The 288358-nt window shown below is 40.1% G+C and overlaps 1 long non-coding RNA gene across 2 annotated transcripts; it reads right to left on the bottom strand.

The window, feature by feature from the left end:
- Window positions 1–130667: 130667 nt before the first annotated feature.
- Window positions 130668–269755, bottom strand: LOC121819667 (uncharacterized). 2 transcript variants are annotated; one of them, XR_006060010.2, is made up of 4 exons: window positions 269674–269755; window positions 266917–266958; window positions 170815–170878; window positions 130668–130790 (listed from the first exon to the last, which is right to left on the bottom strand). It is a non-coding gene; the product is annotated as an uncharacterized LOC121819667 (long non-coding RNA). The 2 variants fall into 2 exon arrangements; XR_009600723.1 differs by lacking the exon at window positions 130668–130790 and adding an exon at window positions 166980–168097.
- Window positions 269756–288358: the final 18603 nt, after the last annotated feature.

Here is a 288358-nt window from a genome sequence, read left to right as displayed (position 1 = left end):
ACACAATCCTTAAGAAGAATGGCCTATGTATGGAAGTCCACTGTGACAGAACTGTCCCCAGAATACAATTTTATACGAACAAAAGCAAGATGTAGGATAATATATAGACAAGATATATTTTTGTATCAATCTCTCACCCTCAAGTGAGATGACTAACACAAATTATAGAATCTCAATCAATGGTTCTTCAATTAGTAGGAAAAAATTCTACACAAACATCAAGCTATTTAAGGAGTTAAACTTAGATGAGATGGGGAAAGGAAGACTTCTACTTTTCACTTTACATTCCTCTTTATTAGTTAAATGTTTATAAATGGAATAGATTATGTATATAAGTTTTAAAAGAGAGGAAAACTACTCCCTCCCCTCACACACACTTCTTTCCAACACAAATGTTAATCTGGCTCTTTTAAAAAAGAAAATGATGGACACTAAACTGGCTGGGTTTCTCTGCAGATCAAAAACACCCTGCATCTTTTCCATTTAGCATTCCATTAAAGAGTAGTAGAGCCAAGTCCTGTGTGTGGGAAAATGTGTCTTTGTGTGTGTGGATCCCGTTGTAGTTACAACGGCCCCTCCCTTTGGTAACAATTTAACACCCACATGCATCCTCAGGAAGGTCAAAAGGGAAAGGCAAGAATAAAAAAACATGTTTAAGAAATGTTAACTAGCTCCCACTTCCAAAATTCTTTTCCCTCACGTTAAAAAACGACATCATGCCTGTTTCCATGAGTGTCTGGTGGCTTTAATAAAATGAGTGGTGATATCGTCCATAGAAGAAGTGGGAACCTGGCAGCATGCTTTCCGTCGGAAATGAGGCACTGTGCTGGGAATAACATTGGATTTTACAACATAAATTTAAAAGTCATCATGCTTAATTCTGTATCCTTTCATAATTCCTACAGGAGCCTTGTGGCCATTTTGAAATGTTAGAGTCCTAGGAAAATAAAAATCATGGTATTTCCATATTTATGGAAAACCAGCGCCTTTCAGATGATTTTTTAAAAAAGTCAAAATTCCACTCACAAAAGAGAAAGTAGGTAGTTTCCTGTAATTTTATATTTGAAACTTAAACTTGTATCTTCAGTAGATTTAACTGGCAAATCACAAATTCTAATCACCAGAATGTTTTAAGGTGTTTCAAGTGAAAGAAACAAGCTTGGGGGACTCATAATGATATTTGGGAGGCACTTCTGAATGTGCTGGGGTATCATGCAATTGTTAAAAAAAAAAAAAAGTTTAACTTTGGAATCCTTAGACAATGCACATTTAATACTAGTTTTACCCTCAAGTCTCTATGTATGCTCAAATGTGTTACTAAAACTTTGTGTCATACTCTTATGACACATGGAAGTAGGCCAGTGTTACAAATCAGGGCTTCCTCTTTCTCTTTCCCCTCAGAGCTGGTTGATCAGCTCACAGGGTTGAGCCCACGTGGAGGACTAGTATTAGTCAGCACACAGGGTTGAGCCCACATAGAGGACTAGTATTATGAGAGCCCAGATAAAAAGCCTATGCTTGGAAGCACTAGGGGAAAATGTGACTGTATGACTTAAATCCCATGTGGGCAAAGACCATGTGTGTTTTCTTGGAGAATTTATGCCATGACAGTGGGCAGCACAGGAGCTGGCATAGAGTAAGTACTGAGTAGGTATCTGTTGAATGGATGCAGTATTGGTGGGTGGATAGGATTCTCTGCAGCAGCATCAGGTCAGACCAGACCAGTCTCCCACAGGAAGCCTTCCTGAGCTGTACGTTTCTCTACAGTCACCCAGGAAGTCGGTTGTCACTCTCTGTACAGCCCTGATTTGTAACACTGGCCGATTTCCATGGTGTAATACTCCCACTATAGATAATTTCAAGCTACCGGTGGTTTGATAGGAGGCTCGAGACATTCCTAAATACTTCATCACTGGTTTTTATCAGCTGTTAAGAGGCAGTTCTAGCACACTATTGGAGACCAGTGGGTTTCTGTGTCCTATTTAGCCCAAGAAATGGCAACATTTGTTAGATTCTTGATGAGCATCCACCAAATTCCTCTTAATTCCAGTCTAGATTCTTCTTCAAGAAACTACAAAGAACTTCCAGGATATTCTCCAAAATCCACAGGGCAATAGCCAGGGTGATTCCAACTGGTCCCTCATCTTGGAAACAAAAATGCCCAACTAGGCTAAAGAGTGTTCTTTAGAATGCTGAAATACCATCTTACAAAACAAAAACAAAGAAAAAATCTGCACATAACCCTTTCAAACTTATGGTGTGATTTCTAAGTGTAAAAACAAACAAACAAACAAACACAAGTAGCTAGGAAATAATTAATGTCTGGGTAGGAAAGGAAAAAACAAATGAGGTCAAAAGAGAGGGAACCTGTCCATAAGTTCTTCCCTTTGTAAACAAGTCTCACTACACCGAATACAGGCTAGTTCAAGGGAACAAACTTCCCATACAAGTGTTGGGTGGGGCCTAAAGGTCCTTACCCACATGGAAAGCTATTTGCTATTTCACAAAGTACTCCAGATAAAAGTACATGCTCCATTAAACTTTACTTAACACCAAGTGCAATTGATAAATATTTGTGGAGTAGCTACATAGGCAAGACAGTGCCCTTGAGAGGTATGAAATACATTCCCTATCCTCCAAAAATTTGTAGTTTGGTTGGATTGAGTTTATGTATACTTGCAGAAGGATGGCTTGAGGGTGCAAAATTAGGCGTTCCCCAGTTGAGTGGTTTTCATGGGAAAGGTCAATGAATTCTAAACCACTCCAGGCTGCTTTCCAGTCTGTTTACTATCCAGTCTACCTGCACCCTACCTAATCGCTTTCTTACCCTCTCCACTATAGTCACAATAAATTTGTCTCAGTTCCTCAAGCAAGGCATGCACTCCTGCCTCTCAAGGGGCCTTCACATATTCTGTTCCTTTTTCCTGAAAAAGGCCCAGCCATCACATTCCTTCCTTCCCAAATCCCCCTGAACATGTCTCTCTTGGAGGCAGACTTTAGATCTCAGCCTAGCACTGCTTTGCTGTTTTGTTTCTTCCAAAATGCCTTCTCTGACCAGACAATATGTTTCATGTTCCTCCTTTGGACTGCAAAGTTCTGTGTGAATTCTACCATCCCCAGCTATGTATCACACCTAATTCTAATTTCCCATTTACTTGCTTGTCATCTGTGAGAGCTCATTTGTAGCAGCATGCTCTGTGATAAATATTTTACATGCATTGTTTCATTTGAGGCAACTCTTTGTTATATACTATTTTGCAGAGGAAGAACCGGGCTCAGAGAAGTTAAATAATTTGGACCTAGAATCTGTCATACAGAGTGAAGCAAGTCAGAAACAGAAAAATAAATATCATATATTAACACATGTATGTGGAATCTATAAATAGAAAAACAGTGGATGAACCTAGTTCCAGGGCAGGAACAGAGATGCAGATAGTAGAGGACACACGTGTGGGGAGATGGGGAAGGGAGGGTGGGTTGGATTGGGAGATTAGGTTTCCCGTGTAAAATCGATAGCTAGTGGGAAGCTGCTCATCTCAGCTCAGCTCAGTGCTCTGTGATGACCTAGATGGGTGGAATGTGGGGGTGGGGTGGGAGGGAGGTCCAAGAGGGAGGGAATATATGTATACACAAAGAGGTGGACACAGAATAGCACATGGCTGATTCGCTTAGTTGTACCGCATAAACTAAGACAACATTGTAAAGCAATTAAACGCCAATTAAAAAAAAAAGGTGATGGTGAATGGAATTGTTTCCTTAATTTCTTTTTCTACTTTCTCATTATTCGTGTATAGGAATGCAAGGGATTTCTGTGTGTTGATTTTATATCCTGCAACTTTACTATATTCATTGATTAGCTCTAGTAATTTTCTGGTGGAGTCTTTAGGGTTTTCCATGTAGAGGATCATGTCATCTGCAAACAGTGAGAGTTTTACTTCTTCTTTTCCAATTTGGATTCCTTTTATTTCTTTTTCTGCTCTGATTGCTGTGGCCAAAACTTCCAGAACTATGTTGAATAGTAGCGGTGAAAGTGGACACCCTTGTCTTGTTCCTGACTTTAGGGGAAATGCTTTCAATTTTTCACCATTGAGGATAATGTTTGCTGTGGGTTTGTCATAGATAGCTTTTATTATGTTGAAATATGTTCCTTCTATTCCTGCTTTCTGGAGAGTTTTTATCATAAATGGATGTTGAATTTTGTCAAAGGCCTTCTCTGCATCTATTGAGATAATCATATGGTTTTTATTTTTCAATTTGTTAATGTGGTGAATTACATTGATTGATTTGCGGATATTGAAGAATCCTTGCATCCCTGGGATAAAGCCCACTTGGTCATGGTGTATGATCTTTTTAATGTGTTGTTGGATTCTGATTGCTAGAATTTTGTTGAGGATTTTTGCATCTATGCTCATCAGAGATATTGGCCTGTAGTTTTCTTTTTTTGTGACATCTTTGTCAGGTTTTGGTATTAGGGTGATGGTGGCCTCATAGAATGAGTTTGGAAGTTTACCTTCCTCTGCAATTTTCTGGAAGAGTTTGAGTAGGATAGGTGTTAGCTCTTAAAGACCTATATATAGAAAACTATAAAACACTGATGAAAGAAATCAAAGAGGACACTAATAGATGGAGAAATATACCATGTTCATGGATTGGAAGAATCAATATAGTGAAAATGAGTATACTACCCAAAGCAATTTACAAATTCAATGCAATCCCTATCAAGCTACCAGCCACATTTTTCACAGAACTAGAACAAATAATTTCAAGATTTGTATGGAAATACAAAAAACCTCGAATAGCCAAAGCAATCTTGAGAAAGAAGAATGGAACTGGAGGAATCAACTTGCCTGACTTCAGGCTCTACTACAAAGCCACAGTCATCAAGACAGTATGGTACTGGCACAAAGACAGACATATAGATCAATGGAACAAAATAGAAAGCCCAGAGATAAATCCACACACATATGGACACCTTATCTTTGACAAAGGAGGCAAGAATATACAATGGAGTAAAGACAATCTCTTTAACAAGTGGTGCTGGGAAAACTGGTCAACCACTTGTAAAAGAATGAAACTAGATCACTTTCTAACACCGCACACAAAAATAAACTCAAAATGGATTAAAGATCTAAATGTAAGATCAGAAACTATAAAACTCCTAGAGGAGAACATAGGCAAAACACTCTCAGACATAAATCACAGCAGGATCCTCTATGATCCACCTCCCAGAATGCTGGAAATAAAAGCAAAAATAAACAAATGGGATCTAATTAAAATTAAAAGCTTCTGCACAACAAAGGAAAATATAAGCAAGGTGAAAAGACAGCCTTCTGAATGGGAGAAAATAATAGCAAATGAAGCAACTGACAAACAACTAATCTCAAAAATATACAAGCAACTTCTGCAGCTCAACTCCAGAAAAATAAACGACCCAATCAAAAAATGGGCCAAAGAACTAAATAGACATTTCTCCAAAGAAGACATACGGATGGCTAACAAACACATGAAAAGATGCTCAACATCACTCATTATTAGAGAAATGCAAATCAAAACCACAATGAGGTACCACTTCACACCAGTCAGAATGGCTGCGATCCAAAAATCTGCAAGCAATAAATGCTGGAGAGGGTGTGGAGAAAAGGAACCCTCCTACACTGTTGGTGGGAATGCAAACTAGTACAGCCACTATGGAGAACAGTGTGGAGATTCCTTAAAAATTGCAAATAGAACTACCTTATGACCCAGCAATCCCACTTCTGGGCATACACACCGAGGAAACCAGAATTGAAAGAGACACATGTACCCCAATGTTCATCGCAGCACTGTTTATAATAGCCAGGACATGGAAACAACCTAGATGTCCATCAGCAGATGAACGGATAAGAAAGCTGTGGTACATATACACAATGGAGTATTACTCAGCCGTTAAAAAGAATTCATTTGAATCAGTTCTGATGAGATGGATGAAACTGGAGCCGATTATACAGAGTGAAGTAAGCCAGAAAGAAAAACACCAATACAGTATACTAACACATATATATGGAATTTAGGAAGATGGCAATGACGACCCTGTATGCAAGACAGGGAAAGAGACACAGATGTGTATAACGGACTTTTGGACTCACAGGGAGAGGGAGAGGGTGGGATGATTTGGGAGAATGACATTCTAACATGTATACTATCATGTGAATTGAATCGCCAGTCTATGTCTGACGCAGGATGCAGCATGCTTGGGGCTGGTGCATGGGGATGACCCAGAAAGATGTTATGGGGAGGGAGGTGGGAGGGGGTTCATGTTTGGGGATGCATGTAAGAATTAAAGATTTTAAAATTTAAAAAATAAAAAACTAAAAAAAAAAAAAAAAAAGGTGAGTAATTAGTTTGTGGCAACAGTCCTAGAGGGCTTCTCTGGTGATACTAGTGGTAAACAACCTGCCTACAAACGTAGGAGGCATAAGAGATGTGGATTCGATCCCTGGGTTGGAAAGATACCCCGAAGGAGGGCATGGCAACCCACTCCAGTATTCTTGCCTGGAGAATCCCATGGACAAAGGAGCCTGGGGGGCTGCAGTCCATAGGGTTGCAGAGTCGGACATGACTCTTAGCACATACTCATGAACAACAGTTCTCGTGTATCAGTGAAGATCTCTGGTTGCAGAACAAGCAGAAGAAATACTGCGTAGCTTACAGAAGCTCCGAGAAAGCCAAAGAACTGGGCTTGGGTGCTACTAGCCAAGTATATGGACTCATTCAGGAGAAAGGCTGACTTATACCTCTGACCTCATTGGCTGGCCATCAGTCAGCATGTCTGACTCTAGGGATTGGACACTGGAAATGGGACTGCAGTTGTATGGGCAGGACAGAGGCCTCCTTCAATTGAAGATCTGCTCTTGCTGGCCACAGCCACCACCTCCCATTGCCCAGAATGGAGTCTGGACAATGCTGTTGTTAGCTTCCCAGTCTCTGTAATTATAAAGAATGTTAAAGTAGGAACCTCCCTGGTAGTCCAGTGGTTAAGAATCTACTTGCCGATGCAGGGTACACGGGTTTGATCCCTGTTTCGGGAAGATCCCTTATGCTTTGGAGCAGCTAAAGCCCGTGTGCCTCTACTAAGCCTGTGGCTCTAGCACCCATGAGCCACAACTACTGAAGCCTGAGTGCCCTAGAGCCCATGCTCTGCAATAAGAGAAGCCACTGCAATGAAAACACTGCACACCACAACTAGAGAGAGGCCCCTGCTCACCGCTTCTAGAGAAAGCCTGTGCACAGCCAAGATCAATGCAGCCAAAAAAAGTCAAGCTAGCAGAGTAATAAAATGAGCCCCGGGTACACTGTCTTACAGTAATAGCCATTTGCTTCACCTGGGGCATTCAAAGAGCTGCAATTTAAACTCTAACTCCAGAGTCCACGAGGTGAATTGCTACCCTACTTTACACTGGTAGATGTCTGTGTGGAATGCCGTGTCTCCCAGTCTATTTAGGCCCACAAATGTTGGTTTGTATGGTTCTTCCAGGCTTCTTAGCAGAGGAACACCTAAGTTGTAGATCTCTGGACTTCTCATATCCCTCTTTTGTCTCTCCTGGGGATGAACACAAAACCTCTACTGAGTAATACAAGGTCAGGAGGAAGGAGCCAACACCTTGGGCTTAGGTAGCCAGAAATGGACAATAGGGCATGATCTAGAAAAATGATTAGAACGAAAATGAACAAAGGTCAGTGACAGTGGCTACCATTCATTGGTTAGGGATCTGAGAAATATTAACTCTGATTCTCTCAGCAACCCTGCAAGGGAAATAGTATCACCCCCACGATATAGGTAAAGGATACATCTCATCAAGATCACACAATCAGTGAGTGCCAGAGGCACAACTGGAAGGTCGCTTTCTCTGCTTCCAAGACTGTGTCTTCCTCGGTGCTGATAATAATAACAAGCAGCACAGATTCTAGAATCAAAATCCAGAATGCAAATCCCACCTCATAAACTGTTTGACCTTGGTTAATTCACTTAAGCTTGGAGCCTCGGTTGCCTCATCCATAAAATGGTGATATATTCAGCTGATGGAATTATTGAGACAATCTAAACAGATCATCTTATGTGAAGGGTCTGGGCTATAATCAGAACTAGATAAGACATTAGCTGCCAGTACTACTAGTGTTGCTATGCTATTATTATTATTACCCTGTGCTGTTGCCTCCTTGGGAAAAAAGAAATAAAACAAAACACAGTATCCTAGGAGGGCAAATAGTATGTTGAATAAAACTGCTAGAGATGTACATTTGCATGACACATTCTTGGGGCCATGAGATCCTCCCCTCTTTCTGGACTGGAAAGTTCCTGCAAGGGAGTAGTGGGTGATAAGGCTGCAGACGGATGCCGAGCTGCATTGCGCTGAAAGCTTTGAATTCCCTGGGAGATGGCTCAACTGGGCCCTGGCAGAGACCTGCCTTGGGGGGTGGCAGTCACAGAACTATTCCCAGCTGCTGTGCTTCACATCCTCGCCCCAACACAAAAGGGAAGGATGAGTGACACCTCAAACAACTTGGGAGAGTCTAACAACAATTTTCAACTTCAAACAGGCCACACATAAAAGTTGAAGACTTTTGCTACAAACCCAACCACTGGGAAATCACTGCCTGGCTGACATTAATTCCCCTGTCACTGTGAAGCTGTTACTGAAAATGCAACTTTTTTTTTTTTTATTATTCTAAATCCTTTAACGTTTCAATCTAGGGCATGGGTAATGTGGAACAAATCCAGGTCAGGTCCTGCTTTTATCCACAAACTCAGTATCACTGTTAACTCCACAAGGAATTAAGGCCCAGAGGTGAGGGCAGGGAGAGAGGAAGGGCAATAGAAAATTATTTAGCTTTGACTAGAATTTGCTCTGTGTTAGCATCAATATTCAGCGGGTCACTATTATTCTCATAGGTATTTGGGTTTTAAAAATTTTAATCCCACATTTCATAGTATTTTAGACCCTATAAAGCTGATCAACGTACATTATCTTTTTTATTCATTTGCTTTGGGAGGGTTAAACAAGTTCAGTTTCAGAGTGACAACTTTAGGAGTAGAAGGAACCTTCAAGATCATCCCAGGTTTGCTTTAGGATGAGCCATCTCAGGAGAAAGTGTTGACCATACCTCACTGCCAGGCAATGCCAGAATGTGGAATAGCTTCCAGATCATCAGCCTTCTAGATTAAAGAATTAAAACCATTCACTAAGTATCAGTTATTGCAATGATACATGGCACAGGGGATTGGGATGAAGGTGAAATCCTGATTTTAAAGGAGATTTCAATCTAGTGGGAAAATAATCAACTATTTGTATAATTACAGCATGAAAGAGCAGGCGAGGTACAGTTCAGCACAGACTGAGATAGAAATATTCATGCTCAGGGTTTCAAACTGGAACAAAAATTTTCAGGGAACATGTAGTTTTAGTATTTTAGATAAATATGGCATAGGTTCATTTTTTAAAAAAAATTCACATAAGGTAGAAAAGTATAAGAAAAGGGAATTTACTCAGCTGTCACTACTCAGATAAAACAATGCTAAAATCTTATTCAACATCCTTCCATGTATCTCTCTGTAGCCATCTGATTTTGCATAGCTGTGAAGTATGGGTACAACTGCAGATACATATATTCATATAGGTAATCACACTATACATGTTGATATATAAACTCATTCTTTAATTTGAAATGGTGACATGGACAAATGTTCATATTGTTAAAGAGTTAGCACATCATTTTTGGAGGTTGATTATTAGTTCATCCTATGAATGTACCATATTTAACCAGTGCCCTTTTGATGGTCATGTAGGTGCTTTGTAATTTACCCTTATAAACAATAATGTGATGTGGGTACTTATATGTGCACCTTGCATACTTAGGTGAATGCCTTCTTAGGATAAACTCCTAGAAATAGGACTGCTGTGGATGATCCACACTGCTGATACAATACCAATTATTGAATTGCCTGCAGGGTTAGTTTTCAAATTTTAAGTCCTAGACACCCAGTTGTGATGCCTTTTTGACTCACCGTTAGCACCCCTGATTCTTCAAAGAAGACTAGGGTAGGCAGAATGTGGAATGGAAATCACATCATTGTTTTGGGTAAGCCACACATCATTTTTGAAAAACTGGTATCAATCTGTCCACTTTCTACATGAAGATCTGGAAGCTGAGAGGCTGGGTAAATTTCTGAAAGATAGAGGTCCAGCATTGAAACTTGGGCATTCATGGGGCCACAAAATGTCCTGAGCACCTAGAGGATGAGTGATAAAAGTGGAGAGAAGAGGATAAACTTCATCTGCTATGAATGTTTACTCTTGACTCCACTGTCCCTTTGTTTATTCCTACTAACATCCATCAGAAATGAGTACTGAGGCTGAGGACTGTGCCAGCACCTGCTTGGGGCTCCTAAGCTTTACTTTTATCTTCCCCATGGGGCTGGCTTTTTCATGAACTTAGGTCTGAGAAACAAGTGAGTTTCCTACTTCACCAAGATTTTAAAATAAGAAAGATCAGCCAGAAGCTATGCGGGAAAGCTAGCCAAAGAGTATGTTTGCTGGAAATAAAACTAGTAGGCCCTCCACGGCCAAGGGGAATAGACTCGGGGGCATTTCTTCACCATCTGTTTCAGCCCCCAATGTGCCTTGATAGATGGTTTTTGCTTATTACCCATTACTCACCTCATCTCTCTCCCTGGACTCTGTTCCTTGAAATATGGTTCTTTCATTTGAATAGCAATGACTAAATGCATTGGAACTTACTTAAATACATTCTAAGAGCATTAAATTGGGAACACACAATTCAGCAATGTACCAATTGCCAAACTCTAGTAAAAGCTGAAGTGATTAAAACAATTTAATGCATGAAACACGCATTCAGGAAGGCAAAGAGTAAGTTTTTCCAGTGCGCCGTCAGCCTGGTGGTTGATATTTCAGAAGAAGTGGGTGGAGGCCATTGCCAAGAGAAAGTGAAATAATTGATGAAGACCCAAAGGAAAATGGCCTTGATCTTGAAGTTATTACTACATTTCATGAAATACCTTAAAAGTCAATGACAGACTATAAAGTCAGAAAGTCAATTGTTTTTTTCTTTTACCCCTTTGGATACAATTCCAATACGTGCATATAAACATGTCAGACAGGCCTCCGGGAGTAGTGAGGAGGGGAACAACAAAAAACTATAGCTTGGGGTCTGGGTCATGTTTTCAAATAGCCTTATTACTCCTGTTATGAAGTGGACACTCAGGTATTTGGCCCAGGACTTTTACCCACACCCAAGTGACTGTGTGATTTATAACTTGCTGTCTACATTCTCATAGCTGTTTGGTCAATTTTAAAGCCTCAAACTAGGCTTGATGTTTACTTCATCAGGAAAAGAAATGCATACACACCCACACACACACACACACACACGCATTCATCAAATTCATGTGATACATTAACTAGCATCTCCAAGTGCCTTTGCCCTGGAGCCAGATTCCACATATAGCTCTCTCCCTTCCTTCTTTTTTTCCACCTTTCCTTCTTCCCTCCCTTTTTCCTTACTCCCTTTCCTTCTTTCTTCTTTGCTTCCTTCCTTATTTTCCTGCTGTTCTTTCTTACTCTTTCCTTTCCCTGACCTTCTCTTTTACCTCTTCTCTCTTCCTTTGATATCCACAATCAGAGAAACAAATCACTGACTTCATCTTGTCTTATTCTAAATGATTTCACCCTCTTTTGTTTTGTAAATAATGTGAACATCTTGGAGAAAATGTTTCTTGTTCAGCAGTATTGATCCTGATGCTTCCTACTTCTTGTTAAGCTCCACCCACCCCACCGAAAAAAAAGCTTCTCAACAACTGAAACCAGGATGCATCAAGAAACACAGAAATGAAATTAAAATCTTGTGCACTTTTCCCCAAATGAAAAAAATCCATGTGTTCATTTATAAATATTTATTAAGTTCTTGTGATGGTAGGCCTTGTAACTCATGCTGGTGCTATATCAATGGACAAGAGAGACTCCTGACTTCACTGAGCTTAGAGTTCAGTTATCAATACTTACCTTGAATACCAATGGTGTGGGTAAGGTCTGTTACCACCCCAGGCATTTATTTCTCTCTATATGTCACCATGGAGCCTAGGGGAATTAACACCATCTTTAGCTCAAGGGGTAGATCTTGATTGGCCTAAATCAATTAATAAAATCACATCCCTATTGCTGCAGTTATCATTATCAGAGATGGGCACATTAACTGTGTCAGTCCAAACAGACTGAAGACTCTTAATGATTGAGGAAGGAAAACTAATTCCTCTGTCTCTTCACTGCCTCTGCCCTATTCCTGCTGGACATGAGTGAAGAAGAAACCAGCCATCGTATTGCCATTAAGTGGCACATTTATGGGGAATATGGAAAGCAAAATGGAGAACAGAAGAAATCAGGTCTCTGGTAACATGAGCAAGATACTGGATCAAACCCCACCTGAAGCTCCTTGACTTTCAACTATTCTTTTTATCTGTATACCAGTTATAGTTGGATTTTCTATCACTTAAGAGATAAAAGAATACCAATACATACAGTAATGTCTTATTTCTTCAATAACTTTGAGAAATAAAATACTCTACTCATGGACTTGTTCCACCTAATTGAAACTTGATATTATACATCAAACCATTTTGATTTAAGCTATTTTTCATGGGAATTATTTCAAATTATTTGCTTCAGTACCTTAAGAATTATACCAAATAGAGAATTGCTAGTGTAATTCTCTATAATATCAAATATCTCCTCCATGTTCCCAAAGTACTCTGACACCTTCACAAACTATTGACATGGATTCGATTGTGGTCCAAATGCTAAATATTTCTGAATACTGTCCTTTAAAAAAGCTGCTTCCTATAATTTTTCCATTAACAATCCTAGCTTCCAGCTTCTGTTCTGTGTGAAGATCACCAAGCCGGTCTCAAATAGCTTTTCCTTCCCTATAATTTATTGCTTATAAATCTGTTTTAAGCTAGGAAACCAAATAACTAAACCTGCTAGAATTGTGGCTAAAATAAGAGTGAATGGACACTAAATAAAAGGCCTGAGGGCTGTGGAGAACAGTTTCCTATGAATCACAGGCTCCTAATTCTGTTGTTGGAACTCTAAGGTTCCATAGGAAAATGTCAGAAGCCCCTTAGAGGGCATAAGAAGTCATACAGCTATGGAGTCTTGGGACTCCCAAATTCTGCTTCAATCAGTATATAAATCTCCATTTTTATGTATTATAAAATAGATAAACAGAGTTCTAGAAAAAACTTCATTTGAAAAAAAGGATTCAATTGTTTAGGAACAAAGATGAAAATTGCTCCTCTCTGCCAGTTACCCATGGCAGAGCACCATTCTATCATTCTACTTGTTCTTTTCAGGTAAAACATTTTCTATGGTAGAGAAATTCTTATATGTGGAAACTTACCTGTACAGTTCCAATGAGGGCAAATGATATACCCCATCTCTGCCTTGAAGACCCCTAGTGGCTTAATTTGGCTTTACAAATGTTTATTCAAATCTCACTTCAACAAAATTCACCTTTGCAAGGTTAACCTATCTATCTACCTATGGAATAAAAGTCTGTCATCTTCCATTACTTTAAGATGTCATCAGTTGTATGATGTGCCATTATTGTAGGTAACACCAAGAAAGAGAGAATTACAATTAAACCATAAACCAGAGATGCCTTTTGAGCAATACCTCACATGCAACAGTTCTGTGGAGACGTTGGCCCATTTCTATCTTGGTTTATGCCCCAGAATTTCTCTGACATAGCAGTGTGACATACCTGCAGTTTTGATCCTTTCATTGCAAGAGAAGATATGCAGAATTTATGCCCCATGGGGCAACTTGTTACCAACAGTAGACAGGGTCCTCAGGCAGATGATTCTGAGCAACACTTTACAAAGGTCTTCATAGAAAGTCTAGGATGATTTACAAGTCACCAATAACCCTGACCATTCAATAACACTACCTTGCCTTAACATCCTCTCCTTCCCTGTTCACTCACCCACTGCTGACCTGGGAGACTGATTCCCAAATAAACCATCTACCTCAGGTGCTACAAATAGTAATTCTCAGGCATGCACCGGAGAAGGCAATGGCACCCCACTCCAGTACTCTTGCTTGGAAAATCCCATGGATGAGTCACGACTGAGCGACTTCACTTTCACTTTTCACTTTCATACATTGGAGAAGGAAATGGCAACCCACTCCAGTGTTCTTGCCTGGAGGATCCCAGAGACTGGGGAGCCTGGTGGGCTGCCGTCTATGGGGTCGCACAAAGTCGGACACGACTGACGCGACTCAGCAGCAGCAGCAGGAATGCACTGTGACTAGTAAAACATTTCAATTTCTGAGATGCTAAGTTGTGAAAATATTTGTATCTTAGAATCATGAAATATGGTAATTTATTATAGAAGAAACTGATATCAAAGACAAGCACTTCACTCCTAAATGAGTAAATAAGCACTGTGATTTTCTTTGTAAATGGTTCTGTTTCAGTGTCACAACTTTGCATCTCTCTCTACAGCCCAGGACAATATTCCCTGCTTTGCCTCTGTAAATTACTCAGTCTTCAAAGAGAGACTGGATTATGTTCACTTCACTCTATAGAAAGTAAGGAAAGTCCATTAGAGACTTTTAAGATCTTTCTTTAAATCTGCCTCTAATTGGCTTAATAAACAGTACCTGCATCCACCCAGGTGTTCATAATAGAAACTGGAAATCACTATCATTTCTCTTTCCAAATCATGATACTCAGTTCATTAGTAAGCTATGCTGAGCCTACCTCCTTAAAATGTCTCACATCTGTACACTTCACTCTGTCTTTGCTGCACCTACCTCTTCCACCTATTCCATACCATCATTTTCCTTTTACTTAAAAATTCACTGCATCTAAACTGGCCCCTGCTTCTACTTTACTATTCCTCAACCCATTTCCTGTATTACTCCTCCCTCCCTCCTTCCATCCTCCATTCTTTTATCAAATAGTTATTGTCTATGTGCCACGCTCTGTGCTTTTCTTCGTTATTATTTTCATGATGCATCTTCTTTTCATCCTTTTATTTTCAACCTAACTGATTTTATATTTAACTTTTGTTTCTTATAAATGGCACACAGACAAGTCTTCAAAAATTCACTTTTTAAAAGAATTTACCTTGTTTGTAATTTTGACACTTTTAGTTTTCTACTTTTCATATATTTTTATCTTTATTCCTGCTTTCCTTCTTTCTTTTGAATTCCTCAAGTATGCTTATACTCATTTTTTCTCTATTAGCTTTTTAGTTCTATATCCTTGTAGTTTATTTTTAGTAATTATCCTAAAGATTTCAATGTGCAACCCTGAATTTAATAGCCCATGTTACATTAGTACTTTTTCCACTTCCTGAATAACAACAACAAAAAAACACATTAGCTTCATTACTTTTTTGCCCTTGCATTCTCTTTGCTACTGTTGACATGTCCTTTTACTTCTATGATGTTATGAACTCCTTAACAGTTTTATTATTGTTGTTTAAAACAGTATTTGTTAATATTTACTCATCTACTTACCATTTATGATGCTCTTCATTTCTTCCGGCTTCCACTAGGGAAAACTTCTCCACCCTGAAGAATTTTCTACAGTAGTTCTTGGAATGCCTACTTGTTTGCAATTAACAATCTCATACTTTGTCTAAAAAGTTCTCTCTTTATCACTCATTATAGAAGAGTATTTTTACTGGTTATAGAAATACTGATTGAAAGGTTTTTCCTCTCACCACTTTAATCAGTGCAATTCCATTATCTTTTGACTCCAATAACATTGAGTAGAAAGTTATCGCTTCTTCTTTGAAAGTAATGTGTCTTTTCCATCTGGCTAAGTTTTTTTTTTCTTCCCCCTTTATCTTTTACCTTTTGACAGATTAAATAAGATATGCCTATGTAGTTTGTTCTGCTTTTATCTTAAAGTGCATCAAGCTTTCTGAATCTGTAAGTTAATAGTTTTCATCAATTTTCAAAATTCTTGACTATTTTCTGCTTAAATATTTGTTTCTGCCTTGTTTTCTCTCCTGGAATACTAACTGTATGTAATCTTTTCATTTTTTTGCATACAGTTCTTGTTCTTTCCATTCTTTTTTTCTCTTTACATTTCAATTTGAATACCATCCATTAATCAGTTTTTGCATTTACTAGTTACATATTCTACTATGTCCAGACTCCAGTTTGAATATTGTGTTTGTACTTCTAGACAACTTAATTCTTTTCGTATAATTCTTGATTGAAATTCTAAAATTTTGCATTTTTTCATCTGTCAATTTTCCTTAGAACATTTATCATAGTCATTTTAAACTTCTTGTCTGTAATTTCCAATACCTTATCTGCAGGTCTGTTTCTATTAGATGTTTTTTTTTTTCTTGATTATTGCACAAATTTTCCTGCCTCTTTTGTGTCTTGTCAATTTTATTCTATGCTGAACACTAAGATAAAAGAACCATAGAATCATCATATTTTATTTTCTACCAATAGGGGTTCCCCTTTCCTCTATTAGACAGTAAGGAGCTGATCAGTATAAACCTATCATGGGTTGACTGGATTATGACTGAGTTGCACTTTTAGTAAGGTTTGGGGCTTCCCTGGTGCTTCAGTGGTAAAGAATCCACCTGCAGGAGAAACAGGACACAGATTCAATCCCTGAGTTGGGAAGAGCCCCTGGAGGAGGAAATGGCAATTCACTCCAGTATTCCTGCCTGGGAAATCTCATGGAAGAGGAGCCTGGCGGGCTGCAGTCCATGGTGTCACAAAAGAGTTGGACACAACTCAGCAACTAAACAACAGCAACAACTGCATCTTTGGTTCCTCTGGCATGGCCCTTCCAGGTTTTTGTTTGGGAAACTTGATGAACCTCCTCAACTATGAAAATGTAAAACTTTGGAGTTAATTCTTCAGCTCCGTATCTTACAGAAGTTACATATTTGGCAAATGTCTTGAGGAAAGAGAAAAGCTGTGTATTTTGTTTGTTTGTTTGTTTGCAGTAGGTCCCCCATTCCCTATAGCGGGATGTTTCCTCCTAAACATCTAGGGTGACCAGTTCAATCTGGTTTTCCTAGAACTCTCCCAGTTTTAAACCTAAAAGTCCACTTTCTGGGAATCCCCTGATACACAGATGGATTAAGACAATTGCTCACACTACAAGCACTGCAAGAGTGTGAGAGTTTTCACTTCTTTCTCCTCAGCCCCTCAAGTCTCATATATACTCTTAGAACTCAGCATGTTTCCCTGTGTTTGGGGCTTCAATATTCTGAAATGATTGAAATGAATGAAGTGGCTGAAAATGAAATTTTGAAAGATGTGTAGATACAACATGGTATTTAAATGGTATAAAGAAATGTGAAGTAGGAGATTTGTATCACATTTAAGCAAACATAAACATTTACCCAGCAATGGAATGAAATCACAGTTTACAAATAAGTTTATCATGTCTGATCTTGACTGCCAAAACCCTTCAATATTTATCTTTCCTTCATAAAATCCCTCCATATGATTTAAGTCCATATGATTTAAGTCCCTCCATATGATTGTCTTAGGCCAATATTACAATTTGCAAATGCCTTCAGTTAAGAAAATTGCCAAGGACCACTGGATTTCCTATCAAGGAATCTTTATTTTCTGGGGCTTATCTAGTTCTTGTTGTTCCCATAGCTGTCTTTTGCTTTGACAAGTTGATTTTTGTTATTTATTCTTTTTTCCTGGTTATTTCAATAGCATTTTTTACCTGCCATATTCCTATTAGAGTCAACTTTGAGGCAGGAGTCCATAGATTATATCTCTTAATATGTAAACTTGTTTGGTAAGTGCTGATATTATGTCTATAAAGGGATCAGGGAAGAGAAATGAATAGAATTTTGTAGCTTATAAGAATCTAGCTGGAATCGAAGACTGTCAAGCTCCAGAGTTTTTATTCCATAAACTATAATAATATTCTTCTAAAAACTAGGAAGCCAAGGTTTAGAAAAACTTAATTGATTTGCCCAAGGGAAAGATAGAAACAGCAAAGATTAAATCTTAGAGCTCCTGAGTCTTGATCCCGAGATCCTTTCAGACCCACATAAGAGGATATCCAGCATGATATACACATGAAGAAATTGGTATGGTAATTTTTACTATATAAAGGAAAAGTACATGCAACATTTTTCTTACATCATTAGTTACCACACTGTACATGGAGAATTTCACTCATTTATACTATGCTTTGGAGAAGGCGATGGCACCCAACTCCAGTCCTCTTGCCTGGAAAATCCCATGGACGGAGGAGCCTGGTGGGCTGTGGTCCATGGGGTCGCGGAGAGTCGGACATGACTGAAGTGACTTAGCAGCATACTATGCATACATTGTCATATTTTATCCAAGGGCTGATGCAACTTCAAAAAATTCTTGTTTTTTTTAAATCAATAAATAAAATATAGTTTCCAAATTCGCTAGCTGCAATGCCTTTTTTTTTTTTTAAGTTGGATTGCTTTTCCTAATAAAAAAATCATAAGGGAGGCGGAACACTTCTAAAGTGGTTACCAAGAACACTGATTAGAAATGGTGGTAGAAGGGATGTGAGGGAGGAGCTTAAAGGTTCTTTAAGACCCTTATTTTCTTCAGTTAGGCTGATCTGATTTCTTCCCTGAGAGTTTTCTTCTTCAAAAAGAGGAAATACCACAATGGAATTGGGGAAATGACTCCCCTTTTGTGGAGATAGAGCAAGATGATGCCAAAATGATAGAATTTGAGTAAAAACAAAAAACAAACACCTGCTTCTAAATATCCCTCCTGTGGGCCTGTTCTGTTCATAAGTGCCCGCTATTAAGACTTCTTCTATGGATGAAGTCCTGTGTTGGGAAAGGTGCTATTAAAATGGAAATATCTCCTGGGATCAAAGGCAGAAGCGGGTCCATGGCTAAGATTTCACTGTACAGCAGAGGTCAAGTTGCAGGTAGGGGTCCCAGTAAAATCCTGATGAACCAAGGAACAGGTAATTCTGGGCTCCCAGAGACCAGAGATGACTGATTCTCCCCAAATCCTTCCCCTCATCTGTTGCCCTAGAGTGATCCTGCAAAGGAAAGCTTAGCTTTGGGCTCCTCTTCTTTACGACTTATGGCACACCACAGCCCTTCTACCCAGAATTTGCAGGAATAGCTCACATTAATTGTTTAGACTGATCACAAATGTGTACTATGTAGGGGCTCAAGATGAATAAGGCCATCTGGTTAGGGATTTGAATTCACATTTTGCTATTTATTCATTTCTTCAACAAATATTTATGGAGTACCAACTACACGATAGGAGCTGGGGCTATAGTAATGAAGGTGACAGGCATGAGTAATTTCCAGAAACTTCTATACCTAGGAACGGCAGAGAATACATGTTGGCCACATAAACAAACAAACAAAATGTACACATTTACTATGAACTTAATCTGTCATTGATTTTTTTCCCTGAATTCAACGGTACCCTCAGAGTATAACCAAAGTCTCAGCAGAGAAGTCAGCAGAAAGTTGCATGCATATGGCTACTCGCATCCATCCTCACTAATGTGTTGTAATGTCCCTGTTTCTCCAAGCAAGCCCCAAACAGCTCAGGAGCTGTATTCAAGCAGCAGAAATCTGGCTGTGTATTGCCAGGTCAGTGTCATTCAATCTCGGACTTAATGTAGTTGGGAGAGTGAAAGACAGAGGCGCAATATGGAGGAAGAAGCAAGCTCCAGGGTTGCAGAGAAGAAAGGTGATGCGAACAATTGAGGCAGAAGACTGTGCAGCACTTGATGAATTGTTAGGAATTCAGAAGCCTCGGTGACCTTTGAGAAACTTCACCAAAATTCTAATCTTCAGAGATGGGCAATATACAAGACATCTGTGAAGGTCAAGATACTCTCCAAGCTCATAACAGAAGGGACCTTTCTCCCTGCTGGTTCCTAGCCTGACACTGCTCATGAAGAACTAGCCAGCGGCCATAAAAGATCACCTCCAACATGTCCTTTCTGCATGGCCAGGACTGCTGGGAGGTGGTGAACTTCATTTTCTTAGCTTTTTGTGGCTTCTGAGTGTGGATTTCCATTTGTGTCAAGCCAATGAATGGTAAATATCAAGTCCTTGACTTTCTCAGACCTGTGGGACTGGTGTAGAAAAAAATAAAAGGATTCTCAACAGTTTTATGCTCCTTTCTTAAGCTGACCTCTCCTCTCTGTTTAGAGTTCTATTGCCTGGTGTACAGAGAAGTAATAAAACACGGCCGAGCACAGTACAAGGTTAAGATGTCATACATCCACATTGGGGAGTATTATGAAACGGCTCCATGAGACTCAGAAGCAGCGTCAAACCTGAGTCCCTGGCTCTTCTTCTGTTTAAATCACTGCCCTAGCATTTTGTAAATTGATGCCATCTGCCTTAGGAATATAACTTATATTATAGTCTCCAGCCTCAAACCTTTTTAATTGAAGTTCCAGCTAAACAACTTAATGCATGGTCTTGGAAAAATCACTTCACCCTTAGGAAGCCTCGGTTTCTTCATCTGTAAAATGGAAACCAATAAAAATGCCTTTCTCGTAGGGTTGCTTTAAGGATTAAATAGGAATGAACTTTATTAGCACAGTTCCTAGCAAATAGTCAACATTAAGGCATGTTTGCTAATGTGTTTATATATGTGCACATGCATACACATAGCTATGTCCTGTGGGGGAGAGGCTCAAGAAGTTTGGTCAAGAGCTTGAGTAACATACACACACATTTGTATGAATATAGGTATATGTGTGTGCAAATAGCAGCCTGCCCTGGGGTGAAGTGAATCACTAGCATCTGGGCAAAGGGATGCCAGCGGAATAAGAAACAATAGGTCTATGAATTTTTCTTTGTGTCTGCCTAAGTCTCTGTGAATCTTTTGCTTACCAGATTATAACTTATTTTATCTATTTTATATAATTTGCCTCTACCTTGAAATATATTGGAAAAGACCCTGATGGTAGGAAAGATTGAAGGCAGGAGGAGAAGGGTACGACAGAGGATGAGCTGGTTGGACAGCATCACCGACTCTATGGACATGAGTTTGAGTAAGCTCCGAGAGTTGGTGATGGACAGGGAAGCCTGGCGTCTTGCAGTCCATTGGGTCGCAAAGAGTCGGACATGACTGAGAGACTGGACTGAACTGAACTGAAATATATTTCTATTTCCTTTAATGACACCACACACTCTTTCCTGCTGATTCCTTGCAAGCCCTCTCCATACCTGGCACAGGATCATATACACCGCTCCCAGTAGCAACCCTCCCACAAGTCCAGTGCGGTCTTGTGTCTGCCGAGTCCCGGCAAATTGAACCCCAGTGGGCTCCCAGCCTTGCCCCAGCTCTGTTCTCTTCCTTCATGCGCTCCGCTCCCCGCTTCCTCCCTTGGTGTTCTTCCCACAGCATCCCACGTACCACCCCATGTGCACATCTGTCATCAACTTCTTTGGTCTCACAATTGTTCCGTCTTTTCTCAGTAAACTTGTGATTCATTATAAAATTAGCATTCCCTAAACCCACAAGCATGCATTTCCATGTGAACACCCACATACCCATACACACACAGAATTTTGCTTTACACTGGAGAGAGAATGACTAGGTACAGTATACATATAACAAGGAAAGAATCACAAATTACAAACTTTTTTTTTCATTCTGAGCTGTGGGATCACCACACAGACGAAGCCAAATCAGAGATTAGTTGGCTTTATTGTTTCTTTTGTTCACAGACCCCTTTGAGAACATTATGAAAGTTATGAACGTTAGCCTTCAGGAAATGCACATGTGCATGGTATTTTGCATAAAATTTCAGGGGAGCAGGTAGAGTTTAGGTCCTTTATGTCTTTAAATCCCCAACTTAAGAGTCTCTGCTACAGAGATGCAGTAAGTACTATAGTAAGTAAATGAATATAAACAAATAAACACAGTCTACACCCTATTTGTGCCAAGAACCTCACAGGCAATGTCTCTGCTTTTCTCAATACCCTTGCAAGTTAGATAATACTATTCCCATTTTGTAAATAAATAAACAAGGGCTCAAAGAAATTAAACAATTTATCTCAAGCCATTCATCTGGTAAATAACAGAGCTGGGATTTGGTCTAATGCACAGCCCTCCCCTCTAGTCCACCCTGACCTCTGGTCTTTGTATCTCAATTGGTCTCCAAGCTGGTACCACCAACGGCCTGAGCCCACTATATACTGAGGTCCCTGAGCATTTAGAGAACTGATTCAAATTACAAGCCTTGCTTTAATGCCAGGAGGATGACTTGAATTAGCTGCAGATGGTTCTGTGGTAGCTGTAGTCATCAGCTCTGATCTGGAGATCAGATTACCCAGATCAGAGTTGTATGTCACCTCCAGAGCATTCTAGACAACACAGTTCCCACGCACCAAACCTTCCAAATAATTTATGCAAAAATAGCCTCACATCTTGGTTTGAGTTTTCCATAGACTTGTCTCAATAGAGTTAGAAGGCTTTGATGCAGTGCATGATTTTCAATTCCTATTGTCTTTTTTAAAAAGAGCACGCATTAGTGTAGCCTAACACACCTTTGAAGCTGTCGTCATGTCAACATTCTGACATGTAATGACCATAGCATTTGTCTTCCAATTCTAACTATTTCTCCTGGAGGAAGGAAATTTACACAGTGGGAAAATATGTTGCCCTTTGCTTTGTTTCCTTTCCTTCTGGGGGAGAGTTATTCATGGTGTCTTGAATACAATAAGAAATAGCACACACCACTATCAGGATGTTCTCAGAAACATTTCAAGCTTTTGTTCTCATAGCTGGATTCCACTGTAATTCTCACATAGCAGGAGTAAACTATTAATAGGATTCCAGCATTTTTTTTTTCTAGTAGACCCTGGAGAAGTCTCCTTTGCCATGTGAGTGAAGGGCAGATTGGATCTTGACATGACATATCGATTTAGTTTCCAAAACAGTAACTTCACTAAATAAATCATTTCAGTGCTTGATTATTATTTATTCATGCAAATCTGGTTTTCATTTGTTGGACCTGGACAGGAGGAAAGCTAATAATCTCATCAAAAGCTGAATATTTTCCATTTTGGAAATAGCACAAAGTTTATAATCACATGACTTAAACTCTGCCATGGGCGGGTAAACCAAACACCTCCTTAATATGTCCGACAGACACACAGCATTGACCTAGGAGGACTCTGGGGAGCTTGCAAGCAAGAGTCTCAACTTGGGCCAATGACTGCTGGCCTTCTTCCTAGCATCATGCTATCTGTTTCTAGCAGTGATATACTGAGCTGAAAAAAAAGGGGAAAGGTGAGAACAAAAACAGACAGTTTAAAATCTTGGGCCATTAGTCAGTAGTATGAGCTTCAAGAATAAATTAAGGAACTGAACTTATAAGCCAGGTTCCTAAGAAGTCTGATTATACCTGGAAGAGATTCCAACTTGGTGAGCAGGGATATATGGACTCTGAGACGATACATCTACCTCTAGTATTCCCCACACTAGTATGAAAAGTCCACCCATAATTCCTGATTTTAAGTACTGTCCTCTCTCTTTTAATTCTCTTCTAGTGTGTAATAAAACAGCAAGTTCCATACATCTTTGGTGGCAGAATGGATTCTCTGATCTCTTCCTTCCTTTAGGTCCTCTTTATCTCATTTTTGGTGGGAGGGATTTTTTTTTTCTAATATAATCAATTGTGCTACAAAGGAGTAAGAGAGAAGCTTGTGAGTTTATTGATGTATGGTTATTACTATGATATGCTGAGGATCTGGAGCAAACTAGTCTTATTGGCTAAAGAAGAAAGATACTGATGAAATGGGACTCTCTCTATGACAAGGGACACAGGGACATGGCTGGGAACCTGAGAGAGTATAAAAAGGATAGAAAGCATGAAGGAGGCCAAAAAGGAACATTCAGGGGCCCAGAAAGGGCAACTTGAGGAAGGATGAAAGATACCTTTGAACCCTTACCTGGATTCTGGGTATATCTATCAACAGCATCGTCTATCCTTCCATGAAGGAAGGACCCATCCATCATTCATGCCTTCCAGCTGCCAGGGTTATGCCAGCAGTATTACTTCTTGCATTGCATGGCTTCTCTTCCCAGACAGCTCTCACCTCAAGGCTGAAGCTCAGAAAAGAGAAAAGAGGGAAGCCGGGGTTCTAGAGTCGGGTGTAAAGGAAGCTAACATTCCTTGTCTATACCAGACTTTCACCCAGGGCTGGCCTCATTTGGAAATTTCAGTGAAGATCCTCCTTTTGTAGAAAAGGAGGCTTCTTTTTTTCCCCCATCTTCCTGTAGAAATCCTTGGTGGTCTATTCCAGGCTTTAGGGGCAAGCTTCCACATTTGGAAAATACATCAGATGTCAGACTATGTAACTGTAGCCTGCAGGTGTTCACAACACTTCTAGATTTGTGAGAAGATGGTTATGTGACCCTAGTATGGAGAGCATTTGGGTTTTACAGGCAACTGAAGAAGGCAGGGTAACTTTGGGTGTCAAGACCAGAGAAGAAGATGCTTGGGCGCCCTCTTTGGTGGTGACATTTGGGATTTCAGAGTAATGTCCTCTCATCTTTCTTGCATTTGTGTGGTCTTTTTCTGCTTGATTTTATACTGCTACTTTCAATTTAATTTGTTCCAGTTCTAAGAGGATTATGCTTTTAGTACCATCCTTGTGATGATTAATGTGTACTAATTGTTTTACCTTTGAATCGAGACTCTTTGGAACTGTCGAGGCAAAATCTCCCTTTTGTAGGAGGCAGGGCTGATGAGCAGGAATCCCAGGGGACCTCTACTCTGCTTCAGGTTGATGTAAGGAAAGAGATTAAAGAAAGTGCAGAAAGTAGCTTCCTTTTTGATTGTGCCCCAATGGAAATCATGTTGTCCCACACATTGTATTAACTATTCTGGTGGCTGAAAAAATAGAATCAGTCTGAGCAGTTAAAGAGGCCCTAATGAGAACATTTACTGCTACGCAGCTTGCTTTTGTCATATTACAGGAAGCTAGGCTGTGATTTCTCATCTCTGTAGCCTGGCTTAGCCAAGAGACCGGTGGCCTAAAAAGCGATGTAAATCAAATGTGCCTCTGTCCACCGCCTCTCAATGGATGTGGATCACGAAGGCATGAGAAGTGGACCACAGATGATGATAGGGGAAGAGTGACACAGCCTGCCTAGGAATAAACCCAGAGATCTCTTTCTTCTGAGCTTCTGTTTGAGCCTCATATTCCTTTAGATGGCAAACAGCCTTCTGAATTTTCAGAAGTTATATTTTAATTCACTTCAAAGATCTATAAGTTTCATTCCATGAACATTGCTTTAAATTGCCCTCAATGTTCACATAAATTGCTACCATTGAAGAAAAGGAGGAAGAAAGGGAGAAAAAGAGAGAAAAGGGAAGAAAGGCAAAGATGAGCAATTTTGCAATTTTGTAAGGTTCTTTTTTAATAGTACAACTACAATTTTAGTTGTCACTCAGGTTGAGTGACATATTCTAGCCAGTTGCTTCTAAGGCTGGTGGCAGTTATGTTAGGAATACCTGGGGAACTTTATGAAAAGCATCAATAAAAGTCCCTGGGCCCAAACCCACTCCGCATTCCTTATCCATACCTGAATCCCAATATAGGCATGGTACAGGATCCAGAAAGTTTAACTTTTTAAAGGGTCCTATATAATTTCTAATAGACAGGTAAGAGCAGCAGTGCATAACCAGTGAAGAGGTTGAAGTATCTTTAAATACAAATAGCTCCACGGGTGGGTTCTGAGACCTGCTGCCATGTACCTTTGTTGGGCTTGGGAGCAGACAGAAAAGCAGCAGAAGCAAAAGTTTACAAGGTCTTCCTGTCTGCCTTTCTTCACAATCAAGGAAAAATATTTCTAAAAATTTCCCGGGGAACTCTTCAACAGTGGAAGAAGCAAAGAATATTTAAAATATACATGTGGTTCTCTTAATTTAGATGTTTTAATTACAGGAAAAATATCATTCACAACAGAAAGCTAGACACATTGGTTATCGATTTGCTAGGAACACTTAGGGGCCTGTGAACTCAGTGCAGCAACCAATGCACAGAAGCACATTTTGAGAGCAGATAGAGGCCAGAAACTAGAGTGGCCAAATTATCCCAGTCTTCCTGGGACTTCTGTTTTAAAATTGAAAACTAGGTCTGTCCTGGTTCTAAAACTTGGAAGTCCTGCATCCCAGGAAAACCCTCAGTCCCCGATAAAACAGGACCCTGATCACCTTATAGGACACCATCTAGAGCAACATGATAAAAGATGGATCATTCCTGTTGACCCAACCAGTCCATTCATCACAATCAGTTGACCTTTTGCCTAGACTGGCTGGCTGTTGCTTTGTTGTTGCTGATTGATAAGTGTGGAACCAATGGCCAAACACCTTGGGACAAACTCAGTGAAGCGTGTTGCAAGCCAGTATTCTGATGTTGCTTCTTTTTGTTGTATGATCATCATCCCCGGGCTTAAATTCCATCCTCTGGCATACTATTGGTATCAACGTGGAGGCACTGACATTGAAACTGTATAATGCACATGGAAGCACACTATAATTTTTAAAGCTCCACACAAATGATTAAATGTATACAGATCATAAAGCCAGAACCACAGTAGGAGAATTCTTTCACTGGGATAAACTACAGGAATGAATGAAGCACCGTTTTGGGGTTGAGCAGATCAAGACTGCCAGCCCAAATCTTAAACATATAGCTAGGTTTCCTTAAGCACATTCCTAGAGCTGACATCCTCTTTGGTTCACAGAATCCTAATTTGATCAGGTGGCTCTGGATCCGGTCTGAGGGGACAAATCACTATTGGGCTAAGCCAACCATGGGATTCCTATTAACCTTTCCTAGAGACTGCTACAGGTATGAATTATGTGACCCACAGCCAAACAAATATCAGAGAAGACTTCTGCTTGGGGAAAGTTTATCCTGCCTAATTAAGAGATAGTAGCACATATGGAAAGCTCTGTTTGCCTCTCCTCCTTCCTTCCTGCTTTGGGACATTGCTATGTGAGAATGCAATGATGACTACAGCCACCATCTTGAATCAGAAAGAGAAAGAAATGCCAAGGATCACAAAATGAGAGGTGGAAAAAATCTGGGTCCTTGATAACATGGTTAAGCTGTCAAACCTGCCAACCTCTACATTAACTGTTAGGTGAAATAATAAACATCTTACAGAACTTCCCTGGTGGTCCAGCAGCTAAGACTCTATGCTTCCAGGCAGGGCAACAAGGTTCAATCCCTGGTCTGGCACCTAGATCTCACATGCCACAACTAAGATTCTCATGCCATAACTAAAGTTCCCATATGGTACAGCTAAGACCTGGCACAGCCAAATGAATAAATATCAAATAAATGAACATCTTACTTCTTCGTGTTTTGGCCACACCATATGTGAGATCCTAGTTCCCCAATCAGGGATTGAACCCACACTCTCTGCAGTGAAAGTGAGAAGTCTTAACCACTGTGTTGCCAGGGAAGTCCCTAAACATCTTACTTCTTAAAGGACAGCTACTCAAAGTGTCATTCACAGAATGGTGTCATGCCATGGATTATTCATCACTGACCCATGTTAGGTACAGAAATTGAGAGTAAAATTCTCCAAGCCAGGCTTCAGCAATACGTGAACTGTGAACTCTGTGATGTTCAAGCTGGCTTTAGAAAAGGCAGAGGAACCAGAGATCAAATTGCCAACATCCACTGGATCATGGAAAAAGCAAGAGAGTTCCAGAAAAACATCTATTTCTGCTTTGTTGACTATGCCAAAGCCTTTGACTGTGTGGATCACAATAAACTGTGGAAAATGCTGAAAGAGATGGGAAGACCAGACCACCTGACCTGCCTCTTGAGAAATCTGTATGCAGGTCAGGAAGCAACAGTTAGAACTGGACATGGAACAACAGACTGGTTCTAGAGAGGAAAAGGAGTATGTCACCCTGCTTATTTAACTTCTATGAAGAATACATCATGAGAAATGGTGGGCTGGAAGAAGCACAAGCTGGAATCAAGATTGCCAGGAGAAATATCAATCACCTCAGATATGCAGATGACACCACCCTTATGGCAGAAAGTGAAGAAGAACTAAAAAGCCTCTTGATGAAAGTGAAAGAGGAGAGTGAAAAAGTTGGCTTAAAGCTCAACATTCAGAAAACTAAGATCATGGCATCTGGTCCCATCACTTCATGGGAAATAGATGGGGAAACAGTGGAAACAGTGTCAGACTTCATTTTTCTGGGCTCCCAAATCACTGCAGATGGTGACTGCAGCCATGAAATTAAAAGACACTTAGTCCTTGGAAGGAAAGTTATGACCAACCTAGATAGCATATTCAAAAGCAGAGACATTACTTTGCTAACAAAGTTCTGTCTAGTCAAGGTTATGGTTTTTCCAGTAGTCATGTATGGATGTGAGAGTTGGACTGTGAAGAATTTATTCTTTTGAACTGTGTGGAGAAGACTCTTGAAAGTCTCTTGGACTGCAAGGAGATCCAATCAGTCCATTCTAAAGGAGATCAGTCCTGGGTGTTCTTTGGAAGGAATGATGCTAAAGCTGAAACTCCAGTACTTTGGTCACCTCATGCGAAGAGTTGACTCATTGGAAAAGACTCTGATGCTGGGAGGGATTGGGGACAGGAGAAGGGGACAACAGAGGATGAGATGGCTGGATGGCATCACCGACTCGATGGACTTGAGTTTGAGTGAACTACGGGCATTGATGATGGACAGGGAGGCCTGGCATGCTGCAATTCATGGGGTCACAAAGAATCGGACATGACTGAGCTACTGAACTGAACTGAACTGATGAACCTTTACCATAGTTTGATGGAATAATTTTATGTCCATTGAATCCAATAAAAAATTTTTTTAAAAATTTCCTTTTTAAATTTCATTCTCTGTTAATTCATTTTATTGTATTTTACAAAAGTATCATTTATGATATACCAGAAATTAATGGAAAAGTTGGCTGGTAACTTGTCACAGATAGTTTGAGAAGCATTGCTTTAAGCCAGGTGTCAATAAAATATGACCTGCAGACCAAATCTAGCCCAATGATTGTTTTCATACATAATTTTTATTGGAACACAGCCATAAATTTTGTTTACATTTTATCTGTGAATGTCTTCATGGTACAATGGTAGAGATAGGGGATCCTGGCAGAGACCTCATGGTCCATAGAGTTTAAAATATTTACTTTCTGGCTCTTTACAGAAAGAGTGTTTTATCCTTTAATTTTCAACTGCATATTCTAGTTTTAGCTGAATTCTAACTTACACATAATTACTTTTTCTAGGTTTCAGTGTGCTTACCTATAAAGTGGGACAAAAAAAATCACACTGGCCTGTTGAGAGTACTGCATGAGACAATACATATAAGGCTCTCAGCAAAGTGTGTGCCTTATAATACATACATATAGGAAGTCATATAATATATACATAACCTGTAAAAGCTCCCTCAGCTTCTACCCTTGCCTTGCCTTTTTAGGAAGTAGGACTGTATCGAAGACCCCAGGATGCAGTGGCTGTGACGCTGCATTATTGCTCTCCATTGTCAGGAAAGCTTCATCATCAGTTGGGAAGCTTGACCCAGTGGTTGAGAGCAATACATGGCCAGTAACCAGTGACTAGGTTTTTAGGGATAAACTACAAGCCTTTTTAGTAATGCCAGGTTCAAGGTTCTGAGGACCTGATACAATTAAAAAAAAAAAAAAAAAAAACCTTCTAAGCAGAGAGGAAAATGGGTTGAGAGCTCCATTTTTACTTTTTAATATTTGATGAGGCTAACTCCCTGTGTTCTCATGTGCTGCATTTCAAGGCTACGCATTCTTGAACTCTTACTGGTAACGGGAAACTAATGTGATTTTTCTTTTTTTTTTAAGGAAAGCTAACAATGATTTCAGAAGTGTGTGTTTGTTATCAGATTTAGGGCACTTGTCACATTTTGGCCTGAAGGCAAGCCAGGGGAGGGTTTAAAAAAATATCCAAGAAACGTCTTCATTGCTCTTTCTCTCTTCTAATTAAAATGCAGTTCGTCTTACAGATTCCAGAGCATTTTGGATTTGTGGTTGCAAGCATGAGGTCATTTTTCCTGCCTATATGACCACAGTGAATTTTTAAAGTCTTTAGTGTTTGGTAACAACAGACAAATAACTGTGGAAACCTGAGAGCAGGGCTCAAGTTCTTTCCAGAATGTTCCCATTATTCCTCAGCATGGGGTAAAAATGAGTCCACCTCGCTGGGCTAGTGCCAGGGTCCCTGGATGCCCTGCACTGTGAGGCCAAAATTTGAGCCACCGCCCCAAAGAGGTGAGCCAGCTAGGCAATGCAGAGGTGAAGAGCATGGCTCTGGGGCTTGAGTCTATATTCTTGTTCTTTCAACTTTGCCAGGGATATAGAGCAAGTGAGTGACTTAACCTCTCTGAATTTCTCTTTCCTTATCCATAAAAAGAGCAACCTTAGAGGGTGGCTGTGAAGATCAAATTAAAAAAAATACATATAGAATGCTTAACACAGTCCCTGGGATGTAGAAAACTGTAGTGAACATATTTGGCTCTCCTTTTCTTTATTTCTAACTATTTATCCTTCCATCAAAACTTAGCCTATGAAACTCAGGGGAAGCTCATATTACCCCCCAAGTTCAGAGATACTTCTATTATAGTTTGACTAACAGATCTTTGTAATGGGATGTCAGTGACTAGACCAAATATCCAGACTTCTGAAAAGCAACCAATCAGTGCATGGTCTTATTCTCAGGGAAAGCACATGACTCATATTGGTCCAATAAGAATGAGTAGTTGAAAGAGGTACTTTCCCTTCTTCTTCTGGATGCGAGCAAGAAAGCACATAATTTCAGCTGTTGCTGTCAGTCATCTTGTGACCACGAGGGAAGCCAGTGTGAGATACAGAATGGGTCAGAACCAAGAGAATGGGTCAGAACCAACGGGTCTTAGTTGCATCACTCCTGGAATCCCTCCTTTATTTGAGTGTTCTGTATTATGAATTAACAACATTTATCATTCACACTGGTTTGAATTAGGTTTTGGTTACACAGAGTAAAATCATCTAACTGATAAGATCTCAGTAAACATTGGTGATTATCTCAGACTGTACCCAGTAAACTAAACTGTTGTGGATCCCAAGAAACTTGGGAAAGAGGTTAGGGAAAACTACAGCTTCATTGCATGTATTTATTGGACAGTTAATTTAAACTTGGCATCTTAGATGCATGCATTATCTCTTTGAATCCTAATAACTCTGTGTAGGTCCGTCTGGATTCATAATCTGTGCTCCTGCCACAACACCTTCTGTGTTTCTCCCACCGTCTATGCTACCTCCCTCTGTCACATCTTTGCTGCAGAATCACCCTCTTCTACTCCAAACCTGCATTTGGATGGTGAAGGAGACACTGCAGGGTGTCCTTGCCAATATCAGGCAAGAACTGAACACCTCATCAGGCATGGGGTATTACAGAGGAGCCCTTGCTTTCAAACAAACAAACAAAAAAAACAACCCCCTAGGAGATGTTCATAAAGTTATCCACCACCTCAGATATATTAGGAAATGTATTCAAATTCTGCCCTCCCTAATCTCTACGTTAAAAAATATTAAATAAAGAACTAACAATGATTAATGAGAGAGTCCTTTAATTATCCGCTCCAAGTGTTATGCTTATTTGTGGGCACGAAGAGAAGCAGGGTAGAGAAAGTGACTGCCGGTGCGTGAGAAGTCACCACCAAGGGAAGAGAAATCAGAACAGAAGCTGGACTGTGTCCTGACTGGTGTCCTGGCACTTGCATGTCCCTGACAGGGAAGCAGCCCCAGTGTCCCTTAGCTGTGCACACTTCAGCTCACACCTTCCTCTGGACCAGTGGTTCTCAAAATCTTGCAGGTACCAGAATCATCTGGAAGGTTTATTAAAACATGTATTGTTGAGCCCCAACCCCAGAGTTTCTGTACAATAGGCAGGAGATGGGACCAGAGAATCAGCTTCTTTAACCAGTTCCCAGATAACACAGTAGCTGTTAGTCCAGGGGTTGCACTTTGAGAACTCTGTCACTTCAGTCACGTTTGACACTTTGCAACCCTATGGATTGTTGCCCGCCAGTCTCCTCTGTCAGTGGAATTCTCCAGGCAAGAATACTGGAATGAATTGCTGTGCCCTCCTCCAGGGGATCTTCCTGACTCAGGAACTGAAACTGTATCTCCTGTGGCTCCTGCATTGCAGATGGAATTCTAAAAGATGACTCTGTAAAAGTGTTGCATTCAATATACCAGCAAACTTGGAAAACTCAGCAGCGGCCACAGGACTAGAAATGGTCAGTTTTCATTCCAATCCTAAAGAAAGGTAACAGCAAAAAATGTTCAAACTACCACACAATTGCACTCATCTCACATGCTAGCAAAGTAATGCTCAAAATTTTCCAAGCCAGGCTTCAACAGTACGTGAACTGTGAACTTCCAGATATGCAAGCTGGATTTAGAAAGGGCAGAGGAACCAGAGATCAAATTGCCAACACCTGCTGGATCATCAAAAAAGAGAATTCCAGAAAAACATGATTATGCCAAAGTCTTTGACTGTGTGGATCACAACAAACTGTGGAAAATTCTTCAAGAGCTGGGAATACCAGACCATGTTGCCTGTCTCCTGAGAAATCTGTATGCAGGTGAAGAAGCAAGCATTAGAATTGTACATGGAACAATGCACTGGTTCCAAATTGGGAAAAGAGTATGTCAAGGCTGTATACTGTCACCCTGCTTATTTAACTTATATGCAGAGTACCTCATGCTAAATGCCAGTCTGGATGAAGCAGAAGCTAGAATCGAGATTTCCAGGAGAAATATCAACAACCTCAGACATGCAGATGATATTACCCTTATGGCAGACAGTGAAGAGGAACTAACAAGCCTCTTGATGAAAGTGAAAGAGGAGAGTGGAAAAGCTGGCTTAAACTCAACATTCGAAAAATGAAGATCATGGCATTCAGTCCCATCACTTCATGGGAAATAGATGAGGAAACGGTGGAAACAGTGACAGGCTTTATTTTTTTGGGCTCCAAAATCACTGCAGATGGTGATTGCAGCCATGAAATTAAAAGACACTTGCTCCTTGGAAGAAAAGCTATGACCAACCTAGACAGCATATTAAAAAGCAGAGACATTACTTTATCAACAAAGGTTTATCTAGTCAAAGCTATGATTTTTACAATAGTCATGTATGGATGTGAGAGTTGAACTGTAAAGAAAGCTGAACACCAAAGAATTGATGCTTTTGAACTGTGGTGTTGGAGAAGACTCTTGAGAGTCCCTTGGACTGCAAGGAGATCCAACCTCTCCATCCTAAAGGAGACCAGTCCGGAATATTCATTGGAAAGACTGATGCTGAAGCTGAAATTTCAATACTTTGGCCACCTGATATGAAGAACTAACTCACTGGAAAATATTCTGATGCTGGGAAAGATTGAAGGCAGGAGGAGAAGGGGACGACAGAGGATGAGACGGTTGGATGGCATCACTGACTCAATGGACATGAGTCGGAGCAAGCTCCAGGAGTTGGTGATGGACAGGGAGGCCTGGAGTGCTACAGTGCATGGGGTTGCAGAGTCGGACACGACTGAGTGACTAAACTGAACTGAGCCACTAGTTACACTGTGTTTATGGAAACTAATACCTGGTCAGACTCTCCTCTGCAATGACCTTTTGCTTCAAATAGTATAGAACCTCCACTTCATTCTCAGCAGCCAACTTCCTACAGATTCCAAGACTGGATCTTTCTCTTCATTCACCTAGTGCGTCAGGCTCTGGCTAAGCAACAGCCTAATAGGCCATTTCGTCTGGGATCTGGATCTTAGTTGGCTCTCACGGGTCCTCTCTGGACAGGCACCGTGTCCTTGATTCCCAGTCCGTGCTGCCAACAGCTTGACTCTGCTAATGCCAGTTACAAGCTGGTACCTATATTTAAAATGATAACACTAGCATCAACAACCATAACAGCTTCTGTCTATTGAATACTCGTTCAGTAATGATAGCAGTCTTTCTGTGGGTACTGTCAGGCTCTATTAGGCCTTTATGAGTAGTCACCTGCCATACCATCCAGGCCAGACTGTGTGACACCAACCCTGTTCTGTCCTGCCACATGACAAGGTCCACTCCTGGCTGGTCAGCTTAGTCTCAAGGTCCATCTGGGCCAAGTCCTGGTCCAGATAAAGCATTTCTGAGACTTTTTCTATAAGAATGTTTGTCTCTAAGAAAAATGACCTTATTATCCTCTTGCATCGTTGGTGGGAATATAAATTGATACAGCCCCTATGGAGAACAGTATGGAGATTCCTTAAAAAACTAGAAATAAAACCATCATATGACCCAACAATACCACTACTAGGCATATACACTAAGGAAAACAAAGTTGAAAAGGACACATGTACCCCAATGTTCATTGAAGCTCTATTTACAATTGCTAGGACATGGAAGCAACCTAGATGTCCATCAACAGATGAATGGATAAAGAAGCTGTGGTACAATGGGATATTACTCTGCTATAAAAAGGAATGCATTTGAGTCAGTCCTAATGGGGTGGATGAACCTAGTGCCTACTATACAGAATGAAGTAAGTCAGAAAGAGAAAAAGAAAATCATACACTAATGTATACATATGGAATCTAGAAAGAAGGTACTGATGAATCTATTTGCAGAGCAGTAATGGAGACACAGACATAGAGAACAGACTTATGTTGTTCTCTTGCCTGGCAGAGAGACGAAGGAAAAGGGGAGGTGTATGGAGAGAGTAATGTGGAAACATACATTACCATATGCAAAACAGATAGCCAATGGGAATTTGCTGTATGACTCAGGGGACTCGAACCAGGGCTCAGTAACAACCTAGAGAGATGGGATGGGGAGGGAGGTGGAAGGGATGTTCAAGCAGGAGGGTATATGGGTAAACCTACAACTGATGCATGTTGATGTTTCATAGAGACCAACACAACACTGTAGAGCAATTATCCATCAATGTAAATGAAAAGAAAAAAAGAAAAATGTATTTGAGCTGAAACATCGGTCTTTTCCAGCCTTTGTACTCAAACTAAAACATTGAGTCTTCCTGGGTTTTGAGCCTGCCAGGTTTCTGATGGAACTTACACCGTGGGATCTTCTGGTTATCAGGCCTTCAGGCAGGGACTGGAACCACACATTGGCCCTCCTGCATCTCCACCTTTCCGACTGCAGATCTTAGGACTTCTCAGTCCCCGTGGTCACATGAGCCAATTCCTCATTTTATATATACATATATTCTGATTCTTTGGCGAACTTTGATTAAGCCCTTCTGTCACAAATAACCCACACTCGGGAAACACTGGTAACAGAAATGCATTGAGCTTTTTACCAATCCATGAGTGGGAAAGACTTTGAATTGTGGTTTTTTTTTTTTTCTTTTTGGTTTTGCCCTTAGTGGGAACAAACTGGAAGGAGCAAGTGTTTATTAGATATATATTTTTTGTTTTATTTTGAGAGCCTAATGAACAAAATATACTTTTGAGAGGCAGTTGTTTCTCTATTAGATGGCATCTTTGAGAACAAGATCTAGCTTTGTTCTCAGCAGGGCCCCCCTCCCTCACTTATCTCCTGTCAGCTCCCTGTAGTTCCCCCCACTCCTGCCATACTGACCTTCTTTCTCCAGGCTCCTCAACATGTCTCACTTCTTCTGCCTATGGGCATTTGCACCCTGATCTCATGCCTTCTCCACTCCCACCTTTTGCCTTTTCTGTTGACCAGGTCAGCCACTGGTTTAAATGTTGCTTTGCTCCTTTACAAGGATAAGCCTTGCTGCCCTCCAGACCAGATAAGCATCCCCGCTTATGATACCCCATCATTCTCCTCTAATTCATTCTTCACAACTGAAATCAGATAACCATTTAAGCACTGATTTGCTTAATATCTGTCTCCTCTGCTGAATCTTAAATTTGTGAAGGCAGGGAACTTGCCTCATGGTTGGTTCTCACTGAGTACTTTCTTTTTGTCAGTGACTGAATCCTGACCCATCACAGAGTATTGTGTAGGCACCAGGGACTTACAAGACACATAGGTGACTAAACAAAAAGCACAGAACAACTTTTACTCTTAGGCACTGAAGTCAGGTACCTCTGGCTACCAGCCACAACAAGTGGCCAAAAGTATCTGTGCCTCCCGTGAATCAAATGACACAAACGTGCAAACCTGGTCCTCCAGATTTGCTGCTTATAAAGACAAGAGACTGGGAACATCGGTTGAAACCAGATGTCCTGTGGGCTGGAGCTCGCTGTCCTAACACCGCAGATTCTCATAACTAGAACTATGTGTGTTTGAGATGCTGGGACATAAGATCCAACCCAGAAAATATTTTGAAATAATGTTGTTCAATTACTTAATCGTTATATTGTTGAATAGAACACTCTATTATTATATACACTATTATAAAAACATTATGCCTGGGTCTTGAGTTCTGGAATATCCAATTACAATAACTTTTTTCCACATTTGTATTCTCTTTATTTTATTTAATTGCCTTAACATTTTCAGCAGATTTATTGTATATGACAGTCAGCAACCTGAGCCTGTGTAAGAGCGAGCCATGCTATTTCCTGCTCCCCACCCACTGTTTCCGTCATGTCACTCTGTCCTGCCTTTGAAAATCCTCATGAGCCTAGCTGCTGTTCCCTGTGTAGACTGTGGACTGTCAGGAAGGTCCTGGCTTAGAGGGAAAAAAAAAAAAAAAGCCTACTGCTGGACCCCGTCTCTCCATCTCCGAACTGACCTGAGATTTGGCTAATATCAATTTGTCATTTCAACCTAAATCAATCTATAACATGTGGAATATACAAAATGATCTCCATTTCCAAAGTGTTCCATCAAGGAATAATAAGTGGAAAGTCACCAACTAGAAGAGCCTGTGTTTGTGTGTGCATGTGTAACACACACTGCTTTAGCCTATATATGTTTGTGTGTTTAGTTGCTAGGTCATGTTCAACTCTTGCAGCCCATGGACTGTAGTCCACCAGGCTCTTCTGTCCATGGAATTCTCCAGGCAAGAATACTGGATTGGGTAGCCATTTCATTCTTCAGGGAATCATCCTGACCCACGGATTGAACTCAAATCTCCTGCATTCCTGATGGATTCTTTACCACTGAGTCATCAGTTTATTTGCTCCATTTTTTCATTTGACTGGTACACTGAAGCCCTGCAAGATAAAGAGCTTTGACAAATGAGAGCTTTATGAGTCACCCGAAGGTCCCCACATCCTATTGTGGACAGCCTGCCCAAGATAGGAACTGCAGAACTGAAGGCATGACCATATCAAACACGTAAGTGGTGGGAACAAAGTGGCAGAGAGATGTGGGTAAGATTTCTGGTGCCCTGTGAGTATGCCATAGGACTTCCAGAGCCTCAGACATTTCTCCCGCCTCATTCATTTTGACTGGCCCCACGATCAGGAGATCTAAAGATGCTAACTGTTAGTAACTCTTGCCATTTATTGAATATGGGATGTGAGAGTTGGACTATAAAGAAAGCTGAACACTGAATAATTGATGCTTTTGAACTGTGGTATTGTAGAAGACTCTTGAGAGTCCCTTGGACTGCAAGGAGATCCAACCAGTCCATCCTAAAGGAGATCAGTCCTGAGTGTTCATTGGAAGGACTGATGTTGAAGCTGAAACTCCAATACTTTGGCCACCTGATGCGAAGAGCTGACTCATTTGAAAAGACCCTGATGCTGGGAAAGATTGAGGGCAGGAGGACAAGGGGACGACAGAGGATGAGATGGCTGGATGGCATCACCAACTCAATGGACATGGGTTTGGGTAGGCTCTGGCAGTTGGTGATGGATGGGGAGTCCCGGCGTGCTGCAGTTCATGGGGTCGCAAAGAGTCGGACATGACTGAGCGACTGAACTAAACTGATGCAACAAATAATAAGCCCAGTGCTTTATCTGCATTATTTCACTGAATCCTCCTAATAACCATTTGAGGTAGGGATTATTACTGTTTTCTTTTTACAGACTTGGAACCTGCGACCCAAAGCGACAAATTAGCAATTTCAGAATTGAAAGCAAAGTCTTCTCGACTCCAGAATCAGGGCATTTACCCACTGTGTCAGCAAACATTTTGTTACCTCTAGTCTCACGTACGACACACAGTTTGCACAATGACTCTGAGGTTGGTCTGCCCCTCTACAACTGGGTGCAAAGTGATTTTCTTAGAAACCTGTAGATATCCCCAGATGTACTGATAAGAAATTATTGTGATAGAAGAACTTACCGTGTTTATTTTTGGGAAAAAACAATGGAGTCATCCAATGCTGAGTGGAAAAGTTTGTATGAAAAGGCAAGAACATCTCAAGTTGCATCTTTTCAAGGTGGGAAGAGACATTAAGAGGATTTCGGGCAGGAAGAGCTGCTAGAGGCTAACTGGCAGTCTTTCCGGAAGCATGCTGGAGTGTCATCTTATCTCCAGGGGTATTGATTTTAATACTAATGAAGATTTTAAGTGGACCTTGAGTTACAAAAGTTTCTCTCTCTGGTTGAGAAGCCAAGGACTTGGCCTTCAAGAAGAATCTGGGACATATCTGATGGTTGTATAGCAAGCCCCTGTTCTGCTAGCCTGTCACCACAGTGCTTCTCAACATCTTTTCTCTCTCCACTCTTGCACATGAAAGCCCTGTCTTTCTACAAAGAAATGCATTTACAGCTGAAATTACCACGGTGGCCCATTATGTTTATCAAGACAGAAAAAGAAAAGAAAGGCTTCAGTTTGTTCCACGTGTCTGAGAACAGCTCTCCTGCAAATGGACGGGTGCTGAGCCATATCTTTTTTCTCCCTCTTCTTAAAAATTAAGTTCGTTGTAGGAATAGCCTTTATGATGTGATTTCAGAAAAAAAAAAAAAAAAAAGTGGTGCTTGGCAGGACAAAAGGTCAGAACATTCCAGAACACTGAGATTTCCACATAGCTGCATTTCAAAGCTCCCGCCACATGTGTTCCTCTCTCACAGCAAAGGGTATGGAGGGGATCAATAATCCCGAGGGAAGGTTTTTCAGAGATGAATTCACACCAAACAGAAATGGGGTTGGGAAAAAAAGAAAAAGGAAGCTGCATTTCACTGACAATGGCTAACGGTTGTGACTCATTCAGTTTTGGGAAGGTAAGAGCTCCACAGAGTGTGTGAGCTGCACCATGCTTCTTGTTTTAATTAGTGGCACCACAGGGAGAAGATGGGCTTATAATTGAGTAGTTTGCTGATCGGTCAACTTCAGCCTATAATCACACATGCTGAGAAATGGACATTAACCAGGAGCTTTGACTAGTTGGAAGCCTGCCCCATTAGCATGGCTGGTATCAAATCAAGTAGCTGTCTTCTCTCTAGACTCTTTCTGAAAGGGGATGCCAAACAAAACTATCTTCCAGACTCCCCCTCCCTCTCCATCTACCTGCCTTTCTGTAGCAATTTTCCCCAGCAAGTCTAGGCACAGGCTTACTAATATAAGTCGATTGATAGGCACATTCACTGTTCAACTCCTACTGTTCAACTTTCCCTTCAAGCCCTACTGCTGGACATTTGCTGTTGGACTCTCCCTTCCCCAAGCCAAAGCCACGACTATCATCATATTTGATCTCCTTCCTTCCATACATGCACTTTAATTGTTCTTTTGAGAAATTCTCTCTCACTCCATGTACTCTTGATGAGACGCTAAGTTAAGGAGTCTCTACCATCTCCCACCTTTCCCTCTCACATTCATCTTCCGAATAGTAAACTGGGTTCATGATCCAAATTAGGCCATTTGGGCTTTTTCCCCCAACACTTTGAATCTTGAGAAAAATGACAGGAAAGAAAATAGTTGAATCTAAATATTCTAGTAATGAACTGGGATCAAACTGTTCATTTTTTGTTCTTGCTACAGAGATCCCTAAGCTGTCAGATTCTTGTCTGATTCCTACCCTGATTCTCAATACTTTCTCCAAATCCACAAGCCCTTCACTCTCCTATGTTGCATTCCTTTCTGCCTAAATTAAGCTAAGTCTGTCGTTAGCTGTCTGTAATTAATTAGCCTCAGATGAGAAGGTATCCAAGAGAAAGTACCCAAATTAACAGCTTGGTGTTCATTCTCTATCTTCCTTTTCCTGCTCCCAGTAGGAAAATGGGCAGAAAAAAAGCAAATCATACTTGTGGTAGATGAGAGGATAAATAAATAGATGAGAAAAAAAAACTGGAGCATTATTACTAATGAGTCTGGGTTTAAGTCTGGCGTGAGCATCTTCATCCCAGATGTTCTCATGGGATCCACTTGGAAGCTGCATTCCCATGGGATTCTCGCTGAAGTTTGGAACTTGAGAGTGATTTGTCTGGCTCCTCTTCCTGCTCAAGTTTTCTGTCAGGGGCCCCCACACTCACTCATGCCCTCAACCACTTGGGGTTGACGGCTGATACATGCATAAACGTCACATAGCATCTAGTGCAGGAGGGAGAGATGCTACCAACCCTCTGTTCCCGGCCGTGCTGGGGGCATGGTTTGTATTAGCTTGCCTTAAAGAAGGCAAGTCTTGGCAGCCTTAAGATGGGTGTGTTGCCCATGTGTGTGTACTCTGTTGCCAAGTTACCCCAGGAACAACACACCCTCGCTGTACTAGTCTCCTGCCCAGTGTGTTCTCAGTGCCTTTGCTGGGGGAGAAATATGCCTCTCCCCTCCAGCCCCCAATGGATCCTCTAATCTTTTTCATCTAAGTGTACAAATCAGGCTTTGGTCCTCAGTACTATTCCATCATTTAGAAATTCCTGCAGCCAAAGAAGCCACAACTCCCATCCTATAGATTCCAAACTGCATGCTCAGAATTCTGAGGAGCTGAAGCATTGCCCTAGCTGACTAGGATTTATACCTCTCACCAGTTATGGACATGAAAGTGTGGAAAACATACATAAGGAGGGAGTTCACCAAAGCTAGACAGGGGCTGGGGGAAGGAAATCCACAAAATCAGGTCAGCTTCACCTGGACCAGCTTGGCCAATGCACTCTCATAACCACATCAATTCAAGGGCTTTCACGGGTTTGATTTTCTTTCAGCCCAATCCACTAAGGAGTTGCTCGTGAGTTCTGCGGATTTTCTGCACAATTACAGATTATTGCCATGGCAACAATGGGATCACATGACAATTTTGCTACCTCAGAGACCAGGAACAGCCACTTACAGGCACCACACATCATCTCATAATGGGACTCTGCGCTGTTGGCCTCACGTTGTTTTAAGGCTAATCACTGCTTTTTCACAGATGGAGTTTTTCCCCCACCCACTCTATTTTCATGATCTTTTAAAACAGTTTGGATTTGCTCTAAAGCAGTTCCACATTTGCCTGTGTTTATTTGGTCATAAAAAAGGTATTATTTGGGGGGTTGGCGGAAGGAAAAAAGTGGGGTAAAACTTGATGAGTGGAGGCAGATGGGAGGCAAGAGGCAAAGAAGGACTGATTCTGTGAGCAGATGGTTTTCTCACCACTATGTCACTGGGCTGAGACCCGTGACAGTGCTGAGATTCTGGGCTGGCTGTGCAGAAGGCCACCCTGGGAAGGAATAAAACTTGCTTTCTTTCAAATGAACTCAAACCCTCCTGTCCACTTTGCAGCCACAATGAGAAACGGGGCCACTGACAATTAAGTTCGAGAGGTGATTGAGAAGGGGGACCAGGTAATATATTCTCTCTGGCAAAACAATCAATTTATTTTTCAGAAACTTGTGCACACAGCCAAACCCCAGGTTCTTTCTGCCAAAAATTCCCCCCTTAATTTTTTAACCTCTGGGCATTTCCAGGAAAATTGAATCCACATGTTTTCAGATTTATTTGCAAATGCAGTTTGCTCAGAGCTGTTTGATGACCAGTATGCCCTCTGAGTGTTTTTATGAGCTTAAACTCATTTTCCCCCAAGCTTCTTGCTTCTGAACCAGGATAGAGTTTGGGGTAGAATTCAGAAATAATCATTTTTCTAAAGTCTTCGCCAGGGTCTCGTCCATGTCTCTCTCTGGACCCTGGTAAAGCTAAGAAAAGTTTTTCACAGTGTGTATAAGAATAATCGAGTATAACTTACTGTTTTTACAACTGAAAAGCAGATCTGATATGAACATGATCCAATTCCCAGATGATACTGCTTCCCCATCTTTCTTTATTACTGATGACATCTGTATGAAAGCAGATGCTTTCTTTCCCAGGGATATGTCTCCACCTGCGACATAATTCCCTGATTGGAATTACGCTTGAGAAGCAAGCTGAAGTTTAGATTCAGTCATTCCCTCAGACCAAATTGCAGAAAATAACCTTTGTTTACTACAGTGAATCATATCTGCAAAGTAGATGAGGCCCTTTTTCCTGTGGACCCCTGGAATTTGGTTATTTTTTCCTAACTCAGCCATGTGACCCAAAGCAAAATTTCAACTTGCAAGAAGGTGAGAGTTTTACGTGTACAAATTCTAGATATGGTGAAAGAATACTTAATAACAAGGGTGAAGAGTAATTGGAAAAGATCGACAGAGCAGGAAAAAAATGTCTGTAAGCCTGAGGTTTTTCTGAGTTAGCTCTCAAGTTTCCTTCAAGCATGTTCTGATGGATTCCACCTACATTCCAGGACACTTTCATTAATGAGGAAGAAGTCTGAGGAGTCCTTTGAATAAACATTTGTGAGCAAATAGCATTCTTCCAGGAAGCTCATTTAATATAGTGTCTATTTTTTTCTTCCCTCTTTACTTCCCTTCAGCAGACTTATGATCCCAGAGAAAGTTGCATTAAATTCACATGCCCTATTTTTAACTTTCATCTGGACTTCCTTTCTTTTTTTTTTCCCCCTTTAAGCATGAGAATCAAGCAAATAACGACCCTTTGTATTGTGTCCAGTGGAAGGTCACAAGCTCAGGGAATTTACTTAAGTTCCCGGGAGAAGTCAGGCCATAAAAAATTTGTATGCATGGCCTTCATATTGTGCCATTTTGGCTGACAGTTATGCTAAGTATTTTCACTCCCATCCTATAGACAAAAGCAACGGATGTATGGATACAATCATTTCAGCTTTTGTAGAGAAATTGGCTGCAAATTCAGAGCTTCACTTCGTCCTTGGCCCACCCAAATCAAAAAGGTTAAGTGAAGGGCAGACTGCTGCCACTGCTGTGGTCAGCACAGCCTAAGAAGAGAGCACCATCAGACACGTTATCAGATTGCTCTTTAACAGTTTTTATACAACTGCATTTCTCCCATAGGATACATTCCTTAGAGTTTACCGAAGAGACATGGAGAAGAAAGTGAGGAAATGGTAAGTTACTGTCAGTTACGGCAGGGAACTCCAACACCGGTGTACACAGGGCAGGCAATCTGAGTGAGGGCATGTACTGACCTGAGGACACCGCCTGTCCTGTCTTATATGGACAGCTGCTGCTGAACCAAAGTTGACTTTTGCCATATGGGATGGCAGGCCAAGGGTAGACAGATGTTTTTTTCTTTTCCTTTTCAATGAGAAGCCATAAATTAATATTTTTAGATGAAATCTCCAGATTTTAAAATACTGGGGATGTTGTCATACTGATAAAACTGGAACGCTGAACTAAAGACACTAGATACCTGTGTGCAGGTGCCAAACAAGCTGACTGGAGCAGTCAACACTTGATTTCCTGGCATTTTTAAAACTCCTAGTGTTACTGCTCAATTGTGATATAAAGTTGTAATCAGAAGAAGCTGTGGTTTTGTTCAAGGTGTGGGGGAAGAATGGGAAAAGGTTAGAGGGAAGGGACAGGATGTAACTAGCATCCTTCTCCTGACCTCCATCCTAACTCAGAGAATTCACCTGTATATTCAGTCCTTAATATTTACTGAGCATCTCCATGTCTCAGCGCCATACTGGAAACCAGGTAGGTGGTGGGGGATAAGTCAGTCATTGCTTCCATTTTCACAAGGCAATGTCTGGGGGACACAGACACTAATCACACACCCACGCAAATAAAGGTAACTGTCCAAGGGCATGTGTCCTCCAAAGGAGAGGTGTGATAATATATATTTAGAGGATATGATCTGGTCAGGCTGGTGGATAAGGGGAATAAGGTTGGCTACAATGGCTGTAAGTAGGAGTTACCCAGACCCATGGAGAGAGAAGGAGCTGTAAGGCAAAAGAAGACCCCTTGCAAAGACCCTATGGAAGAAGGAAATAGGAAAAATGCAAGATACTGAAAGGCTAGTCTGGCTGGAATGCAGGAAGCATAAAGAAGGCAGCAGAAGTGGGCAGGGGCCAGACCTAGCAGAACTTTCTGGGTGGTATTAGGAGCTGTGACTGATCTTAGACCCAGGCAAGTGCAACTGAGTGATTTTAAACAGGGGAACACAGAATCTGGTACGTATTTTTAAAAGATGGTTCTGGCTACAGGGTGAAGAATGGTTTGGGAAAAGCTTAAGCAGGGAGACAATTTAGGAAGCAATTGCATCGGTTCAGGGAAGATGATGGCATTTAGATTAGAGTGGTATGTGGAGTCATAGAGAGAAGTGGATGGACTTGAGAGAGTAGATAGATACGAGAGGACTTAGTACATGTGATGCTTAATTTTATGTGTCCACTTTGCTAGGCTTTACAGCCCAGTGACATCACCAAGCATTAACCGAGGTGGTGCTATGAAGGTATTCAAAGATGAGGTTAACATTTATAGATAGATAACTTGAAGTAAAGATTAGCCTCCATAATTCAGATGGGTCTCATCCAATCATTATGAGGCTTTAAGAGAAAAAATTCAGATTTCCCAGAATAGAAAAATTGTGCCTTAAGACTGCCCTATCAACTCCTGCCTGAGTTTCTAGCTATTGGTTTAGGAGATGTTGTAGTTTATGGACAGTCACTTGAGCCTCTGATTGGTGGAGCCCAGCACTGGCTGCAGCAGAGCTGAGTTTTCCCAGGTGCTGGAGTGAGGGAGCCCTCAGGCTGGATGAGACTGAGGTCCTGGGTGAGAAAGGCTGAGGATGCTGATACTCACCACCAAGCAAACTGGCCCAGAAGAGAGTCCAGAGGAAGAGCAATAAATCGGTGACCTCCAGTTTCCATTACTGTGAGCCCTTTAACCCCTGGAGCTGAACAAAAAAGTAAATAAGGTCCCAGAATAGAACTGGCTTTAAAAATAAAAAAGGAAAAGCTTTCTTTTCTTCTTCTGCCTTCCCTTCTCCCCACCCCCTTCCTTTCTGTGGCTCAGGTTCTGATCCTGGCCTCCTCGGGAGAGAAGAGAGTCCGCTGTCTGCATGAGCTGGCAATGTTGGGAAAGATCCTGTTAATCGTGTGGAATCTCAGTCCTTCTGTGCTCCTGCTAAGCAGCCCTGTCAACGTGGTCACCTGGTGACTCTCTTGCTTGATCATTGTACCCTGATAATGCAGCAGGTTATGAGAGCAGGCAGCAGAGGGAAAATAAAGGCGGGTGAGTCCAGTGTTGAAGCCAGTTCCCTCAGGGGAGAGAGACCAGGAACGGGTACATACAGATTGGTCTGTGTTTGCTAGATTTCAACCCCCCCTTTTGGATCAATACATAGACCAGAGAGGCAGAAGACCTCATCCAGAATCTGAATCCCCCTAAGACCCATCACATAGACAGGAACTCATGTTCAGTCCCTGAATACAGTATGCAGGGTATCATGCAAGGCAACTAAATTCAGTGTCTCAGTTTCTCCCTCTGATCCCCCATCCCCTGGAAAAACAAAACAAAAAAACAGGAATGATAATTTCCATACATTGATACCACAGTAGGCAACAGAATTATAATGTATGAAGTGACTTCAGACATTCAGCTAAATTGTATGAACTCCCAGGTGATGGAGGAAACCTTTCTCCTCACCTCTGACTACTGTTCAGCCGGGTGCTCCTTTTAACATGCTTAATGGTGCAAGGTAGAGGGAAGGAACTTAACCCAGCTCTCATTCATTCTACTGTCACACAGCTTGGGGTTTTGCAAATTTATTTTCTCTACAGAGCCAAAAGCTGTCTTAGGTAAGCTCCACTGAGGAGGGAGGAGGCACTGTTGGTGGAACTCAGATCCAGCACAGTTTATTACAAGAGCTGCCGATTTACTGGACATCCTCTGTTATCAAAAGTCCTGCCTTCTAATACAACTTGCCAAGAAATAATCCATCAAGTATAACCAGACAAAGAGAGAGATGTGCATACATACATATGCTACAGACACATACATAAAATATCTCAGGAGCAAAGTGAGAGCATAAAATCAGCTAGCAGAAATGGCCCAACTTAAACAGGGCATTAAGGAGTATTAACAGACTAGTTCTAGAAATGATCAGAAATTCCCAGTTGAATCAAAGATTGATATCAAAGACTCAGAGATACCTCAAGGCCAGCCTCTCCAGAGAGGATTGGAGCTGATTGGAACTCAAGCTCTATCTTTTCCCTGTGCATTTCAGAGAACACTTTAAATCTCCAAAGATTGAACTATAAAGAGAAATTAGTTTATTAATAATTCACAGCCTTCAACGAAAAAAAATGTCAAAAGCATATGTTCAGGAACAAAGCTGATTTTATTTTTCTTGTTTAGAATAGAGTGACTTATAGAGAAGTTGTAGTGCCAGGCTCAAAAATTGAATTTGGTCTCTTTTTCCCCTTATCTTCATGTTTTTAAAGATATGTTTCCAATAAAATATACGTGAGCATTTAGTCTGATTTCCCTCTGCATACTTCAAGTTTTTCAAATCCTAGGAGGTTTGTGGGTAGTGTCAAAAGCAGAATACTTTATTCAGGACTTGAATAGTTTGAGATATTTTCATGGTGAAGTTATTAGCCTAGCAGACTTAATTGGACTTTGTGAATTCAGGACAACATCCTCAAGAATGGGTGTGAATAAAAATAAGGTTAACAAAAATCCAGATTTAAAATGACTCAACTAAATCACTAAATGATCAAGTCACTCTTTGAGAGAAAGCTCTTGTTAATATGAGGAGAGATATGCATTTTTCCAGGAACCTAGACTGAGATGTTCTGGAGGACAAGAGTTCTACCCCCATTTCCTTGCGATCTCAGGGCTAACTCATGAGCCAATGACTGAAGTGCTTCACTTTCCCCAATGGGGCTGAAAATAGGCTTGCATAAAGACACACATGGGGACAAGAAGAAGCACATCTGACCTCTTCCTGGATAGCTAAGCGTTCACGCATAGACTGGCCTTGACCTTCCTCAAAAGAAAAGCTCTGTGCCAGTGGAGGGGCATCTGTTTACTACATCCCACCCACTTATGACTCCTTCAGGACATTTTCCCTACAATTAGCTTCCTCTCACTTTTGCAAAGTTTCTCCATCCTGCGGATTGCTGCCATCAGCTCTGAAACCCTCATTCCTTAACAAAATCCTTGACCTCAATACTCCTATACCTTTAACCAATTCTATTTGGCATCTGTGTAAAAGCCAGTTTTAAAAATTATCTTACCTTGCTATTTTATTTCCTAACATCTCATTTCTTCTTGAATCTATTCTAATCAAGTTTCTGACTTTTTTACTCTACAGAAACAAATAATTTGTTATTATCTGAGATTATATATTTATGCTTTGATTTGTTAATTGGCTATCTTATTAATAAGCAGTCTCCATTAAAAGGACTTAGCTTTATTTTATCCTTAGCACAGGGCTGATACATAGTAGTTCTCAAAAAAATATAGTTTGTATGAAAGTGAAAGTGTTAGTCACTCAGTTGTGTCCGAATCTTTGAGACTCCATGGACTGTAACTCACCAGGCTCCTCTGTCCATGGGATTCTCCAGCCAATAAGACTGGAGTGGGTATCCATTCCCTTCTCCAGGGAATTTTCCTGACTCAGGGATTAAGCTCACATCTTCTCCATCTCTTGCACTGGCAGACAGAGTCTTTACCACTGTGCCACTCAGTCAATATTCATGCACAGTCCAAGCTATCGTCCCTTTGATGGTTAAACAGTAATATTGACATATAAAATTACTGCCAGAGAAATCTCTTTACTAACGGTCACTCTTTGAGAAATGACTGCTGGAGAAATATTCCTCTTCAAAAATAGAAATTCAGGCTCAAAAATCTCATCATGGAGAATACTATAGGTACCTAGTAGGCAGTAAAAAACAATTGATAACCTTACAGCATATGACAATTATTCAATCCCAAAGAAAGGCAATGCCAAAGAATGCTCAAACTACCGCACAATTGCACTCATCTCACATGCTAGCAAAGTAATGCTCAAAATTCTCCAAGCCAGGCTTCAGCAATATGTGAACTGTGAACTTCCAGATGTTCAAGCTGGTTTTAGAAAAGGTAGAGGAACCAGAGATCAAATTGCCAACATCTGCTGGATTACCGAAAAAGCAAGAGAGTTCTAGAAAAACATCTATTTCTGCTTTATTGACTATGCCAAAGCCTTTGACTGTGTGGGTCACAATAAACTGTGGAAAATTCTGAAAGAGATGGGAATACAGACCACCTGACCTGCCTCTTGAGAAATCTGTATGCAGGTCAGGAAGCAACAGTTAGAACTGAACATGGAACAACAGACTGGTTCCAGAGAGGAAAAGGAGTACGTCAAGGCTGTATATTGTCACCTTGCTTATTTAACTTCTATGCAGAGTACATCATGAGAAATGCTGGGCTGGAAGAAACACAAGCTGGAATCAAGATTGCCGGGAGAAATATCAATCACCTCAGATATGCAGATGACACCACCCTTATGGCAGAAAGTGAAGAAGAACTAAAAAGCCTCTTGATGAAAGTGAAAGAGGAGAGTGAAAAAGTTGGCTTAAAGCTCAACATTCAGAAAACGAAGATCATGGCATCCAGTCCCATCACTTCATGGCACATAGATGGGGAAACAGTTGGAAGTAGTGTCAGACTTTTTTTTGGGGGGCTCCAAAACCACTGCAGATGGTGATTGCAGCCATGAAATCAAAAGACGCTTACTCCTTGTAAGCAAAGTTATGACCAACCTAAATAGCATATTCAAAAGCAGAGACATTACTTTGCTAACAAAGGTCCGTCTAGTCAAGGCTATGGTTTTTCCAGTGGTCATGTATGGATGTGAGAGTTGGACTGTGAAGAAAGCTGAGTGCTGAAGAATTGATTCTTTTGAACTGTAGTGTTGGGGAAGACTCTTGAGAGTCCCTTAGACTGCAAGCAGATCCAACCAGTCCATCCTAAAGGAGATCAGTCTGGAATATTCATTGGAAGGACTTATACTGAAGTGAAACTCCAGTACTTTGGCCACTTCATGCGAAGAGTTGACTCATTGGAAAAGACCCTGATGCTGTGAGGGATTGGGGGCAGGAGGAAAGGGGATGACAGAGGATGAGCTGGCTGGATGGTATCACCGATTCAATGGACATGAGTTTGGGTAAACTCCAGGAGTTGGTAATGGACAGGGAGGCCTGGTATGCTGTGATTCATGAGGTCGCAAAGGGTTGGACATGACTGAGTGACTGAACTGAACTGATATGCAGCTACAGCATTTTTTGCTAAGTAGTATAATTTGGTGCAGAGAGAATGTATTCTTGACCTTCGCTGAGTTGCCTCAAATACATGACTAAACGAAGGAACGTGCATGTGCAGTCAGTAACTATTGACTCTTTGTGACCCCATGGACTGTAACCCACCGGGCTTCTCTGTCCATGGGATTCTCCAGGCAAGAAAACTGGAGTGGGTTGCCATCCCCTTCTCCAGGGGATCTTCCCAACCCAGTGATCAAACCTGGGTATCCTACATTCCAGGCAGATTCTTTACCATCTGAGCCACCAGGGAAGCCCAACAGGATAATTTAGGTAGACTGATTAGGGGAGCATGATCTTAGGAGATAATATGAAAGATGAAACCTGCAGGGAAAAAAAAAGAAGTCATATCAGAAAAACAAACAACCCAATTAAAAAGTGGGAAAAAGACCTAAACAGACATTTCTCCAAAGAAGACATACAGATGGCTAACAAACACATGAAAAGATGCTCAACACCGCTCATTATTAGAGAAAAGCTAATCAACATGACAATGAGTTATCACCTCACACTGGTCAGAATGGCCCTCATCAAAAAGTCTACAAACAATAAATGCTGGACAGGGTGTGAAGAAAATGGAACACTCTTGCACTGTTGGTGGGAGTGTAAATTGATACAGCCATAAGGAAGATAGTATGCTGCTGCTACTGCTGCTAAGTCGCTTTAGTCGTGTCCGACTCTGTGCCAACCCATAGACGGCAGCTCACCAGGCTTCCCCGTCCCTGGGATTCTCCAGGCAAGAACACTGGAGTGGGTTGCCATTTCCTTCTCCAATGCATGAAAGTGAAGTCGTTCAGTCGTGTCTGACTCTTCGCGACCCCATGGACTGCATCCCACCAGGCTCCTCTGTCCATGGGATTTTCCAGGCAAGAGTTCTGGAGTGGGGTGCCATTGCCTTCTCCAGGAAGACAGTATGGAGATTCCTTAGAAAACTAGGAATAAAACCACTATATGACCCAGTAATCCCATTTCTAGGCATATACCCTGAGGAAACCAAAATTGAAAGAGATTGTATCCCATTGTTCATTGAAGCACAATTTACAATAGCTAGAACATGGAAGCAACCTTGATGCCCGTCAACAGATGAATGGATGAAGTTATGGTATATATACTCAATGGAATAACACTTAGCCATAAAAAGGAATGCATTTGAGTCAGTTCTAATGAGATAGATGAGCCTAGAACCTATTATACAGAATGAAGTGAGTCAGAAAGAGAAAGAGAAATACTGTATTCTAACACATATACATGGACTCTAGAAAAACGGTACTGGAGAATTTATTTACAGGGCAACAGTTGAGAAACAGGCATAGAGAATAGACTTACGGACATGGGGAGAGGGGAGGAGAGGGTGAGATGTATGGGAAGAATAACATGGAAACTTACATTACCATATGTAAAATAGATAGCCAACAGAAATTTGCTGTATGGCTCAGGAAACTCAAACAGGGGTTCTGTATCAACCTAGAGGGGTGGGATGGGGAGGGAGATGGGAGGGAGGTTCAAAAGGGAGGGGATATATGTTTACCTATGGCTGATTAATGCTGAGGTTTGACAGAAAACAGCAAAATTCTGTAAAGCAATTATCCTTCAATAAAAAATAATAATAAAAAAAAAAAGTCCAACACAGGAAGCCGGGACACCTAGTACTGTCAGTCCAAATGTCCTGAGGCAGAAACTCCCTTGGCCTCTTCTCAAATCATCAGTGACTGGAGTACGATGAATGAGGAGAGAGTAGGAGAGATGGTATGAAAAGGCAGGCAAGAACAGATTAGGAGAATTTCTAGAAATGGTAAGGATAGAGTTTGCCTATCTGCCTGAAATTTTTATTTCCTACTGTCAGACTTTCCACTTACCTCCATCAGCTAGCTCCCAATGTATTAATATCTATCCAGAGGCACCTGGGATCAGATATGTCCCATGGCAGTAGCTCAGTACTGAGACATCTCATTGTATCCTGTCACATCCTTATGAGTCTGGTAAGGAGCCTGGGCTGTGTACACTCTGGTCCAACCCAGGCCCAACTAAATTCTGGCACAGATTCCATTGCTCAACATTGCCTTGGCCACCTCACTTTTATCAGGTTTCCAGATTTCAACAGATTAAAACCATCAGCTAGAAGGAAAAGGGGTGCTTAAGGAGGATTTGTTTCTGACAATCACCTGAAGCACTCTGTGACAAGGCAGCCTCAGTTATAAAGTGGTCCCAAAGCACAGGCCCCAGGGGCAGTGCTACAGCAAGGCGCTAATTACTCTTTCTGAGAAATTGCCCTGTTTCAAAGCCTTAGAGCCCAAGGGCATTGACTATCAAAACTCAGCTTAAAGAGGGTTCTTAATAGGGACAGCTTATTCAGCCACTCAAGGGGCCTGTGTGAAGATCCTTGCCCCCAAATTATCCACACCGCCTGTCATTTGGTCTGACACTCTACTGTTATAGAGTCAGTCTTTCACTTCTTAAAGATTTTTCAGTTTAGCAAATAGAAATATTATCACAAAGAGTCAACACTTTAAGCCTTTATTAATTTTGCCTCCGTTCTTCTCTTGCTCCATATTTGCTTGTGAAGCCACCTCCTTTAAGTCTTTCATTCTTGCTCTCACTTGAATTCCTGATAGCCTATTTCTCTAGCCCTTTTTAACGTATGGTTTTGTGAGTACACAGTGTTCTGTGTTTAAATACTATTCCCTAAGTGCTGGTGGGAAGATCTAAACTATGAATTCCATTCTTTAACTCTTTGATGATATCTAGCTGAATCAAAACTGGCAGAGGTTAATTTCAATATCAACGTCCCATAGCAAAACAGAAAAGCAAAACCAAGAGGCAAAGGAAGGAATTTTCAGCGAGTACCAAGGATTGTTAAACAAAGCTACTCTTTCTCTAATACCATGGATGGGTTAGAATCATAAATCGCAAGCTAGATACAGATACTTTATATCTCATATATAGTGACTCAAATGGTTTCTTTCAACACTGACTTCAGTGCAGAAGATTTAAAGATCTGAGCCCATTTAGTATCATATCAGACTAGATCTTTAGAAGAGGGTCTTTTGTGCTGGTATCCACTGAGGAAGTGATCTGGGAAGAGGGCATCCTGAGAATACGGGTTCTACAGGGCTCCAAAGAAGCTATAATACTAGAGAGAGAACAATGTAAGTATAATAATAGAGATGGGAAAAATGTTAAGTCCTATCCCTTGGGGTAGTTGACTCAATAGAGTAGCTCTTCAAACAGTGGGATGATACATAATGCCAACATGAAAACTGATTCTAGTTTTTTTAATTAAAAAAAAATAGAAAAAGCATGGTGATAAAAGGATATGAGGAAAACACGCAGAGTAGGAATCTGTGCAGATGATGACAAGGTTATGAAGGCCTCCTCAGTAGCTAAAAGGTCAGATATTTATGACTTTTTAAACATATTAAAAATTGATAGCAGCATGACCTCATTAAAGAGCTAATATTAGTAGAAAAGTATAGGTCAGCATCAAAAACAATGCCTGATTCCCAGCAGAAGGCACCTGGCTTAGTCAACTTTTGTCAACTTCAATGATGCATAAGCACAAGCAGGATAGCGGCTGTCATTCCAAATTAACACAACCTCTGGTTTGTCCATGCTTAGTGTCAAGAAATTACGACACATCCTTGAAGAAACAGCCATCAGACACCAATGTCCAGTTCACACCTGTCTCACATACAACCCAATCTGATCACTTATTGATGTCACCAATTCAGTTTTGGTCCCATTTTTCACATTATTTCTTTTTTCCATGTAATCCCAGAATGACCATCTTTGCAAGGAAACCAGAGAGATGACACACCACCTCATTTCCCTAACCAAATGGCATAATGTTAGCCAGAGGGAAAGAAAACACACCAAAGGCAGGTGTTCTCTGGTGATCAAAACACATGGTCCCAGCCAAAAACCAACCCCTAGAGTAGTCAAAGGGCAACTCCAGGATAAGAATGGATCTACGTTGATTCCCAAAGCGCTCTGCTCACTGAAAGCCCATGTTAGTAGGAAGGTGAGTATTCAGCAGAGCGACTTAGAGAGCACATGGCAGATGTCACTCCCCCATAAGATGACTATTTATTTCCCTTATAAATAAGCTAAGGCAGAAATGGTCCCAGGACTGCCAGTATGAAGAACATCAAGCACTGAAATGACACTTGTCTTCTGACAAGTGTCTTTCCATTTTTTTTTAAATCTCTTAAGCAAACAGAAAGTGAAAAGTGAAAGAAGTCACTCAGTCATGTCCGACTCTTTGCAGCCCCGTGGACTGTAGCCCAGCAGGCTCCTCCGTCCATGGGATTCTCCAGGCAAGAATACTGGAGTGGGTTGCCATTTCCTTCTCCAGGGGATCTTCCCGACCCAGGGATCGAACCCAGGTCTCCCGCATTGCAGACAGACGCTTTAACCTCTGAGCTACCAGGGAAGCCCTTAAGCAACCAGAGGCTGGATTTATTCCCAAAGTTCAGTGCAGTTTTCAAGGTTTATAGGCAGTCCATGGTTCCTGAGGAACAGAGCATAAAAATCTGGTGGAGTCAACCAAACTAATAAAATTGAGAATGCAAAATATGCCCCCACCCCTTTACACTGGTTCTAGCAATTGGAGGTTTTCCAGGTCCATTAACACAAGAGTGTTATCATTTTTTTAGCAGAGGTCAGTGTTAAAAGTCCCCTTGCTGCTCCAGACCTACAGTCAGAAATTTGAAAGATGGGAGATTTGGCTTGGCTCATCCTATTTAATTTGCACTATGCCTCGATCTGTCAGGTTCTAAAGAAAGATACAGCCCAGGAGATTTGGGAACTTCCTAATGTGACTCAAGTTGGCAGCTCACACACTTGGCTTCACTGATACAGCTTCAGTTTCTGACCCCCAGGAGGCCAAACCAGCAAGAAGGAAATGTGTATAGTAAATGTTGAGACCTAAGTCTTTAATGAAAGTACCCTCCTTTCACTAGGCTGGTTCTTGTCTCAAAGTCCACCGTTTAGAGTCAATGCCTCCCTATGGCATGGAATTGAAGAGAAATAACAAAAACTCATGTTAACTCGAATGCCCAATAGCAGAATTGCATAAAACAATGTGGACGCTGCATGGCTGAGTGTCGGCAGCCCCTAAAAATCAGATTTTTGGATATTATTTAATTAATTACATGGGAAAATGTTTAAAACACTAAATTATTAGGATTCAATACTGTAATGTATAGCATAGTCACAAAACAACTGTAAAGTGGTTATGTGTATATGGCAAGATTTAATTTTAAAATTACTTTTCTAATTTTTTTAACATGAAATAGGATGATAATTATTAACATGTGTGGCAGGGGGAACTCCATCCCTTGATCCCTCCTTGCTCTCTGGAAAAAAACTGCAGCTGTGTAGAGAGATTCTCTTTAAATGATGTCCTCAGAGCCATAGCAAATGAATTCCCCTCCTGTGGTAGGAGAAGCGAAGGGACTGGGAAGGCAGTGGGTGGGGCCACCATCACTTGGATGGATGAAAGTGTTCTGTTGCGGAGGGGGGCAGAGAGAGACAGAGAAGGAGGAAGAGGGAAAGAAAGAGAAAAGGAAGAGAGAGGAAAAGAAGGACAAGAGATGGAGAGAGAGAAAGGGGGAGAGGGGAAGGGAAAGAGAAATGGAGACAGACATTTTCTGGTTTTAGAGAAGAAATACAAATAAGAGGTTTAAGTAAAAGCTCGCATGTTGTAAAGTCTTCAGTGTCTTTCCATTTTTGACAGAAATGTGGGTAAAGATGGTTATTTCCTGCTGGACCACCCATGCTTCTTTATAGGAGGGGATATTACAACTTCATAAGAATTACATATGTCTTCAAAAATTTTCATAATACCTACGTTTTGCTCTTATACTCAGTAAAACAAATCAATTAGTCAATAAAATTGACTCTTCCTAGTAATTTATCTGGCTACTGAACAATGACTACTCTGCTTACTCTGGTTATGACAAGTCACAACGTGTATTTATCCTTAAGCCACAAGATAAAAGATGGTTATCTTTCGAATCAATTAATTAACTCAAATACTTAACTGAGCATCACCTCTGTGCTAGACACAGTGGAGTATACTTAAGATACAGTACTGAGCATACCACTTCAGCCCTTGCATGAAAGAAAGAGGCTAAAAGAGCATCCTGAGGATCATCTGGGCAGTGCTCCAAACCAGCCCTGGATAATGCAAATCCTCTCCCGAACGCACCTTGAAAAGTAAGAGCCAAAGCCACAGTATAAAGCCCATTCTTAATTAAGAGTCATTATGAATCAGTTTTAGTCTAGAACGAATGGCGATGAAAAAAAAAAAGATAAATTCAGGACAGTCCTCATAAGGAGGAGAAAATTCTTGTTATTCTGGTTATTATTATTATAATGCAGTGTCAGAAAGTGAAGGCTTTGCGAGGTGACTGGAGGTGAGGAAAGAACCCTCCCCTTCAAGGCTGTGTAATTTGGAGGCTGTTAAAATCCTCTCACCCTTTCTTTTAATGCATTTGTTACAGAGGAGCAGTTGCCCAGAGTTTGTCAGTAACGGCTCAGCATATGCAGAAAATCAATCCCAAACAAAGTTCAAAGAAATCCTTTCAAAGCTCTGTTCGAGGTGACAAATGGTTGCTAATGAGCAATGGAGGCCTTCTCCTCATTTGACTGACAGGTGAAAGGATAGCTGACTGGTGAAGGACCACCTGCTCGCTCCTAGCCCAATTAAGACCTCCAACTGTTTGCAGTAACATGAGATTCACATTAATTGATTCTCCTCCTTAATCTGCTCCAGAAAGAATTCAATGCATGAGGAAACTCTTGAGGAAAGATCATAAATAAACTGACTCGGATTGTTTTAACATTTTAATCGCTTTAAGCTGCCAAAGACTCCTCCTCCTTTGTCATCAACCACAGTCCTCTCTAGTAGTCTTTGAACTGTGCCCTCTACCACCTACCTACCTATCTTTTAGAGAGACATGCCAGAGTTTGATTCAATTCCTGCCAGAGTGTTCTATCCTAAATGGACGGGGATCAGCTAGCGCATTTGATCTGACTGGGGCTTGCAGCTCCTACCCGTTTCTTCCCTGACACAAAATCATGGCCATCCAAGGTCTGTGAATTTCTTAGACATTCTTCCACTGGATTTGAGCTGACCTCCCTAACTTGCATGAGAACATTTCCTTGTGTTTTGTGTTCATAGAACTCCACATCTGGGTCTGGATGGAATTTGCTATCATTTTCAAAATTGTATTTAAAAGTGAAATTGGCATTGTATCTCCGTATTTTTCTCCCTTACACTGAACTTCTTGACTATGGAAATGACTGCTTATAGCCACTGAAAGGTACAAGCAAGGATATTCACAACAGCTTCATTTATGATGGCCACAAAATGTAAACACCCCAAATATCTATCAACAATAGAGTGGGTAAATAAGCTGTGGCACAGTCACAGAATGGAATATTATAGAACAATGGAAGAAAGTGAACCTCTGGTTTCTTGCAAAACCATAGAAGATTCTCAAGGATATAGTGTTGAATGTAAGCATCCAGATAAGAGAGAAATTACCTGGGAGAATCTACTGGGAGGAAGAATGAGGAAACCATAGTAAGGAAGGAGCTGGGGGGTTCCTATATTTTGATCTGCATCTGGTTCCTAGAGGGTAAACATATATAAAACTTCGTTGAGCTGTAGCTAAGATTTGTATGTTTTACTACCTGGACTTTAAGAAATGCAACAATCAATCAAATTTTGCTGTTTATTTGGGACTGGAAGGAGACGGGGAATTTGCTAAAACAAAAACCCTGTTTGAGGGCAACTTGCTTTAACTGGCACATGCAGCAGGGATCTAGAGTACAGTGTTAGTAACGGTAACAGTGACAATAACCCATGTGTTTTCATGTTCATTGCAGCACTATTTACAACAGCCAGGACAGGGAAGCAACTCAGATATCCATCGACAGATGAATGGAGAGAGAAGCTGTGGTACATATATACAGTGGAATATTTCTCAGTCATAAAAAGGACTTTACTTGAATCAGCTCTAAGGAGGTGGATGACCTCAGAGCCTTTTATACAGAGTGAAGTAAGTCAGAAAGAGAAAAACCAACATCATATGTGATTACACATGCATGGAATCTAGAAGGATGGCACTGATGAACCGATTTCCACAGCAGCAGTGGAGATGTAGACATGGAGAACAGACTTATGGACACAAGCGGAGGGAAGGAAGGAGAGGGTGGGATGCATGGAGAGAGTAACACGGAAATGTCCATTACCATATGTAAAATCGATAGCTAGTGGGAATTTGCAGTATGACTCAGGGAACTCAAACCAGGACTCTGTTAACACCTAGAGGGGTGGGAGGCAGAGGGAGGGGACATATGTGTACCTATGACTGATTCATGTTGATGTTTGGCAGAAACCAATGCAATATTGTAAAGCAATTACCCTTCAATTAAAAATAAATAGATTTTTTAAAAAAATTAAAAAACATGTGTTTTAATAGTCTTTACAGTACAAGAGTAATGGTCAACACCAGGTAAATATTATTCATTTATATGCATATTATACACACACACACATATATAGCTTCAAGAAAACTAAAGGGCTTGTGACAGGCTCAGTAATGGTTCCCCCAAAGTTATCTACTCCCTAATCTCTGGAACCTGTGTTACTTTTTCTAGCAAATCACATTTAGATGTGATTAAGGGTCATGAGTGAGGGGATTATCCTGGATTACCTAGGTGGGCCCAAGGTAATCACAAGAGTCTCGAGAAGAATGAAGAGGGAGACCTGACTACAAGAGAGGAGAAAACAATGTGACCAGCAGAGCAGAGACTGGGATGGATGATGCAGCCAGGAGTCCAGGAATACAGTGCCCTCTCAAAGTAGAAGAGGCAAGGAACAGACTCAACGCTGGAGGCCCCAGACCACTGTATCAGTTGACATCTTGCTTTACCCTTATTAACTCTCTCTTTTTTCCACTTCCCTTTAGAACTATAAACAAATAAACTTGTGTTTAAGCCACCAAGTTTATGGTAATTTGTTATAGCTGCAATAGGAAACTAATATGAGCTTCAAGATCACAGTACTGTATCACTACTTGCCCTTCAACCCCCGAATGTCAAATTCTAACTCCTTCCACCACTTCTATCACACCAGGCACTTGACACAGAGCAAGCCAAAATTCAAAGGCCCAGAATTATAGCAACCGGGCATAGATGGGTCTGTCAGGGAGGCACAGTGGACTCCTCCCAAGATATCCTCAGGGTTCCTTTGGGTATAACCAGGACTTTCCAGGTAAGAGTTGGTAAAACATTCTTTCTACTAAATCCGAGCTTTCAAGCAGCGAAAGAAACCACCAAAAGAGCTGCCAGAATACTTTGAGAGTCATTCCTAGATGGGCCTGGAAGCCTCCTGGGCAGGAAAGCCACATATTTTTAGTGAGTTATGTCTATGGCATACAACTCCAACCCCAGAGTAAATTTTCCAACTGTGGCTTGAGCTATCTGGTTTGGCCACCTATGAAGATTCAATTTTCCGGTGGATTGTTGAGTCTCCCAGCCACTTAGTGGTAATTGGAATATTTTATTCATTCATTCACTCACTCATTCAGTACTTACTGAGCTGTTACTCCGTGCCAGGTAAATAGGAAGTAGAGGGGAACTGGAAAAACTGAGTTCCTGCTCTCAGAAACTGCCTGTAGTATGCTGAGAGTTTTCTAGAGATCTGTGGCTGAAGGGGTGAAAACAAAAGGATCATCGATTTGGGAGGCATTGCTCCTCCCAAGTACACAGTTCTCACTAATACTGGATAATAGTGCAAGGTCAGTGTATCGATGGTAATAGCTCAGTCTTGTGCTCTGTTTGGTGGTTTAGTCGCTAAGTTGTGTCTAACTCTCGCGACCCCATGGACTGTAGCCCATTAGGTTCCTCTGTCCATGGGATTTTCCAGGCAAGAATATTGGAGTGGGTTGCCATTTCCTTCTCCAGGGATCTTCCTGACCCAGGGTTTGAACCTGGGTCTCCGGCACTGCAGGCAGACTCTTTACTGACTGAGCTACCAGGGGAGCCCAACTAGTAACTATAAAAGATAAAATGCTCAATCATACGGAGAAGGTGATGGCACCCCACTCCAGTGTTCTTGCCTGGAGAATCCCAGGCACGCGGGAGCCTGGTGGGCTGCCGTCTATGGGGTCGCACAGAGTCGGACACGACTGATGTGACTTAGCAGCAGCGGCAGCACAATCGTATGTAATGAAGAGGGAGGGAGGGAGGGAAGGAGAGAGAGAGGGCAGGAAGAATAAAGGGAAGATGTGAGGGATAAACTTCTCATTAGGCCACCACTGCCAACACTGCTGTCACACTGATCTATTTTCACACTGTTCTCCTACCAATCTGTGCTCTCCTTGAGACTGGGGGTCACATTTTATTCAATTGTGTAACCACCACAGCCAGCACAAAATAACAATTAATAAGAATAATTTTGGACCAATGAACAATTCATAGAATACTTTGAGACAATTTCAAAGAGCAGCCACTGAGCAGCCACTCAATCTGCTTGGCCTTCTTAGGCCCTCTTGGTCCAGGTCAGCACCTCCACCTCCCACTTTACCAAGTACTGCATCACCCTGGGATTAGATAATTAGTGAATATTTGTTCTTCAGATCAGCAGATAAGCGTATCCTGTGGTCAAAGCAGGTAGGGTGTAAAATTTAAATAACGACGACTGAGGGTAAGCTCACCCCAGGTAAGTGCAGCATCACTTGGCCATTTTAAATCGCCAGCATAAATATTTATGGAGGAGAGGATCAGATTAAAAAACAACAACAACAACAAAAACAAAGCTAGAAGGTAGTGACAAAATCTGTTTCTTGCTAGTTTCAGAAGAGACCAGCAATCCCAGATCTCTGAGTCCCTGCATCATTTAAAAGAATTAATCATTTCACACCAGACGGAGACCAACAGCGAAGTTCGTTGAGGGAAGTTTGGAAACCTGAGGAAAACAAGGTTTTCCAGCTGCCACTGTGCTTCCGAGCTTCTCAGAGGAGCGCTTGGCTCCAATGATCTGTTTCTCATCTACTTGTGTGTGATTTTTCAGGCTCTTCACTGTGAACTGGGGACTGACTGGGAGGTGCAACTTTCCCGTGTTTCTCCTCTCAAGAGAAATTGGAAATATGTCCTTTCTCTAAGCTGCCTGAAACATTTTCTAGACAGAAGATTAACTGTATCGCTGCTGCACTGGATGTTCCATGGATGAGCAGCACACTCCTCTTGCCTGCCTGAGCTCTTCCGTTATCCATCAGGGAAGGATTCCAGTGGGGCCAGGGCTAAGGGATGGGACTGGCAGGCTGGCATCTGCCTTAGTTGGCTCCCAAAAGCTCTATTCCTGACCAGTACCCTCCCAGAGCCAAGGAGTCAGGGCCAGACCCTGAAGCAACCCAAGTAACGTAAATAGGTGTTTGGCCTTCAGGTAGTGTGGGAATCACTTCTGCAGATTTGCATTTTCCATCATTAAAAACTTCATAAGAATATCGGCCAACGTGTAAAACAAAGCCACAACTGTTTCTCTAGCCCAAAGACAAGAATGGTCACCTGCATATGCCTGAAAGAGGAGCCAGGATTGCCTGGAGCAAGCGTGGAGAAGCCTAATATTTCCTTTGCAGTCACCACACTGGCTCCAACAGCTTCCCTTCATCCCCATGGCTTTCAACCTCCATCAGAGTCAAAGCCAGTCGTGACAGTCAACTTCGGCTGATCCTTCTACTCTGAACACACTTCCTCTGGTACCCATAGATTCAATCCCTCACTCTTCAGGTCTCTGCTCAAATTCCCCTTTATCTGCAGCCTCTCTGGTTATCCTGACATAGCAGCCCTCTCATTTTCTGGTTCTCTTATCCAGCTTCCTTTTCTTTCACAGCACTTAGCACCACCTGACATATATTTATTTATTTACTGTCTGTTTTCTCCTCCTAGAATATAATCTCCTGGAACATAGGGACTTAGGTTTCTTGAGGTCACTCTTGCATGTATTCTAGCAGGTAGAACAGTCCTTGATGTATAGCTGATGTTCAATATATTTTGTTGAATGAATGAACATGTGGTCCTGCCAGACCAAGTTTCTTCCTCTGACAAGGAACTTGTGTTGAGTGTCAGGATGTCCTACACATGCTAATATCAAAAAGACGGAAATGCTGTTATACAGAGTGAAGTCAGAAAAATATTGTACATTAACACATATATATGGAATCTAGAAAAATGATACTGACGATCCTATCTGCAGGGCAGGAATAGAGACACAGACATAGAGGCTGAACTTGTGAACACAGTGAGGAAAGGAGAGGGTGGGGCAAATAGAAAGAGTAGTGTTGACGTATACACACTTCCATGTGTAAAACTGAGTTAGCAGGAAGCTGCTATATAACACAGGGAGCTCAGCCTGGTGCTCTGTGATGACCTAGAGGGGTAGGGAGGGAGGGAGACTCGGGAGGGAGGGGATATATGTATACTTATAGCTGATTCATGTTGTTATATGGCAGAAACCAACACAACATTATAAAGCAATTATCCTCCAAATAAAACTAAAAAATAAAAAAGATGGAAATGGGCCTGAAATGCACTTAGCTTCTTAATAAGCCATTTTAAACCTAGCACCCACAAACTTAACTCTTGTTAGTTTTTCACACAATCATTCCTTGACATTTAAGGGTTGGCTGGAATATGCCAGAGTGGGCTTGGTGCCAGTATGGGAACAGTGATAAACAGAACAGACACCCTCCCTGCCTTCAGGGGGCTGAGAGCCTGACAGGAAAGGCAGAAACGAAACAAGCAGTAGCAAGTAACCCTCCTGAGAGTTACACGGGGAAATACAGGGAGCTGCGGGAACACAGTGCCTGAGGCCTAACCTTCTCTGACGCCTACCCTCTTTTAAAAAATTATAAAGTAACCATCTTTTCTAAGAACTAACAAGCAATCAAGCAGTTTTCTGGGAATACAGCATATGTAGAGTAGTAGTCGCTCAGTCGTGTCCGACTCCTTGCAACCCTTTGGACTGCAGCCTGCCGGGCTCCTCTGTCCATGGGATTTTCCAGGCAAGAATACTGGAGTGGGTTGCTAATCCCTCCTCCAGGGGATCTTCCCAACCCAGGTCTCCTGCATTGTAGGCAGATTCTTTACAGTCTGAGCCTCCAGGGAAGCCAGTATACATAATGCCCGATTCAAATAAAACCTTAATGCTTTATGATAACCCTTGAGAAGTGTGTAGGGATTAACAGCAGGTCAGTTTGAGGAAAGAAAGACGAAAATGTTATTTCTTGCACTACGATCATGTACTAAACATGAACGTGAGCACATGCTTATCTCCCTTTCTCTCTTCTCTTCTTTCTCTTAACCTCATTCTCCATGTGTGTCCACACTTACGTGTACACTTATAGGCTCATTCGTGCAAAGCTACAGAGGCTACCCTGAGAGTCAAAGCCATCATTAACGGCTCTCCAGGGCAGGTCTTTCTAAAGTCCTCCAATTCCCTTCCCCAGTCAAGCTGGGACTGGGAGAAGGTCACAAGAGTGTTCATGTAGGAATAACCATTCTCTCTGGTCCTGCTGGGAAGTAGGGCTGAATATCAGGCTATCTCAAGATACTTTGTGGTGTTTCTTCTGGTGACTAGGGGAGGAGAATGAGAAATCACAATTGACTCTTGGAGACTCCATCACTGGCTTTCTGGGTGACCTGGGCAAATCATTTAATGTCACACACTTCCCTTTCTTCACTGGTAAGATGAGGCAAAAATAATACTCAGCAATCCCACACAGGGACAAAGATTCATATAAAAGTCAAGCTCCTAAAATAAAGCAACACAGGCACGAACACAGGATTTTTTATTACTACAGGCAGAAGTTCATGGAGGGAAATGAAAAAGGGGAGGGCCTTCAAATTTTCTGTGACAGGATTCAGCTCCCCTCTATCATCACTGCCAGGCAAAATCTTGTACTTTATCCACTTTCCCCCAAAAGTGAATAATCAGATGGCTCTACCTGCAAGGCCTCTTTCATTCCACCTTTGCATTTGCCATGTAAAGAGTTCACCATGGGAAAATGGAAACTAATATAGATAACAGTGACAATAATAATAAACCCTATATTTTATAAAGCACTATGCAGGTTACAAGTGCTGTCATAAACATTGCTGTTTTGAACCTCACAATACTACTCAGTAATGGATAATTGGCATCCCCATTTTACAGATAAAAACCGAGGTTCAGAGAACTAGCGGCAGAGATAAGACTCAAAACCAGTTATTCTGACTCTTCATTCAATGAACTTTTTATATAATGGACTAGTCAATGATGATAAGCCACCGTCACTTGTTAAACATATTAGCCCCCAAATAGTCCAAGTTGTGAAATGGTCACTTTGAGAACAAAATCTTTCCTTCACAGTGCTATTACTCAGTTCATTTTTCACTTCCAAAGATTACATGAATTCTTTTATTTTCATAAAACTTCAGAATGCAAATGCCAGCACATTCGCTTGAGCTTCCGTCCTTGTCAGTTGGGCCTGGAATTGAAAGTCATGTTCTCAGTACTATTTTCCAGAAATGAAGTTAACAGAATCTCACTGTCAGAGCCTTGGCTCTCTTTTCATTACTTTTGGATGAAAGAAAAACATTTGAATGGGGGTAATGGAAGGGGCTGGCATAAGCTTGGGAACTGAAATTTAGGAAACGACAGACTAGCCATTTATAGATACCTGCAGTCAGTGCATTCAAAAATCACACTGAGGATCTCTATGGATTATAGATCCAGAAATTAACCCCTGAACCCACTTTCTGCATGGGTACTCCACTGGAGTCCCTTCTAAACAGATCATCCCACATTATTAAAATAACATATGCGCGGTTGCAACAGTTTTGGTATTCACATGGCACATTTACTTTTATCTGTAAGGAAAGAGTTTTAGGAGGTTGTGGGAAGCAATCAGAAGTAACTCTACTCTGTTTAGCCTTAAAAAGTATCATCTTTGCAGGCATATTATTTCTTTTAGAACCCCAAGCACATCAGCTCTCCACAAACCATCACTCTGCTACTCAGAGCTCCCAAAACCAATACTTCAAATGTGCAATGACTAATGATAATCTATGATGACCTGAGACTCCCCCAAACTGTCTACTCTGGAATTATCAAAGAAGAAACCAACTACCGTCATTCCTGTAGAAAGGTTTATTGTGTCCCATCCTTTACACTGTCCGTCCACTGGTAATGAGCATGTTCACTTTCTATTTATCCCTTGGAGGCTAGCTTCCTGGGTGTGCAACTTGTGTAAGTAACACTGGGCCCCACACTAGAAGGCCCCTGCCTTTTGTTTAATACTCTGCTGTGTCTGTCTTGAAATCATTAACAAGTTTTGAACAAAGGGCTCTGTGTTTTCATTTGCACTGGGCCCTGAATATCATGAAGCTGGTCCTGATCCCAAGAATGTAAGCTCAAAAGAAAGCTAACATTCTTGTCTGTGTTGTTCATAGATAGCGTCTAGAATGGTGCTTGGCACAGTTCTGAATAAACATTTGTTGAATGAATGAATGAGTGAATGAATGAACACCAAGATATTCAATTAATGAGCATCTCCCAGGCCAAGCCAGGGAACAGAAATACTCTTTAATACTTTTGTACCCTGAGTTCTGAGTCCAAACATTCCAAAATTAGGTTATAGGCCTAAATAATTGTTTAAGGAAGGAGAGCTGGCAGGAAAGGGACAAAGAGGAGGCCCAAAGAGAGATACAGCCAAGCCTACTGAGAGATACTGCCCAAAGACACAGAGAAGAGGCCTGGTGTGCTCCTGGGCCAGGGAGCAGGGGAGCAGGCAAGCCCCACCTCCCAAGTCACTAGGGGGAATTTTCCTTAATGCAAACCAGACGGCAGGCAGAGTTGTTTGACTTGCAACCTCAGGCCTACTCCAAGTCTCTAGGGTCTTGTAGGAGGAGAGCAGCCCATCTGAGACCCAGACACACCCCAGGCCTGTCAATGGATTTCCTCAGCTGCTAATCCTAGTCTTTGAGCTCCAACAGTTTTGGGGTTGTGGATGCAGAAGCTACCCTCATGAATTGTGCAGGCCCTATTAGTGAAGATCAAGAGAAAGGAGAAATGCTAGGACCTGAGTAAGCCCATTTCACCCAGAGCTGCCAGAGAATGGGTAGGCAATTGTTAGTACTGTCCACACAGAAAACACAGGACTGCACTTGTTCAGTAGAGAGTTTAATGTGGGTGATGCCATTTTTCATAGACTTAATTGATTAAATTCAGTCTTTGTGGGTTCAACTGTCATGTCAATACAACTTCATTAATTTTCTGACAACATCAAAGTAACAGGTCTCTCTCTACAAAGCCTTTCATGATTAATCCTAGAGGAAGGGGAATGCTAAGAAACAATCCATTTAGACAATGGGTTGTTCTCTTGAGCCTCTATTTATTACTCTCATTATTTATTTAAAAAATAAGTTATAGGCAGAAAATCAAGTTATCTGATGTCTTTGGGGAAAGTGAAAAACTTGGGTCATAAGGAAAGACAAATAAGAAAAGTGTAGCCAGCAAATAGTAGTTCTCTGGATCACTTGGAGAAAAAGCACAAAATGAGAAAGAGGAGGAAAAAACTCTGCACAATGTCCAAATTTCAGGCCCTGCCAAAGTTTGCAAAATATCATTTCATTTAGAAATGCTATGATTTAATAGCAAAGGAGGACGTTTTGTTGGAACGCCTAGCGTAACAAACACTTTTCTCTCCACTTAACAGCACTCCCCTGGCTTCATCTTGTGGAGAAAATAATAATTTGGATGTTTTGAATTATAGCAGTAATACTAAAGGCACTCCAGGCCCACCCAAATTCCCAGTGTTGAACGTGGTGTCAGGGCTCAGTAAGAATTCAGTGAGATTACAGCAGGCGACTATTGGCTTTAGGATATGGCTCTGGGTTCACTGCAGTCGGGAACAAGTCATTTCTGTAGGACTGCACCCCTGCTGGGAGTCCTTTTGCCAGGGCAAGGCCAAGACAGGGCTCCCTCAGCTGAGAAGTCCCAGGGCTTTGGACCATGAGCAAGACCCAGAGGGAAGAACGTGAGTCTGAGCATCTGGAGGCCTTGGATCTCCTTCTAGCTTTGCCACTAATGAGCCCAGTGACCTTGGGTAACGCTCCCTTCCTCTCTGGGCCTCCTTCCTTCATCAGTACAATCTTTGACTTTGAGAATTACAAAGACCCTTAGAGATCATTCTGGTTTATAGTCCCCAAAATGTGTTCATTCACATTCTTCCTGCCCGATTTGTGCCTTTTCCATGTACCCCTTTTATTGCCCTACACTTTCATATATCTAATTTTAAATGAAACCAGTGTCAGTTACAACATACCAAAGGTAACTGTCAACTGTAACTTAGTGTGTGCCAGGCTTTGTTCTGAATGCTTTACGTAGAATATTTCATATTGTTGTTACAACTCTGTGATTTAGTACCTATTACCACTTTGTCTCCCTCATTTTGAAGATGAAACAACTGAGGCAGAGAGAGGGAAACGAGACTTGGACTCTCCTTGTTAAAGGCTATGTGAGAGTGCCAGCCCACACGAATCTGAGACTTTCTCCTTGGCATGCTCAGAAGGATTAAAGCAGAATTTCAAAAGGAATGAAATTTTCAGTATTCAGCCTTATCTGATGCTATGAGTTTGTGCCACACACTTAAAATCACCCTGTATGTCTTAAGCAATAGATATCCCATAGTTCTGGTAATCAGTCGTGTCTGACTCTTTGTGACCCCATGGACTGCAGCCCACCAGGCTCCTCTCTGTCTATGGAATTCTCTAGGCAAGAATATTGGAGCGGGTAGCCATTCCCCTCTTCAGGGAATCTTCCTGACCATGGGATTAAACCCAGGTCTCCTGTATTACAGGCGGATTCTTTACTGTCTGAGCCATCAGGGACATGGCTCAGCAACTGAACAACAACAATTGTGGTAGAGAAAGATCCAGTCACAGAATAATTTGAGAAGTGAAAGTCCATCCCATGGGCACACTTCAGTGGGACTCTGTGGCATTGGTCCCACTACTTCCTTCACTTGTACTGTCCTTTTCCTCTCATCTCCTGAATACTTCCTACTGGTACTTCAAGGAGCATCTCCCTGACCACCTCTTAAGGCCCCTGAGGTCAGGAGGTCAGCCCCTCCTTGGTGCCTCCACTGTATCCTACACACACCTCAGTTACAAGGGAGCGATTACCTTACTTTTGATAACCTCTACCTTTTGACCCAACTGGTTCTTTGACATAGAGAGCAAAGCCTGCTCTAAGCAAGCCCATAAATCTATAACAATTCCAACTTTAACATGAAATGAGTTGAAAAATGATTCTGCAAGAATGCATTACCTGAGAATAAAACGCTGAACACAAATCTACATTCTGAAAGTGCTTTAAGGAAAGCGTCTCATCAAGGGTTAGACTGGATGAGGCTTCTTGAAACAAAATCCAGTGAGCTTGGATAAGACCTGTTTTCTTTTCCTGGTTACTCTCCTTCAAATAAGCACAGGTACTCTTTGCTACCACAGTTAGGGTCATCAGTCTCAAAACTCCTAGGTTTCAATAGGTACTAATGCCTCCAAAAGCACTTGAAGGTTCAGGGACAAACAGCTTGGCCCACTGTTACTCTTCCTTGGCTACTGATTCTACTTCCATCTCCTCCCCTCCCTCCTCCTCCCCATGAGCTCTTGCTCTCTCACTTCATCCAGAGTTCCCTGAATTCCCTTAGACCTTGACCATCATTAACTACTGAAAGGTATGTCCTTTGCAACCACCGCTGCTGCTGCTGCTGCTGCTAAGTCGTGTCAGTCGTGTCCGACTCTGTGCGACCCCATAGGCGGCAGCCCACCAGGCTCCCCCGTCCCTGGGATCCTCCAGGCAAGAACACTGGAGTGGGCTGCCATTTCCTTCTCCAATGCATGAAAGTGAAAAGTGAAAGTGAAGTCGCTCAGTCGTGTCCAACTCTTAGCGACCCCATGGACTGTAGCCTACAAGGCTCCTCCGTCCATGGGATTTCCCAGGCAAGAGTGCTGGAGTGGGGTGTCATTGCAACCACTGGTTAACCCCAAACACAAGTTTTGGCTGTTTCCAAGAGGGTAGTATTCAGGGTGGGGTTTCCCAGGTGGCTCAGTGGTAAAGAATCCACCTGCCAGTGCAGGAGACACAGGTTTGATCTCTGGGTGGGGAAGATCCCCTCGGAGAAGGAAATGGCACTGTACTATGGCATTTTTGCCTGGGAAATCCCATGGACAGAGGAACCTGGCAGGCAACAGTCCATGGGCTTTTAAAGGAGTCAGACATGACTACTTAACAACTAAACATCAACAATATTTAGGGTGAAAGGGTCAGGAAAGCAGAGCTCACAAATTAAGTCACCATACGTCCAGGATCACCTATAATTTGTTTACATATCTTTCTTCCTGACTAGATTAGAAGATTTTTGAAAGCAAGGACTCTTGTCATATTATTTTGTGTATTCCAAAGTGCTTCAAACATTATAGGCTAACAGACTGACTGAGTTATTGAATTCATGAATTGCACACTTAGTTCATGCAGCTCAAAATTTTACCAGCAATGGAACCCATGACAAAGTTGCCTCTAACTGAATATTGTAGAACAGAGGGGGAGTGGGAAGGGAGGGAGGGGGAGAAAGAGAGAGGTTTAAAGAGGTTTCCTCAATTCATTTTGGATTAGTCTAGACCTTAGAACACCCCTCTAATGGTAGAAAGCAAAGAGGAACTAGAGAGTAAAAGAGGAGAGTGAATAAGCTGGCTTAAAACTTAACATTCAAAAAACGAAGACTATGGCATCCAGTCCCATCACTCTATGGCAAATAGATGAGGAAACAATGGAAACAGTGACATATTTTATTTTCTTGGGCTCCAAAATCACTGCAGCTGGTGACTGCAGCCCTGAAATTAAAAGACACTTGCTACTTGCAAGAAAAGCTATGACAAACCCAGACAGCGTATTAAAAAGCAGAGACATCACTTTGCCAACAAAGGTCTATACAGTCAAAGCAATGGTTTTTCCAGTAGCCACTTATGGATGTGAGAGTTGCACCATCAAGAAGGTTGAGCACAGAAAAATGGATGCTTTTGAACTGCAGTGTTGGAGAACACACTTGGGAGTCCCTTGGGCAGTAAGGAGATCAAATCAATGAACCCTAAAGGAAACCAACCCTGAATATTCATTAGAAGGACTGATGCTGAAGCTGAAACCCCAATACTTTGGCCACCTGATGCAAAGAGCCGACTCATTGGAAAAGACTCTGATGCTGGGAAAAATTGAGAGCAGGAGGAGAAGGGAGTGACAGAGGATGACATGGTTGGATGGCATCATCGACACAATGAATGTGAGTTTGAGCAGACTCCAGGAGATAGTGAAGGAAAGGGAAGCTTGGCGTGCTGCAGTCCATGGGCTCACAGAGAGTCAGACACGATTTAGCGACTAAACAACAACAGGCCCTTTAGAAAGTCTTTCTTTACGTTGAATTGGAATCTTTCTCCCTGTGATTTTCACTAGCAATTCCTGTGAATGTCACTCAGTTGTGTCTGACTCTGCGAATTCCATGGACTGTATAGAACATGTATAGGACATATATATTCTCCAGATCAGAATCCTGGAGTGGGTAGCCTTTCCATTCTCCAGGGAGATTCCCAATCCAAACACAGGTCTTCCACACTGCAGGCAGATTCTTTACCAGCTGAGCCACAAGGGAAGCCCAGCAATACTGGAGTAGCCATTCCTAGTCCCATCCATAAAGTACATAGCACAAGTTGAGATCTCTTCAACAGAAGAGCTTCTGTATGTTAGGAGACAGTGCTCATTTTTAGCCCATGTATCACTCATGCCTTCAAATCTTAGAATTCTCAGATTTCTTGCCATCCTCGCAGAAGTCAGGCTAATCTGGTTCTGGACATAGACTACCTGCTTTCCAATCCAGGCTCCACAGCTTACTTTCGGTTTGCTTTCTGAGTCTCAGTGTCCTCATCTGTAGAATGGAAATGACTATTGTAATGGTACCTGATGTGTTTATTGTGGGAACTAAACCAGATAACCAATACAACGTGCATAAAGTAGTGATAAGCATTTAACAAGCACCCAAAATGCTAACTGTTAATATTCCATGGCAGCAAACCATAAGAACCAGCCCAGGAGAGCCCACAGCTCCCTCAGAATAGAGTCATTTCTGTTAATAAAGCCTCACAGGGTTCAGTTCAGAGCTGCCACATCTCTTGATAGCTCATCTTGGACTTGTGGTCAATCAAAATCCCAAGATCATTTTCTTTTTTTACTTAAACTGCTGTCAAACCTGCTCTCCCACATCTTACACTTTAAAAACCTTTTTTTTTCTGAAGCTAAAAGCAGGACCATATATTTACCCTCATTCAATTTTCTGCAAATCAATTTGGCTTATCATTCTAACATGTCAAGATAAGTTTAAGTCTTGGTTCTGTCATCTGACCTATTAGTCACCCTTCCCAGCACTGTGTCATCTCCAGATGTCATAATTATCTATTTTTCTCTTCACCAAGTTCACGGTTAAAATTCTGAACAATCTCAAGGTGAAGGACAGAGCCCTGTGGTACTGTTGACATCCTTTGGGCAGCAGACCAACATTCTCATTTTATGGATGAGAAAAGTAGGATTCAGAAGCTCATCATCATATAATATAGCCTATTGACTGTTTTCCGAAGTGTGCACCTTTGAACAACAATGCCCTGAGAGGTTTTCCATAACAATGGGTTTCCATGGCCAAATAAGTGTAAAACCGTGCACCCTGTTTCCTCTTGGAGATTTGTAGTGTTCGATAGCACACTACAGATATTTTGAAATGCAACAGGCAGGAATCCCATTAAGCTTGTTTAGCCCAGAATTTTCCAAACAAATTTGACCACAAAAGCCTATTTTCATGTATTAATCCTGAACATCCCAAAGAACCAGTACCCCAAGGTCAGGTATGAGAAGATGTACACAGAACATGGGATCAGTGTCTCTCACCTGTCAGGAGTGTTAGGTCCTGAGATCCCTGAGTTCAGAGTTTTGTGAATTCCAAATGAAAAACAAGAGGGGAAAGAGCTTTGGAAAAGAAAAGATTACAGAACAGGAATGTAGGAAGACAAAGAGGGTAGGAATCAAGATCAGGGAAGCCCTCCAGGCTAGCAGGAATATTTATTTTATTCACTACTTATTTTCAGCACTTTGAATAGTGTGTAGCTAATAGCTGGTGCTCAAGCAATATCAAATTATCATTGAGTTCGAGCCTGGGGGCCTGAATGAATTACAGCCTCCCAAAGGGCATGAATGACCTCCATGCCTCCAAAGCTTCGGTAAAAAGAGGAGCCCAGAGCCAAATGTTCCTAGAAGATCCCTACTCCCCGCCTCCTGCTCTTACCTCTCACAGCCTTCCGTCACACTCTGCCTCGAGACCATCAATACTAGTTTCATTATGCTTTTATCATGTCAGTCATCCCAAGTAACCGGGGACTCCCAGGGGGGCTCAATCACCAGGTTTTCAAACAGGCTCCCCTGATTTAAAGTTGCAGTTTCTCCATCTGGTACCCGCTCCCTTCCCCTGCTTCATTTTTCTTCCATAGCATTTACCACCGTCTGACATAACACATATTTTGTGTTTGTTTGTTTATTGTCTGTATCCCTCTATTAGAGAATAAGCTCCATGCTGGCAGGAGGATTTATTTTATTCCTGCTTTATTTTCAGCACTTCGAATAGCGTGTAGCTGATAGCTGGTGCTCAAGCATTAAGAAAGTATCATTTGGTTCAAGCCAGGAGGCCTAAATGAATTATAGCCTCTCAAAGGGCATGGACCACATTTTGAGTTTGCTTTGACTTATATATGATGTGATACCATCTGCTGAGTGGGTCTTTATTACACTAGAAATGAATATTATTACTCAGATAGATATCAGTATACAAGGAGAGGCTATTAGACTCAGAAACCACATTCCCCCTCCTTTGGTGACCTCATCCTCCAGGCCCTGCATAGGCATGACTCATAAATCCACAATACCACCCTGACCCTCCTCCGTGCCACAGTCCACCTTTCCTGTGGCTTGCTGGACGTTTATACCATGCTAGGCAGCTCAAACTCAGTAGGCCCAGAGCCAGAAATAGTATCTCCTTCCTGCAAAAAATGAGTAAAGAAATAAAAACAAAAACCAGCCTTCGCCAACTCTATTACCTTGGCATCAACTTATGTCGGTGGCACAAAAATAATAATGAAAATTAATAAAATCCATGATTTTTTTCCTGACTTTTCCTTCTTCCTTATAGTCTCTATATCTGTTCTATCCCATCCCCATCCTAGTATTGGGTTCTTATTATTTTTGGCCTGGCGATTGAAATATTCCCTTCCCAAACTCTCTGACCTCTCATTTCCTATGTCTTTTATGCCTGTTAGTGGGTTATGAAACCATATAGTATATCATGACCAGCATTTTAAGAATAGAATAGGAAAAGTTCGACTGTACTGCACATAACATAAAAATTGCAAAAGTTTTGTTAAATGTGTATTTGTATGCCCTGAACCATTATGTAAATAAATTTCTTATAATAGCTTGAAAGTCATTGCTCTAATCTAATGTATTCCAAAGCGATTTAATTATGTCTCCTTCTATCTAAGCTTTTTAGTGACTGCATAGTACCCTCCAAATTCAGTCCAAATCTACCCACCATTCAGTGGTGTTGCAAACTCAGGCTCTCATCTCCCTTGGTAACTTATTTTCCAGAACTCCTACATTCAGACCCTGAATGCTCATCATGGTAGACCACTCATTATTTCTCAGACATACCCTGAGGTTTCTACTGCCTCTCAAACAACATTTTTATATGTTGTTCTTTCCTCTAGAGCAGTGATTCTCAACCAGGAGAAGGGAGGCAATTTTTCTCCCTGGGGATATCTGGCAGTGACTGAAGATATGTTTGGGTTTCACGACTGGAGAGGAATGGAAGTGTTATTGACATCTAGTGGGTAGAGCCCTGAGATGCTGCTCAATATTCTACCACACAGAGAAGAGGCCTCATATTAAAGAATGACCCTTCTCAAATGTCAGCAGCCCTGAGGTTGAGAAAGCCTGGTCTAGAAGAGCAGATTGCAAATGACCACTCAAAGGGCTTAGAGAACTCAAGTGTCTCAGTGAGGCTGAGCTACTGGTGGGGGACTGCAACATCACCGTCTAGGTGACCTCTGATTTCACCAGGGCTTACTGTCACCTAACTAAGGGTTTCAAGGCTTAGATCAAATGCCATCTCCTTCATAGAGACTTCCCTGAAATCAGCTCACTATGAGACTTCTCCAACAGTTGGAATTTCTCTGTCTCTCTCTTCCACTTACCATGATTCCCACTTGGGCTTTCTTTCCCTCATGCTTCACCCAACCCCACAGAGCAGGTGCTTCTCAGGCCGAGACTTAACACTCGCTTTCTCTCTCTGGCTTCTCCAGAGCACTTTGAGCAATCTCTCTGCCTGAACAAATTCCATCATCCAAAGACAACCATGGCATGCATCTCCCCAGCTGGCTCTGAGCAAGTCTCTTTCTGCCTGTTCCCCCTTCACAGTGGGGACTATCAAAGTGTTAAGGAAAGCATTGGAGCATGAAAGGATATATAGCCTTTTTCAGGCACCTGAGTGGGAAACTGAGTAACCAAGGGACAAAATGAGTGAAATGACAAAACAACAATAAAAGGGTGCGTGGGGGGGCACATATAAAGGAAGTGAGTGCACTGTGACCTAATTTTTTGTTCCTCCCTATTTTGCCCAGAATCAGCACTGTCTACCACCTTCACGCTGTGCAGTGAAAAAGGACACGAAGAACAAAAAAACATATAAGCCCCAGCTGTTCTCTTAGCATACCTTAGAGACTTATGTGCACCAGGCATGAAATAACTGCATTCTGAATGTGGCCCCATAACTTGTCAATTTCTTGTATTGTTACAGCTCTACTGTATGTTATTTTCATTAGGAGCCCCCACATCTGAATTTTTTAAAATGCAACTTGCTTTAATCATATCATTAAAACACATGATGTTTAAACATTCTCCTCTCTCCAAAAGAAGTATCCTTACCATAGTTATTTCAAATCCCTTCTTAGCCAGGAAAAGACTGGTCACACTCTAAATTAAGTGTCATGAGCAAGAATTTAATTTAAACCTAATAAGACAGTTATTATATGTTAAATACCATATGGTTATTAAAAACATATTTATTGAGGTTTAACAAGTATGTCAAGACAGTACTCCATAAACAGCAGGAATTGTTAACAGGATACAGTTACAGATTCTTACATCAGGCAATGTATCTTGTGAATAGATACACTTTATATTAGAACATTAAAAATAATAATAAAGAATCTCCAAGTGCCTCTATCTGGGAGGGCAAGTGGGACAGTGAATTTCTGTACTGCCTGCTCACCCCTGGAGACCTGGGATCAGTTCCTGTGTGAGATGGGCATGAAAAATGAGCTTGGGGGTCTTCCCCTCATCCTCATTTGTGCTCTGTGCAAAGCCAACTGTACCATTTGGCATGATTGATGAGGGCCATTTAGGGGAGCTTGCTGGGGTGGGGGAAGAGAAGAGCTTGGAGGAGTCACTTGGAATCAGTCAAAGGGAAAGGACTCCTGGAGGAATTGGTCCAGATTTCTGATGCTAACAAATTCTCATTATGCTTAAAAGTGTGTGTGGCGTCCATGTATACATTCACACAATCACACACCCAAACATCCTACCCTCGGTTCAGAGAGTAGATAATCATGGAAAAGAGTGTTTGAAAACATTGCTTGTCTAGTTCACGTACCAAGTACAGTGTGCTCTAAACTGGCCGTGTTGCTGAGAAGAAAACTGAGCTGAAAGGAACGAGCCTTCTCACCTTACGCCAGCTGCCCTCCTGCTGAAGCAGCAGAGATCCGCAAAGCCTGTGTTTACGCCCTGTGTGCCGACGCTATGGCAATGGTCCTGACACGATGGATGGCGTCTGTTCAGCAGGATGACTTCACGAGAGGGTCAGGCCAGGGGACTTCAGATGGGCCATGAGTAAGAACCAGCAAAAACGCATATCCTCAACAGTTAGCAAACATGTCAAAGGAAATTATTCATAAATATTTGAAGAGCTACGAGGTTTGGGTTTTGAGTGAGCAGCTGTTGGTCTCCAGGTTTTCCTCAGTGCATGATCCCTCTTTTTAGAGTCAGTGTTCTGCCCTGAATGAGATTTCCAATGCCAAGCCCCAGACTTCCCTCAACTGCTTTGCATACAAAAGATTCCTGGATTCGACAGTGCAGTTGTGTGGCTATGCTGCAATCAGCCAGGTCTCTAGGTGGTGACCTAGAAAAGATACTTTTGTGGAATATTCAACTGTCTTAGAACCATCCTTCTGCTCTTATCTAAGATTGTTTGTGTGTGTGTGTGTGTGTGTGTGTGTGTGTGTGTGTGCGCGCGCGCGCGCGCGTACGCACACACACACATGCCTGCGCATGTGTAGGGGTGGGAGGGAAGAGAATATATAATCATCACGTCAGCACAACGAACTGGCCCAACTGCATGGGGATAATTATGTTTTACAGTTTTGCTAAACACAAGAAAGTATTTTCTCAGGCCATTTAATTGAAACAACATCACGGGTTATACCTTCATTGTAATAAAACTCCACTGTGTGTCCAAGTGCCAGGGGATTTATTAACTTGCTCCGAGCTCTGAGAATCAGCAGGCAGGGTCAGACGCGGCTAGTGATGATGACATCATCGGCTTTGGCAGCTCTTTTCAACTGGTGTTGAGTGAGGTAATGTCCCCAAAATTAAAACTGACAGCAAGATTAATGATGATAGATTCACTGACTTTTTTCATGATTTAAATTGGTGTTCTGTTTCTTCCATTCTGGATGGCCAAGAGAGCTTCGTGCCATTAGCTTGGCATATCAGCAAAGCCAGATAACAGGAGCCCCTTCTTGCTGTTGCCTAGGGACAGACTGAGACTTCAGGGCTAGAGGTTATTTACAGATGGGGCCAAAGGGTGACACACCCTCACATCTTTCTCAGAGGTTAGGACACTGAGATATACTGCCTTTATCAGACCAGCAAACACATGCATCCGATTGGTTACTTTGGGGCTAGAAAGGGTATGTGCTCTGTCCGGGGTTGCTGTGTGCAGGGAATACCTCATCGAATCCTGCTCAACTGAGTCAGGCTTTGTAACCCCTCAAACTGGAGCTGGGTTGATCTTGCTCTTTGTACTTTCCATAACAAAAAGGTTTGCTGAGGATGTTAAGAGCATGAAGAAAATTCTGAGGCAGAAGACTGGAAAATGTTTGAGAAGCGTGGAAAAGATCCATTTCATCAACCATCTTAGAGACTTTAAGCCTACAAACAGCTATCATCTTAATTAATTATCCTAGCCTCACTCTACTGTAAACTTAAGGGCGGAGATTAACTGTTTTCATCTTTGTAATTTCAACAACAATCACAGCAATGCATAGCAGGCACTAAAAAATATTTATTGAATGTGTGTGACTTAAGAAGACCTTAATGACCTCTCCTAAGAAACTGAGTCTCCTAACTGGGTTTATGGAACATACTTTCAAATAATGAAAACATGCTTACTTTGAAAGCATGGTTAAGTTTATCATAGTCACTAATCTATATGGATATGGCTCACTGGTCTGAAATGATATGGTTTATTGTGTTAAAAAATAATTTTAAAAAAGTTTAAAGCCAAAATGCTATATGACGATATAAGACATAGACAGCAGAATGGCAAAATTGGAGAAAGTTCTCAGTGTAAATCTCATTGTGAGTGTGGTATTTGCCTCAAAAGTTAAAATCCATCTGTTGGTTCAGTGGTCATCTCACAATGAGACTTAAAGTTGACCCTGTTGGAAGTGGGAGTGGCATTGGGAAGGCAATATCCTTCTGTCTTCAAAGAGGGGACACAGGGTCCACTTGGCAGTGGGGGAGGATGTGGGAAGCCACTGGGGCTCTTTTTGGGAAGTCCTATATCTAAGTGGAACACCCATGGTCTCCAAAGTCAGGGGACATCGCCTGTCCCTGCCTACCCCTAACCAGCTGAGACATTCAGCAGGCCCCTTCCCCTGGACGGCAGGGGAGCCTCCCTTTCCCCACTGGTAAGGTGCATGATTGGAGTCGATAAGCACTGAGGCCCTTTACAGGATATGCCTTCTGTGATGCTAGGGATTTAACTGCTCTTAGGAGAGGCACACCCAGACAGATCAAGGGGACTAGACTAACTCCTTACTCCAGCTGTTCAAACAAAGTCAGGATTTTCCTTCCCTGCCCCCAAAGTTTATGGTACTGGTAGGGGGTAAGGGAAGAGGTTTCCCTGCCCTCTGTTCTTCTGGTAACTTGGTCTCAAACATTTTGTTTCTAGGCAGGTTCTAACACTTTCCTAAAGCCATTGAAGCTCTTCACCCCCATTTCCTTTGCCATATTCCTCCATCAGTTCCTCATCTCTTTTCCCAAATACTCTGTTCTCTTCACAAAGAATAACAAATAGTGTCTGGATGTTACGGAGGGTCTGTTATGTTCCATTAATGAGGAGTAGAGGAGATGAGACCCTACTAATGTCCCTTTTAGCTCAACCACTGACACTTCCTTTTGGGAAAAAATATAACTATATTGACATTTTTTGAAGTGTTTATCCAACTCACAATGGTTCCCTTGATTAGGTGCTGTCCCTACAGCCACAGGTCAGGCTTGGGCCCCAGCAGCTACATCCATACCAGCTGATGCGTACCGTTTTGGACATGGCTGACCAGAACACAGAGGACACCTGAACCATACAGGAAAGTTGGAAAATCTCTGTTGTGAGGGGGTTGGGCTCCTCCTCACTCTGTAATGTGATGCTTGATCCTTTACACCAGAGATGTTTAACCTGGCTGCCCCTTTAGAATTTCTAAACACAAAAGCCTGAACTACAACAGTCCTGATCCAATTAGTCTAGTGGGAACAAAGAGGCTCTGAGATATTTTTTGGAAGCTCTGTAAGTGATGCCAACATGCATTACTAGGGTGGGGAGCCACTTCCCTAAATTGAAGCTCTAGACTGTTAGTTTGAAATCTTCCATGGTGGTGATATAAGGCTGAATGCTAAAGGGCAGTGGTGGAACCAGAGCTGAGCTCCTGTCTCTCTTCTAGCAGGTCCCTAGAGTTCCAGAGAGTGCTGGTTATCACTGTGTGCCCTGTAGGAGACCAAAGGACCCAGGGAAAGTCACACCATGAGATGCTGCCTCTGCCCCCACTCTGTGCAGCCATCTTTTCTCCAGAGTCCTGCATCCCTGAGCAAATCAGAAAGTGCTCTCTGTTCACAGTTTATAACCCCACCAGCACTGCACTCATTAGTTAGAAATACTGATGAGGGATTGCTATTCTATGTCCAATGATATAGGACACAGGTTGGCCCTGAACAAAGGTATGAACAAGGAGAAGGTGGAGGTATATATCTATATGACTCCTGAAACCATGATTTTAGTTGACATACCATGAAGCTAACTCCCTATACTGGTCTGGGAATAAAGACTCAGCCTGCCCCCAGCAAATTGAGGGTGACCAACCATCCAGGTTTTTCTGAGACTCTCTTGCCATTAGCATAAAATCCCTTGTCGTAGAAAACCCCTCAGTTCTGGGAAAACCATCAGCTCTTATGCTCAGGATTGCTTAAGACTGAACAAAGATGACTCTTTCCAAAGTTAGAAATATGTCTCCAGTGGACGTGACTACCTGTCTTTGTCAGTGCTCAGCATGCCTGTCGTGACCCCTGTCCCTAAACCTCTGAAAAAGAAGGATTAACATTGGCGGTGGGGTAATAAGCCTATTCTGAAGCAGAATGTTTCACATACAAAGCTTCCTGTGGAGCTAAGACAATAGAATTTATTCCTGAAACAACCCAGTCTGACTCAAGCCATGCAGGTTTTCCCTCTGGGTGACTTGGAAGTAGCATCTAGAGAGAATTTGGTTCATGTCTTCCAACAACTAGGGTGTAACATGCATGCTTGGGAGCCCCTGAGAAGGTGACTATTGAAAACAGGCGCCCAGTCTGTAGTGAAAGAAGGATTAAAAGACACTCAGGTAGAAGCAAAGAGGAGAGAAAGAAAAAGGAGTCTGCTTGGGGTTCTGCATGGGTCTCTATTTTCTACTTCCAGGCTCTTTCTGATCCCCATCAGAGCTCTCATTCTTTGGTTTCATAAGATCTTGAGGGTATAGCAACCCACTCCAGTATTCTTGCCTGGAGAATCCCATGGACGGAGGAGCCTGGCAGGCTATGGTCCAAAAGATCACAAAGAGTTGGACAGGACTGAGTGAATTAGCACAGCACAAGGACAGAATTCAATCAAAGCTGACTAAAGCAGAAGAGAGTCTTGTTTCCTATTAGTGAGCAACCTGGGGTTTATGTAGCTTCAGGAACTGCTTGCTCCAGGCCTCAAGCAATGCAACTGTTTCTTTCTCCATTGCTCAGTTTGAGTTCCTTAGCAGAGCTTCCTCCCAGCCCTCTGGCAGACTCATAGGATGGCTCCCAGAATCTCCCGGCAGTGTACTCTGCTAGCTTTATTCTCAGTGACAAAGGTGATACTCCTTTTAAGGACTGCCAGTAAAAAGTCTTAATGCTTCTCAATGGTTCAAATTTGCCATCCTGAGCCAATACCCAGGGCCTGGAGAAATGTGAGGCACCAACTGGCAGGCCTGAATCACACAGCTAGGCTGCTGCAAGAGGAATAGCCAAGGCAACTCTGAAGCCCAGGGATTGAGGTAGGAAGAGGTGACTTCCCAGATAGCCTTAATAAATGGTTACCACATGCCAGGTGGATAGATAGTATGAATCAAAAATAGCAACAAGTAGCCCCTCCTCTCCTTGAAATACACCTCACCCCATTTTTGTCCTATGCTGAAGAAGACTACGTTTGTTACAACCAAAAATAATTCTAACAATTATAATAATACAACCCACCATCACAACACTGTTTCAGAAATCTCCTCTCTCACTAGTTTCACATGGTCCTATCACAGGAGCAGACATGAGGCCCACACCCATATTAATATTTTGTCCAGACAAAGGACAAAGCCCAAGCAGTTGCAAAATGTTTTGATATTTGAACTTCTAAATATGGCCAAATGACAATATTATGAAAAGACTTTTTTTCCAAAGTCACTGTTGCTTAAATAGAAAGGCCCCATGTTTGTCCAGAATACTGATAAGCCTTCTCTAGTACTAGCCAAAGCATAGAAGTCTGAGGCCTTCTGAGAAGAACTACTTAATTAGTAACACTGATTATAATTCAAAGCATTAGCAACATGGGAAAATGAATCTCTTTGATATCATAAACCTAAAATGTTGTGTTTGTTTCATTTGCATTCATAAATGAACCAAGTCTATCTGTTTTCACCAAGTTTTATCTGAGAAAAACCAATGAGTACTCACACATAAATCCATAAGAATAAGAAAGCATCAAAGAGGAGCAGAAATTAGGTCCTTGTTCCCTCCGTCAGTTGTGTGTCCCTGGATATTATGACTCGTCATTCTCTACAGAAATCTGGACTTTGAATCCTACACACCGACTGCAAAGACAGTTTCCAGAATGATCTTCCCACTGAGCCCTCTGTCCTCAGCATGAACTCTCCTCTCCAGCAGCACACATCTGTGTGTGCTGTGTTACCTATCCCGACATCTGTTCTGTGGTTCCCCACTACCCACCCCCCACTTATTTTTTCACACTATACCTTTTTTGGTATGTCATTCTCCACCTTTGTTAATAGCATCCATCTTCCATGGCTCAACTCAAACACCCCTCTGCCATCCATAGGCTCCAGTTTACGATCAGATCACCCTTCCACTTGGAAGTCTTTAATGGCTTCCCAGTGCAGTGAGGGCAGAGTTTTCAGATTCCTCGGTTAAACCTCTAGAGCACCCTAAATGATCTGTGGTGCTGTCTCTGCATCTCATTTCAAGCCATATGCTCCAGCCACCCTGGAGCCTCTTCACTTTCCAGGATTTCCCTAGCTGCTTTCTAGTCACAAATTCTTCTCCATCTGCTTGGAATGTTCTTCACTTGCTTGGTCTCAAAGTTGTCTCCTCAGTTGTTAGTTCTCAACGGAAATATTACTTCTTCAGAGAGACTTCGCTGCCTACCTTGGGCTATCTGCCCTCATATCCTTTGTTTCTGTCTACTATAGTAGTATGGTTCCTGTCTTCATAGGGCTTTTCTGATATTATTTCTGACATTTCTAATATTATACATACATACATACATACATACATACATATATATATATATATATATATATATGGCCTATGAAGACAAGAAACATACATATCTCACTATAGGATGGTCCTAAGAATGCACAATCAACCGTTGCTATTATTACTTTACTGAGAAACAGACAATCCACCTCAGACATCCAGGAGCTGGCCTTGCTGTCAGCCAGGCCGTGACGTTCTTCTGTGTAACATAAACCATTTCACAGAACATCAGCATCACACAGTATCATTCTGTGACCATGATGGATCAAGACAAAAATAAGACCACTCCATAATTATGTCTGAATATAGAAAAAAACATAAGCAGCATCCAAAGCAGAAAAATAACCAAACTTCCCTCTTTCCTGTCTGACATGCTTGACTTCTGCTTCTTAACCAATTACAGCCTCAGCATTGTCTGATCCCTACATTTAGCTACTCAACCTCTATCTAGTCTCTCCTTCTAAATAAGACTTCTTTAGATATTCCGTCACAGGATTATCCCTGCTTTCTTACAGCTTCCATCCAGAGCAAACCTCTGCTTTCTTAAACCTGCTCCCAAATCTCCTAACACAAATCCAGTTCCTACAAATGCTTTCTAATGCTGTCTTGCTGAGATGATCCACTGTTCCTCATGGTGTGTGTTCTCCCTCATTGCAATGAGTAATAAACCCAACGTGACCAACTACAAGTGTGTTCTTGGTGGTCTTTGGCTGAAGGGCATTGAGAATAGTAACAATTATAAGAGAAACCATTTATTGATCATTTACCAAACACCAGGGCCTCTTCCAACCAATTTACATGTGTTAACTTACTCAATTCATAAACCAAATTTGGGACACAGGCATGATTATTAGCGCTGGAGAGGTTTAAGAAAATTGCTGAAGTCAGATAGCTAATGAGTAATGGAGCTGTTATATAAGCCAAAGCAGTCTGACCTTGACCCACCACTTCTTACTAAGTCCTCCTTGGGAATCTATCACTGTGCCTTGAAAAGACACAGAACTTCAAGTTTATGAAGATTATGAAATCATTACCTTATGAAGAACTCAGCATGTGAGAGAGTTCCTTCAATAGGTTTCATCAACAATGTACTAAATGGTACTGTGAGGGTTTCCCAGGTAGTTCAATGATAAAGAATCTGCCTGCCAAGGTAGGAGATACAAGAGATGTGGGTTCAACCCCTGGGTCAGGAAGACCTCCTACAGAAGGGAATGGCAACCCAATCCAGTATTCTTGCCTTGGAAATCCTGTGGGGTCACAAAGAGTTGGACATGACTGCAAGCACACACACACAGAAACGGCACTCTCGGGGCTGCAGAGAAGAATAAGTCATAGTCCCTGACCTCAGGGAACTTGCAGGCTAATTGAGGAGACAAGACTTAAACACACAAAAATTTAAGTAACAATACAAGCTGCAGTATGACAGACACATTAAGACAGAAGAATGCATGATTCAGTGTTAAATGAGGTGTACAGATGGTACTGGAGAGAGCTCACCGTGGGCTGCAGGCTCAACCCACATACTCTAATTCAACTCAAAACCACAGACAGGAAATCAGCGAGGGAGCTGCTTTGTTAGTAAGAGAAAAAAAGAATAAAGCTTTCATGGAAAGCACTATTAAATTATACTTGCAGGATATACAGCTGAATGATTTTTAAATTTTAATTTTTGGCAATTCATTGTTTAGGAATTATAGAGCAGCCTATGAAAGGGAGCCTGCTGGTTATTTCCAATGGACTCCATATCAGGAGTGCTCCGGAAGAGTGCAATATAAAGTTCACTTCTATTTGGGAGAAGTAAGTGCAGACCTGACCCTATCTGGCCTCTCTGCTATGAATTACACTTGGGTTCGTATCCTTGCACTCTGGTATCATAGAGAAATGTTAATGACATTTCCAGATACAATATTCTGGAAAGATTCTCAGCCACCAAGAGTCACACTAAGACTGGAGTTGTTTCTGTAAGGGATAACCAAGCTCTTGTAGTGGAATCTTCTATTACTTTTAGACCTAGAAGAAAGAGATATCAAGTATTTCTCTTGAGTAACTGTGTCTGAGCAAGGACTTTGATATAAATGCGGGCAATGACATTGGGCATAGCTCAGTTGGTAAAGAATCCATCTGCAATGCAGGAGACCCTGGTTTGATCCCTGGGTCAGGAAGATCCGTTGGAGAAGGGATAGGTTACCCACTCCAGGATTCTTGGGCTTCCCTTGTGGCTCAGTTGGTAAAGAATCCGCCTGCAATGCGGGTGACCTGGGTTCAATCCATGAATTGGGAAGATCTCGTGGAGAAGGGAAAGGCTACCCACTCCACTATTCTGGCCTAAAGAATTCCATGGACTGTATAGACTATGGGGTCACAAAGAATCAGACATGACTGAGCAACTTTCACTCACTCAGTGACATTGGGCAAGTTATGTCACCTCTTATCTTCAAGAGGGATCTAATAGCTGGGCCCAATTTATGGGGTGACTATGGGCTTACACATTGTAATGCTATCAAAGGGATTAAGATGTCCAACATACACAATACATTCTTCAAACGTGTTAGTAACCAATATTGTTGTTGCTATTTTCTACACTAATATTTTCATAAGTATTGGAAAGGTACAAAAGAAGCATGAGATATAGTTTTCCTTGATACTCCTAAACACTGAATTGAGGATTTACCCTTGTTGATTTGGGCAAGTCAGTCAACTACAATGTATTATTTAGCCACCATCCTATCTTGCATGGGCTTCCCAGGTGGCGCAGTGGTAAAGAATCCATCTGCCAATGCAGGAGATGCAGATTCGATCCCTGGGTCAGGAAGATCCCCTGGAGTAGGAAGTGGCAAAACCCTCCAGTATTCTTGCCTGGAAAATTCCATGGAGGAGCCTGGTGGGCTACAGTCCGTGAGGTAGCAAAGTCAGACACGACTGAGCACACACACACACTCTATCTTGCGTAGGCTAAGGAGCTTCTTTACAGAAGCAGTGAAAAAAATAAGAGCTCCTACTGCTTAGGACTGCTGTGCAGAGCAAAAGAAGTAATGTATACAGAACCCTGAGAACAGTGTTTGGGACTCACTAGCTTACAATAAATACTATTGTTTATTATCATCATCATCACCATCTTCATCATTTGGGATATTCTAGACTTTCCCTTAATCTCAAAGGATTCAAGATCAATGATCTCCAACATATGCCAGGCAGCCAAGCCCTTGCTCGCTTAGTAAAATAGTTTTTGAGCCTATTCAAAGTGCCAGGGAATATTACCCATTGTGGGAATAGTACACATGGCCAGTTATTCCCAAATGGTAACAAATGGCCTACATTTGCAGGTTTGCTGGCTGAGGTCAAGAGACTAGTATTTAGGAAGAAGGAGAGGGATGGAGAAGAAGAAAAATAGTAGGAGAGGGGGAAGGAGGAAGGGAAGGAAAGAAGGAAGAGACAGAGGGAGAGAAAGATGAGGAGAATATGGTAAGCAACCAGTGCCTGTTAGGACTGAAATCAAAGTTCTGGCTGAGTGATTCAGGTAAATTACTGAACCTCACTTTTCACACCCTGAAGCAGTGCTAGTGCCTCTTTCTTAAGGATCATATAGGCATCAAGAGAGAGAATACATGTATTAACATAGTGCCTAGCACATATTATATGCTCTGAAAAATATACCTGTATTATCCTTATATACATAACATATATGAAGCACAAGTTGGAATCAAGATTGCTGGGAAAAATATCAATAACCTCAGATATGCAGATGACACCACCCTTATGGCAGAAAGCTAAGAGGAACTAAAGAAGCTCTTGATGAAAGTGAAAGAGGAGAGTGAAAAACTTACTTAAAACTCAACATTCAAAAAACTAAGATCATAGCATCCAGTCCCATCGCTTCATGGCAAATAGATGGGGAAACAATGGAAACAGTGACAGACTTCATTTTCTTGGGCTCCAAAATCACTGTAGAGGGTGACTGCAGCCATGAAATTAAAAGACACTTGCTCCTTGGAAGAAAAGCTATGACCAACCTAGACAGCATATTAAAAAACAGAGATGTTACTTTGCCAATAAAGGTCTGTCCAGTCAAAGCTATGGTTTTCTAGTACTCATATGGATGTGAGAGTTGGACCATAAAGAAAGCTGAGCACCAAATAATTGATGCTTTTGAACTGTGGTGTTGGAGAAGACTCTTGAGAGTCCCTTGGACTGCAAGGAGATCAAATCAGTAAATCCTAAAGGAAGTCAATCCTGAATATTCACTGGAAGGACTGATGCTGAAGCTGAAACTCCAATACTTTGGCCACCTGATGTGATCTGCTGACTCATTTGAAAAGACCCTGATACTGGGAAAGACTAAAGGCAGGAGGAGAAGGGGATGACAGAGGATGAGGTGGTTGGATGGCATCACCGACTCAATAGACATGAGTCTGAACCAGCTCCAGGAGGTGGTGATGGACAGGGAAGCCTGGTGTACTGCAGTCCATGGGGTCGCAAAGAGTTGGACATGACTTGAGCAACTGAACTGAACATAACATAACTGACTAGAGACCCCAGCAGGACAGCATGACACCAGCTAAGTGGTTTCACATTATTCTTTTACTTTCTTTTTCTAAAAATTTAACCTTGAGTTCAGACTGCAGGGGAGAGCACAGCTGTGTTCTGTTTTCAGGTTTGAGTGTGAAGACCACACAAGCGCAGTGGAAACGTCTTTGGATAGAGTCTGGAGACTCAGATTTTAGTGCTGGCACCAACTGTGTTCACCTCTAGAGCTGGGTCCTGGTCTCTGTAACTGTGAAATAGGTGTGAGAAATGAAGACTGGACTAGATCATATGTAAAGTTTCCTCCAGCTATAATTCTCTAGGACTCTAATCCCTTAAACCAGTACTTCACAAAGAGTAGCTCAGATGGATTAGAATTAATGAGTTTCTAGAGAAAAATGTGTATTTCTAAATTTCTACCTGAGTTTATGGGAATCAGAATCCTGGAAGTTGAAGCAGAGAATGAAAGCCAGGAACTATATAAGTGTGTATATATTGTTGATCCTTGAGAAACACAGGGTTTAGGAGAATCTACCCCCTCACAGTAGAAAAATCCATGTATAATTTTACAGTGAGCCCTCTGTATCCATGTTTCCAGATCTGCAGATCCAAGCAACCACAGACTATGCATTAATGTAGTATATATTCAATATTTACTGAAAAAAAAATCCATAGGTTATTTTTTTTCTTTTTAAATAAGTGGACCAAAGTGGTTCAAACTGACATTGTTCAAGGGTCAGTTCTGTGCTTGGCAGTGTGTGTGGTGGGAATAAGAAAAAGGAAATCGTAAATGGGAAGGAAGCCCACATCTGCTCAGGTAGATCACTGTAAATCGAACAACACGTAGAACATGTTGGGCACTTAACCCATTAAGATTACTGAAGATGCTAAGATGAAATATTTATAGGTAGTTTTTTAAACATAGTCTATAAAATAGGAGGTTGACTCAAACATAAATTACCTACCACATCATTCTTTAACCTCTAAATCTTTCTCTAATGTCTTGAAAGGCAGCTTATTAAAGCAAAGTGAGTGTTTAAGTACCACATATATACTGGTTAGTTTACAAACATCTAGAGATGCAGAAGTTACTAAAAGTGACAGATTGGCTAATAAAAGAGCAAACAACAATTTTTAAGGAATTTTTAGTCTGGAGAGAAAAGGCTTAACTCTCTTGAGAGGTGTGATTTTTCTCTCCTCATCTTAGTTCTGCCTTCTGGGCTGGTTCCATTCTCTGGATGAATCTTCCCATGAGGTAATAAGATGGCAGCCTGATGCCCCAAGGAAGCGTGATGATCTGTTAGTAACCCTAAAGGAAAGACCAAGCGCCTCTCTCTAGGCTCTTGCAGGAACTTGGTTCAAGCTCTCATTGGATTAGCTGGAGTCACACGAACGACCCAGAGCCAATAACTGTGGCCTGAGGATGGGCATTTGTAAATTGGAGCTTATGTCACATGCTCACCTCCGGATCTGGGGAGCATAATTTACTACCCTCAGAATGCATAGATTGAGAATGGAACAGCACTGATTTCCCCAAGCAAAATTAGGGTGACATTACTGGGAAAAGGGACTTATGGTGGTAAGGCAAAACAACAGATGTTCCTTGCAAAATCTTAAGAGTAGCAGGTATTTTTTAAGGCGCAAATTTACATTTTTAAACTGCATGACATATTTTGCCTTGCCTAGCATATTTTATTTCCTCTGTGTATGCATGGTTTCTTTTGGTTGTATATATGATCCTATACATAGTTATCACACACATAACATCTTAATGGTCACGGAGTTAGATGATAAATAGTGGTGGGAAAATGAGCAAAGTTTTGATCATTGCTTAATTTGCTAAAAGAACAGCTCCACCTAAGATTCTGCTTACTGCCAACAGTGACAGAGGAGTTGGAGACACTGCAAATGTGTTTCTGAGAACTCTGCAGCAGTTTCAAAAGTGAGACTAAAAACTCAAGGAATGTACTCAGGAAAGCACTTTCTATGGCTCTTTAGGATCCCTCCAAGGGAAATCTTTGGATTTTCTCACCTCTGAATTCTTATTACCTAATAGAATGGTTTATACACAGTAGGTACTCAATAAGTATTTATTGAATGAATATTTAGATGAATGAATCAATGAGTAGTTTCAATTTTAGAACTGGATTTTAGTCAGAAACACTTTCTAAGTTACTTAATATGTGGAACTAGCTTATGGAACAGGATGGTCATTAAAATATACATATATATGTGTGTATATATATATATAAAGTTGTATTAATTTTGCCCCCTTTCATCATTTATAAAGGAACAAGCCAAATTTTGGTATTTAGAAAAATCAATTGACCAGGAAATGGTAGAATATTTTTATTCACAAACTGAATTTTATATAATTTCCAGATGCTAAAAAGTCTGTCACTATCCAACACTGCCCACAATGTAAGATGGCAAAGATAATGAAGAGCAAAATGAGAGGGTAAGGGTACTTTGAGTTTAATGAGCTATTCATTGCATAAAAAACTAATTCAAAATCTGTCCAAGAGGTAAAATCTCTCAAGCCAGATACACAGAAACACAGTACTGAACTGAGAGAATTTCAGAAAAGTTTTTAATTTTTATGTATTTCAAGAGCTGTATCTTATTCTTCAGAATTCTAGAAGGAAGAAACTGAACTCGATAAAATATCAAACACCTTTTCTCACCAAGGTGTCTCAAATTACACCAAAGCTTGAAAGGAGGAATCATGAAATGTACAAACTCTTCTCAAAATTAGTAACATTCTCTTTTATTTTAAAAAGGACGCCCAGGCCAGGAGCCACTAAGCTATGAAATCAAACTAAGAATGACAGGCATTCCAGTTCTTCATTGATGCATAACAACTATCCCAAAACTGAGTGGCATAAAGCAACTACTATCTTCTTATGCTCACAAATATTGTGTGTCAGGAATTCAGACAAGGCACAATAAGGACGTTTCATCTCTGCCTCCTGATGTCTGGGGTCTCAGCTGGGATCATTCCAATAACGAGGGGTAACAAGAACAGCTGTGGTCTAGAATTGCTTGGAGTCTTCCTCTCATATGTCAAGGCCTAGGCTGGCATGATTTGAAGGCTGATCTCAGTCAAGATTGTTTACCAGAGGCTACACCTGGATTTCTATGTGCTTTGGGCTTCCTCATAGCATGGCAGCTTCAAGGTAGTCAGACTTCTTACTGAAAGGATGAGAGTTCTAAGGCTGAGTGTGCTGGTGAGCATAGTGGAGGCTAGGCTACATGACTTTTTATGACTCATCCTCAGAAATCACACTGCGTCACTTCTGTTGTACTGTGTTGATCAGGTCATAAGCTCACCCAGATCCAAAAGCTAACAGAGTCCTACCTCTTGATGGGAGGAACATCAAAGAATTTACAGTCATGCTTTGAAATCTCCACAGCACAGACTAAGAGTAGACATGTGTGGCATGCTAGGTTTCAGGTTTCTTTAGGATTTTCAAGAAGAAACTTTGAATATATATTTGGACAGAGACATAAAACCTAGAATTTAGGAGATATAGGTTTCAGTTTGAAAATGTCAGAGGCACATGTAGAGAGGTTGAGACTGACTATGAAACAGCTGAAGAGACAGGGTGTATGTTATTCACCTAATGGGCTTAGTGGGAAGGGATGGGAAAGAAAAGAGAACAGAGATGTTTGGCCAGGCATAAAGCACGGAGCAAGAGTACATAGGAGGACAAATAACAAAGGAGGTGGTCACACCTAGAGCTGGTCAAAGATTACAAGGGATACTAGGACATGTTGGGTCTAGCTAGCTGCAAGTTTTCCAAGGTAAGGAGGTACCACATCTTTTAATGGCCAGTGGCAGTTAGCAAGGGATGGAAGTTGGGGGAGAGGGGTTGGGAGAGTATAGGAAACACTATATCTATGGGCTATCCTCAACATGCATAAATGACTTAACAGTGGATGCAAAAGAACTTTTTGATCCTTGATTGGTTGTCTCTTACATATGCATTCCTCCCTTCCCTATTCCAACAGCTCCAGTATCCCAGAGGAACTAATATCACCTTCACCTCCAGTATTACAAGGTGTGATGAAAGTGAAAGTGAAGTCGCTCTGTTGTGTCTGACTCTTTGTGACACCATGGACTGTAGTCTATCAGGCTCCTCCGTCCATAGGATTTTCCAGGCGAGAGTGTTGCAGTGGATTGCCATCCCAACCCAGGAACTGAACCCGGGTCTCCCTCATTGCAGGCAGACGCTTTACCGTCTGAGCCACAAGGTTTGATGAAGGTTACACCAATCAGAGTATTTCTGCTGCCTGACTACAGTGATTAGCTCAGATGTAAACATATAACCTAAGCTGGTCTAAACATGGCAATTCTCTAGATTTTGCTGAGAATATTGGGAAAAAATACATGCATTACTACAGCATGTGACTAAGGAAAACAGGCATGCAAGAAGCTATTGCAAGCTGTCTTTTTAATATGAAGTTTTAGAATAAAACTTGTCACAGTGGAAGGCAGACCAGAAAGAGAAAAATAGGAACTTGACATGTTTGAGCTGTTGGATCAACTGTCATCTGAAGTAAGTCTTTATCTGGATTTTTTTTTTTAATACATAGACCTGAATATTATACAAGTTAAACTTAGTAAGTATTTTACTATTTTTGACAATAAATTATTTGAAATAAAATACAGAGAGATTCTGACTTCTGCTAGTACTGAACTGATTATACAGATGTGGAAGAGAGATTACGGGCTAGAGTTCTTGTGTATGAAGAATCCTGAGAGTGGTTGATTAGACCCTTTGCGTTGGTTTGCTTAGACTACTATCTCATAGTCCAAGCAGAATTTTTAGGATATTGTGTGACTATAATTGGGATTGCAAAGAGTTGGACACAACTTAGCGACTGAATAGCAATTAGGTATCGAATAGCTTTGTCAGTTAGGATGATACTTTCAAAAGGGTTCTTATGGGAGAGAGCAGTAAGTCCTTAAAATCAGTGATTTGGTGAATTCAGTCTTTATCACTTGTCACCATCCTGAGCTATGCTTTCTCCTTGAAGTCATATTCTACACAAAGCTGATTATCAAGCCACTGACATTTATGAACTCATTCCTTTGACATTTATAAACTTCTTGCTTTTTGACATTTCTAAACTAATTGTTTACAAATGTGTTAATTAGTTAACAGGAAACTACTGTTCAATGAAATAAAAAATTCAACATAAAGGCTGACATTATTACCCATATCCTATTTCCTCCATAAAGAAGAAGGTGTACTCAAGAATACCGATTAGTACTAACAAACTATTTAGGGGGCCAGCAAACACTCTTTTCAGGAAAGAGGGCAGAACACACACTAGTTCTAACTTTCACAAGCTAATCTACTGGACCAGGGGTCATCAGATTTGGTCTGTGACCTCTTTTTGTAAATAAAACTTTATTAAGACATAGCTGTGTTCTTGCATTTACATATGTTTATGGCTTCTTTCGTGGAACCAGAGCAGAGCTGAGTGGTTATGAAAGAGTAAATGGCCTGCAAAGCCTAAGACATTTACTATCTGTCTTTCCATAGAAAAAACCTTGTGGATCCCTAAGACTAAATTATGAGTCCCTTGAAGGTAGAATTCAATGACTTTCATCTTTATATAACAATCCCTACTATTCATTGGATGCTAATTATGTGTAAATCACTGTTACTGTGCTCATCATTTTAAATCCTGAACAAATCTATGAGGTTATATGTTCTATTTTGGTTCTATAGAACTCAGAGAGGTGGACAATTTTCTTGAGGACACACAGCCAGTAAGTCCCAGAGTCAAACCAAGTATGAGTCAAACCAAGATCTGTCTATTTGACCCAAAATTCATGCTCTTAACCATCACATATCCTATACTGCCTTTCCAGCTGTCTACCAGTTCCAGTTTCATAAAAGTTACTCAATACTTGAGGTTGAATTGAAATGGAATCACTTTTTTAAAGATACCTCTTACTTTATTTGAACCTTGATAGATCACCTAATAGCGCCTACCAGGGTTGCTTTACTAAATGAATTGGCCTGAATGGCCTGGAGAAAATTGACAGGAAGGAAGAGTTTAATTTTCCCTTTTTCACATAGATTTTTTCTTCAGTTATGGTTTTAAACAGGAAGAACTAACAAATCAATGAACTTGACAAGAAAGAAGAAACAAACTGAATTGTTGCTACTTGGATGATATACTTGATTTATGAAAGAGAGGGTAGAAAGGCTCAACATTGCTTCAAATGGCATAACTTCCAATTTTCTTGCTGCCCTTGTACTGGGCTTATCTGAACCACCATTGCTCAAGGTTCTATACAGGTGAAGACACGGTTATGTTTCTAATGATTGATCAACAACTGCAATGCTTTTCATCTATTCTTATCTAGCATATGGACTGTTGAAGCATATGGATTGCTATATCATGACTGCAATTATTTCTCTCTCTTCCCACTTTCTCATTCTGGGCCTTTCCAAATGTGATCTTTAGAGATAAAACTATTGCCTCCACCACAGACAACATATAGAGGGTTTTCCTCTATATTGCAAGGGTTGGAAAGATAGAGGGTTGCCCAATAATGATGGGGAAGATGTGCCTCATATAATCAATAGATGATTATTGCTATGTATTCTCTGTATGGATTTTATCTTGCTTATTATTATAGAATATTATTGTTCTTTCACTTCAGTTCAGTTCAGTCGCTCAGTCATGTCCGACTCTATGAGACCCCATGAATCGCAGCACGCCAGGCCTCCCTGTCCATCACCAACTCCCGGAGTTCACTCAAACTCACATCCATTGAGTCCGTGATGCCATCCAGCCATCTCATCCTCTGTCGTCCCCTTCTCCTCCTGCCCCCAACCCCTCCCAGCATCAGAGTCTTTTCCAATGAGTCAACCCTTCGCATGAAGTGGCCAAAGTACTGGAGTTTCAGGTTTACCATCATTTCTTCCAAAGAAATCCCAGGGCTGATCTCTTTCAGAATGGATTGGTTGGATCTCCTTGCAGTCCAAGGGACTCTCAAGAGTCTTCTCCAACACCACAGTTCAAAAGCATCAATTCTTCTGCGCTCAGCCTTCACAGTCCAACTCTCACATCCATACATGACCACAGGAAAAACCAGAGCCTTGACTAGACGGACCTTAGTGGCAAAAGTAATGTCTCTGCTTTTGAATATGCTATCTAGGTTGGTCATAACTTTTCTTCCAAGGAGTAAGTGTCTTTTAATTTCATGGCTGAAGTCACTATCTGCAGTGATTTTGGAGCCCCCCAAAATTAAGTCTGACACTGTTTCCACTGTTTCCCCATCTATTTCCCATGAAGTGATGGGACCAGATGCCATGATCTTCGTTTTCTGAATGTTGAGCTTTAAGCCAACTTTTTCACTCTCCTCTTTCACTTTCATCAAGAGGCTTTTTAGTTCCTCTTCACTTTCTGCCATGAGGGTGGTGTCATCTGCGTATCTGAGGTGATTGATATTTCTCCCGGCAATCTTGATTCCAGCTTGTGCTTCTTCCAGCCCACCGTTTCTCATGATGTACTCTGCATAGAAGTTAAATAAGCAGGGTGACAATATACAGCCTTGACGTACTCCTTTTCCTATTTGGAACCAGTCTGTTGTTCCATGTCCAGTTCTAACTGTTGCTTCCTGATCTGCATACAGATTTCTCAAGAGGCAGGTCAGGTGGTCTGGTATTCCCATCTCTTTCAGAATTTTCCACAGTTTATTGTGATCCACACAGTCAAAGGCTTTGGCATAGTCAATAAAGCAGAAATAGATGTTTTTCTGGAACTCTCTTGCTTTTTCCATGTTTTAGGAAAGTATAAAGCTCTGGGCTGAAGGCCTCAAAATTGCTAATGAAATTTTTAGCAGAAACCACTGTTCCATATGCACCACAGCCCCATTTTCAATATAATATTTTCTATTGAAGATGCAGTGGTATTGTCAGAGGTGCCCCAGAGAGTTGGGGTGCCGCTGGGAGAAAGTTCTGGGAAGCCATTGAGAAAAAAAGTTGCAGAGGTTTCATGTCTCTGGGTGTTTTGGTGTCACTGTAAATCTCTGCTTAGTCCACGCTAACATGTTTGTTCTTTATACTTATTTTGGTCCAAAGGCAGATGTTAGCACTAGTGGTTGCAAAGTTTTCAGTTCCCCAAGAAAAGCTTATTTCAGAGATTCATCTTAGAAACAATTTTCTTCAGCTGTCATTGTTCTCTCCTGGACAATTTCAAATAAACGTAGTTGAGCTTTTATTATCCATTTTTGGGAAATAACATTTTTCTACTAGGCAAAAGTTCCAGAAATTTCAGTTTAGTTATCACATAACTAAAATTTCCCATCTTCTATAGGTCTTCTCCAATAAGTTCAGCTAGCCTCAATCTCTTCTCTTGCAAGATGACCCAGGCCATTTAATTCTAACATCTTTACTTCTCAAACTATTGTTCTTGGAACACCAGCATCAGAAATACCTGGGGGAGTATGATGCAGTAATGATGGCTAGACCATATGTTAGCTGTCTTGCATCTGAATATCTGGGGTGGGGTTCAAGTATATCTAACAAGTGCCCTGCTGATTCTTCTACACACTAAAAATGGAGAATGATGGTTGTACTACATCTCTTTAGACAATGGGTGATTCCCAGATTAGTCCCTTACATATCAGATAGGCAGAAATGGCGTAGTGAAGCTGTGTCCAACATAGGAGCAACTGGCAAAAGGGAAGGAGGATGAAATCAAGATTTACACCATGGCATAATGTTGTGCCCACCAGAGAAAGAAGTATTTTGTTACTAATTTACACAAATGTCCCCTGTGCTCACTGGCTGCCCACAAGGCTACATATGCTGGGAAGGGGCATCTTTTTCTAATTCACACAAGGGCATTGTGTGGGCTGGCAGTGCCCTACTTGTAGGTCTTTATATAAGGCCCATGAGACAAGCATCATGGGGTAAGCTCTTTGTCCCCCATCCCACGGTACATCACATGCCATTAAAATTCAGTATTTATATCAACAGAATCAAAATGAAAATGCTAATGATATATTAATACTAAAGGAAAGAAAGACAGTTTTATCACTCAAATAACAATAGTCTCCTTCATTCCTTTCCTTCCCTGAATTCAGCAAAATCAGCAAAATTTTCCATTGCAGACCACAAATTGAACATACAGTCTGTGTGGGGGGCAAAATGAAACTCTTCTCTTCCTTCCTAGTGGAAATAAAACTCTTTGGCAGTAATTCTTGGATTGTTTTCTTTGGAAATTGCATTCATGTGATTTTTCAAGATGTTTCCCGGGCTTTGTTGAAATTTGATCCATTTAACAAGAAACACATAACTCAATTCATGTTAAAATTCTCAGGGTTACTTAAGAATAATTATGAGTTGTCCATGTGTGCTAGAAAAATAGTCCAGACTTCCTTAAGAATGGGAAGATTATTTGTCTCTCTGGGATAACGTTTCTCCTGGTTAAGCATGCCCAACACAAGACTTTGCTCAAGAGGTGGCCCCAAATTCTTCACTGAAAAGCAGCAGACAGGCTCCACTAGTTTCACCTCAAAGCCATCCTCAGAAGTGATTTATCACATATGAACCAAGACTCTCTATGAACTTCTACAGAAGTGACAACAAAATTCTCACACACCTAAAGAGAAAGAGACTTGGACCAAACTTAGATGTAATGGTTGGATTTGGTTTAAAACATGCATTTCCTGAGCTTCCTTTGTAGGGTAACCTTTCCTTCACTTGTACCCTTCTCTCTACTAAACCCTCTAAGCCACAGCTAAATCAAACAAAGCCCCACAAATCTCTGTACTCATGCAACTCTGTTAACACAGAAATGGATCTTTCTGAGATTTCACAGATTTCTGGGTGGCAAAGGAAATGGAGGAATGGGATCCCAGTCCAGAGATCTGCGAGCCTGTCCTTTTGCTCATGTTCAAAGTGAGGGCTGCTCCCTACTCATCCCTTTCTTAGTTGAGCCTCTTCTGGTTGGTTGAAGGCAAAAGAAACCCATTGACTATAAAGGTACAGGAGTGTCTCCCAGAAGCTGAAATCCTCATAAAGAACTGGAGCTGGTACTTAGAGTTTACTAGGACACTATCTCCCCCACCGTACACCCTGTCCCTTTATCTGGATCTCCCTGGTGAGTACAGCTTTCTTCAGTTTAAATTTCCTCTGTTTAAGAGATCAACCCTGATTTGCTTTTCTTCATCCCAATTCCAAATTCTGGAGGATGGGACACCAACTGGCTCATTTTGGAGCTAGTAACTTTCCTAGTCCCGTTGTTTATGGCAAGGAACAGAGTCTGGCTGAACCAACATGGGTTCAAAAAGGTCATCCCTCTGTGTCCTTCTGGATTGTGAGGAGGGATATCCCAGAGAAAGCAAACCAGAGAAAATCTAAAAGGGATCCTCTGGGATCTTTTCACCTGTGATCCTACAAACAGAGGAGAGCTTTATCCAACCACCTATTCACAGCAGAATTTGACTGGCAAGATTACTAACAATAATCCTTCATCCCTGCCTAAATTCTCCCAGGGATGAAAAATTTTCCCCTCCTGAGGCAGTCAGTACTATTAAAATTTTTTTCTTAGGTTATAGGAGAAATTCTACCAGCAATGCCCACACATAGATACTAGTTCTAACTATTTAAGCAGCATACTCACGGTGGAGACTCCAAGTAGAGGGACGGCACAGAGTGGGAGAAACAAGGGAGACAGGTGGTGGGGAGATTCCACTGTGGCTGGAAGACTCTAAGTACCAGCTCCAGTTCTTTCTGAGGATTTCAGCTTCTGGGAGACTCTCCTGTAAAGATGCATGTATCTTTAACTTTCCCATGAAATATATACATGTACATTGGTTTTCTTTTTAATTAAAGAGCTTGAATGAAGGTCAGTAAGGAGGAGGAAGTTGTAAGAGAAACAGCTTCGACTCTGATGTGGATACACTGCTAATTTTCAAGTAACCACAGACTAGCTGTGCCACCTTCAACAGTGATTCAAAGTCTATTTCCTCAACTGTAAAGTGGCCATAGTATCATGGAGATTAAATAAAGTGTGTACAGCATTCAGCTGAATGCCTGGCAGAGATTTGAAGTTTAATTTGTCTTTGTTGTTATTTTATTTTAGTGTAAATTACTTATACAAATACCATGAAATCATACATTTTCTGAGCCTTGTATCATTCTGCAACTGCTATTTTTCCGTTTAAGCAGATAGATGTTCCTCAAAAGGTCTTGTGCGTGACAATAAGTAAAGGTAAGAGTGACAGTCCCAGAGTATTCTTTTCTACAGTCTGGAACTTATTCCTGGTGACGAGGCTGGAGGAACATTTGAAGACGGGCTGACAAAGGGTGGTTGCTATTCTATTTGTTATTCAAGCATGAAGCTAAAGGCTTCTTGCTTAAGCTGTAGAAATGAGGAGTGATTGGAGAGATTTCTGCATGTGTGGTTTACAGAGTTGAGATACAGAAGTTGACATTTTTATGACTTTCATAATCTTTTAAGTAAGTGGTGTAGCCAGAGTCGAGGTGCTCTGAGCCCACTGCCACCTCCTGGGTTTAGTGTAAGGTGTGGAGAGAGAGGGGAAAGCAGCTGAAGTGATTGAAACTACCTGAGGATGCGTTTGCTATACCCTTACCCTGAGGAACTGAGGACAGCCACAGGGGTCAGGCTCCCTAACGCACAGGAATAGCAGTACTCTTCAGACCATGGGTACCTTCAAAGCAAGGGATACTGAGAAGTAGTAAGGTAACACCTAGCTAGAAGAACTATCACTTCATTTCCTCCTTCCTGCAAACAATCTGCCTTATATTTAGAGCAGCAGAGCAAAATAAAATTGAATGAGCATCTTGAGGCAGAACTACTTCCATATTCTTAATTCAGAGGGTTTGGGAACCAAGCCTGGGCCATGTGTACAACATTGATGGCCTCCATAAAACTTGCTGCTTAGCCAGCACTTGCCAGACATATCCTGAAATCCTGCTGATGCCTAGTGAGATGATATGGAAGGAAGAGAGGATTATGAAGGATGTCACATGTTCAGGATGACCATTTACTGAATACCTCTGTGAACATCTCTGTGAAGCACCATCTCTAATGTAACAAACATTTACCAAGCACCTACTATGTGCTCTGTATGTGGCACAAGTGCCCTTATGCAGGAGAGTAGAAGGTACCCAAGGATACCAAGAGTGTAAAATGTGCCCAGATTTTACCTGGGATCAGGAAGACTGGGCAAATATTTTCAGAAATGGTGACTTGTGAGATGTACCTTAAACTATGGTACATGTATCTAAGAATAAATAGTTGTATGACAGATATCCAGGGTGTAATGCTGAATGATTTAAATATAATTCACATATGTATATATGTACACACATACACACACACATATTTATATATTTTGGAGAAGGAAATGATGACCCACTCCAGTATTATTGCCTGGGAAATCCCATGGCCAGAGGAGCCTGGTGGGCTACAGTCCAGGGGGTCGCAAATGTTGGACACAACTGAGCAACTAAACCACCACCTATTTTTGTAGATGACTATAATAAAACGTATATAAATACAAATTTAATACACATACCGTTTAACCCTTTCCACTTTGTCTTCCATTTATGCCTAGTACATTTATCTGCATTTTGCTATGTAATTAGAAAAAAAAAAAAAACAAGAGGAAATATATTAACAAGTTGATCAGGGTAGTAAATTATGAGGATTTTTTTTACCTCTTTCTATCCTGTTATAATTTTCAAAATATCAGACTAAAAATAACAACATTTTATGTATTTTAAAAAATAGACTCTCACCTACATGGGCAATTACCTTTAGAGAAGAGTGCCAAGATAATTAAATGGGGAAAAGATAATCTTTTCAGCAAACGGTGCTGGGAAAACTGGATAGCCATATGCAAAAGAATGAAGTTGGACCCTGACTTCACACTGTTTACAAAAATTCCCTCCAAATGGATCAAAGAGCTAAACATAAGATGCAAGAGTATAAAACTCTTAAAAGAAAGTATAAAGGGAAATCTTTATGACATTGAATTTGTTAATGATTATTTGGATATGAAATAAAAAGCACAAAGAAAAGAAAAAAGATAAATCGGACTTCATCAAAATTAAAAATATACACCAGAAGACACAAAGGCAATCCTTAGAATAGGAGATAATATTTGCAAATCATGTATCTGATAATGTATTACTGTAATGTCCAGAATATAAAAAGAGTTCCTATAACTCAACAACAACAAAATCAACAACTGAATCTAAAATGAAGAGAATATGGCATGTACATACAACAGACCATTACTCATCCATTAAAATGAATGGAAGCCTGATCCATGCTACAGAATGGGTGAACTTTGAAAACACCGTGCTAAGTAAAACAAGCCAGATGCAGAGGACAACTATCACATGCTTCCACTTATATGAGGCACCAAATAAGCAAACTCATAAAGAGAAAAGAAATAATAGAAGCTACCAGGGACTGAGGAAAGGGCAAGTGGGAGTTATTGTTCCACAGACACAGAGTTTATATTTGGGATGGGCTTCCCTGGTGAAAAGATCCCCTGAAGAAGGGAATGCGTACCCACTCTAGTATTCTTGCCTCGGGAATTCCATGGACAGAGGAGCCTGGTGGGCTACAGTCCATGGTGTTACAAAGAGTCAGACACAACTGAGTGACTAACACTTTTTTTTAAACTTATATTTGGGATAATATGAAAGGATAATATTTGGGGAATATGGAAATAGACAGTGGTGATGGCTACAAAAAAAAAAAAAGATTCTTCCAGAGGAAGGGAAGGGCACTCCAAGCATAGGAAAAGGAGTATGCAAACGTATGGAGGTATGGATTCCTTCAGGTTTGGGGAGTCCAGTGAGGCTGCAATATGATTTGTATAGGGTAGAAAGGTTGAGGTCTAATCTTGATTGGGAAGGGCCTTGAGCAGCAGTCAAAGAGAAGAAGCAACTTGAAAACATAACAGGGATTCTAGGCTCATGTTTACATGCCATGAATAGGGTTCTCTAGGAAAACAAAAACAATAAGATGTTTATGGGTGTATGTACATATATATATATATATATATATATATAGAGAGAGAGAGAGAGAGAGAGAGATTTATTATAAAGGAACTGGCTCACGTAATTATGCGGAAGGCAAGTCCTAACATCTGGAGGATTGGTCAGTAAGCAGGAGAAAGGCCATGTGATCAGAAAGAGAGGGACCAGAATATTTGTGAATAGCCCTAAATACTGTCATTGAAAGTTCTGTACCCAGTTTCACTGTAGATGCGGGTTTTTCCCCAACCACCAAGAAATTCTCCAGTGCCAGCTGGGTATTCTGCAATTCAGTTCAGAACTGAACATATCTACCCAGAGCTAGCATCAGATCCCATAGGTTAAGGTCTCAGTCCCACAAGATTGAGTATAAGTTCAGGCTTGTACCTGCACTCCTGATCGACTGACTATAAATCAGAGACTCCACATTCCTCCTTCTCTGCCTAGTTTGATTAATTTTCTAGAATGACTCACAGAATTCAGGAAATCCATTTACTCAGTTTATTATGAAAGGATATAACTCAGTAACATCGCTATGGAAGAGATGCATGGGATAAGGTAAAGGGAAAGGGCAAAAAGTTTCTATGCCCTCTCCAGGCACGCTACTCTCTCAGCATATCCATATGTTCATCAACCTAGAAGCTCTCCAAACCCAGTCCTTTTGGGTTTTTATGATGGTTTTATTACATGGGCATGATTGATTAAATCACTGGCTTTGGCCAATTCATTCCTCCAGCCCCTCTCCCCTCCCTAGAACTCATGGAGGTGAGACTGAAAGTTTCAACCCTCTAATCACATTGTTGCTTCTCCTGGCAACCAGGCCCCACCCTTGGTTGCTTTCCAAAAGTCACCTGACTAACAAAAGACACCTTTGTGGCTAGAAATTCTAAGGGTTTTAGGAGCTCTGTGCCAGAAATGGGAATGAAGACCAAATATGTATTTCTTCCTATAAATCACGTCACAGACACCTATGTTAATAAATCTATTACACACCAAGGAAAGATCTCCACAAACAGAACAGCTGATTATAAGTGGGGGAAAATGTCAGAACCACATAGCTTAATAAAAACTTGACCAATAAGTACAGTAGGAGCCTGGAAATACAAACCTAATTAAGAAGAATGCTGTGAGATTTGCCTTAAGGCTGGGTTTGCTTAGCAAGTTGCTGTTTTTACTTAGAATACATGTTTATTTGAAGTGGCTTGGGGTAGAGGGACTGCCGATGAATATCAAAGGGAGATAAAAACTCCTCCAAGATCCCTTCTTCCATTCTTACCTGCCTGTGATCACTGAAGAGAATCAAATGAATGTTGATGCTCTGCCTCTTCAGACCAGAAGATATAAGCCAGTTAGCCTACTGGGGTGGCCAGCCACCCTGATTTGCCTGGGACTGTGTGATTTTCCAAGATGGCTCCTGATACTAAAAACATGGGTGGTCCTAGGCAAATGGAGATGGTTGGTAACCAACATACAGCCTTCAGACATACTTTATTTTGTCATTAGATGTTTCATTTCATTTAAAATTTAGGTCAGTTAGGATCACTTAAAAATGAAGTTTCCTGAAAACATTCAGGTATATGTTTGTTTTTTAAAATATTTCAGAAGATCTGGCCTCTCGGGGACCTGTATTCTCTCAGGGGAGAAATTAATCAGGGCCAAGTGCTGGCAGCTGCCCCTTTAAGACAAAGCATGTGCTCTGTCTTCACAGTCCCATCCAGATGCTTTTATTCATTTTTATTACCCGTCCAGACTTTGAGGCATGAGGCTGCACATTAGAAATACCTGAGTGGCCTATACCATTCCAATAGTAGCAGGCAATGCTAGCAATGGCCTGCATCCCAGGCCAACTACATAAGACTCTCTGAGGGTGGCATCTACCTATCTTTCTCTCTATATAAAATACAAAAAACAGAAAATTCACATTTTACCTAAACTGCACAATTAAGTGACATTAGGTACACTCACTATTTTATGGACTTCCCTGGTGGCTCAGACAGTAAATAATCTGCCTGCAATGCAGGAGACCTGGGTTCAACCAACCCCTGGGTCAGGAAGATCCCTTGGGGAAGGAAATGGCTACCCACTCCAGTATTCTTGCCTGGAGAATTCCACGCACAGAGGAGCTTGGCGGGCTATAATAGTTCATGGAGTTACAAAGAGTCAGACACAACTGAGTGGCTAACAAGCACTACTACTGTACAACTATCATCAACATCCATCTGCAGAACTATTTTTTTTTTATCATTCCAAAAGTAAACTCTGTACCCATTAAGCAATAACTCTCCATTCGTCTCTCCCCACAGCATTCTGGTAACCAGTTTTTTCTGTCTCCATGAAGTTGCCTATTCTTGGTAGCTCATATAAGTGGAATCACACATTTGTCCTTCTGTGTCTGGCTTATTTCACTTAGCACAATGTTCAAGGCTCACCCACGTTGTAGCATGTGTCTGAATCTCCTTCCTTTTTAAAGCTAAACAATATCCCATTTTATGTATAGATGACATTTTATTTACCCATCCATCCATTGATGGGCATTCATTTCCACATTTGGGCTATTTTGAATAATGCTCAAGTATTTGTTTGAGTCTCTGCTTTCAATTCGTTTGGGTGAGTGGATTGCTGGATCATACGGTAATTTCATGTTAAATAGTATCTGTATTTTTAAAGTCCCTCAGGTGATTCCAGCATACAAACAAGGTTGTGAATTTCTATGTTATAGCTTATAACTTTTGAAGAATCTTTAACTTTTAATTCCAAAGTTGGGGCCATAAGGGTTTGGGGAGGGGGTGGCAAAAGAGCAAGTGGACAGCTGACTTGATTAGGCACAAAAAAGGAGCTTAAAAAATTTTTAAGAGTACAGAATAAGTCTCTCTACCTTTTCCCTCAAGCCTCTGAAAACAATTCTCTGCAGCCCTTTATTGAACATTTCTATCAGCCTTCCAGGAGAGCAATTGTCAAAGAATATTTTAAATTTCATTATATATACAGCTCTAAAATATTAACTCAATCTGTAGAATTTTATAAAAATGTACTGGATTGGAAAACGACACAGAAATAATATCCACTGATTTTCTTTTATAATATCATCCAACTAAAGTGACGCAATTTGTAGTAGCAGAGTTATTAAAATGCAGCCTCGTGCTGGTATGAGTGTCACTTACATTTAAAAGCAAACTAATTTTACATGATTTGCTCTCTTATTTTTTGTACTGGTGATACTAGGAGATCTGTGGATTCATTGACTTCGTCATATGGTCTTCTTCCTTCTACCATACCACTTTAAATGAAGACTGGAAGCTTTTAGAATCTTTTTTCCCAGGGGAATTTATGAAATGTCAAAATGGTCACATCAGCCACTTGGATTAGCCTGGGAATGAAGACTTAATTTTGTCATGGGAATAAAAGAGGGATATTTCCTTGAAGTTCTTTCACCCTCCTGGTCTTTCTCCTCTGAAAACATTCCATTATGCTGTATCATTTTCCAAATAGGAACATGCACAACTGAACTCAATTTATCAAAGATATCATTTAGGGCTCTTCATGTTTCAAGTGGTAGGAAACCCAACTTAACGTTCTTAAACACTGAAGGGAGGTTATGAGTTTGTGTAACCTAACAGTTGTTGGGTGGGCTTCAGATGAAGCTTGATCCAGATGTTCAAACAGTGTCACCAAGCTTTCGATTCCCTTTGTCTCTCTGTTCTATAATCCACTTTATTTGGCTCCATTCTCAGATGGCTGTCTGACAAGTCTGGACTCTCCATATATGCTAGCAAAAGACCTGCTATAGTTCTCAGTCCTCCGACCTCAAGCCACACTGCCCTGTGGGAGTCATGAGGATCTCTTACACTGGCTAATAAGGCTAGCAGAGGCACCAAGCCCATACAAATAACATGGTTGACAATGGAAAGGAGATGTTTTCCACAGGACATTCAACATTCTATTTATAGGAAAAGGGAAGAACCCATTCTGAGCAGCAAACAGCACATGTCTACTACAGCAGCAGCGTTCTGACAAACACAGAGTATATCTCTTACTTCTCTTGCTCTAGAGTGGAGTTATCCAGCAGAACCTTCTGTGAAGACAGAAACGTTCTATTCGATGCTAATATGAGTCACCTAACCACATGTTAACTACTGAACACTTGGACAGTGGCTGATGTGACTGAGGCACTGGGTTTTTTATATTATTTAAACTTAAACAGCCATAAGTAGCTAAGGGCTGCCATATTGTTCACTGCAGTCCTAAAACCTTAATTTCCATTAAAACAACTGAAGATCACATTTGTTTTTTTGGCAGGCACATAATATTATTTATAGTACATAATGGAGCTTATTATCAACAAAATTCCAGAACTTTTTTTTCCTGTTTATGGGACTACTGAGTCATGTCTTTGTCATTCTGTAAATCTGTAATTAATTATTTAGGGCAAAGTGCAAGAGTTTATATTTACTCCAGATCAAATGATCAGGGTATCCTCATCCTTAAAGAAATTTTTTATCCTGACTTTTTTAATCCATGATATTACCTAGACTACCAAACTTAAGCTGACCTCTGTCATGAAGGCCAGGGGTGTGTGTGTGTGTCTGTGTGTGTCTGCGTGCATGTGTTTTAAACCTGGAGATTAGAAATGGATTTTAAGAATCTATGACACTTCCTCAATGACACGTAGATTTTTGTGTGCTTATGTTCTTTTTTCTATTTTTGGGGAAAGAGCCCAATACCTTCATTATATTTCCACATCTTAAAATTTGATAATCATTTGCTTCTTCACACGAATTATTAAACCAAGGAAGAAAGTTGTGGCCAACTGTTAAAAATGGCCCTCTAGTTTAACAACAGTGTTTGCCCCAAGCTCTGTCTCTGGCTAACTTTTAGAGTTTTACCTACCCTGCCCTGTGCTGTAGTCACTGCCAACCATAAGGAAAAGCCACAAAAATCACAAACTAAGTTCTCACTTCCTTCAACTCTTCCAACTTTCAATGACTCTCTAGAGCCCTTAAGTAGATGTTTTTGTATTTTTTCCACATTTTATAGTTTATGTGTAAGAGGGTTCTTCTTACAGATTATTATATGTATTGTTCATTATCTTACTTTATTCATTCTTACATACATAGCATTCATTTAACCAGACCTACATTAATGAACATTTAGAACTTTACCTTTCATTTTCTGCCAGTGCAATCATTATAACTTTAAACTTACTATTCTAATCTGTGCCTTTCTGAGCACAGGCCCTCTTCCAACAACACAAGAGACAACTCTACACATGGACGTCACCAGATGGTCAATACCGAAATCAGATTCATTATATTCTTTGCAGCCAAAGATGGAGAAGCTCTAAACTGTCAGCAAAAACAAGACCAGGAGCTGACTGTGGCTCAGATTATCAACTTCTTATTGCCAAATTCAGACTTAAGTGGAAGAAAGTAGGGAAAACCACTAGACCATTCAGGTATGACCTAAATCAAATCCTTTACGATTATACAGTGGAAGTGACAAATAGACTCAAGGGATTAGATCCAATAGACAGAGTGCCTGAAGAACTGTGGATAGAGGTTCACGGCATTGTACAGGAGGCACGGATCAAGACCGCCCCCAAGAAAAAGAAATGCAAAACAATTGTCTGAGGAGGTCTTACAAACAGCTGTGAAAAGAAGAGAAGTGAAAGGCAAAGGAGAAAAGGAAAGATATACCCATTTGAATGCAGATTTTCAAAGAACAGCAAAGAGAGATAAGAAAGCCTTCCTCAGTGATCAATGCAAAGAAATAGAGCAAAACAATAGAATGGGAAAGCTAGAGATCTCTTCAAGAGAATTAGAGATACCAAGGGAACATTTCGTGCAAAGAAGGGCTCGATAAAGGACAGAAATGGTATGAACCTAACAGAAGCAGAAGATATTAAGAAGAGGTGGCAAGAATACACAGAAGAACTGTACAAAAAAGATCTTCATGACCCAGATCATCATGATGGTGTGATCACTCACCTAGAGCCAGACATCCTGGAGTGTGAAGTCCAGTGGGCCTTAGGAAGCATCACTACAAACAAAGCTAGTGGAGGGGATGGAATTTCAGTAGAGCTGTTTCAAATCCAAAAAGATGTTTCTGTTAAAGTGCTGCACTCAATATGCCAACAAATTTGGAAAACTCAGTAGTGGCCACAGGACTGGAAAAGGTCAGTTTTCATTCCAATCCCAAAGAAAGACAATGCCAAAGAATGCTCAAACTAATGCACAATTGCACTCATTTCACATGCTAGCAAAGTAATGCTCAAAATTCTCTAAGCCAGGCTTCAATTACGTGAACCATGAATTTCTAGAGGTTCAAGCTGGTTTTAGAAAAGGCAGAGGAACCAGAGATCAAATTGCCAACATCCATTGTATCATCGATGAAGCAAGAGTTCCAAAAAAATCTCCTTCTGCTTTATTGACTATACCAAAGCCTTTGTGTGGATCACCACAAACTGTAAAATTCTAAAAGAGATGGGAATACCATACCACCTGACCTGCCTCTTGAGAAATCTGTATGCAGGTCAGGAAGCAACAGTTAGAACTGGACATGGAGCAACAGACTGGTTCCAAATTGGGAAAGGAGTACATCAATACTGTATATTGTCACCCTGCTTATTTAACTTCTATGCAGAGTACATCATGCAAAATGCCAGGCTGAATAAATCACAGGCTGGAATCAAGATTGCCAGGAGAAATATCAATAATCTCAGATATGCAGATGACACCACCCTTACGGCAGAAAGTGAAGAAGAACTAGAGAGCCTCTTGATGAAAGTGAAAGAGCAGCGTAAAAACGTTGGCTTAAAACTCAACATTCAAAAAAAGAAGATGATGGCATCTGGTCCTATCACTTCATGGCAAATAGATGGGAAAACAGTGAGAGACTTTACTTTCTTGGGCTCCAAAATCACTGCAGATGGTGAATGCAGCCATGAAATTAAAAGATGCTTACTCCTTGGAAGAAAAGCTATGACCAACCTAGACAGCATATTAAAAAGCAGAGTCATTACTTTGCCCACAAAGGTCTGTCTGGTCAAAGCTATTGTTTTTCTAGTAGTCGTGTATAGATGTGAGAGTTGGACTATAAAGAAAGCTGAGCACTGAAGAACTGATGCTTTTGAACTGTGGTGTTGGAGAAGACTCTTGAGAGTCCCTTGGACCACAAAGAGATACAACCAGTCCATCCTAAAGGAAATCAGTCCTGAATATTCATTGAAAGAACTGATGCTGAAGCTGAAACTCCAATACTTTGGCCACCTGATGTGAAGAGCTGACTCATTTGAAAAGACCCTGATGCTGGGAAAGATTGAAGGTGGAAGGAGAAGGGGACAACAGAGGATGAGATGGTTGGATGGCATCACCAACTCAATGGACATGAGTTTGAGTAAACTCCGGGAGTTGGTGATAGACAGGGAGGCCTGGCACGCTGCAGTCCATGGGATGGCAAAGAGTTAGACACGACTGAGTAACTGAACTGAACTGAGCACATCCAAGTAGATAATGAATAGTGGAGGTGTCGGTTATAGAATGTGTATCATTAAGATTATAATATATGGTAGCTGAAAGTCTGGAAACATAATACTATTTTATCTTAAATTATATCCTTATATCAATAAACTGTTTTGTATATATCAATATACACAATAAATGAATCAAACATACTAAAATGTTTTCAGACACGGAAGCCATCTCCAGACACTGCTCAAATGTTTATGAGTATTTAATACTTTACATATAAATAACCAAATCTTTAGAAGATTTGAAGAAAAGGCAATTCTAGCTATCTGTTGTAGGTTAAAGATGGCCACCAAAAACCACAGGGCCAAAGAAACTAGAGGCAGATGAAATATACCAAGTGCACTTGGCTATATTGATACTCTCACTCTCATCTTAAAACAGGGCTCAGAACAGCAGGAAGAAAGTTTGCATAAATGAACACTACAAGGACAGGGTGATGAAAAGGAGCCTGATCATAACCGTCCATCCCACAATGTATGCCAGCCGTACTCTAAACAAATAGCAGACTTTTCAAAGAGCAAACACTAAGGATTATCAAACCTTCATTTCTTAATCTCCATTTTGATTCAAAAATCATAGGAGGTTATGATCTTACTTTATGATTCCCTTTTTCCCATGAAGGTAAAATGAGCAATCTGACATTTATTAACTGGGAAAGGTAGGGTTTTTCTATATGGCATTAAATATTCTTTTTCATGATGGTGTTTTACTTTACAAATGGCAAACAGATCATTATGTGACCTGTGTAGAAATGTTTTCAAAGGAGGTTTGATAATTCTGAGAAATTCTCCTTATGGTGTAACAGGTTGAAATCCCACTACCTTGTCTGATACACTTTTTGGCATCACTCAGTGTATTTGTAAGACAAAGTTAAGTGAACAGGGAAAAAGACCTGGTGCCTCCATATCATCTCCACCAAAGCAGTTTTTTTCTAACGAATTCTAAGAACACAAAGATCCACTGCTATCAGGCTTTCCCAATTTTTGTTTCAATCAAGCGTTCATTTATGAAATACTAAACATCCATGCATTACGTGAACCGTGAACTTCCTGATGTTCAAGCTGGTTTTAGAAAAGGCAGAGGGACCAGAGATCAAATTGCCAACATCTCCTGGATCATCAAAAAAGCAAGAGAGTTCCAGAAAAACATATATTTCTGCTTTATTGACTACGCCAAAGCCTTTGACTGTGTGGATCACAATACACTGTGGAAAATTCTGAAAGAGATGGGAATACCAGACCACCTGACCTGCCTCTTGAGAAACCTGTATGCAGGTCAGGAAGCAGCAGTTAGAACTGGACATGGAACAACAGACTGGTTCCAAATAGGAAAAGGAGTACGTCAAGGCTGTATATTGTCACCCTGCTTACTTAACTTCTATGCAGAGTACATAATGAGAAACGCTGGACTGGAAGAAACACAAGCTGGAATCAAGATTGCAGGGAGAAATATCAATAACCTCAGATATGCAGATGACACCACCCTTATGGCAGAAAGTGAAGAGGAACTAAAAAGCCTCTTGATGAGAGTGAAAGAGGAGAGTGAAAAAGTTGGCTTAAAGCTCAACATTCAGAAAACGAAGATCATGGCGTCCGGTCCCATCATTTCATGGGAAATAGATGGGGAAACAGTGTCAGACTTTATTTTTTTTTGGCTCCAAAATCACTGCAGATGGTGACTGCAGCCATGAAATTAAAAGACACTTACTCCTTGGAAGAAACGTTATGACCAATCTAGATAGCATATTCAAAAGCAGAGACATTACTTTGCTGACTAAGGTCCGTCTAGACAAGGCTATGGTTTTTCCAGTAGTCATGTATGGATGTGAGAGTTGTACTGTGAAGGCTGAGCACCGAATAATTGATACTTTTGAACTGTGGTGTTGGAGAAGACTCTTGAGAGTCCCTTGGACTGCAAGGAGATCCAACCAGTCCATTCTGAAGGAGATCAGCCCTGGGATTTCTTTGGAAGGAATGATGCTAAAGCTGAAACTCCAGTACTTTGGCCACTTCATGCGAAGAGTTGACTCATTGGAAAAGACTCTGATGCTGGGAGGGATTGGGGGCAGGAGGAGAAGGGGACGACAGAGGATGAGATGGCTGGATGGCATCACTGACTCGATGGACGTGAGTCTGAGTGAACCCCGGGAGCTGGTGACGGACAGGGAGGCCTGGCGTGCTGCGATACATGGGGTCACATAGAGTCAGACACGACTGAGAGACTGAACTGAACTGAACTGAACTGAACTGAAACATCCACGCTATGCTAAGTGTCGATCTAAACCCTGTGGGGGGACCTCCCTGGTGGTCCCGTCACTCAGATTCCGTGTTTCCAATGCGAGGGCCCTGGTCAGGCAACTAGATCCCTCCTGCTTGATTCACCATACTGCAATAAAAATATCTCACCTGTTGCAACTAAGACCTGGCTCAGCTAAATAAATAGATAGATAAGTATGTGAAAAATAAAATGGTAAAAAATAAACCTTGTGGGAAACACAAACATGAAATATCCTACACCACCTACATCAGGGTCCCACTTAGTTTCTTGCCCAGGGTTCAGAAACAAGACTCTTTAGGTCAAATTAACAGTATTATCATTAAAAAATTAGTTTCTACCCTTATAGTCTAGTAGAGAACATAAATGTTAAGCAAAAAAGGACAAGTGTGTGAATTCATGGTAAACTGAAAGTTCTAACCTTGCTTTATAACTTACAATTAGCTGAATTGTTATTTCTCTCTGTCCACCAGATAGCTACCTCCAATATACATGAGCTCCTTGCTTTTCAATTCCTCCATTCATCGCATTCTTTCTATCTTATTTCATTCTCCCTTCCATGAATATTTATCTATCTATCTATATATATATTTATCCCATGTGTGCAGCACTGGGTTAGAGCAAGAAATGCCAATGTAAATAAGATACATCATGAGAGAGGAACTATGCTTATGGGCGCCCTTCTCATAGCATCTGATGGTCCAAAGACAGACTTTCCCCTCACAGCTCCAACATGGTGATCATGTACTTTCCTTCTCTCTTCACAGTCCTAAGAATGCCCAGGGCCATAAATCAGAAGGCTGCCCATGGTAAACAATTTACTGAGATATGGGAATGAAAGTGAAAGTCGCTCAGTCATGTCTGACTCTTTGCATATCCATGGACTGTAGCCTGCCGGGTTCCTCTGTCCATGACTTCTCCAGGCCAGAATACTGGAATGGGTAGCCATTCCCTTCTCCAGGGGATCTTCCCAACACAGGGACCGAACCCAGGTCTTCTGCACTGCAGACAGATTTCTTACCAGTTGAACCATCAGGAAATAGCTGGACAGTATTTCCTAGGGAAGGAAGGCAGGCTAAATGGCTAAAGATCACTGAAGCTCTTCATACATTGCTTAAGACTAGAATTCAGAGTCAGTCACCTGGGGTGGTTTCTACTCCATCCTTCATCCAAGAACCACAGAGATGAAGTAAATTAGCCACAGAAATAGGGATTTCTTCCAGGCTAGAGATACTACAATCCTTCTCTGAATATAAGAGCTGGCTTTAAAAGGGAGCATTCACTATTGAGAGGATAACCATGAAGAGGTCTTGTGGTTATAATAGTTTTATGATTACTTTGGATCTCTGTAAAGACTCCTGTGTTAGAGTAACTGATTCCCCACTGGAGAGATCACACAAACATTCTTCAACATTAGCCTGTGGCTTTGTTAGGCAGAATTAAAAGAACTCTGTGTCCATTCCAGTCCCCAGTCATATCCCAAATCTGTCATTCATATGACTGTGGATTCTTTCAGAATTAAACTCTGGGTCTTCTATATTTTTAAAAAATTACATATGCAAAAATAGTCTAGGGGAAGTCTACACTATATGCTGAAAATTAGGTATTTAAGTCAGATAGCTATCCTCTAAAAACCTATGATATTTGTTCATTAAAATGCACATATACATGCATACGTATATGAAAAAGCAAAGAAACAAGTTGGAAAATGTTTACCATTTTCTTCTATTAATATCAGGACCTATTGTCTAAGCACCTGTCTCTCAGGGGAAGTCTACCCTATGTGTTGAAAATAAAAGATGCTTAAGTCATATCATTTAAGTTATATCACTTAAGTCATATCAGTCTTGAATATTCATTGGAAGGATTGATGCTGATGCTGAAACTCCAATATTTTGGCCACCTGATGTGAAGAACTGACTCACTAGAAAAGACTCTGATGCTGGCAAAGATTGAAGGTGGAAGAAGGGGCTGATAGAGGATAAGATGGTTGGATGGCATCACTGACTTGATGGACATGCATTTGAGTAAGCTCCGGGAGCTGGTGATAGATAGGGAAGCCTGGCATGCTGCAGTCCATGGAGTCTCAAAGAGTCAGACACAACTGAGTGACTGAACTGAACTGAAATTCAGATCACAGTCTTCCAAAAGCCTTTAGACAAAGAAATATATTTAAGAACAGAAATTAAAAGACACTTGTTCCTTGGAAGAAAAACTATGACAAACCTAGACAGTGTATTCAAAAGTAGAGACATTACTTTGCTGACAAAGGTCCATCTAGTCAAAGCTATGGTTTTTCCAGCAGTCATATATGGATGTGAGAGTTGGACCGTAAAGAATGCTGAGTACTAAAGAATTACTGCTTTTGAACTGCGGTGTTGGAGAAGACTCTTGACAGTTCTTTGGACTCCAAGGAGATCAAACCAGTCAATCATAAAGGAAATCAACCCTGAGTATTCAATGGAAGGACTGATGCTGAAGCTCCAATATTTTGGCCACCTGATGCAAAGCATCAACACGTTTGAAAAGACCCTGATGCTGGGAAAGATAGAAGTCAGGAGGAGAAGGGGATGACAGAGGATGAGATGGTTGGATGGCATCACCAACTCGATGGACATGAGTTTGAGCAAGCTCCGGGAATTGGTGATGGACAGGGAAGCGTGGTGTGTTGCGGTCCATGGGGTCACGAAGAGTCAGACATAATTGAGCAATTGAACATCAACAACATAGCTGCTTTATTTTAGTACTAGAATGAAAAGATCAGATTTCCAACTGTAGGAGAATGGGAAAAGTGTGATATAATTATAAAAAGAGTGCTCCTTGGCAATTTAAAAGAATGAACCTCTGTTACACATAGCCACACGGATAAATCTCCAAAATATTTCTCCTGAGCAAAAGAATTCAGATACAAAATAATATATATTGCTTGATTCCATTTAAATGAAGTCCTAGAGCAGGCAAAGCTAATCTATGATTATAACTCAGTAAAGGATGCACTTCTGGGATGATGGGATGGTAGGAGGGTTTAACTTGGATAAAGCACAATGTGGCTTTCTGGAACGACTGAAATATTCTATGTCTTGACAGGGGTATGGTTTACAGTGATGAATTCACGTGTTCAGTTCAGTTCAGTTACTCAGTCTTGTCCTACTCTTTGCAACCCCATGAATCGCAGCATGCCTCCCTATCCATCACTAACTCCTGGAATTCACTCAAACTCATGTCCATTGAGTCAGTGATGCCATCCAGCCATCTCATCCTCTGTCGTCCCCTTTTCCTCCTGCCCCTAATCCCTCCCAGCATCAGAGTCTTTTCCAATGAGTCAACTCTTCACATGAGGTGGCCAAAGTACTGAAGCTTCAGCTTTAGCATCATTCCTTCCAAAGAACACCCAGGGCTGATCTCCTTTAGAATGGACTGGTTGGATTTCCTTGCTGTCCAAGGGACTCTCAAGAGTCTTCTCCAACACCACAGTTCAAAAGCATCAATTCACATGTTGAAACTAATCAAATTATACACCTCAGCGTATACTTCATGTCACTGTATGACTGCTATACCTCAATAAACATGTTTATATGAAAGGAAAAAAATACACAAAATAAGTAAAATATTTTAAAAATAAAAACATAGATGCCCAATGTCACTTATGCATAAAACCCACAAAACATACATATTTCTATTGATACAAATATGTCTATGCATATCATTTAAAGCAGTATTTCGACATTAAAAGAATCTGAATTAGTAGCTGTTCCTGACTCAACACTAATAACAACAGTAGCATTACATTATTTAAATGTTATGACAGCCTTTATAAAGAACATTATTGTACTTGCCCAGTTTAATGCATAAAGTCACTGCACATTTAAAAGTAGCATGACTTGCCCAGGAACATATCGCTGTTGAGAAGAAGTAAAGCTGGAACTTGAATCTATGTGCGTGCTATCTCAGAATTTGAACCTTTAACTACTGTATTACACTTCTCTTAACAGAAATGTTACAGGTACTCTCTAGGCAGCCTTGGGTCTGTCTAGGACCTCAGGCAATCTCTCCAGGCACTATCCATGTCCTCCAACCCCACTTTTTTCTAGGGTTTCCAGAAGCTATCCTATCACCTTGTATCTGGTTCTAACCTTCTTACCTTCCCAGGTGGCTCAATGGTAAAGAATTCGCCTGCCAGTGCAGGAGAGGAGGGTTCAGTCCCTGGATTGAGAATATCCCCTGGAGGAAGAAATGGCAAACCACAAACCACTCCAATATTCTTGCCTGGGAAATCCCGTGGACAGAGGAGCCTGGTAGCCTATAGTCCATAGGGTCACAAAAGAGTCAGACACAACTGAGTGACTGAGAGTGCACATGTGCACACGCACGTGTACACACACACACACACACACACACACACACACACACACACACACCACCCCTCGCCCCTCCTATCTAGCTGCCTCAGAGAGAATGACTGCTTGGCTTTTGCCTTCGGCTTTATGTTTAGCTATTATCTTCTAGCTCCAGCTTAGCTAAACACTCTGCAGCCCTCAGGCTCGTCCTTCTCCACCGAGGCAAAACACCCTGGCTCTCAGGACACTTACCTAAGTCTAGAACCCTGCACCTAGATTTTCCAGAAGTGGACTCTGGGTAATTCTTTCTCTGTAAATGAAGCATAATGCAGGGTGGAACAAGTCTCCTTGCTGAATTTGTCTTAGGAGACTAGACGTCTACTTCCTTTCTACCAAGAAGCTCTTAAGTTATTTTTCAAGCTCTTAAGTTATTTTTCAATGGGATGAAGATAACTTTACTATTCACCAGCACAAAATTCAGATGTGCTGGCTCTTAGAAAAAGCAGTCTTTATCAGTGTTTTAGATGTCTGACTCGCAGACTCTGAAAATTCAACCACTTTATGTTTTCTAAAATTCAAAACTGATTTCAAAAGCTAAGGCTAGATCTGGCAAGAAAGCAAGAGAAATAAGTAATAGGTTAGAATGTAAAACAAACAACCTTTCAGCAAGCTATGCCTTTTAACCTCGGGAAATACTCTGGTGCCTTAGAGAACACAGGTCAATGTATCGGTCTTTCACTTTATTAAATTATTAGTATTAAAAAATAACTCTGAGCAAGCAACAAAACACAGCACAGCGCTTTCTACAAATAAAATTTAATTTGCTATCTCAAGAGCTGCTGGCTTTTATCGCTGAAGATTGGAGCATGGTATTTTCAGGGAGAAAGTCTTTTTTTTTTTATCTGGTTTGGAGAAAACATGGCCAACATTAGTTCCAAATATTTTATTTCAAACATAAAGTACAGAACCAATACTAATAAACAACAGGCTCTTATGCCAACATCAGTGCATGTTTTTGTTATTGCATTATATTCCATGAGAGTTATTGTGCATAATTAAATAGAAAAAACCCTTGAACTTGGAATTATAAAACCGTCACCACAAACCAACAATTCCACTTGATGTGTATTAAGTCATTAAATTTATTATAAAAAAAGAGGAGGAGGGGAAAAATCTTTTCCTTGTAAATCATTAAAAATGCATGAGGGTTGAAAGCGTAGCAAACAGCCTATACACTTGCTTAGCAAACTACTGCAGAAGAAGGCACCGCAATTCAGAACAGAAAATGAGGTTTTCTTGAAATCAGAATGGCCTGTTATCAAAATGACAACCACAAGGGCTATCAGGAAGGAAAGACTTATAAATTCTAAGAACATAAATGTTGTTCCTAGTGTCCTGGATAAACAATGTTTGGAGTGAGGGAGGCTGCCCATGGTCTAAGGAGTCCTACTGTTGAATAGTTCATGAGAATGGGATCTGTGAAAGGCAAGGTCCAAAACACACACACAGAGTTAGCGCCTGGCTTCCAGACAAAGGTTAGCCTAGTGTGCACCACAGCCATACCAGTAGCTGAGACAATGGTTTTGAGGCCAGTTATTTCAGCAACAGAAATTATGTCAGTCTGTTTGGAGGATTACTACAACCCATGTCACAATCCACAAGGTTTCCTTCCCAGGTGGCGCAGTAGGTAAAGAATCTGCCTGCCAAAGCAGGAGATGCAAGAGACGTGGGTTCAGTCCCTGGTTTGGGACGATCCCCTGGAGAAGGAATTGGCAACCCACTCCAGTATTCTTGCCTGGATAATCCCATGGACAAAGGAGCCTGGCAGGCTACAGTCCATGGGGTCGCAAAGAGTGGGACACGACTGAAGCAGCTGAGCACATGTCACAATCCAGTCTGTGTCAGCACCGTGAGTTTTCTCTGAAAAGCTTTTTATTAATGTGTTATAACCGGGAAGCATTAATGAAATGGGCAGGAGCAGAGAGAAAGGGATTAAAGTTGCCAGGGACAGATACCCAGTGAAGCTGGCTGAGATAAAAATGCATCCTTAACAAAGAGAAAGTCAAAGGCATCCAAAGATCGGATACTGAGTTAAGTCAGACCACTTGGGAACCTGCATTGAAAGTGAGATATGGAAGCTCCTTTGTCTGCCTCATGGAGTCACACTGAATCTTTTGGGTGAAGGGGCTATATGGAAAGAGAGTACATTTCTGATTTTCCTGGTGCTAGCTGGATATTGGATCTGTTTTTCTTAATCCATGCCAGCTTTTTTTTACTGACAACTTTGCTGCCCCTTACTAATTTAGATTTGTTTGTGGTGTTCGATGCCATGACCCAATGCTGACCCCAACTTTGCAAGACCTCTTATCTAACTGACTGCATCTTTCTTTTCTGGTACATCTTTTATTTTTAAATTAAGGGAACTGATTGGCTTATTCAGGTCAGATTTATTCCTGGTCCAGTCAGTAGTGACCGGAAGAATCAATAAGTTTCCCAATCTCCAGAGTGAGAACAAAGTCTCTGAGAAGGAAACGTGGAGATGGCAAACAAAATAGCTAGACATCGACAATCATACAACTATATGCTTAGCCCTTGAGTAGTCAGGAATTGAACTCACAGAAAATATATGCTATCTCAGGATAATATGTGTATCTTCTCAATGATTTCTCTACTTCTCCAATTCTAAAATGAATATATTATTTACAGTTTAATACTTTTCAAACTGAGATGTAGACTGCAATCAACCTATATATTTAATACAGTGTTTTCCTCCCTGCATGTAATAGCTGCTATTAAACTGATGATGTATCATAAGTTCAAATGTCTCTAAAAATTGAGGAAATATGGAAAGCATGGCTCTACTGGCTCAGTTTCATCAAAAGCTAAAAATCAAATCGCTTTGTATAAAATTGCTGTGAAGCACCATCTTCTTAATTGCTGTGTTTTTGTCTCAGTTTCGTTTGAAAATGACAATTTCATCATTTCAACAGGTAATTCCCCAATCCCATCAAGTTACCTTGCCCTCTGATGTTGTGCCTAAATCATCTCTCCCTGGATTAACTCATTATTTCTATTAAAGCGTTTGATATATGTCAGAGACATGCCCTTATTTGTGACAGAGCTATAAAAGTGTGTTGCTTTAATTTCTTCAATAAATCAGTTTCTCTGTTCCATTCCCTTAATTATGTGCTGTTTTTCTCTGGAATGGCTCCAATGTCTAGGACTTTTTATTCACCTAGAAGTGTTTCCAAAATTTAAATAATGGACCCCAGTATAGCCTGACCACCCTGCCCTTCCTCTTTTGTGATGTTGCCTTACAAGCAGCTCTGAGTGATGACTTCCCCCTTACCAGATGATTCAACAAAGAACTCAACTACATTTATCTAGCATGCTTACTCATAGGGCATTTGCCCAGCTGTCAAGACTGGCCATTGGGGATTTTTTCACACACAGAACTAATCTTTCACTTTCGTTTCCAATGGAATTTCCTCTTATTATTTTGGAATTCTGAAGCTATTTATTGAGCCTAGTAGTTAGCAACAGATGCCACAAACTGGCATCATCAGCAAGTGGGATGATATGATAGAAAGACCTTCTCCTTCAATATAGTTTTAGCTCAGGTTGTGACATAGAGAGAACATGTGATTCCAGGAAAGGAGTTAACATCTCTGGCCCTGTAAATGGCTAAGAAGATGAGCAGAAGAATGTGGTTGCTAAGATTCCTTCAGTTCTAACATCCTACAGTATCATTTCTCAATAGTTTGGTTAATATTTTTCAGAGTTATCACAGGCTTAAAATCATACTAAGTCCTGGGCCCATACCTATAACACCTCACCAACCTTGCATTCATTAAAAATAGTCTCTACCTGTCAGGAAGACACCATCCAGGCTCTTTCAAAATCCACCTCCACACACACACCAGATGCACACGCACATATACATTTTAATTTGCGAGTGAACCTTTATGGAATCCTATTCTACAGGAGTTCAGCCAGCTCTTAATCTTTTTTTTTCCTGATGAATACACACACACAAAGAAATGATGTCTTCATCCTTCACTCTGGTAAGATTCCACACTGCCTTCCCCTCTGATAACCCGAAGAAGCAATGATTTATCTGGAATGGCTTCTGCTATTTTCCAATAATCTGATTATAAAGCTGGTTAATACAGCATAAACTTGTCTAATAGACCATGGCCTGCCCCTCGAACTCGTTTTTGTGTTTTTGTTAGGACATCCTTTCTTTAGGTCCCATCCCCTTAACATCTATTAGTACTAGTCATACCTAAGCTGAACTGTCACCATTATGCTAACTCTCTCTGATTTTGAAATTTAGAACCCTACTGTCTGGCTTTTGGGTTCATTTCAGATCACAATTCCACTTGCTAAATGAAGAAATCACTGCCCAAATTAAGTAGACATGATGCAACTCTAATCTTCTAGAAGGCAACCCCTCATAATCTGCTGATTCTGCGGTGTGTATTATACTCAAATTACTGCAGAAATCCCTAATTGGCCTTCTGTCAATAGTTATTTTTTCAATGTCTTTATTATTTTCTAATTGACCAAACTAATTTTCTTCATTTTTCTCATTAAATATAGGTTTAGAAGTAATCTCAATTGTGTAGCTTTTCTAAACAGCATTCTTCCTCCAGGCCTGCCCTCATTCTTAAATAGGCATTTTTTTTCTACCTTCAGTGTCTGTTTGTCTATGCAGATCAATCTGTCTAATCTATCAATCTATTTAGGGCTAATGGATTTTGAAAAGTCACCAGTAGCTCAATGTCTAGATTTACAAACTTAGGTGTGAATAACATTCCCCTCAATAGCATCTCTCTGTCCCAGAGAACACTATGCATTGAATGACTTGCCTGGGTTAGCAGGAACCCCAACCCCACCATTTGCTGACCATTCTACAATGAAGTCATGTAGAATGACTCTTGCTCAGTAGAACCAAAACTCTGATGTGTCTTCTTGAATCTAGAGAACTCCCCTACTGCTGTAGAGTGCTGGTTGTTCCAGAATGAACTATACTCCATGGGGCTCCAGGTACTCCATCCTTGCCAATGCAAATCCCTACTGAATATCCTACAGGTTTTCAATGCTATGCTTGGTTTGGTCCAAGGCAAAACTGCTCTGGGCTCTGGAATTTATACCTGTGTGTGTGTACATGTGTGTTTGTGTGTGTGTTTTAATTCACTGAAAAAGCTGCTTCACAAGGCTCAACACTGCACCCAGAAGATCTGAATCAGGGTGTGTTCCAGGGTCCTCTGTCTCTTGGGCCCAGAAGAGTCATCCCTTTCACGATTGTAACAAGGAGCTAACATCTTAGATCCACGTATTTTAATCCTCAGAGTTACTTATTTCAGAAGTTTTGAGCCCTCTCCTCCAAATGAGCTGGTCAAAGCCACTCAGACTATTCCAACAGATCCAGACAGCTTAGAGTTTTAGGAAAAAAGGAGACGCTCAGTTCTAACTCTCAGTTGGTTCCTGGGCTCCTATGCAAATTTACCCCCTCTGTGCAGCTGGAGTTTCCTTAGCCAGATACCTTGATGTACCCTCTGAATGATTGCTACAGACATTAAAGTATTTTGCTAGTGTCTTCTTTCAACATTTCTCTCCAAGGCTCTATCCACACCTGGTTGACCACTTTAACTGTCTGCTTGGCTGGCCAACTTGGCCCAACAACCACAGTGACGGTGTGGGTGTTTTTATTGAATAAACTGCTTTTACTGTTTTTACTGGCTTGACCAGTCAAGCAGATGAAAAGACGTTACATGTGCTTTTAAAAAATTAAACCATTTTTGGCACTTTGATCAGTAGTTTGATGAAATCTAACTGATTTTTGCTTGACTTTGACACAGGTTAAAGCTTAAAATTTCTTTTACTTATGGCTTCCTCTTCTTACTAGCCAAAATCCACGAGACTAGTCTAGCCAGTATTGATTCTCCTTTGTCAGTTTTCTCATATGCTACTCAGGCATGAAATCTGATGTTCCCTACTCCTGGCTTAATATCAAGACTTTGAATATATTAATAGTTGGACCCAGGGGTCCTTATCCTGGCTTTGCCCCTCACTAGCTACATAATCTTAGACAAATTACTTCACCTTCTTTGTGCCTTAACCCTCAACTGTGAAATGGGCATATTAAGAGGATCTGCTGTTGTGAGGAATCAAATAGATAATGCATGCGATATCACAGTAAACAATAAATTTTAATGGCAGCTAACTGTATGGAACATTTTCCATGCATCAAGTTTTGTGCTAAGAGCCTCTAAGATGATCACATTCATTGTCATCTATTATTTGTCCAAGATATTTAAATTTCACAAATATTGGGTTATTGGTCTGTAATGAGAGCTTTTGTGAATACAAAGTTTAGTGAGATACCAGCTGGTAATCAATTAGTTTATACCCTTAAACAAAAAAGGAGAAAGACACAAAAAAGCATGGAAAGTGGTGATTTCAAGAGAGAGCTACAAAGTATTAGGAGGGCATTTAACATAGATTACTTCTCTTGGAGCATAGGTGTTATCAAGAGGCTTTCTTGAAGGAGGAGGTATTTAATGATGGGTTTGTTTAAACAGGCAATAGTAAAACTAAGAAGAAATGAGCAATAATGATAGGACCAGCACTTATAGAGTGTGTCCTACATTCCAGACATTGTGATAAGCAGATGACTTGTCTTGTTTAGTCAACCCCATAAATTAGGTATTATCATATACCAATCCCATTTCATTCACAAGGTTGAGGGAAGTTAAATAACTTTCCCAAGAACACAAATCTTTTAACACAGAAATTTCCAGAGCAATTTTCCCAGACATCTTAGGTTGTGCTGAAAGAGGCTCTTGCATAATTCCAACCCCAGCCAAACTCCCTTAACATTGTTATTTCACACCATATGCATTGAGGTTGGCCTGAGTCAGCCATTTTTTTTCACTTGTGATTTTTTTCTCCACCCCCCTACCTCCTCCTTTTCCAGTCAATATTCATTTTAAATGCAAGAAGCCAGCCTCCTTTTTAGCTGACAAGGCTGGTTGATCACACATCTTCAGCTACATAAATGACAAATGCCCATTTAGGTGTGGGGTTGACTCTAAACATTCAAGAAAAATACATTCAAGAGAAAAAAGGCAGGGGAAGCCAACAATTTGCTGAGCAAAGGATGTGGTGACCATTAGAGGCCCAGTGATCCCCAAACACTATTCTGAAAAAGCCTCTTGATTAGGAAAAGTGAAAATGGCAGCCTTCAAGCATTCCATCTCCAGCCCCTGTGTTCTCTTCCCTGGTGGTTTCCTGGAGTGAAAAGAATCTGCTTACCCAGGGCAGTGAAAGCCCTTCCTCCAGATATATCTCATTCAGCTCTAGTCCTACTGCTCCTTCCCCCCCCTTGGGGATTCAGTAACTCCCTCTTTCTGGGAAACATGCGTACCTGGTGCTATTTCAACCCTGGCTGCCCATTTGAGTTATCCAGGAACTTTGAAAAATGCCAATACCTTAGCCCCACTCAAGACTAGTTAAATTAGTGTCCCTGGAGATGATGGGTCCTGGGCACTGCATATTTCAGGCAGTGTGGCAGTCAGCCACAGTGCAAAGCCACACTTTGCAGAATTGCCCTCAGATGCGTCTGATGTTTTTCTCATGGTTGGACTGCCCTTGGGTTTGAGGAGGAAGACCATATAGGCAAAGTGCCCTTTTTATCAAAGAACAGAGCCGTTCTTACCACAGCTTTGGGCTTTGCGCTTGAGAATAACTATGCTAAACAGCAGCTCAATAGTCAGATGTTCTGTCCTCACATAGACCCAGAACCTACACCCATATGATCCATGGCGAGTCTATTTCTCTAAGCCCTAGATGCTTCATTTGTAAACTGGAGTAACAATCAACCTGACTTCACACATTTATAACATTTAGGGTCATGTCAAGCACATGGTAAGGAATGATAATCATTATTTATCACTATTATTTATGATCTTGGGCAAATTTCTCCCATGTTTCCTTAAACATATAATAGTTGAACTAGATGATACAGAAGGTGCCTTTAAGTTATATATTCTTGGACTCTGGACAGACTTATTCAGATTGTTTGCAAATGAAAAAAAAAGTGGCTACATCATCGTATGCTAATTTACAAATTCTCATTCTAATTATCTAATTACTCTTTGTAACTGAAAGCTGTATTAGCAATTCAGCCAATATTAATTAAATTCTTCTACATCTCAGAATCAGCTACAATGTATAGGAAAACACTGAACATAGAATTAGGAGATATAAGTTAAATTAAGGATGGGAATTTATATTATTAATGAATAAGTTAGAACAGAGTTGTGTTTCAGTACTAAAGATGTGCTTACCTTGACCCATCCAGGCACCCTTGAATGGATGCTATCAGGACCACCGTGGTGAACGGAGGACTGGGTTAGGAGTATGGCCTGGGATGGTAGAGATGATCAGGGTATGGCAGAGTGCAATGGAAAAAAGAGTCACCTTGAGGAGCACTTGGAAATCACCATCCAGCAGGTGGAAATTGGCTAGCATGGCCCCAGGGTCCTCCCTACAGTATAGCTGGCAGTTCAACTGCAGGATTAACTTGGGATTCCTCACTTGTAAAATTAGGATAGAAATTCCTAGCTCTTGGATTACTAAACAATTTTAATGGGACTATGCATTTTTGGAAAAGTTTTGTAAACATGAAAAAATGTTATTCAGATGTATTATTATTTGTGAACATCTAGGGTGGAAAATAGTGAGCAGTGAATTGATGGGTTTATCATATTTGTACAGGAAAACATATTCTTCCTATCTACAAACCTCAGTGATGTTGGCTCAATGGGCAGATGTGGCAGAAACAAGCCTTGTAAGTTTCTCCTCTTGTAAATCTTGAGGCCACTAGGGTAAACTGTGGACTAACTCAGTCAAACAAAAGATACATAGGAGTTTAGATTCAGCAAAGTTGGGAACTAATGGCAAATTTGCTGCTCTCAGATAAGAGCCTCTGTTAATTAACATTTTAAATTTTAATGTGTCAATAATTTAGGAGCCCAGTGTGCTTGGGTTGTGGGGCTTTTTTCTTCCTCTTATGAAGAATAATTTTGCAAGAGTAAAATCAAGGAGTAGGACATTTCTGCAGAATTCATTAGGAAGGTGAGGAAAGGTTAGTCTGTCTCAAGATGTCTATTCTTTTGTTGAACCAGCAAAGATTAGTTCCTGATTTTTATTTTAAAGTCTTATGAGATTTAGAGTGATGAATCTTATCACAATATTTGAGACATTTGGCTTGAAATTGGGACTATCTCAGAAAACAGAGGTAGAATGCAAAAAAAAAAAAAAAAAGAGAGAGAGAGATTTTGCTGTTCAATTATTGCCCAGGTTAGAGCATTCAGATTGTGTCTAAAATGAATCAGTGCAATTATTTAGGAGGTGCAAATTTCAATAAACTCTTTGTTTCATGTAGAGCAGAGGTTGGCTAACTACAACCCACGAGCCAAATCCAGTCTGTCTTTGTAAATAAAGCTTTCATTGGAACAGAGCCATGTTTGTTTACTTGTTGTCTAGGACTGCTTTTTTGCACTACAACAACAAAGCTAAGTAACTATGACACAGATTCCATGACTCTCAACCCCTGAAATATTTACTCTCTTTTACCAAAAATGTTTGTCAAGACCTGATATAATCTTAGGTGTTTTTAGGTGTTTTAGTATCTATTAGAAAAAGATAAAACTGTCAAATCTATGTTTTTGAATTTTTTTTGTTGTTGTTGTTGAGGATAAAGTATATAAGACTTGGAGTTAATTTTGAAAAATGCTAAAATATGAAAAGAAAATGGTGGCATGTGAAATTCTGATATTTGAGAAATACAGTCTCACTGGGAACCAAAGTTTTGATTTTTACATTTCTTTGTTTCTGAGAAATCCTGGCCTAAGAGAGATTTTTTAACGAGTATTCTCTTATTCTCTATTTGAGTCTTAAAATAGTTTGGGCCAAAAATTAAACAGGTAACAATAATGATTTTTCACTTATATACATGAAGATTGACATAGATGAAAATATATTTGCAATCACAAAGTCAAAAGCAAACTGATTTTTTGGGGGGTGTAGGGAGTAGAAAGAGCTTTTGAGATAAAATTCTAGTCTTAGCTCATCAGAAAATTGGTCTTGGCTTACTAGAAATTTCCATAAGGCCTGATAATGGAGAGTCCTTCAGCTTGGTCACATGACAATGTGCACAGGAGCTCAAACTGATTTGGCCCTACCTCCTATGGTCAAGTACATAGAATTAAAAGAAAATTATGTACTGTAGAGTCCCCATAATGGACTGCCTCGAGCTTACTCTAGATGGGCAGCTCTCTAAGTGCATACCATGGAGGTTTGCAGACTTGAAATTTTTTTCCCTCAGTTTGGTGACCAAATAACCTTAGAGAAGAAAACTGATTTAAACAGATTTGGACCTTCTCAAATTTACTGCAAGATTTTTCAAGATCTTCAGGTCTTGATGAACAATGGAAGATGCAACTTTGCCTAAACTTACCTCACCATAGGACTCTTCTCACATGGAGTATTTTGGGAAATGCCACTTTTAAGGATCTAGAGGAAAGTGGACATAATCAGCTGGGCATCAATATGATTTTGAGTCTAGAATTTATTCTGGCATTTTTGGGGGAAATTCATTCCCTTTTGGAAGTATCATCAACTTAATGGGAAACAAATTTCATGATAGTAGGTAGTACAACTTATAAACATGAAAGTAGTATGCAGAGAATACTTGAGAACTCTGAAGTCAGTTTGTAATAAAACTTTTAGGAGACTAATTAAAAATAAATACTAAGATCCTTTAAAATGTGCATTATCTTTTAGTAACCTATTCTTCTTTTACAAATTGTCTTTTGGAAAAATCAGAGATGTTCATAAGGGAATACCTGTAGAGTGATTTATAATACAAAAAAAATGGAAACAATTTGAATGTTCAATAAAGAAGACTTTGGAAAGGTTTAAATATATTAGAATATTAAGTAGACAACAGAAATCATATTACTAAAGATTACTTATTGATACAGGAAATTGTGCATGGTACATAATTAAAAGGAAACACTAAAATGTATTCACAGTATTTTACTTTTATAAAACTATAAGTGAATAAACATGAACACTAAAAAGACTTACAGAAAATATAGAGTGGGATTATTTGGGCTGTTGGAATTATGCATAAAGTTTCTCTTCTATTGCTAATACGTTCGCCACCTTTCCTACATTGAGCTTATAATTAGGAAAAAAAGGTTAGACTCAATTACAGTAGAAAATCCTACAGAAAATAAATTTCTCCTTCAAATCCCTTTTTGCTAAAGAACCTATAACATGGCATATTTTGCAAATGCACTAAGCTATCTATTGCTAGGACCAGAAGGAAGTTTCTCCCAGATGCATGTATGGCAAAGAATGATACCAGAACCCGAGAGGCTTCATGACTAAAAATCACTCTTCTCGTTTTGTTCCCTTCAGAAATATGTCAACCTGAGGAATGGTGGTGCCAACATCCCAAGAAATGACCTCTGGTTTGTAATTCAGGTGGAGAATTTCCCTGAATACATTGAGGCCTGACTCAGCTTGTCCTATGATACATATCTACTCCACCTATTTATTGCCCAGACCTCCACTGCCTTGTCATTCCCTTCTCCTGTCCCTATTCCCCCCAGCCTGACGGTGCCAGAAGTGCTGGAGTCAGGGCTGCTGAAGAGGGATTTCCTTAGGCTGGAGACTCTTCCAGAGAGGATCAGGCTTGGCATCACAGCTGATTCTGTGAGTTAGCTCTTTACCTTTTTCAGTAGAATTATGAAAACATGCACAAGTCTCTGTCCACTACATTTTTAAAAATCCCTCCAATATTATACATTATTTAAATCTATGTCTCTGCTGCATGGTTCTGGCCTGAGGTACTCTGCCATGAATTCACCTTGGTTAAGAAGTGTCCCTCTTTCTGGACCTTAATTCCCTTGCCCATTTAATAAGATGTCTGGATTTACTCAACAAACATTTATTGAGTTCCTGCTCCGGGGTCAAAGATGCATAAGACAGATATAGCTCGTATCTTAATAGAGCTTACAATTTAGTGGAATGGGCAAATTTTATGTATATGTACTTTTTAAAGCAAAGATGGTATTTCAGAAGACAGTGTATGAAGATTTTACTGGATCCATCAATAGCCCATCTGCGCCAGACTCAGGAAGTCAGGAATGAGCTAGTGACATACAAGAAACAATCTGCAGAAGACACACTGAAATAGAAGAAAGAGTTAGTGAAAGAGCAGTAATGGAAGAAAGCAATAGCTTACTAAAACCCCAGAAACAAAGGATAAGTAATGAATTCAAGAGATTAAAAGAAATTCATATAACCAAAAGAGAATGTGTGATAAGGAAATGGAACAAAATGAGAACAAGCCACATTTCAGAGTTTAGACCAGCACTATCCAAGACACACAATGTGAGCTACGTATGTAATTTTCAATCTTCTAGTAGCCATATTTTAAAAAGCAAAAAAGAAATATCTGAAGTTAAATGTAATAACCTATTTTAGTTAATCCAGTATAATTAAAATATTATTTCAACATGTAATCCATAGAAAATTATTAATAAGATACTTTATATCCTTTTCTCCCCTAAATCTTTGTAATCTGATGTTCACAGTTATCACTTTCTCAGTTCAGACTCATCATATTTTAACTACTGAACAATCACATGTGGCTAGTGGCTACCACACTGGACAGCACAAATTTAGATTGCATCTTTAGGAAAATGCAAAGCCACCAAAGGTGCTTCATGGATAATTAATCTGATGGGAAAGGGTAGGAAGCGGGGAAACTAGAAAGATTTTGGTAGAATCTAAAGCAAAGAGTAAAGTGGGGGGCGGGGATAAACAGATCTCATTAGCATCAAAAGATACTCTTTACCATTTTGACATGCACATAAGCCCATGGAACACCCAGACCCAAGAGCTACTATATAAAGCATAATGATACACTTAATTTTTCCCTCTCTGACCTCTTTAAGGTGAAAGTCACAGACCTATATAGGAAATCACAAAGGCCATATGGTTTCCTAGGAGCCACACAGCAAATGGTTTGGGCGAATGGTTGATGGTGGTATTTTGACCCTCTCTCCTCCGTACAGAGTGAGAAAGAAGAATCATCCAGAAAGTCTGAGAGTGTTTGTTGCTTTTTTTCCCCCCTCTACCTCTGACACATTGAATCTATGGAGAAAAGAGGGGAGGAGGAGGCAGATGGAGAAAAGTGCTTCTCAGGGGTGATTACAGCCAGAGAGGGGCTTGAAGAGACATCCCTGGGCCCCATATTTCTTTTGCCACCAGTGACTTTCAAATCAAATGAGCCCAATCTGCAGATCAAAATGAGATTTTTCTTATTGACTTCCCTGAAAGCTTAGCCGGCTCTCCACAAATCGAGTCATGTGTATCCTGCATCATCATCAACCACAGCCGACTGCAGGGATGTCGGAACTGGGCCGATGCTGGCAAATATGTCACTGATGCATGAGGCCAGGGAAAATCCAGCTCTTATTGGCCTGGCACTGCTGACCTGGTTTGTCCATAAATGAAGAGCAAATGCAATTTGCAAAACACATAGAACTGATAAGGGGCTACAACAAGGCGGGGCTGGAGTCACTTTGCTAAGAGCAGGCATGCTTGAAGGGGAGACAAAGCAGATTTCAACCTTGAAATTGGACAGACAGCATTTCTTAAAGTCTGCTCTGTGTACCCCTTTTCCTCATCAACATCTGAAGAGTATGTTAAAAATCTGCATACCTGAGTCTAACCCCAGGCCTGCTGAAAGGGAGGAGTGCCTGGGATAAGGCCTAGGAAACAGTCATGCTTAAGAAAACCCATAAGATTCTTGTGCATATTAAGGTTTTACTAATTTGAGGAAGGAAGGTAGAACAAGAGGATTTCCATTCGTTTATCAGGAAAAACTGAGCCTGGAATCCGTCTACCTGGCTTGTCATTCAGACTTTGCTTCTGGCTAACTGGCTGACTCAGAGTGAGGAGGAAATGAGGGGTGGGGATGTGAAATCAGAAGAGGGTGTAGGCCTACTTGCTTCATATAAGAGCTGTGTGATGATGCTTTATAACCAAGTCTCACTGTCACCACAAGAAAATGCAGGGTGAAGTCAGGTGACCTTGAAAAATCAGATTCTGGCATTATAGCTCTGACATTTTATTTCATGAATGACATTCTATTTCTAACCCCAGTTCCTTCTGTAAAATGGGGAGGTTATCTTCCATTTGAGCTATGTTATTTTCAGAAGCCAGTGAAACACCTTTTTTTGTTTTCAGTTCAAAAGGTAGATACAAACAGAGAGTGGTGGTATTAATGCAATACAGACTTATCTCTACTTAGCACATTATTTGTTGTAAGACTATATCTACACTGATAAAATACCCTTAAACACATAACGTTTTTTTGTTTAACAAAGCACACTACAATATAAAAGGATATATATTTTTTCCTTTTACTATAGATTAAACGCAGGTGAAATGGCCTAGATTAACCTCTGCTGACCCTCTCTGTAACACAATGCTAATTTTGAAAGGGAAAAAGAGATTCACCTTAAGATATTCCAGGTTTTCCACATATTAAAAAAAAAAAAAAAGCCCTCAATAAAGGCCATGCCTTAACTTAGCTTTCAAATCTATCAATAATTCAGCCACTATCTCCTTCCATGTAGCCAACAGTAGCAAAATTTGATTATTTGATGTCTTGTGTTTTTCTATTCACAAATCTGTGCTTATTTCATACCAAATCCTTGGACTAGAACATTTCTCTGCTTATCAAATATCCTGTCAACATGGAAACATACATTATCATATGTAAAATAGATAGCCAATGGGAATTTGCTGTATTATTCAGGGAACTCAAACCAGAGCTTGGTAACAACCTAGAGGGGAGGGATGGAGAGGAAGGTGGGAGGGATGTTCAAGCAGGAGGGGACATGGGTAAACCTATAGCTGATTCATGTTGATCTTTGGTAGAAACCAATACAGTACTGTAAAGCAACCATCCGTCAATTAAAAATAAATTTAAAAGTATCTTTCCATCAAACTTCTATCTATAAAAATATCATAGTTGTATACAAATATTTCATTTCAAAGATGTTGACTTTGATGCTGTATATGAAAGCAAAACAATCACACAAACAAAAAGATAGTTCATGACCTCATAAGTATCCAACCTTAGGGGAGCAATTAAATAAATATAGTCATACAATAGAATCCAGGTATCCCCTGCTTTTCAAAAATTTGCTTTACATCACCTTTTTTAGAAAAACCAACATTACCTGTTTTTGCCCACTGAAAGAAATCCAAAGATTATATCCACTTTTATGAAAAAACGCACAACGTGAAAATAGCAGTCAGCACTGCTTTACGGTGAGCCGTTATAGAGGTAGAGCATACCCGAAGTAGCGAGAACAGTGCCCGCAAAACCCTTCCCTGGGAACCGCACTCAGCACCTCAGCCTCAAGCCGCCATAGCTCTAAACCGTGTGACCATCTGTGCTTTATCTCAATTTATTCTGTGCATCCATTAGCCAGATGTGTCCTAAAGTACTTTCTTTTTCACTTTACACTATTTTGTCTTATGGAATGGTCACAGGAACGCTCTACTTTTAGAGAGCGAGGGACACTTGTACTCTACTCTAGATTGTATGCTATTGGAAAATAATATTTACCAGCCTGTGAAGGTGGTCATGATACACCATTAATTGACAGAGAAAAGCAAGCATCATTTAAAAAAACATCTGCAGATACCATCTAGAACACAGATAAGAGAAGCACATGCTGGGTCACTTAGGTGTTAGTTTTGCATCATGACAGAAGGTCCCACAAAGAAGAAAGGAAAAGTCTCAGGACCAGAGCAACAAGGATGCACAGAGAACTGAACTCTCTGCTCAAAAATGTAATACCACTCTAGGTGAGGGAGTCAGATATTCCAGTGCATTACGTTACATTCACACTGGACAGAGCTCTCAGGCCTGGCCATTTCATGGCCAGTGGTCTGCTCAACCCATAGACAGAGGCCTCTGGCCCAGATTCAGTTACTCACGTGATCATATGACACCAACTTGGAAAGGTACAGGTCGGGAACTGCTAGGGTTGCTCCTCTCCAACCCCGTACTCAAAGATTCATGTTTCCTCTCCAGCACGTTCATCAAATAATAAGTGCTGTTATGCCTGTATGAAACAAATCAGGATTGGATTTGGCTCCCAGTGGGGGAAAAAAAAAAAGAATTCAAAATGATAATGATTTAAACACTTGAGGGTTTATCTCTCAAGTGGAAGACATCTGGAGGTGGTCAGGCCAGGCCTTGGTATGGCAATTCTTCACAAAGTCATTAGAATCAGGAGCATCCTAACTCCCTGTCCCTCAGCCTAACATGCAGTAGTGTACTCCTCACACATTGCTTCATATTATCTTTACAATATCCACATGCAATGGATGATATTTTAACCCGTATTCCTAAAATGCAAAAATGAAAGTGCTCAGGGATTTTAGGAGATAGTTACACTCAGTAAAACAGTTCAGTTGCTCAGTCATATCCAACTCTTTGCAGTCCCATGGACTGCAGCACTCCAGGCTTCCCTGTCTATCACCAATTCCTGGAGTATACTCAAACTCATATCCTTTGCGTCGGTGATGACATCCAACCGTCTCATCCTCTGTCGTCCCCTTCTCCTTCTGCCTTCAGTATTTCCCAGAATCAGGGTCTTTTCAAATGAGTCAGTTCTTTGCATCAGGTAGCCAAATCATTGGAGTTTCAGCTTCAGCATCCGTCCTTCCAATGAATCTTCAGGACTGACTTCCTTTAGGATTGACTATTTGTATCTCCTTGCAGTCCAAGGGACTCTCAAGAGTCTTCTCCAACACCACAGTTCAAAAGCATCATTCTTCGGCACTCAGCTTTCTTTATAGTCCAATTCTCACATCCATACATGACTATTGGAAAAACCACAGCTTTGACTAGACGGACCTTTGTGGGCAAAGTAATGCTTCTGCTTTTTAATATGCTGTTTAGGTTGGTCATAGCTTTTCTTCCAAGGAGCAAGCGTCTTTTAATTTCATGGCAGCAGTCTCCATCTGCAGTGATTCTGGGGCCCCAAAACATAAAGTCTCTCACTGTTTCCACTGTTTCCCCATCTATTTGCCCTGAAGTGATGGGACTGGATGCTATTATTTTAGTTTCCTGAATGATAAGTTTTAAGCCAGCTTTTTCATTCTCCTCCTTCACTTTCATCAAGAGGCTCTTTAGTTCTTCTTTGCTTTCTGCCATAAGGGTGGTGTCATCTGCGTATCTGAGGTTATTTATATTTCTCCTGGTAATCTTGATTTCATCTTGTGCTTCATCCAGCCCAGCGTTTCACATGATGTACTCTGCATAGAAGTTAAATAAGCAGGGTGACAATATACAGCCTTGACGTACTCCTTTCCCAATTTGGAACCAGTCTGTTGTTCCATGTCCGGTTCTAACTGTTACTTCTTGACCTGCACACAGATTTCTCAGGAAGCAAGACAGGTGGTCTAATACTCCCATCTCTTTCAGAATTTTCCACAGTTTGTTGTGATCCACACAAAGGCTTTGGCATAGTCAATAAAGAAAGAATACACAGCAGAACTATATAAAAAAGATCCTCATGACCCAGATAAACATGATGGTGTGATCACTCACCTAGAGCCAGACATCCTGGAGTGTGAAGTTAAGTGGGCCTTAGGAAGCATCACTATGAACAAAGCTAGTGGAGGTGATGGAATTCCAGTTGAGCTATTTCAAATCCTGAAAGGTGATGCTGGCATATTTGCTCAATATGCCAGCAAATCTGTAAAACTCAGCAGTGGCCACAGGACTGGAAAAGGTCAGTTTTCATTCCAATCCCAAAGAAAGGCAATGCCAAAGAATGTTCAAACTGCTGCACAATTGCACTCATCTCACACGCTAGCCAAGTAATGGTCAAAATTCTCCAAGCCAGGCTTCAACAGTACATGAACCAAGAATTTCCAGATGTTCAAGCTGTATTTAGTTATACTAATGGTGCCATTTAATAGTATGCCTCTATGCATATCCTGTGTCCAGTGATTTTGCGGGTCTTCTCAAAGGGTAGAGTCTACTTGGATCTAGGCTAGTCTTGTGACTTGTTTTGGTCCAAATAGCTGTGTAGAAGTGATGGCGTGCCAGTTCTGAACTTATGCTTAAAGAGAGCTTGCCTGCTTCAATTGTCTCTCTCTTAAAACCTTTCTCATGTGCAATAGCCTGGACAAGCTGACTGGAACATGGGAGGCACATGGAGCAAATTTGACTCATGCAAGCCAGCTAGCCAACACCCAGCAGATCCACCAGCTAAGCAGAGATTACCTAAGTGAGCCCAGCCCTGATCAGCCAATCTCTGAATTCCTGAGCAAAAATAAATGTTCACTATGCTTAATATTGCATGCCACTGAAGACCCATAGCTGTCTGTTTAGCAACATTATTGTGGCATTACATAACTGTGAGATAGGTCAATCAGTAACTTTCCAAAGTCACTCAAATAGTAACTCGTAGAGCCAAGATATGAACTTAGGATGTCTACTTTCAGGAGTCTGACATGCCCAGGGAAGGCTTTGGAAAGAACAAATTATTTGGGAAATATCTGAAGTTTCTCAGAATCTCTGGTCTCTAAGTCAGAGGTCCTGTGTTCAGTCCTAGGGTTTTATTAACTACTTCAGGCCTTTGGAACTTGGTTTCCTTATCTTTAAAATGAGCATAATAAATACTTCTGTTAGCAGGAATCCTGGTAGGATCCGATGGGATACCTATGAAAAGCATTTCACAAATGACCGTGCAGATACAGGTGCAGATATCACATCTCCACCCTGCCAACAGCTCAACAGACAGAGGCTACTCTGCCTGAAAGGGCTTTGCTAGGAGGTCCTCTGCACGTCTCCACTCAAGGAACAATTATGGATCGAGGGCACCTGTAGAGGCCAGGATAGTGAACTGTTTGTCTTTATAGCATCCACCTCCCATAACAGGAAAGCTTTAGCTGAGTTCTAAATGAGAGAAAAAGGTGGGAAAAAAACCCTAAAGTTGCTATCAAATTCACAGAGGCCCTTAATGGTGATTTAATGCTGGGAGATCTAGCTTGCCACAAGATTGTGACAGGACTGTATTTTTTTCTCCTGGGTTTAGGTGAGTGGTAGTGTGGCTGCATTTAAAGGCGGTGGGAGGACGATTAATCATGTGCTGGACTACAAGCAGAATTAAAGGGACAGGGAGACTAGAGATGGCTGGAGAGTGACCTTTGGGGCAGAGTGTTACTAAGGAAGCACAAAAAGGAGGGTCAGGCTACACCCTACCTGTTCTTTCTCCTCTCATTTTTATAACTAAATTCCTCCTCCCTGTAGTTCCCAAGCCCACTCTAGGAAAGCCTTCATAGAGATCATTTAGCTTCCCTGGTGGTTCCAGACATGGTCTCAGCGTACAAAAGATAAGGATTCAAAAGCATCACATAATGCCTCAAAGTCCATGGATCTTTTACACATTTAAACACTTTTTAAAATGCACTTACATTTAATGTTTAACCCCAGACACTACCCAGCTGTATATACGCACCAGTATGCATTCATACATTCGCTCATCAAATACTATTTGCTCCTCTCTGTTATGTACCAACCATCAAGCACTGCCCTAGGCTCAAAGGAAGCAGAGATGAATGAAATATGGTCCCTGCCCTCAAGGACAGCTTATAAATCATTCCTTATCATGACTTCTAGATGGGAAAACAAAATTTTTTCCACAGTAAGCTATCCTTGAATGTTCTTAACAGGTCTTCCACCAATGAATATTTTGCTTATTTCTAATTTTTGCTATTCAAGAGTGACTGTAAAATGTGTGGGCAGGACTACTGAATAACTTCATACAAGAAGACTGTCAAGCGCAGGTATGCTATAAACTTTTATTTCTATTGCCAAAAAGGTTGCACCAATTTACATTCCAAATAATAATATATGTGTACTTGTTTCCCCAGTACTATTAAGCTTCATATATTAGTAAATCTGTTAAGTAAAAAGTGAAATTTCATTTTTGAAAATTTCTGTTTCTTTAATTGTGAATAAGGTTGAGCATTTTGTTGAATGGTAAAGACATTTTTTTTTTTTTCCTTTGAACTTATTGTTAACATTCTCAGCTCATTTTTCTTTGGGTTGTTGGTTTTGTTTCTCTATTTACAGACATAGAAAAATTAAGGAAACTAGTTATAGTATAGCGGTTTTTTCACGTGCAATTTTACACTTTCAATGTAGTCAAATTTGCCGGTCAAATGGTGTGGTTTTTGGTATTCATTTCTGCTTTAGAAATATCTTTTGTATGTCAACATTATAAAAGCATGCTGCTGTCGTTTCTTTTAGTGATTTGTATAGTGTTTTTTTTTTACAATTAATTCATTAATGCATATAGAACTATGTTAGCTTTTTATTGTTGCATCACAAATTACCACAGCCTTATCAGCTTAAGACAGTATACACCATGTTGCAGTTTCTATGGATCAGGAGTTTGGCATTGATTAACTGGATCCTTGGCTTAGAGTTTCACAGCCTATGCTCAAGGTCTTGGCCAGAACTATGTTCTCATCAGAAGCTCAACTGGGGAAGGATCTGCTGCCAAACTCTTTCAGATTGCTGTTCATTTCCTGATACTATGTGATTCATGGCATCTTGCTTCATCAAAGTCAGAGAGAGAGACAGTCTAGCATGATGGCATTACATGATTATGTGATCACAGATGTGATCACATAAACCTATCACCTTTGTCACATCCAATATTCAGAAGAAAGTCACTGATCCTTCCCATACTCAAAGGGATTACACAAAGGTGTGAATACCAGGAGCTGGAGAACCTGAAAACACTCTAAAGTCTGTCTGCTACACATCTGTTTTGGTAAAAGGAGGTAGGGATATAACTGTCTTTAGAGGGTCAGCCAGAAGTCTCAATGTCACTTACAAAATTATCTAACTTTCCTCTAACTTACTAGAGATTCTATTTTTAAAAATTTTCCTCAGACACTCTAGTTTAAACAACTCAAACTAGTTCATTTCTCCTTCTTTCTTCATTGCATATACAGCATCCATGGTATTGGAAACGTAGTTTATCAATTCCACAATCCACTTATTGGGCATAAAAAGAATACTTTTCAAGCTTTTTCCCCAGAGCCAATCACCATTGTCAGTTTTTGTTTTATTCTTTCAGACATATGTATGTCTGTGTTTTTATTCTTATGTACCTATATCTACCCAGCTAAATATAAAGGTTGAAGAAAATAAAAAGAAGAAAGTCTAATCATTATCTCACTCTTTTCCACAGAAGAGGTGCATATTCACAGCAGAGACGAGACAACTTCAAGTCAATGCAAGTGTGTTCTAGAAAACACTACATTAGTCAGTTAAGCTGACAGCTGACACTAGTCTTGCTCCAAAATGAGCCAAACTCAGGACCAAGACAAGGAAGGGGGCAGCAACAGGTAAAGCAGGAACATTTCTGAAGATAGAGTGCATCCCAAAGAAGATAATATAGTTAAGAAAGGATTGCAAGTCCCCAAGTCCATGCACATGAACAGCCACAGTATCCGTCTGGGCCTTTCTGAGTATTGGTAATTTCTGACTACATTCTGTTTCATAATAGAGTCTGCAAATATCCACTGAAGCTGATATTATTTTCTCTCAGCTGCAAGTGGTATGAAGAATGAAGCACATACTAGCCATGACCCTTACATCAGTTCAGTTCAGTTGCTCAGTCACGTCTGACTCATCGCAACCCCATGAACCACAACGTGACAGGCCTCCCCGTTCAACCAAATCCCAGAGTTTACACAAACTCACGTCCATTGAGTCGGTGATGCCATCCAACCATCTCATCCTCTGTCATCCCCTCCTCCTCCTACACTCAATCTTTCCTGGCATCAGGGTCTTTTCAAATGAGTCAGCCTTCTCATCAGGTGGCCAAAGTATTGGAGTTTCAGCTTCAACATCACTCCTTCCAATGAACACCTAGGACTGATCTTCTTTAGGATGGACTGGTTGGACCTTCTTGCAGTCAAAGGAACTCTAAAGAGTTTTCTCCAATCCACAATTCAAAAGCATCAATTCTTAGGTTCTCAGCTTTCTTTATAGTCCAACTCTCACACCCACACATGACTACTGGAAAAACCATAGCCTTGACTAGACAGACCTTTGTTGGCAAAGTAAGTTCTCAGCTTTTTAATATGCTATCTAGGTTGGTCATAACTTTCCTTTCAAGGAGTAAGCGTCTTTTAATTTCATGGCTGCAATCACCATCTGCAGTGATTTTTAGAGCCCCCCAAAAATAAAGTCAGCCACTGTTTTCCCATCTATTTGCCATGAAGTGACAGGACCAGATGCCATGATCTTCATTTTCTGAATGTTGAGCTTTAAGCCAACTTTTTCACTCTCCTCTGAATGGCAAACCACTTCAGTATTCTTGCCTTAAGAACCCCATGAACAATGTGAAAAGGCAAAAAGACAGGACACTGAAAGATGAACTCCCCAGGTTGGTAGGGGCCCAATATGCTACTGGAGATCAGTGGAGAAATAACTCCAGAAAGAATGAAGGGATGGAGCCAAAGCAAAAACAACCAGTTGTGGATGTGACTAGTGACAGAAGCAAGGTCCAATGCTGTAAAGAGTAATATTGCATAGGAACCTGGTATGTTAGGTCCATGAATCAAGGCAAATTGGAAGTGGTCAGACAAGAGGTGGCAGGAGTGAACGTCGACATTCTAGGAATCAGAGAAATAAAATGGACTGCAATGGGTGAATTTAATTCAAATGACCATTGTATCTACTACTGTGGGCAGGAATCCCTTAGAAGGAATGGATTAGCCATCATAGTCAACAAAAGAGTCCGAAATGCACTACTTGGATGCAATCTCCGAAACGACAGAATGATCTCTATTTGTTTCCAAGGCAAACCATTCAATATCACAGTAATCCAAGTCTATGCCCTGACCAGTAATGCTGAAGAAGCTGAAGTTGAACGGTTCTATGAAGACCTATAAGACCTTTTAGAACTAACACCCAAAAAAGATGTCCATTTCATTATAGGGGACTGGATACAAAAGTAGGAAGTCAAGAAACACCTGGAGTAATAGGCAAATTTGGCCTTGGAGTACAAAATGAAGCAGGGAAAAGGCTAATAATTTTGCCAAGAGAATGCACTTGTCAGAGCAAACACCCTCCTCCAACACACAAGAGAAGACTCTACAGATGGATATCACCAAATGGCCAACACCAAAATCAGATTGATTATACTCTTTGTAGCCAAAGATGGAGAAACTCTATACAGTCAGCAAAAACAAGACTGTGAGCTGACTGTGGCTCAGATCATGAACTTCTTATTGCCAAATTGACTTAAATTGAAGAAAGTGGGGAAAACCACTAGACCATTTAGCTATGACCTAAATCAAACCCCTTATGACTATACAGTGGAAGTGAGAAATAGATTTAAGGGACTAGATCTGATAGACAGAGTACCTGATGAACTATGGACGGAGGTTCATAACGTTGTACATGAGGAAGGGATCAAGACTATCTCCAAGGAAAAGAAATGCAAAAAAGCAAAATGGCTGACTGAGGAGGCCTTACAAATAGCTGTGAAAAGAAGAGAAGCAAAAAGCAAAGGAGAAAAGGAAAGATATAAGCATCTGAATGCAGACTTCCAAAGAATAGCCAGGAGAGATGAGAAAGCCTTCCTCAGTGATCAATACAAATAAATAGAGGAAAACAATAGAATGGGAAAGACTAGAGATCTCTTCAAGAAAATTAGAGATACCAAGGGAACATTTCATGCAAAGATGGGCTCGATAAAGGACAGAAATGGTATGGACCTAACAGAAGCAGAAGATATTAAGAAGAGGTGGCAAGAATACATGGAAGAACTGTACAAAAAAGATCTTCTAGACCAAGATAATCACGATGGTGTGATCACTCATCTAGAGCCAGACATCGTGGAATGTGAAGTCAAGTGGGCCTTAGGAAACATCACTACAAACAAAGCTAGTGGAGGTGATGGAATTCCAGTTGAACTATTTCAAATCCTGAAAGATGATGCTGTGAAAGTGCTGTACTCAAATGTCAGCAAATTTGGAAAACTCAGCAGTGGCCACAGGACCGGAAAAGGTCAATTTTTATTCCAATTCCAAAGAAAGGCAATGCCAAAGAATGCTCAAACTACTGCACAATCACACTCATCTCACATGCTAGTAAAGTAATGCTCAAAACTCTCCAAGCCAGGCTTCAGCAATACATGAACTGTGAACTTCCAGATGTTAAAGCTGGTTTTAGAAAAGGCAGAGGAACCAGAGATCAAATTGCCAACATCTGCTGGATTGTTAAAACAGCAAGAGAGTTCCAGAAAAACTGCTGCTGCTGCTGCTGCTGCTGCTAAGTCGCGTCAGTCATGTCCAACTCTGTGGGACCCCATAGACAGCAGCCCACCAGGCTCCACCATCCCTGGGATTCTCCATGCAAGAACAGTGCAGAGAAAAACGTCTACTTCTGCTTTATTGAAGAAGAAAGCAAAAGCCTATGCCAAAGCCTTTGACTGTGTGGATCATAACACACTGTGGAAAATTCTGAAAGAGATGGGAATACCAGACCACCTGACCTGCCTCTTGAGAAATCTGTAGGCAGGTCAGGAAGCCACATTTAGAAGTGGACATGGAACAACAGACTGGTTCCAAATAGGAAAAGGAGTACGTCAAGGCTGTATATTGTCACCCTGCTTATTTACCTTATATGCAGAGTATATCATAAGAAACGCTGGGCTGGGGGACGCACAAGCTGGAATCAAGATTGCTGGGAGAAATATCAATAACCTCAGATATGCAGATGACACCACCCTTATGGCAGAAAGTGAAGAGGAACTAAAAAGCCTCTTGATGAAAGTGAAAGAGGAGAGTGAAAAAGTTGGCTTAAACCTCAACATTTAGAAAACGAATATCACGGCATCTGGTCCCATCACTTCATGGCAAATAGATGGGGAAACAGTGGAAAACAGGGCTGACCCTTACATACACATTCTTACTCAGATTCTTTGCCATTACAGGTTATTACAAGATAATAAGTATAGTTCCCTGTGCCATACAGTAGATCTTTGTTGTTTACCTATTTTTATACAGTGGTGTGTATCTTAATTGCAAATCTCTAATTTATATCCACTGCATTCTCCCCCCTGCTACCCGCTTTGTTAATCATAGTTTGTCTTCTACATCTATAAACTTCCTTTTGCTTTGTAAATAAGTTCATTTGTTAGCCATGACTTTTCTTGAAAAACATGAACATCATCTCTATCATTACAACAATCCATTCTTACTCTGCTACTACCTTTTTGGAAGACATTATGTCTTATTTTTTCAATTACATTTATATTGAATGAGGAATATATATATGTGGTAAAGAAAAATTCCAGTGTTACCAGATACACAAAAAAGGAAAAGCAAGTCTCCCTATGGAGAAGGCAATGGCATCCCATTCCTGTACTCTTGCCTGGCAAATCCCATGGACAGAGGAGCCTGGTGGGCTACAGTCCATGAGGTCGCTGTGTTGGACACGACTGAGCGACTTCACTTTCACTTTTCACTTTCATGCATCGGAGAAGGAAACGGCAACCCACTCCAGTGTTCTTGCCTGGAGAATCCCAGGGATGGGGCAGCCTGGTGGGCTGCCATCTATGGGGTCACACAGAGTTGGACATGACTGAAGTGACAGCAGCAGCAGCAAGTCTACCTATATCCCTATCTTGTCCCTCAGGCTCTCTTTCCTTCCCAGAGATAGACATATGTCAATATAGGTAGGTGTTACATAGAGAGGTGATAAATAGATCACACTTTGCAACAGTGGCATGCTATACACAATTTTCTGCACTTTGCTTTTTTCACTTAATGATATATCACAGCATGGGTTCTATATTAGTGCTATACAACTGCCTCATTTTTAATAGCTACCTAGTATTGTTTGGATGTAATATAATTCATGGAACCATCCCCTATCAATGGATATTCAGTTTATCTCCCATCTTCCGCTTTTTAGAATAATGCTCTAATTAGTGACTTCATATTTCACAATATTTTAATTTATAATATTTTAAAGATAAATACAAATTATTTCTAACATAATTCACCTTATTTCTATCACTGAACTTCATTTATCAAGAAGCAGTGCTATATTCAAACTGAGGTCCAAAGCAGAGGTCCAAACTGATAACCACCAGTTAAAACTAACACAGAGACAAGTATTTAATTCATGCCATTATGTTTCAAAATGGAACAAATTGTCAGCACTATAATTGTAAGGATTTTAATGTGGTTGCTTTAAATTACATCAAAATCAAGATGTGGGCTGTCTCTTGAGTAAGTAAGTACTTAGCAATGCTGGATTCACATTCTTGCCCAACAGTACTCAGCTGGCGCTGAGTAAAACTGTTCAATTCAGAAGTGGCACAGACTTTCTCAGTCTACTGCATGACCAAGACAGGAATCAAGACTGTCATTTATCATCACACATTCCCTAATATCACCTCATCTTATAGTAGAGTTGAGAAAAAAAAATAGTGAAATGATTTTGTATTCAAAGATCTCAGAAGAGTAGGAAAACAAAAAAATACACCCAAACCTACCACCACACCCTATTGCCTTACACTCAGACTCCTCCTGCTTCCTCATTCATTTACATAAGTAGCCTAGCCCCTGAAAGCATTTGACTCTTCAATCCCATGTTTGAAAGAACAGGATCCTCCCCCGGGTCAAAGATATTTTCAGAAACAGTTCAATAGAGGTCTGTTATGCCTTTCTTCTGTTTATTTAAGCCCTCTTTCCATTTGTCAACTTCTTTGACAGGTTTGTCCTGCAAAGGATTATTTATTCTTTAATACAATTTCTAAAAAAAAAAAAAAAGGAAACAAACAAGAAGAACCCCTAAGTGTGTCCAATGGACTTAAAGCTAAAGTGGCCCATCCGTTGATTCTAAAGAAAAGCAGCTGGCAAAACTAATCAATGTTGGATATTTGCATTTTTTTTTCCTTTTTTATAGTCTCCCCTGGTGCTGTGAGATTGGTTTTCTGTGTTGGAAGGAGAGCATGGAGAGCAGCTGCTGTCTCCCGGCCTGGTGCAGAGTATACAAGAGTGCGTGGCACAGAATTCATCTACCAAATATCCCAACAGGTTAACCAGTTCTGGAGGGAGGAAGTCACAGCTCTTACTTTTGAAGGTTCTTTGTATTGAGTATAAAAGAGTCTGTGTTTCTGGGAATAATATGTCTCTCTTCAAATTGACTCTATCTACTCTAGGCAGCAAGATGATGCTGCTTAAACTTGATAATCTCTTGCTGATGAGATAGTAACAAGAAAAAATTAAAGACAAGTATGAGCTTGGCAAAAATAAACATATGCAAGCTCTGGAAACTAGGCAGTAGTATAATTCTCACTGCAAGTTTCTGAGTGCTTCTTATGTGAGGTATTGTGCCCAGTGCTATACACACATTATCTCTATTAATTTTCTCAATACTGCAAGATACATGCTATTCTTAACCCTCCTTTATAGATGGAAAAACCGAAGGCTAGAGAAGAACAGTGGTTTTTACAAGGGATTTAGACTTATAAATGACAGAGCTGACATTCATCTAGGTTTCTCTGATTCTTCAAAACTTAGTTAAAGAAATTCCTGGAAAGTTTCCTTCACAGACCAAGCATTCTACAAAGAGGTTCATGTTGGATTTTCAATGAGAACCACTGGGTGTATTCCCTTTGGAATCCATACTGCTGCTGCTGATAATCAGTCAGGGAGGAACATTTTCATCCTATTCTTTATGTCATTTTTTTTTCTTCCATATCTTCTGCACAAGAAGCAATCTAGTGTTGGCTCCTTTCTCCTTAAACAATTCACAATTGAAATAGCTATTCATGACCTCAATTCTATTCTGAAAGATTATTTATTTCATTGGCCACTTTTCTTCCTGACATTCCTAAGCTCTCTTTGATGTCCTGAAAAGCTAAGTCACTATTCACTAGCTCTCACTGCTGGTAACATATAATTCACAGCAACTACTTGGTCATAGAGCCAGACCCAAACCAACTCATCTGTTCTATAATCCACGAAGCTTCAGGCCTCATACCTCATCTTCCTCTAAAAACATTATTTTTAAAATACTTTCCAATTTGCATACAGTAAAATACACCCTCTGTGGTGTACTGTTTTATGAGTTTAACAAATGCTTGCAGTCGTAAAAGCACCACTACAATCAAGATACAGAGCCTTTCCATCCCATTCAAATAAATCCCCTCATGCTATTCCTTTGTTGTCACCTGCTCCTAACTTGCCAACCGCTGACCATTCTCTGTCCCTGTTACTTTGGTTTTCTCCCTAATGTCATATAAAATACAATCATACAACATGTATCTCTCAGTCAGGCTTGTTTCATTCAGCATAATCCATTCACATTTTGGGAGGAGATGGGCAAAATGGGTGAAGGGGGCCAACTGTATGGCTATGGATGGTAACTAGACTTGTGGTGGTCACTTAGTAGTATATGAATGCCAAATTATAATGTTGTACACATGAAACTAATGTAATAAAAAATAAATTTACCCATGTTTTTTGAATATCAGTAGTCCATTCTTTTTTATTGATGAGTAACATTCCATTGTATGGATGTTCCATGGATTGTTAATCCATTTACCAGTTGAAGGATATTTGAATTGTCTACAGTTTTTGATAACTACACATAGCTGCTATAAACATTTGTATATACAGTTTTTGTGAACATAGATTTTTATTTCATATAAGTCCTGAGGAAAAGAGTAGCTTGTTCATATTCTAAGTTTACCTTTGATTTTATGTGAAGCTGCCTATTTTCCAAAGTGACTGTAACTTCTGCCAATAGCATGGGAGAGTGCCTATTATTCCATCCTTGTCAGCACTTAATATTATCAGGGTCTTTGCTTTAGCAATTAATATCTCATCATCAGTTCAGTTCAGTTCAGTCACTCAGTCATGTCTGACTCTTTGCAACCCCATGAATCTCAGCACACCAGGCCTCCCAGTCCATCACCAACTCCTGGAGTTCACTCAGACTCATGTGCATCAAGTCAGTGATGCCATCCAGCCATCTCATCCTCTGTCATCCCCTTCTCCTCCTGCCCCCAGTTCCTCCCAGCATCAGGGTCTTTTCCTATGAGTCAACTCTTCACATGAGGTGGCCAAAGTATTGGAGTTTCAGCTTTAGCATCAGTCCTTCCAATGAACATCCAGGACTGATCTCCTTTAGAATGGACTGGTTGGACCTCCTTGCAGTCCAAGGGACTCTCAAGAGTCTTCTCCAACACAGTTCAAAAGCATCAGTTCTACGGTGCTCAGCTTTCTTCACAGTCCAATTCTCACATCCATACATGACCACTGGAAAAACCATAGCCTTGACTAGACAGACCTTTGTTGGCAAAGTAATATCTCTGCTTTTTAATATGCTATCTAGGTTTATGGTTTTATGCAATTCTCTAATTACTAATGTTGAGATCTTCTCACATGCTTATTTATCACAGTATATCTTTGGTGAAGTGTTTCTCAAATCTTTTGTACATTTAAAAAATTGGATTGTACATTTATAATTTAGAGATTAATTTATTTAAGTCGATTATCCTTTAAAATGTAAATACCTGGTTTAAAAAGTAATTAAAAAAAAAACTTCTATTAAAACAGAGTTCAGAGGCCATAAGGGGATGCTCCCATGCCCTACAATGATAGCAGAGCCCAACAAGAACAAAGACTTCCTTTTATTGCCTGTCAAGAGCTCACCAAATTGAAAGACTGTCACAACTCAGCCAAAGAAAAAGTCATCATATTTCAAACTCTCAATTCTTCAATTAACTATTTGTTTTTGATGGCCTTCCCAAGTTCCCTTTCCCCTCATTGAAAGAATTTTCCTCCCTTTGCTGTGTGGCTTGCTGTGGTTGCAGACCCCAAAAATGCAGTTCTTTGTTACTTGTAAATAAACTCACTTTTGCTGAAAAGAGAACTGAAAGTCTATTTGTTTCAGGTCAACATTTTGGTGGCTCATACCGGGATCCAGAGAAGGACTCCTGCTGACTCTAAAGATGGTGAGCAAACAAGTGCAGTAGCCTTACTGAGTCCACTGCTCCTCACTGCTTCCCACTGACCAGAATTTGAGGGTAAGTCTTTCTCCTAGATTCTAGCTTCTCTCTTTGCATTTTAAACCTCTTGGGGTTTTCTTTAGGATCTGTTTTAAGGCTCTGTCCTTTCTGTTTAACGCTTTGTTACATATGTGAGTATTCATTTGACACATTTTAAAAACAATGCCATTCTTTCTAGAACTGGCTAGGCTTCACTCCATTCATTTTGGAAGAGGGGTTGGTCTATTGACACTAGAGTATTAAACTTTTAGCCTGACTCCTTCAGGATTGGGTCATTCTAGTGGAACTGTGCTTTAAACTTTTGGCTTGATTCCTTCAGAATTACTGTACCGAGCAGCCTTTGATCTGGCTCCTTTCCAACCAGACAGTTCTCTTAGAAATGACTGATATTAGATCTGCAGGTTATGTGAATCATGAACTTCCAGATGTTTAAGCTGGATTGAGAAAAGGCAGAGGAACCAGAGATCAAATTGCCAACATCTGCTGGATCATCAAAAAAGCAAGGGAGTTCTGAGAAACATCTATTTCTGCTTTACTGACTATGCCAAAGCCTTTGACTGTGTGGATCACAACAAACTGTGGAAAATTCTGAAAGAGATAGGAATACCAGACTACCTGACCTGCCTCCTGAGAAATCTGTATGCAGGTCAGGAAGCAACAGTTAGAACTGGACATGGAACAACAGACTGGTTTCAAATAGGAAAAGGAGTACATCAAGGCTATGCAGAGTACATCATGAGAAATGCTGGGCTGGAAGAAGCACAAGCTGGAATCAAGATTGCCAGGAGAAATATCAATAACCTCAGATATGCAGATGACACCGCCCTTATGGCAGAAAGCAAAGAAGAATCTCTTGATGAAAGTGAAAGAGGAGAGTGAAAAAGCTGGCTTAAAACTCAACATTCAAAAAATTAAGATCATGGCATCCAGTCCCATCACTTCACGGCCAGTAGATGGGGAAACAATGGAAACAGTGACAAATTTTATTTTCTTGGGCTCCAAAATCACTGGGGACAGTGACTGCAGCCATGAAATTAAACAACGCTTGCTCCTTGCAAGAAAAGCTATGACAAACCTAGACAGTGTATTAAAAAGCAGAGACATTATGTTGCCAACAAAGGTCCATATAGTCAAAGCTATGTATATCCCAGTAGTCATGTATGGATGTGAGTGTTGGACCACACAGAAGGCTGAGCAGCAAAGAATTGATGCTTTCAAATTGTGGTGCTGGAGAAGACTCTTGAGAGTCTCTTGGACTGCAAGGAGGTCAAACCAGTCAATCCTAAAGGAAATCAACCCTGAATATTCACTGAAAGGACTGATGCTGAAGATGAAGCTCCAATAATTTGGCCACCTGATGCAAAGAGCTGACTCATTGGAAAAGACCCTAATGCTGATTGAGGGCAGGAGGAGACGGGGACAACAGAGGATGAGATGCTTGGATGGCATCACCGACTCAACAGACATGAGTCTGAGCAAACTCTAGGAGACAGTGAAGAAGAGTGAAGCCTGGAATGCTGCAGTCCATGGGTTGCAAAAAGTCGGACATGACTGAGTGACTGAACAATGATGCCAAAATCTGAACTGGCAGCCATACTCAAAGATTTTCTGAAAGTAATCAAGGATCCTGACAGGTCTCCAAACTGTTTCTCTGGACTTATATCAGCTAGTTAAGGCCAGGCCCAGCATGGAGGAACACTACTAATTGGGAAAATCTTAAAAGGTCTCTAGGATTACAACCAGGAGACGAACCCACTAACTGAACACATAGCCGAGGGCATCACCAGGCAACTTCATTAGGCAATTCCTATGACTTTCCCAAAACCTATTGATTGGAACAAAATTCAGGCTTACACACAAAAATCTGATAAACTTGTTCATACCTATTACACCTTACTTCATATTATGAAAAAAAAAAATAAAGAAATTCTGGTCTTCTTTCATATGTTCATCCCACCCAAGTAGTTTTTAACTCTGTGTTTATAATGAGCTGAACTGGAACCTCTCCCTTCAAGTAAAAAGGACCAGAGTGGAATTGGAAACTATCTTTACCCCAGATATAGTTAATCTGGCAAACCAGCTCTCTTGCACTAGAGTCACTTAAAAGATTACTAAAATTCTTAATCTTTAACTCCAGCCGGTAAAGGCTTATAAATGAAACCAAAAGCTTCTTAGTTTCTGTTGTTAATGAAAAGAGCCATGACATCTGAAAAGAGTGTTACAAATTTAAGCATTTCAGACACCTACAGCCGTTCTAACCAGCCTTTCCCATGTCCTCCCAATTCTTAAGTGACAGGGCTCCAAGAAACTAAAGAAGCTCTTCCCAGTGCTTTCTCTTCACCAGCTTGAGAAACATTTCTCCAGTTTGAGGATGAATCTCTTCCAGGTCTGACACTGGAGCCACACTCTTGCTGCTCAATCCCACTACTATAAGGCAGCCCCTGCCTTGGAGTACCACATTCAGCTAGCGGGGCTCTCCAGTGAACCTTAAAAGATTCCTGTCTCTTACCTATTCACTTTTGTTTAGACCCTCTGGAAGATCTATACCCTTTTCTTTTTAGTTCCTTAGCCCTCATCCATTTATTAGGCTGAGACTTCTTAGAGAAGTACCATGCTGGAACATTTTTCTCCCCAAAGGGAGAATTATTCTAGAATTTGAGAATAGTCATCACAGCAGCAAAGCAGGTAAATTAGATGAGCTTTTGCAATCTTATTTGCTTCATTTCTGATGATACTAGAGATGATTCTGGAAGCATTGATCATTTATCCCTATTCAATCAGCTACAACCCTCCTTATGTACAAAATCTTCAACTGATATAGGCAAAATTCATAGCATACCTCCTATCAAGATTCAGATAGATCCCTCAAAACATCTCCCCAGAATTAATCAATGCTCTATGAATAAAGAAGACCTTCAGGACACTAAACTCACAACAAAATGTTACAAGGCAGAAGGCCTCACTATCCCTTGTACCAGCCCCTACAACACTTTCATTTTACCTGTGCAAAAACCTACAGGCCAAGAGTGGATATTTGCCTGACACTGACACAATAAACAACATTGTTATCCCCTGACACTCTGTTGTTGTTTCCAACTCTCATACTTTACAAATATTCATTCCCACTAGAAGCAAATTCTTTACTGCAATTGATTTATACAGTACATTCTTTAGTATTCCAGATGATGAAGCAAGACAATAACTTTTCGCCTTTACTTGGGGAAAAAAAAAAAAAAATTCAGCTGGACAATAATACCTTGGGATTTTACTGAGAGTCCTTCTTATTTCTCAGAAATCCTGAAGGCTGATCTGGATGATATAAGGTTCCCTAGAGGTTCTACTTTGTTGCAGTATATGGATGATTTGCTTCTTTGCTTTCTTTCTCAAGCCCTCAGGAAGACAGCTGCTGCTGCTGCTGCTAAGTCACTGCAGTCATGTCCGACTCTGTGTGACCCCATAGATGGCAGCCCACCAGGAACCCCATCCCTGGGATTCTCCAGGCAAGAACACTGGAGTGGGTTGCCATTTCCTTCTCCAATGCATGAAAGTGAAAAATGAAAGTGAAGTCGCTTAGTCGTGTCCGACTCAGTGACCCCATGGATTGCAGCCATCCAGGCTCCTCCATCTATGGGATTTTCCAGGCAAGAGTACTGGAATGGGGTGCCATTGCCTTCTCCACTTGCTAAAGCTTTTAGCCTTAAAGGGACATAAGGTCACCAAGAAAAACTGTGGTATGCCCAAATCCACGTTCAATATTTAGGACATCTGATATAAGAACAAGGACCATACCCAGATTCAGATAGGCTTCATGGCATCCTATGTTTCTCCAAACCCAAAATTAAGTGCCACTGTGGGGCTTTCTTTGGTTCATTGGTTATTTCCAAAATCGAACTCCAAAAATCTTATAGCCAGAATTCCATGTTTTCATAAAGAATAACAATATTGACCCAATTTTATTGTAAGGATCATAGCCATCACCACATAGCCTTGAAGGCCTTAAGAAAGATTTTGATGAACCTGACCTTGGGCATCCCAATTACCAGATTTTTTTTTTTTCTCCTCCCATTTTGTATATGAAAAGGAAGAAAATGCTCTTGGGATACTCACCCAAAAACATGGGTACCACCACTAACCAGTATTATAGCCAGTCACTGCATCCTGTGGCATAGGGATACCTCCCCTTGCTTTAGAGCCATTGGTGCCACTGCCCTTTTGGTTAAGACCATCACAGGAAATTTGCTGCGGGATCCCCTTCAACCATTTGTGTACTTCACGCTGTAGAAGCCCTCCGAAATTTTCATCATGCTCAACATTTCTCAGTCAGCCGCCTCACCTCCTAAGAAGTCCTTTCATTAACTGCTCCTCACATGACTCAAACCTTGTAACAACCTTATCCCTGCTATTCTTCTCCCCTCACTGACAAATTCCCTCTACATGTGCAACCATGCTCAGTCATGTCTGACTCTTTTCAACACTATAGACTGTAGAAGCCCATAATGCCGATGGACCACTTCATAACTCCTAACGATGATCTTCAGGAAATTCCTCTGGGTAATGCTGAATTCTCATGGTTCCCTGATGGTTCTTATTTAAAGGAGGACAATGACAAATATTGTTCTGGGTATGCTATTGTACCTCCTTTTGATAGTGTTGAGGAAGCACCTTTACCTATGGCTACTTTGACCCAAAAAGTTGAATTCTCTGCTCTTAGACAGGCTCGCACTTGAGCCAAAGGCAAAACTGCCAATATTTATATTGAAAGTAGATATGCTGAGTATCTCATGATTTTGGAATGTTGTGGAGGCAACATGGCTTATTCACTTTCAACAAAAATAAAACTTACAATGGGTCTTATGTTCAGGAATTATTGGATGAAATACTTTTACCTGCCACTCTGGCTATTATTAAGATTCTGGGGTGTTCTAAACTTGACTCACTGCACCATCAAACTCTAAGGAATAGACTCTTGGATTCACATGACACATCTAATGAGAGCACCAAAGCTTGATTGGCCCTGTACACATCTACTGATCTGAAAGCAAATGTATTCTGCAAAATTGAGGTAGACAATAACTAATGAGACAGCTCTTCCGAGATATCCAGACCTGGTGATGTCTATTGCTAAACTTTTGATGATGACATAATGCTTCAGATGATCGGCAATGTCTATCTTTTTTTTTTTTTTTGCCTTTTATTTAATTTTTTAAATTTAAATTTATTTATTTTAATTGGAGGCTAATTACTTTACAATATTGTATTGCTTTTGCCATACATCAACATGAATCCGCCATGGGTGTACATGTGTTCCCAATCCTGAACCCCCCTCCCACCTCCCTCCCCATTGTCTATCATCTTGATAGCATATGGACTTTAAATAAGAGGTGCCTGAGAATTCTCCCTCCTGCCTTGTTACTCAAATGTGACATCAACAGTTTTAGAGTCTGTGTACTTTGCCTCTGATATGAAATGCTACACTTATGAAAGGTCCTTCCTGGCACTGAGGGACAAAGGGCCACTGAAACAAGAAAATCTGACTCTTGATCAGTGATGCTATCAGAGAAAGAGCTTATCAAAAGGTGGAAATGTAAGAAACTTTGGTTAAAATAGAGTTGAGAGGCCAGAATGGGGAGGTATCATGCCCTACATGACAGTAAAGCCAAACGGAAAGAAGAAAAACTTCTTCTTGCCTGGCAAGAGTTCAGCCAATGAGAACCTGTCACAACTCAGCTAGTGAAAAGCCACTACACTTTGTCTACTATGGCCCTCTCAGCTTCCTTTTCTCCTCTTTGAAAAAGTTCTTTTCTTACAGTGCAGGCACTTGCATATGGCTCATCACTGTTGCAGATCCCAAATGGCCACTGTTTGTTGATCTAAAACACATCCACTTTTGCTGAAGAAATAATTGGCTGTGTATTTATCTGGGGGCTTCCTGGCTTCCCATCTTCCCAGATGGTAAAGAATCTGCCATCTTTACCATCTTGCAATGGAGGAGAACTGAGTTCTATCCCTGGGTCTGTTTACTTTAGGACAACACCAGAAAATCAACGCATTAAGCTTCCATAGATCACTGATATCCTATTATAAATTTGCTTTAGCCATTCACTCAAAAGATATAAACAGCTACTAAGCACCTATTTAAAGCTCTTTGTACTAAGGACTGTGAATACAAAAATAAGCAAACAGTTTATAAAGAGATTTGTTTAATAAGATTGCTATCCTTACAGCTAAATGAAAACAACACTGAGGAAAAAGAGAATGGAGCTGGTGCAGGGAACATACTACAAAAAACTCTATTCTAGAATTACTATGTTAATCTCTACTCTGCTGTTGTTCAATTGCCCAGTTGTGTCTGACTCTTTGTGACCCCATGGACTACCTGGTACTACATGTTAATTCTGAGCCCAGTCATCTGGTCAGTCTCAGAAATGTGAGCTCTCTCCTCACTGACCCTCTTTCCTTTCCAGCACTGATCAGCTTCAGCAAGGAAAAAAATTGTGTGTCCTTTGTTGCTCAGTTGCTCAGTCATGTCCGACTCTTTGCAACCCCATGGACTGCAGCATACCAGGCTTCCCTGTCCTTTACCATCTCTCAGAGCTTGCTCAAACTCATGTCCATTGAGTTCATGATGCCATCCAACCATGTCATCCTCTTTTATCCCCTTTTCCTCTTGCTTTCAATCTTCCCTAGCATCAGGGTCTTTTCTAATGAGTCAGCTCTTCACATCAGGTGGCCAAAGTATTGGAGTTTCAGCTTCAGCATCAGTCCTTCCAATGAACATTCAGGACTGATTTCCTTTAGGATTGATTGATTTGATCTCCTTATAGTCCAAGGGACTTTCAAGAGTCTTCTCCGACACCACAGTTCAAAAGCATCAATTCGTTGACATTCAGCCTTCTTTATGGTCCAACTTTCACACCATATTACTACCGGGAAAACCATAGCTTTGACTAGAAGGACCTTTGTTGGCAAAGTAATGTCTCTGCTTTTTAATAGGCTATCTAGGTTCGTCATAGCTTTTCTTCCAAGGAGCAAGCATCTTTTAATTTCATGACTGCAGTCACCATCTGCAGTGATTTTGGAACCCAAGAAAATAAAGTCTGTCACTGTTTCCATGTTTCCCCATCTATTTGTCATGGAAGTGATGGGACTGGATACCATTGTCTTCATTTTCTGAATCTTGAGTTTTAAGCTAGCTTTTTCACTCTCTTCTTTCACTTTCATCAAGAGGCACTTTAGTTCCTCTTCACTTTCTGCCATAAGGGTGTATAGCTGAGGTTATTGATATTTCTCCTGGCAATCTTAATTCTAGCTTGTGCTTCATTCCAGCCCAGAATTTTGCATGATGTACTCTGTATATAAATTAAATCAGCAGGGTGACAGTATACAGCCTTGACGTGATCCTTTCCCAGTTTGAACCAGTCTGTTGTTCCATGTCAGTTCTAACTGTTGCTTTTTGACCTGCTTTTTGCTTTTTGACACAGGTTCCTCAGGAGGCAGGTAAGGTGGTCTGATATTCCCATCTCTTGAATTTTCTTTAAGAATTTTTAAAGTTTTCCTTAGTGAACAAAAACATGGCAATACTGTTAAATGATTTTTAACAGGTTAGCAATCATGCTACCCTCTCTCTGGATTCCAAGAACTCTTCTGTCTATAGTTTTGTTGTTGATACTGTTTCTACACCGAAAGATTTCTGAGCCCTGGGAAGCTCTTCAAGGAGTTAAGAATTCTTAATTCGTACACAGTGCTGTAGAAAGGTTTAATGGTGATAAAATCTTTTTAGAAGAAAGGAGTCAGAGGCAACTTTTTGAAACATTTAACCTAATTCCAGTTTTACTTAATCTCTAATATAATTTTACTATTTTCTAGAATAAGAATCTATACAACCTGCTGCTGCTGCTGCTAAGTCGCTTCAGTCGTGTCCGACTCTGTGCGACCCCATAGACGGCAGCCCACCAGGCTCCCCTGTCCCTGGGATTCTCCAGGCAAGAACACTGGAGTGGGTTGCCATTTCCTTCTCCAATGCATGAAAGTGAAAAGTCAAAGTGAAGTCACTCAGTTGTGTCTGACACTCAGCGACCCCATGGACTGCAGCCTTCCAGGCTCCTCCATCTATGGGATTTTCCAGGCAAGAGTACTGGAGTGGGGTGCCATTACCTTCTCTGTATACAACCTGGGCTATATGCAAAAAGTTGCTGCTTACAACAGGAGATGGTGTCCCATAATAAACACATAAATAGTTACAGTAAAAGATGGAATTTGATAAGTGTTTTGTTAGATATATGAGCAAACAAATTCCAGGATGGGGGAAATGATATCTGCCTAGGCATTTAGCCTCATTGATGGATATTGTTTTGAAAAATAGAGATATGGAGATTTAAAAAGACATTCCAGATAAATGCAAACCATACAAAAAAAGCAAGGAACCCACAACCAAATCATATTTAATAGTGAAAGACAATGTTTTGCCTGTAAGGACAGAAACAAGATAAGGATGTCTGCTCTTTATACAACATTATACTGGGGGTTCAGACCATAGGAATTAGGCAAGAAAAAGAAATAAAAGTCACACATAATCAAAAGCAACAAGTGAAACTATCTCTGTTTACACAAAATATAGTCTTGAGTATAGAAAACCCTAAAGTGAAAGTGAAGTCACTCAGTCGTGTCCGACTCTTTGTGACCCCATGGACTGTAGCCTACCAGGCTACTCCCTCCATGGGATTCTCCAGGCAAGAATACTGGAATGGGTTGCCATTTCCTTCTCCAGGGGATCTTCCTGACCCAGGGATCAAACCCGGGTCTCCTGTATTCCAGGCAGACGCTTTAACCTCTGAGCCACCAGGGAAGCTAGAAAACCCTAAGGAGTCCACTAAAAATACTATTAGAACTAATAAATGACTTCATCAAGGTTGCAGGATACTACATCAGTATATAAAACCCAGTTGTATTTTTATATACTAGCAGTGAACAAGCCATAAACAAAATTAATAAGATAATTCCACTTACACAGTAACAAAAAGAATGAAGTATTTATAAATATATTCAGCCAATGAAGTTGTAAGACTCAGACACTGAAAAATGCAAACTATTGTTGAAAGAAATTAAAGAAGTCCTATATAAATGGAGAGATAATCATGCTTATAAATTGGAAGACAATATTCCTTAAATTGACCTATAGATTCAATACATGCAGTATCAATATCCCAGCTGACTTTTTGCAGAAATTGACAAAACTGATTGATCCTAAAATCCTTGTGGAAATGTAAGAGTTCCAGAATAGCCAAAAGTAATATCTTTTGGAGGACAATGTTGGAGGACTCATACTTTTAAATTTGAAAACTTACTGCAGAATTATAGTAATAAATACAGTTTGTTACTGGTAAAAGGATAGATATACAGATTAATATAATAGAATTGAGAGTCTAAAACATAAACCTTCACATTTATGGTCAACTGATTTTTGACAAGAGTGTCCAAACAATTTAATGAGGAAAGGAATAAAACTGTTGGGCAGACCCTCACAGTGTTAAATATAGAATTATTACATAAATCAGCATTTCAGTCCTAGCTATATTCCCAAAACAATTAAAAATAAATGTCAACCAAAAATGTATAATATATGAATATTCATAACAGCATTATATAAATAGTCAGAAAAGTAGAATCAGTGAAAGATGAACAAATAAACAAAAGGTGGTATATCCATACAACAAAATATTATTTTGCCTAGAAAAGAAATGAAGTACTGATACAAGCTACAACAATATGAATCTTCAAATCGTGCTAGTGATAGAGGCAGAAATAATAGTCATATTATATGACTCTGTTTATATAAATAAGGAATCTATCAAATAAGGAATAAGGAAATCTATCAAACAGAGAGCTGATTAGTGGTTGCCAGGAGCCAAAGTGAAGAGGAAATAGGGAGTTACTAGATTTCTTTTTGAGGTGATAAAATGTTCTAAAATTAGATAGTGATAATAATTGCAAAACTATAAATGTACTAAAAACCACTGCAGTACATATTTTAATACGGTGATATTTCAGTATGTGCGTATCTGAATAAAACCTATTTTAAAAGGATAATGGTTTGGCGTGTATGTATCTCAATAGGATATTTTAGTACATGTGTATCTCAATGAGACTTTATTTTTTAAAAAGGTCGGGGGGAGGGAAATTGGAAGGTTAAAAGTCTCTTCTGATGGAAGGGATAGTTTCCCAGCTTGGGTAAGACGTGGCATAGTTTGGGAAGCCATGGCAGTTCTTGACTGGCCGTGTAAAGACACATGAACAGCCAGATGAACAGATCTCCACCGAGAATTTGTTTTATAAGTTGGAAGCCTTGGTTTACAATATGGCAGTGTGTTAGAAGGTCACTAAAGGCATTATCTCATCTTAGTATTTTATATTAAGATCTATCATTCTTACTATATCTCTGGGAGAATCGTAGGAAGTCACCTCGCTTTCCCATCCTCAGACAAGACTTATATAAAACCCTACTACAGAGTGCAATACTTCAGCCAGACTATCTAAACTCACAAAACCACCACCCTTCTTGAGGTTGGTTTTTAAATTACATCCCCCTTTGGCTTCCCTGATGGCTCAAATGGTAAAGAACTTGCCTGCAATGCAGGAGTCCCAGGTTCAAGCCCTGGGTCAACAAGATGCCCTGGAGGAGGAAATGGCAACCCACTCCAGTACTCTTGCCAGGAGAATTCCATGGACAGAGGAGCCTGGCAGGCTACAGTCTATGGGATCACAAAGAGTCAGACGCGACTGAGCAACTTTTACTTTTTTTTTTTTTTTTCAGCTTTGATATTATTAGAAACAGACACACTTTAAAAAGAAGTTTGCCTTCTAAGTGATTCTGTGGGTGAAAGGACCAGACTTCACATTGCACCAAGAGGTACTGAGAGGGAAAACCTGATGAAGTGTGAATACAGCCGTGAAACATCAAAGTATTCAAGAAATGCATGAGACAGAGCGCAGGTAAAAAATTTAAGTAAATATTGAAGGTATATATATATTTTAAAAATTATGACTTAGACGTAAATACAACACCATGCAGAAGTCCAAAAAAGGACAATGGTTTAAAAAACTATGGTATATTATGTGGAGTCTATTAATAAGATTAAACATCACATTTACTTCATATTTAATAATACAGATAAGTGACAATGATTCAGTTATAACTAAGCTTAAAAAGTTCAATTATTACTATAATGTGTCCCAAGTGTATGTATAAGTACATTTTCATCTTGTATAATATTTATATACATATATGTATATAGATACATAGTTTTCTTGATGTGAATTACAGACATTCATATACAAATATGTTTTACTCTATTGTGCATAAAATTTTATACATTTGTATTTATATAGTATGATACATAAAATAACAATTCTGTATGTATCAATGAAATGTTAATAAGGATGAGATTATGGGTCATTTTCTTTCCTTTCATTTTCAGCCCTGGGGAGCTAGCATGACGGATAGGCCAACAACTTGGAAATTAGGCCAGTAAAACAGCCCTTTGATGTAGCCACTTTGGGAAATATTTTGGATGTTTCTCAAAAAGTTAAGCATAAATCTACCATATGACTGAGCAATTCCACTCATTGATATCTGCCCAAGAGAAATGAAAACATGACCACACAAAAAGTTGCACATGAATGTTCACAGAAGCATTATTCATAATAGCTAAAAAATGGAAACAATTCAAATGTTCATCAGATGAACAGATAAATAAAACATAACATACCCATACAATGAAACATTATTCACTAATAAAAAGGAATGCATAATGATACACACTACCATATGGATCGATTTCCAAAACATTATGCTAATTGAAAGAAGCCAGATACAAAGACCTCATACTGTAGGATTTCATTTCTATGAAATCCAGGATGGGAACAGAGATTAACTGTTAATGGGCATGATGGATCTTACTGGGGGGATGAAAGCGTTAGAGTGGCTGCACAACCTGGTAAACTTCATAAAAACCACTGAATTGTACATTTTAAAAGAGTGTAATTTTATCTTTAAAATTTTGTGATCTGTAAAATATACTTCCATAAAATTTTTAAAATGTGCCCTTTAAGACTTGAGCTTAAATTAACAGTTGGCAGACACAAGCAGAAATATGCAAACTTTAGAAGATAGAATGACTCCCAGACCAAAAAGACTTAACTGCAGCCTAACTGATGGTAGAAAGAAGTCTATAGAACCAATGTGTTATCAGAATGGAGAGTGGTCATAGGATAAAGGAGAGAGATGACTTGGCTTATTACACTGGTTTATTAGGGTTTCCATTACTCCTGTAATGAAGGAGGTAGGGGAAGAGGAAAACAGTGGTTTTGAAAAGATAACTCAGCTGAGAGTTAGCTAAATGACTCCCATGCACTGACTTGAGGCTCCCCAGTCCAAGGAAACAGTAGTTGGTTAGCTTCCCATGCAGTTCTACTGCAGAATGAGGATGTACTGATAGGTAAATGTAAGTCTCCCTAGACTTGTTCTTTGTAAATTAATGAGATTAATAGTCTCAGTACCACAGCTGTTTCTGTGAATTTAGTAATGTTGATTTCATCCCTGTAAAAGACAGGCTTCTGAGCCCGTGAAGTAGAGAGCCTTAGTGTGAAGGGTGATGAGTTCCTCGGACCGGATGTTCCCAAGGAGGACTAATCTGAGTGACTGAAGGTCTCCCCAGTTGGCATTGTCTTTCTTGGTGTGTAGTTGGCACAGCACAGAGCACGCTGGATAAGAAAGAGACTCTGGAGTTAGACCACCTGGGTTCCAAGTCTACACTACTGCTCACTGGCTATGTGACTTTAGGCAAGTTACATAACCTCTCTGTTTTAGTTTTCTCATCTGCAAAACTCAAGTGATAATAGTAACTTTCTCACATGGTTCTCAAAAGGATTAAATGAGATCATATATGTGAAGCACTTAGCATAGAGCTTATCACCACTAACACCTCAATGTTATTACTTCTCAGTTGGCATTCTTTCATAATTCTTTAGCTGATTTTCTTATAATGAGTATATATTGTTTCAATTCATAATCCAAAAACAATGTTATTCAAAAAAATTTGAAATAAATATGACTTCTGTTCAAGGAAAGAAAGAACAGTAAAGAAAAGGGATGGAGAAAGAAAGAGGAAAAGAAGGAAGGATCCAAAAATGCAAATAAAGGACACTTCAGAAGGACAGACTATTGAATTCAAGCCTTTTTTTCAGACCAAAAAATACCTGGTGACTATATCCCAATATGCTCTACCAACATTTTTCTCATGGCATTCTTTTGCTACCATTTATTTCACACCTCATGTTAAGCAGGCAAATGGGTGGACTTACCCTGCACAGAGCAGGCACAGCCGTGGGAGGAAGTGGGAAGGAACAAGCCAGTGGCAAAGGTGTGGAGGGAAGGAGGGTGAAAGGCAGCAGAAACCCCTTCTCCTCAGGCCTCCCCACTCTCTCAGCACTGGAATCTAAGTCTGTGGTTTTAGACAAAGCTCACAAGACTTAAACCAAAGAGGCAGGTCCTTTCACCAATCCCAATCAACCCTTAGACTTGTATAGAGAGCTTCCAAACCCCTTGTTTAGTTGCTAAGTCATGTCCAACTTGTTTGTGACCCCGTGAACTGTAGCCCTCCAGACTCCTCTGTTTATGGGATTTCCCAGGCAAGAACCCTGGAGTGGGCTGCCATTTCCTACTCCAGGAATCTTCCCGACCCCGGGATCAAACCCACATCTCCTGCATCAGCAAGCAGATTCTTTATCACTGAGCCTCCAGGGAAGTCCTCCAAACCACTACCTGTGGTCCAAACTCCTACCCATGGTTTAAATACTCTTCTGAAAAAAAAAGTGGCTGGTTGATATGACAGCCACAAACATCCAATTCCATTAATTAATACTGAGACATCAGTATCCACATTGTTTGTCACTTACACAATTAAGATGCAGTCACCCTTATTGCCAGCATCAGTTTGGTCCTAGAGCCCAGAAAGGGCGGTTGCAGTGGAAGAAGGACCAAAGGCGGGTGGGGGTAGCATCTGCACTTACACTGAGATAATGAGCTTAGAGGAATTCACACTCCAAAGAGCACTCCCCAGAGGAGGGCCTCAGAGACCTAGATGAAAGGGTTTAAATGAGGCTGGGTGAGCCGTTTTCATTCTGCTGATGGCCTGGAAGGAAACTATCACCTTGATGAACACGGAGCTTCCCTCGGGTTCCAAGACATACTCTTTGCACTGGCTTTCTGAGCCTCCTTCCTCACTTCCCTTCTCATTGTTCTCTCTCTCTCTTCCCCTAACTATAGTCATCTTCAATTTCATGTTAATTCAGAAGAGTCAAAGGGGAACAAAAAGTAATCTTTGCTTCTTCCACTCAAGTAAAAAGCCTAAAGGGATCACATTCCCATCGAGGCACAAGCTTGAGAGCCTAGAGACAAACTGAAATGTTCTCAGGAACACTCAGAGGTTAGGTCCTGGAGATAAAGCAATGTGATTAAATCTTCATAGATTTTTGTTTTAAGAGTAAGAGGGAAGGGGGAGGGGTAGCTCTTGTTTGTCTGGATACAGAGAGTGCCTTGGCAATCCCTGCTTAATCAGGATCTTGAGGAGCCTCTTTTCCCTCCCATAACAGATACACCAAGGAAGAACGTATCTGAGGCCGCCTCTGGCCCATTTCCCCCGTGTTTGCTCCATCCTGACCACTTCACTGGACCTTGCCCTCAGAAATAGCTGTTTCATTATTTCTGCAACCTTATGAAAATTATTTGTGTCTTCAATTTGAAGATTATAAAAATAAAACCCCAGCCCCACCCAGTCCCAGAAGGCAACAGGCAAAGTGGATCATTGTCAAATGCCTTCCATACCTTTATGGGGAACTATTATCCCCTTATTAAGAAATTAATCATCTTTTCCATTTTAAGGATGGAGAAACCGTGACCCAAAAAGTGAAGTAATTTGCCCAAGGTCATTCCCCAAATGGATTACAGTTCCTTCTAACAGATACACAGTGTTCAGAACCAGGAGGGAATGGAATGGGGTGGGACAAAATGAGAGCATGCTTGCTGGGTGCTGGGGCTGGGCCTAGAGACTCCAGGTTTGGAGGCTGGTTGTATTAAGTTAGGGAAGATTTTTGTGACTTTTTATTTCATTTTACAAAAGGTTGGCAAGGTGACTACTTAGAATCAGAAAGTAAAGAGGTACACACACAGAAATTAAATAATAGAGGTCATGATGGCATGATTTCAGATTCAGATGTACTCTGGTTGCAACAAATAAAGAAAAAAGAAAAGCTCCTAATCTGATTTTTTAAAAGATTTATAATTAATGCTGAGAAAGGGGTCAAAATACTCACTTATATTTCCTGGTCTGACATCACTAATTTGCAGAACAGTCTTGATCATGTCCCTTATCCTCTCTGGTCCACAATACTTCCATTTGTTTCAGAGTGCTCAGTTATCCCTGCTCTACTGTCAAGTTTGGTAAAAGAAAAGAACCACATGGCATGTTTAGCAGAAAACTCCATACAAACCTCTAGCGGTCCCAGATATGCTGCAGTGGTTGGATTTATGGTACTACGTAGAGAATAATGGACAATGTTAGTAAGTTTCTAATATGTCCTAGGCACTAGAGTATGTACTTTGCAAACTATCCCCATTCAAGCTTCAAATTCTATACGAAGTATGTACTAGCATTTTCTAGGTCAAAAAGATAAGGAAGCTAAAGCTCAGAAATGTTAAAATATTTGCCTGAGGGTCACATAACTAGTAGGTGACACAGTCAGGATTCAAAGCCAAATTTGTCTAATTCTGGAGTTCAAGAACTCACTCTAGGCAATGAATCCTACGTGGCATGAACACTCCAGTATAATTCAGACAAGCTGTAGTAGATCTCTATTGAACACAATATGAAAAACAGCACACTGGAACACCTTTATGAAAAATGGATACAAATTCTAGTCTTGAAAAGCCCCAAAAGTATGGTTTTAGTGCCTTCTCTCAGATTAGAGCCTGCAGGCAAAGAGGGCAGGTGGAGGGCCTTGTTGAACAAAGCAATGCTTAGGGCAGACACAGCCCTGAAACTGTCCTGCTGCTCCACAAATCAGCGATGGCTCCCTCTGCTCGAGTTCATTCCAAACAAATCCATTAAAAGCACCATCTCAATGAATATTTTATATAGTTATGACATAGTGAGTCGCATTTAGGAGGGGCTTTTTCTAAAGGATGAGACAATGAACTACTAAAATAGCCAACTAATCAGCAAGGCCAATAGAAATCTGGCCAGGGGACATGGTAATTTTACACAAAGAAAAAAAAAAGAAAGTTCTACACTCCCTTCCTCCTGATTTAAGAATAAAAAAAAAAAAAAAAAAACTCTACCTACATGTTCAAATTCCACCATCCACCAGCAAAAGCCACTTATTTGGTTAACTAGTTTTTCCTTGCCCTCTTCATAGTTTCTAAAGAACATCAATGTACATATTTGATTGTGTGTTTTTCTTAAATTAGGTCTATTTCTGAACCCTTAGCAAACACACATGCACATGCACACATACACACACAAATAAAGAAGTCTTAACCTACTTTCTCTAAAAATAGAAAGTGAAGAGAATCCTAAGAGACAAATTCGCTGGCAGCCCACATCCTATGCCACTCTTCCCAGTCTTGCATCTCTCCCAGGAAAACAGGGCGCAGCTCAAGGGCTTTGGAGGAGAAGAGGGCTGAGCCTGTATCACAGAGTGCAGACCAGGGGCCTGTGTGTAAAATGCAACTGCAGATGTGTTCTGTGTGCTCCATCAGGCTTGACTTGCCTATTGTTTAAGAAGTTTGAAATCACTTAACATTTTAAAATCTAGAGATTTTCACAGATATTTAGGAGATCTGGCATGAGGAAACCAGCATTCCCACACAGTGACAGACAGCTGGAGTCGACTTCTAGCTGATAGACAGGCCAGCCTTCCCAGTTCCCAGACTCTATCATATTCCCTTAACAGGATGGCAGAATCGGTTGCCATTTGTCATTAACCTTAAGGGGCTGCTTTCTTTACAGTTGTAAGGAAAGTGCAGGCACAAAGACTAGTGGAACACAATATAGAGTCCAGACATAAACCCGTACATATATGTCAACTGAATGAAAAGTGTGCCAAGAACATGCACTGGAGAAAGGACAATCTTTTCAGTAAATAGCATTGGGAAAACTGGGTATCCACATGCATCATGAAACTAGACTGCTGTCTTACTCTACTGACAAAAATTAACTCAAAATGGATCAAAGACTTCCATAAAAGTCTGAGAAAACATAGAGAAAAAGATCCTTAACACTGGTCTTGTCCATGATTTCTTGCCTAAGACACAATACCAAAGGCAACAAAAACGAACAGAAACAAGTAAGACCTCATTAAACTAATGGGATTCTGCACAGCAGAATGCTTTGGCTTGCAGATTCTTTTACCACTGTCCCACCTGGGAAGCACAAAGGAAACTGTTAATAAAGTGAAAAAGCAGCCTATGAAATGGGAGAAAATATCCATGTATGTGATAAAGGTATTAATACCCAAAACATATAAAGAACTCATACAACTCAAGGGGAAAAAAAAGAAAATAATCCAATTTTTAAATGGGCAAAAAACCTGAAAAGACATTTTACCAAAAAAGACATACAAATGGCCAATAGGTATATATTGATACAAAGGTGCCTGACATCACTAGCCATCAGGAAAATGCAAATCAAAACCAAAATGAGATTATCTTCTCACACCTGTCAGAATGCCTATCATCAAAAAGAGAAGACATAACAAACGATGACAAGAATATGGAGAAAAGGGAATCTTTCAGTGGGGTGGTAAAATGGTATAGCCATTGTAGAAAAGAGGATGGAAGTTGCTCAAAAGAAAAAAAAATTAACTACCATATGATCCAGCAATCCCATTTCTGGGTGTACATCTGAAGGAACTGAAATCAGTATCTCAAAGAGATATATACACATCTATGTTCAATCCAGCATTATTTATAATATAATAGACAAGCTTTGGAAACAACCTAAGTGTCAAGAGAAAAAAGAATAAAACAATGCAGTAGAGATATAGAATATTATAAAGCCACGAGGAAGAAGAAAGTCCTGCCATTGCCAACAATATGGATGGATCATGAGAGTATAATGCTAAGTGAGATGTCAGACAGAAAGACAAATATTGCATGATATCATTTATATTTGCAACTTAGAAAAAAAAGCCAAACTAGTTAAAATCGAGAGTTGTATAGTGGTTACTGGGACTTCCTTGGTGGCTCAGATAGTAAAGAATCTGCCTGCAATGCAAAGACCCGAGTTTGATCCCTGGGTTGGGAAGATCTCCTGGAAAAGGGAATGGACACCCATTCCAGTGCTCTTGCCTGAAGAATTCCGTGGACAGAGGAGCCTGGTAGGCTATAGTCCATGGAGCCACAGTCAGAAACAGCTGCGAGACTGCACTTTCATTTTTCATAGTGGTTACCAGGAGCTAGGTGGTAGGGGAATGGGAGGTGGTGTTTAAGGGTACAAACTTGAAACTAGCAGATAAATAATTTCAGGAGATCTAACGCACAGCATAGTGAGTATACTCAACAATACTGTTTTATAAACTTCAGAATTGCTAAGAGACTAAGTCTTCATTGTTGTTATAACAAAAAAAGGGACAGTTGTGTGATAAGACAGAGGTGTCAGCTAAAGCTAACATTATTATAATCGTGTTGCAATACACAAATGTATCAAACCAAAATGCTGTTCACCTTATACTTAAACATTGGTAAATGCTATATACCAATTGTATCTCAATTTTTATTAATGAATTAATGAAAGCAAACTATTTTGTACTTTCATGTCTATCCAAAATGGGAAAATGAGCAGACTGGGACAGCCATATATTGGAAGAAAAATGGGACAAAAACTAAAGCCTAATTCTCTGTAGCAGTGAAAACTACGCAGTTGTGTTTGATATGCAAACAAAAACCGGGCTGGTTTAACTCCAGGGTCTCACTTGGCCCCTGCAGGCATTTGAAATTGACATTCTCGCCTAAAGTTACTGAAGATCTTTGGAAATAAGTCTTTTCCACCATAGTTTTCATTTCCATAGTTGTGCGTTCTTTTCTTAGCACTTGGCACAGTGACAAACACATAAGCAGTGCTAAAAATTTAACTGTATTATGAACTAAAATTACATTTTGCCTTGTTTCTCCTATTTATTTTCTGTGTACCAACTACCTCACACTACCATCTTCCCTTTCTGCTGGTCAAGAGTCCTTTCGGAGCCTTTTTTAACTCAAAAGCTTTATTTCACAATCAATCAGACTGGAAAGGACCTGGCAAAGGAATCACATAAAGACTGATTTGATACAGTATTCACTTGGAGACAAGTCAAAATTAGATTTTAATTCCAGCTTTACCCCTTACTGTCTTAGCTTGACTTCCCCAACAGCAGAGCCTGCGATGAAGATGTGGCATGTATAGGTGGTTTACTGGGGGAATGTGACTCCCTAAATAAGGGGCAGGGATGTGAACAGGAAAGGAGGAAACACCAGTACGAGAAAGTGTTAACTGCTACAGGTGACTGCGTACTTCACACAAGGCCTTCTGAGGAGCCTTATGGCATGTGCGTCAGAACTGTCAGCCAGGGACAAAAGCCTGTATCCATCAGCTCCTGCCTCATAGGCAGAGGCCTGCCCCATGATGTATTAATATCTTTGTGCAGCCAAAGGAAGCCAGAGCACACAAGGTGGAGTGGTAGCCTTGGCTGGAAACAGTGGCAAGGCCAAGATGACGAGAGGCGCTGTACAAAAGGTGTCCTATACAATAACTGTGGTCAATCAAATACTTCATTCCTGGAAACCTCAGTTTCCTTTATTGTAAATAGGCCAACAGTGGTGCTTTCTTTTTGGACGGTAAGGCAAATATAATGAAATAATCCATGTGAAGCTCATAGACAAATGCCCAGCACACAGTACGTGCTAATAAATGGCTGTTTCAGATACAAGCTCTTGCCTCCAGGACTAGACATTATGGAGGACCTTTATCTGACAGTTTGACAGCAATAATCAATGAATTATTAAATCAATGAAAGTAAACAATGATAATTACAATCTCAGCATTCACTTATAATAGATTCCAAACTGGTTGCTGCTAGGCCAATTTTGTTCCTTAGACAAGTATTCTTCCCCTATACCCATAAATATCTATATACATATATTAATATATATGTATATAAATATATTCATATATTATATATAACTGAAATCAGTTACAAATATTTAAAATTATTTTTAAAAAATCATAAAATTGAGAACTCCAGCTTTCCCCTTGAAAAAAGGAAAGACTGAACCCCACTAAGCTGGCATTCCTACTGTCTGAACTGAGTAGTGGTGACCCTTTTATATGGCACATGTTTCTCCAATTTGCCACTATCCCTTTCAAGTCTGGAGAAGGCAATTGCACCCCATTCCAGTACTCGTGCCTGGAAAATCCCATGGATGGAGGAGCCTGGTAGCTGTAGTCCACGGGGTCGCTAAGAGTCTGACTCGACTGAGTGACTTCACTTTCACTTTTCAGTTTCATGCATGGGAGAAGGAAATGGCAACCCACTCCAGTGTTCTTGCCTGGAGAATCCCAGGGACAGCGGAGTCTGGTGGGCTGTCGTCTATGGGGTCGCACAGGGTCGGACACGACTGAAACAACTTAGCAGCAGCAGCTTTCAAGTCCATTTTACTCATTCACAACCTGCTGCTGGACATTTGCATTTGAAACCTCTGGACAGATACTTAACCTAGAAAGACAGGGTCCCTGGAAACCCTGCCAGGACCTAGAAAGGAAGAATGCTAGAAAGAACAATATCCTTATTTTTCAGTGACAGCTGAAGAGCCACCTCTGAGGCCCGTGGAACTCAATGTTCTTGTGATGGAGAGCTAAGTGAATCCTGCTGAGGTGAGAGTGTGTGGTTCCAGCTAGTCTGGCTATTACCAACCTGAGGCTGAGGTCACCCCAGCTGCTCTCAGTGCCTGCAACTCTGCTGATTTCATTCTGGTTCATACCAGAGATTTATTTTTATGAACAGTGAACATTTTTTGTAACATTCCCTCATTTAACCTTCATTATCAAAGTCTCTGCCCAAAGCCCATATAAGTACCATTATTGCCCATATAACATTTTCCAACATAAACCATTTAAGGCATTTTTTTCCATTTTATTTATTTCTCTTCTGTTACATTTCATTTGAAATGTGCATGGGGGAGAATGCGTCTTGTTTTTATGTTGTCTCATACAGACCATAAGCCCTAATAGTGGGGGCTGCCTGTTTTGAAGGTTAATAAGCAATGGGGACATTCATCACATGGAACAAACAACCAGGATATGCTGGCCTCTTAAAAAAAAAAAAAGGTACTAGAAAGGAATTCTCTGTGACTGGGGAAACTGAAAGGAAAATAACCCAGCTTCTTTGCCTCTTGAGAAAGCCAAGAGAAGAAGAAACACAGTGGCTCCAAAAAAAAAAAAAGGAAAGCATAAGGTGGAAAACCTAGTGTTATGTTTGTGAAAGTCACTCAGTCGTGTCCAACTCTTTGGGACCCCATGGACTACACAGTCCCTGGAATTTTCCAGACCAGAATACTGGAGCAGATAGTCTTCTCCAGGGGATCTTCTCAACCCAGGGATCAAACTCAGGTCTTCCGCACTGCAGGCAGACTCTTTACCAGATGAGCCACCAGGGAAGTGTTATAATATTACTCCTTAAATTATTCATTCATATGCAAATTCTCCATGGACAGTAAAAGTACCTGTATCTCTGAATCTCTAGCACCTGAACAGGGTCTGGTGCTAAGTGGGTACAATAATTTAACTAAAGTTTGTATTTAACTCTAAGAAACTCAAGAACCCTAAGAAATTCATTTTGACTTAAGCAAAAATGGTAATATGTTGACTTACATAGTTAAAAAGTTCAAGATCTTTTAAGCACATCTCTATGCAAGAACTAAGACAGTGTCTTTAGGATTCAATCTCTCTCTACTCTCTCTCCCCCTGCCCCATTCATTCTATTTTTTTTTTTTCTATTGATTTTACTTTGAGCAGGCTCTCTTCTTTGGGTAGAAAGTAGTCCACCAGCAAGCTCTAGGCTCACATCCCTATAAGTTCAGTAACTCTAGTAATAATGAAAGAATGAATAAAAGAAGGAAATAGAGAGAGAGAGAGAGAGAGAGAGAGAGAGAGAAAGGGAGGGAGGAAGGGAGAAAGGAAAGTAAGAAGAGAGAAAGAATAGGCTTCTCAGTTTTGCAGTTCCAAAAGTTTGGACCTCTGAACAAACCGCTGTGGTCAGAGGAAAGGACCACATGAACTGGAAGGCGCACCCTAGCTATGGGGACTGAAATTGTCCCCATAGGGTGGAATGCATGCTGGGTGGTCATAAGCAGTAGAGGTCCATCACAGAAGGTATGGATGATGCTGTTGCATGAAGAGAAACATAGGATTCAAGAGCCCCGGGCACTTCTTTCCAGCTTTGGCGTAACCAATGAAAAAGTCTGAGAAATTCAATTTAATTCATTGCCACAAAGATGCACCACATCTTATAACATGCTAGGACTGTACTAAAGCCTGAGCAAGCAACAATGCAAAGCTACTGACAATAATCAACAAATCTATCAGCTGGTAGGGGTCACAGCAATAATAGCAACCCATTAGGAATCCTTCTGCTAGGAAAATGTGGTAGATGTATGTGCAAGGTGCAGAGGCATCTTTGAATTCCCCCAGGAGTAGAACCTGAGGTTAGGATTTGTGCACAAATGGCAGATATTTGGAAGGTAATCTAGGGAACCCAGGTAATAGGGAAGTAAGTCAGGGAAGGAAAGGATGCCAGTATAGGGGAAACTATTACACTACAATATATTCTAAGTGATAACTATCCAGGTTACCAATGTTGGTAACTCTGGGAGCCAGTGCAGAACATGTGCCTCAGAGTTACTTAAACAGGCAAAGGTGAGAACTGATAGGGATGAAACCAGGATACTTATATATGATAAGTATATCATACATACTTTCTATCACTGACAAAAGGATGCTGGAATATAAGGCAGTAATTCCCCAGGCATCTCTGGCCTGCCATGTGTGGGCAGAGTCGCCTCCAAAAGGCCAGGGAAAAGTCCTTAGGCAAAGATATGCAGATGCAGGTCTAGCAGTCCAGAAAAGTGCACTGGAAGGCAGAGCCCGAGGGTTATGCGCAGGACAGTTGCAATATCTCATCTTCAAGTAGAAATCATTTTGCTGCTCTGCCTGAAAATACAGAAATTGGACCTGAAATTTCCCAAGTGCCTAAGCAGCTCTAAATTCCTAAAATGCAAGATATAGTCTAATAATCATATTTTATAAATCCATGTTGGCTTGTCTGAGGCTGATTTTAAAACAATCTAAAAATGCATGGGAAATGGGTGGGTGTGGGAGGTAGAGGCAGCTGGAAGAATGATAAGATTAATGATTGTGTGGTCAAAAAGTCCATGACTTTACACAAAAATGTATTCATCAAAACAGCCTGGCTTGCTTAGAAAGGATCTTGCTTACATTTAACCCTATGATTTCAGCCCTTGCACTTGAAAAGTAGGATCATAGGCTCATACCATCAAAAGAGGACATTCAAGGATGTCAACTGGCAACCTACTCCAGTATTCTTGCCTGGAAAATCCCATGGACTGAGGAGCCTGGCAGGCTACAGTCCGTTGGCGGTCACAGAGAGTCAAACACGACTGAGCAACTAACACTTTCAATTTCAAGGATGTAGATTCATAGAGATGATAGATGAGGTCGTGGTGTAATAAGTCCTCAGTTCTTCGGACTCCTAACCAGGTGCTCTCCTGTCTGCATAACCAGAGACAGAACCCAAGAGGTGAACATAGTAGGAAACCAAGATTTATAGAGGAAGTTGATGTTTCCCCTATATCCAGAGGCTTAGTCCTACACCACCTTCACTTTACAGAGCTTGCTCCCAACCCAGGGAAGTTGGCTATACTTGTTTCTATTATTTTTAGCATTTGTGACCTTTGGAAGTATTTTGGAGGCTGTTAAACAGACAAGGTTCCCAAATAGTTTTGCAACAGGCCCATGGCTCTATGGCTCCCCATTCCAACAAAACCCTGTTTCCCAGAAATCTGCCTGTAAAACCCTAATCCACTGCGAATTCCCCACACTAGGCCCTATACTGGAGTGTTGTGGGTTCTAAGGGACAGGTTTATCTTCTTCTCATTTCTTAAGATGTGTTCTGGTAAATTAGATCTCATCTCTATTTTTTTTCTTCCTTTTCTTTTTCCATTCCATAGAACACCACTATTGTTACTTCTAAATGAAGCTTAAGAATTGCATTTGATTGCAAAGGATGGAACATTTAAAGTGGTAAGGCTGGGGACGGAAAAAATGAAAATCATATAATCCAATAATGAACCACGACAATGGAGGGGAAACTTCCTGGAAGCACTGTTGACAATGAACATCTCCAAATTCCTATGTGCTCAACTCATTAGCAAGAACCACATTTCTTTCTTGGTCAAGCACAGAATCAAACTCTATGTAATTAAAGACCTAAGTGTGCACACAATACTGGATGACATACAGTTGTTTTTCTCCCTCTACTTGGTAATTTTCCTAGAAAAGGACTTAATTTAACAGATTTAGGGAGTGATTTGAGCACTGCTGAGCACTGTATGTTTTACTAAGATGGAGAAAGAATACCCTTTTCATGGACAAATTTGACCCTGGAGCAAACATCTGACATCTATGGGCTTCTCTCAAGTTCTAACACTTACCTCTGGGAGCAGAACTGCCTCTAGAAAAGAACAATTATTAATGTGCCTCAGTGGCTCAGGAAAATTTGAGTGGAAATGCTTTCTCTTGAATTAGGATTTAATATTGATAGATGATAATAAAAGATATTTTTTGTTGAGAAGCAGTTGTTTGTTAGACATGAGGCCCTGTGCTTTCAGTTCAGTTCAATTCAGTTCAGTCGCTCAGTCGTGTCCGACTCTGCGATCCCATGAATTGCTTCCTTGTCCATCGCCATCTCCCAGAGTTCATTCAAACTCACATCCATTGAGTCGGTGATGCCATTCAGCCATCTCATCCTCTGTCATCCCCTTCTCCTCCTGCCCCCAATCCCTCCCAGCATCAGTCTTTTCCAATGAGTCAACTCTTCGCATGAGGTGGCCAAAGTACTGGTGTTTTAGCTTTAGCATCAGTCCTTCTAAAGAAATCCCAGGGCTGATCTCCTTTAGGATGGACTGGTTGGATCTCCTTGCAGTCTAAGGGACTCTCAAGAGTCTTCTCCAACACCACAGTTCAAAAGCCTCAATTCTTCGGCGCTCAGCCTTCTTCACAGTCCAACTCTCACATCCATACATGACCACTGGAAAAACCATAGCCTTGACTAGACAGACCTTAGTCGGCAAAGTAATGTCTCTGCTTTTGAATATGCTATCTAGGTTGGTCATAACTTTTCTTCCAAGGAGTAAGCGTCTTTTAATTTCATGGCTGCAATCACCATCTGCAGTGATTTTGGAGCCCCCCAAAATAAAGTCTGACACTGTTTCCACTGTTTCCCCATCTATTTCCCATGAAGTGATGGGACCAGATGCCGTGATCTTAGTTTTCTGAATGTTGAGCTTTAAGCCAACTTTTTCATGTATTAATTCTTTAAAACTTAAAAACAAAAATTCATAGGGAAAAGCCATTAGTGTTCCTAGTTTCCAGATGAAGAAATTGACCATATTTTCCTCTTTTATTATATCCCACAGAAGAAATGTTAAAAACAACAACTCTAAATACTACTTCTACTACTATTGCTGCTACGATGAATGTTAATAATGCACCAATTCCTACTTAACTAACTACTAAGTATTATTGAACACCCCAAGCTTAAAATATTCCTAGATATTATTGGTAAAACTAAGAGAAACAAGAAATTACATTCAGATATATCCAGACAGTATAACGGCATAGCACAGTACCTTGGGAACAAGTGTATGCAGTGAACTTCCTTAAGCAAAATATGATTGCTGCTCGATGCTCTATCTAGAAGAAAAAACAGAATAAAAACTGTGGTATTCTTAACTAAATTCTTACCCAATTTTGACATATATTTAAGACTAAAATGAATAAATAAAGCTTATGGAATCTCAGAACAAAAGTGGTGTACTTGTATCAAGCATCTTTGTTAATGAAGTTTAAGAAAGATGCTTTTTTTTTAAAGAAGCAATAATAAAAACTGAACTTATGTTTTTTCCTTATTTCTTTTAATTAGAAATTAGTACTGATCTGGGAATACTGCAAATAAAGCACATATAATGAACACACACACACATAAATCATTTTCCAGAACTTAAAGATATATTGATAATTCCCTGGTTTATATTTTAGATACCATCACTACTTAAATTATATACAATGTAAAAAATTATTCATGTAAAAGTGATCATTTCCTTGGCATGTAAAGATAATTTCTACAAATCAATACAAATAATGTTAAAAAAATAACACAATAACAGTAAGGCAACCTAATTTAAGCAGGACATATACAATCCAATAGAAAATGGGCAGAAATCATGAACAGAAATTTCACAATTAAAAAAAAAAACTTTTGCTTATTAATATATCACAAAATGTTCAACTTCAGTTAAATCAAGCAATAAGACACCGTTTTGGCCCATCCAGTTAAAATTTGAAAGACAATATCACGGAACAGGTATTTTATTGGAATGTATGTTTATTGTGTGTGTTAGTCACTTAGTCGTGTCTGACTGTTAATCCATGGACTGTAGCCCACCAGGCTTCTCTGTCTATGGAATTCCCTGGGCAAGTTGCCATACTGGAGTGGGTTGCCATGCCCTTCTCCAGGGGATCTTCTTGACCTAGATACTGAACCTGGGTCTCCTCCATTGCACGCAGATTCTTTACTATCTGAGCCACCTGTGATTATTCTCACACTGGCCTCTTCTTATTTTCTCTCCAGCAACAATGTTGGCTATGTCTGCACAGAATCCCTAATCCAAGTAGTTGAATCAAGATATTTCAGAGACTGTGTATGTACCATCAGAGAAGAAATGTCTTATACATCTGAATGCCCGTGAATAGAAAGGTACGACCAGCAGAGTCATGATGGCACTTATCACTAAGCTCATAGTTTCAAATGCAATATTTCCATAGTAATCTACAGTCTTTGAAAAGAGTTGCTGAGATGAGGTTAGCAAAGCTATCCTCTGCTTCTAAACATCATTTAGGAGGGGAACAAAAAGTGTAGGGGGAGGCCATTTAATGAGTTTGATTTTCAATTTGTATAAATTTTGAATTTATCCAAAAAATAAGTGTGCTATCTTAACTCTGAAAATTTTACCAATAGTACCTCTTTTAACTTGAATGTAAATTTTTAAGTATAAATAATAATGCCCTTTAGTGACCCTTTACATAACTTATCACATTTAATCTCATAATGACTTAGTGTTATTATTATCCAAAATATGCAGAAGAAGAAGCTAATGTTTAAAGCTTGAACGGTCTGTCCAAAGTGGCATGGCAGGGCTTTGAATCAAACCCAGTCATTCTCTTTCTGAAATACAGATTCTTGAACACTTATTTCATTTATAAACTCTTGCTGTGCCCAGAAAATAATTCTATCGGCCCTCATACTGTGGATCAGGATTCATTTCTACAGAGATAAATTCCCTTTCTTAGACTCTACTGCTCCTTTGGGTGAGATTGGTATTCACTGACATTTAGAGAGGGCAAAGAGCATCTTTTGAGTTTTCCTCACCTCCAGTTTCTCCACATGCTTCTCCTGGTTGGACATTCTTCAAAATGCTTTCATCTCTGCTTCAAGAATGCTAACCAGCTCTAGTCATCAAGCAGAATTCCCTGTTATCCAGAATGACTACATCAAGTCTAGTGGTACCATCATAGGTTTGGCCAACACCACAAGGAAGAAGCCAAAGGTCTGCCATCTGTTGTGACCTCTTCCCAGACACCTCCTACATGGCCTAAGAATATACAATAAAACTGGTAAGGAAACATTTCAGAGAGATATTTCAGCTCCATCCAGACTGAGCTTACTAATAATTGGAGTTCCCTCAGGAAGAAGCAAGTCAGATCCTCTGCCACTAGACGTGTGCAAGTGCAAGATAAATAAATTTGACAGAAACATAAGATCTCAGAAGTCAGTTGAAGGGTTAGACCAGGTACAGAAGTTTTCAACTTTACTTTCTGTTACAGCTGTGGTCACCACAGGTAATTTGTTACTACAAATATAGAGCAATATCTGCAATTAATTTTTTAAAATATATAAATTATATCAGTTCAATGATTACAATAAAAACCTATTAGACAGGTATAGAATAGCTAGGGCTTCCCTGGTAGCTCAGATGGTAAAGAATCCACCTGCAAAGCAAGAGAGCCGGGTTCAATCCCTGGGTCAGGAAGATGGCCTGGAGAAGGAAATGATAACTCACGCCAGTATTCTTACCTAAAGAATAACCAAGAGAACTGAAAGAAGACAATTGCACATGCCCACAAAGCAAATTATCTTTGTAGTGAGTAAACTCAACTGATCTACGTCAATGGGAGATTCTTATCCGTGTCTACATTATTCTTCCTTGTGTTGCAAAAGAATGAAAGTTGATAACTATTGAATGCTTGGTCTTTATGATTTCCTCCAAACCTGAAACATGACGATTCTAAAGGATAGAGAAATAAGAGCACAAAGCAGAAGTGTTCCAGCCTCAGATCTCAACTGGGTTGTTTGAGGGCCCAATTAACTGGTTCCAATGCCAAGGCTCAATGTCTGTGCCTTAGGGCACTAGAATAGTACAATTACACCTTTGGATCCCTTTTCAAGTATTGCAAGGGATAAAACAATTGAGTTATTTCACATTTAGAAGTCAGGCCACCTGTATGAGACTCAAGGTGAGAAATCCAGAGAGAGTGAGACAGTATGTAAGCTTCAGCACTGACAGAGGGGGTAGGACTAAGGATCTATTACAAGAAAGTATCTTAACCAAGCATAAGGTATGTGTATACGTGTGGGGTGGGGAGGGATGGGAGATGTAGATGAATTTCGAAAATGAAATGAAAGGCAGTGGACCCAGGATCCTGGGCTCAGGGGCACATGGATTTACCATGGCATCTGGAGCCTGCAGCACAGATGCAGAAGACATTAGTGGTACCAGTGTTTGAGGTGTAAGCATATGCAGATCACCCATGGAACTGGGATCTGGGTTTCTGGTGCTCATCAAGGTGACTTAGAGAGTAGTGCAGGATACAGCAGTGGTACCTGCCCAGAGAACGGCAGGTCAAAGTTTGGACTCAGGCCCCAGGAGCAGAGTGTTGAGCAGCAACACTACAGCCCTGATGAAGGCATGTTCCAGATCTGAAACTCAAGAACTTCAGTGCAGATAGAGAGTTCCAACTGCATAGTCCTAGTGATAGAAGGTCAAAGCATGACTTGGGATCCAGGAAGTAGGGCACAGCCTAGTGGCAGCTCCTAGTGACTGTAGTGCCAGTCAAGGAGAGCAAGGAGAAGAAGCAACTCAGGCTTCTAAGGTTTCACTACGGCAACAGCGCTAGCCCCAGGAAGGAGATGCAGTGGCAGAGGCTCTAGGTAGCTCCATCAGTTGAGTTCAGCAGCAGTGAAGACTGCAGGAATCCTCAGTAGCAAAGGCCGTAAATGTTCACGGAGGTGACAAGGATTTCTGCAGGTCCTTCTGCTCTCATTTCCCCACAGGATGAAATCCCTCTGAGGGGATCTCTCTTGTCACTGAACTGCTCTAGACTGTGGGTTGGGGTAAAGCAGGTAAAATGCTTCCTATTCTTCTCGATGCTGCAATCCTGTTATCATACTCCCCAGGGTTTCTGCTCTTCTTCATTGTAGTTCTCAGATCTTCCAAAGCTTTTTTTTTTTTTAATCAATCTGCAGTTACCTGTTGTTTTAACTATTTCCATGGAAGAACAAGCGGTTCAACTTCTTAATCTGTCACCTTGCTGATGTTTCACCTTGTGAAATTTCAAATATATACAATTCTGATCAATTATACCACTGCTGGGAGCCAGCGTGAGGAACTCTGCCTTTGGCAAAGGTCATGAGGAAGGAGGCTCGGCATACGCAAGGGCAGGATCGAGCCTCAGGAAACCCCCTGTTCCAGAGCATCTACCCCCAAAACCAGAGTCTGTTTTATGCTCTCACCTATACCTCTGACTTTACGGGGGGCTCTCCCCATCACCATTTCTCTCGGAGAAGGAGTTAACTTGCAGCTCCAGTTAATAAAATTCCTGGGTGTGACAAGAGTGTTTCAACTTACAAACTCCTCTGAAGTTTCTCTAGCCTGCCTGAGTGGGTTCATCCGGCCACATGTGATTGTTTACAGCCTCCCAACCGTGAGAGGCATGAGATGCTTTAAACTTTCTATATGCAGACTCTTTTGAGAAGTTAGAAAATTATTAGTATAGTATAGTGGGTTGATTAGAAATTATATTGGTGTAGGGTTTTTCATTTATTGTGCCAATAATTACTGCTAATTCCCTGCCCTGGGTGTGACAAGGGTGTCTTGGGTCAAACCTCTCTGCTGACAGACTAGCTTGTGTGACAACCTCTCAACCATAAACAGCACAGAGAGTTTGGAGTATTTTGAAAGTCTTAATTAGCATAGGGCTTTTCTCATTGTTAGAGTCAATGATCGCCGCCAGGCCTCCATATCCTTAGGCACCTGGGAATATATTAATCAATGTATTTGGAATATAGAAAAAGAAATATAGTAGTTTTTGGTGTTAGCAATACTAGACTTTTTGAGTTAATGAATTTTCTCTTTTGCTATAGATGACTGTACTTTGTTATAAATCACTGTGTCCTTGCTATGCAAAAATGTAACTTTATCACTATCTTAAGACTAAATAGATCTTAAGGGGAACATTGGTGAAGGGTTTTCATTTGTTGAGCCAATATTTGCTGCTAAATCTCCATATTCCCTGCCCTTATAATGAATATAATTAGCATATAGGAAAAATAAGTATTAACCTTTAAGATTAATCATGTTAAACCTTAGGCTAAGTAAATTCCTTTCTTGATTGTAACCCACTATACCCTCACCCTATAGGAATGCAACTTTATTTGGAGGGTGGCACCTGGTTTAAGCAAAAAATCACCCCTGGAAAAAATAAGTTTTCTGGTTGACTGACCGTTATCAGAAAGGGCCATAAAATGTCAGCAGGCCTCATGGCCAGAAGATGATGTAAAACCCATAAGACCTTTGTATAATTTTATATGAAGTACCTGATTGTGACAAGGGTCAGGTCTGCTGACCCCCGCGTGACTCTGTATTCATCCCTATGTATAACAAAATGTATATAAGCAAACCTGAAAAATAAAGAAATCGGATCAGTTTCTGGAAACTGATTCTCCCGTGTCGTTTTCTTCCCTTCTGGCTGAATTCCCATCTGGTACGTGGGTACTCACCAAGCCTACTAATTTTGCCTGGGCTTCTAAGATCGGACTGGGGAGGCCTCAGTGCCTTCTCTCCTTCGGGAGAACGGAAAGACGCCTGTGGCCTACGTAGGTGGTGATTGGTATTCCACGTAAACCAAGTTATTCAGCCTCCTTTTCTCCACCAACTTTCCTTCTACACTATCTGTTTCTAATCTCTCTCTAAATCAGTAATTAGATAAGTTTTTTCCTAGGACGTCTACTCCATCTCCCCTTCGAATTACCTTGGATCCACTGGGGCTGGACCCCAGCATACCACAATAAAATAAGAATAATTGCATTGTTTAGACAGAAAAGGTGGCTCAGATGATAAAGAATCTGCCTGCAATGCAAGAGACCCAGGTTCGACCCCAGGGTCAGAAAGATCACCTGGAGAAGGGACTAGCTACCCATTCCAGTATTCTTGCCTGAAGAATTCCATAGACAGAGGGGCCTGGTGGGTTACAGTACACAGTCAGCAAGAGTCAGACACGACTGAGTGACTAACACTTTCACTTAGACAGAAAAAGTATGATATTAGACAAACTTGTATCTAAACAAAGAAATGATGACTGCTAGAAATGGAACAAAGGTAAAATTGAATTCATTTTTATCATTTTTATTAATAATTGCTCTAAAAGATAATTTTTCAAGTAAAAATAGTAGGACTGCATTGTGGATTTATAGTATATGTAAATCACAAATGATTGACGGAATATATTGTTTTAAGTTCCTTGTAGAATGCATGAAATGATGTTATTCATGTCATTCATGAAATTATTTGAAGCTAGACTCTAAGGAAAGATGTATATTTTAAACTATCAGGTAGCCACGATAACTATTTTTAAAAGGTAGTATAACAAATCAATCAACATAGGAGGTAAAATGAAATCATTAAAAGATGCTTAATTAACAACAGAAAAAGTGTTAAAAAGGGAGGGGGAAAAAAGAACTGAAGGAAAGAATAGAAAACAGCTGGCAATGATAGATTTTAACCCAGTCATATAAATGATAACATTAAATGTCCTTAGTCTAAACACAGCAATTAAAAGATAGAGATTGCCATATTGGATTTAAAAAAGTAAGACCCAAATCATTATTTCTATTAAAAAAACCTACTTTGAACATAAAGGCCTAAATGGATTAAAAATAAAAATGGAGAAATACAGTACCACACAAATACTACAGAAAAGAATCTGAAGTAGCTACATTAATAAATTAATCTAAGGAATAAAGTGGCATTATAAAAAAGAACAGAAGATTTGACTGACATTTATATAGAATATTCCATTCAAAAGAAACAAAATACAATCTTTTTTTCAGTTGCAACTGGAACACTCACTAACATAGACCATATTTGGAACCATAAAAGAAACCTTAACAAATTAAAGAATAGAAATAATACTATTTATGTTCTCAGATTAAAAAAATAAACTAAAAAAATCATTCAAAAAAAAAGAAAGAGTATCTGGAAAATACTCCAATTTTTGGAAATTAGAAAATATACTTTTAAATAACCCACAGATAAAAGTGGAAGTCTAAAACTTTTAAAATATTTTGAACTATAGCAAACTACAAAACATGGGCAGCTACAGCAGTGTTTAAAGGGCAATTAATCACTGCAGATGGTGACTGAAGCCATGAAATTAAAAGACACTTACTTCTTGGAAGAAAAGTTATGACCAACCTAGATAGCATATTCAAAAGCAGAGACATTACTTTGCCAACTAAGGTCCATCTACTCAAGGCTATGGTTTTTCCCGTGGTCATGTATGGATGTCAGAGTTGGACTGTGAAGAAGGCTGAGCGCTGAAGAATTGATGCTTTTGAACTGTGGTGTTGGAGAAGACTCTTGAGAGTCCCTTGGACTGCAAGGAGATCCAACCAGTCCATTCTGAAGGAGATCAGCCCTGGGATTTCCTTGGAAGGAATGATGCTAAAGCTAAAACTCCAGTACTTTGGCCACCTCATGCAAAGAGTTGACTCATTGGAAAAGACTCTGATGCTTGGAGGGATTGAGGGCAGGAGGAGAAGGGGATGAGCGAGGATGAGATGGCTGGATAGCATCACTGACTCGATGGACGTGAGTCTGAGTGAACTCCGGGAGATGGTGATGGACAGGGAGGCCTGGCGTGCTGTGATTCATGGGGTCGCAAAGAGTCAGACACGACTGAGCGACTGAACTGAACTGAATGTTTATATAAGAAAAGATCTCAAATTATTAATCTAACTCTCCACTTTAAGAAGTTAGAAAAAGAGTAAACTGTATTCAAAGTGAGCTGAAGAAGGAAACAAAAATGAGAGCAAAACTTATTGAAAACAGAAAAATGATAGAGAATATCAGTGAAATAGAAAGTTGATTCTTTGAAAAGATTTGAAAAAAATCATAAATATCTAGCCTTATTAACCAAAATAAAACCCAAAAATATCAACATCAGGAACAATAGAGGGATTATCACAGTGTAACTTACCAACATTATAAAAGTAACAAGAGAATACTACAAAAGAAACCAAAAAAAACTTCCACACCCATAAATTTAAAATGGGTCAATTCCTTAAAGTCATAAATTATCAAAATTAACTCAGAAAGAAACACATAACCTGAAAATCCTATACCTATTAAAGAAAATGAATTTATAGTCTGAAACCTTTCAAAAAACAACTCTTGGCTCAAATTATTGCACTGGCAACTTACCAAACACTTAAGTAAAAATAATATAAATTGTGAACTAATTAGAAAAAGATAATATTGTTAATTAATGTCAATTCTCTCCCATTTGATCTACAGATTCACTGCAATCCCTATCAAAATCCAAGCAGACTTTAAGGAATTATCTAAAAATGATATGTTGTTGTTCAACAGTTTTAGATAATTCCTAAATTATTTAATCCTAAATTTTTAGATAATTTTAGATAATTCCTAAATTATTTTAAATAATTCCTAAATTATCTCATCAGCTAAAAATGGTAGGTGATTCTACATTTCTAAAATTTAAGAAGTAAAAAAACTAGAACACAAAATATTTTTGAAAAAGGTGAATGATGTTGGAGGACTCATATTACCCATTTTGAAGACATAAAGCTACTATAAATCAAGACCATGCAGTATTAATGAAATGATAGATCAATAGGTAGATCAAAGAACAAACAAGAGAGTCCAGGAATGAACACATACATGTAGAATCAAGTGATTATTGACAAAGTCACAAAGGCGCTAAGACAGAGTAAGGATAGTAGTTTCCACAATAGTGCTTAACTAAGTGGATATCCATATGCCAAAAGTGCTTTGACCTATTCCTCACACCTTACACCAAAATTAAATAAAATGGGTCATGCCCACAAGAACTATAAAGCTATAAAACTTTTTTAGAAAGCATAGAAGAAAATACAGGTGACCTTTGGTTAGGCAAAAGTTTTCAGATATGGCAAGAAAAGCATGATCCATAAAAGAGAAAAATGAGTTGGACTGACTTAAAATTAAAAACGTTTGCTTTGTGACAGAAACTATCCAAAGAATGAAAAGAGAAGCCACAGACTAGGTTTTTCTGAAAATCGGGTTACAGATAAAGGACATGCACCCAGAATATGTAATGAACTCTTAGAACTCAGTAAAAAGCAAACAAGCTAACTTAAAATATGAGCAATAGATCTGAGCAGACACTTCAACAAAGGAGATATATAGATGATACACATTAAAAGATGGCCAACGTTACTAATCATAAAGGAAGTACAACTTAAAGCCCACAATGAGATATCACTATGTCTCTATTAGAATGGCTAAAACTGAAAAACAGTAACGACTACAGTAGAAACACCAAATTCAGGCAATGATGTTCAGCAACTGAAACTCTCACGCATTGCTGATGGGAATATAAAACAGGAGTTGTTCTGGAAACAGTTCGGAGGTTTCTTATAAAGTTAAACAAAACTACCATACTTTATGCACATGTAAAAATAATGAACAAACCAGAATGTGGTGGAAAAGAAGGAACACAACCTGTGGCAAACAAATTTAACTGAACTACAAATGAATCACATAGCCACAGTGAAGATGTTGGGAAGAACGTACCTAGCCTACATAATTTCTGAAAACAGCGTTTTCAGAGGATACCATTGGGCTAAGAACAGAAAGAACTATATACAAATATTACATTCTAGCTGATAAATTTGTTTTGTACAGGAATATGGAATAGTAATTCTCAACAACTATTAATATATTTGAGTAAATGTTGAACGAATAAGTATATTGTGTCCCTAATAAGGGTCAAGTTTTTTTACTATCAGAGAAAGTAGCTAAAAACAAGGAAGGAGGAAGACTATGGTGCTGAAGTGAGAGATATCAACATGAAATAGATATAGATCAATAGAGAGAGATGTGCATGCATGAATTAGTCAGTACACATACATATATTTCCTATATCTAGCCTCTGAGAGGGCCTAGAAACAGTGAGACTTTAGTAGCAATAACCACAATTAACAATCAGAACCTCATCTCTTAATTACTTTCTCCAGTAAAAGGAACTAGCTTCTGGACAAATGGTGGTTTTCCCGGCTGGGGCACTGAGCATATGTACCATGAGTCTGGAGTATCTTGTGGTGCCAGGAAGTAAGAAAATCTTGGGGAAAAAAAGGACAGAAAAAAGACAGCATACGGAAATGAGAGGCAGTCAATGTGGAAATGCTGCCAATGGCCCAAATTTGAGCAATCAAGCAACAAAATAAAGAGCCATAATATTGAATTATAATCCAAAGAGCAAAAAAGTCCACAATACTGAATAAGTGAAGTGACAATTCCTCCTTACAGAAGAATTCCAAGAATGCACATAAAAAGAATCAAAGAAACAGAGTATCACTATTAGACTATGATATTATAGTAAGAGTTGCTGCAGGTGAAGTCCACTAAAGGATGCTTAAGTTGGTGAGAGAAAGTTTAGGCAGAAACAGAGTACATACACAATCCCAAATTATCTTCTCAAAAATAATTAGTCATTTGAAACAGGAAAATAGTAACTTTTCTTGAAAAGTTTAGGAGGTCAGCCAGGTGCTGGAAGTTAGACAAGTGGTCAAAGTTAAGTAACATTTATCAACACCATGCACCCCTTAACATGTGCCTGGAGAAGGGCACAGCACCTCTGTTGCATTCTTCCCAATACATAACTGTAGCATAACCAAGAGAAAACAACAGACAAATTTAAATTACACAACATTCTACAAAATAATTAGCAAGTACTCTTCAAATGTGTCAAGGTCATGAAAGACTAGGAAAGACAGAGGAACTGTCACAGATTAGAAATGACTAAGGAAGCATAAAATGCAAACATAAAACTAAACATAATTCCGGGACAGAAATGGGACATTAGTGGACAAATTAGTGAAATCCAAGTAAGTTCTTTAGTTTAGTAATATTGTGCTAAAATTAATTTGTTAGTTACATAAGCTGTTAGCATAAGCCTATACTGTGTGAAAGCTATAGGTGCTTCTTTTTTTTGGCAGCTCTTCTGCAAGTCTAAAACCATTTCAAAATACAAGTAATTTTACAAAAGTAAACAACAGCTTAGATAGTTACCCCACTGATTTATTACATCTGAAAGCTAAGTCCTTGTTCTCCTCTTCTAGGTAACTAGTGTAGTATCCTCCTTCCTAAAAGCTTGTCATTTAAAGAAGAAAAATAAACAGTTGCCTCTTATAACAATTATGTCCTATTCATTCGTTCTCTCTCTTGCTTGTCAGGATTTTACCCTTGTTCATGAATCCACTGGCTTTTCATAAGGATAAAAAAATCAAGGGAGAAAGAAATCACTAAGATGGTGAGAAAAATGAAGAGTATTTTCTTGGCTGGAAAAATTCCAAGCTGGGCAGAGCCCTATTTTTAATATTTGTTGGTTTTTGTTCATTTGTGTGTATATGTATGAATGTATGGTAACCTGGGCCTGTGGGGACCCATGAATCTCTGATTAAATATTGCTTGTTTTCTGTGCTTTTGGACCCGCTCAGATATCTGTGATTGATGCACGGCTACACTTGGACCTTTTTCAAATTCCAATTCGTTTTAACAGCTTCCTTGTGCCAAGGGAGGAAGATATAAGGGGATAATGGAGATAACCTCACACAGTCTCCTCAATGGGTTTCAAGAACAGCCCCAGCCAGAGCTTCCAAATGGAGAAGGCAGGCCAAGGCATGTGGAGCTCCATGGAATCAAGTGATTTGGGAGCTGTAGGGGCCTGTATCAGGTCACCTTCCTTCCTAAAGGGCTTGCCTTACTCTATAAAGTGTTCTCCTTGAACAATATCTCAGCATCAACATCCCATCAATTAAATTTAGAGAAAGAGTGTATCAGGAGGTAAAGCGAAAGGTGCTTTTTATCGTCAGGCGGTCTTACAAAATGGAACTTGGCAGTGACCTGGAAGGACACGAGTCTGACACTGTTTCCTTGGCTACAGAAGGGGAGAGATGCCTGCCCTCCTCTACCTCTTAGACTTGTTGTGAGGATGAAATGGAACAACTGAAATGAAAATGGCAGAAAAAAATTGCATACCAGTGTTTTTGTGGACACATTAAGATTTTTCTATTTTCCAATCTCATTGCCCTCAGGATAAAATACTCTCTGAAGGTGTTTTAACAAAGCCCTTTCTAACCAATGCCAAGCCATCTCTTATCTCTGGACATCCTTCTCTTCACATCCCTTATCCAGGTACGCTGGATAGCATTCTATTCTCTTTCACAAATTCTTGCCTCTGCACAGGTTCTTCCCGTTTGGAATAGTTTTCCGTTCTTACCCACTCCTGATCCCCTTCAACTGAGTGATTCCTGCTTACGTTCCAAGTTTCGACTTAATTACTTCTTCCAGAAAGCCATTGCCAAACCCTAGTCTCCTCTCAAACACCCAAACCTTAGCCCAATTAATCTGTTTAATATGTATAGCCCCCTCAGTTCAGTTGCTCAGTCATGTCCGACTCTTTGCTACCCCATGAATTGCAGCACGCCAGGCCTCCCTGTCCATCACCCACTCCCAGAGTTCACTCAAACTCATGTCCATAGAGTCAATGATGCCATCCAGCCATCTCATCCTCTGTCGTCCCCTTCTCCTCCTGCCCCCAATCCCTCCCAGCATCAGGGTCTTTTCCAATGAGTTAACTCTTCGCATGAGGTGGCCAGAGTATTGGAGTTTCAGCATTAGCATCAGTCCTTCCAGTGAACACCCAGCACTGATCTCCTTTAGAATGGACTGGTACTAGGTCTTAAATTTCCAGAATGAAAGAGTCTGCCTTTGTAACCATCATGTATATCCCTGGCTCCCAACAGGGTCTGCCAAACAGTGGCTTCTCAATAAATGCTTGTTGAATGAATAAGTAACTGACAGATGAATAGATGCATGCTTTCAACACAAGTGTCTTGCTATGAGCCCCATTTGGGGGACTGAGAAGTGGGGAAAGTATTTCAAAGAATAGACTGATGGAACAATTAGTGAATATACAAGAGAAAACTGTTAAGGTCTTCCAGGTCCCTGCTGCTGCTGCTGCTGCTGCTGCTGCTGCTGCTGCTGCTGCTAAGTCGCTTCAGTTGTGTTCAACTCTGTGCGACCCCACAGACGGCAGCCCATCAGGCTCCCCTGTCCCTGGGATTCTCCAGGCAAGAACACTGGAGTGGGTTGCCATTTCCTTCTCCAAAGCATGAAAGTTAAAACTGAAAGTGAAGTCGCTCAGTCGTGTCCGACTCTTCGCGACCCCATGGACTGCAGCCTACCAGGCTCCTCCGTCCATGGGATTTTCCAGGCAAGAGTACTGGAGTGGGGTGCCGTCGCCTTCTCCGTTCCAGCTCCCTAGAGTGCAGAAAAACTTGTTTAAATTCGATCCTGGCTGAATTCTCAAGCTTTTCTCTATCGTCTAACTCACTAATAAGGCTACCCTATCAAATAAATATTTCTGATCACAGTTTCTCTCCACCCAAAGCCAGGGCAACTATTTCTCCCATGTATCCCTATCTGAACTCCTGAGTTTATGCTTTAATATAATTATATAGCTCCCACTCCCCCACAGATCCTCTTTTTTCTTCATTTGCTTCCAATAAAGAGACATTATTTGGTTGGGAACTTTCCAGGGTAACATGAATCCATCTTTTGAAACTAGTCCCTGCATTTGGAAAATTGAAAGACGCTTTGGTATTTGTTTAGCAAGAAAGTCAGTCTGTGAAACTGCATTGCTATTATTTTTAATTCTGTTAAGCCATATTAAACAGATTTAATTTCTAAAGATCTATTTTCTCACCACCACCACCCATTTTAAATGGACAAGTCAGTTTCTACTTTTAAAACAGCTGCCTGCAAATATGCCACTGAGTATTGACACAGACACTTAACCAAATTAGCCACATTGTCCAACTGTAACTTCCTGCCCTTCTCCAGCAAAACTCGTGTTGCCTTTAACATAAGAAGTCTTTGATTTATCAGACCCCTGCTTATCATAAAATTAAGTATACACACATCTCAGAACCCCAAATCCATCATATAAATAAAAAGGCACACTCCCTCAGTCCATAAACATCCGTTCCCTTAAGAAAGAGATATCTGACACCCCTAGTGCATGAATCAGAGAGATTTTTTATTATCCTAGCACTCCCAATATGTTTCTTTATTCTTTGCATCAACAAATACTGTAACTGGGGCGGGGGGGGGTGGGTGGGTGGTTTACAGTGTCAGCACATGATAGCTTCAGTAATAATCTCAGCTACAGACCAAGATACTTCTGTTTCTTCACACGCCAGGTAAGATTTTGAACCTTGGGGAAAGCTAAAAACAGCTGGTGTCTGGTTATTCACTTGTGTTCTTTATCTTTGAATAAAGAAAAGGAAGACACACTGCAAAGATATGACTTATTTAAATAAGAGAATTTACTTCTGTATTGAAAAAAAAATCACAAAGTAAGATGCCGCATCAAACACTGAGACACATGATGATTATTACAGGAGTAAATGATAATTGAGTGAGGGGGCAGAACAAAAAGATCCAGAAATTTACCCACCTCAACTGAATTTTTATCATTAAAAACTAAACATGCTTGCAGAATGTCCTTCAGTATAAACACAGAGTTAGTTAATTAAAAGTGTAATAAACAATAGTAACAGCTCAGGGACCTAAGAGTATACACTTCGCCCACTCAAATAAGTAGATTCTAGGTCATAAGAGGAGATATTAAGATACAGAAAAAAATAACCTGAAGTCTGAAGCTGAGAAACTCTCTAACGTTATTTCGAGTTCTCTAGCACTAGCTAGAGGACAGGATCTCTGTCTTTTTCATTAAATTATACAAGTGCCCACTGCAGATGGTGATTGCAGCCATGAAATTAAAAGACGCTTACTCCTTGGAAGAAAAGTTATGACCAACCTAGATAGCATATTCAAAAGCAGAGACATTACTTTGCCTACTAAGGTCCGTCTAGTCAAGGCTATGGTTTTTCCTGTGGTCATGTGAGAGTTGGACTGTGAAGAAAGCTGAGTGCCGAAGAACTGATGCTTTTGAACTGTGGTGTTGGAGAAGACTCTTGAGAGTCCCTTGGACTGCAAGGAGATCCAACCAGTCCATTTTGAAGGAGATCAGCCCTGAGGACTGATGCTAAAGCTGAAGCTCCAGTACTTTGGCCACCTCATGCTAAGAGTTGACTTATTGGAAAATACTCTGATGCTGGGAGAGGTTGGGGGCAGGAGGAGAAGGGGACGACAGAGGATGAGATGGCTGGATGGCATCACTGACTCGATGGATGTGAGTCTGAGTGAACTCCGGGAGTTGGTGATGGACAGGGAGGCCTAGCGTGCTGCGATTCATGGGGTTGCAAAGAGTCAGACACACTGAGCGCCTGAACGGAACCATAGGATCTTAATATGCAAGAGCTCTTTGCTCACATGTTCATGAGGATGATCTATATGGTTTAAGGAAAGAGCTTTGGTTTGACTTTTTCCTCCTATTATAATCCATCCTACCCAAGAATTCAAATATGCAAAGAATTATTGTGTACCTACTAAGGGCAAATGACAGTGTTAGATATACACAAAAAGACCCCAGGCACCTTAAAGTAATAAAACTGTCCTCCACTCCTTATGTTAACTGAAGACATATTATCAATAGCAAAAGCAACACAGTTATAAAATCCACCCTGTGTAAATATAGTCAGGAAAAACATCTTTTTCTTTTTTTTTTTAATTTTTATTTTTACTTTATTTTGCTTTACAATACTGTATTGGTTTTGCCATACATTGACATGAATCCACTACGGGTGTACATGCGATCCCAAACACGAACCCCCCTCCCTCCTCCCTTCCCACAACATCCCTCTGGGTCATCCCCATGCACCAGCCCCAAGCATGCTGTATCCTGCATCGGACACAGACTGGTGATTCGATTCTTACATGATAGGATACATGTTTCAATGCCATTCTCCCAAATCATCCCACCCTCTCCCTCTCCCTCTGAGTCCAAAAGTCCGCTATACACATCTGTGTCTTTTTTGCTGTCTTGCATACAGGGTCATCATTGTCATCTTTCTAAATTCCATATATATGTGTTAGTATACTGTATTGGTGTTTTTCTTTCTGGCTTACTTCACTCTTTATAATCGGCTCCAGTTTCATCCATCTCAGAACTGATTCAAATGCCTAATCATCTTTAATGCTACTGTTTAAGGGTTTGCTCCTATTCGTGGAAACTTACAAATTGAGAGAGATATAAAGCATAGTCCCAGACTTTGTGGACTGTCTAATACCCCCACTCTGAACTCTTCAAATATCTAGCCAAGGGAAATGCAAATGATGTAATGTTGAATAATGAAAATGGAAGGAGCAATGGAATAATAAAAAAGGGAAAAATGTAGAGAAGACCAGCAACATTCACCAAGAGATAAAGAACACTTTCTAGAAAACTGGTCAGGTATCGTATCATGAAGTTAAAAACAATAGTGAAGCAACAATGCCTACGAAGGAGTATTATAAAGCAGAGATACGGAGCCTCAAATAATGGATGGTGAGATGAAAAACATAGGCGATAAAAAATGGCAGAACTCACTAAGAAATACAAAAACAATTTAAATCCAAATCATCCAATATTGAATTAACATATGAGATAATAGACACTGTTGAAAGTTCAGTAAGTCAAATAGTAGACAGCAATTTAAAAAGGCAAAAAATATGGAATAAAGAGTTTAAAAGGATCAATGACTAGAAGATATATATATCGAAGAAGCAGCGATCAGGTAATTGGTCTGCGCTAAATTAAACAAAAAACAATGGATCACAACACATGATGGAAAATACAATTTGAGAAATAACTTATTTTTAAAAAGATGATTTTAATTTGCCCACTGAAAGATGATACAATGTTCTAAGAAAAAAAAAATTGATATAGGAAGGTAAATAGTAATCGTATTTGGGAAATTCTAGAATTTTAAAGACAAACAAAGAATCCTCTGGAGTCAATAAAAAATATTTAGTCACTCATAAGATGAAGGAAAATGATCCCAGATTTTTCCACTTCAATATTCAGCAGCAGGAGACATTGAGCAATACCAACAAAATATAACTGTATGTTTATATGTATAAAATGTAAACCTTACCTCAAAAGGAATTATAAAAAAATATTAAGCTCTAGTTAATAATATGCATGCTGAAGTATTTGAGGGACAAGCTATCTGATGTCTACTAATTTTTAATCGATCAAAAAATGAGATGGATTGAAGAATGGATTGAGTGATGGATGGATGGATAGGTATGTGATAAAGCAAATACAGCAAAATATTATTTGCTTTATTCTACTTGTCATAATGCAATCTACTAATAATTTTCTTGCCCAAATTGTCTTTAATTTTGGAGATATTAGAGCTTCTTCAAGTTGTTTTCAGTGTTCTTTTGAACACATCTCTGTCATTTAAAAAATATTTCCTTACTTCTGCCCCTAGAATATTTTCCAGGTTCATCTTATTAGTTTCTCTGCTACTTCCCTGGAATCCATGGCTTTTTTAAAGGAACCCTGATTCCTGCTATTGGAAAATGACCTATAGAAACCATAACCTAAGTGCCAGGGTGTTCATTGCTACTGAGTGTCTAGCCCCTCTCTGTGGACACAGCTAGGAAGCATACACATGTATACCAACTCCTGTATATACATACATCTATATTTATTTCTATATCTATTTGTATTCATTAAAAACTAAGAGTTCATTTTGCTATCTCTTATTCTAATCTAACACCACAGAGCCCATTCTAGTCCTCTCCTTTCCTTTATCTGTAACTTGTTTCTCTGAAAGTAGGAACCTTGCTTTTATTATCTATAATAGATGTACTGATTTAATTCTAGTATATACATGGTTTCAGCATTGTTAACCATAGCCCCATAAACTCAAATTCAGTAGCTAGGGCAATTTTTGTGTCTAACTGTTTTTGTCTTTACCCTTATGGTGTACAGTCAAAATACTGTTTCAAGGTTTGCTTAGGTTTGTTTTTTCTTCTCTATCCCCTTCAGTGTAGTTACTTTATTCACCTGTAGTTGGGTTCACTCATGATTTTTATATTCTATTTTGGATTGCACTCATATCCTGGTGGATATTAATTGTTTTCCAGTATGTGAACTTTGTCATGGTTCTAAGCATGAGCTCTATGCAAACACATAGATATGGAGTAGTGTGCCTCCCATTCATTCCTCCCACTCTGTTCTCATCACTTCATTATTTCCATTCCATTACCACCCTGCAACTAACCAGTCTCATTAGTTTCTATCTTATGCTTCCTGCCTTTCTTTTACTCAAATGAATATATATGTATGTACATTTTTCATACCCTTGTTTTCTTACTTGAAGAGTGTAAATACGTGTTTGACCTTTGAAAAGCTGGTTATTTTTTAAAGTAAAAGATAAATGACCTAATCTAATCAAGAAAAACCAAAAATAAGAATTTTTTACAAATAAAACTATGAAAGGCACAGGGTTTTCCAGGTGGCACTAGTGGTAAAGAGCTCACCAATGTTTGTATTTTACCAAATATTTTACCAAAACCACTGGTTGTATTTTACCAAACAGCCTCCAGAAGGAACAGAAAATATAATAAATAGTCTGATTTCCAAAGAAGACATAGCAAACGTAGTTTGATTATACCCATCTCCCCCTCTCCTCCACATCTACACATCCAAATGATTCCATAGGGGAAATTTTCCAACCTCATAAAACAAATTAATTCCGATAGTACCTAAAATGAAACAATAACCTGGCAAAGATTGAGTGTGTGCACTTACAGACATGCACTCACCCACACAAATAAGAAAACTACAGACCAGTCTTGCTTACGAATATTGAAGCAAGATTTTAAAATAAATGTCAAACATAATCCAACAGCACATTAAAAAATTATGCATCTGACAAAGTAGGGTTTATTCTAAGAATAAAAGAATTTACAGTATTAAGAAATCTGTTAATATGATCTATCACATTAATGCAGATCTAAGCACAAAAATGTGATACTAATCTCTATAGATGCTAAAAATGCATTAAAAATTTCATTATTGTTAAGCAAAACTCTTAATAAGATAGAAATAAACTATATTTTATATCAAACCAATGGTTACTGGAAAACACTACAACTCTATTTGCTCAACAAGCGTTCTATTGGCATAACAATTCTTCCTTATTAATTTGAAGTATAGGGTAATCTCAAAAATACAAGATTTTGTGGGGATAGTCTGAAATTAGATATTCTTATTTGATCTTCCTATATATAGAAGATAAATGGCAGCCAGGTGGACACAGGGAGGGATCTTCTAAGAGCACTGAGAGAAAGCTATACTTGTCAAATATTAAAATATAAACACTCAATATTTATGACAGTATACACCACTATGGAGAACAGTGTGGAGATTCCTTAAAAAACTGGAAATAGAACTTCCTTATGACCCAGCAATCCCACTGCTGGGCATACATACTGAGGAAACCAGAATTGAAAGAGACACATGTACCCCAATGTTCATCGCAGCACTGTTTATAATAGGCAGGACATGGAAGCAACCTAGATGTCCATCAGCAGACGAATGGATAAGAAAGCTGTGGTACATATACACAATGGAGTATTACTCAGCCGTTAAAAAGAATACATTTGAATCAGTTCTAATGAGACGGATGAAACTGGAGCCGATTATACAGAGTGAAGTAAGCCAGAAAGAAAAACACCAATACAGTATACTAACACATATATATGGAATTTAGAAAGATGGCAATGATAACCCTGTATGTGAGACAGCAAAAGAGACACAGATGTATAGAACGGACTTTTGGACTCAGAGGGAGAGGGAGAGGGTGGGATGATTTGGGAGAATGGCACTGAAACATGTATACTATCATGTAAGAAATGAATAGCCAGTCTATGTTCGATGCAGGATACAGGATGCTTGGGGCTGATGCACGGGAATGATCCAGAGAGATGATATGGGGTGGGAGGTGGGAGGGGGGTTCAGGATTGGGAACTCATGTACACCCGTAGCGGATTCATGTCAATGTATGGCAAAACCAATACAGTATTGTAAAGTAAAATAAAGTAAAAATAAAAATTAAAAAATATATATTTATGACAGTATAATGTTATTTAAGTATTGGAAGGAGAAAACCACCAACTTAGAATTCTATATCCAGCAAAATCATCTTTCAATAGTGAAGAAATAAAAACTTTATCAAAGCAAATTGAGAGAATTTGTCACCACTACACATGCTTTGTAAGAAATGCTAAAAGAAGTTCTTCACAAAGAAAAGAACAGTATGAAACACTGACCTACATAAGAAAGGAGGATTAGAGAAGAAATGAAGGTGAAGTAAAATCTTACTTTTCTTATTCATCTAACAGGTAATAGTTTGTTCAAAATAATAATGCTAGTAATATGTTAGATGATTGCAGTTTATGGATAAATAAGTGACAATATGTTATAAAATATAAAGAGGAGGAAGTGGAAGACTGTGTTACAAGATAAACCACATTACTCATGAAGTAATATAGTTAATTCTCACACATGTAATGTATATATATATAAACGGTATACATTTCCATGGTATAGTGTCCATATATGAATGAACTTGGGTAAATTATATATTTCAAACTCCAGAGAAACCACTAGAAGAACTTAAAAAGCAATTATAATGTATATACTGCTGCTGCTGCTGCTGCTGCTAAGTTGCTTCAGTCGTGTCCGACTCTGTGTGACCCCACAGACGGCAGCCTACTAGGCTCCCCTGTCCCTGGGATTCTCCAGGCAAGAACACTGGAGTGGGTTGCCATTTCCTTCTCCAATGCATGAAAGTGAAAAGTCAAAGTGAAGTCGCTCAGTCGTGCCTGACTCTTAGTGACCCCATGGACTGCAGCCTACCAGGCTCCTCCATCCATGGGATTTTCCAGGCAAGAGTACTGGAGTCAGGTGCCGTTGCCTTTCGAGAAGAAAATGGGAACATAGAAAATGCTCACTGAAAACTGCTGGAGGCAGAAAAGTGAAAGACAAAAGCGATACAAAGACCAAGGGCAATGAGTACAAACCAGTTACACATATAATAGATATTAAACCTACTACATCAATAATCATTTTAAGTGTGAATGGTCTAAATACACTAAATAAAAGACAGAGACTGCTGGAGTAGATTAAAGCAAACAAGACGTAATTATCTTATTTTTTGGATATCTAAAAGATATCTACTTAAAACATAAAGACATAGACTAATAAGAGTAAAGAGCTAGAGAAAGACAAACCATGATAACAAATCAAAGGAAAGCTGGAGTAGCTATACTAATTTCAGACTAAGTGGACTTCAGAGCAAGGAATATAATCAGAGACAAAAGGGGTATCAAATAATGATAAAGGGGTTAATACCGCAAAAGGATATAATAATCCTTAATGTGTATATGCCTAACAACAGAGTGTCAAACGTGTAAAGTGAAAACTGATAGAACTGCAAAGAGAAACAGACACATCCACTATTGTATTTAGAAACTTCAACACTCCTCTCAGTAATTGACAGATCCAGCAGGCAGAATATCTATGAGTATACAGTTGAACTGAACAGGACCATCAATCAAGTGGATCTAATTGACATTTATAGAATACTTCACCCAACAACAGCAGAATACACATTCTACTCAAGCTCACATGCAACATTCACTAAGACAGACCACATTATGGGTCATAAAACACACCTTAACAAATTTAAAAGAATATAAATCAAACAAAGTACACTCTCAGACCACAATGGAATTAAATTAGAAATCAATAACAGAAAGATACTGGAAAAGATATTTGAAGATTAAACAGCACACTTCTAAGTAACACATGGCTCAAAGAGAAACTATCAAAGAAATTTTAAAATATTTGGAATTAAATGAAAATGAAAATACAACTCATCAAAATTTGTGGATGTAGTGAAAGCAATGTTTAGAGGGAAATGTATTACATGAATGCATATGTTAGAAAGGAAAAGATCTACAATCAATAATCTAAGCTTCCATCTTAGGAAACTACAAAAAGAGAAGAAAGTTAAATTCAAAGAAAACAGAAAATTAGAGCAGAAATTGATAAAATAGAAAACAATAAAATAAGAACAATTTAAATCAATAAGATTCAAAAAATGCTAGCCAGGCAAACCAAGAAAAAAAAGGAAAACAAAAATTACTAATCTTGAAATGAAAGCTGAACCATCACTATTGATGGAAATTAAACCTACAATAATGGAGAATTTTGTAATTCTGTGCTGACAAATTTGATAACTTGATAATTTGATAATCTGAACCAATTACTTGAATGTCAAATTCTATAAAAACTCATAAAAGATGAAACTGGCAAGTAATCTGAAGTGTCTATTTATATAAATAAATTGAATCAACAATAATAACCTTCCAAAACAGAAAGCATTAGGCAATTCACAGTAAAAACGCTCTGCAAACCAGGAATAGACTGAAATTTCTTCAACTTGAGTAGAAGACATCTACAAAAAAATCTATAGCTAACATAATACATAATGTGAGTTTCTAGATACCTTTCTCTTAAATGGGAACAAGGCAATAACGTCCCTCTCATTACTGCTTTTCAACATGCTACTAGAAGTCCCAGCCGATGCAATATGACAAGAAAAGGAAACAAATGGTTCACAGATTGGGAAGGAAGAAATGAAATTGTCTTTGTTCACAGATGACAAGATTGTTTATGTAGAAAATTCCAAAGAATGAACAGAAAAACTCCAGGAACTAGTAAGTGATTACAACAAGGTTGCAGGACACGAAGTTAATAGACAAAAGTCAATTACTTTCTCAAATACCAGCAATGAACAATAGGAATTTAAAATTTAAAACATAGCACCATTTACATTAGCCCTCCATTAAAATTAAATATTTAGGTATAAATATAACAAAATATCTATATGAACTATCTAAGGAAAATCCTAAAACTCTAATGAAAGACATAAAATATCTAAATAAATGGTGAAATAGTGCATGTTAATGTATAGAAAGACTGAACACTGTTAAGATATCAATTCTTCTTATTTTTATCTAAGGATTTAATGAAATTGTAGTAAAATCCAAGCACATTACTTTCTGGATATCAACAAAGAGATTTCTCGAGTTTATGTAAAAAGGCAAAAAGACCCAGAATAGCCAACCCAACAGTAAAGAAAAGGAAACTGAGATGATTGGTACTACTCAAATTTAAGACTTAAATACAAAGCTACAGAGTAGGATTGGCAAAAGGATAGAATTATAGATCATGGAACAGAATAAAGAGCCAAAAAATAACCTCACACAAGTATAGTTAATTGATCTTTGACAAAGAAGCAAAGGAACTTTAATAATTAAATGATGTTTTTTTCTACAAATGATGTTGAAATAAACTAGACATCCAAATACAAAGAAATGAACCTAAACTCATACCTTACAGCTTTCACAAGAATTAACACAAAATGGATCATAAATCTAAATGTAAACTTCTAGATGAAAATATAGGAGAAAATCTAGGTGACATTGGGATTTGATGAGGATTTTTTAGATACAACATCAGCATGCTTGGGGCTGGTGCATGGGGATGACCCAGAAAGATGTTATGGGGAGGGAGGTGGGAGGGGGGTTCATGTTTGGGAATGCATGTAAGAATTAAAGATTTTAAAATTTAAAAAAATAAAATAAAATAAAAAAGAAAGAAAATAAATGATGCTATACTTTAAAACTTCTGCTCTGCAAAAGACAGTTATTAAAATGAAAAGGCAAGTCACAGACTGAGAAAAAGTACTTGCAAAGCATACCTGATAATGGAATTATATCGAAAATATACAGAACTCCTACACCTCAATAAGAAAACATCCAAATTTTAAAACAAGTGAAAGATCTGAAGAGACACCTAATCAAAGCCGTTATAGAGATGGCAAAGAAGCATATGAAAAGATGTTCAACATTATATATCATTAGGGAACTGCAAGTTAAAACAACAATGAGAGACCACTACACATCTATTAGAATGGCTAATATTCAAAACTAAACACCAAATGCTGACAAGGAATTCCCATTCACTGCTAATGGGGATGCAAAATGTTATAGACACTTTGTAAAACAGTTTCACAATTTCTTATAAATCTAAACCAGTCTCACCATATGATTCAGCAACGGTACTCCTTGGTATGAAATTCAGTCCACACAAACACTTGCACAAAAAGGATAATAGCGGTTTTATTCATAGTTGCCAAAACTTGGAAGCAACCAAGATGTCCTTCAACAAGTGAATAAATGGTGGTGCACCCATTGGAATTATTCAGCAATTAAAAAAAAAAAAGCTATCAACTCATGAAAAAGATTTGGAAGAATGCAATATGCATTACATGAAGAAGCCAGTCTGCAAAGGCTATACACTGTATGAGTCCAACTATATGACTTTCTGAAAAAGGCAAAACTGTAGAGACAGTAAAATGATCAGTAATTGCCAGGGAGGGAAAGACAACTAGGTGAACACAGGGAATTTTTAGGACACAAACTATTCTGCATGATACTGAAGGATGAATATATGACATTTTTCAAAACTCAGATATGTAAGACACAAAAAGTGAACCCTAATGTAACTATGGACTTTTGTTAATAATAATGTGTCAGTATTGGTTCATCAGTTGTAACAAATTTACAATACTGATGCAAGATTCGATAACGTGGAAAACTGGTGGGAAGGCGAAGACTGGTATATAGAAACTCTGTACCTCAGCAGTTTCTACTCAAATTTTCTGTAAACCTAAAATTGTTCTAAAAACATAAAGTAATTTTTTTTAAGTAATGAGAAAGCTTTCTGTGTATTTATATGGAAAAGCCTATCAGATGTATGGGTAAGAGAAAACAGCAAGAGCAAAAGAGTACATAAAATATATTGCTTTTATGTAAAAATGGGGGAAGAAATAAGAAAACATACTCACATTTGCTTGTTTATGCATTAAAAGATTTGGAAGAAAACCTAAGAAAGTAATAGCAGTGGTTACCTGTGGGGCTTGAAGTTGAACTGGCTGGATGACGGATTACAACAGGAGAGTAAATATGTGGATCTGTCATGTGACTGTAGACCTATTTTATTTTTTAAATTTATATTTTTAAAAAAGAAAACCTCTGAAGGTTTATTCAAGCTCAAGAGGAAATCTGAACTTGACCATCCTAGAAGTAATATTTTCATCTAATCCTCTGAATAATCACTCTGGAATTTACTCTACAAAAACTCTCTCATGTGTGCACACTGTTTTTAAAGAAATTATAGATATTCATCACAGAATTATTTGTAGTGGCCAAAATTTGGGAAGCATCTAAAAATGGATCAACAAGAGGAACTGCTTAAGAAAACTGTAATACAGACATACTAGGAATTGCAAAGCATCAGTTAGAAAGAGTAGACTTGTATGCATTGATGTGGAAAATATCCATGATGTATTGTTAAGGCAAAAAACAAAGTTGCAGAAAAATGTAGACAGAAATTTTTAAAGCATAATATAATTTTGTTTTAAATGCAATAAAGAAAGATCTGGAAGGATATGCAACAATCTGAAAACAGTGCTCACCTCAGGGGAAGTATGTGGGATTTTAAGGGCAGGAAGGGAGAACTTTACTTTTCACTCTTTCTACTTCCTATTGTTGGACATTTTTGTTCTGCAACTATGATGTATTGCTTTTTATACATGAATAAAAACATAAAGTTAAAAAAAAAAAAACAGTGGAGTGTTCATGTCCAGAAGTAGCAGCCATCTCAAGGGGCTGTTTGCCATTACCTCTATTCATCTTTTTTTCATCCCAGGAAGGACTAAAGGAACCTCAGTGTTCTCCATAGCATTGTTAACTGGGGCACTGAATCTAACATGCCATTCCCTGTAATTGGATCCTTCCAGTAAAGCTGCCTCAATAAAATGTCCCAAGTGCCGCAGCCAAGTGTTTAGGAGGCACATAGGACCCTGGTGGCAGCTTTGGGGGTGGGGATGGGGGCCTGAGCCTGGGGCCTGGGTCTAAAATGCTGGAGGAGGCATGCATTAATGTCCCAGCCAGCTTAACTAGCAACAGAGGAGCATGTCTGCATTTTCCATGCAGGCTTCCCGAGACTTGTTTGCAAGGCTTGGGATCTCTGGTGAGCTGTTTTCTGAGGCTTCAGTTACAGCACAATTGCAAAAGTATTAACGCAATGAGACTTTTGTATAACTACATTAGGAAAGGGGAAAATTAACTCAGTGGTTTCTCCAGCAGGCATTCACAACTGCTAATAACAAATATCTCAAGAAGGAAGTGATTGTTGATAATTATCCTCTAAATCCCCCCTCGTGCAATACCTAAAATTATCGGCAGAGAAAGGCCTACAACTTCCTGTTTGCTTGGTCTGGAAGCACGATGCATGCTCCATTCAGATGGTCTTTCCGTTTATTGTTCCATCTCTCAGGGGCTCTAACTTCCCTTATGATCTAGGAAACAAGCTCTCTACCTTGGTCATTTTTGTTTTAAGGTTTCAAAGCCCAAGAGCTGAATCCAGATGTAGCCTTTTAAGTCATGCCAGCTTGGAGTCAGATTGTTTATGCTTAATGCTTGTCTGTCTCACTTCCCCTGTTCACACAAAGGGAGGGAATGGAGGTCTTCAAAGCTGAAATTACACATAGGTGTCAGGCAGAGTTGAGACTGAGCTCAAGTCTCTGGAATTCTATTTCAGATTTTTGGAGTCATGTGCTTTTTTATTCATATCTTCATTCAACAAAGAGTTATAGAACATCCATTTTATACAAAAGAAAGCATTATAATTGAAAATGCTAAGTTTGTAACCACATTGAGTGGTTTTCATCTTAGCTTTACTAATTTTAGCTGTGTGACCTTCATAAAGTTGTACAGCCTCCCTGTAGCTCTGCTTCCCTGTATTTACATGGGAATAAAGGTAGAACCTACCTCATAAGGTTGTTAAAAGGGCAAAAGGATTTAATATACATGAGGAGCTAAAACAGTCCATAGTATAGAAATGGTAGCTACTATTGTTATTCTTATTTTCATTCTTATCATTATGTACCAAGCATTGTCTGTGGACATGGAACAGTCCACACAATCCCCAATGTTGAAAAAAACAATCAGGGGCCTAGTTTCACAAAATTTACAGATGAGGGGGGGTGGGGCTTAAACATTAATCAAATTTGAGGAACCACTATGATTGGTGCTTCAGATGAGATGTGTGTGATGCCTTGATGGGGGCAGGTTGGGGGTGGAGGGGATAGACATTGAGGAAGAAGAGGGAGCCAGAACTGGGATTAATTTAGGATGACCAGACAAGGCCTATCTGATGAAATGACAGAGTTCTGAAGTGCAAAGAAAAGATTAACTAGTAAAAGGAGAAAGGAAAGGTCTTTAGAGTGAAGAAAAGAATGTACAAATGCCCTGCGGTAGCTGGAGCACTGTACCTACATGGAACTACAAAAATGTGTGTGTGGTTGGGGTACAGATATCAAAGGCAAGGGAAAAGGAGGTTGAATCTTGGTAAACAACACATCCCTGGGGTCTTGCAAGCACTTTCTGGGCTCAGCATTATCCTAGCTGCATAAGAAGTCACTGAAGAGTTTAAAGTAAGGGAGTGCCACAATCAGATTTCCACTTTGAAAAAAATCACTCAATTAAATGAAGAATGGATTGAAGGAATGATCCTTCCTGAATATCCAATATTTCTCCTTGATGACAGTCACTTCGCTGCAAATAAACGAAGGCATGCATCCCAGAAAAGAAGACAATGATTTTCACAAGAGCTGAAACCAGAGAGAGGTATAGAGAGGCTGGGTATAGAGAATGGGGCAGGAGGATGCCAAATTAGTCTGCTTGCTAATTTAGAGAACTGCGCACTCAGTCTTCCTTCTCTAAGTGGTCACTGTATCAAACAGCATAAGGAGTGCTTTGTTGACAGCAATGGAAACTGGTTTTGCACACCCACAGCTAAAGGGGATCTTGTTAGAAGATAAAGAAGTATCTCAGGATCAAAGGGAAAGTTGAAAATCCTTAAAATTAACATGGTCCAGGCAACACAAAGCATCTTGGTAGAAGAGCCAATGGAGAAGAATTCCTCACCTCTCCCTCTCCAAAAAGAAATTGCAATCAATGCTTAATGTCAAAATTAAAAAAAAGAAATAAAAGACACTATAGTACTGGTTCATGGAAGCATCTTTCTGGAAGTATCTTCATCTTCCCACAGCTAATTATGCCGTCTTTCCTACAAACTTTCTGCCATTTATCCCCTTAAAGCTGTTTTCATCGCTTCTTTAGATTCCATGCTATCTGATCCATCTTCCTATTGGCACCGTGTAGGAATACCTCCATACTTCACCTCCAGCCATGGGCTCCCACTTTCTCTCCAAATCCCCATTATGTTGCCACTTATTGATGGTAAGCACCCTTCTCTATCTTGGGTTTTTAAAGACAGTAATCCACCTACTGGTTACATTCAGGGATATGTGGTGGGGTAAGAGGACAGGGTTTGCATATAGAGAACTAGATTCTGGCTTCGGCTCACTATGTAATCTTAAATAAATCACTTTCTTTCTGCAAGCCTCAGTGCTCTTATCCACAAAATGGGGAAAGCAACAGCAGCTAGCTCATAGGTTACGGGACAACCAAAAGTAGTAATGAATGTGAAAATACTTTTAAACCAGTGGTTCTTAACCCTGTTTAGACTTTAAAATCTCCTATTGTTTCTTTCTTAAAAGACAGATGTGTCTCCTAACCTGCTGAATCACTATATTCAAGGATGAATCCCAGGTAGCTATATTCCTAAGAAGTTTCAAATGTGATTCGAATGTGCAGGCAGAGTTGAAAATCACTCTGAGTATACTTCAGATATACACACTCCTGTTCAGCAACAGTGATACTTATGCAGTCTGGCTACGTCCTCTATCTCTTCTTCTTGTGTTTATTTCTCTGTGTGTGTGTATGTGAGCTCAGTTGCTTAATTTATGTCTGACTCTTTTGCGACCCCATGTACTATAACCCATCAGGCTCCTCTGTCCATGGGATTTTCCCAGCGAGAATACTGGAGTGGGTTGTCATGCCCTCCTCCAGGGGATGTTCCAAGGGATCAAACCCACTTCTTCTGTGTCTCCTGCACTGCAGGCCCGTTCTTTACTGCTGAGCCACTGGGGAAGCCACGTTTATTCCTAGGCCTCTCCAAACCACCCTCTACTGAGACAGCCCAAGGAGCCTTCAAATCAATGTCAATCAGACACATCAACACTTTTTTTTTTATTATTTTTTTCCTTTATTTTAATTTACAATACTGTATTGGTTTTGCCATACATTGACATGAATCCACCACGGGTGTACATGCGTTCCCAAACATGACACTTTTGCTCAAATGCTCTCAAGTGCTTCTCGTTGCTGTTGAGTATGAATGAAGGTCCTTCATGATCTTCTCCGCTGATCTGTTCAGTTACCATTGTGTCCTTTGCACCTGCTGTCCAGAATGTTTGCTCAAAAATCTTTGGCTGGGCTTTTTCTTAACATTTGGGCCTCAGGGAGACCTTCCAGGCCACTCAATCTCAATTACTCTCTCTCCACGGGTCACCTTCTATTGCAGCACTTGGTTTGTGCTCTTCAAGTCACTTATCACTCTCTGAAATTATTCATTTATTTGTTGTCTTAATTTATCCATCTCCCCTGGCTAGACTGTAAGTTCTATGAGAAGGATATTACAAGTCTAGCCAACTGCTTTATCCCCAGGGGTAAAAGACTGCCTGGTACCTGGTTAGGTGCATAGTAAATTAATTCAGTAAATGAATAAATAAATGTTCATTCATCATCTAAGACAAAGGGGACTCTCATTTTGCCATCTCCCCAATACTTCAGCCAACCTGTGAAATGAACAGAGTTTTTGCTCTGATTCGCCTCCCAAATGCTGAATTGCAATTCCCCAGATTCACAGCCAAGTAGTATCAGGTGACCACAGACTCAAAAAGGTACCATAAATTGCTTAATATGTTTTCTTCGGGGGTTTAGGCAATGAACTTGATATTTACTGTTTGGCAAAGCCTTTCTGTTTTTCTTTGTTGGTAGGTGTAAGTTGATTTTTGCAGCCAAAAACACCTCTTTTTGGCTGGCTTCCCCGTTTTTTCCCCCTTTTTACTAGCATACCCTGGAGTAGTATAACCAAGCAGAGGTGAGTTATGTGCAGGGAAATGGGCCTTAATGAATAGAAAATCCATGGAATTCATTTGATGTTAGCACATTAACACTCTCTTTGCCAAGTCTTCCAAATTTCAGCTTTCTCCCACAGAAAAATAAAAATAGTGGAGGAAGGGTATCTCTCTCAAAGACCATGACCCTGGAATAACATAAGCCATTCTATACATTTTTTTTTAAATGAAACATGCTCCAAAACAGTCAACCATCATCAACAAACCCCAGATCCAAATGTCAACAGGCCCCACTGGTATAGTATATTGGTCAGGAGCTTGGGTCATGACGTCAGTCATTCTTGGTGTTATAGCTTACTGGCTGTAAGTCTGGGAAAAGAACTTAGACTTTCTAAGTCTCATATTCCTTATCTATAAAATAAGGACAATAATAGCACCAACATCATATTGTTAACCATTATTAGGATGAAATGAGAAAGCTATACCTCAGACGCCTACCCAGCACAGATTGACAGTCTAGGCATGTTCCCCAAAACATAGTTAGTTGAATAAATGACATTCCACCCTCGCCACTTTGTAGCCTCTCTTCCCCACAAAGCCCTTCCATACTATGTTCACCTTCAAGAATGGTAAACAATGGGATTCATTTGAACAGAAAGATAGATGTGGTGGTGCTCCAGCTTTCCTGAGCCTATTCTCCTGAAAAACAGCAAACATTTTTGTACTGGAAAGGCCCTAATATACTATAGATAACTGTAGTTTCTCTCTCAAATAGAGATAACAATGTAACTTGTAGGCTGAATGTGGAGTCCAAATCTTGAGAGTCTGGTCCTTTGCCAGGTCCTAAACATAACACATTAAATAAGACATAAAGCTTGCTTCCACGGGTCTCACAGGCTCACTTCAAGGCTCAACTCTGCCACTCACTAGTGAAAACATTGGCAAGTTACTCACTTTGCCAAGACTCAGCCTTCTCCTTTACACAATGCAGCAAGTGACATCTGGCATTTCATCTCAGTGCTGAAATATGATAAAGCTTCTTTAATGGTCAGAAACCAACTCTAGCTGACTTAAATGGAAAGATACTTTTTAAATGTTGTCAGGTGACTCAGAGTATTAGCCCCAAACTCAAAAACCAGAAACACAAGCCATATCCAAGATATACACAGCTGCTCACAAAACAAAGACCCAGGAGAACAAAAGAAAGACTGAGCTCAGAAAGACCAGGGAGAACAACTCACTGCTAGATACCTTCACCACCGATAGTGGTGAAGCCATTGCCACAAGGTACCACCACCATGATTAATCCCCTCCAAGTTTACATCACAGCTCACAGCCCAAACAGCCAGGCAAGAGCATCTAGTTGGCTGAGCCAGGGGTTGGTGAGTGGAGAATCTAGATTCAATCAGCTTCCAATGTGGAAATGGAAGGCAGAGCACAACCTTCCTCTGTGAGTTATACATAAGGGATTCCCACAGAAAAGGAGTGTCTGGTGCTGAGCATTTCCTCAAATGGCAAATAGCCCCCTGAAATCTATGAAAGTACTGTGCACACAGTTGACGGTTTTATCTTGCTGAACCATGCTGATTGGACAAAGTTCAACTGCCTTTGAGTGGGTTTGATTAAGACTGCAGATCTAAGGAGCATATTCATTGTGTCTTAAAAGAAAGAAGGGTGAATTATCCGTTTGTGAAAGAGATTTACTGTAAGAGCCTATGGGCATTTCCAAGAAAAATTCCAATGGTTTCATACTATTAGGACAAGGCATTTGTGTAACTTCCACAGGGGGAAATAGCTTATTGATTTATTCATTAATATCAACCCATCATCTTGTTACCATTGATCGGTACTGGATGGCAAACAGCACATTATCGGGGAGCTGGTTGCTCCAAGATCAGCTTCAACCTGCATATCCCTCCCCAGCTCCAGGAACTTTCTGAAGGGCCTAGAAAATTCTCTAGCCAATTATTTCTTTCCTTAATTCCTCCTCTGTCTCAGGAAAAAAATAATTGAACTACGTGTATGAATTAAGGGAGAAAGGTATCTAAAACATTACTGGAAACTGTCTTAAAAGCTGTCTTCACTCAATGTATATATTTATCATGCAATGCTGGAAAATTTTGGAGGGGAGAACCGGAGAGGGGAGAAACAATATCGAACTTTGGAGCCTGGAGTCTTTCTTGGAGTCTCTCACCATCTTGGCAATCCGCCAACAGCATGCTTTCCTTCCAGGATCTCAATCCTCCCACCCACCCCCTTGTCCTTTATAATAAGCAGCCTAGAGTGCTGTCATTTAATACACATACACAGGGCTCCCCAGAGCTTGGAAAGTCATGCAACTGTCTCCTTGATAGGCATCTAAGAAACAAATGAGGAGAAAGGATGTCTAAAGGCTCCATTAACATTGTTAGGTTAGAAACGTTGACAATAAGTCGATTCTTTTTGACATGACTGTCCTGGTAATGAAGGGACATTTCTACATGCCTCTTCCTAATGTAAGATAAGATATGGATGGCCTCTGATTTCTTTGACACATGTCCAGTATATCAAAGGGGTGAGAACTGGTATAAGAAAATAGGCTGTTTCAGTGACACATTAATAGGAGCTCTGGTTGGGAGATTAATGATAATGCTACCTTGCACTTGAGTGTCCTGGCAGCTCACCTGTGAACGAAAGCTGGAATTCCTACAAGAGGGGTTAGAAAACCCAGGAGCTTCCACCTAACATCTAGATGGAGTTCCCTCATTTGCCCGTAATCCTAGAAAACTACAAGGAGGAGAGAATTGTTCATGCTCTGGAACATCACTTTTCACCTATCTCTGGCTGGGCTATGGGTCAGAGTAATTGGATGGGCCTGTTTCTGGCCTGTCAAAAAAGTGGATCTGCTAGGTTGGTAGCAGCTAGAAATCAGGCTGCTGGAGCAGGGAAAGCTGACTCATTGAAAGTGAAAGTGAAAGTGAAGTCCACTCAGTCGTGTGCGACTCTTTGCAACCCCACAGACTGTAGCCTACCAGGCTCCTCTGTCCATGGGATTTTCCAGGCAAGAGTACTGGAGTGGGTTGCCATTTCCTTCTCCAGAGGATCTTCCCGACCCAGGGATTGAACCTGGGTCTCCCACATTGTAGGCAGACACTTTACCATCTGAGCCACCAGGGAAGCCTATTGGAAGGCAACAAAACAGAAAATCAAGAGTGGTTGAAAGTTCAGTTCTTTTAGCATCTATTCTCTTCACCCAGACACTAGAGCCTGTTCCCACAAGAGTCACATCTGATTAAAAATAAAACAGAACCAAGCCTCTGGGCTTCCAGCACTCCTTGCCTTGTCCTGATTTTCTCTTTTTCTATAGCACTTACAACCATCTAACACACAATATAATTTATTATCATATTATGTCGGGTTTAGCTAGCTCTCATATCATGGATCTTTGTTTTGTGTTCTCAGGTGACTAGAATAGTGCTTGCGCATAGCAGGCCCTTAATAAATACTTGTTGAATACACAACTGATGGAAGAAAATTGTGAAAATTCAAGTATCGGATTGGCCATAAAGTTCATTTGCCCAAACAAACCGTTTGCCAGCCCAATACTTCCATCTTTAAAAAATTGTTTAGCTCAGATTCCTTAGTTTTAGAGCATGAGAGTGTTTAAGAAAAAAAAACAACCAACAACTATAAAATAAGTCAATTTAACTTTGACAGTTCCACCATGCTACATGAATGAGAGGACGTATTATTATCCTTAAATAAATAATCATCAAAAATTCAAAGAAAAACCCAAGTACTTTGGGAAAGGCAACTTTCTAAAGAGTGCTGCTGCTGCTGCTGCTGCTGCTGCTGCTGCTGCTACTGCTGCTAAGTCGCTTCAGTCGTGTCTGACTCTGTGCGAACCCATAGACGGCAGCCCACCAGGCTCTGCCGTCCCTGGCATTCTCCAGGCAAGAACACTGGAGTGGGTTGCCATTTCCTTCTCCAATGCGTGAAAGTGAAAAAAGAAAACGAAGTCGCTCAGTCGTGTCTGACTCTTAGCGACCCCATGGACCGCAGCCTACCAGGCTCCTCCGTCCATGGAATTTTCCAGACAAGAGTACTGGAGTGGGGTGCCATTGCCTTCTCCGCTAAAGAGTGCTGCTAAAAGTAAAAGATTGATAGGTTCGCCCTCACAAAAGTTGCCTATTCATTCTTTTGTGTTTATTCTGCTCTTGACAATATTATTATTGTAGTACTAGTGGAAAAAAAAATAACAACCACTGTTAATTAAGTCCTGACAGTTTCCCATGCCTGAGGCAAAACTATTTAGATGCATTATCTCATTCTGTTCCCTCAGTGGCAAATTTGAATACCTGCCATAAATACCATTCCTTTTTACCAATAAGGAAACTGAGCCATAGAGAGACTGAGTCACTCCCTCAAAAATCACACAGTTAATATATTCCAACACTGGGCATTAAATCCAAATTTTTTCTGATTCTGGGCTATAACTTTAGGTCCTTATGTCATAATGTCTTTTTCTTTTCTCTCTCTCTCTTTTTTTTTAATTTTACTGCTTATTTGCTCCTCTTTTTTCCCCATTAAGGAAGGTGAAGAAGTTCTTTTACTAGGAATGAGGAAAACAGAGGACCCAAATGTACATTTTGAGCCAATCTTGTCTTTATTCCGAGAACACCTAACATGAAAGGTACGGTTAGGGGATTTGTATGAACTCAAGTATAGTTATTTGACTCTTTCTTCCTTAAGTTTAATCTCAAAGGGTTAAGAGAATGCTTCTTATAGAATATCGCATCCCATCTGTGACCTGTGTACTTGAGTCATCTCCCTGCTCATAGTGGCTCTTGATTCAGACAGTTACAGCCCCACCTCAAGCCTCACAGGGCAGATGGTGCCAAATGGTTAACTTTTAACAAGTTCTGTCATTGAACCTCAGAGTTGCTGCCAAACTATCCTCCTTGGAGCCCTGAGAGTTACGCAAAGATGTTTCAGGTACCCCCAGGGATGAAGTAGACGTCATCCAGGCCAGTTCTGCCTGTATCTATTTCACACCATGAATTTCTGAACAAAATTTGTTTCTAATTAGCAGTACTCTTGCCTGGAAAATCCCATGGATGGAGGAGCCTGGTGGGCTGCAGTCCATGGGGTCACTAGGAGTCACACACGACTGAGCGACTTCACTTTCATCTTTCACTTTCATTCATTGGAGAAGGTAATGGCAACCCACTCCAGTGTTCTTGCCTGGAGAATCCCAGGGATGGAGGAGCCTGGTGGGCTGCCGTCTATGGGGTTGCACAGAGTCAGACACGACTGATGTGACTTAGCAGCAGTGGCAGCAGCAAAAACATAGAGGAAGTACAAAATCACAAGATGGAAAAAGGCACACTTTACTAGGAAGAGCCCTCAGCCGCCAGCTGAGGAAATTGCATCCTGGTTCTCCCCTTGACATTGCCAGGAGCAAATCATTTAGTTTTCTAGGACAATTTTCTTATCTGAAAAATGAGGTGATTTTGTATTAAAAGTGAAAGTTGCTCAGTCGTGTCCAACTCTTTGAGACCCCATGGACTACAGAGTCCATGGAATTCTCCAGGCCAGAATACTGGAGTGGGTAGCCTTTCCCTTCTCCAGGGGATCTTCCCAACCCAGGGATTGAACCCAGGTCTCCCGCATCTCGGGCAGATTCTTTACCAGCTGAGCCACAAGGGAAGCCCAGACTATACAGGAACTCTGTATAATTCTGGCAACTTCTCTATCAATCTAAAATTATTAAAAATTCTAAATTTTTTAAGTTGTAAAAATAGAATTTCCAAAGTCTATTTCAACTTTTTAAAAAACATGTGCTTGACATTATCCTTTTATAAAAGCTACCTTATTAATTATCATTTATTGACTGTCAACTATACCTGGAAGTTCAGAGAAAAATGATAATTTCTGAAACTGTTTCAGATATTGGGTTATCTATTAAGTTCCTCTGGATCCTCCAGGTATTACCTACACTGGGCATCTTTCATTGTGGAAACTCAGATTTCTTCACTCACCATTACTTCCATGATCCTCATTTTCCACCACTGGTCTTTGAGCTATCTTCCCAATTATAATTCCTCTGCTACTATGTACAGAATAAGTGCATTTTATATATACCTACTGTAGCGGTTCACAATATGAGCCACAATTATGTATAGATGGGTGATTTAGATATACACAGCCATGGATATCGACATAGATATCAGACAGAGAGAGAGATATGTGTACACGGATAAACATGTTTACTTTTGCTATCCTAATGTGTCCCCTTAAAGTCCTACTGGTACCAAAATGAAGAAGTGAGCTGAAGACTTGACCAGTTATCAAAAATAACAAACTTATCAAACCCATTAAACATATCAAACTTTTCCTTTGGGCTTTGCCACCATCTTCTTTGTTATTTTCAAATCTCTCAATGTAGGACAGTATCTTGCTGGTTCCTAATTCTCCATTTTAGAAGTTCATATAAAAAATAGTGTCATTAATAAACAACTTTAATATCTTTTGTGATTTTGAGAGCATAGGATGGAAGGGGAAGTGCATTGGCCCTAGTGCATCATTTCATTGAATGAAATGTGCAAATATTTGCTTCTCAGCAAAGCTTCCTACTCCCCTTCCAAAATTCCTTAATCATAGTTAATGACAATGCACAGACTTCTAAAATCCCTCCAACACAATCAATTCTGTGGGGCTTAGGCCAATCTATAAGCTGCGTGTTTAGAACCAAATTGCACAGCTATCACTGACTAGAGAGGCCCTAATGAAACTGTAGCTACTTGACCTGCTTACTTGAAAGGCCTCCTTTAGGAAAAAAAAAAAAATCTATTAATCAATTTGTTTCTCGAGAAAACTTAGCAACAGGGATTCCAGTGGTGGGTTGGGTGCTTTTGCTAAGAAGCAAGTGGGACTGAATAGTTAGTTGCATCAACTTAATTTAATTTTTAGGTGATTGATTTTCATTAAGAAGATTCAATGAAACCTCCCTACCTGTATCTGAAAAAGATCCAGATATCATATATCATATCATGGAGGCATACTATATTTCATAACTCTCTCAGGAGAATCTCTCCAGAAGCCCATTACAATATGGAAAATTCTGTGCAATTCTGTTTGGCATCCAGAACTCTCCATTGTTAGGAAAGCAAGACAGAATGATTTCCAAGCAGCATACTTCCAAGATCAACCCATAAGCAAGCACTATGCTAAGTGCTGGGGATACTTTGTTAAGTAAAAGAGCCTTGTGGAGCTTACACTGTACTGGAAAAGATCGATAACAGATAAATAAGCACAGAATTACCTTACATGATTGTCATACCTACTTGTGTCATACCAAAAGAGGGCAGAGAGTAGCACAGTAATAGGAGTGAGTCGACTTAGATATGAAGTGTGTGTGTGCTAAGTCGCTTCAGTTATGTCCAACTTTGTGATCCTATGGACTGTATCCCCCTAGCCTCCTCTGTCCATGGGATTCTCCAGGCAAGAAAACTGGAGTGGGTTGCCATGCCCTCCTCCAGGGGACCTTCCCGACCCAGGGATCAAACCCGTGTCTCTTATGTCTCCTGCATTGGCAGGTGGGTTCTTACCACTAGCACCACCTGGGAAGCCATTAGATAGTCATAGGGAACAAAAAGGCTAATATTTATTGAGTGTTACTGTAAATACTTCCCGTATATTTTCTAACTTAAACACCCTAACAATCTAATCAGACAGGTATCATAACAACCCACATTGTTTAAATGGGGAAACAGTAACAGAGTAAGGAATCTGCCTAAGATCACATTGTTGTTGTTCAGTTATTCAGTCGTGTCTGACTCTTCATGACCCCATGGACTGCAGCACGCCAGGCTTCTCTTGTCTTCCACCATCTCCTTCACTGTCAAATAGCTAGCAATTAGCTGGTTCAGATTTTGATCCTGGCAGGACTGCTGCAGAGTCCACTCAGCCACCACAACATCCTGCCTCTCTGGAGACATGCTATTTATGCTGATGCCTGAGAGCTTGCAACAAGGCACTCATACAAGGGACCTGGGAAGAGTACTCACTGAAACTGGAAGTGTGACTGAAGATCGGAGACAACAGCAGTTGACATTCAAGAAGGCAGGCAGAGCTGCGGGAATAACAGTATGGAGTGGGTTGCCATGCCCACTCCAGCATAGTGAGAGATGGATTTTATGCTCTGTATGTGTACTATAAAGACATTTTAAATATTTTACAACTATATACATCAGCCTCAAACAAGAGATTCCAAAACACCTCAGTTAAAATTTGTCATAAATGGACTCACTGAAACACAGGTAAGATAATACTGGAATCCAAATTTTATCAGTATATTGAGAGCTTCTCTCTCTGTTAAAGGGCAGAGGGAGCCTTTTAACCATTGTATTTGGTTTTGTAAGCCTGATTAATATCTATCCATGACATTGAACTAGAACTTCTTCAGGGCCAGTTACCATCAATTATCTCTGTGGCCTCCTAAGCATAGCGTAGGAGAAAAAGGAGATGCTCAATAAAGGAGAATAAATGACTAGCGAATGAATGAATGATAGAGACTTGTACATAGCATAGGGTCAGCGAATGTTTAAGATTAGGGAAGGGATTGTTTCCTGTCCAATAATGGGGCCGGGGGTGGGGAATAAGGGCAGAGTCATCAGCCAGAGTGGAGTCTCGTGTGAAATCATTCTAAAGTTCAATCTCCACACCTAACTTTGGGCTGGAAGCATCAGGGCAAAGTTTCCTGCTGTTCTCAGTTTCCCTCTGCCCAGAGAGAACTATGTTTATGAACCTATTCAGTTGCTGGGAGTTCCAATGGGAGATGACTTCAGAAGTGTGATATTTAAGAGCAGGAGGAAGGAACGGCCCCATAAGGATGCTAGGCCTCTATTTATTTCGCTCCGTATGCCAGGCTCCAAGCCTTCTCGGCTGATTCCCATTTGTCTTTCTCCTGTGGAATATTTCAGATTTACAGTGCCATCTGTTGAGGAGCACAGGCCCAGGATGTCACGGCTCAGCCTGCAGCCCTTCTGCCGCCCAAGGCGGGGAGGCAGCCCCGGAGCACAGTGGCTGGTGCCAGGCTCGTGACTTCCCTGCTCGTGCCAGGCTGAGTGATAGATTAGGGCCCCAACCTGGCCCCCTCCTCTTATTTCTGCATCTGGATTGGTGGTGTAGGAGAGATTTCTGGTCCTCTTAATTCTGTGCCTTACACACGTGCGTCCACGCTCTCTTTCTCCCTCATTGTTGAAAACCGTCTCCTGGCTTGGTTCTGGACTCCCTGGGCCTTTCCTCTTCCGCACTGTATATTAACTCCTCTCTATTCTGGCATTTTCAGAAACTGCTTTTGCCAGGGCTGTAGGGGGTGGCTGCTGAACTCTGCGACTCTGCCTAAGGAATAGACTGTCACAAAATTACTAGGTATCATTCAGACCTCAAAGGGCACAAAGCTTCAACCATTCGGATGCTGTTTTGGAGGATATGGGGGTCTAAGCATTTGTCCCATTTCACCCAGGAAAGCCTCTTTATTCCAAAGCAAAATTATCTGTCTGTCTGGAATTGACACATAAAAATGCACCCTGGTTCCTTTTGCACAGCAGGTGCCAGTGCAATCAGCAGGCCATGTGCGTGCCCTGGAATTTGCAATCGGGCCATCCTCCAGCATCCCATACTGGAGCAGTAACAGCAACAGCGGAAGTGCAGGATTGATGGGCAAAAGCCTGCTCTGTCATTCAACTTGCATCACCTCCTGCCTGAACAGCACATTCATCTTTCCAGAGAGCTTTCCTGTGCCCAAGTTTCTTCTAATCAGATCCCATAGTAATCCTGGGAAACACACAGAGTGGGTATCATCACTCCCATTCTCATTTGGCTGATGAGATTCAAGAAGGACATGTGATCTGCCCAAGGTCATGCATTTCTGTTTGTTTGTTTGTTTTTAATGGCACATTTTCTAACTCATAATCCAATGTTCTTTCTTCATTATCAGATTTTCACTGTATATTTCCATTTTTCTTAACTATAAAATTATCATGCATACACAGGTACTATCCCTTAACAGCCAAGGGCTTAATTTTCAGTTTGCGTTTGAAGATCTCAGAGGCTTATTTTAGTACTCTTAGCAATTAACATCTAGCCAGGTTAGAATCATGTGAGCATAGGCTAGCCCAGTTTGTCTTAACCTGTCTATGCAAAAGGTAGGTGCTCAGTAGCAACAGTAATAATAGCAGCAGTTAATATTTAGTAATTGTTAATTCACCATGTGCCAAGAACTCTTCTGCTTTTCGTGTACTTAAATCGCACAGTGACTCTACATGGTGGGTAGTACTGTCTTCACATTTTACAGAAAACAGAACTGAGGCAAGGAGAAGTCAGGTAGCCTGCATAAGATCAGTTTGTCTCTGAAGCAAGATTTGAACTGTTAACTGCAGAAACCATGCTCCTAATTGATTTTACTACAAAGGGAAATTGAGGAAGCAGATATTCAGATGACAAAAGACAAAAATATCAAGAATTCTTATATTATACTCTTCTGTCCATGAACTAAATATAAGATTCTTCTCTATTCTTTAAAACAGGCCCTGGGGAATTATATCTGATTTCACTTAAATCAGAGAGTAGTATTAAAGAAATTCCATGCTGAAACCGGTAAAAAATATTTGGTTTTGGATTTTTAGTTTTTTGCCTTATGAGACTAGTATTTCTGAATTACTGTCTCACTTACTCTCTACTCACACTGTCACACTGCTTGTCATCCACTATTATATACTGTATAGCAGCCATGTAATAATAGACCTCATCACACAGCCTGTATACAGAATACCTCAGCCCTCTCTTCATCTGCATGTTCAAGATTATGACTTTATTTCTCAGCACAAACAATATATCATGTGCTAAAAAACAAAAAAAAACAGTCATGAGATGTGATCAACAGCCAATGGATCAGAGATATAATTTGGATAACTTATAAATCATCTCAAGCAATATCTGTCCCAAAGGTATGAATTTTTACTTTGCATTTCCTTTGAAAACTTAATAGTATTTTTCCTTTTTTATTATTATAAATGTTATTACAATGATTTGTTAGATGGAATATCCTCCTCCTCATTATATTATTCTTGTGGAAACACAGGACCCCCTACAGGGCAACCTGCCCTATGTTGTAATATCCAGACAAACACTGTACTGAAAACATGGAACCCTTACCAAAAGTATTTGCAATGAAAGTAGGAATTCTTTTGCGGAAAAAGAAAAGGCAATGGACCAGAAAAGGCAAATATGGTAATATTCATTGCTCACTTCCTTAAAAATGAATAAAATCTTTAACAAAGTTAGAGATTTAGTGGAAGCAGAGAGTCTCTCTTCTCTTTCTTGGCCCAACAGACCCAACTGCATGAAAGCCCAGCTCTGAGACAGGCAGCTATAACTGAGAACACCAGAGCCACCGTGTAAGGAAAAGGCTAAGTGAGCAACCAAATTGCCTCAGCAAAACACTATTCAAAATTTCTAACAAGTCACAGAAAAATGCAAACAAACTAATCATTATTAACAGGTTCTCTCCAGATATATAGTTTACATGTTTTTGCTAAGATGTGAATTAATATCCTTTTTTGTCCTTTATTGAGTAATGAGAATAATCCAAGCAAACTGCTATGAGAATATTGGGGAAAACCACTGAAAAGGTTTGCAGTGTTATGTTCAGATCTTTGCAAAAATCTCAGTTTCTTTTTCAGATTTGCTTTTCTTCAATGTGAAAGAAGCTAAAGGCAGAGAAAAGTAAGGCAGCTTATGTGAGCTTGTTTGTTTTTTAACCTATTCAACTTTCTATATTAAATCTATTTAGGGAAAGCGATGATTCTTAGGTAGATGCCCCACTGGGGTATTTATAGTGATTCTAAGATAAGGAAGATAAAGCATCCTTCTAAAATGAATAAAGAAAGAAAACAGTACTAACCTGTTCTTAGGAGCCAGAATTCCAAACACAGCATAGATTTGTGGCCCAACCCATAAGACTCAACTTTCTAATTATCAAGGAAAAGAGAATTGGAAAGACATCATCAAGTAAGGTGACTCAAAACCAAATTTCGATAATGTAAAAATAAAAGCAGTATCAAGCTGTGGATTAAATGCCCTTTAACATATAACCTAGGCTTAGGAAAACTAGAAAAAGTATATGGGGGGGGGGCGGAGTGGGGAGTATGTATCTTAACATTTCTTTAATCCCAAATGTTTGAGTAAAATGTGTCTTAAAATATTTAAAAAGCAAAACACATAGCCAAAAATTTTCTAACAGATTTTCTTCCTGCAAATACCTGAAGCTAAGAAGAGAAGCCTGAGAAGAAAAAAGAGAAATGGAAAAGAGAGAAGGAAAGAAGAGAGGGAAAGTAGGGAGGGAGAGAGGAAGGAAAAGAGAAGGAAGAAAACTCAGAGCTCCACTGAGATCCTACCTGGGATTGTGAGAGCAAAGGAATCTTGACACAGCCTATTTTTTTTCTCTGTTATCACCACAGATCTGTATTTCAAGCTAGGAACCAGCATATTGTTTCCATTGAATAGGATTACCAAAATTTGTTTCCAGGAAAACTTTAAAACTAGCCCCAAGTTTAAGTCCCCATTGGATAGGTCATAAAGAGCAGCAATCAATTTCAAAGTTTGATGGCTGTTCACAGTGTCATTTGCCGCTTCACATCTGTTTAACTCGGAAGTGACATTCCCAACTGACTATATTTTCGGCAAGTTCCCCATGAAATTACTTCAGTTTTATGTACAGATCACTGTGTACATTTCATATAGAGATGAAATAGATACTTTCAAGCAGTTTCCAATCTGATATTTTCCCAAATGCAGCAAAAAAGAAAGAAACTGGGGAGAGGGGAAGAAGAGAGAAATGATTAAACATCATATTTTTTTAAGAAAATGTGTCAAAAAGTAGAAAGGATTATTTTTAAGCTGTAAAAGTTCTGGATAGAGTCTCTTTACAGATGATTATAGCATAAGGTATTATTGTTCTTTTTACAGAGACTGGCTCGTTTTTCTCTCTCCTATAGATGTTTTGGCTGTTATGCTCCAGAAGGTCTCAGTTCCACAGCTTTCTTGGCCAGCCAGGGCAGATGCTATAATTCTCTGTTGCTTTTCTGTAGACAAAGGTAGGACTCTCAGCCTTTCACCAACAGATGGGAGGCTCATATTCACTCTCGGGTACAATCATCCTGCCCAACAATGAACTGATTTTTACCCCACTCCAGAGTTGAGGCTGGTGGGGTGGAAATTCTAGGTCAGAGGTAAAAGCAAATGTTTCTGGAGACACTGAAGAGGGCGGGGGAGTTTAATCTCAGTCCTCCTGATTTAGAGTCCTGGGGTAAATGCCGCTATAACAAGGCTCCAAACCAACAACAGGATGACATAAGCTCTTCCATTTCTAACCCAGTTACCCACCAGAACCCAAAGCATCTTGAAGCTCATGATGTATAAATTTAATTTCTCTTTTATGGCTGGAGCAGTATTTTCCATGATTTATAAATCATTTGGTCGGTGATTTCTTTGAAATCTTTGCCTCATTTATGCTCTTGACCTCTTGACCTCCTGATACATTTATTTATGCCAGAGATCTCTCTGCAGTGGTGCAGTTTAATGTCATTTGCCCGAGACTGGGTGGCTGAGAGGCAAAGAAACAAAGACAAACGTTTAAGGAGGTTTGTGACGCAAAACTGTGTGTTTAAAAAGAAGGATAAACAAAGGAAAATGTGAACACTTAAAACATATTATTCCTGCACTATTGATTTATTGCAGGAACCTTCTATTTATTGAATACTTTATGGGTATCTGATTATATGGCAGTTGATGGGGCAATGAGAGAATACTGATCCTCACAGGAAAAAATATTTGCTGTAAATGTCATGACATGCCTTGTCTATAATATGATTCTTTCCAGATGGTTATTTTTCAAGTTTCAGAAATGGAAAAATATGCCTTAAGACAAGTATACATAAAAATGATGTCTTTCTCCTTTGTCTCTTTTTGATTTTCATTTATTAATACTCTGCTGTTTACCATGAAGCAGTGTGCTGAAGAAATCTGGTCAGAATGACATCTGATTAATTGGGCAGGGCACTTCCTACATAGCTCTTTGCTGATAACCCAGCTGTCCAAGAACCATTTCATTATAAGAGATGCAGAGGCAGGCGACAGTCACAAAACCACTGGGAAGCTGGGTCTGTTCTAACAGATTGGCACAATTTGTATCACTGATGCTCAGAACCTACAGGGCTTGCATAGCCTAAAGCCAAGGACAGGGTTTATCTCTTGGGACAGCCTCTATTTCTCTATGCCACTTACTCCCTATTGAAATGTTGTGAAGAAAACAGCTCCTCTTTAACACTCCCAATCATTTACCTGATGCAGAATTAGTTATTATGGTTTATATATACATATATGTGTATATCTATATATATACATATACACATATATGTAGTGAAACTCACATGCTAGCACACATACAAACACATAAATGCTGTCTTAAAGGTATATTCTAGAGGTGAAATATAATATTGTTAGCTGTTACACCTAAAGTTAACAACGCACTAACACTGAGCAACTGATTTTCTATGCTTTAGAAGGCTAAGCATTTTACTTAGCTCCTCTTGCCACTGTTTTACCAAGAAAGTATGTAATTTGCACATTCAAATTACATAAATTCAACTACTATGTACTAGCTCAGTGGAAAAAATAGTGAAAGGAAGAGAAAGAGCAGTGTAAACTGTGTGTGTGATTTTGCCTTCATTCACTCAAGACACACATATCACAGGGAGTATGAATCAAGCAACCTGAATTGGTGGTTTTGTTTCCCTCTTGCTTCTCACATTATGAGCCTCTTGAGGCACAGGGCCTGATTCAAGGATAAAGCTGACTACATTGTTGTTTTTTTTTTTTTCCACCATACATGCTGATGCTACATAGAACGGGGTTAATTGCAGCCCATGTCACAGCTAGGAATCCTATGTGAACAAGCAGAGTGAAAAGTACAAAGAAACATCAAATAACAAATCAAAGAGAAGAATGTCCAAAGGCAAAAAACAGAGGTACCAAATAAGAATCAAGCTCAGTTCAAGCAACCAAAAACGCAGAGGTCAAAGTCAGTAAAAGGTGACACCAGTAAATGCTAGCACCAGTTATTTCAGGGATGGCTATTTACTTCTTAATATATTTCTTCATTTTACAACTTGTCTGCAAGAAGCATAGGTCAGTTTTATGATGAGAAGGAAACAAACTATTAAGACACTAATGGAAATGAAAGTGCCTACAAAAGAGAAAGAGAGATAGCATAACGCAGCCTAAACCTGGAGAGTCCAAGGGCTGGGAGGTCACCAGAATAGGCACTGGGAAGCTCAAGTTCATTTTCTCCTGCTTCTCAGTGTGATCCTGGCTCAGAACACAGGGTCTAGAGTCAGAGATGCCTGAGGTCAAATTTTGACTCAGCCACCATTAGCTTGTGATCTTGAACAAGTCATTGGACATCTCTGAGAAATGGTGCGCTGGTAAACATTGCCCAGCCAGTTCTGGCTAGAAGGAATGTGATTTGAAGCATCTGCCAATTTCTACAAATGCAAACACTCCCAATGGTTTCAATTCAAGCTCAGTCTGTGGTCAACCAGATCACAAAATTCCTAACAATTTAACAAAGGGTTCTCCTACACTGGTATGATAAGACAGCTCAGCACACCATGGTCTCTGAGCCTCAGTTTCCTCCTCTACAGAATGGGGATGTTAACAATACTTGAGTCCCCCTGCCCCTACCTAAAAACCCAATTCCCTATTCCCTAATCCTAATATTCATACAATTCATACAATATTAAAGTATATTGTGACAGTTGAAGATCAATGCATGTAAAATGCTCAACAGAGTGTCAGGCTAAAGATGAGCATTTAAACATGCATTTAAAAACACCACAGACACACGTATTTGCTCATATATGCATAAATTATCTCTGGAAAATTTACTCAAGAAATTGGTAAATAATCATCTCTGAAGAGCAACAGGAAGGAACATTTCGATGTTTACTTTGATACTTTTTTTTTTAACTTTGGTACCTTTTAATTTTGGAGAAGGCAATGGCAACCCACTCCAGTACTCTTGCCTGGAAAATCTCATGGATGGAGGGGGCTTGTAGGCTGCAGTCTGTAGGGTCGCTAAAAGTCAGACACAACTGGGTGACTTCACTTTCACTTTCATGCATTGGAGAAGGAAATGGCAACCCACTCCAGTGTTCTTGCCTGGAGAATCCCAGGGATGGCGGAGCCTAGTGGGCTGCTGTCTTTAATTTAGATACATGAACAAGTCTTTCATACACTAAAAAATAAGTAGGACTTAAATCATTTTACAAAAATAAGAATTAGGTGATTTTTAGCTCTCAGGACTGGCTGCCTTCACCAACCAACATGCTCTCCTGCTAAAACCAACAAAACTGCACAAATGGGCTCAGTGTAAATTAAAACACCTGGGACATGAAAAAAAATCAATTAGTAGGTTTATGTGAAAGATTTCATTACAGATGACACACCTCCAATTTTTACATTGGACATTAATTGATGGAGTTAATGTCAGATATTAATCCCTTGTTGAACAGGGACTTAGTTTGTCAATGGTGGTCACAATAATCATATCACTAAATAGTCTTGATTTATTACCAAAAATCTTATAACTATAGAAATTAAAGAATGGAAATACTTCTCTAGAATTTCCTTTTTTTCTCTTTTTTTTCCTCCCATTTACCATTCTTTCTTTTCTATTGTTTACCAAATGTGTTTGCCTGCTCAGATCTCCAAGCCTTACCAACTTGACTGCTCGATCTTAGGGGATACTGCCCTTAAAAAATTCCATCCCATTTTTCATCTAGGATAATAGGGGATGGACAGAAGTTGGAAAGGGGAGGTGGCAATTACATTACTTTTGCTGCAGCCTGCCTCTGCTGCAGTTCTAAGGACCAAAATCTGGGGTCCATCACCCAGGCCTCAGAGGGAGAGCAAATTGAACCTCCTCTTGCCTGGAACCCCCAAAGTGAAAGAAGATTTTCTATTGATTCTCCACAGCAGTAGTGAAACAAGGCTCCAACTTCTAATAAGACTTTACTTACAATTCAAGAACAGAAGAGAACTTTTGAGTCAGCCAAAAAATTTCTTTGGGTTTTTCCATAAGATGTTATGGAATCTTAAGGCAATACCAATCTTAAGGCAATACCATTCCTTCCCAGAGCAAGCCCTACCCTCACTCACGAGAATGTGGCCCCACTCTTTGGTCCCAGTACAAACTTAATATAAGAAAATAATAATCCAGAATCAGGGCACTTCTCAAAATCTGGATGACCAGATCTAATAGATCACTGAAAGCCCAGTCCAACCCCAAACCCTAGGTCAGCCTGATACTCCCCCACATGAGATAAAAACTGTGTCTTATCCTTATCCTTCTGGAAATCACTTCCCTGGAAGACAAAAGCTCAAATAATAATCTACAGACCACCCCAGACACAGGTGGCCATAGTTAGGGCACAGTGCAGTCTCAGCCCACACAGATAAAAGAAACACAGGATGCTCTGCTCACACGCAGGCAACAAAAGAACACGACCACACAGGGCATTTGGTTTCTCAATCAAAGGTGTCTCGATGAGTTCACAAGCCTCCCAAATAATAGCCAGCTTCTTGCTTTACATTTCAGTAACATAAAGACAATTCAGTCATTTTTCTAGAACAAAGAACTAGTCTGACCCAGAGAAGTTCAGAAGGCTGATTTTCTTACGAGACAGAAAATCTTTGCAGCTCTTAAAAGACAGGATTTGTTTCAGCTTCTCCTCGTAAATGTTTCAAAATCTTCAGACACATTTTCAGTTAGGTCATCCTGTTACACTCATATAAGTTTGACATGGCTATGATCATATTGTGGATAAAATATTGTACTTGACCTTTCTTTACTTAACATAATGCATGGGAATTTTCACATCTCATCTATGTTGTTTAGAATTAGATTGTTGAGTGTTGTAATAATAGTGATATCCAACCTGGAGAAAACAGGCTCTCCAAGTGGAAAAGGTGGGAAGCCAGTGCAAACTTAGACAAACTCTGTAAGTGTATCATTTATTTCCAGAGCTAGTCTCCTCCCTTCTGAAACTCCCTGTTAACAGGAACCTTTATCTCTAGCACTTGGCACAATGCCCAGGGAAAGCAGGTACTCAGTAAGTCTGTTGGATAAATGAACAATTGAATTAATAAGTGAATAAATGCTGTTTTCCTCTGCAAGGACCTCTCTAACTTGTCTCCACTGCAGTATCTCATGCCCTGGACCCACCAAAGCATTCCTTTTTATCAATATAACCCCATTCTGTACCCCCTGCAATTTTAAGTTATTGCCCAATAAAAGCAAAACTTACAACCTCCTCATCTTAGGAAACACATTGGATCCCAAAGAAGACCCTTCATAAAATAGGCCAATGCCTGTTAAAGAACCAATGGCTTATGTGACCTGGGAAATCAGGGCTAGCCGTGTGTTACAAAGTTGTTCCAGATCTGTGCTTTCTGTTTTCTGTTCTTTATGCTCTTGTTCAATATTCCTCTGGTTTCTCAGGAGACATGATCTCCCAAAATAGAGAGGGGGATATAAAGCCTCACCAGAAGCCTCAAAAGCATGTCTTAAAAATGCAGGGTTCAATGCTATATTTAAAATGGATAACAGACAAGGACCTACTGTATAGCACAGGGAACTCTGCTCAATGTTATGTGGCAGCCTGGATGGGATAGGAGTTTGGGGGAGAATGGATATACATATATGTATTGCTGAATTCCTTTGCTGTCCACCTGAGACTATCACAACATTGTTAATTGGCTACACCCCAATATAAAATAAAAAGTTTCTCCAAAATTGCAGTGGTTAGAGGCATAAACTCTGATGCCCAAAAGACGTTGATTCAATTTCTAGAGAGTGAATCTCACGGTCCTCATCTGTGAAATAGGAGTAAATAAGATAATATGTGCAAAGTGCAAGCACTGCCTGACATGTAATAAGAACCCAATACATGTTAGCTTTTATTTTTTAATAATAATGGAAGCCAAAGCAGCAAATTAGAGACAATTTTTTCAGTATTAAAGTAGTGGAGAAGCTTTTTAGGGAACAGACATAGCATTTGTTACAGTTCAAACTGCAGAATTTATATCACCAATATTAACTATACACATCCAACCAACATTCTTCCCCTCCCCCATCCCTGCAATGTCTATGAGAGACATCACTAATCAAACCCAGATTTGACCTCAGTCATCTCAAAGCTGATTCTATCAATCAGTATTGTCACAGGAAAGAAAATCTATTTGCCACTTCATACTTAGTTGGCTCCCTCCTTTGCTTGTGCTAACATCAGTCCAAAGAAGAACACTCTTTAATTAAACAGTTGCATAAAATTTTCTTTAAAGTAAGGCATCAGGCTAAATTACTCAGTTGTAAGCCTCTATTTAATCTTAGGGTATAAAGTCACTGAGTACCAACGCAGAACTAACAAACTCATGTTTTTATCCCCAAGGAAGAGCTTTAATCCCCTATACTGAAGAGAATCCTCAATGAATAAATGTTGGATTTCACACTGTTTCAAACCCTGAAGCTGAAATGTATAAATTTATCCCTGTTAACACTATTTCCCTTTGTTTTCCTTTCTCTTCACTGTTTTTCTAGACATTCTCTTTGACTGTCATTAGCTAGCTTCCCAAATGAAGTCTAAGTTTCAGAAATTGTGTATGTCTTCTAATGTTGGACCATTTGAGAACCAGCTGACACTTTATTAGACTATTCACTGTCCCAATATGAGGAGTAAGTGAAATAATATGCCAATTGTTCTTTAACAATAACAATAGCAAACTAGCTCAAATTACAGAAGAATAAGTATTTGAAGGGACTCTTTTATTGATATAACTCTTCTGAGGTCATAACTCAAGGTCTTTTCCTCAAGTTATAAAGGAACCATTTAGATGAGCTTGTGTTTTCTTTCTCAATTTTATGCCAAATAAATATCTGGCCCTAAGGCAAGACAGCAGAGGACAAGATGATAAACACAGTTTTCCGAATTCTCTTTAAGAACTTCCATCTTACCTCTGGATCCCAGCATGCCAAGGCATGTGTTGGTACATCACAGCTGTGTTTATACAAGGAAAGTGAACTGGGAAGTTATACATCCAGCTAGTGAAACTGATCCAAACTGGCTAATTGGGGTCCCTAACTTATCTTTCTTCACTAATGTTTATTTTGGGGGAGTCTGAAAACTCCTGAAACTGCTGTAATTATATTATCCCTATAAACATAGCCGAGGTGACCTATTTCAGCCATGCTTTAAGACTAATCAGTTTATTTCGTACCATCAGCAAGGATTATGAGAGAATCCTGATTAATCAAATCTGGAGTGGGAATTTCTAATTTCATTTGAACAAATAAATCAAATTCAAACCAGTGGTTCAGATAAGGGGCTTCAGAGTGAGTGAGACCAGAATTCAAATCCTATGGGATTGTAGACAATTTATTCTGGCACTCTAATCCCCAGTTCTTCATATATATGATATGGATGTTAGAGCTCTACCTTGTAGGATGGTTGTGAAAATTAAATGAGATAATGCATCAATCATTTAGTGCCTGATATGATGCTGAATCAATAACAGTGAGAATTGGTGACTGTGTTTTTATTTTCTCTCTTATCACCTCAGTTTCTTTTATTATATAAGAAGATACTCATGCAAAGTTCAAACTAGCTATAACAGATATCTGGGCAGAGTTCAGTTCTTGGGACAGTATGATTTCTTATATGGAGCTTTGAGTATTTTCTTTTTTCAGCAAAAAAATTAAAATGCTCAAACACTTCCAGACCATGCTTTAGTGTACCTGCTGCATCCTGCCATCACTTGTGAACCATGGAACATGCATTCCGAATATAAAACCAGGAAGAACTATGCTGGCTTTGATGAATGCAGTCCTGTGCTTTTACCAACCCCATGTAACAGGCCAACAAATTATGCTCCTTCTCCCCTTCTGTGCTTTGTACAGCCCCAGGAGGATTGTACCATCGTCAGCTGAAAATCCCCAGAGTGGCTGGCTGGGAAGCAAGGAGAATGGCTCAGCAAGGAATAGCAAGAATATTGATTGGAGGGCCACCTCTCTAATTAAGGGAACACTAGGTTTGTGATTCTGAGGAGCTTACAGTACCAATTTCCCAAATCAACTTGACATACTTGCTTTTCTAGCTGATGTCCCCTGAGGTTCTACCAAAGGCTTTCTAGCCAGTGTAAGAGAAACAAGCCCTGCAATGGCACCAGGGCAGCTTTTCATTTGATTTCCAAGGGTGGACAGTACATACTGAGACCAAATGCTTCAAATTAATGTTCCTGCGACCCAGGCAGCACAAGCTAGAGTGAAGGGAGAACACCAAGTTCTACCTATGATGGGTCTCTACTTTGCCAACTGTCCTACTCGACCAAGACCACCACCTTCTGAACTGAAAGAAAACTGGGATGATTACAGTCTAAGTCACCGGGCAAGCAAGATGGCATAGGGGTTCATGGCATAGTCGCTGAAGTCCAAGAGTGGCGTGTTACACTGCTAACAAGTTCCTGAAACTCTCTACTGTCCACTGTCCTCATATGCTAAGTAAGGATATAATAATAGTGCCTGCTTAAAATTGGGTTATTGAGACTTGAATGATGTTAATTCATTAAAATGTTTATATGATTGCCTAGTAAATACTGAGTGTTTAAAATATGTTCGCTGATAAGTAACTCATCATTCAGCAAGAGGTTAAAAGTTCTCTGTTGAGATGAATCATGAGCTTAGCCTAGCTAAATGGAGAGAATTAAACTGCTGAAGAAGTAGCAGTGAGGTTTTTTGCCCTGCAATTATATAATATTAGGGCCAGGTGGTGGGCTTCCCTGGCAGCTCATTGGTAAAGAATTAGTGTGCCAGTGCAGGAGACATGGATTCAATCCTTGGGTCACAAGATCTCCTGGAGAAGCAACCGACTTCAGTCTTCTGCCTGGGAAATCCCATGGACAGAAGAGCCTGGCAGGCTACAGTCCCTGGGATCACAAAAGAGTCAGACACAACTTAGCAACTAGACAACAACAATGGCCAGGAGTATGAAAATACAGACTACAGCCATTTCTTTCAGGTAAGAGCTCAGGGGTTATATGCGAGCAAGTAATAATGTTAGGTGGAAATCAAAGTAACATTTTTAGCACAGGTGTTGGCTCTAAACCTCAGTGCAAAGAGTTTTAGTGGACTGGACAGAACCATATGGAATACTGTTTCTTCCTAGGTAGACAACCAATCGATCACACCTGCCAGCTCCAAAATGAATAAACCCAAACATCCACAGACTACAAACAAGCACGCTGCAGCACTTGGCATCAAACTGCCCCGGCTGTGGTCCATGCAGTAGCTGTAGACCTAACCGCCGCATGAGAAAAGAAAGAGCAAGGAGATAGCTCAGCTTGCTCCTGAGGTAAGGATCCTGGCCAGGCCACTACTTAGGCTGCATGGAAGGAAGAAACAGAAAAGAAGAAAGGTAAAAGGGAGAGACAGAGAGGAGCAAATACAGACACCAACCATTTGACGATGTAGTTCTGATCCCAGGAGGAGAGTTATCTGGAAATCGAGAGACAGAGAATTCCTCCACTAGTATGTGACCTTGCCTACATCAGCACATACATAATGACTCGACTCCACACTAACATTTTCGGTCCAATCATTGTGCTTGAGTGCTTGATCTTCACCAGGCCTTATCAGAGGGAAGATTAAAAAAAAATGGGACTGAATATATTCAGTGTCAGGGAGATTGAATAAAGAATTCACTGGAATAGAAGCAAAAGAAAAAAAATCTGTGATTCCACTTCACATTTGCTTCTTACTCTTTCAAGCCACATACACAAAATCAGAGTTTCTCAAAGTTGGCACTATTGACATTTTGTACTAGATATTTTGTGCTGGGTTCTTTGTTGTGTGGGGCTGTCCTGTCCATTGTAGGATGTTTAGCAACATCCCTGATCTCTGCTGACATGCCAGTGGAACCCCTACACCTTGCCCCAGTTGTGACAACCAACATGTCTCCAGACATTGTCAAATGTTTCCTCGGGGCAAAATCACCAACAGGTTGAGAATCACTGCACTAGATTATACTGTTATGCAAATCACCAAATCACAACCAGTGATCTTTATTTCTTGCTTCCACTACAAGCCCATCGTAGTTAGGCTGACGACTCAGCTCCAGTATCAGACCAATTGAGGAGCCACCATCTGAAGCATTGCTATTAAGCATGACACAAAAACACAGACTTTTGTAAACCAAAGCAAATCACACGACCATACATAACCATAAGGATCAGAGAAATACCATTCCATTTGCTTGTAAGTAGAAATATTTCATGAACAGATTAATGACAACCTCAGTTAGCATTTGAAAAAGTTCAAAGTTTCCTCCTCCATTAGTTTTTTAATCTGTACTAGTTTCTTGCTTTTTATTTTTATTGGTATTGTTTTTCCAACTTAGGGTGTTTGCTTACTAATTTAGCCTTTCTTTTCTATTATACAGCTTTGAATTTTCCTCTAGCACTTCCTTTCTTATATCCCACAAATTTTAATATGTCATGTTTTATTTATTCTTCAGATTCAAGAATTTCCTAATTTCCACTATAATTTGCTTTGGATGCATGAGTTATTTAGAATTATTATAATTTCTTTTAGTTTCTCTAAAAATAAGGTACTTTGTAGGGGATTCAGTTTGTAATCTCTTACTTTGGGAAGAGAATAGTGTGTATATGAATCAGTATTCATATGATGCTGATTTTTTTAATGCTGATTTTTAAAATTTGTTCAGAGTTGCTTTATAGCCAAGTAAAGAGCCAATTTTTGTTAACTGTTATATAATCCTTAAAACTGAGGGTCTTCTTACTGTTAGGCAATTGTTATTATATATGATACTTAGATCAATGTTGTTTTACTTAAATATTCCTTATTCTTACTAATATTTTAACTGTTTGAGCAGTCAGTTTTTGAGAAAGAGAGGTTATGTTAAAGTTTACAATGTTCATTTGTCAATTTCTCTTTGCAATTCTTGCAGTTTTTGTTTTATATAATTTGAAGGTGTACACAAATTTTAAAATATTACCTATCTCTGAGGAGTTGAAATATTTTCATCCAAATGGGAACACTCTTTATCTTCAGTCATGCTTTTGCCTTAAAAATCTACTTTTCTTGTTATTAATTAGCACAGCTACACAATTTTTCTTTTGGTTGCCTGGTATATCTTTTTCTATTCTTTTATTTTCAACCTATGTCCTACTTATTTTATTTTTCATTTTGCTTCCCTCAGAAGAGTTTTAAGTTTTTTACTTAAAGTATAATTGATTTACAATGTTGTGCTAGTTTCTGGCATACAGCAAAATAATTCAAATTATATATATATATATATTCTTAGAAATATATATATATTTCATATACATTTTTTCCTATTATTTTTCATTATGGTTTGCTACAGGATACTGAATATACTTCCTTGTGCTAAACAATAGGCTCTTGTTTTTTACTTATTCTACATATACTAGTTTGCATTTGCTAATCCCAAACTCCCAATCCATCCCTTCCCCCTCACTTCCTCACACCGCATTGACCACCACAGATCTGTGCTTTAGGTTTGTGTGTCTTCATAATTTTAGACCAGTCTCTTGAAAAACATAAAACAGGGTTTTGCTTTCTTTTTAGTGCTGTTTTTCTTTAATCAAATCCTAAAACATTTGTCTTTTAAATATATCATTTTTCCTATTTATAATTAAACTACAGTTACATTTATATTATTTCTACCATCTTACTGTGTACTATTTGTCCTATTTGCATTTGTGTGGGTTTCCTTTCTTGCTTTCTTTTGAAGTGAGCATTTACTTCATTCTATTTTTTTTTTTCTGAGATTATTTCCCTCCCTTCTAAAGTTTATCCTTTAGGCGTGATTTTGTTAACAATTGTTGGTAGCTTATGAACATTGTTTTTATTTGTCTGCAAGTTTCCTTTTTGCAACTATTTTTAAAAGATGCATTAATTGGACATATTATTCTAGGTTGACCAATTTCCTCCTTTGATTTTTGAAGCAATCCTCTGGATTCCATTGCTGCTACTGAAATTCAGTTCTCATTGTTTAATTATCTTCTACTTGCAATTAAATGTATAGGTAACCTGGGGGAAGGATATTTTTCTGTTTTGAAAATTTCTTCAGTTTGCTATTTATGAGGCTTTGTTCATAAATTTGTTTTGTCCTGTTTGATATGATTTTAATCTGAGAATTCATGTCTTTCATTAACTCTAGAAATTTATCAGTGATTATCTCCTCAAATATTGCCTACCCTTCTATTCTCTTCTTCCACAACTGTTTAGACAGTTTAGAGTCTTTTACTCTATCTTCCAGGCTTCCCTGATAGTGCATTTGGTAAAGAATCCACCTGCAATGCAGGAGACTCCAGTTTGACTCCTGGGTTGGGAAGATCTGCTGGAGAAGGGATAGGCTACCCATTCCAGTATTCTTGGGTTTCTCCTTTGGCTCAGCTGGTAAAGAATCCACCTGCAATGAGGGAGACCTGGGTTTGATCCCTGGATTGGGAAGATCCCCCGGAGAAGGGAAAGGCTACCCATTCCAGTATTCTGGCCAGGAGAATTCCATGGACTGTATTCCATGGTGTTGCAAATAGTGAGACACGACTGAGCAACTTTCACTTCACTTCACTCTATCCTCCATAGCTCCTAACATTTTCTATTTCTTTGTTTCTCTGTGTTGCAATCTGTAATTTCCTCTGATATATCTTCCAATCTAATAATTTCCTTTTTAATTGTATATAATCTGCAATGTCCACTGACTCAATGGACATGAGTTTGAGTAAGCTCTGGGAGTTGGTGATGGACAGGCAAGCCTGGTGTGCTGCAGTCCTTGGGGTCTCAAAGAGTTGGACATGACTGAGCAACTGAAATGAACTGAATCTGCAATATGATCCATCTATTTTATCTCAATAACACTATTTTTTAAATTTTATATGCTGTCTTTTTAAAATCTGCCCAAGAGTTTTATTGATTCTTATTTATTACTCTCAGCATAATTCTCTCATGGAAGGTCAGTATAAAGAGCACCCAAAAGGAAAAAATCTCATAACAATAGCAATCAAGACTTGATGATGCTACTAACATAAATAACTTCAATGCAAATTTCTCCCTTAGTTCAAATTTAGAGAATAAAAGAGGTTGTCTTTTATAATGCTATCTTTTATTGGATAACAAGAGTATGCAGACATTTTCCTTTTGCCCTAATAGCTCAAAAACTTCAAGCTATTTTTATGCCCAACTGCAACAGATTTCCTCAGCCTAACTTTTTTGATTCAATCATTCCTTTTTCCATCCTTCCTTAAAAAAAAAAACAAAAAGCTAATATCCATGTACTCATTTCTATTTTAATATGTATTCTCTATTACGAGCATATTCAGATTCTTGAGGTAGTATGTGAGGTATAATCATAACAACAAATGTCCTGAGGCTTCAGTCTCATCATTGGTCAAATGATATCTACAGTTTTAAAATTTTTAATAGTGTGGCATAAAGAAAAATGGAATTTCCAGCAAAACATAGCTGAAAACTCATGATAATTCCTCCAAACGAAGTCTTTCAATCCAGAGAACATCTTAAGATACCAATATAATTTAAGTTTATTTGGAGGAATCATTAAAATAATAAAATGATCATTAAAATAATACTATTAGATAGTGATCGCTAACTGATACAATTATAATCACTATTATTTCATTTCATTTGAGTCTCTTGCCAACCTTGAGATAAGCAGGATGGATAATATTCCTCATTTATCAGGGAAGAAAAGAGGCCACATCACCTCTCTATCACAATGGACTCTCAAACATGACATGTGAAATGATTAACATGGATGTGAAAACATGACACATGTTGTATTTATCTTTATTTTTGCCTAAAAAAGGAAATAAATGGAACCTTGCCAATATACAGCAAGAAAGTAATATATATAATTTATAACAACTGTGCACACAGAGATGCACACTCAAAAATATATTATTGATAGTGATGTGACATTAAAAAGTTTAATGACATTAAGTTTATAAGCAATTTCTCTAACCAATATAGCAGAAGGTACAAGATTAGAATACAGATCTATGAATATGTATCCCTACCTGGACTATAGGACATCCAAACCCAAAGAAAAGGAAGAATTGAGGAAAAGTTTTAAGTGAACAGGAGATTTACTACAACAAATAATAGAAGTTCCAAAGACTAACTGCCTTCCTTTGAGAAATTAAGCATGATAGTTAAAAGTTCAAATTCTATAGTTTTCTAAACTAGAAATAAAATATCTCAGTGTGGAAGGAATGCATTTTTTAAAAAGCAGAATAGATTAATTTAAATTATACCCTAGTGGACATTTCATAATTAGGTTTATATATGACTGCATCTGGAAAACATCATTCTTCTCAATAGGAAAATTATGCAATATGTATTATATTCTGGAAGTATCACATAAAATTACTTTAATTCTCTCATCAGCATGTAGGTCCCAATTTGCTGTAAGAATAATTGTGAAACAATCCTATCATATATGCTTTGTGGAATTTAAAAAAAAAAACTTGAGTCTCAAAATTCCACATAGAACCAATATGAATAAAAAAGTAGTTTTGGAATTCATCAAGAAGAACTTTAACTGGGTTTAATGTCGACAATGGAAATGTATTGGAATCCAGTTCTCTGATCAGCTGACCAGGCATTCTTACATGGCTGTGTTTATCAGGAATTATGATGATTACCTGGGTTAATACATATCAAACTTTCAGAAAAGTGTCCATCCCTTTTGTCTTTGCGCATGCACACCCCAGTAGCTCCAGGTAGGAGACACTGTCATTGTCAGCCCGGGTGCCTCAGAACTGACGATCATCTAAGTCAATCCTCCTAGAATCTCTAATTCTACAGATGAAGAAACAAACTTAGAGGAAATAATGAACACTTACAGGCCTTTGCTCTTTCCGTATATTAGGCTGCCCTCAACTGTCATTCCGGGACAATGTAATTTTCTCTCAGAGCTAATGTGGTTCTTAGAAGGAACTTCCCAGACACTTCGCGGTCCTCTCCCTTCTTCTAGATTCTAAGCTGAACTGCTCAGTTTATAACCAAAGAGGTCACAAGCCTGAAGCCCAAAGATGTAACTCCTGGTTGAGGTCCCCTTGCTCACACATACATAAACCCACATGGTTTTACAAAAGCCCTTTAAAGCTTTGCTTTGCAACATTTTCACCTTCAATAAGTGTAACACATACACATCATTTATACACATTGTGAAAGGCAGGCAAAATAAACCCTCTTTCAGAGTTCAGCTCAGCCTGGGCTTTCCTTTAGTACAACAGCTCTCAACTAGGGTGATTTTCCTCCAAGGAGACATTGGCAGTATCTTGAGACATTCTTGATTGTTACAAATGGCAAGGAGAGGGTGTGTTACTGGCTTTTAGTGGGTAGAGGCTAAGGGTGCCGCTATTATCTTATGAACAAAACAGCCTCCTACAACAAAGAATTATCTGACTCAAAATGCCAATATTGTCATAGTTAAGAAACCCTGCTCTAGTAGCTGAAAAACTAAGGTGCCTCCTGTAATAGCACAGATATTTCCTGGCTGACCCAAGGCAAGCTTCTTTGACTCTGGCAGCCTCTTTTGGATTTGTCAATAAAATGAGGGCAATAATAGAACATTAACTGGATACAACAAGACAATCTATGTTAAACCTTCAATATGGTGCCTGTTTTGCAATCAGCAATTGATTAATTCACTCAGTAAACATTTATTGAGCCCAAGATGCTATGGACATAGAATTTTGTGAAAACACTGTTTCTGTGCCCAGAGAGCTGCAATCTAGAGAGGAGATATTAATCAGAGTCACATGAACAATAAAAATCAGCTATTGTTATTATTAATAAGAGAATTCTCTGGATTTCCCCATCGTCTACTTCTAAGCCTTGCTGTGATTTTCCCATTACAACCCAAGAAGGGCTAATATCAAAGATAAGTGGGCTAAAACTCTTCCATGCCCACACAGGGATGGAAGAGCAGGAAAGCTCTTTGCTCATCTGTCAGTTCATCGACCTCTGAGAGAAGCTGCCCTCAAGTTCTAATTGCCTGCTGCAAACTCCACAGTGTCTGGGGAGGGGGGCACGTGATCCATGGACAGCCCTGCCATCACGCTGCGTTGCTATAGTAAGGATGCCCCTTATTGATCAGACTAGCCTGGAGTCATGTAACTCCCTAGGCTGCCACTGGGTTCCCCAAGGGGCAGTTGGCAGCAGCAGCATCTCTCTGGACCAAGAGTGACCCCCAGCTCTGCCATCTCTCCCACCCTGGACACATGAAGGCTGCCCACAAAACACCTAATGCTTCTTTGTAGTGTCTTGTTATTCACACACTAATTTGAAGTCACAGATCAAAACTGGATAGACACACCAGGGAAAAGAGATTTGAAGATTCCCTGCCTTCCCTAAAGCAACACTACAGCCCTGCATCAGCAGCCAGCAAACCCATTGTTTTCCCCAGAGAATCTCTCTCCTACCCTTTAATTTCACCACTTTCTAGAGTCCTTCCATCTTGCCAACATTTTTATTATAGGAAGTTTGACACTGAATCTTAGCAGAAGTGCAATATGTCTGCTACCGATTAGAAAGCCAGTGTCCTGAGAGGTTAACAAACATATTCAAAGGTCATAATGCTGGTTAATACAGCACAACAAAGAGAGAGATCCAGGTTTTTGCTTCTTTCTACCATCCGCAGAGAATGAGGCACCCAGAAGGTGTTCCCACATAGGCTTTCCTTTTCTTTAGCTTTCTAAAAGACAAGTTTAATTGTTTCTTCATATATCTGCTTAGAAATATAGGTGAGAAGCCATTATTTCTAAAAAATAAGATATTAAAATTTTCTTGCATCCTCCAGAACTCCAAATGTCACTGAATATTCACATTTATTTACTGAACATCCATCCCCATCGCCTCCCCCCCCCACCATTCACACATGTCAGTGATCTGTGAACTCACTATGGGTCCTTGTTGGTGAGAAAGCTCGAGTAAAGTAGTCACATGACTAAATGAAACTCATACATTAAGTCAGCAGCAAGGCCAGAATTTAGGGTTCTGCTGCTGCTTCTGCTAAGTCGCTTCAGTCGTGTCCAACTCTAGTTAATGGCAAAATCATTTAAACCAAAGAAGGAAAATACACAGAAATTATCTTTCAGCTATTTATTTTTGTGATGCCAGTGCCAGGCAACACTAATCAATCACAGCACTCTTTTTATTGGAAACTTGGATTCAGTCTCAGAATTTTTAAGATGATAGTCCAAACATCTATTACTCATCAAGTTCAACATGTACTGATTCAGAAAGGCCTCTTCTAGCAGGATACAGTTCAGAGGGGATTTAAGGGTGAGACAAAGACAGACATGTAAAGATTCAGGGGAAGAGCATTCTAGGCGGAAGGAACAACATATGAAAAGTGCCAGATATGAAATGATATTGACATATCCAAGGAACTGGAAGAGATAATTGTGGTTGCATTGCAGTGAGCCAAGAGGAGTAGAAGGAGATAAAGATGGGTTATTTGGGAGTTCAGGGGACAATGGCCTCCTAACACCTGAGTGTTAATTAGTGTGACTTCATTTGATAGGTAAGGTTAATACCAAGAAGACAAAGTTTCTGTACAGCAAAGAAAACCATAAACAAAATGAAAAGACACCCACATAATGGGAGAAAACATTTGCAAATGAAGCAACCAATAAGGGATTCATTCTCCAAAATACACAAACTAATGCAGTTCTATGTCAAAAAAAAAAAAAATCCAATCAAAAAATGGGCAGAAGATCTAAATAAACATTTCTCCAAAGAATACACACAGATGGTCAAAAAGCACATGAAAAGATGCTCAACATCACTAATTATCAGAGAAATGCCAGCCAGAATGGCTATCATCAAAATATCTACAAACAATAAGTCCTGCAGAGGGTATGGAGAAAAGGAAACCCTCCTACACTATGGTGGGAAGGTAAATTGGTATAGCCATCTATGGAGAATAGTACGGAAGTTCCTTTAAAAACGAAAACTAGACGTACCATATGATGCAGCCATTCCACACCTGGGCATAAATCCAGAGAAAAGCATAATCAGAAAGGATACATGCATCCCAGTGTTCATTGCAGCACTGTTTACAATAGCTAGGACACAGGAGTGACCTAAATGTCCACCAACAGAGGATGAAGAAAATGTGATAGATACAATGAAATATTACTCAGCCATAAAAAAGAATGGAAAGTCATCTGAAGTAACATGAATGGACCTAGAGATTATCACACTAAGTGAAGTAAGCCAGAGTAAGACAAATATTACTCTTATGTGAAACCTGATTTTTTAAAAAATGAAACAAATGAACTTATTTACAAGATTGAAGCAGACTTACAGATATGGAAAGCAAACTTATGGTTACCAAAGGGAAAACATGGGGGAATGGATAAATCAGGAGCTTGCAATGAACATATACATACTACTATATATAAGATCATATATAGATAACCAACAAGGACCTACAACATAGTACAAGAAATTCTATTCAATATTCTGCGATAACCTATATAAGAAAAGAAGTCCAAAAAAGAATGAATATATGTATAACTGAATCACTGTGCCATACACTCGAAACACAACATTGCAAATCAACTACACTCTAACAAACTTAAATAAAGAAACATTGGTATAAGAGGGAAAAAGACAAAAAAGACCCCCAAAGAATAGTTTTGTGTAGAGGACCTAAATACGAAAAAACAAACAGAAACACTGGGTATCTTGGTAGAAAGCAAGAAATCACTGTCAGCTCAGCTCTGTGAGGGTACTGCCAAACTACACAAGTCTGGATTCAATCAGAAGCAGGACCACTAGGAGGCAGATGTATGTGTATCTGTGCATATTATAGGATTTGTTACAGAAATCTGACTTTGCACAACTGTGGGCAGTAGTAAAGCAGTATCTTTAAGGCTGTTGTCTTTGTATCCTATGCTGGTTCTTAGAGCCTGCAGGGCATGCAGCAAAAAAAAGAAAAGATGGATGAAAAGTGAGGAACAGCAAAGACAAGCTGGAAGCCACTGTCTGAGCTGGAGTTCCCATCAACTGGAGCCTCTGTCAGTTCTCATTACCTCTGACCCGATGGTGTGGATTTCCTATGGAAGTCAAAGCCTTTTACCATGGAGATGAGCATGCACATTGCCCAAGAGTCAGAGAGAGCTGAAGGAGGGTCCTGAGGAAGAAAGAATAGTTGCAGATCTGCCTGGCTGCAGCCACATGCCAAGGAGATGAGCCTTCAGATAAGGCACACTGTGTGTGAACTACAAAAATGACTCCTACTTCCCTTCCAGCCTCCAAATTTCACATACAAGACTCTCTCTGCAGCCCACCCTCACTGGAAATACACCAGGAAGGGGGCTTCAGCCTAGATGTTATATTACATCACCATCTATCAACCAGAGGGTAGACTTGCAAGGCCAGTTTTTGCCTACTTACCAGCACCCCTTCCACTCTGCTCCCCTCTTCAACCCCACGAGGCCATGGTCATCTCTAGGTACACATGATAGGACTAAAAACTGGCCTCTTTCTCCCTCTCCTCCGCTCTCATTTGAACCAGGACACACACACACACACACACAGACTGTTAGATATCTGAGAGGTAGAGTAGGGTGTAGAGGACCTGCAGAGGTAGAGGAAGGTGGAGGCTGAGGACAGGTGAATGGGTCTGCAAGCAGGGAGAGCTGGAGAAGAGCAACAAGCAAGGATGAGAGATTCTGTGACTCCTGAGAAACAGAAAGGGCCCTCAGTTCCTGCCTTTCTCTGAGGGGCCTAATTGTGCTTTCCTTCCTGTGTAAACATGTGACAGCCAACTGCAATTATTAAAACTCCACTCACACCTTTACTTTTGCAAACTGGGCTTTGTTTCTGATTTCTGGAGCCAATCCATCCCTAAGTCAGACAGTGGGGGTTGAAGATGATCTGTACCTGCTTCCAGTTCTCCCCATTTACTATATTGCACAACCCAAATGGCACAATTTAGATGTGCTTTGATTCATAACCACAAAGACAGGCCACAAAGTCATAGTAACTTGGAGGAAATGGCAAAAATAGGGAGAACCGAAAGAATCATGGAAATCTCTCCCACCCGTACTGAGTGCTGGGCATGTCACGTCATGTCAGCAGAGGCCTCATAAGGTAGTGGAGAGGTGCAGTTTCAACTTCTGCATCTCCTAAAATGTGCACTTGAGAGATGGCGCTCTTCCCAGAGCTGTCAATCTTCCAGCATTCATGATCCTGAAAACTGATTTAATAGAACATTTTAAGGTAACTTTTTCAAAACTCTATGCCAAAAAGAAAAAGGAAAGTGCTAATTGCACTTTAGAGCTTCAGGGGCTTTTTAGTCCAGGATCTCAAAGTACTTGATGAATGCTCATTTCACACAACCTCACCTCACCCCTTAGTGGGAATAGATCAGTATTGTTGAGCTCATCTTACCATATGGAGAAACCGAGGCCTTTCTCAAGAAAGAGAAGAATGTCACTGCTTCCAATTTTCCACCTTAAGAATTAAGGAGTAGTGTGGCTCATTCAGACCAAGGCTTGGTAAATGACACAGCCTGAGACATCATATCAGGCATATTTCTGTTGCAAATATTCGATTTAAGGTGTAAGTTTCACTGGCTAGTAAGCTTCACCACAAGGTAAGAGAGACACAAACAACTGATAGCTCCCATCCTTGAAATTCTACAAACAAAAATGGAATGAAAGTACATTCATCAAAGCTTCATTTTTCTAACAGTCTTAAGGAAGAGTTTTGACTGAGTGCTTTGGATCTGCATACCCACACCTGGACCAACTGCTGAGGACCACAGAGATGGATACTGCAAATCACGTGGGTCACCTTGTGGCCAATGGGAACAGGGAATACTACACAAAAAGGAGAATTAACCAAGACATAACCAGCAGAAGAATTGCAACCACTTTAAATTGTTTGTTCAAGAAATCTACCTCAGCAAAATGCACACCTCTTATCCTCTCCCTGCCTCAAGCACTCCATCCAGGTCTCTTATGTCTCCTGCATTGGCAGGTGGCTGCTTTACTGTCTGAGCCAGTAGGGATGCCCAAATATGAAGATGACCTGCAACTAAGCTTTTGTGTATGTACACATTTGATTCCTTAGGGTAAATTCTTACAAGTGGCACACCTGAGTCAAATGGTACTCATATTTTTTGAAGATATTAATCCTTTGTGTGGAGCTGCTTTTAAGAAAAGGGGTACAAATTTATATGCCCATATAATATGTAAATGCATTATCACTATTCTCTTATCAGCTTTTTAAGGAAATGGTGAGCATGCAGTAAAATGACCCAAAGAAACTGGTGAAACAGAAAAGAAAAGGACCCAAATATATTACTGCTTAAACAATTGGAATCTGAACTAATAGCTGTTTATACTGACAAGGTATGAATGAAACCAGGCAAAATGAAAAAGAATGCTGGATCTTGTCTCTGAGCAAGGGCTGTGACCTTCCAGAATCAGGCAGCAATGTAAACAAGAAGTTTTCTTCATGCCAAGCAACTGAGCACTTAGAAGGAGCTGGCTGGGCATAGCTTACTTTCCCAGCCTTCACCCATAGGAAAGCCAGATGAATGCCTGGCAGTATGCCATGGGATTACATTTCTCGAGGATCATGGCTCTTAAAGCATGGAGGCATACCTGTCAAAGGCAGACACTCTGGCCCATAATTGTCCCCAACACACTGTGAGCTAATTGCCATTGCTGAAAATCTCTGAAGATTATAGCCAGTATCATAAATAACTGGGAGTTCTACACCTACGCACTATGACAAGGTCTAAGTCCCTCTTATCTTTTACTAGAGTGGAGCTCGTGCATTTGTGTTACTAATGAATCTTTTTCATTTGTGCAAGTGATGTTTCCATTTGACAATGACATGAACATAAAGTGGAGGTTAATTTACTCCATTGCGAGAGGTTCATTATTTAACTTGATGTTGAAGACAAAACAATGTAGCTTAATAGATGACAAATAGAAATTAGTTGTGATTAATTTTGCCATTTAAGTCTAGCAGGCTCATTGAATGTTTGCCATAAACATGGCAAGAAAGCCATCAATGGCAACCCACTCCAGTACTCTTGCCTGGAAAATTCCATGGATGGAGGAGCCTCGTGGTCTGCAGTCCATGGGGTTGCTAAGAGTCGGACACGACTGAGCGACTTCACTTTCAATTTTCACTTTCCACTTTCATGTATTGGAGAAGGAAATGGCATCCCATTCCAGTGTTCTTGCCTGGAGAATCCCAGGGATGGGGGAGCCTGGTGGGCTGCCGTCTATGGGGTCGCACAGAGTCGGACATGACTGAAGCGACTTAGCAGCAGCAGCAGCAGCCCTCTCTGTGGGTGGGATTTGCTCATTCTGCTATTTCCAAGGTATCACCCAAGAATTGGGAAACTCTCATTGGGAAGTTATACTGGGAAATGAGCAATTCCCAGTTATTCAAAAGACTTGACACTAATGGTGATACACTGACACTGGGTCAGATCTTTCTTTTTATTGGATCACTTTTCTTTATCACTGGATAAACAATTAGCTTACATAGCTAAACATTAGAAGTTGTATTGAATTTTGATAGCTGTTACCATTAGCATCTAAAACCTACACTTGCGCCTTTTTATTCTTCCATATGGAGACAGCTGAGTAATGAAAGAGCTATAATTCTAGAATTAAATAGAGCTTATGTTGGAACCCCAGACCAGTCAGTTACTAAGTAGGTGTTTTAAGTTAGTTATTCAACTTCTCCTATCCTCAATTTCCACATTCATAGAATGGGAATATTATTACTATTTACCTCATACTATAGATGGGATTCTGAAAAGGGAGTGATACATATAACTTAGAATTTTTTAAATTAATTAATTTATATTTTAATTTACAATACTGTATTGGTTTTGCCATACATTGACATGAATCCGCCACGGGTGTACATGAGTTCCCAATCTTGAACCCTTATAAAGTCAATGTCCTTGAAAAATGGTTAGCAATTCAGTCATTAATTCCGATGCTTCTCCACTCCATCAAGACATGCAATCTGTAAGAAAAGCAGGATATGTCATTTACACCTTCATCCCATCAGTAGACGCCTTCTCCCAAAGGTACTTGCATTCATAGTTCAGTTCAGTCGCTCAGTCATGTCCGATTCTTTGCAACACCATGGACTGCAGCATGCCACGCTTCCCTTTCCATCACCAACATCCGGAGCTTACTCAAACCCATGTCCATCAAGTTGCCATCCAACCATCTCATCCTCTGTCATCCCCTTCTCCTCCTGCCTTCAATCCTTCCCAGCATCAGGGTCTTTTCAAATGAGTCAGTTCTTCGCATCAGGTGGCCAGAGTATTGGAGTTTCAGCTTTAGCATCAGTTCTTTCAATGAGTATTCAGGACTGATTTCTTTTAGGATGGCCTGGTTGGATCTCCTTGCAGTTCAAGGGACTCTCAAGAGTTTTCTCCAGCAACACAATTCAAAAGCATCAATTCTTCAGTGCTCGGCTTTCTTTATAGTCCAACTCTCACATCCACACATGACTACTGGAAAAACCATAGCTTTGCTTAGATGGACCTTTGTTGGCAAAGTAATGTCTCTGCTTTTTAATATGCTGTCTAGGTTGGTCCTAGCTTTTCTTCCAAGGAGTAAGTGTCTAAATTTCATGGCTTCTGTCACCGTCTGCAGTGATTTTGGAGCCTCCCAAAATAAAATCTCTCATTGTTTCCATTGTTTTCCCATCTATTTGCCATGAAATGATGGGACCGGATGCCATGATCTTAGTTTTCTGAATGTTGAGCTTTAAGCCAACTTTTTCACTCTCCTTTTTCACTTTCATCAACAGGCTTTTCAGTTCCTCTTCACTTTCTGCCATAAGGGTGGTGTCAGCTGCATACCTGAGGTTATTGATATTTCTCCTGGCAGTCTTGATTCCAGCTTGTGCTTCTTCCAGCCCAGCGTTTCTCATGATGTACTCCACACATAAGTTAAATAAGCAGGGTGACAATATACAGCCTTGACGTAATGTTTTCATGATTTAGAACCAGTCTGTTTTTCCATGTCCAGTTCTAACTGTTGCTTCCTGACCTGCATACAGATTTCTCAGGAAGCAGGTCAGGTGGTCTGGTATTCCCATTTCTTTCAGAATTTTCCACAGTTTGTTGTGATCCACATAGTCAAAGGCATTGGCATAGTCAATAAAGCAGAAATAGATGTTTTTATGGAACTTTCTTGCCTTTTTGATGATCCAATGGATGTTGGCAATTTGATCTCTGGTTCCTCTGCCTTTTCTAAATCCAGCTTGAACATCTGGAAGTTCATGGTTCACATACTGTTGAAGCCTGCCTTGGAGAATTTTGAGCATTATTTTGCTAGCGTGTGAGATGGGTGCAATTGTGTAGTAGTTTGAACATTCTTTGGCATTGCCTTTCTTTGGGATTGGAACGAAAACTGACCTTTTCCAGTCCTGTAGCCACTACTGAGTTTTCCAAATTTGCTGGCATATTGAGTGCAGCACTTTCACAGCATCATCTTTGCATTAGTGCATGCCTTTTCACTGAGGAAAGACTTTGTCCCCAATTTAGGTCCAACTGAGAATGTAATGAGAGAAAAGAAAGGCCATTTTAGGAAAAGTGTGCAAAGCCTTGCAAAGGCCCTGTGTTAGTGAGGAGTGTGGAAAGTACAGGAGCCTGAAAGAAATCCACCTTGTCTAGAGCATAGAAATTCTGAAGATTATGGTAAGATAATAGGCAGAGTCAAGATTTTGCAGACCTCAGAAGGCCACGGTGAAGAGTTTTGTTTTGTCTTTATCTGAAAAGCAATGAGGGAAGGCCAAGTGTCCCAACCAGGACCGTAGTACATTTAGATTTTATTTCAAGGAGATAACTCTGAAAGTAGTATGGAAATGACATTTGGAAGTGGGCAAGAGTAGCTACAGCCTGAGCAGGCTGGAAGCTACTGTAGTGTCCCAGATCAAGATGGCAGTAGTTTAGATGAGGCAGAGGAAGATAAAAAAGTATGGAAAGGTTTGGTAAATATCTAGGAGGTGAAATTCATTAGACTTGGTAATAGATTCGATATGGATATGGGGATAAAGAAAAAGGAGGTATCAATGAGTTGCATGAAGCATCAGGCCCAGTATCCTTGTTTAGAAATTAGGCTCAGAAAAGTAAATTAATTTTCTAGAAATCAACCCACATCTATTAATGACTGAGCCCATAACATGTATATGTATATATAGTATGCAGGCATGCATGCACATGATGTGTGTGTGAGAGAGAAAGGATGTTTTCCTATACGCTGTGTGTTCACATACAATAGTTTTATATTTCTAAATAAAAGTTAGAACGCTTGTGCTCATCTCACACCTCTATTAAGTGCATCCCTATGCTTATTTTTCTAAACTGGAGTGTATATGCAACCCTCTATATACTTTATCTCTCCACTGTGTGGTCACCTCATTTTTATTGTTATTCTGGCTTCTATTCAACGTATTAGTTTATGGCTTATGTGAGCATATTTTAATAATTTTGAAGGAATCTTTTCATCATTGAAGTTTGCCTAAAGAAGGCCTGAAATAATCAGTATTTCAGATTTTTACTGCTCTCCACGCCCCTCCTCCCCAACCATGCACACACTCTCATATATGTTTTGCTATTTTAAAGAAAGAGATTTAACAGCCATAAGGCACTTTTAAAAATAACATTCACATCTGGGCTGACCACCTGTATGCCAAAATTTAGCTTGATGTTAATTAAAACAGGCATGTTATAAACCTCAGGAAATGGCAGCTGACCCCTAACTATGAATGTAATGCTATAATAATACGTAGTAAAAATAAGACATTTTGAGGCTGTTGCCCAAGCCACTCATGCATTAAAATTCTCACCACTGTATACCCTTGTGCGAGGACGGGTAAATCAACTGCAGAAGTGGTCCAACCAAAAAATAATAATGATAACAATTCAAGGGGTAAGAGCCATTCATTCGTTCAACAGATGGCTTTAAATGCCTGTCCTGGACAGCCATTCCACCTTCTGAGAAAGATTCTGCATGGAGTTTTGAAGAACAATGAGATTTACTGTTCCAGATATTATGATAGTATCAATGTGGCTGACATTTATTGAATATTTTACTATGAGTCTGGCACTGTACTAAGTACTTAACATAGACGATTTCATTTAATCCTAACAACCTTACAAGTCAAGTACTATAATTATCCCCATTTTACAGATGAGGAAACAAAGGCTTAAGTGATTTAGTTAACCTCTCTAGGTGGTACAGTGGCGGTACTGGGATTGGAATGCAGCCACCTGACCCCATGGCCCAGCTGTCTCATAATGGCTCCACATAGCCGCAGAAACTTGTCTTCACTCCTACTTGGACCGTATTCCATCTGCAAACTTATCCCATTCTTTTTAGATCCAGCCACAAGTGACCTCCTGCATTTTCCACCACCTCTTTTCCTGACCCTTTCTTTGTCACTTTCTCCCATGTGACCCCAGAGCCCTCCTGTTTCCTTTTCACTTCCCCATCAGCTCTACTCATTTGAAACTACTTCTTTTAATTGGCTCTGACACCCGGGCATTTGGCAACTCAGCTTTTGCTCTGCTTTTCATTTGCTCCAGCTATTTATCACTGCATCTGGATTCTGAAATGGTCCTCTACTGCTCACACCTTCAAGTGCTGCTTCTTCAAGCAGGGTATTAGAAACTTGCATTTTAGGACTAGATGGTGTGTATTTATACTGCAACTGAATTAGAATACACAGACATGGGCATTGCTTTCAAAAACAGAAATTCTCTACTGTAAAAACTACACTTTCCTGAGTACCCACTGGCACAACTGTGAAAAGCACCTGAAGCTGTGAGTCCAAATTCATATCTGAAATGTCCGTATTCACTTCCAAAGGTGTACTTGTAAAAAGATTTTTTAAAACCTCTAAAATTCAACTGTGCTGCAGTTCCTGAAGCTATAATGATAGCCCTACAAGATGTGCGGTAGTCATTAAATCCATTGGTATGCAGAATGCAACAAGATTCGACCCAACTCTGATCCACAGGACCTGAAAGGCTTTGGGCATCCTGGTCAGGACATCAGCTTTGAATCAGAGCGATCAAGGTTTTATTTCCACTTCTCTGCTTATTAGCTAAGTGACTTTGGACAAGTCTTTAACTTTGCTGAGCCTTGGTAAATTACCTTTAAAACATAAATGGATCTTATAGGACCTTCCACATAGAATTCTGATGAGAATCAAATGAGATAATACATTTCAAGTGCCCAATCTCATGTGTACTCAGTAAATGATACCTGTTGTTGATACCAATTCTTTCATAGTTGTTTTAATACTAGCAGTAGTGGTTGTAGTGGTTACTGCAAGAACATATCCAAGTTCTGTGCTACAAAAATTCTGACTGTTCCTTCCCTCTTCAACAGTATCTTCAGCCATATCAAATTTCTTATGTTTACCCCAAAACACCTTTCTATATATTCTCTTTCCCCAGAAAAGGCCCTATAAATTGGCCTGATAAAATACAGCTCTCAGATAAAATACTAGCACTTCTGCGAAGTTCAGTCTTACTCTCCAAAATAGCCTTAAACATTCCTTATCCCATTTTTAATAGAAGTATCTCCCTATTAGACTGAGCTGGTAGAGAAAAAGGACTATGTTTTATTTTGGTGTTATATTCCCAACAACTTGTATCAGTTCAGTTCAGTTCACTCAGTCATGTCCAGCTCTTTGCGACCCTATGAATCACAGCACGCCAGGCCTCCCTGTCCATCACCAACTCCCGGAGTTCACTCAGACTCACGTCCATCGAGTCCATGATACCATCCAGCCATCTCATCCTCTGTCGTCCCCTTCTCCTCCTGCCCCCAATCCCTCCCAGCATCAGAGTCTTTTTCCAATGAGTCAACTCTTCGCATGAGGTGGCCAAAGTACTGGAGCTTCAGCTTTAGCATCATTCCTTCCAAAGAAATCCCAGGGTTGATCTCCTTCAGAATGGACTGGTTGGATCTCCTTGCAGTCAAGGGACTCTCAAGAATCTTCTCCAACACCACAGTTCAAAAGCATCAATTCTTTGGCGCTCAGCCTTCTTCACAATCCAACTCTCACATCCATACATGACCACAGGAAAAACCATAGCCTTGACTAGACGGACCTTAGTCTACAAAGTAATGTCTCTGCTTTTAGAGGGTTGTAAATTTTAGAGGCCTATGTAGGAAGCTTTGGCTCCAAGGACCAGAAAACCTCATCTCAAACTGACTGAGCATTAAGCAAGTGTGTTATCCAATACAACATGAAGTACAAAGACAGGGTGATATTGAGGGCTCATTCAATGATTCAATATCCACACCCCTCATCCACTCATGCTGTTGCCCTAATCTCAGACTTCCAGCCTCCAGAAGCACTTGAGAAGTAAATTTTTGTTGTTTATAAGCTTAAAAAAAAAAAAAAAAACCCTTTCTCTTCCCATCTCCCTGCTGCCATCTCAGTGAGGCAAGTGTTACCTTCAAGTGGGAGTAGTCATGGGCATAAGATAGATGCCATCACTCCTCATCCAGGTGCAACAATGACAAAAGAAGAAAGGAATTATACTGTCCTGTGCCTTTTTTAGAAGAGCTAGAAACCTTTCCCAGAAGCCCTTGGCATACTTCTGATATTCCATTTCCCAGGATTAGGTTTTATGTTCAGTCCCAAACCATTCATCCACAGGGGAAATGAGATTACCATGATTACTGCTGGACAGGAAATCAGCAAACTTTTTCTGTAAAAAGCCAGATTGTAAATATCTTAGATTTGGCAAATCATATGTGTCCGTTGCAACTCCTCAAGGTGCTTCTATAACACAAAGGCACCCATAAACAATGCGTACATGAATGAGAACAGTTATTTTCCAATAAAACTATTTACGAACACTAAAATTTAAATTCCATATAATATTTGCATTTCATGAAATATTCTTCTTCTGAATGTTTTCCAATCCTTTAAAAAATGTAGAAACAATTCTTTGTTCCAAGGCCACAGGAAAACAGGTAGCACAGGTTTGGCCCGAGGGCTATAGTTTATGAACCCTTGGCTTACGTTACTTGGAGTCAATTGTACATTTAAGTCTTATTTACCACAATTTCCAAAGTGCATCATCAGTATTTTAAAAATTAATAAATAATCACAGAGAACACAATTCTTGCCTGAGTGAAGCTCAGAGAATATACATGTATATGGTTTCCTGAAAGATGTGTTTAAAATTACTGCTTTTCCTACTAATGGTGGAGATACTAGGACTAAACAAACAAAAGAATTGTTTTGTGACAGCTTAGATATCAAATTGTGAAAAATGGAAGGTAAATAGTATTTGGTGTTACGATATGTGGGAAATACAGATTCTAAAAACTCATGAATATAAAGTCATAAAAGGTTTGCTTTGATGGTAAGTAGGTGAAAGAGATTACTTAATGCATGTTTTCTATGTTAACATTTGACTTCACAATTTTCCAAACATAATGTTGCATGTATCCTGATGCAGGCAAAGAGATAATTATAGAATAACTGCTTGCACTCAGTGTAAATTAATCAAATGTAAATTAAATAAACTGTAAATAGAAGATACTCCTTAGTTGATACAGCAAGTGAATCACCTCCATTATAGACTCATTTTTGCAAAATTACATCTAATCATAGTATTTTAAGATAGTGTTTGGTGAAACATCTCTAAATCTGTCAACAAAAGCAGCAATTACTTCTTTGCAGCTGAATACCTTTGCCAACAAACACCCATCTGTCTGGAAAGATTTATGTATGTTTCTGCCTAAAGACAGGGCTAAAATCTCAATGACCTCTGGAGGTTTCTTTCACCTTTGTGCTCTGAGAGTCAATAAAAATTCATTTTAGAGTAATTTTACTGTGAACCCTAAAAAAAACTACAAATCTAAAGATGTAATTAAGTCTATTCTAAGAATCCCCCAAATAAATATTTTTCTGTGTCATTGTAGAGCTTATTTTGCTCAATCAACATTTTAATCTTCCCTGTCAGTCGCTGCTTTAATAGAGTCCCAACTTCTTCATACAGCTCATAAGACCCAGTGTGGTCTCAGCTGCAGTCAGCACCACTGCTCTTTATGCTCCACTGGACTGGTTCTCTACGTCCATCAAGCACTTGCTTTCAGACCCTGCCCCATGCATTTCCTTCTTCCCGGGCCACTCTTTCCCTCTCCCTATCTCACTTACCTCTTGACACGGTTGGCTTATCTACTTCCTTCATGCCCTATCTTAGTTTCTGCTCCATCATGAAAACTGCTGGCCATGACTTTAATTTAGGGCATTTTTCTGCCCCTTTTGCTAGCTGCCTTGGGCTCTCCAAGTTTCCCAGTTCAAACTCCTAAGGGTGAGATTCAGATTTGTTCAGCTCACTTCTCACCCTAAGCTGTGTTAAGTTCAGTTCAGTAGCTTAGTCATGTCTGACTCTTTGCGACTCCATGGACTGCAACACACCAGGCTTCCCTGTCCATCACTAACTCCCGGAGCTTGCTCAAACTCATGTCCATCGAGTTGGTGATGCCATCCAACCATCTCATCCTCTGTCGACCCCTTATCCTCCTGCCCTCAACCTTTCCCAGCATCAGGGTTTTTTCTAATGAGTCAGTTCTTCGCATCAGGTGGCCAAAGTATTGGAGCTTCAGCTTCAGCATTAGTCCCTCCAATGAATATTCAGGACTGATTTTCTTTAGAATGGACTGGTTGGATCTCCTTGCAGTCCAAGGGACTCTCAAGAGTCTTCTCCAACACCACAGTTCAAAAGCAGCAATTCTTCAGCGCTCTGTGTTCTTTATGGTCCAACTCTTACATCCATACATGACCACTGAAAAAACCATAGCTTTGACTATATGGACCTTTGTCAGCAAAGTAATGTCTCTGCTTTTTAGTATGCTATCTAGGTTTTTCATAGCTTTTTTTTCCAAGGAACAAGTGTCTTTTAATTTTATGGCTATGTAAACTGAAAGTTTATTTATTGGTCACCCTTGAGTCAGAGAGTTATCCCTAATCTAACTATTTGTGACCAGCTGCATGGAGGTACAAAGAGTAAGGGAGTTTCCCTTAGCAAGTACTGTGGGTAGGAAAGTACCTGCTGAATTTTTTAGTACGAGGAGTTCCCCACACCTTTGGACTTAGGAATAAAATAAGTAAATAGAATGCCTACCCTCTATTTTGGGCTTCCCCAGTGGTGCTAGTGGTAAAGAATTCACTGGCCAATGCAGGAGACATAAGAGACAGTTCAATCCCTGAGTCATAAGATCCCCTGAAGGATGGCACAGCAACCCACACCAGTACTTTTGATTGTAGAATCCCATGGACAGAGGAGCATGGTGGGCTACAGGCCACAGGGTCAGACATGACTGAAGTGGCTTAGCACACACGCACACCCTCTATTTGGAAAGCACCCAGGCAGAAAGTTCTTCTGGAAGGAAGAAGGGTTGGAGATACTATGACTAAACCCTAGGTTACTGACCTAGATGTAAAAGAAGATTTAGCATATTACATAGTGGAATGTCTCTCATATAGCTCTCAATCCAACTTCCTTTATAGGAACTTGTTCCAAGACCCTGGAGATAAGAGCTAAACAAATAAGTTGAATATCAGAAGAGAACTTAGAAAAACTAAGCCATGCTGTTTGGAATCCTCAGCCAAAGAATGAGATGTTGGCAGAGAAAGAGGAGAAACAGATGGCCTGGCCATGTACAATGGCTGGTGAAAGATCAAGACAGCCAGGATGGCCATGATCGTCCTTCCTACACTAACAAAGAGTAGAAGCAAACATCCAGGATAATAAGCCAAGAGTTCCGGTTATATCATGGCATTTCTTAAAAGGCATCAACTGATGCCCTTTGATTTCTATATGATTTTATTTCCACCCAGGCACACAAAGAATAGAATAGTGCCTAATGGTATTAGCTATCATTGTTCTTTCCATGGAAAGAGAACACGTATCTTTAGTAAATCTTGGCACACATTTGCTTCTCTCTTCTGAGAAGTTGTCCAATGAGCACTGAGAGTGTGTCTTCCAAACATGGACTGTGCCCAACTACCAGCCAAGGATGTCTCCAAGCACTCAACTGATTTATCTTCTTGTGCATCTACTCTGTACTTAGAATTCGGTCAGATCTGAGAATGATATTGATGGAGGCACAGAACACTCCAGAGCAATTAAAGAACAGAGAACAGTGTGTGGTCAGGTGTCACATAGGACACTACAAATGACAGACCAAGTAAGGCAAGGTTAAATGAACTAGAATCATGATAATGAGGTCAGTGATGAAGAGAGGATTAAATCTGAGCTAGCCTTTAGAAGCCAGCCATAATGGCCATTAAAAATACTCCAAAGGATTTCCCTGTCTCCCAGCCTCAAAAATAAGCTAAATAATAATAGTATATAAATAATTCAATTTTTTAAATAAACATATGACACACCTGTTACTTTTAAAAGGCAGGGGGGAGAGGTGTTAGCAAATCAAACCATTAGGTGTCACAAATCCAAGAAGGTTGGAAATCACCACATTCAAGTCCGCCTTGGATTTGGAGAGATTTATGCTTCTTAAGGGCGTCCAGACATTAGCGGTTCAAACCCCTACACTGTATCCTGGCTTCATTTAAAGGACCCAAAGGTCAGACCAAAACACAACAGGGCTTTATATGCCAATTTTTCTTGACTCTCTGTGGGTCAAGGGAAGTTAAGCTCATGTAATTAGGGGATAAAGACGGAGGCTGTGAGGGGGGGTGGAAGCATGATGAAAGTTCCAGAGTTTAAAGTCTCAGTAGGAAGCCAGAGGAAAAGTCTGATAAAGTCATGTCTTTATGAAACATGTGTTTTCCATGGTAGAGTAAACGTATTTTCCATTTCACTCAGGCAATCTCTCTGCAACTTGGCACTCACACCTACCTCCGGGACAAGGACAATTCAAATTCATCATGATGGGGGCCTTCCCAGGTGGCACAGGGGTAAAGAAACTGCCTGCAATGCAGGAGACATGGACTTGATCCCTGGGTGGGGAAGATCCTCTGCAGTAGGAAACGGCAAATCCATCATGATGATTGTGATGCCGTTGTTATCCTGAGTTGCCTTCTTACTCAAATACAACCAGTTACCTTCATTCTAATATCAGCACTAAATGCATTTCATTGCACTAACTTTATTTCACAATTGATAATCCAAGTGACTTTTTATGATAATTCTCTTAAAAATTATTACACATATGATTATATAATATGCTTGAATTATCCATAAATGATGCCAAAGAACATGGAGGTTCCTATAGATGACATAGCCAGAGTCAGAAGTGTAGTGTCAGCATGTAATCATGAAAAGAGATCAGGAAGAAAAGTCCAGCAATAGTGAAAACAAAGCAGTGAAAATTAACAGCCATACTGAGAAAAATAAGTGGAGAAAAGCCCTGAAATCCTCAGAACAAATACACAGAAAAGAATCTCAGATTGTCCCAGTGACAAACATTAATACTCACATTAATGTTGGATCCCAGAATCAGTCCCCAAGATTCCAGCTGTGCTACTAGCAAGCTAATGAAGCCCATGATTCCTTCAGACTGAAAATTTCAGTTGAAGCCTGGAGCTGAGGGGGCGGAAAAGTAACGGGAGAGTGTGGTTGCTTTAGAGAAGGTGGTGGGGAAGACCCTTGGTCTGAGACAGAAGTGACATTTGAATGTTGAGAAACATTAGCTATAACTCAGGGTTTCTCAGCTTCAGCACTGGTGACATTTTGGACTAGATAATTCTTCGTTGTGAGGGATTATCTTGTGCATTGTAAGATGTTCATCAGTATCCCTGGTGTCTGTCCGCTAGATACCAGTAGCAACCCTACATCCAAGTCAGAACTATAAAATGCCTCTCCAGACACTGCCAAATTTCCCCTAGGAAACAAAATAGCCCCTACCTCTGTTCAGGAACCACTGAACTTTGTGAAGATCTGGATCAAAATTATTCCATAGAGAAGGACTGGCACAGACAAACCCTGTGATGAAAATGAGCTTGATGTGCCGAAGTAAGAAGAAAGCCACTGTAGAGTGCAGTGAGCAAAGCAAGACGAGGTTGGGAGGGCACTAGTTAGAGCAAGGACCTCAAACACCACTGTAGGGTCTATACTAAGTCATGAAAACACATTCTTGATGTGGAAGCTGTTAGTCCAATGGAATGAAGAATAAACATATGAACTGAATATAGAACTGTCTACGCTCTGGTATCCTTGAGCTGGTGTTCTACAGTTTGAGGATTCATGCTGCATCTAAATGGCCATACCGACAGCAACACTAGAGAAGAATCACCTAGGTACCTATTTTACTACCGTTCTAGTAATTATCTCCTCAGTAGGTATTGTATTTCATTCATCCCTCTTCATAAAAATGTTCCATTTCATCTTCAAAAGAGCTTGCATTGAACATCACCAATACTACATGACGAAGCACTAAATTCATCATCCTCTGTGGCTTTGGATGGGACCAGAAGTGTCAATAATGTAATAAGTCTCAGGTCACACTTGATTTGCATTCAGTTTACATGTTATTCTATCAGAGGTTAACAAAAAAATTAGGCTTCGAATTGCCAGCATAGGAATATCTTCTGATACAGGAATAAATATATTCTCTTTTTTCCAAAAATGAAAATGATGTCATTCAGTTGTTTCCAACTCTTTGCGACCCATGGACTATACAGTCCATGGAATTCTCCAGGCAAGAATATGGGAGTGAGTAGCCTTTCCCTTCTTCAGGGGATCTTCCCAACCCAGGGATCGAACCCAGGTCTCCTGCAATGCAAGTGGATTCTTTACCAACTGAGCCACAAGGGAAGACCAAAATAGAGTAAAATTAATTATTCCCCCAAATAGAATAAAATTAATTATTCCCCAAATAGAATGAAATTATAAATAAATGAGTTATAAATATAAATAAATTATAAATAATATAGATTCCATAAAATAGAATAAAATTACTCCCCGAAACAGAATAAAATTAATAATGCTAGCCCCTCTTGAAAAATGAAATAGACACAACTTAACACAGTAAATCAAACAGACATTCTCAGCTGGGTCATATCTGGAGAAAGTAGTGCTGAAAGCTGTAAGTTATTCTTCAACACCTTCCAAATTTAAACGAACACAAAAGTTCTCTTCAAAATTACATGAGCATGATTAATTGAGCTGCAAGCTAAGAAAGTGACTATATGTCAGGCATAACAATAAAAATAGAGTTTGGAGCAATTTGTAAGTGGTGTGGTAGATACAGACCTTGGGTCAAGTAACAGAAAAAAAGGCAAGATTTTGCAAATAAGTAACATTGACAAAGGGAACAGGAGTGCAAAACACCTGTATCCTCCTTTCAGCTCAATACTCACAGAAGCTACATGCTCTAGCTTCTGGCCAGTTTGGGGTGAGGAAATGCAGTTTCTAACTTGCCACCACCAAATAAGTGCCTGACGTTGGCATAGCTCCATGTCCTGCCTCTACTTTTCTTACTTGTCAAATGGGTGTAACAGTAGCAGGTGTGTTAACTCACAGAATGGGTCAAGTAATTTAACACTACAAACGTGCAAGAAATTACATATAAAGTATCAGACTTTAAAAACATGTAGAGTGTGGTCAGCAAATCACTGCAAGGCCTGGGGTTTTATCCTATGAGTGGTCTTTTTTGACTGAAAAGAAGAAATTTCAGTAGAAAATTTCTTTTCAAATCATCACATAATCCCTAGATCCAGATGATTCTCTCTATAGAGAGAATTATCTATTCATTTCCCTCACATAGACACTGAGATACCAGAATGAGACATAACAGTGAATTTTCTAGGCCTGTCCTCAGTAGTCAATTTCACTGATCCCCAGGCACTCGCTTCCCATGGAGGGCTAGATTCATTCATCAAGTCATTACGGAACACCCACTCTGTGCAGGAACAGTGCTAGGCCCTGGGATATGGAGAATCAAACTAGGTGTTTGTCCTTGAAGAGTTCACTCTACGGTTGACAAAAGGAAGAGGGAGACCCTACCATCTGTTGAACACAGCACTAGCCAGGTACTTTCTCTACGGTCTTACACATTTCATGACCATTTTGCAGGTGACAAAATGAGAAATGGCATTTAAAAAAATTCCTCCTAAAATCACAAAGCTGCTAATTAGAGCACAGCATGCTAGCCCATTCTTTCACTCAGGCACTTTAATTCCTCATGGATCACCTACTATGTGCCTGGCACAATGCCAGACACTGGGGACACAGCAGAGAATGAAATACACAAAATTTTCTCTTCTCACAGTATTTACTTGTGAGGGAAGACACGAACAGCAATAGATACAGGCCCGCCTGAACCATAATCTAAGATCCTTCTACATGCTGCCTTCCTCAAAGTTGTCACTTTGTGGTGGCTGGGGGAGAGAGGGAAACCCGCACACACAAATAATAAAACCAAACTGGATATCCCTAGTAAACCAGAAATCTAGAAAGAATAAAGCCGGATGAGAGAGGCTGCCAGACTTAGAATGTCCTCTTCCAAAATTGAACTTGATTGTGTTTGGATTTTGGTTGACAGCCTGTCAGCTCAAAGGCAGGCTGCTCACAGACCACCAACAGCAGCAGCACAAGGACAATCCCCGTCAGGCCACAGACATGAAAACCAGCTCTCCACCAGAAGGACCTGAAGTTTATAGGAATTAAAAGGCCTGGGTGCCTGGCTCCAGGAGATGGTGAGACATGATGAAAGCATACGTCTGCCCGCCTGGCAGCGGCTCTCCCTGGCCTAGAGAGAAGGTGTCTACGCCAGCCAAGGGAAGCTGGCAGCAGCCGTGGCCTCGGATGGAGAGAAGCTGCCGCCTGCCAGCACCAGCACGGGACTTCCCTACAGGCGGCTCTTGCTGAAACAAAGAGGGGCGAAGGGAAGAGCACGGATGTCCAGCCTCCAGGCTCAAATCTAAATTCGAGAGCAGTGCTTTGCTAATGGGATGCCGGATCTGCTCCAAAACCTTCACACCATCAGGGATGCAATCTGAGTAATTTCCTGATGACTCTTCTCTGCATAATGGATTTGAGTTATAAAGGAATTTATGCCCTCAGGACCAAATTACCCAGATAATTGAAGATACAATAAGATGGAGGGGGAGAAGTGAAAGGAGAGAGAAAGGCCTCTATTATAGGGATTTCTCCTCCACTCTGAGGAACTCTGAGTTTGAACTTTTGAATTCACTACAGCGTTTAATTTTTAAAGTCGTTTTACATCCACAAACTGCCCTGGTTTGCTCAAGACTTCCATTGCTTTCTTGAGTACAGTGAAGCTGCATCAAGGTCTAATTTAACACAGGCTTGCAAGTTTGGGAGACTAAACCCACCCACTTTCCCCTGCCCCCATCCTCTGAGATGTGACTCCTCTTCCTAGTTTAAGCTTAGCAATCACAAATCAATCTGTAACACTGCATTACGGTTAGGAAGGCTCAATATTAAAACAGAGTCGACTAAAGCCTGTAGGCTGTCAGGGTTATTCTGGGAATGCCAACTCATCCCTCAGTCATACTAAGGTTTGGATGGTGATTTTAAAGATAGGTTGGTTTGAATTTCTCAGAGCTGCACACCTACTCTGTTCCTCTTCACAGTGGTTCTCATACTTGAAGGTACACAAAAATTACTTGTAGGACTTTAGGCACAAAACTAGTAACACTGTCCTGTATGGGTGCATTAAGGGACTTTCAGAGTTAATTTTGTGGGTCACACAGAGTTGGACATGACTGAAGCAACTTAGCAGCAGCAGCAGTGCTGACTTGACACCCCAAGCCCAGGGAAACTGTGTCCCCAAGGACACTGCTTGTAGGCCTACTTTTGGGAGTAATAAGGCAAGTGCAAAATCTTGCTCCATTCCTCACTCAAAAGAAATTCATGAGATGTCAGTGTCTAAAAAATTCCATAAGATATCCCTTCATCCATGTGCTGTCTCTCATCCGGGTTCTCTACCCTGCCCTAGGAGGTGGGAAAGGGACACCAATAAACTACTTTAGGAAACTTTCCCAGGATTTATTTGAGGTTTACTGAGAGATTTAGGCATCTTTACTATAGATTTGTTATTCATCTGAGCACATTTTACTGTATTTAAGAGCCTCATTTTGTCAATATTTACAGAACTGGATGGACAAATCCAAGTCAAAGGCTCTAAAATATGGCTGGAGTCTTGAAGTCCCAAAGTCAGGGCTAGAACACATGATGGCAAACATTGGTAAACTTGCTAAATTATGCATAGAATTTGCAAGGCACACAACACTGGCCAGCTCCAATAAAGTCCTCCATGAAATACCAAAGGGCTTGGTGGATGAGGGTCAGAGGGTGGTGAGTAGTCTGAACAGGTGTTAAACCACTTATTCAAGCACTCCTACAAATAGCCTAAAAGATTTTCCCAGCATCCTCCTGCTCTCGATGAGTCACTGTGGGAATGGCAGTGAGGTTTGGAGTTGAGTTATAACCATTCAGTGAAGCATTTCCCTTCAGACTGTAAAGGAAAGGAGCTATGTTAGTAAATTTATTGACTATTTCATTAGATCAATATGGAATATGATTTAAAGGGCTCTGCCCTGGCTCTTTAAATCTATTTAATCAAACCAATTAATGAAAAAAAGTAAGAAGTTGAAGCATATCCTGTAAGGTGCATCATAAATATATTCCCTTACTTGGGCTTTTGATCTCCCCCAGGTAATTAACAGCTTTAGTTAAGTTCAGTCATTCCTTCATGCCTGGCTATGGTCATAAAAATCCCCAGGCAATGTGTAGCTCTTGGATTTATTATGTTTTTCTTACTGCAAAAACGTCTCTCACATTCCTCTTTTTCCCCGCCCTCCCCCCCGCCCCACCTTGAGAAAGTTTATGTAGCCATTGCTTTTGCAGCTGTCATGAAGCCTACACTGGCTGGTGAGCTTTGTCCTGCTCAAGAGGCTGGATACTCTCAGCTGTCGGTCCCCAGTTTGGGAGCCTCTTTATGCTCATCTAATTGGTGGTGGGAGACACTAACATCCTAAAAGCCTGACTTCTAAGGTTCTCTGCTTCTACTGTATTTTTTTTTTTTTTCATGAATGAAATAGCCTCTCTTTTACACAGAATATGGCTTTTCTTGTGGAAATGGTCTGGTATCCCTCCTTATAACCACTGAAAATCAACCATTCTAATCAGCAAAAAACAACTCCACTCCATTAATCGTACTTCCCTCTCATTAATTCTTCTTTAAGTCCTTCTTCTATCAGTTCCTCAGATCCCTAGCTACAAAGCTTTGAGATGCCTGGACAAACCAACACATTACCCAGAGATGGACAATGAAGATAGGCGTTCCAGAGTTAGTGCCAGCCTGGCCTCTGAAGCTGAGCTTATAGCTTCATTATGCTTTACAGGCAGAGGAACCTGTGTTTAGAAGGGTAGCAAATGTTTCCCTCAAAGCTCTTCTCTATCTGCATTTGAGGAGAAGCTTGGTATGATTACCCAGGTAACTGCTCCAGGGTCCTTCCACAGCTGAACGCAAGGACTGAGAAAATGGTCCAGTTAGCTATAAAATTCAAACTGTGTGTCAAAGATGACCTTATTAAATATTCTTTGTGGAAAAAGAGAGATGAACCTCTTGATGACAAGTTTTCCATGGACAATCAACTTGTGTTGCCATGCACCAAAATCTATAGTATATATAGAAAGTCACTCAGTCATGTCTGACTCTTTACAACCCCATAGACTATGCAGACTATGGAATTCTCCAGGCCAAATATTGGAGTGGGCAGCCATTCCCTGCTCCAAGGGATCTTCCCAACCCAGGGATCAAACCCAGGTCTCCTGCATGGCAGGCAGATCCTTTAGCAGCTGAGCTACAAAGTCGGGAAGGCTCAAAAAATTTTATTGAGGGGCTAAAATCAGGGAAATTGTTTTCCTCATTTAAGAACAATAGTAGCCCATTTTACATTTCCCTTCCTCTATTTACTTTTCCCTCCCTCTATTTACTTTGATCCAATTAAGTAAGTATATACCAAATACCTACCATCCTATGTGTTGTCAGAAAAACACAAAAGAAATACGTGACACACAGTGAACCGAAGGATCTTTTCATCTTTGCAAGAGATAAAAGTAGGCTGAGGTTAAATGCTCTGTTTCACCATCTTCCCCTTGACCAGCCTAACAAATACCTGTTCACACAAACTCTGGGCCATAATTTATTCAACATTTATTGAGCATTTACTCTATACTATACACCAAGCAATAAATAGTATGTGTGTGACAAAAAGATAAGTGAGCAATTACTTATTTCTATGGGTTTACTGTAGAATAAAGGAGATATAAGATACTTACAGATAATTCCATGGCTCTTCATACTATGGCATTTACATGAATAAAACCCAGAAGAGTTTAATTCAAATCTTCACGATCATTTTAACACAGTCTAAGCTGCCAATTCTACTGTACACTGAAACCCCAATTTGTTTAAAATATGTAAAGGTCCATTTTATTCAAGCACACATCTGCTTTAGACAATACTTAATAAACTGGTATTTTAAAACTTGCAGTAATTCAAATTACTGTTAGCAGAATGTTTAGCAGAAAGTACACTTGGATAACTAAATAGAATAATGTAATTTCAAGGTTTCTAAGACACCTGAGGGGACTTGAAAACTGTTCTGAGTTTATTAACCATTGCAATCATGTTACATCACTGCCTTAAACAGCAAATTTTTTCAAGAAACTTCCTTCCTAGATTAAATTTACAAAGAAATAACCCCTTCAATACTTTAATAAACTTTAGCTTGGCCTCTAGTTAAATAATCCCTAATACTGACTTGCAGAAATAATATTCACTATTATATCTAAAACTTTTGAGCCCTTGCAGAGAGTCTCAGATATTGGGCTATAAGTGCTATATTGGATATAAGTGCTATAAGGACATCGTATCACTGACTGTCACAACAACCCTGTTAGATAAGTTGTCTTATTAGTTCTATTTACAGATGAAAACACTGAAGCCAAAGGTCCCACAGCTTGTGAAGACTGAATTCAGAGTTCATACTTTTGAAAGTGAAAGTCATTCAGTTGTGTCTGACGCTTTGCGCCCCGATGTTCTATACAGTCCATGGAATTCTCCAGGCCAGAATACTGGAGTGGGTAGCCCTTCTCTTCTCCAGGGGGTCTTCCCATCCCAGGGATTGAACCCAGGTCTCCCACATTGCAGGCAGATTCTTTACTAGCTGAGCCACCAAGGAAGCCCAAGAATACTGGAGTGGGTAGCCTATCCCTTCTCCAGCAGATCTTCCCAACCCAGGAATCGAACTGGGGTCTCCTGAATTGTGGGCAGATTCTTTACCAACTGATCTAGTAGGGAATTTTAAATGAATCCAAAAATCAATGAAGTTATGTCACACCTATGCTGCTCAGGGTTAAAATAAGTAGGTTGGCACAAGTCCCAAAAATATCCACCAGCACAGAGGGAAAAAGTGTGATTTTTTCCCTACCAATTTCCTTTCAACCTTCTGATTTCTAGTGGGACCGTTTTTGCTCTCAGACTCCTATTCTTTTGCCTGCCCTCCAATCAAAGATGCTCAAGTGGCCAGATCCACTTAAAATATAGAAAATGTTCCTTCCTCTTGCTTCAGGTGCTTGTCTGTATGAGGCATCTCTGGGATGCTTCACAAAGAGGGAGCTCAGAGAATGGTGTATAATTCCCATCACTAAAATTAAATTATTAATTTTTTTATCAATTAATTGGATGAGGATTGGTGGGAAAGACAGGCCCCAGCTCAGCAGAGCTCTACTGGGTGCTAGATGAAACAAGAAATCTGCCCGGGTGAGATGGGTAGAGGGGAAGAGAAGCCACAATAGTAATAAAAGTGAGAATCCCCTGGCTTCAGAAGAGGGAGAGCAAACCAGCTCCCAGGAGGAGAGATGCAGAACCACTCAGATTTCTCCAGGGGGGACTTGATGAAATCAGCCCTCCAGGTCTTATAAAAAGAGACTCTGCCACTTGCCCAGGAGTCGCTTTTCTTAATTCTCTTGCATACTGAGGAAGATCAAATCCCAGAGAAGAGAGGCTTCAAGCCTCCTTTTAATGGATGGAATGTATTCTTATTCAGAGTACTGTTCTTTAAAAAAAAGAAAATAGCTCGTATTTTCTAGGTATATAAATAAATCACATTCATTATAAAAAATGAACTATTTAGAACATATTTTTCAAAAAATTTTTTTCTATTTACATGAAATTCCGCTACGAAGATAGCAACGTTTAACAATTTAGGGAGCATCATTCCATACATTTCTTTTTGCTGATAGGGAGGTAGGGAAGAGCTACAAATAACCAGGTATTAGTTTATTAAACAGATATTTACCAAATGCCCACTCTGTGCCCTGGATCATAACTACATGTGCTTTTTAAAAATCTTTTATATTATTCGATAATATGATGAGGACTTATTTTTTATGTCAATAGAGATCTGTGTAATTGTTTTGAATCATTTCATCATGTTTCACCAAAATTCCAGAGATGGGTCTTTAAGGTTTTCCAACTTTTTGCTATCAAAAACAATAATGCAACAAGAATTCTTTCAATGTTTCTTTGATTATGTCTTTCAGATAAAATTCACTGAAAATTCAAAACAGCTTACATTCATATAATTCTTCACTACTCAAGTTGTTGTCATATTTACAACATGGCAATAAAGAGACTGGTTTCTGTAAAACTCACATCAGAATTGGTCTATTTCACGGTTACATCACATACTTCTGGCTTTCCCTAATAAATCTGAGAGACCAAGGTTTTGACAGATGAGGAAACTGAATCACAAAATATATGTCTGTGTGAACAGGAGGGTGAGAGACACCTAAAGATACTTTTCTGAAACTAGAAACCAAGTATCTCAACACCAGAGTGAAGCACAGCACATGTGTGTCCAATATACCAAAGAAGGCTCTAGTAGCCTCACAGACCCTTCCATATAAAGGATCCCTAAGGGTGGACATTATCCTGTCTTACTCACCAGTGTACTTCCAGTACCTAGCTTACAGCTTGAGATACAGCAGGTACTTAATAAACAGTTCTGGATTTAATGAACAAACCACCAAACAGGTTTTCCAAGACCACTGCAAACCGTACTCAACTTCCTACCCTCGTGCCCACTTGGTCATAGAAACTGTGAAATAAAGCAAAGGAATCCATAGCTGGTAATTACATATAGCTTTTATCTTACAATGAATTTCTTGTTCTGAAGGAGCTGTGAATAATAAGTCTCCTCCAAAGCAGTGTCAGATCCTTGAACTGAAGGACTTAAGCCAAGGGAGACTGATCAAACAGTAAACAGAAAAGAGAATTCTCTCAATGAGTGTTTTATTTTGCCCTTCCTGAAATTTTCCTACCAGCTTCTATCACCAAATTCCATTCATCTCCTCCATTTCTGCCCCTCCTTCTCAACCCATAATATTACCTCACCGTCTGCTGCTTTGTTAGAAATCTGTCTTGCGTACTAATTTATATACACACACACTGTATATGTAAAGGAGCATTACCAAGTGGGTGGTTCTTGAAAATCAGCCATTCATCATGCATATTGATCACCAAGGTAGTACGGTATGAATCAGAGAGCAGCAATCATTAAATCAAAGATTTATACTAGTAAGAGAGCACCAAAGCAATTCGTCAATTCCATACCACCCTCAGTGATTAATTAGGTTGCAACCTGACAGCCTGGAAGCTGGTTCACAATTAACACTATTACAGTTAGAGGTTGGTTGGTTATTTTTTTTTTTCCCCCTTCCCTTAAGGAATAAAAAAGGGAAGGCATTAGTCTTTTGGCATTCTGTACTTTTCCTTCATAGCTTTTACCACAGTTGGTAAATAGTTATTAATAGGATTACATGTTCAAATTCTCTTTTAGTCTCTTAGATCCCCAAAACTTAAGAGCCTATAGCACATAGTAGGTGCTAGATCAATATATGTTGAACTAATGAAGTTTTAAGTAGATGCTTCTGATTCTTTGAGTTCAGATGTAGCGTCACTTATAATGGAGTTTCTTATGTTCCCCCTGGGTCCTATCCTTTAAAAAGTTAAACTGAATGTGTTTAGATTGGAGAACACTCTGGAAAATTGTTTGACAGCATTAACTAAAGACAAAACATGCGTTCCTATGACCCAGCAATTCTAATCCTGGGTATGTACCCAACAGAAATGTGAACAAATGTTCAAAAGACATGTACAGGAATTTTTTTAAGTACAGAAGCACTGTACTTAATAGCCTAAACTAGAAACAGTCGACTGTTCATCAACAGAAAACGAATAAATAAGTTACAGTCTGGTCATACAGTGAAAAACTACACAACAGTGAGGATGAACAACTACAGCCTCATTCAACAACAGGGATAGATTTCACACCTCTATGTTGATGGAATGAAACCAGACACAAGGAACTACACGCTGCATGATTCTATTTATACTAAGCTCACAAATAGGCAAAACTGATTTGCGGCATCAGAAGTCAGGACAATGATTGCCTTTGAAGGCTTAGTACATGGGAAAGGGCATGAAGGAGGCCTCTGAGTGCTGGTTATACAGTAAGTTCACTTTGTGAATATTCATAACCTTTTCTGTTGCCTCATTTGGGGATAATAGAGCTATATGATTTACTGTCCTTTCCTATAACAGATGATAGTTCAACCAAAATTAATTTTTAAAAAACAAGTTAATTTTTTCTCTGTGTGATAGAAGAGTGATAAACATGTTCATGAATACCCCAGGCCCAGATCCAAATTTCAAAAGGTATCTCTTGGTGGGATTCCAAAGAAGGAGGTATTGTTTCAAAAACAGGATTAAAACTACAAGTCCTTCAGGGTCCCTTCCAATCCTAAAATTCTACGATAAGTAACCTTTTGAAAACTGATGGAGAATTCAATGCCCATGGATATCTTGTGCTAAACTTGGACATTCTCAGAAGAGGGAAATGAGACAGTTAGAGGAGACTCTTTCTGACTTACATTCAGGAGTCTGCATCACCTTTTATAATTTCTTCCTGCAACACTTGCAAAGCAAGTAGGGGCCTCCTGTAAGTCAAGGGGGTTTAGAAGAAATGGATACGGTAAAGAAATGCTGTGGGTTTTGGAAATTCAGAGATTTCTGACAATTCCTAGAATAAGACCAGAAAGCTAAACCCTAAATTTGTTTAAAGCCCTCCATTTTTTGAAGGACTCCTGTATACCAGGCACTGGGTTTATGTACTTTTTACATATTGTTTCATTTTATACTCAAAAAACCTCTTTGAGACCAGCACAGATTCCCTTCTACTATAGACAGGGTGAGTCATTTTCACTGTCTGAAACTCAGATTCTAATCTATACAATTGGGAATAAAATACATTGCCCATATAGGAGTGGTTATGAGAATAAGTTCTGGAAAAAGTTTAGCAGGGTAGAAAACAAAACTGAGCAACTTGCTAGGTGTGTAACCTTAATAAAATATTTAACTGTTCTCTGCTTCAGGTTTCTCATCTAGAAAATGAGATTGCTGATAATATCTACCTCACATGATCATTATGAGAAGTACATGAACCATGCATAGCACAGAGGAAGTCATCAATGGCAGGTATTTATTAATATTTATTTTATTATATACATGTATATACTTTACAGGAGTGCTGTACAACCAAATATTACATATTCAATTAGCCTAATTTTTAGTAAAACAAATTAACAGTAATACTTCTTTACTAGTTTAGGATCTGTTGGGGATATTTTAGTCTAGATCCCTGAAATATAGAAGAAATAATTATCAGACTCCAAATTTTTGAAAGTAAGATCACATTGGTCTTGCTCACTTTTGTATCCCTGAGGCCAACCACAATGCCTGGCATATAGTAAGCACCCCCAAAATATTTGATAAATGGTTTATTAAATACTTCCATAGTATACCTACTTCATCTCCCCACTTTGTACTCATCCAGATGAGAGCCAGTTGTTTTCAGTAATTTTCTGTTAACAGTAATAACCACAGATATGCTCTAATTTAAAAAGGAACTATTTTATAAGATAAATATGTCTTTTCAAAAGAACTTACTATGTATTTTCAGTATATCAAAATCTGACTTACCCCTGCCTGCTTTTTAAAAATTGCTCATCCTCATGTTAGATACAATGAGACTTTCATCCTTGGTACATAAACCTCAAACCCATTCATCTGCTCATTCATTTATTCACCAACTGTACATTAAGCACCTTGTATCTGTCTTTAGTAATCTCAGTAGCAAATTACAGAAAACTCAAATGGTTTTGATAAGGGAACTTATGGTACATAATAGAAGTCCACAGGAAGCTGTGCAGGTTTCTTATTTGGTTTGATTCAGTGTCTCATTATGTCATTAAGGACCCAGATACTTGCATCTGTCCACCTTGTCATCCTTTATGCTGGCTTCACTCAAACTGGTAGTCTAACAACTACAATTGTTGTAGGGTGTGGCCAACCCTATTGGCTATCCATCCAACAGTCATACTCTCTCCCACTTCTTTCTCTCCAAGAGAAACTCAGTTTTATTCAAGTATCAAATAGTATATTCCATCTTCCTAAGTGTAGATGTTAATTATCTAAGCCAATTATGGTCATTTCTTTCATCTACCCACAATTGTTTGAAGAATGTACATGCAACGACTCTTGGCAACATAAGAGGAAGTCAGCTTTGGCCCTTCTAGGAATGTTTTCCACACAAGTCAGGAACTTGCCACCTTTCCTGCCTCTGGACACTTGCCTCTCCTGTGTGAGGATTCCTGGAGCTGCTACTATCATCTTGTCAGCACAAAGGAATCTCACACCCCTGGGATTAACCAACCCTGTAACCATCCTACCTCTGAAACTCTTATGTGAATGGTTATAAAATAAACATGTAGTCTTTAAGCTGATTGTAGTTGGGTCTTTGAGAAAGTTATAAAACACTGAGATATGCACAGTTATCACAACACAAACATAGCTACTTCCAAAGGAAAGGAAAAGATAACCTCTTTCTGAGAATTTCCCTTAAAATAGAAGAAAACTGATGCAGATACCTAACTTCTCTTCCTCCCCCGACATCCTCTCAATTCTAATTGGCCAGTATCAGATCATATGCCCACTGTTGAACCAATCCCAGGATAGAAAAATTGGATTGCTAAACCTAATCAGGCCCACCCTTGGGATCTGAAATTGGGATCAGCTGTGTTTAATTGGCCACATGGGGCAGGATGACTGCAGGGATAGAACTGAGTTGTTGGGAAGAGGTTGGCTATTAGATATTGATCTGTAGTATCCTGCTTACTACCACATGCATGACGTGTACTAGACTTGGGACTCCCCAGTAACTGGAAACGTTTAGCACAGCTGTACTTCAATAATCAAAGTCTGCATCCTTCTTGAGACCCCTATGTTTGGAATCTCAAAATCTTTCAAATCTCAGCCAAGTTATCAGATCTCTAACAACTCTGCTAGGGCTCAGGTCGTAATGTGGAATTTGCTAACAGATTTCATCTAAAGAAAGGTTGGAGTAGGTTTCTCCCTACCTGTCACTAGTTGTGTGGAGCTGTAGAAACCATTCTTAAGCACACTGGTATATATATATTCAGGAATATTAACTTACTCCCAGGCACATTTCTAATATTCTCATATCTGATCAAATTTTTCTGAATCTAAGTTCTCAGACTTCCAGGAGCCTAGAAAACCATTCCCCAGATTGGAAAGAGGTTCTCTCTTTGGGGCAGTATTTGTAGTGGTTAAGAATGGATTCAGATCCTTGATCCACCACCAACTAGGTGGTCCTTGAGCAACTTAACTTCTCAATGCCTTGATTTCCTCAACCATAAAATGTGAATGATAACCATAGTTCCTAAATCATAGGGTTGCAGAAAGCATTAGTCAGTGCATGGAAATGCTAAGCACAGTACCTGTAAAATAAAATGCCATCTTAATAAGTATTCTTGTGTTTCTCCATCTCCAAGTCTTCCCTCTTGGTGCATCATCATAGAGGTGCAACATCACAATTAAAGCTAACTGATGAACCTTTCTGGTTGGGTGTTGTCAGCCAATCAAATAGCTTGAATTTTTTCTCCATTTGATTAGACAAATTCACTATTTGGTATAATAGTTAACTTGATCAAGTAAATGAAAAAAAATAAAGCAATATTTATACAATAATTATCTTTACTCTTGAGCTTCCTCAGACATCCTAAGACTGAACCTTTCTGGACCAGGCCTTTGGAGCCAAAGGTGGCTTCATCCCCTTCAGGCTGCATTCCTGGATTTTAGTCAGTTCCTCTCCACAGCCTCAGAAAGCCTGAGTTCTGAGAGTGCCTTGGGGACTCAACTTCATTGACTCACAAAATCAAAATATACAAATTCCCCTTTTAAATCTTGATCTATAACTGGGAGAATATTGCCTCTCCACTGCATTAAGGCCAGCCCTATTACCTTATGGAATTACCCACAGTGGCAGAAATCCATTCACCTGATCCACTGACACCCTGGGGGCAGCTCAGATAGCATAAAGCCAATTGATAGATGTATATTTGATATATATTTTATGCCTGGAATTTATGTCTTCTGCATGTTTCATTTGCTATTCTGACTCACTTTATGCCACAGGAGAGCTGCGAAAATTTTGAGAGGGACCAAGAAAGAAATGGCATAGAAAAACAGGGTGGAAATCAAAACAGCCATTTTTCTTTCTAATCTAAGCCCTTAAACCTGAGCATCCTGATAGCTCTGAAAGCAAAGAGGAAGTACTCCCTCCCTTCCTCCTCCCAGGAAGGGATGATGAGAAGGAAAGGAGCTAAAACTGGTCGAAGAGAAGAATCCTGCCCAAGTAGCAGCTGAGCCAGGGCCCCACTACAGTGTGTGTGGTGGGGAGAGCAGTGGTGGTGATAAAAACATAAGCAGTAATAGAACTCAAGTTACACATTTTAATCTACAGTTATCAAAATTCTACCACAAAGTTCAGCTCACTTCACTCTCAAGGTAGTCAATACTGGTATTTTCAGCTCCATGTTACTGATATTCCAGAGAGGAGAATGGCTTATGGCAAAACTGGGATTCAAATTCAGCCTTCTATCTCTCTGGTGTATGTACAACTTTTAGAAGTCTTCTTCATAAGCTTCTGTATATAAAGAGAGAATTCATCATTATGCACATTATTCAAAGCCCTACCATGTGTCCTGTCTTTTCCAAATGTTTAAGTTTTAAAAAAGAATTTATACCAATTTATAATAATAGCTCACATACACATACATGCTGCTGCTAAGTCTCTTCAGTCGTGTCCGACTCTGTGTGACCCCATAGACGGCAGCCCACGAGGCTCCGCAGTCCCTGGGATTCTCCAGGCAAGAACACTGGAGTGGGTTGCCATTTCCTTCTCCAAGTCATGAAAGTGAGAAGTGAAAGTGAAGTTGCTCAATTGTGTCCAACTCTTAGTGACCCCATGCACTGCAGCCCACCAGGCTCCTCCATCCATGGGATTTTCCAGGCACAAGTACTGGAGTGGGGTGCCATTGCCTTCTCCGATACACATACATACAAACACACAAATTCAGTTCTCACAGTAACCCTGTGAAAGCAATACAAGGGAGTCTGACTCTAGGAACTGTGCTCTTTCATACTCTGGCATACGGTTTTTCCCTATGATCTCATGAGTGGAGAAATGGAAGTCTACCTCTAAAAGATAAAGTTGGCAATAAGACCAGGTCTCCTATTGGCTCAATACTTGACATATTAAGGATGGGGCCAAAGTAGAGACAAAAATCAACTGAACCCAGTCCCCTTAATTAATTTCCTCTTCTCTATTGGCTAAAGTGCTCCATCGGCATTGTTTATCGTGGGTGACATTTCACTTCAGCAAGTAATTACTGACCGCAAAGCTCTATGCCAGCCCCTACTTCAATGTGAACAAAACAGACATGGTCCTTATCCTCACAGAGCTTTCAGCCTGAAGAGTAAAGCAGATACTAAACCAGTAACAATGAAGAGTGAAAGCAATGAGGCAGCCAGTCTTTTTCACAGATTCTCCATAGGAGAAGACTGAAGAAGTCATGTAGTCTGACCCATTCAATGCAGAAGTCTCCTCTATAGATGGTCATGCAGACTCTCCTAGAATACTCAAGGCCAGAAAGCTCCCACTTCCAACAGCAGCACATTCTAATTTAATCATGAAGTTTTTGTACTGAGTCTATCTTAGGCCCCATAATATAGGCTGTTGTTCCAAATACTGTCTTCTGCAGCCCACAGAACAGGATCTAACCCTTTTCAACACAGCAGTCCTTCAACAGATTTGAGGACAGTTATCAAGTGGCCTAAACTTTTCCTCTTTTTTAGACTAAACTGTTTCTCTTCCCCTCAAACATGATTCTTAGGCCATGGCTTTCCAAACTCTTCCTTACTAGGTAGCACGCTGGGTGCTATCAAGTTTGCCAATGATTCAGGTTTAAAAAAAAAAACTGAAACGAGTACTTTAAATGTAACCTGACCAATAGGGTGAAGCAGAACTGTGGTCTACCTTGAACAGGATGTTGTCCTCCTATTAATTCCTGCATTCACTGTTTTAATACTGATCACACAAATTGTCACATGTTGTACTCAGGTAACTGCCCACATTTTTAAAGAGAAAGCTATCAAAGTCAGGTCTCCTCCAAACCTCTACTACTTCAGGCAACAGATATATTTTTTAATCTACGTGCAGGACTTTACCGCTGTCCTTTTTAAACTTAATTTACCTTCTTGGTGAAACTCAGATGACATTGACATCTTTGCTGAATAACTGTCTTAGCTTCACAAAAACGATTTTCCTAAGAATCTATCAAGACTTAGCCCTTGAGTGGAATAGGATTCTACTGTAACTGAAAATCCCTTCTCTGAGGCTCCGTACTCCCTTCCCCACTAGCTGTAGGGTCTGTGTCTCATCGACTCCAACCTTTCTGTTCACCTGCCCCTTCTCCACCATCCCAAATTCCTCTCTCCTCTCTTATGAAAACAATTTAGTTCCCCTCAGTTCCAATCAAGGAATTTATCTCAATGTACACAGAAAATAAAGTTTAAAATTTCTTTTTATGTAACAGGCCTACCCTTCTTAGAAGAAAATATATGTACATAGATGATAATCATTATTCAGAAAGCACTTATTGAACTCATACTATAGGTCAGGCACCGAGCTCCTGGAAGGATGCAGTGATGTGTAATATCAGACATGATCCATGACTTCATGCCACTTACTAAATAGTAGAGGAAAAGATGACATTAACTACACAGAGTCAATGTAAATTACAGACCTAACAAAGCACTGGGAAGATAAGACAGCTCCATGTAATTAGAGGATTTAGTGTAGTCAGAGGGTCAGGAAGGGGCTCTCTTAAGAAGTGGTAAATAAGCTAAGAAACAAGGAAAAGGGGTGGACAAGTATATTCATTGTTCCTTACAATGTTGAAAGATGGAAATGACAAATCAATGGCTCTATAAAGGAACAATACATGGCATTAATTTATGGTATAGCCACGTGATAGACTACTTGGAAACCAGTAAGAACTAAATTTTTGATAAAAGATAAAACATGCAAACCAGCCTAACTTTAAAAATAGTAGCATGAAAACCCCTAAAAATCTTAACAATGAGAATCCAGCAGTACATTATGCAAATTGATTCATTCCAGGAATTCAAAAGTATTTCAATCTTAGAAAATCCATTAATGAAATTCATCATATAAATAGGTCAAAGGAGAAAAATATGATTACCACGAAAATTGTCAAAAGTTTTTAATAATATTCAAATATATCACTTGCTTTAAAAAAAACTTACCTTTTGAAAAAGGACATATGTATCCTCCCTCAAAATTAAGAATTATGCTAACTATTGAAACACTAGAAGCATCCTCACGAAAGTCAACATTATGACTTGAGGTTGTTCTTTTACATTTGTTATTTAACACTGTTCTGAATGTACCAATTAGTGCATATAAAAATCAACAATAAGTGATACAACTATTGGAAAATGAACTTGCAGTTATTATTTGCATATGATATGATTATACACTTGGGAAACACAGAAGAACAAAAAAGTAGAAACAAAAAAGCATTCATGAAATGGGCAGTTACAAACACACAAAAATCAAGGAAAAAATTCCATTCACACAAGTAAAAAATAATTAAGCTTAAAACTTTAATTTAACAAAAATTTAATATAACATATATAAAAAATAAAATTACTGAGGTACAAATAAATAAGAGACATAACTTGTTCCTGGATAAGAAGATTCAGTATTATAGAAATACCCATTCTCCTCCAAAAATCTAAAAGTAATCAATGTAAGTCCAGTGAAACTTGACCAATAATTATAAAAGTCACTTCTGGGAGACTATTCACAAACAAATGAAAACATCCCAGAAAAATCTGGGGAAAAATATCAATGAGGAATGATTTGTCTTATGTATCATAAAGCTATTATAACTTGAACTTGTTCTTCCTAAAATAAAAAATATACTCAAAGAAGGAAGTAAATAGTAAAATCTAATGCTTTAGAAAAGAGGAAAAAGTAAAACCAATCAACAAATAAAAAATCTGGTCTTTGAAGAAATCAACAGACAAAGCACCAGCTTACTTACTTTAAAAAAAAAAAGGAGGAGAAAGCACAAACATCCAAAATAAGAAAAGGTAAACAGAAAACTGAAATACACCATTAGAAAATACTTTGTATAATTCTGTGTAATAAATTTGAAAACCTAAATAAATGAATAATTTTAATACCACTCACCAAACTGATTTCAGTAGACCAAAGTTTGAACACACCAATTTCCTACGAGAGAAAAAGTAAGTTATCAAAGACCTACCACAAAACAACAAAGCATCAGGCCTAAAGGATTTCATGCAGAAACCAGACCTTCAAAGAAGATACAATCCCAGGGCTACCCAACCTGTTCCAGAGAATAGAAAAAGGAGGAAACCTTCCCAGTTCCCTTTGTAAGGTAAGTGTAACACTGATACCTGAATCTGGTAAGTGAGTAAGTGTTAGTCGCTCAGTCATGCCCAACTCTTTGCAACCCCATGGACTGCAGCCCACCGGGCTCCTCTGTCCATGAGATTTTCCAGGCAAGGATACTGGAGTGGGTTGCCATTTCCTTCTCCAGGGGATCTTCCCAACCCAGGGATTGAACCCAGGTCTCCTGCACTGCAGGCAGATTCTTTACCGACTAAGCTACAAGGGAAGTAAAAAAAAAAAAAAAACTACAAACCAATTTCACTTATAAACACAGAAGCAAAAATAAATATAATATTAGCAAACCATCAATTAGCCAATTAGAATAATGTTCCAGCCATGCAAGGAGTGCTCAGTCTAAGGAGATTTATTAATATAATTCACTGTGCTAATAACTCAAAGGAGATCATACAAACCATGTACACTGGGAAAGCATTTGACAAAATTCAAATTTTTATGAAATTTATAAGAATGTTAATTTTTAAAAAATCAGTCCAGGAGCCAGAGGAAACACTGGCATTTCTGATTGCTTGAGGACAAAGCACACTGACTCAGGCAGACAAAAGTAGCTGCGACAGTCAATGCACTGCATGGGGGCCACTCCCAGGTGGGTCCAGGGTGTCTGGGCAGGATAGGGCACTCTGCCTCCTGCCCCTGCCATGCTAGAGAACAAACCGTGATGGTCAAGTGTCACTTTCATAGACTACTACATTACAAAATGCAACAGAAAACAACAGGCCTTTAGAATGGAGAAACCTAGCTAGGTATTTTTTATGTGAGTCATTTAATTTAATCCTCCTCACCACCACCCAAGAAAAAGGTAGAATCATCTCTATTTCGTAGACAAAAATTTGAGGAGCAGAGATGCTTAGTAGTGTACTCAGATAGAGACTGGGTTTCTAAAACTATTTTAGACTTAGTCATCCCTTTAATTGTCTCATCGGGGATCTTGACTGGCCAAATCCTAAAGTAAGCCAGAGGGCAAGGAAAGGAGTGGTAGATGTGATTCGTATCTGTCAGCCTTCTAGGCACAGAACAGAGTGAAAGAGTAAGGTACACACCTGGAGGGGCCAATGCAAGATAACAGATATATCCCACTTGTTAACATTAAGACAAGAATAAAAGAGTCCCTGCTACATAAGTTGTTCAAAGATTAAGATGCTGCATGCAAATATTTCAGCAACTTTTTGGCACTGATAGAACTCTCAACAAATATTAACTATGTCATTAGTGTGTATTGCTTCAGTTCAGTCCAGTTGCTCAGTCGTGTTCGACTCTTTGCGACCCCATGGACTGCAGCACACCAGGCCTCCCTGTCCATTGCCAACTCCTAGAGTTTACTGAAACTCCATTGAGTCAGTGATGCCATCCAACTGTCTCATCCTCTGTGGTCCCCTTCTCCTCCCGCCTTCAATCTTTCCCAGCATCAGGGTCTTTTCAAATGAGTCAGTTCTTCGCATCAGGTAGCCAAAGTATTGGAGTTTCAGCTTCAGCATCCATCCTTCCAGTGAATATTCAGGACTGATTTCCTTCAGGATGGACTGGTTGGATGGACTGGTATCGGTAAAATAACCTGAATTATATAAACTTCATTTTCAAAGTATAGCTTTTATACTTAAACTTTAAGAACAAAGAGCAGCCGAGAAAAAGACACTGCTGGTTCCATCCACCAATATCCCCTGGAAAACTGGTTAAATATCACAAACTAACGTCTGGGCAAAGAAGGATGCCTAAAAGATGAGCAACACTGATTTCGCCTCAAAACAACATTTTAAATCAGTTTTTATAAGTACTGCCAATGAAGAACAGTCTTACTAAGAGAACATTCTTTTTGAGCTCTGGTCTCATTCTGAGAATATGCTCTTTGCACCATCTCCGAGATGCAACAATTCACATTTAGTAATTTTGGTCATAAATGGCCACCTAAGTATGTCAGGAATAATTTTGAATCTGTGACCCTTAAAGCTTAAAATATAGACGAATGTAATTAACCTACTTGCAAAAGTATAAAAAAAAAAATCTGCTCTATACTCTCCTGACTTGGGAACATATGGTGTCGGATTACATGGTTGGCACCTGGCTGACTGCTGGGTCCATGTGTCACATTCTTACACAAACAGGCAGAGGCGGCACAAAGCCTGCCTGGAGGAGTCTCGGCCAAATCCAAAATAGGCAGCAAGAGCCACAGGCTCGGCCAGAAACTACTATAACAGCCTGGAGGAGGAAATGGAGCTCTCAGCACCACCTCTGAGCCCCATTTCTCCTTCTGCCCCAGTACCTTCTCATAAGTCTCTTGAGAAGGACCCATGAAGGTTGGTTTCTCTGTTGACATGTATCTGTCTACACTCCTGGCTCTATTTATTAGGGAGAAATTAAAATGGTTTCAACTCATCTTCAGGGTTGGCTCTCTTAAGGCATTTTGAAGTAAATTAATCCACACAAATGCTTTCCAACCCAATTAAAGTTGTGTTTATCATTCTCCCCACCCCCAGCTCCCAAATCCTGGATTGTCTGTACCTAGTAAAGGACATTCACCTCCAATGTAGGACAAAAAAAGCCAAGTGGAGAGTCAGCAGCAGCTCTGCATCCCTTTTCTGTTCATTCTTGAAAGTGCACTGGTTTGAACCAGTTTTGCCTCCTTAAATAGGTTGTCAATTAAGTCAAACAGCACCAGCTGAAAAGGGTTTTGCTGCATGAAACAGGTTGTTGGTTAATCAGATCTTAAGTTACTTTACAGAGACACAGCACTAGACATGTGCAAAACAGGAACCCATATCCCCAAGATGACCCTGGAATCAAGAATCTTCAGTCTACAAAACTCAAAAGAGTAAAAATGTTGTCACTGGAGCTCTTTACCAAGCAAGAAAATTTTCAATTACGAAAACCTGGCTTCCAGCAAGACTAGTAGCCTATATGGACTAATTCTAAGACTACCCAATCAGCTTCCACATTTGAAATTCCTCTAGCCCTTTAAATTTCACCTTAACCCTGGATCAGGGAGACACATTTGAGAGCTTTGCCTCAAGCCTTCTTTGCCTGTCAACCTCACAGTAAAGCTCTTTCTTTTCTTGAAAGCCATTGCCATAGTACTGGCTTCTCTGCTCGGAGGGTAGTGAGTCCTTTTGCTTGGTAATACTCAGCCCTTATTGTAGAGCCCATCTCTATTTCTGAAAATCAACTCAAAATGCACTGAGGGCTGCCCCTCCACAGCCCAGTTCCCCAAATTTCCCATTGCAATACTGAATGTCCCCAAACTATATTATTTCTTCTTTCTCTTGATTGGTATCCCTCTTTTTTGCTTTTTTTTAAAAAAAAATATATATATACCTACCCAGTTCAAGTTGAATCATGAGTCAAGAGTATTTAGCCGACGTCTGTTGAAGGGAGGTAAGAAGCCCTAAGGAACTGGGTGGAGCTGGTACAGTTAGAATGAGGAGCAGCCTAGGGAAAGAGCCTGAGTGGAGGGAGGTAAGAGGCCCTAAGGAACTGGGTGGAGCTGGTACAGTTAGAATGAGGAGCAGCCTAGGGAAAGAGCCTGAGTGGAGGGAGGTAAGAGGCCCTAAGGAACTGGGTGGAGCTGGTACAGTTAGAATGAGGAGCAGCCTAGGGAAAGAGCCTGAGTGGCAGATGCATAGCTGTTTTGGCTCGCCTGGGGCATCCCTTCACAACCAGGTGCGATATGCAAGGTATTAGTGACAAGGAGGACAGGTCACTGAAGGGATTTAAAAATAGGTCTTTTTCAACCAACTAGAAGGATCCCTAAGATCAAAAGAGAAAAGACCAGCTGCATCCGCTAGTAAGGAATATACTCCTCCTACCTGCTTCCGATGCATACTGTCTGGTCAGAATGAGACGGTGAATGGGAGGACTGTTCTTTGCTTTCCATGCCCATCTTGGTGGCTGTGGTAGACATCTGCTGTTTCTGCTCACCCACAGTCTCTTCTGTCCTGTCTCTTCTGTTAATAACACTCCTGTTTTCTTAATGGAAGACTTCTTTCTTACTCTAACCAATTGTGATGAAGGTGCCAAGCTTAATACCTCGCCCCCATCCCCATCACCATTGGCCACAGGGATAAGCAGTCAATCCAAGTAAGTGAGGCAGCTTTTTCATTTTGTTGGCATAAGTGAATTAATCCCAAGAAGTGGGCATGTAACCCAAACCAGGTCAATGAAAATCTTCTCTGATTTTTACATAAAACTGGAGTCTAAAGCATTCTTTTTCCTCTGGTGTCATCAAGCCCGGGACCATGTAAAGCCGGAGCTGCCAATGCCACATCCCCCACTATGTGGAGGAAGCCGTGACACAGTCTGTACGAAGAGGCCACAAATGGGATGAATATGGAGGAGAGAGAGAGATGGCACAGAGGGAAATGAGTTGACAAGAGATAAAGAAAGATGGGAGAGAGGTTGGGGAGGATGATGAGGGAAGAGAGACGGAAGAACAGAGAAAGATGAAGATGAGGGGAGAGAAAGAAGAAAGACAAAAATTGGAGACAGAACATGGTGCAAACATGGGTAGAATGGGATGAGAGAAAGATGAAAAGAGAGAAAATGGAGAGAGATGGGAGAGGGAAAATGGGGGAGAGAGAGATGAGATAATAGAGTGGTGGGGGAAAGAGAAAGTTGGGAAGAGAGGTGGAGGAGGGAGAGAAATGAAGGAGAGAGGGAAGTAAAAATTGGGATGAGAGAGAAAGATATAGGGAAGGGCAGATTGGAAGAGAGACAGGAAGAGGTGAAAGAGAAATAAGAGACGAAGGAGAGAAGACAGAGGCCCGGTGGCTTTGCTTGGAGTCCTGCTTCCAGGCTACCCCTGAGGCCCCTGGCACCCTTGTGTACACGAGTTTACAACCAGGTTTGAACTGATCCTAACACTTGCAACCAAGAGTGGTAACCACTCTGATGCCCTTTATTAAATCCAAACCTATATACAAGCCTCGCTCTCACAGCTTTGTTCTAGAACTCCAAGATGAACTGGAGGTTTCACCAGTCACCACAAAGCATAATCACTCTTAGAATCTATCCACACTTCAAATAAGTGGAGAAAATATAATTTCCTTTCCTCTGCCTGAAGACAGCATGTAAAAATCTTTATTTCTCTGATATCTGGCTTTCAGAAACCAATCTTCTGCCAAAAATACAAAAGAAACTACTTGGACGTTAAAAGCAGCATTTAGGAGAAATAATGTTGTACATCATACCAAAATTTAATGTGGCTTTATGCAAAATAGTAATGTGTCTAGTAATGCAAAGATTCTTCTAAAGTAGGTTAATAACAATCCAATATTATTCTCCTTTAAAAAAAATGAAAATGTATGTTAAAAAAAAAGGGGCCTAAAGTAGTTGAATCTTGTACCCATTGATGGAGCTGATTTACATAGATAGCATTTAACATTCCATCATCATTATGCTATCAGTCTCCTGTCTAACATGCAAGTCTAAAGACATTTGGTGTGCTTAGAGGTTAAAAAAAAAAAAAAAAAAAACAAAGTCTATACCCGCCAGCCAAAATGGTAGTAAATGACAAAAAGAAAAAAGAAAGAAAAAAAAAAAAAAGCAGGAAAAAAAATTTTAGGCAGTCAGATGAATATCGACTGGGATGAGAAAAAGACTGTTTCCCCCCACCCCACTTCTGTATCAATATAGTAACCTAAAAGATTGAATAAAAGAAAACTAAATATTTAAGAATAAAATGTGATTATGAAATGGGGATCAGGGAGAAAAGGGAAGCATTATGATAATAGTCGAGTCTGCTAGAGGAAGCAGCTTTGAGAGTGCCCGCACTGACTTAAATGGAAAGCAAATGTAAATGAACTCCAGTTCTTTGAGTCCTTCAGACTCAACTGTGTGAATATTCTCAGATTTTTTTTTTCTTTTAAAATGTTAAGTGAATTTAATTCTGATGAGAAGAATCAGAGAGCGTGCTCTGGGGAGACACGTCTGTCTGTGCAGTATGGAGACGGGAAGCAGGGGGTCACATGTATGGGCATCCTCCTCAGGTTGAGAGCTCCTCCTTGGCCATGCATTGGGCTGTGACCTTGCAGATCTTACAGCCTCTTTAGTGCCTCTGCCAGCATATCAAGAAGGCCAGAAGGATCAGAGGTACAATGGAGTCTGGGGGTTTGTAAAGCCATTGACCTCCATCACCCTAACCTCTAGGGAGTTCTGAACTGTATCCAGACAAGCTGAAAAGATCCTTGGTTATGTCACACGTGTGCAGCCAGGGTGCGTGTGCAGAGGCACCCTTTAAATCACCTGAAAAAGAGGTATATGGAGGCAGAGGAAAAAGGAAAGAAGAAACAGTAGAGTATGAGGAGAAGCAGCAGGCAAGTAGGAGAGGGGAGCAAGAAGGCAATGATGAAAGAGAAGATGAGGAAGAGGAGGAGAGAAGATTAGTCCAGGAAATATATATTTTCTTCACTTCTGCTCATCTGGTTTCTTACCCTGAACATGAGCCTTCTAGCAGTTGCTCCAAACATAGCTGCCCATTCCAAGCCCCTAGGCAGCCATCACCCCCACAACATGTCCAAGTACACATCAAAATCTTTTCAACACAGCTTGCCGATAGCCACCGCTGTTTAAAAGGACAATGCCCTTAACATACAAGTGCCATCTCTAGGCCTTTTCCTTAGCATTATATCCCAGACTGCGTCCTCTAGCAACTGTCAATAGCCTGGGATTGCTCCTAACATTGTAGAAATTTATTTACAAGGCAAAGGGACAGAAGTCAATTAAACAGAGTGTGATACCAAGAGAAATATGCAGAAACTTCCTTTTTTAAACTAACAACCTTGGGCCATATCTCTTTTTGTCCTGCTCCACAGTGTGACAAGACTAAACCAGACAAACCAGGTTCTCCCAGTCAGCAGTCTAGTCTACGAAAGAACAAAGATAAAATAAAGTGACAGCTTTTGAATATTAATAGGGCATATCAGCAAGGGTGAGCAGCAAACAGTAGAAGTCATCCACAAGTTCTAAAAGCAGTTCCTAAAAGCCCGAATTCATCTCATCACTCCCCACTTAAGAATTCCACTAAGAAAATGAATCTTTATTTCAAAAATAAACTTCTGAGATGACTAGAGATGAAAGCAGAGAAAGAAATACTGAAGCACCACAGGACCAGCCTTCACTCATCCTCTCCCCCCAGGGCCCAAGCATATTATAGATGCCCAATAAATGTTTGTGGCATGAATGATATGAAAAGAAAAGGAATGTTTTAAAATCAACTTCAGAATGGGAAGGGGCTTTGAAAACAGGCTGGCCCCAATCAGGATCACAGAAATAGAAAATGGAGTTTGAGGTCACTGAGATCTACTCCAGACATTACCTATAGTACCTTTGGAGAGTTTTCCTTTCTAAAGAAAAGTGGAAACAAAGTGTCTGGGGCACCCATTTCTATCTTTCCTATTTACTTCCCTTCAAACTCATGTATTCAATATTCCTTCAATAAATGTTACTGAGTGCCTATTATGTGTCAGGCACTGTGCAAGGCTCTCAGACACTAGTGATAAAGACAAGTAAGGGACCAGTTCTCAGGAAACTTATATTTGCTTTGTTCCTCCTCTTTGCCCTAAACCTAAGCCTAGGCCAAACCATGACATGCGTTAGCTATTTCAACAGCCTGAATTGCTTCCCTAACACAAATGTCCTCCACCCCTAATTCATCTTTCCCATTTAATTTTTCTAAAAGATTATCATGTTGTTCGCCTACTCCAAAATCTCCAGTGGTTCCCTATTATCTATGATTCACTTTGCATGCTCAGTTGCTCAGTTGTGTCCAACCCTCTGCAGCCCCATGGACTGCAGCATGCCAGGCTCCTCTAGTTCATGAAATTTTCTAGGCAAGAATACTGGAGTGGGTTGCCGTTTCCTATTCCAGGGGATCTTCCCCAACCAGAGATTGAACTTGTATCTGTTTCATTTCCTGCATTGGCAGGCAGATTTGTTACCACTGAGCCACCTGGAGAGTCCATAATTCACTGTAAGACCCAGTTATCAGTCTTCCCTTGTGATTCCTTTGGGCTTTCCTTGTAGCTCAGCCGGTAAAGAATCTACCTGCAATGCAAGAGACCTGGGTTCGATCCCTGAGTTGGGAAGATCCCCTGGAGAAGGGAAAGGCTACCCATTCCAGTATTCTGGTCTGGAGAATTCCATGGACTGTATAGTCCATGGGGTTGCAAAGAGTCAGACGTGACTGAGCGACTTCAAAGTTATCAGTCAGATACTCTGTATTAGGCATAAGGCTAAGATAAAGTCTGTACTCCCCAACACACACTGAGGGCTATCTTGATTATTTATTGCTATATAGCAAGGTACTCTGAAACTTGGATGCTTAAAACAACAAATGAGTATTATCTTCCAGTTTCTGTGGGTCAGGTAGCCAGGAGAAGATTAGCAATTAAACTGAGATTGCAGTCAAGTTGTCAGCCAGGGCTACAGTCCTGTTTTCAAATTCTGTTGCTGGAGAAGACTCATGAGAGTTCTTTGGATAGCAAGAATATCAAACCAGTCAATCCTGAAGGAAATCAACCCTGAATGCTCATTAGAAGGACTGGTGCTAAAGTTGAAGCTCCAATACTTTGGCCAACTGATTCAAAGAACTGACTCATTGGAAAAGACCCTGATGCTGAGAGAGATTGACGACAGGAAGAGAAGGAAGCAACAAAGGACCAGATGGTTAGATGGCATTACCGACTCAATGGACATGAGTTTCAGCAAGCTCCAGGAGATAGTGAAGGACAAGGAAGTCTAGCATACTAGTTCATGGAGTCTCAAAGAATCAGACATGACTTAGCAGCTGAACAACCACAACAGTCACCTGCAGGCCCAATCAAGGCTGGAGGATATACTTCCAAGAAGGCTCACTCACATGGCATTGGTGGTAAGCATAGTGACTAAGATGCTGGATATTAGGCCACCTGGATTCAAATTCCACCTCTACTTTTAGCAAGTTACTTTAGCTCTGCCTACCTTGATTTCCTCACCTATAAAATAATCTACTCTATATAAGTTTGTCATGATAATGAAATGGATCAATATTTATAAATTACTAAGAAGAGTGCTTGTCATGTAATAAGTTCTATTATCAATTCAGTTCAGTCGCTCAGGTGTGTCCGACTATTTGTGACCCCATGAACTGCAGCACACCACGCCTCCCTGTCTATCACCAACTCTCGGAGTTCACTCAAACTCACATCCATCGAGTCTGTGATGCCATCCAGCCATTTCATCCTCTGTCGTCCCCTTCTCCTCCTGCCCCTAATCCCTCCCAGCATCAGAGTCTTTTCCAATGAGTCAACTCTTCACATGAGATGGCCAAAGTACTGGAGTTTCAGCTTTAGCATCATTCCTACAAAGAACACCCAGGACTGATCTCCTTTAGAATGGACTGGTTGAATCTCCTTGCAGTCCAAGGGACTCTCAAGAGTCTTCTCCAACACCACAGTTCAAAAGCATCGATTCTTCAGCACTCAGGTTTCTTTACAGTTCAACTCTCACATTCATACATGCCCACTGGAAAAACCATAGCCTTGACTAGACAGACCTTTGTTGGCAAAGTAGTATCTCTGCTTTTGAATTTGCTATCTAGCTTGTGCATAACTTTCCTTCCAAGGAGTAAGAGTCTTTTAATTTCATGGCTGCAATCACTATCTGCAGTGATTTTGGAGCCCAAAAAAATAAAGTCTGACACTGTTTCCACTCTTTCCCCATCTATTTCTCATGAAGTGATGGAACCGGATGCCATGATCTTTGTTTTCTGAATGTTGAGCTTTAAGCCAACTTTTTCACTCTCCTCTTTCACTTTCATCAGGAGGCTTTTTATTTCCTCTTCACTTTCTACCATGAAGGTGGTATCATCTGCATATCTGAGGTTAATGATATTTCTCCCGGCAATCTTGATTCCAGCTTGTGCTTCTTTCAGCCCAGAGTTTCTCATGATGTACTCTGCATAGAAGTTAAATAAGCAGGGTGACAGTATACAGCCTTGACGTACTCCTTTTCCTATTTGGAACCAGTCTGTTGTTCCATGTCCAGTTCTAACTGTTGCTTCCTAGCCTGCATACAGATTTCTCAGGAAGCAGGTCAGGTGGTCTGGTATTCCCGTCTCTTTCAGAATTTTCCATAGTTTATTGTGATCTACACAGTCAAAGGCTTTGGCATAGACAATAGGATCTGTTAAACAATATAGATATTGTTCTTCTTCAAGTTCAAGTTCTGTATTTCCATACTATAGCCCATAGTGAACTCCCCTTCACTAAACTGCAAATATTGTAATTGTGACCCATTTTAACCCTGGTCAGAGGTACAAATTATCCCTGAATTACCGCATCTGCAGACATTTCATCTTTTCTCCCAATTGTTGTTTCCTGACAGTCTTTAAATGCTATACCTCCTTAGAGTACCTAGGAAAGATTAAGCCTTCAATTCAAAAAATAATAAAAGGAGTAATTAATTCACATTAGCCCCAAGGAAAAAAAAATTCATGCTGCTAGTCTAGTCTCCCCAAACACCAGGAAACCACACTCTCATTATTTCCTTGTGACCCTCTCATATCATAGAGTTGACCCAAATTAGACTTTCCTGCAAGATCAGCCATATATTGGTCCCCTTCCTCACAAAGGAAGACTAACAAAAGCACCCAAGACAATGGGATGGGGTATCCTTGGACCTGGAGGTAGAAGAAGACCTGAGCCTCATACAGGAAGGCCCAGTATTGCTATAAAGTTCTGTAAAGCAAACAATTCATATCGTGGGATTATTCAACCTTAAGGAACCTAACATTTCAAAATCATTACCAACCAATGCTCCTGGACTCAAACATTATGGAGTTTTAGGACTCTCTACCTACACTTTTTCTTAAAATGGTGGTATTTCCTTCCTTAGTCTATAAAATGAGGAGGTTGGACAAAGTCTCTAGGGTCCTTTTCATTCTAAAAAAAGATTGCTATTTTTCTGATTCTAATGCCTGCTCTGCTTTGCCAGGCAGGGTTTCTATGAAGATGAAGTTAGAAAATGTGCATGAAAGTGCTTTGAAAACTATAAAGCACAAATCAAAATGTGAGGCATTATCCTCGTTGTTGTTGCCATAGCCCCAAAAATCCCTAGAGAGAACTTTTCAAAGACCTGCTTGATAACATCCCACTGGGATCCTAAATAAGAAAAGCTCTTCCTCAAGACTTCTCCTGCTGCTGGGAAGTCCACAAGGTTGTTTCTGTACATTAGCAGCTTCTCACAGCAAATGCTTTTCAGAGACTAACTGCCCACAGGAGGGGGAAGAAATTATCATGTGACCTAATCCTGAGGTCTAGTCTAAGTCCTGAAGGAACAAGGCTGTGCTCAATTAGTGATGTCTGCTGAGAAGGCAATGGCACCCCACTCCAGTACTCTTGCCTGGAAAATCCCATGGATGGAGGAACCTGGTAGGCTGCGGTCCATGGGGGTCGCTAAGAGTCAGACACAACTGAGCGACTTCACTTTCACTTTTCACTTTCATGCATTGGAGAAGGAAATGGCAACCCACTCCAGTGTTCCTGCCTGGAGAATCCCAAAGATGGGGGAGCCTCGTGGGCTGCCATCTATGGGGTCGCGCAGAGTCAGACACGACTGAAGTGACTTAGCAGCAGCAGCTATGGGCATGGGATGGAGAAGTGGTCTCCAGCTGATTGATATTCTTAGATTAGGTCCTTTTATAGCTGGAATGTACAAGCCTCAATTATGTGCCTGGCATTTTACTAACGGTTTTACAAAAATGATTTCATTTTTGAAGTAGGTACTAACGTTAATCATTTTATAAATGAGGAAACTGAGACCCAAAAAGCTGACAAAGATCACACTGCTGGTACGAGCCAAAATTAGAAACTAAGGCTGAGCAATCCCAAGGCCAATATACTTTATTATAACATCACACTGAACTTTAGCTAGGATCTTAAGACAGCATACAAGGAGCTAAACCAAAGAGGCTTCCTTATGCTTTTCCTGAATAATGGATGAAGTTGCTAGTATCAGCTCAAGGTTGGGAGATTATTGGCAGAATCTGGATTAGTACAGGGAGTGAACCACTAAAGCAGAAGTCTGTAAACTTCTTTTATTACACACTCCATTAGTTAAAAATTGTGTCATCCAATCCAGTATATAGATATCTACTTATATATGAAGGTATTTATTTTCAAATTGCAAGTATATATCACAATGCTAATGTATTAATACATATTAAAACACATCAAAAATAGAATATTTTAAACTGAGAAACCTACACAAATACAAATTTTAGCATTTTCTACCCAAACCCCAAAGGGATTAGTGTGCCCAGTCTCCAGGGTACACACAGCCACTTTCTGGTACACAAAGCAAGAATGAGTGTTTTCTTTATTATACCTCTGTTTGTTTCTTCTTTGGGCTCAAGTGCAGGGCTAGAGCTGAGCAAAATATCCAAGAAAAGGATCACTTCCTCTCCCTACTCTCCCTTTCCTTTGCTCCCCATCCCCACACTTCATCCCCACACTCTTTCCCAGGTTCCCAGGCAACCAAGCAACTTCAAGCTTTTCATATCCACTGCTCAAAGTCTCCCCTTTGAGTCCTTGTCCGGGGCTGGGACCTCCTGCTACAGCCAGCTCAGTCGCTCAGTTGTGTCTAACTCTTTCTGACCCCATGAATCACAGCACACCAGGCTTCCCTGTCCATCACAATCTCCCGGACTTCACTCAAACTCACGTCCATCGAGTCGGTGATGCCATCCAGGCATCTCATCCTCTGTCGTCCCCTTCTCCTCCTGCCCTCAATCCCTCCCAGCATCAGGGTCTTTTCCAATGAGTCAACCCTTCGCATGAGGTGGCCAAAGTATTGGAGTTTCAGCCTCAGCATCAGTCCTTCAAATGAACACCCAGGACTGATCTCTTTTAGGATGGACTGGTTGGATCTCCTTGCAGTCCAAGTGACTCTCAAGTGTCTTCTCCAACACCACAGTTCAAAAGCATCAATTCTTCAGCACTCAGCTTTCTTCACAGTCCAACTCTCACATCCATACATGCCCACTGGAAAAACCATAGCCTTGACTAGAGGGACCTTTGTTGGCAAATTAATGTCTCTGCTTTTTAATATGATATCTATATTGGTCATAACTTTCCTTCCAAGGAGTAAGAGTCTTTTAATTTCATGGCAGTGATTTTGGAGCCATCTGCAGTGATTTTGGAGCCCAAAAAAATAAAGTCTGACACTGTTTCCACTCTTTCCCCATCTATTTCCCATCAAGTGATGGGACCGGATGCCATGATCTTTGTTTTCTGAATGTTGAGCTTTAAGCCAACTTTTTCACTCTCCTCTTTCACTTTCATCAAGAGTGAACCCACGCATTTATACATTCGTGCGTTAAGACACTTACTGAGCACCTGTTATAGGCAAACACTGTAAGAACCTGGGAAATCCAAAGCTGAACCAGTTCCAGGCATACCCAGACCAAAATAGGAATTAGTGCACACAAATAACTTGATATGATACTAAGTTGAAAGTGGTAAGTTCACTAAGAGAGACATGGGAAAAATGACTTCTCGTGAAAGGATCCATGGAATGTGTGTGAATAAGGAGACTGTGAACATGAGCCGGTGGGACTCAGAAATGGTAGGAAGTTCCCTTCAGGATCAGGAGCCAATGGGGAGGAATGGAAAAGAGGTGGGGTAACTTTCTAAGCAGAACAAAAGATATGGGCAAGAGTTGGTTCCATGATATCTGGCATGACAACAATGTTCAAACAGAAAGAGAAGAACAAAGGGGCTGGAGCAAGCAATCTAGAGAGGGCAGAACTCGATGGAGCTGACTGATGGCCATGGCGCAAACCCCAAAAGGCTCACAGGCTGAGTTAATTCATTGAAGGCAAAATATGCAGAGCAGCCAAAATCAGATTTACCTCAAGAAATGCTGCTCCCACTGTAGTGTGCAGAGTAGACAGCAGGCAGGTAAGTGCTGGGCACACCCCAACACTTTCCTCTGGAAATGAGTGCATCACCCCAGGTGTCCCTTGGAGCATTCTGGCAGGGTAAAAGACTGCTCTGAAGAATGTTCTTAGCCTAGTCTAGTCCTCAGCTACTCAGGAACCCATCTTCCATCAGAATTAACCACAGAGCCCAGACTGCCAAAAATTAAAATTAAAAAGGCAGGAGAGCTCCTACTCCACGCCCTGCGCATTTTGTACACCAACCCATCTCTACTGCCTGGTGACTTCAGGAAAAGATTTCCGGCCACTGGGCCTTTGACAGCCTGGGCTGGGTCTCCTCCTGGCAGGACAGATTCCTCTCTTGGTCAATCAGAAGCTGGAGAATCAGATTTCCCATTTGGTTCCCAGGGTGCTCTGGCCTGAGCTGACACACTGCTTCCTTAAACATATTATGAAGATTATCAGCAATGTATCAAGGTGTCTTTGCAGAATGGTATAAACTTCGGCTGCACTACTTATTGCCATAAACCACACTTTCAGGTTTTTATTTATATGCGCATTAGTTCAATATGATTGGATCTGTAGGCAGCAGAGGGGATTGAGGTAATTTATATATATATCAATAAAGGTCTCCAGCCAGCCACTGGGTGCTCTAAGGGGAACAGTAGTTCCATTTAAAACATTAGGAATTGGAGAAATTGAAAATAACTCTCTATTTAGAGACCAAGGATTAAGGCATTTTGCAGGGAAGGTCTCAGCCCAGCCAGGATATGCTAAAAAGGTTGTTAAAATGTCATTTGGCTGATAGTTAAGCCACAGAATTTATCTTAACCCCTTCATTTCAACTGGATTGTTTTCTGTGAAGCATTGACCCTAACAGGCAGACAGCACAATGTGGTGGGAAAGGTGGTTGAGGGTATGAGCATATGCTCATGTTTGCCTCCTAATGACATTTCCACTTTCTACTGGAAGCATCATCTCTGCTACACCCACCGAGTGAGGTCTTCCTGAGACTTTTGGTCAAGGTTCTCTGTGGTCCCCAGCCGGAAGCCTCCTTGTCCAAGCTGAGCCAATCAGACTATCTTCCTCAGATTTCAACTATTGATAAAGTGCCACAGGGGGGAGAAATGGTGAAGCCACCTCTTCCTGGTAGTAGTGCCCTGAAGAGATTGTTAGCTCCTGCCGTCTACTCCGATGGAGCTGCCCACATGCCTGGGTCTTATGCTTTCTCTTCCATTTTATGAACCATGATATAGTCTTCTAATGACTTTGGCTTATGTTAGCCAGTGTTTTTTTGTTGCTCGCAACTAAGAAGCCCGCCTAAATGTACCCCTGGGGCCAGGAGCCCAGGGCTTGTCTCACCAGCAGCTTTGTGACCGTGGACAGGTGACTCCCCTACTTGCGGGTGTCAGTTTCCTCACCTGCAAAATGAAAGCCCTGGGAAAAGCCAATGGTTCTTAAAGATTAGGAACTGTACGAATCATCTGGGGATCTTTTCGAAAATTTAGATTCTGATTTCATCATTTTGGGGTGGGGCAGACATGTACTTGGCAACCAGCCATGGTGCCTATCAAGCTTTAAGAGCTCATTTTCAAATTATACTCGCCAGTATCCTCAGTTCTGGGGAGGACCCAAAGTGACAGCTTTTGAGTGAAAGAAAAGATGACGAAGGTGGCCTTCTTGTTTCAACTAAGGCAGCTCTTCTATTATGTTTTATATATTCAGATTCTTCATTAAATTTCCTCTGTGAAAAGGGATCTACTACTGACAGAAAAATAATTGATGTCACTGAACTAAGATCCCTAGATGATCTCCAAGAAACCTTACTGTTCTGATCCCATGAGGCACCTCCTGCATGGATTCCGAAGCAGGTGTCAAAGCCTTTGGGGAACTGACCACTGCAATTATTTTCACTTGAACTTGAGCTTAGAGAAACAAAAGCAAGACTTCAACCCTGAAATCATCTTCCTAACAAACCCATGAACAGGAGTTGATTACCCCACTGGTTACGATGCAGCGGGTGAGGCCCTGAATGCTGCCCAGTGCGATGCAATTAGATAACAGTGGCGCCCAGTGACCTCCGTCACATCGGAGGGCTCTTCCTATGGTGCCTCTTCCTGCCGTGGTATTTGAAACACCATAAACTAAAGCCAGAGGAGATCCATAAACAGCCCAGTTCTTATTTTTTTTACTTTAGAGTCCCTATGTGGCTTCATTTATTTTCAAAAGAGCATGTGACATGTTCGTTGGCACCTTCCCTGCCATAAAATATCTGTTGACATTTGTGGTTTGGGCCTGGATTGGATTAGTTGCTGTTTCATTCCACTTACCTACTGCATGAAACACCAGGGGAAACACCACTCTTCCCTGAGCCCCCTGCCACATCTTTTGTTCTTTACCCAGAACAACCCTTATATGCCCTCTGCTGAATGGGAAGACGGAAAAATAACTATTCCATCTTTTATCAGCTATGCAGCCTTAGACAAGGCATGTCACCTCTGCCTCCATTTCTTGGCCCATAACTACTTCAAGGCGGGAGGAGAAGGGGACGACAGAGGATGAGATGGTTGGATGGCATCATCGACTCAATGCACATGAGTCTGAGTGAACTCCGGGAGTTGGTGACGGACAGGGAGGCCTGGCGTGCTGCAGTCCATGGGGTCGCAAAGAGTCAGCCACGACTGAGCGACTGGACTGATACTGAACTATTTCATTGCAGTGCTGTGTTCACAGCGCTTCTCCACACCTGTTTGAAAAGTTTGGAGTGTCAGGTAGAGAGAGGGCTCCTAGAGTACAGTGGAGGAATCAGACGTGGAGGGTGGTTTAGGACCAAATAATGCAAGACAATAACACGGTGCAATGGAAAGAACCCCAGCCTAGGTGTGTCCTCACTAGTAGTGGGAAAATACTCCCCATCAGTGAAGTGGAGGAAAGCAACCCTACCTTGGAGACAGTATGTGAAAATATCAATGTATGCATCACCAGATAGCAAGCACTCAGTAAATGCAAGTGATATAACGTGTGGCAACATGCTCAAAGGCAATGAAGGTAAAATATTGCCATTCACATAAAGTATCATTATATATTAGAATAACACAGAGTTCCTTCCCAGATTATAAAGTTAACTCAGAGTTTTCTTCCATAAGTTGAACTCACAGAAGCATGAGTCAAAACTCCACAGAAGCTAAAACAAATAAGCAACAAACTCATAACCATCTCCTACCCATGGGTCAAAAGTCTTGAAATTCCTACAACAGGAAATCTCTATTATATGTCAAGGCATTACATATGAAGACAATTTGAGTATTAACCCATGAGGAAGCTAATGTCTTTTATACTTATCATCAGAAAGAATTTCTATTTAAAATGCTGATGGATATACTTTTAGATATATTTCTATATACACATGTATACTCACAAGTAAATATTTACTTTAAGGAGATTGTATTATACATGCTAACATTGAAATAACTTTTTTCTTAAAAATAGGTATCATTCTATACCAATGAATACAGATACCCATCATCATTTAATGCCTTCTAAATACTTTACTTATATAGATATACTACAATCAACCAATTGGAAATTTAAATGGCTTCCAATTTTTGCTATTATAAACAACACTGAGACAAATAACCCTGTGATATAATTCTGTATGCTTATTTTTTAATGTCTTAGGATAAATTCCTGGATATGTATTTGCAAGGTCAAAGATACACACAGTGAAAACTTTGCTATTGGAGTCCATTCTAAAGGAGATCAGTCCTGGGTGTTCTTTGGAAGGAATGATGCTAAAGCTGAAACTCCAGTACTTTGGCCACCTCATGCGAAGAGTTGACTCATTGGAAAAGACTCTGATGCTGGGAGGGACTGGGGGCAGGAGGAAAAGGGGGTGACAGAGGATGAGATGGCTGGATGGCATCACTGACTCGATGGACGTGAGTCTGAATGAACTCCGGGAGTTGGTGATAGACAGGGAGGCCTGGCATGCTGTGATTCATGGGGTCACAAAGAGTCGGACACAACTGAGTGACTGAACTGAACTGAACTGATTGGAGTTTTCAGGTTGGGAAATGTATCCAGATGCTGAGAGGGATGCACCCCAGTTCCACTGGGACAGAAGCTCTTCCTCTAAGGACCTCTCTGGACTCTGCCCCATGTAATTCTTCATCTGGCTATTCATCTATCTCTTATAATATCCTTTGTAATAACCTGGCAAACAAGGGGCTAAGAAACAGAATGTAAGATCTGCCACTGATCAAGTGCAGGGCTAGCATCAAAAACAAGTCTGCTGTTGCTGCTGCTAAGTTACTTCAGTCATGTCTGACTCTGTGTGACCCCATAGACGGCAGCCCACCAGGCTCCCACATCCCTGGGATTCTCCAGGCAAGAACACTGGAGTGGGTTGCCATTTCCCTCTCCAATGCGTGAAAGTGAAAAGTGAAAGTGAAGTCTCCCAGTCGGGTCCGACTCTTAGCGACCCCATGGACTGCAGCCTACCAGGCTCCTCTGTCCATGGGATTCTCCAGGCAAGAGTACTGGGGTGGGGTGCCATTGCCTTCTCCCAAAAACAAGTCTATTGGACACCAAAACTCACGTTCTTTTTGCTCTTGCTGGGCTTGCTCATGACTTGTTGGTCTAAGATTCAGGTTCTGGCACTTGGCATGTTGAGAACGAAACTGCAGAATGAGATGACTGTGGCCAGTGAACAAGTCAAAGACTGAACGATTCTTAACTGACATGATTCCAGCAACATTGTTAGCAGTGATGAAGCCAGCAGACTAAATATACCAAACAAGAACCTGTAAGAAACTAGGTATAAGTTTGAACAGAGGAACATGGCAGTGGGGTGCTGAGAACTTGAAAAGCTCTGGAGTATGGATATCAGACCTATGGCGAAGAGATGAACAACTTAGAGGTTTCATAGCATGAAGAAAACAGGACTCCGCAGTAACTCAATAATGAATATGTGAAGATTTATTCTCTCAGACTGCCTCTGAATCTATGATATGTACATGACTTGATATGTTACCTTACACACAACTCTCAACATTTACCCTTGAGAGGGTTTAAATAAGGTACATTCACGTCTAAATTTTCTTTTAATTTTAAAAATAAAAGCTGTGCTATATATTTTCAAACTGTTTTTCTCCAGAAAGATAGTTCCTTAGGAACCTTAGATTATTATGGACAAGTATAAGAGTAGAGTGATTTACTATAACTAGTTGGTTGAACCATACAAAATTGTCATATTTGTAAATCAAAAGTGTTTGAAAAGTGGTAAATTCATATAGTTCAATCTAATCATTCATCCCTAACATGAACCAGGTTTTGCTTTTCCATTTTAAGCACTGTGTTGACCATTCAGAAAGGGGCAATTCACAGATTTGCATTGTGCACCATTTTAGGTAGGACGTGAGGATGGAATAAATGGAGACTGTTTCCACAGCTCCTCTGAAAATGAGCAATTATTTGAAGAACTATTTTCCAATCTGAAAATAGTCTGTTCTTAAGTAAGGTAAGGCATTGACTTTGAGCAGAGTGAATTTTTCCTCTACCCCCATTTTTGTCGAAGGATAATTTCAGTAAAACTGAAAAGAAATTGGTGTGTATTGTCATACATTCTTGAGACCATGTCTCTAAACAGAGACTAACCCTAAAGAGCCTTACAGTAACCCAGCCATTCCTGGATTGTGTTCCAGGGAGCACAAATCCTGCAAACGGTCTGAGAAGAAAAAGGTTTATAGTCAGATATGTTGGGGAAATAGGACATCTTAAAGTTTTTAATTTATTCAAAGTAAAACTTTCAATTCTCCTGGCAAGCCATTGTGCACTGAAACCTTCAAGGCTCTGAAAAGTCTTGCAGGAGAGAAACCTGCTTCTTTCACTGAACCCTGTGTCTCTCACACTTGTTTGGCCAAAAACCTCTTTGATCATATAACATTTATTAACCATCCAGGGGGACAGACTTTCTAAAATGCCCAAAACTCTCATTTTCTTAGAGAAGAACCTAGATTACAAAGGTAATACGGGATTAGAACAATTATCTCAAGCCATTCAGCAGGTGTTTATTGAGAACCTGCTGTGTGCCAAAATGCATGCCAGGCACTGGCATATGGTTACCAAGGCCTAATCCTTGATCTCAAAGTCATTATGCTCTAGTGGGAGGAAGAAAGAAATCAACAGGCAGTTTCAACTTGTAATAGTCTAGAACATGTGGATATTGAACACGAGCCATGTGCTATGGAATGTGTGGCTTCTGAAACTGAAGAACTGAATTTTTAATTTAATTTTAATAAATCTAAGTTAAAAGATTAAAGCAGTGTAAAATATTTTTCTATTAATTGCACCTTGGTTGTTTTGGCAGGACTAAGCTGTGCTGTGCTTAGTTGCTCAGTTGTGTCCGACTCTTTGGGACCCCATAGACTGTAGCCCCATAGGCTCCTCTGTCCATGGGGATTCTGCAGACAAGAATACTGGAGTGGGTTGCCATGCCCTCCTCCAGTGGATCTTCCCAACTCAGGGATCGAATCCAGGTCTCCTGCATTGCACGCCAATTCTTTACCATCTGAGCCACCAGGGAGGACCTGGCAGGACTATATTTCACCCTAACTGTTGAAAATTCAGCATCTAAACTGAGTTGAGCTTTTGTGAGTGTAAAATGCACACAGGATTTCAATGACAGCTCCCAAAACTGTAGACTATCTTATTAATAATTTTGTATTGACTATGTGCTGAAATATCAATATTAATATTTATGGCTAAATAAGAAAAAATGTTAAAATTAATATCATCTGTCTCTAATTTTTTAACATGGTTAGGAGAAAATTTGAAAATACATACATGAAAATACATCATTATATTCCTTTTGCACAGAGCTGATCTAAAAGATTTAGACTTCCCTGATGGTCTAGTGGTTAAGAATCTGCCTGCCAACACACGGGTCCCGGGTCCCACCCCTAGTCTGGGGAAACTCCATATGCCACAAGGCAACTAAGCCCGTGAGCCACAACTACTGAGTCCACATGTGGCAACTACTGAAACCTACATGCCCTAGAGCCCATGCTCCACGACAAGAGAAACCACCACATTGAGAAGCGTTCCCACCACAGCAAGAGAGTAGCCCCAACTTGCCACAACTAAAGAAAGCTTGCACACCGCCACAAAGACCTAGCACAGTCAAAAGTAAATTAATAAAAAATTTTAGATAAATTAAAATGTTTAGAAGAGTAAAAGATTTAGAGTGCACAGGAAGCAGGGATACCTAACCGAGATCTGGGGAAAGCTTCCTAAGCA

This window comes from Ovis aries, chromosome 5 (assembly GCF_016772045.2).
Source record: "Ovis aries strain OAR_USU_Benz2616 breed Rambouillet chromosome 5, ARS-UI_Ramb_v3.0, whole genome shotgun sequence".
Taxonomy (NCBI): domain Eukaryota; kingdom Metazoa; phylum Chordata; class Mammalia; order Artiodactyla; family Bovidae; genus Ovis; species Ovis aries.
The sequence above is the reverse complement of the archived record's forward strand: the minus strand, read 5'-3'. Positions and strand labels throughout refer to the sequence as shown.